General features: G+C 45.0%; 4 protein-coding genes, 2 non-coding genes and 1 pseudogene across 14 annotated transcripts; 6 read left to right on the top strand and 1 right to left on the bottom strand.

Moving 5' to 3' along the window:
• Window positions 1-571: 571 nt before the first annotated feature.
• Window positions 572-15136, top strand: LOC121580850 (serotransferrin-1-like). The gene is made up of 17 exons (XM_045224837.1): window positions 572-626; window positions 738-889; window positions 1304-1406; window positions 1683-1874; window positions 4872-5053; window positions 10118-10201; window positions 11668-11688; window positions 11745-11952; window positions 12043-12206; window positions 12786-12882; window positions 12999-13019; window positions 13183-13344; window positions 13453-13603; window positions 13774-13841; window positions 14210-14391; window positions 14714-14906; window positions 15045-15136. Exons 1-17 carry the CDS (start codon window positions 587-589, stop codon window positions 15089-15091), a joined length of 2067 nt encoding a protein of 688 aa, XP_045080772.1. The 5' UTR covers window positions 572-586; the 3' UTR covers window positions 15092-15136.
• A 44519-nt stretch (window positions 15137-59655) lies between these two features.
• On the top strand, window positions 59656-102492 carry eif4g1a (eukaryotic translation initiation factor 4 gamma, 1a). 9 transcript variants are annotated; one of them, XM_041895940.2, is made up of 33 exons: window positions 59656-60075; window positions 62515-62633; window positions 63147-63263; window positions 65631-65663; window positions 66442-66462; window positions 66769-66939; window positions 68788-68887; window positions 72176-72271; window positions 72880-73034; window positions 76623-76709; window positions 77297-77375; window positions 77527-78519; window positions 78682-78770; window positions 83510-83690; window positions 85102-85235; window positions 85476-85622; window positions 86536-86937; window positions 87204-87350; window positions 87719-87952; window positions 88180-88284; window positions 89466-89789; window positions 90134-90263; window positions 90540-90639; window positions 91180-91460; window positions 91714-91838; window positions 92016-92188; window positions 92654-92779; window positions 98319-98400; window positions 100099-100197; window positions 100465-100602; window positions 100766-100847; window positions 101393-101533; window positions 102062-102492. In XM_041895940.2, the coding sequence occupies exons 2-33, from the start codon at window positions 62559-62561 to the stop codon at window positions 102241-102243; spliced, it is 5349 nt and encodes a 1782-aa protein (XP_041751874.1). In that variant the 5' UTR covers window positions 59656-60075; window positions 62515-62558; the 3' UTR covers window positions 102244-102492. The 9 variants fall into 9 exon arrangements, with proteins under 9 accessions (XP_041751874.1, XP_041751877.1, XP_041751873.1 ...); XM_041895943.2 differs by having other exon boundaries at window positions 59657-60075; window positions 63177-63263; window positions 90537-90639; XM_041895939.2 differs by having other exon boundaries at window positions 59657-60075; window positions 90537-90639.
• LOC121581720 lies at window positions 100910-101044 on the top strand. Its single transcript, XR_006003255.1, has one exon. It is a non-coding gene; the product is annotated as a small nucleolar RNA SNORA57 (small nucleolar RNA).
• On the top strand, window positions 101602-101732 carry LOC121581729. Its single transcript, XR_006003263.1, has one exon. It is a non-coding gene; the product is annotated as a small nucleolar RNA SNORA3/SNORA45 family (small nucleolar RNA).
• Window positions 102493-111063: 8571 nt separating the features above from the next.
• LOC121581698 lies at window positions 111064-115933 on the top strand (annotated as a pseudogene).
• A 2065-nt stretch (window positions 115934-117998) lies between these two features.
• LOC121580853 (chloride channel protein 2) lies at window positions 117999-262291 on the bottom strand. The gene is made up of 24 exons (XM_041895950.2): window positions 261847-262291; window positions 180168-180321; window positions 168279-168410; window positions 167843-167971; window positions 167317-167450; window positions 166900-166980; window positions 166335-166358; window positions 165941-166019; window positions 165703-165828; window positions 165159-165243; window positions 164934-165035; window positions 141382-141466; window positions 140934-141089; window positions 140573-140642; window positions 140369-140479; window positions 133441-133654; window positions 133122-133255; window positions 132189-132439; window positions 125460-125672; window positions 123243-123308; window positions 121925-121963; window positions 121339-121443; window positions 120637-120723; window positions 117999-120204 (listed from the first exon to the last, which is right to left on the bottom strand). The coding sequence occupies exons 1-24, from the start codon at window positions 262030-262032 to the stop codon at window positions 119668-119670; spliced, it is 3300 nt and encodes a 1099-aa protein (XP_041751884.1). The 5' UTR covers window positions 262033-262291; the 3' UTR covers window positions 117999-119667.
• LOC121580852 (zona pellucida sperm-binding protein 4) lies at window positions 181105-184509 on the top strand. The gene is made up of 8 exons (XM_041895949.1): window positions 181105-181471; window positions 181684-181871; window positions 182286-182383; window positions 182597-182754; window positions 183039-183231; window positions 183587-183734; window positions 183974-184049; window positions 184306-184509. The coding sequence occupies exons 1-8, from the start codon at window positions 181132-181134 to the stop codon at window positions 184386-184388; spliced, it is 1284 nt and encodes a 427-aa protein (XP_041751883.1). The 5' UTR covers window positions 181105-181131; the 3' UTR covers window positions 184389-184509.
• Window positions 262292-288358: the final 26067 nt, after the last annotated feature.

Genomic DNA, 288358 nt, shown 5'->3' with positions numbered 1-288358 from the left:
ACCTGGCAAGCTGTGATTGATGTGAAGAGCTGTTTTAGGGGGTAAGATAAGATAATAATTTGTGTCTCCAAATACTAGACTATACTGGTTCTTTGTGATCTGTGAACCATCCTTGGACGTAGGAATGGTGTCTAGGGGAGCTGGCTCTTCTCACCATGACAGGTTGTTATGATAAACTTATGCCTGGCAACCGGGATGCACCAAGGGGCTGGGACTAGCCCGTGCGTCAACGGATAGGCTGAGTAAGTCTAAACCACGCTCAGCCTCTACTCTGATTGGCCAGCAGAGAGCGGGAACTGAGAACTGTCAAGAGTATTTGAAGAACAATCTGAAACAATGGATTAGTTCTCTGAGTGCCCTGCGAGGTATTTCAAGGAGCCCATATATACGAACGTCAAATTTACCATTGAAGGTTTTACATTAATTAAAATACTAGTATATCTTAGAAGTCGTGTTGACCTCTTTTGTTCCTAATACCAGATTTGAATTGACGCAACTTTGACAGTTTTCTATAAAACCCAGAGTTGTCTTCTAAAACGGCCTGCTTTTTCACTCCGGGAAATGTTGACTTGGAGACGTCGACAACATGAAACTGCTTCTCGTCTCAGCGCTTCTGGGGTGCCTCGGTAAGTGGGCTTATCCATGCAATGACAATTACACATGGAAAAATACCAATAGCAAGTGATTGCTTTAATTTCTATTTCACCATTTTATCATTGCATTTCTGCTGTCCTCAGCTACAGCGTATGCTGCCCCAGCTGAGAGAAATGTGAAATGGTGCGTAACGTCGAACCAAGAGTTGCAGAAATGCAAGGATCTTGAAGCAAAGGCGGCCCAGTTTTCATGCGTAAAGAGGGACGATTCTTTTGAATGCATCAAAGCCATCAAGGTGAGAGACTAACTACTTATATCAGAATCTCTACTATCAAACAGTATTTAAATTAGACTTTTGTCATTTCTGACTTGTACGTGTTCTTGTGCGTTTTACCTTTGCGGTAATTAAATACAAAACTCCATGCATTTGAATGGTTACGCACATTGTACATGCATGGTGACTCACAGCAACGTAAAGAGAGCGTTTCATTTATGCACGTAGTTTATATTATTTTGAGGGATAGTTTTTTGAAGTTCAACAACATTTTGAAACTACTAGTCTCATGTAGAATAGATAGCAGCCCATGCTTAATTTCCAGCCTGCACCAGTTGAGCCACTTGCATAAACAACCTTGTGAGGCACAGGTCTATTGTTGGAGTTTTTTCTGTCTTTCTCCTTCACCGATGTCTCTCTCTGTGTCCCTGACAGGGGGGTGAGGCTGATGCCATCACTCTGGATGGAGGAGATATTTACATAGCTGGCCTCCACCCCCACAACCTGCAGCCCATCATTGCAGAGGACTATGGTGAGGGTAAGCATCTCAATACCAAGTTCAAGATTTCCTTTAAGTCTTTTTCTGTTAAATTGAATATGTTATACATATTTTTCTCTATAAGGCTTGGCGAAATGTTGAATCTATGTCTATTGGTGAATGAAAGAGACTGGGTATACAATGGCCCTTAGCACTTCAGTTGCACAGATAAGCCAACAGAAAGTTGATGATTCTGTACTTTGAACCGGATCAAATGGTTTCTGTCTGAATCTGGTTTCTGGCCGTTGTATTGATGGCTCCTCTCCTGTCCATCAGACTCTGACATCTGCAATTATGCCGTGGCCGTGGCCAAGAAGGGCACTGACTTTGGGTTCAACAACCTCTGTGGCAAGAAGTCCTGCCACACCGGCTTTGGCATGTCAGCAGGCTGGAACATTCCCATCGGTGCCCTGGTGACTGAGGGCCAGATCAAATGGGCCGGCATCGATGACAAACCTGTGGAGTCGGGTGAGTGGCTGCACTGCTTTGGGGTATTTATTCATTTCATTAATCTAGCAGGGACTATTATGCATAATAATCAACATCTCAAACATAACTGAGACTTGATAGAGTTATCTAAACAGTTGCCGTAGTCAATTGTTACCCAGTGGGGAATGTTTGGATTGTTGATGTGTTTATTCCTCTGTCAGTTGTGTGGGTAAAATATGTGTTGTATATACTGTATGTTCTGAACATACTGTACAGGGACTGTGTGCTGGTATGCTTAATCCTATCATATAGTTTTCATAGTCAGCGTGTGTTCCTGGATTCCATGACAATGGAGGAGATGGCTGCCGTTTTACGGCCCCCTAACCAATTGTGCTATTATGTGTGTTTTTTTTGTGTTATTTGTAATTTATTCTGTACATAATGTTTCTGCCACCGTCTCTTATGACCAAAAAGAGCTTCTGGATATCAGGACAGCGGTTACTCACCTCGTATTGGACAAATATTTTTTCTTCAACAAGTCGGATGCGAAGGATGTTCTACAGACACCCGACAAGGCCCAAATCCTCGTCATTCGCATGAGAAAGAGACAGAGGTATTGTGGACGTAGGTCGGGGTACCTTGTAAGGATCCGATGGCGAGCAAGTAATCTGCCTATTAGCCAACGTACAATAATTGTAAAACAAAATGGACGACCTTAGATCAAGGATTTTCTACCAACAAGATATTAAAAACTGTATCTTATGTTTCACCGAGTCGTAGCTGAACGATGACATGGATAACATACAGCTGGCGGGATATACGCTACATCGGCAGGATAGAACGGCTCTCCAGTAAGACAAGGGGTGGCGGTCTGTGTATATTTGTAAACAACAGCTGGTGCACGAAATCTAATACTAAGGAAGTCTCGAGGTTTTGCTCGCCTGAGGTAGAGTATCTCATGATAAGATCTTCTATATTTTTTGTGGCTGTCTATTTACCACCACAAACCGATGCTGGCACTAAGATTGCATTCAATGAGCTGTATAAGGCCATAAGCAAACATGAAAACGCTCATCCAGAGACAGCGCTCCTAGTGGCCGGGGACTTTAATACGGAAACTTAAATCCGTTCTACCTAATTTCTACCAGCATGTTAAATGTACAACCAGAGGAAAAACAACTCTAGACCACCTTTACTCCACACAAAGAGACGCATACAAAGCTCTCCCTCGCCCTCCATTAGGCAAATCTGACCATAATTCTATCCTCCTGATTCCAGCTTATAAGCAAAAATAAAGCAGGAAGCACCAGTGACTCGGTTAAAAAGGAAGTGGTCAGATGACGCAGATGCTAAGCTACAGGACTGTTTTGCTAGCACAGACTGGAATATTGCGGAGTATACCACATCAGTCACTGGCTTCATCAACAAGTGCATCGATGACGTCGTCCCCACAGTGACCGTACGTATATACTCTAACCAGAAGCCATGGATTACAGGCAACATCCACACTGAGCCAAAGGGTAGAGCTGCCGCTTTCAAGGAGCGGGACTCTAACCCGGACGCTTATAAGAAATCCCGCTATGCCCTCCGATGAACCATCAAACAGGCAAAGAGTAAATACTGGACTAAGATTGAATCGTACTACACCGGCTCCGACGCTCGTCAGATGTGGCAGGGCTTGCAAACTATTACAGACTACAAAGGGAAGCACAGCCGTGAGCTGTCCAGTGACACGAGCCTACCAGACGAGCTAAATCACTTCTATGCTCGCTTCGAGGCAAGCAACACTGAAGCATTCAAGAGAGCATCAGCTGTTCCGGATGACTATGTGATCACACTTTCAGTAGCCGATGTGAGTAAGACTTTTAAGCAGGTCAACATTCACAAGGCCGCAGGGCCAGACGGATTACCAGGATGTGTACTCCGAGCATGCGCTGACCAACTGGCAAGTGTCTTCACTGACATTTTCAACATGTCCCTGACTGAGTCTGTAATACCAACATGTTTCAAGCAGACCACAATAGGCCCTGTGCCCAAGAACACTAAGATAACCTGCCTAAATGACTACCGACCCATAGCACTCACGTCTGTAGCCATGAAGTGCTTTGAAAGGCTGGTCATGGCTCACATCAACACCATTATCCCAGAAACCATCATTAAGTTTGCCGACGACACAACAGTGGTAGGCCTGATCACTGACAACGATGAAACAGTCTATAGGGAGGAGGTCAGAGACCTGGCCGTGTGGTGCCAGGATAACAAGCCTCCCACAACGTGATCAAGACAAAGGAGATGATTGTGGACTACAGGAAAAAAATGAGGACTGAGCACGCCCCCATTCTCATCGACAGGGCTGTAGTTGAACAGGTTGAGAGCTTCAAGTTCCTTGGTGTCCACATTACCAACAAACTATCATGGTCCAAACACACCAAAACAGTTGTGAAGAGGGCACAACAAAGCCTATTCCCCCTCAGGACACTGAAAAGAGTTGACATGGGTCCTCAGATCCTCAAAAAGTTCTACAGCTGCATCATCGAGAGAATGCTGACTGGTTGCATCACTGCCTGGTATGGCAACTGCTCGGCCTCCGACTGCAAGGCACTACAGAGGGCAGTGCGTACGGCCCAGTACATCACTGGGGCCAAGCTTCCTGCCATCCAGGACCTCTATACCAGGCGGTGTTCAAGGAAGGCCCTAAAAATTGTCAAAGACTCCAGCCACCCTAGTCATAGACAGTTCTCTCTGCTACCGCACGGCAAGCGGTACTGGAGTGCCAAGTCTAGGTCCAAAAGGCTTCTTAACAGCTTCTACCCCCAAGCCATAAGACTCCTGAACAGCTAATCATGGCTACCCGGACTATTTGCATTGTCCACAACCACCACACCCCACCCCCTCTTTTACGCTGCTGCTACTCTGTTTATTATCTATGCATAGTCACTTTAACTCTACTGTAAGGTCTACTACACCTGTTGTATTCGGCGCATGTGGCAAATACTATTTGATTTGATTTCTCATGTGTGTGTTTTTGTTTTGCAGCGGTGAGTGACTTCTTCAATGCCAGCTGTGCTCCAGGAGCCCCTAAGGGTTCTAAACTGTGCCAGCTGTGTAAGGGAGACTGCTCCAAGTCTCACAAGGAGCCCTACTATGACTACGCCGGGGCCTTCCAGGGGGCCTTCATTTATCAAGGTGGCTGTGCACAAAAAATACTAAAATTGAGTGTGCCAGTTTTCCTGCAAAGGATGGTATTCATCAATTTTGAACTTGAAGGGAAAGTGATCTTATCTCCACGCTAATCTCAAACCATGCTTATGCACAACTTCTAGTTGTTTATCAATTGTATTGCAATTTGCTAGCAAATATTGTTATTTTGGGGAAATGGAAGTGTTTGTTGCTCTGGAACTATTATAATGGTAGGTTAATAAAAACATTAAAACGTAGGCCTAATGATAAAACGGATGCATGTGCCGTTGGTAAGAAGAGTGTATAGCAGCATGTCGCCTAATAAATGTATTCTACTTTTATTATATAGTCCTAAATCCTAATCATATTGCAGGGCATGTCTCTCCTTTTCTGACATGACTGGTTTATTCCCGCTACACAACAACTATTAGGCTACCATTTATCCATCGCTCATTCAATAGCCAACCATGCTCGAAAGTAAATAGACCGGTAGCCTATGACAGTATAGGTAGGCTACGGTATTGCTGTGCGAAAGGAGCGCGACATTAATAGCCTATTTAATCTCAGAGACTATACTAAGGCAGGAGATAGAAACTTAATCATGTATTTATTAACAAAATATTGAACAACTATTCATATTTTTTATAGAAGTGTCTGATGTAGGCAGCATTTACTTTTAAATTGTTCAATAAACAATCCGTCTGCGCAGGATGTGCGGCCAGTATTTGACAGCATTAGTCACAGCAAAAGTTGAAAACATTCTGCCCACACCTGTACAGAAATGTGATCAAATTTGCCATTGCGCTTTAGAAACGTTCATGGCTCAGTTCCAACATCTCCAAGTCATACAGCAACTGAGGGCGTTTTTGTTACCGTCAAAGGTGAATGGAGGGCATTTTCCAGGCGGGGTTGTAACGCTTGTTTACGAGCGCACAAATATAGTATGGCTCTGATTTATAAATGAAAACATGCTTTATGTTTGATAAATTCCAATACTTTGTTGCACACACAAATCCTAGAAGCTCCAGGTACACCAGAATTTAGTGAGACATTTACACACGGTTGATAAATCAGGTCCCAAATTAGAACTCCTACTCTGAGATTATTCTGAATATGGGCCCGGGAGTTTCTTCTGACAATGTGACCTGTGGGCCCAGTGTCATGAACCCTGCATCCTGAGTCGGTTCCTGCCTGTGTTGTCATTTTTCTGCTCGGGATCTCCAGTTTCCCGAGGGTTCTGGAACGCTCCCTGCCTGGTTGCCGGGCGACGTTGCTAGGCGGGAGCTCTCCTGATTTTCCGCACCTGCATCCCATCAGCGATCTGCACACCTGGTCCTGATCATCACCCTTTTTAGGCTCTGACCTGACATCCATTCCCTGCCGGATCGTTAGCCATGAACAGTATGTTTATCAGTGTATCAGCCTTGGAGCTTCTAGCGTTAGTTCTGTTGTTTTGCACCTTGTTGGCTTGCTGTGTACTTACCTCCGTTTTGTTCTATCTGCAGTCACTCACCCGGAACCTTCACCCAACCCCTGCCTGGTGGTCGGCGGCTGCCGAGCCATTATTGGACCTGCCACTGAACTCCCACCAACTCATCTCCGCCGCCCGGTCTGTTCCCTGGATTATTCAGCATCACTTTTGAATCTGTTCAATAAATACCCACCTTCGTATCTACTCACCTTGTCCTGGTCTGCTTCTGGGTTCTGGCTTTGTAACCCGTGACAGAACGATCCGGCCAGTAATGAACCCAGCGGACCTGGACTCTGTTCGCCATGCCATTACCCATCAGGAGAAGATGTTGGGACATCATAGCACGGCACTACAGGAGATAGCGTTGTCAGTTCGGAACCTTTCTACCAGTCTGACGGAGATCCAGGTCCAGCGCAGTTTTCCGGTGGAGAATCCACTACCGGTTTCACCCATCTCGCCTGCCGCTTCTGGAGCTGTGTCCTTCCGTGAGCCCAAGGTTCCGACGCCGGATAAATATGAGGGGGAGCTGGGAAGATGCCGTTCTTTCCTTATGCAGTGTGGATTAGTGTTCGATCTACAGCCCTACTCTTATGCCACAGACAAGGCTAGGATAGCCTTTGTTATTGAGTTGCTGCGTGGTCGAGCGCTGGAGTGGGCTTCAGCCGTTTGGGAACGACAGGACACCTGCATGGCTTCATACCAGGGGTTCACGGCCGAGATGAGGAAGCTATTCGACCATTCCGTCCGAGGTATGGACGCAGCTAGGCGCCTGTTTTCGCTTCGCCAAGGAACTCGCAGCGTTGCCGACTTCGTGATCGAGTTCAGGACGTTGGCTGTGGAGAGTGGGTGGAATGAGGAGTCTCTGCAAGCGGCCTTTTACCAGGGCCTGTCGGAGCAGCTCAAGGATGAGTTGATCTCCTATCCGGAGCCTAGTGACCTGGACAGCTTGGTAGCCTTGTCTATTCGGGTGGATAACCGAGTTCGAGAGCGAAGGAGGGAGAAGCAATGGGGCCCGTCCAATCGATCAGCTTCTCAGTGTCGGGTCGGGGGGTGGACCAGAATTCGTCGATCATTGTCCTCCACACAGGATTAGTGGAGAGGTCCTGCCTTCCGATTCTGAACCCATGCAAGTGGGGCGGCACGGGTTAACCAAGGAGGAGCGCCAACATAGACGTAAGACCAACTGCTGTCTCTACTGTGGTAGTTCGGGACATTACATCTCCACTTGTTCCCGGCGGTCGTCAAACTGCTCGGCTCGCTAAAGTTGGGAGGACTTTTAGCGAGCCAGTTTCAACCTCTCAATACCTCTGTCAGACCCGTTTCCGGCTACCCTCATGAACAGGAATCAGAGCTTAGCGATTAACGCTTTTGTCGATTCAGGTGCCGATGGAAGCTTTATTGATGCCGAAGTGGTGGAACAGCTGGGGCTTTCCAAGGAGCAATTACCGGAAGCCATTGAAGCTACCACTCTGAACGGCAGTAGTCTGGCACGTATCATGATGAGGACTGAACCGGTTAAGATGCTGTTGTCAGGGAATCATTCTGAGGTGATCTCATTCTTCATTCTGCCTTCTTCCCATGTTCCTCTGGTCCTTGGATACCCCTGGCTGAAGGAACACAATCCCACGTTCGATTGGGTGACGGGCAAGGTAACTAGTTGGAGCCTTGATTGTCATGCTAACTGTCTCAAGACTGCCTGTTCCCATTCGGTTCCCAGTCAGGTGATTGAGGCTAAACCCCCAGATTTGTCCCTGGTTCCCGAGACATATCACGATTTGGGGAAGTGTTCAGTAAGCAGAGGGCTCTGTCACTCCCTCCCCACCGACCATATGATTGTGCCATCAACCTGTTCCCTGGAGCTGTCTATCCCAAGGGACGGTTATACAGTATCTCCCGACCTGAACGTGAGGCTTTGGAGACCTACATCAAGGAGTCCCTAGCTGCTGGCCTCATTCGTCCCTCGTCATCACCCCTGGGGGCAGGATTCTTCTTTGTGGGTAAGAAGGATGGCTCTCTTCGACCGTGTATTGATTATCGGGGGTTGAATGATATCACGGTCAAGAACAAGTATCCCCTGCCCTTGATGAGCTCTGCCTTCGACTCCTTACAGGGTGCTACTGTGTTCACCAAGCTAGACCTACGCAATGCGTATCACCTGGTCCGGATCAGAGAGGGGGACGAGTGGTTGACAGGTTTCAATACACCGATGGGTCACTTCGAGTATCAGGTGATGCCGTTTGGACTGACCAATGCTCCAGCTGTATTCCAGAGTATGGTGAATGAGAGATATGGTCCTGAGAGATATGATCGGTCTCTTTGTGTTTGTTTACCTGGATGACATTCTGATCTTCTCGAAGGAACCTTCCAACCACGTCCAGCATGTCAGGCAGGTTCTGCAGCGATTGTTGGAGAATCGCCTGTTCGAGAAGGCCGAGAAGTGCGAATTTCACACCCACACTACATCCTTCCTCGGGTACATCATCTCCAGGGGAGAGATTAGGATGGACCAGGAGAAGGTTAGGGCGGTTCTGGAATGGGCCCAGCCCGGTACGAGATTGCAGCTCCAGAGGTTTCTGGGGTTTGCGAATTTCTACCGCAGATTCATCCGGGATTACAGCCGTGTGGCCGCTCCGTTAACTGCCCTGACTTCCAGTACCAGGACCTTCAATTGGAATCCGGAGGCGGACCGAGCGTTCCTGGATTTGAAGAGGCGATTCACCAACGCACCGATTCTCTCTCAACCTGACACGGCCCGTCAGTTCGTCGTTGAAGTGGATGCGTCTGATGTGGGGGTTGGCGCCATCCTGTCCCAGCGATGCTCCACTGACGGTAAACTCCATCCCTGCGCCTACTACTCTCGTCATCTTTCGTCTGCGGAGAGGAACTACGATGTGGGTAACCGGGAGCTTCTCGCGGTGAAGCTTGCCTTGGAGGAGTGGCGCCACTGGTTGGAGGGCGGAGCAACCGTTTATTGTCTGGACTGACCACAAGAATCTTGCTTACGTGCAATCCGCTAGACGTCTCAACTCCCGTCAGGCCAGGTGGGCTTTGTTTTTCGGACGCTTTAATTTTTCCCTGACGTTCCCGACCTGGATCTAAGAACGGCAAGGCGGGACGCCTTGTCCCGGATGTTCTCCAAGACGGAGGAGAGTGGGGCCAAGACCGAGACGATTCTTCCCCGGAACTGTGTCGTGGGAGCAGTTATGTGGAAGATTGAGGAGGAGGTTATGGCGGCCCTTCGGACGCAGCCCGGTCCGGTAACGGTCCACCCGGTCGGTTGTTTGTGCCTGAGTCGGTTCGTTCTGCTGTCCTCCAATGGTCCCACGCCAGCAAGATGGCTTGTCACCCTGGCGTGGCTCGGACGATGGCGTTTCTTCGCAGACGATTTTGGTGGCCTGCCATGGGAGAGGATACTCGGAGGTTTGTTGCTGCCTGTCCAGTGTGTGCGCAGAATAAGAGTGCCAATCGGCCCAGCTCTGGACTACTTCACCCCCTCCCTATTCCCCGGCGACCATGGTCGCATCTGGCCCTGGACTTTGTCACTGGGTTGCCCTCTTCTGAGGGGAACACGGTCGTTCTGACTATCGTGGACAGATTCAGCAAGTTCGCCCACTTTGTGCCCATTTCCAAGCTTCCCTCTGCCTCTGAGACGTCCGAGATCCTGGTTAGGGAGGTTTTCAGGGCCACGGGTTGCCCAGTGACATCGTTTCCGACCGTGGTCCTCAGTTTACCTCTGCTGTCTGGAAGTCCTTCTGTTTGGCCATTGGAGCTACAGTCAGTCTCACATCTGGTTTTCACCCCCAATCTAATGGTCAGGCGGAGAGAGCCAACCAGAAGATGGAATCCACGCTATGCTGCCTTGTCTCCTCCAACCCCACCTCCTGGGTCTCTCAGCTGCCTTGGGTTGAGTATGCCCACAATACTCTCCCTACATCTGCCACTGGGATGTCTCCCTTCCAGTGCCTGTATGGCTACCAACCTCCCTTGTTTCCTTCTCAGGAGAAGGATCTCTCAGTGCCCTCTGTTCAGGCCCACATTCGTCGTTGCCACCGGACCTGGCATCGGGCCAGAAAGGCCCTCCTTAGAGTTTCTGACCGGTATCAGCTCCAGGCGAATCGTCGCCGGATTCCCCGCTCCCACCTATACCATCGGAGATAGGGTCTGGTTGGCCACACGGGGATCTTCCTCTACGGACTGAGTCTAGGAAGCTGTCACCGAAGTTCATTGGTCCGTTTGTGGTGGAGAAGGTGATCAATCCTGTTGCAGTTCGACTCAAGTTACCGAGAACGCTCAGAGTCCATCCCACCTTTCATGTCTCCTGCCTCAAGCCTGTTCTCCTCAGTCCTCTGTTGCCCCCTCCGCCTCCTCCTCCTCCCCCTCGGATGATCGGAGGTGGTCCTGCCTACACGGTGCGACGCATTATGGATTCCAGACGGCGGGGCCGGGGTTTCCAGTATCTCGTGGACTGGGAGGGGTATGGTCCTGAAGAGAGGAGTTGGATTCCTCGGCGACAGATCCTTGATGCTGACCTCCTTCGTGACTTCTACCGCCTCCATCCTGGCGCTCCGGGTAGTCCACCCGGTGGCGTTCGTCGGAGGGGGGGTACTGTCATGAACCCTGCATCCTGAGTCGGTTCCTGCCTGTGTTGTCATTTTTCTGCTCGGGATCTCCAGTTTCCCGAGGGTTCTGGAACGCTCCCTGCCTGGTTGCCGGGCGACGTTGCTAGGCGGGAGCTCTCCTGATTTTCCGCACCTGCATCCCATCAGCGATCTGCACACCTGGTCCTGATCATCACCCTTTTTAGGCTCTGACCTGACATCCATTCCCTGCCGGATCGTTAGCCATGAACAGTATGTTTATCAGTGTATCAGCCTTGGAGCTTCTAGCGTTAGTTCTGTTGTTTTGCACCTTGTTGGCTTGCTGTGTACTTACCTCCGTTTTGTTCTATCTGCAGTCACTCACCCGGAACCTTCACCCAACCCCTGCCTGGTGGTCGGCGGCTGCCGAGCCATTATTGGACCTGCCACTGAACTCCCACCAACTCATCTCCGCCGCCCGGTCTGTTCCCTGGATTATTCAGCATCACTTTTGAATCTGTTCAATAAATACCCACCTTCGTATCTACTCACCTTGTCCTGGTCTGCTTCTGGGTTCTGGCTTTGTAACCCGTGACACCCAGAGTGTTTCCTCCTCAGGTCACATGTTCAGGATTAACTCTGGGCCCTAAACATCACACCTGACACTGACAGATACACCAGGATGAACATCAACAAAATCACACAAAAATGTGTGCTAACTCATTTGTGCTCAAACACGGCTTCAACCTGTTCTCTTCCGATGGTTATGCAGCCAAGAACCTGATGTTCAAGGACTCCACCAAGAAACTAGTGCAGCTGCCCATGAACACTGACTCCTTCCTCTACCTGGGAGCTGAGTACATGAGCACCATCCGCTCCCTGACGAAAGGTGAGGCCACACACACACACACACACACCCACACCCACTCATGTCTTAGGCTGTTAGGTCATTGCAATCTCCCCAACATTTGCTTTTCAGCGCAGGCCACAGGTTCCATCTCCAGGGCCATGAAATGGTGTGCCGTGGGCCATGCCGAGAAGACCAAGTGTGATGCCTGGACAATCAACAGCGAAGGAAACGGTGGATCCATGATTGAATGCCAGGACGCACCCACAGTGGAGGAATGCATCAAGAAGATCATGGTAAGGCTATGGGAGAAGAGAGGTCCACTGTGTTCTCTATAGCTCAGTTGGTAGAGCATGGCTCTTGCAACACAGGATAGTGGGTTCATTTCCAGGGACCAGCCATACGTAAACAATTTATGCACGCATGACTAAGTCACTTTGGATAAAAGCGTCTGCTAAATTGTATATATTTTTATTAGAAGGTGGGGGTGGAGAAAACGTTTTATTAGCAAGGTCTGATGTGCACTTTATAGTTTTTTCTTTCGAGAGTAATTCCCTTAATCTCTTTCTTTCTTTCTTTCTTTCTTTCTTTCTTTCTTTCTTTCTTTCTTTCTTTCTTTCTTTCTTTCTTTCTTTCTTTCTTTCTTTCTTTCTTTCTTTCTTTCTTTCTTTCTTTCTTTCTTTCTTTCTTTCTTTCTTTCTTTCTTTCTTTCTTTCTTTCTTTCTTTCTTTCTTTCTTTCTTTCTTTCTTTCTTTCTTTCTTTCTTTCTTTCTTTCTTTCTTTCTTTCTTTCTTTCTTTCTTTCTTTCTTTCTTTCTTTCTTTCTTTCTTTCTTTCTTTCTTTCTTTCTTTCTTTCTTGTTTTCTCTTTCCACAGCGTAAAGAGGCAGATGCCATAACGGTGGATGGTGGGCAGGTGTACACTGCTGGAAAATGTGGTCTGGTCCCTGTCATGGTGGAGCAGTATGATGCAGGTATAACACACACACACGCTAATATCATCGATTTGTCTTCCCCTTCTCCCTTTCTCTCCCCCTCCTGCTCTGTCTCAACAATGTTAACATGCTGAATTTCTCTTTTCTCCTCACAGCTCTGTGCAGCACCCCTGGTGGTAAGTACACATGCTTACACCTACTTCCTCACAAAACATACACCATACTATAATTCTACAGTATTGCTACAGTAAGATGTATTGGGCCGGTTTCCCGGACACCGATCAAGCCTAGTGATGGACTGTTCTCTTTAACCTCCTCCCTCTATGTGTGTCCTCTCAGAGGATTCATCCTACTATGCGGTGGCGGTGGCAAAGAAGGGCTCTGGGGTGAACTGGAACAACCTGAAGGGCAAGAGGTCATGCCACACCGGCTTGGGCAGAACCGCAGACTGGAACATACCCATGGGTCTCATCCACAACAAGACTAACAACTGCGACTTCAGTGAGTGTGTGTGTGTGTGTGTGTGAGAGAGTTTATAATATGTCTCATTCTATACTTGTGTACCAGTATGTCTATGAATGTAGTATATCTCCTTCTTCCTGTATTCAGCTAAGTACTTCAGTAAGGGCTGTGCTCCTGGATTTGAGAAGAGGTCTCCCTTCTGTGCCCAGTGTAAGGGCAGTGGGAAGGCCGTGGGAGATGAGGACAAGTGCAAAGCTAATGCTGATGAGCAGTACTACGGCTACGCTGGAGCCTTCAGGTAGAGGGCGCCACCACAATGGTGGAGTCAATAGTGGAGCTGATAGTTGAGTCCTTCACCAGGATCTATTGTAATAGTGATGGCGGACTATAGAAAATATATTTGTTGACCTATAGTACATTTCTCACTATCTTAAATATCTAATGGTCTGTCTTGATATCTCCTTCCAGATGTCTGGTTGAAAATGCTGGAGATGTTGCCTTCATAAAACACACTATTGTACCAGAGAACAGCGATGGTAAGTGTGTCTGCTTTACACGTCCTACTGCTCTCTCTCTGTCTGTCTGTCTGTCTGTCTGTGTGTCTCATCCTCCTGAACTTCACTCCTCCTCTTTTGATCTTCTCTCTCTCCTATAGATGAATCTGTACTCATCGTTATTTTCTGTGGCTCTCTGTATCTGTGGTTGTCTGTATCTGTGGTTGTCTGTATCTGTGGTTGTCTGTATCTGTGGTTCTCTGTATCTGTGGTTCTCTGTATCTGTGGTTCTCTGTATCTGTGGTTCTCTGTATCTGTGGCTCTCTGTATCTGTGGCTCTCTGTATCTGAAAAGGAAGTCTTCAACTCCCTCCTTTCTCTCTCTCTCTCGCCCTCCATCCTTCCCTGTAGGTAATGGTCCAACTTGGGCAAAGGGCCTTAAGTCCACTGACTTTGAACTACTCTGCCAGGACGGTACTACCCAGCCAATCACCAATTTCCGTGATTGCCACCTGGCCAAGGTGCCCGCCCACGCCGTGATAACATGCCCAGAGACCCGCGGAATGGTGGTGTCCTTCCTTCTGGAGCAGCAGGTGGGTGTTAAGACTTATAGCCAGCAGCTAGCTGCTTAAGACAACTCATTAGTCAGTTTAGCCAAGGATAAGCAACTCCAGTACTAGAAGGCTACAGTTTGTAAGGTTTTGTCCCAGCCCAGCACTAACACACTGGAACATAAGCCTGCACATACTGTGGCCTTCCATTTTTCCCATTTCCACCCATGCTCTCCAAGCTGATCTAAGATCAGTTTTGGGGATCTATTAAATACACATTTAGTGTAAGAAAGTCTAAAATATAATTTTTTAAAGGTTTATCATTAATCTAACCACCAAGTAAATATTTTCTCCCTGTGTTTAGGCCAAGTTCGGCTCTAGTGGCAGCGATCCCTCATTTAAAATGTTCCAGTCGTACAATGGAATGAACCTGCTCTTCAAGGATAATACAAAGTGTCTCCAGGAGATCCCAAGAGAACGCAACTACCAGGATTTCCTTGGGGAAGAGTACATGATCGCCATGCAATCACTCAGGAAGTGCTCTGACAGTACCTCAGGTACAGTCCCATTACGTGACAACCTTACGTGACAACCTTAGACACACATGTGCACACACACACACACACACACACACACACTGTATAAATGACATATCTGCATCTAAAGCTAAAACCTGTTCTCCCATTCCCTCTCAGATCTGGAGAAGTCATCCACTTTCCATTCCTGCCAGCAGAAGCAGTAGTGGAGCTCACCTTTGTGGCAAACACACACTCGCTCTCTGTCACGAGAATTTCTATCTCTAATTAATCAAATTTAATGCTCTGAATAATTCCCAGAGGGTGTAAATTCTCTGGTTTAATCATGAATTAAACAAAGGTCCGCAACCAGCAAGAATGATCTGTATTTTTAATCATGGAGAGCTCTGGCGCCAAAAAACATACATACAGCTTTTATATCCCTTGACACACAAAGGCACTTTGCTCCGCCCACCTTTAAACCGTTTCTTAGTCCCCTTCACCCTGGAATGCTTTCTCAACAGTTTCTAACTTCCCCCCTCTGTTAGTGGGTTGACACTACATTATAACTCTAACACCTCACACATTTATACTATATTTGGGGTGAAATCCTTTAGTCATTATTCTTAAAATACAAATTAATCTATCAATCCACTAAATGTTTTCACATTCAGGATAAATGTATTTACAAGCATGATTAATCTCAGAGATTACGTCAGAACTAATAAACATTACATCCAATGGCGGTCTTTCAGGGTCAAAATCCTCGTCATCTACCAAGCCTGGAGGATCGTTTTTCACATTCCCCTGGTCAGAGTCCGGAGTCGGTCCATCTCTCATCATTGTTGAGATACTGCATTTCACCAACGCCTTACTCACCAATCCTCAGACACAGGGAACAAGACAACAACCACATAATACAAGAATACCCATACAAACATTGACCGCCCCTAAGATGGTGGCTGCTATGGTTTTCCATTTACCAAACATTTAATCAAACCACCCTATCCACGATGTACTAACTTCTGAGTTCTCAGTTCATTCTTCACTTAGTGCAGTTAATTCTGCAAGAGCTCTGGTGACTGTCCCATCCAGTGGTGTTGTTAGGGATAAATGTGCAACAATGGCTTATCATTCTATAGACACCGGCCCTTTCTGCCTGATCTAGAGCCAACCTCTTTTACTAAGACATGAGTGGGATGGCGGATCATTTCAGAGATCCCTTTTACTGCATCCCTAGTCCCGCCAATAAATCGTTGTTGGTCGTAATAGATATAATTAATCCACTTCACAATTTTGTTTATTGTCACCTACCAAAAGAACGTGGTAGTAAACCCTTCCCCTAATTCTTTCATAGCTTGTTATCCATCCGATACCCCCCTTGGTATCCCAATCGCATCCATCTAAATAGGGCTATTCTCCTTCTTGTTAAAACTCCTCCTATGTCTGTTTAACCCTTTCCTTGGTTCCTGGAGACTAGTTCTAACTAGCTGAATCAGTAGAACCAGGGTGCACGTATCCAGCCACCATTTTGGTATTCTCTGCCTTATACTGCCTTTACTGGCACACGCCCACCACACATCGGTTACAGGGGCTGTAAGGTTCAGAATTCTCTCCTGTGCTTCTGAACTCCAGTCAATCACATTACTACTATCTCCAATTGATAATTGGTGATGTCTTTGTTTCTCTTTACCCCCCATCTGGATGTTCAGTCCCGCTCGGTCTCATATTCCCGTCCCAAAGTGTGTTTAAACACTTGTGTCTAGGAACAATCCGCCGTGGGGGCCGAACACTAATATAATGGGATTTTATAATCCCAAATTGCTTATTGACATGTACCCCACCCATTGGCTACGTCCCTAACCCTTATTTTGAATCCGACAGTCTGCCCTTCTCTGACTTCCATTTTGTAGGCCACTCGTCCTTGACGGTCAGTATGTCGGGTCGCTTCTCTTCTCTTTTACTTCTTAACAATGGTAAGGGCATAGCGTAATTGGTGGTGGATCTTGACATATCAAGACCATTGCCGAGACTATGATGCAGCTCAAGTTACCCCTATTCCCAAAAACCGCCAACCCTCTCCTGTCCTCAGTCTTTCTGCTTGGTATCACCCCATACTCACACCCTGAGAACACACTACAGTGATGATAGGTCGGGGTAGGAGATCTTCGTTAAGAGGTGATCCCCAGACCCTATTGGTCCAGTTCTTCTCTCTAACTCTGCGTGTGTTCAGTGGTGCTTGTATGTGTTCTTACCTTTTTGCAGTGGGTAACATGGACCCAGGTTGCTCTTTCTGCTATTCTAATGGCAAAGGCAGTGACCAATATATCCTGATAGGGCCCTTCCCAACAGGCCTGCTTCCAGTCTTTCTTCTTTAGGGACTAGATGCTCACCAGTCACCTGGTTAGATAGAGTGGGTCACCTTCTCCTTTAGTTCACCTGTGGGGCACAAAACCTCTGACATACCGCTCACATCAGTATTCTCTTCTAGACTGTATCTAAAAAAAAATGTTTTTTTAAAAGTATTTTGTCCTCTCCTTCGTAAATTATTTAATCCTACCACTAGCCTCTTCCCCCCCTCTTGACTCATGTGTCAATATTACCACCTACCTAAACAATCACTTAGGTAATATTGGTAATTTATCATCCAATTGCCATCCCTTATTTATTTTTGAGACTGTCCCTTGCTTCTTTATTGCTCCTCCCACTTCCTTTGTATTTTATGGTGGCTAAATTCGACTTTCATTCAGTTCAGAATCAATCGTAATCCAATCAATCAATCTCTTATCTTGTAAAAACACTCATGTTTAGTTCAAACTCTGTTCTACCCCGGCTCTCCCGGGCTTGACCTGAAGACTGATGGTTGGACATGACAGGTCCATACTTAAATCTTTCAAACCTAACACAAACCCCCCCTTCATGCTGTAATCAATCAAGAAGATAGCAAAGGAGAGACAGGTTTTAGCCTGAACTCTGCTCAACCCTGGTGCCGCTCCCTTCACAATGTTTGAAGAGAGACCAAAAGACAGCCATGGATTGATGTAAGAGCAAGCACTTCGACCCTAGGTCACCTAAGTCTTCTGCCTAGCAACAAAGAATAAAAAAAACTCTATGTTCGTGATTAACCCAGTTATATCTAATAACCCACTAAAAAAAACTCCCTCATCACCATCTTTAAATCACGACCAATGTCATATATCCCTCTTTACTCTCTACCATTTGGGTAAAATCCCTGTTATATGTCGGAAAAGATAAGACTGTTTGGGAAGTGAGCAACTTTTTTCTCTTCATAAATTGTTCTTCCTCCTCAGAGTTCCAAATGATTTTACCATGGGCTGCCATTGCCTTCCCATAGATAAGATCACTTAATTTACCAGTATGCAGTACATAATGGAGTACCCAAGCTTTATAGCAGTCTATCATTCCCCAAAAGCTCAATAATTCTTCATCTATTTCTGGACAGCTAGTCCCTATCTTAAATTATTCTATCCAGCTTCCTATTATTACTATCTTCCTGATCTTATTACTAAATCAATGATCTAGGCAATAGCTGTTTCGCATTAGATTGTGCCTTCCTCTGATTACTGCAGCTCATTGCATTAATTTAGTTTCAAATACATTTACAATTACATTTTTAGTCATTTAGCAGACGTTCTTATCCAGAGCGACTTACAGTTAGTGAATACATATTTCTTTATACTGGCCCCCCGTGGGAATCGAACCCACAACCCTGGCGTTGCAAACGCCATGCTCTATCAACTGAGCTACATCCCTGCCGGCCATTCCCTCCCCTACCCTGGACAACGCTGGGCCAATTGTGCGCCGCCCATGAGTCTCCCGGTTGCGGCCGGCTGCGACAGAGCCTGGATTCGAACCAGGATCTCTAGTGGTACAGTTAGCACTGCGATGCAGTGCCTTAGACCACTGCGCCACTCAAATACCAACTTGTTGTTTATTAAAGCATAATAAAAATGAAATGTAGATGACAACATTTGATAATATCTCAACTTACTTCTATCCGGTAAAAGTAATCCAAGATTAGTACAATTGACTAGCAACAGGTATCTTTCATTCAGGGAAAGCTCTCTCCCTCTTCTGTTATTTTAATGTTTCAAATCCTATTATTACCAAATTATAATCTTCTTCACACTTTTCACAGCACTATAAATTACCCTTAATTTGATCAAATAAACCATCCCAAAGTCCTCCTCTCATGCCCCCAGAACCACCAGTGTGGATGACCAATCAACACCAGAAAGTCAAAACAGAGCCCAGAGGCCATTGAAATCACCCAACAAACCGTTCCATCCCACAGCATAGTAAACACCACCTATGAACTGTTGAAAATCCCCTAAATTCAACATAACAACCCTTTATAAACATCATACTAGGTGTGTTGTTTTTTATTTGAAAAACCCAATTGAAAAACAACAATCAAAGATAGCCAGGCCCCACTTAATTTGGTAGCTCCCTATTACGACCTAAATACTGCCTAACTTCACTACTGCTCCCCTTAGCCCTGGGCAACATTCCAATGAGATAAGCTAATCTCTTTCTCCTGGTTATACATTTTGTCAACCTTCCATTACCATCTGTAATCTAAAGATGGTAAGTACACACAAAACATGATACAGATATCCCCAGTCCTAACTCATCAATAATCGTTTGTATCAATCTAATTCCTCATAACTAATCTCACAATGATTATTGAACCCCTAAATCTGCTCCATGTGATCTCATCTCAAATGATCCATTATCAATTATTTTACCAACACCATAGGAAAATCTGTCTCCCCTTCTATTGTTCCTTTCGCCCCTGTAAATGTCATATTTAATTAATTAGCCAATACAATCACATACTCCGTGTAAGTAAGACATTATATTTTATCACAGGCATCCCCTTAACATAATGCTATAGGAGACTTCCATCAATCCTGGAAGACACTATATAATACCACGTTTCATTAAGTTCACTACACCTTCTAATATAACCCTATAAACCCTTTCTATTAATTTAATAATTGCAACCTGTTGCATTGATGTTTTTAAAATATAAACCTATTGTTTAATAACTTCATACTTATAACCAATGTTTATTGAATCCATCACCCTAATAGTAAAAACGATATCCCATTGTTCACGTAACGAAACCAAATTATCGTTTTAGAATTCACCACTTATTTTCATACACCACTGGTGTTACCCAACCTATACAATAAAGTAATAACCATTAGAATTTATCAAAGCACTGCCTTCCAGTCAAGTATTTAGACCTCTACTTGAAATCTTACAGCTCAATCTTACTCGCTGGACTGTCTCTATTTTTTCCCCACTAACCAGAGCCATAAATTATTCTCCTTTGTCCTCAACTAAATTTTCACAGCTCTATCGCCATTTCAGTTCGCTATTCAATTTCTTTAACTGTTCTCTCTGATTCGGCCCTAATTAATAAAACCTTAAACTCATATGGGGCGGCAGGTAGCCCAGTAACCAAGAGCACCGTGTCAGCAACCGAGAGGTCGCCGTTTCCAATCCCCGAGCCGACCAGGCGAAAAATCTGCCGATGTGCCCCCGAGCAAGGCACCCAACCCCAATTGCTCCTGCAAGTCGCTCTGGACAAGAGCGTCTGCCAAATAACCGCAAATGTAAATATTCTCTACTTTCTCACCCATGACGTACAGTGGGGGAAAAAAGTATTTAGTCAGCCACCAATTGTGCAAGTTCTCCCACTTAAAAAGATGAGAGGCCTGTAATTTTCATCATAGGTACACGTCAACTATGACAGACAAAATGAGGAAAAAAAATCCAGAAAATCACATTTTTTATGAATTTATTTGCAAATTATGGTGGAAAATAAGTATTTGGTCAATAACAAAAGTTTCTCAATACTTTGTTATATACCCTTTGTTGGCAATGACACAGGTCAAACGTTTTCTGTAAGTCTTCACAAGGTTTTCACATACCGTTGCTGGTATTTTGGCCCATTCCTCCATGCAGATCTCCTCTAGAGCAGTGATGTTTTGGGGCTGTCGCTGGGCAACACGGACTTTCAACTCCCTCCAAAGATTTTATATGGGGTTGAGATCTGTAGACTGGCTAGGCCACTCCAGGACCTTGAAATGCTTCTTACGAAGCCACTCCTTCGTTGCCCGGGCGGTGTGTTTGGGATCATTGTCATGCTGAAAGACCCAGCCACGTTTCAACTTCAATGCCCTTGCTGATGGAAGGAGGTTTTCACTCAAAATCTCATGATACATGGCCCCATTCATTCTTTCCTTTACACGGATCAGTCGTCCTGGTCCCTTTGCAGAAAAACAGCCCCAAAGCATTATGTTTCCACCCCCATGCTTCACAGTAGGTATGGTGTTCTTTGGAAGCAACTCAGCATTCTTTGTCCTCCAAACACGACGAGTTGACATTCTCCCAATCCTCTTCTGGATCATCCAAATGCACTCTAGCAAACTTCAGACGGGCCTGGACATGTACTGGCTTAAGCAGGGGGACACGTCTTGCACTGCAGGATTTGAGTCCCTGGCGGCGTAGTGTGTTACTGATGGTAGGCTTTGTTACTTTGGTCTCAGCTCTCTGCAGGTCATTCACTAGGTCCCCCCATGTGGTTCTGGGATTTTTGCTCACCGTTCTTGTGATCATTTTGACCCCACGGTGTGAGATCTTGCGTGGAGCCCCAGATCGAGGGAGATTATCAGTGGTCTTGTATGTCTTCCATTTCCTAATAATTGCTCCCACAGTTGATTTTTTCAAACCAAGCTGCTTACCTATTGCAGATTCAGTCTTCCCAGCCTGGTGCAGGTCTACAATTTTGTTTCTGGTGTCCTTTGACAGCTCTTTGGTCTTGGCCATAGTGGAGTTTGGAGTGTGACTGTTTGAGGTTGTGGACAGGTGTCTTTTATACTGATAACAAGTTCAAACAGGTGCCATTAATACAGGTAACGATGGGAGGACAGAGGAGCCTCTTAAAGAAGAAGTTACAGGTCTGTGAGAGCCAGAAATCTTGCTTGTTCGTAGGTGACCAAATACTTATTTTCCACCATAATTTGCAAATAAATTCATTAAAAATCCTACAATGTGATTTTCTGGATAATTTTTTCTCAATTTGTCTGTCATAGTTGACGTGTACCTATGATGAGAATTACAGGCCTCTCTCATCTTTTTAAGTGGGAGAACTTGCACAATTGGTGGCTGACTAAATACTTTTTTCCCCCACTGTACGTCTACGTTTGTGTGAGAAAGTTCATACGTATATATCGTTAGAAATGTATAGGTACCTCTCAAATAATCGCTTCGTGGTGTTTTTAGCCAATTCTTAATCGACACAAATCACTTCTTCAAACATTTTACCCGTGGAACCAAAAAATAGACTGTCATTTCCCGGACATTGCCCTTTCCCTTAGCTCTGCAGTCGCGATGGTTATGACCTGTTTTGTTACAGTATTTACACTGGTCCTCACACTCTCTGGCAAAATGTCCCTCCTTGTTAAAGCACTTCCTCTTATCTCCTCCCCTATTCTGCCTCCCTAATTTATTATAGCTCTCTAATCTCTTCAACTCTCTGTGTTTAAATTCTGCAGCCCTTCTTTAACTCTTTCTTCCTATCCAGTTCTACTCTTAGCCTGCCTATTTCCTCTCTACTTTCCCTGAGTTCTGTAATTTCCTTCTGTAAAACTTCCCCCTCTTTCTTCTCTTTACTGGCCTCCCTACATTTACATTACATTTACATTTACGTCATTTAGCAGACGCTCTTATAAAGAGCGACTTACAGTTAGTGAATACATATTTTTTTTAATACTGGCCCCCCGTGGGAATCGAACCCACAACCCTGGTGTTGCAAACGCCATGCTCTATCAACTGAGCTACATCCCTGCCGGCCATTCCCTCCCCTACCCTGGATGACGCTGGGCCAATTGTGCGCCGCCCATGAGTCTCCCGGTCGCGGCCGGCTGCGACAGAGCCTGGATTCGAACCAGGATCTCTAGGGGCACCGTTAGCACTGCGATGCAGTGCCTTAGACCACTGCCCCCCTTCCAACATTTCGGCTTGGCCGTCATATGGTGGGGGAGGGGTGGGGACCACTCCTAATTTTCTCATACACATGACAACATTATCATCTGGACTTTCTTTCCAAGCTTGCTCTACTAAAACTGGATATAACCTTTCTGCCCTCTGCTCTGGGGGAGGCACTGAAACCTCAATTTTCACTTCATTTTCTCTCTGCATAATAAAAAAAAAATCTGTCCTTCCTCTCTCTTCCGAGCCTCCAAAAGCCATACCCTCGCTGTCTCTAGCCCCTCCCCTCGCTGTTTCTTTAAATCCGTTCCACAGTTTATATGCATCTGCCTAATCATAACCTCTAACTTCTCCACATCGAGATGCCCAATAAATCCATACCTCTTCTCCCAAATGGATCCATAAAACATATTTCTTCGATCTCTTCCTAACATATATCTTTCATCCCCCGTTAATTCTCTGACCTCTTTAGAATATTTACTTCCCATGGTGGAAAAATAAGAAATCCCCCCCGTTTAGTAATAATTAAATCCAGAATTATTTTCCTGGGACTTATTATTTGGTGCGACTCTTGAGCCAATGTTTATGATCTGCTTTTGTAATTAACCATTTAAATTATCCAACCCGTAACCCAGAGTTTTTTTAAAACACCAGTTTCATGAAACGGATGAGACAACCATTTTTTTTCTCACGCAACCTATTTTAGTCCCTTCCTTGAAACAATTATCACGTATTTCGATGGATCATTAGGTCTCACACTTATACAACCTTATACGATATTTCACTAACACTATCCGTAAATAGACAGAGTTAGAGCAAATCCCCAGTTGTTTATGACCCTTGACTTGTTTAATGTATCTATCTTACACGATGATAATTATCTCCCTTCCTGTTTGTATTGTAAACACTGTACCCCGTACAATCTCAATATTAAGAATATTTTGGTAATGGCCATTCACCTTGAGTCATTTCAGACCCCCTTCCTCCCTTTTAATTCTCTTATGAGATTTTGGTAACTATTCTCTGCCCCCCTCAATAATTACTATTCCCATACAAAAATCCATGAATAAAAATGACTGACCTTCTCCTTGCAGTTCGGATTTAAATGCTTTTTCAATCTCGTTAACGTCTTTATCGTTCATAAGATTCATCACCGGCCTGTTTATAACCTTAACGTCGAAGGCCAGGTCTATTCTATACGGAAGCTATCATCCGCCCGTGCACGGTTTTCGGTGTCCTCAGAACGATAAAGACGTATTTTGAGTTCCGCCCGAAGGACCATTTGTCACGAGAATTTCGATCTCTAATTAATCAAACGTAATGCTCTGAATAATTCCCAGAGGGTGTAAATTCTCTGGTTTAATCATGAATTAAACAAAGGTCCGCAACCAGCAAGAATTATCTGTATTTTTAATCATGGAGAGCTCTGGCGCCAAAAAACATACATACAGCTTTTATATCGCTTGACACACAAAGGCACTTTGCTCCGCCCACCTTTAAACCATTTCTTAGTCCCCTTCACCCTGGAATGCTTTCTCAACAGTTTCTAACTTCCCCCCTCTGTTAGTGGGTTGACACTACATTATAACTCTAACACCTCACACATTTATACTGTATTTGGGGTGAAATCCTTTACGGTGGGAACCACACATGCAGAGATCATCCGTTCACCCACACCGCGTCTCACAAAGACACGGCTGTTTGAACCAAAAATCTCACATTTGGACTCCAGACCGAAGGACACATTTCCACCGGTCTAATGTCCATTGCACATGTTTCTTGGCCCAGGCAGGTCTCTTCTTCTTATTGGTGTCCTTTAGTAGTGGTTTCTTTGCAGCAATTCGACCATGAAGGCCTGATTCACACAGTCCCCTCTGAACAGTTGATGTTGAGATGTGTCTGTGACTTGAACTCTGTAAAGCATTTATTTGGGCTGCAATTTCTGAAGCCGGTAACTCTAATGAACTTATCCTCTACAGCAGAATTAACTCTGGGTCTTCCATTCCTATGGCGGTCCTCGTGAGAGCCAGTTTCATCATAGCACTTGAGCTGTTCTTGCCATAATAGGGACTTAGTCTTTTACCAAATAGGGCTATCTTCTGTATACCCCCCCTACCTTGTCACAACACAACTGATTGGCTCAATTAAGAAGGAAATAAATTCCACAAATTATCTTTTAAGAAGGCACACCTGTTAATTGAAATGCATTCCAGGTGACGACCTCATGAAGCTGGTTGAGAGAATGCCAAGAGTGTGCAAAGCTGTCATCAAGGCAAACGGTGGCTATTTGAAGAATCTCAAATATAAAATATACTTTGATTTGTTTAACACTTTTTTGGTTACTACATGATTCCATATGTTATTTCATTTCATAGATTGATGGCTTCACCATTATTCTACAATGTAATTTATTTTACAAAATAGAGAAAACCCTTGAATGAGTAGGTGTGTTCAAACTTTTGACTGGTGGTGTATATGAATGTTAGAGTTTATTCTATTATTGCCATGATTCATTTGATTTCCAACACTTTTGTGACCCAAAATACTCAATACAAATGCACATTTAAAGATACCCCCTAGCAAAGATTTTAAATCTAATTATCTCCATCTGACTCATAATCTCAGAACGTTGTATGAGCTCCTCTGAAGATGAAAGTGATTTTGAGGAATCAAACCTGTATGGGTGTCTCAAGAAACATGTGTGGTCTGGGCCGTATCAAGCCTTTCAGAGTAAGAGGGCTGATTTAGGGTCCGGTTTTACCAGTGCATTTTACACCAGTGCCATTTATGCCTGAAGTGCACATACACATTGGTCAAGAGGTAATATTTTGATTGGTGATGATGACTAAGCTGCAAACACTATAGTGCAAATACACAGGTATTGCTTCATGTAGGCCTATTTTTCGTATGAGAATTTCCATTATCAGAAACAGAATCCCCTTTATTCGCCAAGTACAGTTGCATGTACCAGGAATTTAACCTGGTGAAATGGAGCTGCCACAATAAACATAATACACACGATAAACAGAGTGTACACAATAAACGGAATATCCAGACAGTATGTATTGTGAACGGATCAGCTTGTCCGAAACACCCTAACACAGGCGGGAGGCATTAATTGAACAGACCAGTGGCAGTGGTGGTGGTTCTTTTTATTTTTGTATTGTTTACCAAACTGGTCTTCTTTCGCCCTACAAAATAACTCCAGTACAGGGTAATGTCCAACGCTGAGACACCAGCGTAACAAAACAAATAAACATAAACTAAGTCGTTGACCAAAAGGAACACACAAAGCAATTAGTGGCTCCAGCTGTGTACTAATTGGCTTTACACTGAGTACCTATCCCCTGAGGAGGGTGCTGTTTGTAGTCGCTCCAATTTGTAAGTCGCTCTGGATAAGAACGTCTGCTAAATGACGTAAATGTAAATGTAAATGTGTTGTCTTCCTCCGGCTGGTCACTGAACTCTCACAGTATAAACAATGAATTTACACGAATAACATACAACGTATACTACACTACTCTGTAAACAAAAAACCACAGGCTACACTGTAAAGCTATATCTACACTATAAAATATGCATGTGAAGGTGTATGTGCAATGCGGGAGATATTTATGTAAGAGTCAGACTGTGTCAGAGTGCAAATTGGCAGGTGCATACATGATGTGCAGAGAGTGCAAAGAGCATGGTGCAATGTCCAGTTTTAGGATGATAGTGCAGAGTGCAATATAGTCTGTGGGTGTATAGTACAGGGTGCAATATAGTCTGTGGGTGTATAGTACAGGGTGCAATATAGTCTGTGGATGTATAGTGCAGGGTGCAATATAGTCTGTGGATGTATAGTGCAGAGTGCAATATAGTCTGTGGATGTATAGTGCAGGGTGCAATATAGTCTGTGGATGTATAGTGCAGAGTGCATAGTCCATGAATGAGGACATACAGTGCGTTCAGAAAGTACTCACACCCCTTGACTTTTTCCACATTTTGTTGTGGTACAGCCTAAATTTAAAATTTATCAAATTTGTCACTGGCCTTCACACAGTACCCCATAATGTCCTAACTCAGTTGCTGGAGAGGAAGGAAACCCCTCAGGGATATCACCATGAGGTCAATGGTGACTTTAAAACAGTTATAGAGTTTAATGGCTGTGATAGGACAAAACTGAGGATAGATCAACAACAATAATAACCTAATTGACAGAGTGAAAAGAAGGAATCCTGTACAGAATACAAATATTCCAAAACATGCCTGTTTGCAACAAGGCACTAAAGTAGTACTGTACAAAATATAGCAAAGCAATTCACTTTTTGTCCTGAATACAAAGTGTTATGTTTGGGGCAAATCCTGATTACCACTCTCCATATTATCAACCATAGTGGTGTCTGCATCATGTAATGGGTATACTTGTAATTGTAAAGGACTGGGGAGTTTTCCAGGATAAAAAATAAATGGAATGGAGCTAATCTAGGTATGGAAAGCTCTTTGAGACTTAGCCAGAAAGACTCACAGCTGTAATCGCTGCCAAAGGTGCTTCTACAAAGTATTGACTTAGGGGTGTGAATACTTATGTAAATGAGTTATTTCTGTATTTCATTTTCAATACATTTGCTAAGATTTCAAAAAACATGTTTTCACTTTGTCATTATGGGGTATTGTGTGTAGCTCGGTGAAAATAAAAATATATTTATGACATTTTGAAATCAGGCTGTAACACAACAAAATGTGGAATAATTCAGGGGGTATGAATACTTTCTGAAGGCACTGTAATCGTGGACCAGGTGGCCTGTTGGTGAGGGCCACGGCTTGGGGGGAAGAAGCTGTTCAGGTGGCGGGATGTTTTGGTCGTGATTGACCTGAACCGCATGCCAGAGAAGTCTTTGGAAGAGGAGGTGACCGGAGTGGGAGGAGTCGGCAATCATCTGTCCGGAGTCGTGCAGGACCTTAATGGAGTGCTCCATGTAGCCTATTGGAAAACCCTAAACAAACTCTGTGAGTTGTTGACTTGGAGACTGGCTTCGGGTTCAACGATCTCCGTGTCAAGAAGTCCCGCCACACTGTGCTGGGCAAGTCTGCAGGCTGGAACTTTCCCATCGGCACCGTGGGTCCAGTTTTTCAAAAGTTATCTGATCGGATTTCGGCAATCGGATAGGATGAAATGTTAGAATTGGGTTTTTCAAAACTGAAAAATGTTATTCTGATCCTGATATGGATAAGGATTTGGTAATCCAATCTGACATTTCAATGCTAAGGTGAGGAGGTTTAAAAAAACCTTCTTACATCTGAAAACCAAAGGTTAATTATGTTAAATTTGCCACAGTTTAGGTATGTGATCAGTTGTTATATTGAGAAGTGTCAAATAAATGCATCTACTTACTTATATAAGGGATATGCAGCCTCTATTATTTGTAATCAAGGTACCTTTATTCATGTAGTTTAGTCATCTTTGTTTCCCTGACAGTGTAGAAGTAGTACCACAACCTGACCAGTACATTTACGTTACATTTACGTAATTTAGCAGACGCTCTTATCCAGAGCGACTTACAAATTGGTGCATTCACCTTATAGCCAGTGGGATAAGCACTTATCCACTTATTTTTGTAAACAAAAAACCACAGGCTACACTGTAAAGCTATATCTACACTATAAAATATGCATGTGAAGGTGTATGTGCAATGCGGGAGATATTTATGTAAGAGTCAGACTGTGTCAGAGTGCAAATTGGCAGGTGCATACATGATGTGCAGAGAGTGCAAAGAGCATGGTGCAATGTCCAGTTTTAGGATGATAGTGCAGAGTGCAATATAGTCTGTGGGTGTATAGTACAGGGTGCAATATAGTCTGTGGATGTATAGTGCAGGGTGCAATATAGTCTGTGGATGTATAGTGCAGGGTGCAATATAGTCTGTGGATGTATAGTGCAGAGTGCAATATAGTCTGTGGATGTATAGTGCAGGGTGCAATATAATCTGTGGATGTATAGTGCAGAGTGCATAGTCCATGAATGAGGACATACAGTGCGTTCAGAAAGTACTCACACCCCTTGACTTTTTCCACATTTTGTTGTGGTACAGCCTAAATTTAAAATTTATCAAATTTGTCACTGGCCTTCACACAGTACCCCATAATGTCCTAACTCAGTTGCTGGAGAGGAAGGAAACCCCTCAGGGATATCACCATGAGGCCAATGGTGACTTTAAAACAGTTATAGAGTTTAATGGCTGTGATAGGACAAAACTGAGGATAGATCAACAACAATACTAACCTAATTGACAGAGTGAAAAGAAGGAATCCTGTACAGAATACAAATATTCCAAAACATGCCTGTTTGCAACAAGGCACTAAAGTAGTACTGTACAAAATATAGCAAAGCAATTCACTTTTTGTCCTGAATACAAAGTGTTATGTTCGGGGCAAATCCAATACAACACATTACTGATCACCACTCTCCATATTATCAACCATAGTGGTGTCTGCATCATGTAATGGGTATACTTGTAAAGGACTGGGGAGTTTTCCAGGATAAAAAATAAATGGAATGGAGCTAATCTAGGTATGGAAAGCTCTTTGAGACTTAGCCAGAAAGACTCACAGCTGTAATCGCTGCCAAAGGTGCTTCTACAAAGTATTGACTTAGGGGTGTGAATACTTATGTAAATTAGTTATTTCTGTATTTCATTTTCAATACATTTGCTAAGATTTCAAAAAACATGTTTTCACTTTGTCATTATGGGGTAGCTCGGTGAAAATAAAAATATATTTATGACATTTTGAAATCAGGCTGTAACACAACAAAATGTGGAATAATTCAGGGGGTATGAATACTTTCTGAAGGCACTGTAATCGTGGACCAGGTGGCCTGTTGGTGAGGGCCACGGCTTGGGGGGAAGAAGCTGTTCAGGTGGCGGGAAGTTTTGGTCGTGATTGACCTGAACCGCATGCCAGAGAAGTCTTTGGAAGAGGAGGTGACCGGAGTGGGAGGAGTCGGCAATTATCTGTCCGGAGTCGTGCAGGACCTTAATGGAGTGCTCCATGTAGCCTATTGGAAAACCCTAAACAAACTCTGTGAGTTGTTGACTTGGAGACTGGCTTCGGGTTCAACGATCTCCGTATCAAGAAGTCCCGCCACACTGTGCTGGGCAAGTCTGCAGGCTGGAACTTTCCCATCGGCACCGTGGGTCCAGTTTTTCAAAAGTTATCTGATCAGATTTCGGCAATCGGATAGGATGAAATGTTAGAATTGGGTTTTTCAAAACTGAAAAATGTTATTCTGATCCTGATATGGATAAGGATTTGGTAATCCAATCTGACATTTCAATGCTAAGGTGAGGAGGTTTAAAAAAACCTTCTTACATCTGAAAACCAAAGGTTAATTATGTTAAATTTGCCACAGTTTAGGTATGTGATCAGTTGTTATATTGAGAAGTGTCAAATAAATGCATCTACTTACTTATATAAGGGATATGCAGCCTCTATTATTTGTAATCAAGGTACCTTTATTCATACCTAAACGCTCAAGGTCCTAAATGATATTATAACCGCGATCGATAATAGACAGTACTGTGCAGCCGTTTTCATTGACCTGGCCAAGGCTTTCGACTCTGTCAACCACCGCATTCTTATTGGCAGACTAAATAGCCTTGGTTTCTCTAATGACTGCCTCGCCTGGTTCACCAACTACTTCTCAGATAGAGTTCAATGTGTCAAATCGGAGGGCCTGTTGTCTGGACCTATGGCAGTCTCTATGGGGGTGCCACAGGGTTCAATTCTTGGGCCAACTCTTTTCTCTGTGTATATCAATGACGTCGCTCTTGCTGCTGGTGACTCTCAGATCCACCTCTACGCAGACGACACCATTTTGTATACATCTGGCCCTTCATTGGACACTGTGTTAACAAACCTCCAAACGAGCTTCAATTCCATACAACACTCCTTCAGTAGCCTCCAACTGCTCTTAAACACTAGTAAAACAAAATGCATGCTCTTCAACCGAACGCTGCTTGCACCCGCCCACCCGACTAGAATCACTACTCTAGACGGGTCTGACCTAGAGTACGTGGACAACTACAAATATCTAGGTGTCTGGTTAGACTGTAAACTCTCCTTCCAGACTCACATTAAGAATCTCCAATCCAAAGTTAAATCTAGAATCGGTTTCCTATTTCGCAACAAAGCCTCCTTCACTCATGCTGCCAAACATGCCCTTGTAAAACTGACTATCCTACCGATCCTTGACTTCGGCGATGTCATTTACAAAATAGCCTCCAACACTCTACTCAGCAAATTGGATGTTGTCTATCACAGTGCCATCCGTTTTGTCTCCAAAGCCCCATATAATACCCACCACTGTGACCTGTACGCTCTTGTTGGCTGGTCCTCACTACATATTCGTCGCCAAACCCACTGGCTCCAGGCCATCTATAAATCACTGCTAGGCAAATCCCCGCCTTATCTTAGCTCATTGGTCACCATAGCAACACCCACCCGTAGTCTGCGCTCCAGCGGGTATATCTCACTGGTCATCCCCAAAGCCAACACCTCCTTTGGCCGCAATTCCTTCCAGTTCTCTGCTGCCAATGACTGGAACAAACTGCAAAAATCTCTGAAGCTGGAGACGCTTATCTCCCTCACTAACTTTAGGCATCAGTTGTCAGAGCACCTTACCGATCACTGCACCTGTACACAGCCCATCTGAAATTAGCCCGCCCAACTACCTCATCCCTATATTGTTATTTATTTTGCTCATCTGTACCCCAGTATCTCTATTTGCACATCATCTCTTGCACATCATTCCAGTGTTAATACTAAATTGTAATTATTTTGCACTATAGCCTATTTTATTGCCTTACCTCCATAACTTGCTAAATTTGCACACTGTATATTAATTGTATTTCTGTTGTATTTTTTTGATTTTTGTTTTGTTTTACCCCATATGTAACTCTGTGTTGTTGTTTTTATCGCACTGCTATGCTTTATCTTGGCCAGGTCGCAGTTGTAAATGAGAACTTGTTCTCAACTGGTTTACCTGGTTAAATAAAGGTGAAATAAAAATAAATAAAAAATGTAGTTTAGTCATCTTTGTTTCCCTGACAGTGTAGAAGTAGTACCACAACCTGACCAGTACATTTACGTTACATTTACGTAATTTAGCAGACGCTCTTATCCAGAGCGACTTACAAATTGGTGTATTCACCTTATAGCCAGTGGGATAAGCACTTTTTTTTGGGGGGGGGGGGGGGGATTACTTTATCCTATTCCAGGTGTTCCTTAAAGAGGTGGGGTTTCAAATGTCTCCGGAAGGTGGTGAGTGACTCCACTGTCCTGGCGTTGTGAGGGAGCTTGTTCCACCATTGGGGTGCCAGAGCAGCGAACAGTTTTGACTGGGCTGAGCGGGAACTGTGCTTAGGCAGAGGTAGGGGAGCCAGCAGGCCAGAGGTGGATGAACGCAATGCCCTCGTTTGGGTGTAGGGACTGATCAGAGCCTGAAGGTACGGAGGTGCCGTTCCCCTCACAGCTCCGTAGGCAAGCACCATGGTCTTGTAGCAGATGCGAGCTTCAACTGGAAGCCAGTGGAGTGTGCGGAGGAGCGGGGTGACGTGAGAGAACTTGGGAAGGTTGAACACCAGACGGGCTGCGGCATTCTGGATGAGTTGTAGGGGTTTAATGGCACAGGCAGGGAGCCCAGCCAACAGCGAGTTGCAGTAATCCAGACGGGAGATGACAAGTGCCTGGATTAGGACCTGTGCCGCTTCCTGTGTAAGGCAGGGTCGTACTCTCCGAATGTAGTAGAGCATGAACCTACAGGATCGGGTCACCACCTTGATGTTAGCGGAGAACGACAGGGTGTTGTCCAGGGTCACGCCAAGGCTCTTCGCACTCTGGGAGGAGGACACAACGGAGTTGTCAACCGTGATGGCGAGATCATGGAACGGGCAGTCCTTCCCCGGGAGGAAGAGCAGCTCCGTCTTGCCAAGGTTCAGCTTGAGGTGGTGATCCGTCATCCATACTGATACGTCTGCCAGACATGCAGAGATGCGATTCGCCACCTGGTTATCAGGTGAAAAGAGAAGATTAGTTGTGTGTCGTCTGCGTAGCAATGATAGGAGAGGCCATGTGAGGATATGACAGAGCCAAGTGACTTGGTGTATAGCGAGAATAGGAGAGGGCCTAGAACTGAGCCCTGGGGGACACCAGTGGTGAGAGCACGTGGTGCGGAGACAGCTTCTCGCCACGCCACTTGGTTGGAGCGACCGGTCAGGTAGGACGCAATCCAAGAGTGAACCGCGCCGGAGATGCCCAGCTCGGAGAGGGTGGAGAGGAGGATCTGATGGTTCACAGTATCAAAGGCAGCAGACAGGTCTAGAAGGACAAGAGCAGAGGAGAGAGAGTTAGCTTTAGCAGTGCGGGAGAGCCTCCGTGACACAGAGAAGAGCAGTCTCAGTTGAATGACCAGTCTTGAAACCTGACTGGTTTGGATCAAGAAGGTCATTCTGAGAGAGATAGCAAGAGAGTTGGCTAAAGACGGCACGCTCAATAGTTTTGGAGAGAAAAGAAAGAAGGGATACTGGTCTGTAGTTGTTGACATCAGAGGGATCGAGTGTTGGTTTTTTGAGAAGGGGTGCAACTCTCGCTCTCTTGAAGACGGAAGGGACATAGCCAGCGGTCAAGGATGAGTTGATCAGCGAGGTGAGGTAAGGGAGAAGGTCACCGGAGATGGTCTGGAGAAGAGAGGAGGGGATAGGGTCAAGCGGGCAGGTTGTTGGGCGGCCGGCCGTCACAAGTCACAAGATTTTATCTGGAGAGAGAGGGGAGAAAGAAGTAAAAGCATAGGGTAGGGCAGTGTGAGCAGGACCAGCAGTGTCATTTGACTTAACAAACAAGGATCGGATGGCAAGGTGTAGGCCTGCGCATGGTTATGCACAGTAATGTAATGAGAGCATTTAATTTAGCATGTCGTAGTTTACATATTATTTTGAGGAATATTTTCTTGAAGTTTGGTTGGTAACCAGTTTATAATAGCATTAAGGCACCTCAAAGGTTTGTGGAATATGACCAATATACCACGGTTAAGGGCTGTATCCAGGCACTCCGCGTTGCGTCGTACATAAGAACAGCCCTTAGCCGTGTTATATTGGCCATACACCACACCTCCTTGGGCCTTATTGCTTAAGTATATAATTAGATTCAACTTTGACATTCTCAAAGATCTTTAGCACATCAGTGGTGTCACCCAAGAATGCTGGGAGGGAAGGAACCCATTTTTTAATGAAAAAATCTACAAATTGGTATAGGGGTTCCGTGATGCTGTCATTACCAGAGGCTATAGGCCTCAGAGGAGGATCAGATTGATTCTTGTGAATCTTAGGTAGGCCATAGTAAGCTGCACATACTGGGTGAGGGGTGATGAGGAAATCCCTCTCCTTTTCAGTAATTCAACCTTGGTCTAAAGCAGGTGTTCCCAAACTGTTTCACTCTGGGTCCCCCTTCCAGCATTGGAGAGCATCACGCACTCCCCAGGTTTAAAGTTTATTTCCTGCAATTCTATACATTTTGTCATGTCTAATGTGTATTCATGTGATATTTGAGAGACAAAAAAATTACAACAGTATATATAGGCTAAAAAAATGTAAATAGAAAACCGTTAGCTGACATGGTGTCACGGTTTACTAAGCCAGAACCCAGAAGCAGACCAGGACAAGGTAAGTGGTGTCAAAGGTGAGTGTTTATTTAACTGATCCACGAGTGCTGCTGAATAATCCAGGGAACAGAGCGGGCGGCGTGGATGAGTTGTTGAGGGTGCAGTAGTTGGTCCAATGATGGCTCGGCAGCCGCCGACCATCAGGCAGAGGTTGGGTGAAGGTTCCGGACGAGTGACTGCAGGGAGAACAAAACGGAGGTAAGCATACAACAAGCAAACAAGGTGCAAAACAACAAAACTAATGCTCTAAGCTCTAAGACTGATCCGCTGATAAACATACTGTTCATGGCTAACGATCCGGCAGGGAATGGATGTTAGGACAGAGCCTAAGAAGGGTGATGATCAGGACCAGGTGTGCAGATTGCTGATGGGATGCAGGTGCGGAAATCAAGAGAGCTCCCGCCTAGCAACGTTGCCCGGCAACCAGGCAGGGAGCGTTCCAGAACCCTCGGGAAACTGGAGATCCCGAGCAGAAAAACTAGTACCCAGACAGAAACCGACTCAGACTGCAGGGATCGTTACACATGGGCTAGTTGATCTGGCCTCTCTAAGGTATGCAATGACTAACATGACAAGAGGAACTGATGATGCACTACCCAATTTCAAAATTGCACATTGTGCATTCTACTATTACAACTTTCAAGAGTAAGTTTAAAGCTGGACTGAGTTCCTTTACAAAATCAAAAATAACTTTTTTTTGGGGGGGAGGGGGACTCCCGCGGCCCCCCTGTCGACCACTGGTCTAAAGCAGTGTTAATATATGCATCAATTTCACTCTTAATATGATCCGTAGGGTTTGCAGGTAAGGGGACATAGAATTCTCTATTGTTCAGATGACTCATAATGCCCTTGTAATATTGTTAATTACTTTGTACCACCACAGCGCCCTCCTTATCAGCAGGGCAAATTACAAGATAACAGTTGTGCTACCACAACCTCTTCTGCACTGAGGTTACCTTTAGAGTATGTATGCTTACTGACAACTTCTCGAAGGTCATTTTCAACCAGGCGGCTGAATGTGGTAATAGAAGGGCTCAGATTAGAGAATGGTGAAAAGGTAGACTTATTTTTGAAAGGGGTAGGAATTCTCACTTGACCAAAAAAGGCTGAGAATCATCACTCTGTGTGACGTCAGCGCCGCACGCATCAGAGGTTTCCCTCTCGCTGACAGATGAGTAGTTGGTGTCTCGGTTCCTCTAGGACCACGTAGGGCTGAACTTGGATTGGTACCTGGATCTGGCACCATGCCAATATCGTATCTGAAGATTATGCCTTTGTTAAATGTTTTGGAGGAACAAAGAATGTTGTTTTATGATCTTAGTTCAAATGTAGCGTTTGGAGGGTGATGCCCCAGGGGAGACTGGTGATTGGCCAGAAGAGGGAGTCACCCCTCTTTTTGCATTGTTTATAAATAGGGGTTAAACGATGAGACGTCAGAACGGCCATAGCAATCGGGGAGCCGTTCTCCGGACACCGCGGGTCTGTACATATGCTGAAGCTTGTGGTCTGAATAAACCCTATGATCAATGTTCAGTATGAGCAGACTCCTTTTGTTGACAGCAATAATGACCACCATTCATCATATACGACATAATGGCGCCCAACGTGGGGCTGGGTTTGCGTCTCTTCCTTGTTTCAGTCAACCGCCGGCCTAACTCTCTCTGAAGCATGGCCGGAAAAAAGGGTGAGTGTTCTTACCGCTTCGGAGTTTGTTAGATTGGATATGACTTGTGTACACTGAAGAGATGTTCCATTTCGACCTGGCCTCGGTGGCGTTGTTGCTGGTCGACTGGAGTCTGCTAAAATGTTATTTCATTGGTAACTATAGACAATGATAATTTAGAGTGATAAGTTTATATTTCATTGGTAACGGATGGCAATGAGGATTTAGAGCATACATTTATATTTCATTGGTAACTATGGGCAATGACAAATTTAGGAAAACGGTAGGAGACATTTATATTTCATTGGTAACTATGGACAATGATAAGGTTATATTTCATTGGTAACGGGTGACAAGGGTTGGTTAATTTAGATATGCGCATTCTTTAGGGCACTGTACCATTTAAGACCTCCAGGGGGGCCATTTTAGATGTCGGGCCGGCAATCCGTTTACACGATAGAATGGGTGGACGGTGGGTTTCTTTTTGTAAAGAGAGCTCGGATTCATGGGGTTTATCTGATTGTAATTATGATTTGACTCTCGTCCGACGGGGTGTTTGATTGGGTCTGATTTCTCGGTGTAATGGTCATTAGTCCCGGTAGCAAAAACGGTAGGATAAATATGTTTAAAATTGATAGGGCAGTGCAGGCTACTTAGGGCTGGGTAGGCCGCAGTTAGCTAGAGGCTAAGGCTAATGTCGGCTAAATGGGAGTGTGTTCCATGCTACATGGTACATCGTGGCTAAGGCTAAGGCTAATTGTGTTGTGTGCTACATGCTAACGTATCCTTAGAGATTCCATTGCGATGGATTAAAGTCTCTTAAATTTGTCTCTGTGTTTAAGTCAGGTTATATGTTTTGTGAGCGCTGTTAAATGTTGTTTGACTATAAGGGGAAAAGGGAAGTTACAGCTGGGCTGTTATTCTGTCTGTTTGGGGAGAGAGAATAGAAAATCTTCCTTCCACGGTGAGAAGGGATTTTTGAATGGTTGTGCGCATGCGTTTAATTTTGCGATACTACCCTACAGAAAGGGGGAGTTTATGACACGAGATTAGGACACGTGTTGATTTTACGGGGCTAAAAACTACGAAATGAGGTTGGGCTAAGCCTACAAAACAAAATGGTGGCTTAAGGTCATAGGTCCCATTTGGCGTTACCCTGCAAGGGAAAATAGACAGAGGAGAAATTTTAGCACGATGATTCTAGTTTAAACTGCGATTGGTTAAAGATGAAACTTGTTTTGTAACCTATTGAATTTATAAATTAAATATATGTTGGCGAAGTATAATGAATTAAATTAAAGACGGATTAAAATAAAAATGTTTTTTGAGCGATCTATTTAGTTCTGAGTTTAGTCTTAGAGTGAATAATGTAGAACGAACGAATATTGAATGGTTGGAAATACTCAGTGATTGCAGTAACTGTTGAAATCTTGTCTGTTTCTATGTTTTTTTGAAATATGAGAGGAACATGGAACGAGAGGAGAGAGAGAGAGAAGGGGCTGACGTGTGCGTCACGTGACAAGGTGTGACGAGGCAGACGAGAGGATCAGATCAGGCTAGTACACAAAATCATCCTAACAAGATATGTGATGTTATGACGATTTTACATAGGCTTGGCAAATACTATTTCATTAAAAATGGCATTTTGGGAGCTCTGTGTATCACTGGGGTTTGATTACAGATGTGTTGGGAATCGAAGACTGACATTCTTCTGTAAATGTAAGATAATTAGAGCTGATAGAGCAAGGGGTTACAGGCTTTGTTTATGGGTATTTTAGTCTGAAGATAACTAACTTGCATTTACTTGCAGTTGATGGGTTGTGGTTAGATAGCCAACACTAATTGATAAATTGGTGATATAGGAATAAAAAATTTGTTTTAAATTATTCATAATTTTTAATTGAGTTTTTAATTGGGTTTTATTTTTAATTAAAGGGTTTTTGAATAAGGCATTTAATTGAATTTTTTAATATTCATATTTGATTTTATTTTATTTTTTTGGGGAGGAAAAAGGGAGATATAGACCGAGGCGTGTCAGGCCTGGAGGAAGAGACGACTTTGGGAGAGGTAAGGGAGCTAGAGGAACAGCTCGAGACGCTGAAGATACAGAAGAGACAAGGAGAAAACCTGCGGAGAACATTTTTAATCCCAAGAATTGGAGGAGAAGAAGAATACATTGAGGCAAAGATGCTGAAGAAAAGTAAGAAGATGATGGAAGACGATATTTGGAGGACAGAACTTAAAATATAAGCTTTTGAAGAATCCTGATATGTCAACAACAAAGAACAGGACGAAGAAACTCTGAGAAGTCAATCATACAACTGGTGGAGAAGAGAAGCTTGTGTGATGAAGAATCAGGGTGAACCAAATCAACAATCACTGTTACAGCTTCAACTGAACAATATCAAAGGCAATTATACCAGCCAAGGGGGGACCAGATGCTCCATATCGACCGCCAGTTTCTGGACAGACACAGAATTGGAGAGGGAGAAGAACAAAGAAGAAGGAGGAATATTTCAGCTACACTTTCAGCAACTTTCAGAAGATTGGTATAATTATGGACAGATTGGGTACTTTACCTGTTAATGCAACAAGTCAGGAGGAAGAACAGAGAACATTTTTAAGGAAGATACAGGGGCAATTCAAGATCACCTGTTAGTGCCTAGAAGAGACGAAGGGGGGTGTCCGCTGAGAGCATCGATTAGAGAAGAAGGGAAAATAGCTAACAGTTGAAACAACCGGCCATTAGAAGTGATAGTGAATAGGGGAAAAACTTATTTGGGTTCAGCCTAAAGAGGTTAAACATCTCACTAATTGATAACGAATTAGGATAGGGATTTGAGGTAGTAAAACAGTTACTTACTCTTAAAATACTAATATTAGAAGATACTGTTATGGCAGTGTTGGGAAGAGATGTATTGTTTAAATTGAAGTTTACAATAAGATGTACACTAGACGACTGGGTTTTTGGGAATCATTTGTTTAAAAAAAAAAGATAATATCATAGGAAGGATGATAATCTATTGTTCTGTCTATTAGACACTGTCTGGGAAAATAAAGTTAAAAGGGGTGACTGTTTATTCTGGGTGACATTCTTACACTAAGAGATTTCAGGCTAGGCTAAAAGGTGTTTAGTCGTTTTGCCAAGTCTGTGTGTAATGAGTCAGAAGCAGGTGGGGAACTTTCCCAATCACATATTCTACAAATTTGGTGGTAAGGGATTTTGTGAAAATCAGGGGAAAAGGTTTTAAATGTTATGAGAGAAAAGATTAGATTAAAATAAGTTAGGAGTAGATTAGGGTTGAAAGAACTCTGAGACAGTAAGCTAAGTTTCAAAGTTAGTAGTAAGACAGAGAGAGAACAGTGAGGAAGGACATTTTAAAGTTTAGTGGGAAGATAGGGTAGGAGTTTAGATCGGTTAGGAGCAGATGCATTGAGAAAGTATGTGTTGCTGAATGATAAGAGAAGATTGAGGGTGATTGAGTATCTATATTTACAGTTCCCAGCAGGGAGATCAAGGTAATTATGGGTGTATTTTGTGTAATCAAAAGTTTGAAAGTCAGGGATTTAGAGAAAGGACTGAGATTTGGGGAAAAAGTGACACTAGTGGTGATAGATGGAAGGACAAGCAAAGACAACTTTTATATTGGGGGAAAAACTAGGAGTAACTAAGGACATTCACACTTCAGTCTATTATAACAACAGTGAGAAGCAAGTTAACTCTTTCAACATTGATAGGTATTAAAGTCATAAATATATCGCATTTGATTATAAGGGAACCAATACAGCACCAATTTTAGGGGGAAAAATACTTATTAGGGTTTAGGATGGGGACGTTTCTCCCATATGGAGAGATAATTATGGAGAATAAGTATTGTTATCAGGACCAGGAGTAAAAGGAGGTATAGTTTAGAAGAGGGTTAGGAGTGACTGTTCACTTATGTTGCGTAATGTTACAGAGAAAGGTCAGGGAGAATATGTGTACTTATCTAGTGCAAGCATTAGAATTTGTTCCGGTTAAGAATTATTGGTTAAAGGGCTATGTAATTCATAAAGTAACGCTTATAATGGAAGAGTTAAGGTTTGTAGCCTCCACAGTCACCAAAGGAGGTCAGGAAGAGTAGATTACAGTCACTCCAACAGTAGATAATACACAGAGGATAATGGGAACTTTTGCATTAGAAGTAATTAGGGTTGATACAGCAACTAAATCAACTACTTTAATGGTAACTTTGGAAGGGATTAATGATACGATGTAGGGAGTATGGCATCGACAACAACTGTTCTGAAATTAAAGGGGGTTAGCAAGAAGGACTCAGGGGTTTAGGTTACGGATGGAGAGTGCTGTCAATGATAGTACGAATAGGGTTAAAATAGGAGAACAGAGAGTAGTAGAGAGAATATAGATTCATCATGAAAGGACAGGATGAGATCTTTGATTTTGATGACAGACAGGGAGAGGTATCTGATCAGTACCGCTCGTTCTTCTGTTGTGGAAATTAGAGATAGATTAACTCATTCTGTAAGATCAGTGAGGAATCTTGAAGGTCCATGTCTGTTGAGGATTCCAGCACCAGACATGTTAGACGGTCGCGCGGCCTCTATCAGGTGTGGTTCAGTCTTATGATTTGTCATGACTGTGGTATCAGCAACAGTCATTGACAGATAGAATAATGTCGTTGTCAGAACAGTGGTTTAAGCCTAGGGTTAGGTGGAATTGGGTTAAGTGAATTAATATGGGAATTGTTAAATGGGAAAGGAAAAGCAGGTAACAACAGAATCCTGAAGTATTCAGGTGAAACATTGAGGGCTAAAAGTTGTTTTATTCTAATAAAACATATGAGGTAAGGGGTGTGTTTATGGGAAGATCAGATTGGGATGTTATATGATAACTTTGGATAAGCATGACCTTAAGGGTAGTAATGAGAAATATGTTACTTTTTAGGTAGCAGGTAGTAAGAAAAGCAGGACTTTGATGGTTAAACGATTAGCTTTTGACTGACAATGTGACTATGGAGAATTTTAGAGATATTTGGTGGGTTTGTGATGATAAAATATATATTCTTACATTATGAATGGACAGGATTTGGTTACATGTCAACGTTGAAGCTTCCATATGAGGCTTTTACTATTAAAAGAGGAGTAGCACCGAATACAGATCAATTTGAAACTAGAGTTCAAAATAGGATGAAAGCGACATGTCATAGGCTTCAAGCCTATCATTGAAGAATAAGTCTAAGGGAGAAGGGGGGACTTTATTCATGGTATGGTGTAACATTTGGGAAGATCATATTGATAAATATTAGTTATACTTTGAGTCCAGATAGTTCAGATAAGATCACTGGGGTTATAGATGCATTATAAGGGATGTGTTTGGGAGATCTGAGAAGATTTGGTTGCAAGATCAATTAGGCCAGTAGGGGCAGTGATGGGTCAGATTTTAGTTTCAGCTTTGATAACACTGTGTGATGTTTGTAATTTGTTACTGACCTTTGAGAAAGCTTTGATATTGAGATAGGTTGGAGAGTGATTCCTGGAGACAACACTCAGATGCCGGTGTTGACTGTTCCTGATCTGGAGGAAGATGGATGGACTACTGATGGATAAATATCATTTTGATGATTAAAAAAAAAAAAAAAAAAATCTCAATATTGGGGTGATGTTGGTATGATTTATGAATCAAAGGGGGGAATAGGTTTATGTGATTCATGCATCATTTATATATCATTTTTTAAATTCTTAGGTGAAATTGAGGTTTAATTTGAAAGTGGGTGTTTTGCAAAAGATACTGTTTGGTCGTTTCTTTTCTTTTCATTCCAGAGGCATTTGGGGGAACATGTGGAGATTGAAATACTCAAACAAAGACAATATGAAGGGACAATATGACTGGAGGAGATGAAACAAGGAGGGTGTGGCTGATTCCATCATCAACAAGTCCATTGGAAGAGGGGACTACGGGGAGATGAAGTGTAGTGGACTACATTCCAGTGTCTGCAATGAAATATAGACATGTGTAATACATAATTGTGTCATAGCCTTAGGGATTAATTTTTGTAGAATGATGTTTGATGTTATTGAATACATGGGAGGATCCTAGATGTTTTTGTTTATTTCGTGAATGTTTAGGGACAGAGAGGCTAGGAAGGGAGAGTTTCATTGTACGGTCCTATGGGTTGACCAGCCGTACAATGGATGTTATTGGATAGGATTTTGTTTGCAGGGGCTTACATGTGTATTTAGTTGCATCATACTTTCAAATGCATTTACATGAGTTATGAGGTTATCTGGAGTACCGACGGTGGTTGCCTGGGGCAGAGGGACCGTGAGAGAATTTTACTGTCTTGATTGGATGGATATCTGAAAAGATGGCTGCCGGACAGTTTTTCGCTCTTACACTCCATAGAGATTTCTTCATATGTCATAGTAATGTATTCACACTTCATAAACAGGTATTTCATAGAAAGGTATTTACACTCTAGAGGAGAATGTTTTTGGTTTAATGTTAAAGATACTCAATACTAGTCATAATCCTATTCTGTTTGGTTTCGAGACGTTTATTTCGTCTCGAAGGGGGAATATCGTATCTGAAGATTATGCCTTTGTTAAATGTTTTGGAGGAACAAAGAATGTTGTTTTATGATCTTAGTTCAAATGTAGCGTTTGGAGGGTGATGCCCCAGGGGAGACTGGTGATTGGCCAGAAGAGGGAGTCACCCCTCTTTTTGCATTGTTTATAAATAGGGGTTAAACGATGAGACGTCAGAACGGCCATAGCAATCGGGGAGCCGTTCTCCGGACACCGCGGGTCTGTACATATGCTGAAGCTTGTGGTCTGAATAAACCCTATGATCAATGTTCAGTATGAGCAGACTCCTTTTGTTGACAGCAATAATGACCACCATTCATCATATACGACACCAGTCATAGACGGTGCCCTTGGAGTAGTCATCAGTATCCCTCTGGTTTTTCTCCAGTGTGTGCCTCTTCAGTTCTTTTTGAAAGGTGGCAATGAGGTGGTGATTTTCTCTGTTAATGTGGCAAACATATCCATAGTCTTTTCAATGACAAGCAACATGAGATCTAGAGAGCATTTGTTCAAAACATTCTCCCATCTCTGCATAAAATTACTGTCTTCTAAGCCAAAAGCAGAGGCTTTGTTAATTCTAAGCACAGGAGGGATACGTTTCTCCCTCTAATACTCAGATAATAGGGGAGTCTCTTTCTTTCTCTGTTCTTCCAAATCTGTGGTTAATTTGTCAATGTCAATATTGGGTTTGATTGGCTCGATGAGTCTTGGAAGAGTGAATGTGGAAGTATAATGTTCTGCCCCTGCTCTTCTGTATAAGAAATAGCATCAGATCTTGCAGGTGTCATTGTACTTACACTATATATACAAAAGTATGTGGACACCCCTTCAAATTAGTGGATTCGGCTATTTCAGCGACACCCGTTGCTGACAGGTGTATAAAATCGAGCACACAGCCATGCAATCTCCAAAGACAAACATTGGCAATAGAATGACCTTATTGAAGAGCTCAGTGACTTTCAACGTGGCACCGTCATAGGATGCCACCTTTCCAACAAGTCAATTCGTCAAATTTCTGCCCTGCTAGAGCTGCCCCGGTCAACTGTAAGTGCTGTTATTGTGAAGTGGAAACATCTAGGAGCAACAACGGTTCAGCCATGAAGTGGTAGGCCACACAAGCTCACAGAACAGGACCGACAAGTGCTGAAGCGCGTAACGCGTAAAAATGGTCTGTCCTCGGTTGCAACACTCACTACCGAGTTCCAAACTGCTTCTAGAAGCAACATCAGCATAAGAACTGTTCGTCTGAGCTTCATGAAATGGGTTTCCATGGCCGAGCAGCCGCACACAAGCCTAAGATCATCATGCGGAATGCCAAGCGTTGGCTGGAGTGGTGTAAAGCTCGCCGCCATTGGACTCTTGAGCAGTGGAAACGCGTTCTCTGGAGTGATGAATCACGCTTCACCATCTGGCAGTCCGATGGACGAATCTGGGTTTGGCAGATGCCAGGAGAACGCTAGCTGCCCGAATGCATAGTGCCAACTGTAAAGTTAGGTGGAGGAGGAATAATAGTCTGGGGCTGCTTTTCATGGTTCGAGCTAGGTTTCATGGTTCAAGCTAAAGAAATCTTAATGCTACAGCATGCATTGACATTCTAGTCAATACTGTGCTTCCAAATTTGTGGAAACGGTTTCCTGTTTCAGCAGGACAATGCCCCTGTGCACAAAGCGAGGTCCATGCAGAAATGGTTTGTCGAGATTGGTGTGGAAGAACTTGACTGGCCTGCACAGAGGCCTGACCTCAACCCCATCGAACACCTTTGGGATGAATTAGAACGCTGACTGCGAGCCAGGCCTAATCGCATCAGTGCCCGACCTCACTAATGCTATTGTGGCTGAATGGAAGCAATTCCCCGCAGCAATGTTCCAACATCTAGTGGAAAGTCTTCCCAGAAGAGTGGAGGCTGTTATAGCAGCAAAAAGGGGACCAACTCCATATTAATGCCCATGAATGAGATGTTCGATGAGCAGTACCACATACTTATGGTCATTTAGTGTATTTCGGCAAAAGTGCTCATTGTAATATCCCTTTGTGGCTATCTTTGCTGGCCTATTTCTCACTCTATTATATATATATATCTTAGAGACCAGTGGACCATAATGGAAAGTTAGGGACCAAAATGGAAAGAAGTCTCCAGCCTTTTTGTGTTATCCCTGTCAAGTTTTTAAAAGGTATGTACTACAGTTGAAATCAGAAGTTTAAATACACTTAGGTTGGAGTCATTAAAACTTGATTTTCAACCACTCCACAAATTTCTTGTTAACAAACAAAAGTTTTGGCAAGTCAGTTAGGACATCTACTTTGTGCATGACACAAGTAATTTTCCAACAATTGTTTACCGACAGATTATTTCACTTATAATTCACTGTATCACAATTCCAGTGGGTCAGAAGTTTACATACACTAAATTGACTGTGCCTTTGAATAGCTTGGAAAGTTCCAGAAAATTATGTCATGGCTTTAGAAGCTTCTGATAGGCTAATTGACATAATTTGAGTCAATTGGAGGTGTACCTGTGGATGTATTTCAAGGCCTACCTTCAAACTCAGTGCCTCTTTGCTTGACATCATAGGAAAATCAAAAGAAATCAGCCAAGACCTCAGAAAATAATTGTAGCCCTCCACAAGTCTGGTTCATCATTGGGAGCAATTTCCAAATGCCTGAAGGTACCACGTTCATCTGTACAAACAATAGTACGCAAGTATAAACAACGTGGGACCACACAGCTGTCATACCGCTCAGGAAGGAGACGCGTTCTGTCTCCTAGAGATGAACGTACTTTGGTGCGGAAAGTGTAAATAAATCCCAGAACAACAGCAAAGGACCTTGTGAAGATGCTAGAGGAAACCAGTACAAATGTATCTATATCCACAGTAAAACGAGTCCTATATCGACATAACCTGAAAGGCCGCTCAGCAAGGAAGAAGCCACTGCTCCAAAACCGCCATAAAAAGCCAGACTACGGTTTGCAACTGCACATGGGGACAAAGATTGTACTTTTTGGAGAAATGTCTTCTGGTCTGATGAAACAAAAATAGAACTGTTTGGCCATAATGACCATCGTTATGTTTGGAGGAAAAAGGGGGTGGGCTTGCGCCCCGAAGAACACCATCCCAACCGTGAAGCACGGGGGTGGCAGCATCATGCTGTGGGGGTGCTTTGCTGCAGGAGGGACTGGTGCACTTCACAAAATAGATTGCATCATGAGGAAGGAAAATGATGTGGATATATTGAAGCAACATCAGTCAGGAAGTTAAAGCTTGGTCACAAATGGGTCTTCCAAATGGATAATGACCCCAAGCATACTTCCAAAGTTGTGGCAAAATGGCTTAAGGACAACAAAGTCAAGGTATTGGAGTGGCCACCACAAAGCCCTGACCTCAATCTTATAGAAAATATGTGGGCAGAACTGAAAAAGCATGTGCGAGCAAGGAGGCCTTCAAACCTGACTCAGTTAAACCAGCTCTGTCAGGAGCAATGGGCCAAAATTCACCCAACTTATTGTGGGAAGCTTGTGGAAGGCTACCCTGAACATTTGACCCAAGTTAAACAATTTAAAGGCAATGCTACCAAATACTAATTGAGTGTATGTGTTACGAACCCCGTGGCTTTAAACGTCTAGGGTGATGGACATGAGACCCGTAACATAATTCATGCAAATTATAAGTGTGACATGGAACAGTGAGAACGAAAAACTACACGACAACCATAAACTACCGTCAAACATAAAAGGTTTATTGCTGAACACACGGTAAAGGTTTGGGAAAAAGGGCTGAGCTGGACCCAAGAAATGAAACAATAGTGTAAAACACCCCTAAACTGATCTTGCCTGCCTCAAGAACCGCTAAGCTACTGCTAGTCATACAAAAGTACAGTGGGTGGTCCGCTCAGGTCTAACTAGTGTTTTTAGACAGATTTCTTCCTACGGGTAATGTACGCCCAAGGGCAACTTGCTTAAACTCCCCTTTTCCCAGAAACACACAAAGTTACCAAACAGAGTAATCAGCAAATTAGTGAGTACACAATACACAGGATACCACAGTATCCATACTCACATACGGAAATAGTCTCTAACAAAATTACCAAACAGAGTAACCAAACTTAGTGAGTACACAATACACAGGATACCACAGTATCCATACTCACAGACGGAAACAGTCTTTTTCTCTCTCAACAAACATAACTGACTAGTTTTTATATAATGGGATGTGTGATTGAAAAACCAGCAACAGGTGGTGCAATGCAAAGGAATGTTCACTGATTGGTCCACCTTGGCAATCAGCAGACATCTCAACGACCACCAATCAGGAACATACAGGACACCTGTGATTAGGGTAGAAGGAGAGGAAAACACAGGACACAGGATACCTGTATCCGTAACAGTATGTAAACTTCTGACCCACTGGGAATGTGATTAAATAAACAAAAGCTGAAATAAATCATTCTCTACTATTTATTCTGACATTTCACATTCTTAAAATAAAGTGGTGATTCTAACTGACCTAAGACAGGGAATTGTTACTTGGATTAAATTGTGAAAAACAGAGTTTAAATGTATTTGGCTAAAGTGTATGTAAACTTCCGACTTCAACTGTATGTGTTTTTTTTTACTGGCAACTAGTCAATCAGTCAAGCTAATGGTCTGTCTTGGTGTCTTCTTCCAGATGTCTGGTTGAAGGAGCTGGAGATGTTGCCTTCATCAAACACACTATTGTACCAGAGAACAGCGATGGTAAGTGTGTTTCTTATCCACATACAGATGTTCTCTGTGTCTGTGGCTCTCTGTATCTGTGGCTCTCTGTATCTGAAACCAAAATATTAAACTCTCTCTTTCTCTCTCTCCATCCTTCCCTGTAGGTAATGGTCCAGCTTAGGCAAAGGACCTGAAGTCCACTGACTTTGAACTACTCTTCCAGGACGGTCCTGCCCAGCCAATGACCAAGTTCTGTGTGTGCCACCTGGCATAGGTGCTCGCCCACGCTATGACGACAGGACCAGCAGGTGGGTGTTAAGACTTATAGCCAGATCTGTTTCTGCTTAAGACAACTCCTTAGTCAGTTTAGTCAAGGATGAGCAACTCCAGTACTAGGTTACAGAGTTTAAGGTTTTGACTCAGCCTAGAACATAAGCCTGTGGTCCGCCAATTTTCCGCCCAAGCTCCCCAAGCACTAGCCTCGTACAACCATCCTGAAGTATCGCAAGCTTACATTCTGTTTCTCTATATGGATTGATGAAGTGCAGTGGTCTGGATGGTCTTGGAACAGAATACTCAAGCACTGATCTAAGAGAAGTTTTGATGTTCAGTGGGGGTTCATTAAATTATCAGATAGTGTAAGAAATAATGTCTGAAAAAGCATTTAAGGTTTATCATTGATCTTACCACCAAGTAAAAAAACATATCCCTGTGCTTACTGAGTGGCGCAGTGGTCTAAGGCACTGCATCGCAGTGCTAACTGTGCCACTAGAGATCCTGGTTCGAATCCAGGCTCTGTCGCAGCCGGCTGCGACCGGGAGACTCATGGGCGGCGCACGATTGGCCCAGCGTCGTCCAGGGTAGGGGAGGGAATGGCCGGCAGGGATGTAGCTCAGTTGATAGAGCATGGCGTTTGCAACGCCAGGGTTGTGGGTTCGATTCCCACGGGGGGCCAGTATAAAAAAGATTTATTCACTAACTGTAAGTCGCTCTGGATAAGAGCGTCTGCTAAATGACTAAAATGTAAAATGTAAATCCTTAGACCAAGTTCGGCTCCTACGGCAGTGATCCCTCATTTCAAATGTTCCAGTCAGACGGGGGAAGGAACCTGCTATTCCAGGACTCCACAAAGTGCCTCAAGGAGATCTCAAGCGGCACCAAATTCCAGGATTTTCTTGGGAAGGAGTACATAATCTTAATAAACTCTCTCAGGATGTGCCCCGACAGTGCATCAGGTAGATTCCCAGTACCTGATTACCTTCCTTACACAAATGTGTGCTAATGATGCGCAGGTTGACTCATAACCCGCAGTCCTACAGTTATATCCGTGGGGCGGGTGGGTTAGCCCGGTACTTTAAAAAAGCAATTGGACATTGTTCTTTGGGGTGGCTAGTTACCCCCTAGTACCCTAATTCTTGTGCAATTCATATCTATAGGCTAGAGTCAGGTATTTCTTTCATAATTTTTATCTGGCATTAGTGTGTAGCCTAAGCTTTAGGGTCTAACTTGTATGCTCGCCAGATACACAGCAATATAACGCGAATGTCTAGCAACCCAAAGGTTGCGTTCGAATCTCATCACGGACAACTCTAGCATTTTAGCTAATTAGCAACTACTTAGCATGTTAGCTAACCCTTTCCTTAACCCTTTAACCTAACTCCTAACCTTAACCCCTAACCCATAGAGCTAATATTAGCCAGCTAGCTAACGTTAGCATTAGCCACCTAGCTAACATTAGCCACAAAAAATTGGAAATCGAAACAAGTTTTGCAAATGTATAACATATTGTATGTTTTACAAACTGGTAACATATTGTACGAATTGCAATTTGTAAAATATTGTACAAATTGCGGTTTGTAACATATCATAAAAATGGATGATGGGACATCCACAAATGAATACAAAAAAACGTAACATATCATACTAAATGGAGTGACTCGGATTTATGTACAGAATAAGAATGCTCTGAGACCACGTTGCATAAAAGATTATAGTATATTTCAACAGCATAAAATATGCATCCAAGCCGAACTGAAATCTTACAAACATGTTGGGTAGTTTTCACAGCTATTAATTTTCTTAACACCAGTTAAACTGATGTCATTTGGGCATTTTGCACAGAAAACGTCTTTGCTGCATGACAGAAGCAGAGATGAAATAAAAATAATTTTACCGATGTCAACTACATTGAAGTGTTCATTCTATCATTTATGACATTATTCTGGTGTGCAAAGGTTTATTTACCATTCTAAGGAAACAAGTCGGCTAGTGACAGAAGAGAAGCTGCATGTATCTAATTATAGAAAAGTTGACTAACAAATAGCCTACCAAAATGTCGGAAGTTATAAGCAGAAACATAGGCCTATCTAAAAAGGCCTGTCAAAAAATTGCTCCGCTATCTTTGACTGTATAACGCATTTTCTATATTTGTTAGTTTCTGTCACAGGCCTCAGATTTTCACTTTATCACATAGTCGGGCGGTGGCGGATGAGTTATTAGCAATTGCTGGCGAGTGCGGGTGAACAAACAGCTTACCCACGCACAATTAGTACACACTTGGACACACACACACGCATGCACTCACACACACCATGTATAAAGGACATATCTGCATTTGAAACTAAAACCTGTTCTCCCATTTCCCCTAAGATTTGGAGAAGGCATGCACTTTCCATTCCTGCTAGCAGAATAAGTAGTGGAGATAACCTTTGTGGCAAACACACACTCCTTCACCCAACCCCCTCAACGTTCAAGCAACCAAGCAGTAACTGTAGATTAAACTGAATTCAGTTGAGAATGTGTTTTATTACTCTTAATTACTACTACTGTTTTGCCATGTAGTTGAACTGTGAACCACACAAGAACTGGTAATGGGAGTATTTCTAGGAAATTGAAAACATTTTTTAATTCTCTGTCAAGTTGCAGTTCAACCAAACACAGAGGTCAAATTCACATTTGTTTAGGCTGTTATGTTTGTTTTGTTACTGCTATATTTGATTTGATTATTCAATGAATTGGCCAACTGAAATAAAGTGTACCCTTTTTCACAAGCACTCTTTTGCAAGAATGTTTATTGATGTACAGTCTGGACGCACCTACTCATTCCAGGGTTTTCACTTTATTTTTACTGTTTTCTACATTGTAGAATAATAGTGAATACATCAAAACTATTAATTAACACACATGGAATCATGTAGTAACCAAAAAAGTGTTAAACAAATCAAAATATATTTGAGATTCTTCAAATAGCCACCCTTTGCCTTGATGACAGCTTTGCACACTCTTGGCATTCTCTCAACCAGCTTTGAGGGAGTCACCTGGAATGCATTTCAATTAACAGGCGTGCCTTGTTAAGTTAATTTGTGGAATTTCTTTCCTTAATGCATTTGAGCCAATCAGTTGTGTATTGACAAGGTAGGGGTGGTATACAGAAGATAGCCCTATTTGGTAAAAGACCAAGTCCATATTATGGCAAGAACATCTCAAATTAGCAAAGAGAAACGATAGTCCACCATTACTTTAAGACATGAAGGTCAGTCAATACAGAATATTTCAAGAACATTGAAAGTTTCTTCAAGTGCAGTCGCAAAAACCATCAAGCACTATGATGATAATGGCTCTCATGAGGACCGCCACAGGAAAGAAAGACCGATCAGTTCAGCAGAGTTACCTGCCTCAAAGTGCAGCCCAAATAAATCCTTCAGAGTTCAAGTAACAGACACATCTCAACATCAACTGTTCAGAGGAGACTGCGTGAAACAGGCCTTCATGGTCGAATTGCTGCAAAACAACCACTACTAAAGGACACCAATAAGAAGAAGAGATTTGCTTGGGCCAAGAAACAAGCGCAATGGACATTAGACCGGTGGAAATCTGTCCTTTGGTCTGATGAGTCCAAATGTGAGATTTTTGGTTCCAACCGCTGTGTCTTTGTGAGACACAGAGTAGGTGAAGGATGATCTCCGCATGTGTGGCTCCCACGTGAAGCTTGGAGGAGGAGATGTGATGGTGTGGGGGTGCTTTGCTGGTGACACTATCTGTGATTTATTTAGAATTCAAGGCACACTTAACCAGCATGGGTACCACAGCATTCTGCAGCGATACGCCATCCCATCTGCGCTTAGTGGGACAATGACCCAACACACCTCCAGGCTGTGTAAGGGCTATTTGACCAAGAAGGAGAGTGATGGAGTGCTGCATCAGATGACCTGGCATCCGCAATCACCCGACCTCAACCCAATTGAGATGGTTTAAGATGAGTTGGACCTCAGAGTGAAGGAAAAGCAGCCAACAAGTGCTCAGTATATGTGGGAACTCCTTCAAGACTGTTGGAAAAGCATTCTAGGTGAAGCTGGTTGAGAGAATGCCAAGAGTGTGCAAAGCTGTCATCAAGGCAAAGGGTGGCTACTTTTGAAGAATCTCAAATATAAAATATATTTTGATTTGTTTAACACTTTTTCGGTTAGTACATGATTCCATATATGTTATTTCATAGTTTTGATGTCTTCACTATTATTCTACAATGTAGAAAATAGTAAAAATAAAGAAAACCCCTTGAATGAGTAGGTGTATCCAAACTTTTGACTGGTACTGTATATCTACAAAGTAATAGGTTTTATTAGTTTGTCAGACATAGTACCCACCTATGGTTTCTCAATATGAATGTTAGAATTTATTTTATTATTGCCATGACTTATTTGATTTTACACTCATTTGTGACCAAATAAAAGTACTTGTAATGCACAATTATAATTTAAAGATATGCTTTTACATTATCATCTAAGCATACCAATCTGCCTCTTAGTCTCTGAACCAGTGGTGTTGTGGATGGGAAACGCAAGTAAACTCCCCCAACAATTTACCCACCTTTTGCTGAAAAATGCATTGTAAATATAGGGAGCATTACTTTTTTCATAGTGACTGGCGATCAGGGTTTACCCACCATTTTTTTTTTTACCACTACACTCTTAGAAAAAAGGGTTCCAAAAGGGTTCTTCAGCTGTCCCCATAGGACATCTGTAATGTCAAAGTGGAGGGGAAAATCTATCATTTTTTGAAGATTAATGAAAAATAAAACACTAATATACTATACCTTGATTAGGTAAGTATTCAACCCCTGAGTCAAAACATGTTAGAAACACCTTTGGCAGTGATTACAGCTTTGAGTCTTCTTGGGTAAGTCTCATAAGAGCTTTGCACACCTCTATTGTTCAAGCTCTGTCAAGGTGTTGGGGATCATGGCAAGACAGCAATTTTCAAGTCTTGCCATATATTTTCAAGCAGATTTAAGTCAACACTGTAACTTGGCCACTCATGAACATTCACTGTCAGCTTGGTAAGCAACTCCAGTGTAGATTTGGCTTTGTGTTGTAGGTTATTGTCCTGCTGAAAGGTGAATTCCTCTCCCAGTGTATGCTGTAAATCAGACTGAAGCAGGTTTTGATGGGCATTTTTTAGTAAACTATTGGATAGACAAAGTTAAATCACAGACGTGATGAACATTTTGTCAGGATTCTCTGTTGCTAGGCAAGAACTTGAGTGGTTCCTCTCACTAGGTTTGTGTGTGTGTAAAATGGGCATCTGACCTGTCATTGGATCAAATTCTACAGTTGTCTTATCTTATCTGTGACTGCAACCAGACTAAGACCCTGTGGCTTTCCTTAGGCATATCCCTGGAACGAGCCAGGGTTGAACAGAGTTCAGGCTAAACCCTTTGTCTCTCCTTGGCTATCTTCTTGATTGATTACAGCATGACGGGGTTGGTTTTGGGTATGTTTGAAAGATTAAGGATGGACCTGTCATGTCCAACAATCAATCTTCAGGTCAAGCCAGGGAGAGCAGGGGTTGAACAGAGTTTAAACTGAACATGAGTGTTTTTGCAGGATACAAAAAGTCAAATTTAGCTGCTATCATAGACTAAGGAAGTGGGCTGAGCGGTAAAGAGAGGGAAACCAGATTGGTGGTTGGGGAACCCAAGAGGGAGGGGCTTTAAACTAGGATGTATGTGTGTATGACTATATAAACGGGGAGCTGGGAGGTAGAGGGGAGGTACTCTGCAGATCATCTCGGCTTACGTTACTTTGTGTAATAAAAGTATATCTTGATTCTACAAAAACTCTGGAAGAACTTTGATTTTTAATAAAGTATAGTGATAATTTTCCACATCAGTTTTCCTCTAGAATTTTGCCTGTGCTTAGCTCCATCCTGTTTCTTTTCATCCTGAAAAACTCCCCAGTCTTTGCCGATGTCAGTGTTGATGTGGATGCGGTTGAGGAGTCAGACGCAGGACGCATAGGCTGAGTCAAACAAGACTTTACTAACTGTATAAACAATACAAAATAAAGGACCTCAAAACAAGGAGGTGAGCGACAACGCAACACAGTGCGTCACAAAAAACAAAGTCCAGAGTACTGCACAGGTGACACCAACGGACAGGCGGAAAATAACACAGGACACTTATAGGTCTGGGCGCACACCGAGCAGGAGGAGACATAAACCCTCACATCCCTAGCTAACGTTGGCCACCAGTATTTCACGCTAAGGCAGTGCACTGTCCGGCCAATACCTGGATGTCCAGAGGAGGGTGATGTATGAGCCCAATAAATAAGACGATCACGAACCTCGAGCGGAACGTACGTCCGCCCCACAGGACACTCTGGGGGAGTAGGGTCGGTACGTAACGCCCGCTCGATCTCCGCATCGACCTCCCACACCACCGGAGCCACCAGACAAGACTCCGGCAGTATGGGAGTAGGCTCAATGGACCTCTCCTCTGTGTCATACCGCCGGGACAGGGCGTCTGCCTTACCATTCTGGGACCCTGGGATGTACGTGATCTTAAAAACAAACCGGGTCAGGAGCATGTTCCACCTAGCCTGACGAGGGTTTAATCTCCTAGCTGCCCGGATGTACTCCAGGTTACGGTGGTCAGTCAGAATGAGGAAAGGGTGTTGAGCCCCCTCAAGCCAATGCCTCCACACCTTTAGGGCCTGAACCACGGCTAACAGCTCCCTGTCCCCTACGTCATAATTACGCTACGCCGGGCTGAGCTTCTTAGAATAGAACGCACAGGGGCGGAGTTTAAGTGGCGTGCCGGACCGTTGCGACAGAACTGCCCCAATACCGGCCTCTGACGCGTCTACCTCAACTTGGAATGGTAAAACGGGGTCCGGATGCGCCAGCACCGGAGCCGAAGTGAACAGGTTCTTCAGTTTAACAAATGCCCTGTCCGCTTCAGCTGACCACTGCAAACGCACCGGGCCCCCCTTCAGCAGGGACGTAATGGGAGCTGCCACCTGTCCAAAGCCCCGGATAAACCTCCGGTAGTAATTAGCAAAACCCAAAAACTGCTGCACCTCTTTTACAGTGGTTGGAGTTTGCCAATTACGCATGGCAGACACACGGTCAACCTCTATATTCACACCAGACGCGGACAATCGATAACCCAAAAAGGAGATGGACTCCTGGAAAAACAAGCATTTCTCTGCCTTGACATACAAGTCATGCTCCAACAGCCTCCTCAACACTCGGCGCACCAGGGCTACATGCTCGGCTCGTGTAGAAGAGTACACTAGGATGTCGTCGATGTACACTACCACACCCTGCCCATGCATGTCCCGGAAAATCTCGTCCACAAAGGATTGGAAGACTGAAGGAGCATTCATTAACCCGTATGGCATGACGAGATACTCGTAATGACCCGAGGTGGTGCTAAATGCTGTTTTCCATTCATCTCCCTCCCTAATGCGCACCAGATTGTACGCGCTCCTGAGATCCAACTTTGTGAAGAACCGCGCTCCGCGTAATGATTCAGTCATAGTCGCAATCAGAGGAAGAGGATAACTGTACTTAACCGTGATCTGATTGAGACTACGGTAATCAATACACGGGCGCAAACCCCCGTCCTTCTTCTTCACAAAGAAGAAACTTGAGGAAACCGGGGAAGTGGAGGACCGTATGTATCCCTGTTCCAAGGACTCTGCTATGTAAGTCTCCATAGCCGCTGTCTCCTCTTGAGACAGGGGATACACACGGCTCCGCGGAAGTGCCGCTCCTGTTTGGAGATCTATCGCACAATCCCCCTGTCTATGAGGTGGCAACCGTGTTGCCCTAGTCTTGCTGAACACAAGTGCTAAATCCTCATATTCAGGGGGAATGCGCATGCGGGCACTTGGTTCGGACTCTCCACCGAGGTCGCCCCTACGGAAACACCTAGACATCTCCCCTACACACTGGGCAGACCACTCCATAAGAGCCCTCTGTTGCCACGCAATGGTAGGATCATGGGCGCTTAACCAGGAAGCCCCAGCACCACGGGATACGCAGGAGAGTCGATCAGATAAAACTGAATGATCTCCTCATGACCCCCCTGCGTAGTCATCTTAAGTGGTGCTGTGACTTCTCTAATCAACCCCGAACCCAGCGGCCGGCGGTCTAGGGCATGAACAGGGAAGGGGGCTTCCACCGGCCGAAGGGGAATTCCTAACCTAGAACAAAATTCACGATCAACAAAATTCCCAGCTGCGCCTGAATCTACTAGCGCCTTATGCTGGGAATGAGGTGCCACCTGTGGAAATCTCACAGGTATACACAGGTGACCAACAGAGAGCTCTGGGTAAGTGGGGCGCCTACTCACCTGGAAATGACTCCCCAGTGCGTGACCTGTTGTCCCCTCTCCCAGGAGACCCTCCCCAGCACCTAGCCGCAGTGTGCCCTCCACGGCCACAGTTGGTGCAGGGGCGGCCCCCCCTCGGGTTCTCTCTCCTCCTCTCCCTAGCGCCAGCACCCCGAGCTCCATGGGAATCGGCTCGGAGGTGCTGGAGGATGGAATGGACGACCCCCATTCGGGACGTCCGCGGGTAGCCAGCAGGGTGTCGAGACGGATGGAAATGTCCACCAACTGGTCGAAGGATAGGTTGGTGTCCCTGCAGGCCAGCTCACGACGAACGTCCTCTCGTAGGCTGCACCGATAGTCGTCGATGAGGGCCCTCTCATTCCACCCCACATCCGCCGCTAGAGTCCGGAACTCCAGGGCGAACTCCTGTGCACTCCTCTTCCCCTGTCGGGGGTGGAACAGACGCTCCCCCGCCGCCTTCCCCTCAGGTGGATGATCGAACACTGCCCTGAAGCGGTAGGAGAACTCCGCGTAGGTGATGGTGGCGGCGTCTATTCCCCTCCATTCGGCGTTGGCCCACTCCAACGCCTTGCCGGAGAGACAGGAGATGAGGGCGGAGATGCTCTCGTATCCCGAGGGCGCCGGGTGTATGGTGGCCAGGTATAGTTCCACCTGCAGGAGGAACCCCTGACACCCGGCTGCGGTACCATCACATGCCCTCGGGAGCGAGAGCCGAATGCCACTGGGTTCCGGTGCTGGGAGAGGAGGACTGGCCGATGGTGCTGGTAAGGTGTGCGAAGGTGTGGGCACCTCTCCGGTGACCAAACGGCGCAGAGTGTTGGACACCTCGTTCATGGCGGCCCCAAGTTGCCGGATCATGGTGTCTTGATCGCTGATCCGTTCCTCCAGCGACTTGGGTGCCGCCGCTGCTCCTGCTGACTCCATAGCGGGTGTGTTATTCTGTCAGTGTTGATGTGGATGCGGTTGAGGAGTCAGACGCAGGACACATAGGCTGAGTCAAACAAGACTTTACTAACTGTATAAACAATACAAAATAAAGGACCTCAAAACAAGGAGGCGAGCGACAACGCAACACAGTGCGTCACAAAAAACAAAGTCCAGAGTACTGCACAGGTGACACCAACGGACAGGCGGAAAATAACACACAAACAAACGAAAACAACACAGGACACTTATAGGGCACATAATCAGACCCAAACGGACACAGGTGTAACAGACAGACCCAACCAAACGAACATCGAAACATTCAACGGTGGCAGCTAGTACTCCGGGGACGACGAACGCCGAAGCCTGCCCGAGCAAGGAGGAGGAGCAGTCCCGGCAGAATTCGTGACAGCCGATATCAAGCATACCCATACCATGATGCAGCCACCACCATGCTTGAAAATATGGAGGCAGTTACTCAGTGATGTGTTGCGTTGGAATTGTCCCTAACATAAGGCTTTGCATTTAGGCCAAAAAGTGTATTCCTTTGCTGTGTTTTTTGCAGTATTACTTTAGTGCCTTGTTGCATACATATGCATGTTTTTGAATATTTGTATTCTGTATATTTGTATTCTTCTTTTCACTCTGACATTTAGGTCAATTTATTTGGTTATTCCAAAATTCATTACATGTTAAAATTTCAAATCAAATTTAGTTAAACTTCCAAATAATAAACAATTCAAACAATAAATAATCAATATAACTTAGGTTAATCAAATCAAAAGAAAAACAAACAATTACCAAAAAAAAACTATAAAAAAACGAATGCGTTCAATCAAATAACATTTACCAATTAACAATTATCAGTCCGTCAATTTGTTAGTCAGTAGGTCAGTCATGGTCTGGTGGAGTGGTTGACAGTGTTTGTGTCTTTGTGTTGGGGGAGGGGAAGGGGTGGGGTCTGAGCTGCAGTTGTGGATGAAGGTAGCAGTTGTGGTTGGTCGGTGCTGTGTCCAGGGTTGGTGCTGGTGTTAGGGCTGGTACAGGGAAAACCTGGGTTGGTGTTGGGGCCAGGTTGGAAATCGTGCTGGTTTGTCATTTAGGTCATGATTGTGGCATCACTAGAATGTTGTTGATCCATCTAAAGTTTTCTCCCATCACAGCCATTGAATTCTGTAGCTGTTTTAAAATCAGCAATCGCCTCATGGTGAAATCCCTAAGCAGTGTCCTTCCTGTCCTGCATCTGTTCAGAAGGATGACTGCTTCTCAGATGTGTCTGGGTGGATTAATACATAATCCAACGCATAATTATTAACTTGACCATGCTTAAAAACAATGGTTCTCAACTGGTTTTGCCTCGTGACCCAAACTGTGCCTGGTTGTCTCAGTTGCGATACGATATAAAAAAATGTGTTGCCAAAATGCAATCTGGAAAAATATTTTTCATGCTATATTGATGGTAAATGTAACATTTTTATACTGAACAAAAATATAAATGCAACATGCAACAATTTCAAAGAATTTGCTGAATTACAATTCATAATAAGGAAATCAGTCAATTGACTGGGCAGGGGCGCAGCCAATCAGAATGAGTTTTTACCCACAAAAAGGCTTTATTACAGACAGAAATACTCCTCAGCTTCATCAGCTGTCCGGGTGGCTGGTCTCAGATGATTCCGCAGGTGAAGAAGCCGGATGTGGAGGGCTGGCGTGGTGTAGTGAGGCCAGTTGGACGTACTGCCAAATTCTCTAAGACGTCTTATGGTAGAGAAATGAACATGTAATTCTCCGGCAACAACTCTGGTGGACATTCCAGCAGTCAGCAGGCCAATTGCATCCTCCCTCAAAACTTGAGACATCTGTGGCATTATGTTGTGTGACAAAACTGCACATTAAGGTGCACCTGTGTAATGATCATGCTGTTTAATCAGCTTCTTGTTATGCCACACCTGTCATGTGGATGGATTCTCTTGGCAAAGAAGAAATCCTCACTAACAGGGATGTATGCAAATGTGTGCACAACATTTGAGATAAAGAAGCTTTTGTGCATATGGAACATTTCTGGGATATTTTATTTCAGTTCATGAAACATGGGACCAACACTTTACATGTTGCATTTATATTTTTGTTCAGTAGATATTCAATGTCTGATTTGTTATTGTTACCCATCTACCAATCGCTGCCCTTCTTTATGAGGTATTCGACAACCTCCCTGGTCTTTGTAAGTAAGTAAGCATTTCACTGTAATGTCTGCACCTGTTGTATTCGGCGCATGTGGCCAATAAAATTTGATTTGATTTGATAGTTGAATCTGTTCTTGAAATTCAATACTTGACTGAGGGACCTTACAGATGTTGTACTTATGGGGGACTGAGGAAGGGGTAGTCATTAAAAAAATAATGTCAAGCCCTAATATTTCACACAGTCCCCCATAAGTCCAATAAAATAATTGATAAAACATTCATATGATGTTTGTGTAGAAAAGTGCAAAATGTGCATTTTAGTGTCCACTGTCACATGACCGAGGAGGTGGCATCAAATAATAATTTTCCCGGAAGTACCCATGCGTACCAGGCGCACCGTCCGGCCGGCTCCAGCGGACGTTAATGCATCGCACCATGTCCTCGCTGTAAACCGAACGAAACCCCCAGTAGAGTGTATTTTACCGGCAATCCGTCACCATCGGCGCCTTGATCATGGACCTCCGGTCCAGAGGCTTTTTTAGGAGGCATTGGAGTTGTCAATAGTAACCTTCAAGTGTGATATTAATACATTTTGTGCCCTGTCACTTTTGCACGCTCCGGGGATTTAAAGACCAAGTGACAGCACTCACCTAGCTAGCTGCTAAGTCAATAAGGGCACACTTTCCATTTGGAGGAGAGGACAAGAAAATACAATAGCTACAATTTTAAGTAACGGACAATAGGTTTTAAAATACTATATTTTTTCGATTGTTGATTCAAGTCTTCCCTCAGATCCCTCACAGAAACGGTAAGCATATTGTACTAGCTAGATACCTGCGATTACTTTGAAAGAATAACGCAGGGATGAAGGCCCTGCCTTGTCAGTCCATTTTACAAGGTTTGCTAATTTGGCTAAATAGCTAGCTTTCAGAAGAATAACTAGCTAGCTAATGTTAGTTAGCTGCTATAAATAATATTGGCTTTCACTGTGTTTCTCTGTGCTCGTCAAAACGAGGCTTGTTAGCTAGCTAACCTTTGCATGAAATTGGGTTTGAACTCATCTCGAGCGTTTCATTATTGAAGTTAGTTAGCCAGCCAGCTCATGTCTGTATTTTAAGTTGGTGAATTTATTGTTGTTGTTAAATTAGCTAGCGAGCTAACGCTAGTCTAGAATGTTAGCTAGGTAATGCCATTTTGCAAATCTTCCCTCAATTTGACAGTTCCCATCGAAACAAATTGTCTAGATTCATGGTTTACTTCAAGATGCCAATCTGGCAATTTACTCGTAACTAAGTTTCTTTATCACACAGCTTTATAATGGCTAGCTAACGTTGGTTAACCTGCCCATAAATCTAGGTAGCTAAAGCAATTTTCATGCTGGGTTTTCAATGTGTGTCTTAGTCGGGCCTAGAATGAATACTCCTTAGAAGACTAGCTTGAAAATTAGCATGTGATTGAATCCAACTATTTCAGTTAGGTACAAATAAAGTGATATTTAATATTACAATCCACAACTTATATATGTGTAGACATGTCACTTCAGAATTTCAGGTGGACTTTGAAATTGGCTAACTACTGTAGCTAGTCAAGTTCACTCACTCATTACTATGAGACACGTAGGTTACTACAGGCTAGCTAACGGTGTGTGACATCCACCATCAGTGGTCCTCCCCGGTATTATTAACACGCTTGAAGGCCTTGCTTGCAATTTGATCCATCAGTAACTAATGTTATAACTAATCTACCCACAGACTGATCATGTTAGTTATCTTACGGTTATTTCATGGTCTTTCGTTTTATTTAGCTTCAAAAACTGAGTGGGCTAGCCGTAGATGGGATAACATATGGCAGGTAGCTAACTAGGTTGCTAACTATAGTGGCTAACACCGGCTGCTTAGCTAGCTAGCCATATGACACGTCTTCCTAATGTGAGATGTCCTCTTTAGACCATGTGATATCAGATTGACACTATTTATTTTCATGCTTGAATTAATGGCATGTCAAAAACACTGTCTGGAAATTGCTGAAACATCATAAAGGCCGCAGTATGCATGCACCCTGATCGCATGCTTGTCTACAACCCATGTTCCTCAAATGTGGAAGTGGAGTATATTGCTTCCCAGTAAAATTATAAATGTTATTTAAATGTGTAGTCATTTGATGTTATATGGATATCTCTGAGGAATCTGAAACATTGTAACCAGCACATGTCCACAATACAGAGACAATATGTTACAAGCAAATGGAGGCTACTGGCAAATGAACTTTGACATGAAAAATACATTCTCTGATACTAAATAACTAGTTAGTTCAATTGAGCATCAGTAAAAAACAGTGAGTGAGATGTACCAGCTCAGGCTGGCGTGAACCTAATCTTCAATGATGCATGGAATGGATGCAGAGAAGAGATTTGAAACCCACAACATGTTTTTTTTGTGCAATTTCAAATTCACAGACTTGTCATGCCAAATTCAGCTCCCCATCACAGTCTGTCCCCCCAAATAGTGGCTCTTATTCTGAAAGGAAATGTTAGCTAATGTCTCGAGATGATGATAGTCATGGTGTTTTTTATTGGCCCCATCTGCATGGAGGATCAATAGATAGTTCTGCCAATGGCTTAACTATATGCGTCTGTTGTGACAGGAATGTAGCATAGTGGAACTGCCCCTGTAGTGATGATGTGGGAACTGCCCTTAATCCAATGCACTCTCAGGAGTGATTTTGTGTCTTTTGTTTCAGGCCTAAATAGCAGTTTAGGGGTATTTTGGAACTCTGCTCAAAGACATTGTGTCACTGGAATGGCATATTTAGACTCACAACTTAGTGGAAGCCCATAAAATGGTGTTCTAACCCAAGGTCTACCCTATCTACTGTAACGTTTCCTACTTTGTAACACAAACTTGTGACCAGTGTTGGGTTGTTTGGCACTAGGCCTTACTGCCATGACCTACTACAGCAGACAAACACTCAGGGTTTCTCATGAATGTGTCATTGGGTACTGTAGCTTCGTGAGGGCAGCCTCAAGTTAACTTCTTAGGGGGTTGAGACAGGGATTTCCCCTGTTGGCTTTCTGATCTTTCTGCTCTGACGCTCACTGGGCATGGTGTCCAGGTGATTATTTTACATCTAGTGTACTCAGCCTAGCCTAGTCCAGCTGACCCAGTATCAATATGGAGATTAGAATTGTCTTGGAGGGTTTTTCATTGATTTACATTTTTTGCTCTTTTGGTAACTAATTCTTCCTCAGATCGGCTGGCAAGTCAGCGCCACCCTGATGCAGAACGACGTGAAATGAACAAACCACTGCAGCCTATAACGGGACCCACCTCTGTCCCACACCCCTCCCCCTCCCCTGGCCTGACACAGGTGAGAGGCAATGACAAGACCCAGCTCGCTCTGACAGATCAGAGTAGCGTTCATTAGGCAAAAAACGTGAGAAAATGTTTTGAAACCGGGAGATGCTACCTGGGTTTTATTCATTGCACAAAGACCATAGCAAACAGTTGCAAAATGTTTTGCACCAAAAACCGGAGTTTCTATTGGACAAATTCCGATAGGTCCCTCCCTGTTTCATCTAGTTTGCATCAGTTTGGTTCCGTTTGGTTCTTCATGAATACACAGATTAAACCGTTTACTCCAGAAACCAAACGAAACAAAACGGGGAGGGGCCTAACTGCATTTCTGCGCTGCAAAATGTTTTCCGTTGCAAAACGTTTTGCAACAGCCTAAATGTTTTGCTGCAGCCTGTGACAAATAAATACACCCCTGAACTTGTCCAATAAGGATGATCATTTTTGTTTTCCTTTCTGAAGTGTTTTGCTACATTGTATCCTACTGAACACAACCCGTCTTTGGCAGCAAGTTAGCCGACTAACGTAGTTGTGTTTCTCTGCCTCCCCTCTCTCCCAGGCTGCCTATGCCCCTGGACAGCCCTCTTCTCTCATCTTCGCCACCCCAACACCACAACAAATGAACTCTGCACCTCAGCCACGACAGGTACTGCTCTCTACTTCTGCTACTCCATCTCTCTCCTTCTATTTTCCGCTCTTTTGCCAAAACTCTTTCAATGTCCAAGCTTCTATGTACTGCTGAGTGTAAGACCCCTACTTAAATTCTTAAAGGTCCAATGCAGCTGTTTTTATCTAAATATCAAATTATTTCTGGGTAACAATTAAGTATCTTACTGTGATTGTTTTCAATTAAAATGGTCAAAAAGAAAAAATAATAGCGTTACTCAAGCAAGAGTTTTGCTAGGACTGTCTGAGTGAGGGGCCTAATTGGATGAACCTAATGGGAGGGATATGTAACCTGAAAACTAGCTGTTATTGGCAAAGAGGTTTGAAACTCATTATTATTGGTCTATAAAGTTATACCGCCTGGTGACGTCGCCAGGCAGGCCAAAAGACCATCCCACCAAAACAGCGTCGCCAGGCAGGCCAAAACACCATCCCACCAAAACAGGTCGACATTTCAGCCTGTCTTTTAAAACAGCTCTTACTCTAAAAGTGCATATATATATATATATATATATATATATATATATATATATATATTACCACCAGTCAAAAGTTTGGACACACCTACTCATTCAAGGGTTTTTCTTTATTTATACAATTTTCTTTACATTGTAAAATAATAGTGAAGACATCAAAACTATGAAATAACACATGGAATCATGTAGTAACCAAAAAAGTGTTAAACAAATCAACATATATTTTATATTTGAGATTCTTCAAATAGCCACCCTTTGCCTTGATGACAGCTTTGCGCACTCTTGGCATTCTCTCAACCAGCTTCATGAGGTTGTCACCTGGAATGCATTTCAATTAACAGGTGTGCCTTCTTAAAAGTTAATTTGTGGAATTTCTTTCCTTCTTAATGCGTTTGAGCCAATCAGATGTGTTGTGACAAGGTGGGGGGGGGGTATACAGAAGATAGCCCTATTTGGTAAAATACCAAGTCCCTATTATGGCAAGAACAGCTCAAATAAGCAAATAGAAAAGACAGTCCATCATTACTTTAAGACATGAAGGTCAGTCAATACAGAACATTTCAAGAGCTTTGAAAGTTTCTTCAAGTGCAGTCGCAAAAACCATCAAGCGCTATGATGATAATGGCTCTCATGAGGACTGCCACAGGAAAGGAAGACCCAGAGTTACCTCTGCTGCAGAGGATAAGTTCATTAGAGTTACCAGCCTCAGATTGCAGCCCAAATAAATGCTTCACAGAGTTCAAGTAACAGACACATCTCAACATCAACTGTTCAGAGGAGACTGCGTGAATCAGGCCTTCATGGTCGAATTGCAGTAAAGAAACCACTACTAAAGGACACCAATAAGAAGAAGAGACTTTCTTGGGCCAAGAAACACGTGCAATGGACATTAGACCGGTGGAAATCTGTCCTTTGGTCTGATGAGTCCAAATTTGAGGATTTTGGTTACAACCGCTGTGTCTTTGTGAGAAGCGGAGTAGGTGAACGGATGATCTCCGCATGTGTGGTTCCCACCGTGAAGCATGGAGGAGGAGGTGTGATGGTGTGGGGGTGCTTTGCTGGTGACACTGTCAGTGAGTTATTTAGAATTCAAGGCACACTTAACCAGCATGGCTACCACAGCATTGTGCAGTGATACGCTCTCCATCTGGTTTGCGCTTATTAGGACTATCATTTGTTTTTCAACAGGACAATGACTCAACACACCTCCATGCTGTGTAAGGGCTATTTAACCAAGAAGGAGAGTGATGGAGTGCTGCATCAGATGACCTGGCCTCCATAATCACCCGACCTCAACCCAATTGAAATGGTTTGGGATGAGTCGGACCGCAGAGTGAAGGAAAAGCAGCCAACAAGTGCTCAGCTTATGTGGGAACTCCTTCAAGACTGTTGGAAACGCATTCCAGGTGAATCTGGTTGAGAGAATGCCAATAGTGTGCAAAGCTCTTATCAAGGCAAAGGGTGGCTACTTTGAAGAATCTCAAATATAAAATATATTTAGATTTGTTTAACACATTTTTGGTTACTACATGATTCCATATGTGTTATTTCATAGTTTTGATGTCTTCCCTATTATTCTACAATGTAGAAAATAGTAAAAAAAAAAAAAAAAACCTTGAATGAAGTAGGTGTGTCCAAACGTTTGACTGGTACTGTATATATAAATAAAATAAAAACACAAATCATGTTTTTGGCCGCACTGGGCCTTTTAACTCCAACTCTTGCTCAACTGTAACATTTTCGTCCAACCTGTGTGTAACAGTCTTTCTGCTTAACCGCTTTGGTTTAACGTGTGTGTGTTTAAGTCCCTCTCCCCTCTCTCTGGCTACCAACCTTGACCTCTTGCTGTCTTTTTCTGTCCTCCCTTCCAGTTTGCCACCGGGCCCCGTGCTTTACACCAACAGGTACTAACTCCCCTTACCTTCCCCAAAATGGCTTCCATCTCAATAGGACAGTAGACAGTAGTGCATGAATGCACATTTTACTTTAGAGAAGGATGAGGCTAAAGAACCATTCTAGTTCTGACCAGCTCCAGCTGTAACTACACCCAAAACCACCTGATTTGAATGAAATATATAAAAAAAAATGGATCAATTTAAGACCATGAGTAGTAGTTGTGTGCTGTGCTAGAATCTGTCCCTCAGCCTTTTGTGGATCTCCGGGACCAGGGGTTTCCACAGTGAAGACGTTCAGGCTGGTAACCCCATAGGCTACCCATGATAACACCTGATATGACACCACCCGCAGTAGGGCAGTTCAGTAAAGGTACTAGGCACCGCAGCAGCATGGTCTGCCGGTTTTACATTTCACCTGTACATGTTTAAATTGGTTACCCCAATCAAGCAAAGTGCTGGCCAAACCACTGGCTAGGCCTGCAATCAGAGGCTTGGATGAAACTAGAAGACATATGCTAGTCCCTTGTGAATTTAAGGCTGTTACCCCATCTCCAGCTTTATATTTCTGCGATGTCTTCATATTTTCTGATGGTCAGCTGCATGTGAAAGACTTATGTTTTGCACTGCTAACTGTAATGTCTGAGTGATTTACTGCTGCTTCTTATATTCTCTCTCACATTCCTTCTGCTCTCTTTTTTAATTACCGTACTCTCTTATCTTCTTCCTATTTTTCTCTTGCCCTTCTGTCACCCCCCCCGTTCTCTGCTCGTGTGTTGTCCGGCTGAAGGGTGGATACAGGGCACTGCAGGTAACAGCTTCTCTCTTCCTTCTCATCCTCTTTCCGTCTAACCTAACCGTAGTTCCACCTGAGTCTATAGAACCTGAGGGTTGAATGCTACGAGAACCGTATCAACTATGAAGTGTCCAGTTGCCTACCACACAGGCTTGTAAATCCCTCAGTAAAAACCCCTGGCAGTCATCGTGTGTTCAGCTCTGTGGAGTATCAACCTACCTCAACCATCTGATATTTTAGCCATGCAGCACGCACACACACACACATACACAAATATACTGTATATATTCTGACAGTTTCTGTCCCTCCCCCCTTCTCTAGCCTTACTATGCCAACAGGCCCATCAGTGCCCCCCGGGTCCAGACCAGCAGCGGGCCTCGTCCGGTGGGTCCCACCCACATCTACCAGCCCGGCTCCCAGATGATGATGATCCCTGGGCAGCAGCTGTCCTTTGCTGGATCCCCTCAGGGCTACTTCATCCCCCCTGGACAGGTACCACAACTGGTCATCATCATGTTATGTTTCTGAAAAACCTGGGAATTTCTGGAAAGTTTTTTTTTTAAATTTTGCAACCCTAATTGTATAACACCGCTCATGCAGTATTCCAGCCCAAAAAGTCTAAAGTCAAGAGTAGTTACATACTATTGTAGCTATACCTAAACATAGCAAATGGGAAGCTTGATCCCTTTAGGACAGGTACAGTGAGGGAAAAAAGTATTTGATCCCCTGCTGATTTTTGCCCACTGACAAACAAATGATCAGTCTATAATTTTAATGGTAGGTTTATTTTAACAGTGAGAGACAGAATAACAACAAAAAAATCCAGTAAAACGCATGTCAAAAATTTTATAAATTGATTTGCATTTTAATGAGGGAAATAAGTATTTGACCCCCTCTCAATCAGAAAGATTTCTGGCTCCCAGGTGTCTTTTATACAGGTAACGAGCTGAGATTAGGAGCACACTCTTAAAGGGAGTGCTCCTAATCTCAGCTTGTTACCTGTATAAAAGACACCTGTCCACAGAAGCAATCAATCAGATTCCAAACTCCCCACCATGGCCAAGACCAAAGAGCTCTCCAAGGATGTCAGGGACAAGATTGTAGACCTACACAAGGCTGGAATGGGCTACAAGACCATCGCCAAGCAGCTTGGTGAGAAGGTGACAACAGTTGGTGCGATTATTCGCAAATGGAAGAAACACAAAATAACTGTCAATCTCCCTCGGCCTGGGGCTCCATGCAAGATCTCACCTCGTGGAGTTGCAATGATCATGAGAACGGTGAGGAATCAGCCCAGAACTACACGGGAGGATCTTGTCAATGATCTCAAGGCAGCTGGGACCATAGTCACCAAGAAAACAATTGGTAACACACTACGCCGGGAAGGACTGAAATCCTGCAGCGCACGCAAGGTCCCCCTGCTCAAGAAAGCACATATACAGGCCCGTCTGAAGTTTGCCAATGAACATCTTCATGATTCAGAGGAGAATTGGGTGAAAGTGTTGTGGTCAGATGAGACCAAAATCGAGCTCTTTGGCATCAACTCAACTCGCCGTGTTTGGAGGAGGAGGAATGCTGCCTATGACCCCAAGAACACCATCCCCACCGTCAAACATGGAGGTGGAAACATTATGCTTTGGGGGTGTTTTTCTGCTAAGGGGACAGGACAACTTCACCGCATCAAAGGGACGATGGACGGGGCCATATACTGTCAAATCTTGGTTGAGAACCTCCTTCCCTCAGCCAGGGCATTGAAAATGGGTCGTGGATGGGTATTCCAGCATGACAATGACCCAAAACACACGGCCAAGGCAACAAAGGAGGTGCTCAAGAAGAAGCACATTAAGGTCCTGGAGTGGCCTAGCCAGTCTCCAGACCTTAATCCCATAGAAAATCTGTGGATGGAGCTGAAGGTTCGAGTTGCCAAACGTCAGGCTCGAAACCTTAATGACTTGGAGAAGATTTGCAAAGAGGAGTGGGACAAAATCCCTCCTGAGTTGTGTGCAAACCTGGTGGCCAACTACAAGAAACGTCTGACCTCTGATTGCCAACAAGGGTTTTGCCACCAAGTACTAAGTCATGTTTTGCAGAGGGGTCAAATACTTATTTCCCTCATTAAAATGTTTTTGACATGTGTTTTTCTGGATGTTTTTGTTGTTATTCTGTCTCTCACTGTTCAAATAAACCTACCATTAAAATTATAGACTGATCATGTCTTTCTCAGTGGGCAAACGTACAAAATCAGCAGGGGATCAAATACTTTTTTCCTTCACTGTAACTCACTGTCCTAAACATTGACACAGTTCTAAGTGTCCTCTCTGCCCCCCTCTCTCTCTGTAGTACCGGACTCCCTACATGCCACCCAGTCCACAGTACCCTGTGACAAGTGGGACAGCAGGCTTCTACCCTGGAACCAGCCCGGCTGAATACCCCACCTATGGTAAGAGGCTCCCCTCTGGGCCGGACCCCACCTGCCAAGCACAACCACCATGACCACAACCACAATCTTGATTAGAACCACAGGCATGACTAGATCAGCAGCTTCAACCTAGTATTGAACCGCAATGACCGCTAGAACCACAACCATGGCTAGACTATATCAAACCACAACCTAGTATTGAACCGCAATGACCGCTAGAACCACAACCATGGCTAGACTATATCAAACCACAACCTTACCCAGGACCATAACTGTAAATACAACCAAAACCACATCCATGATAAGAACTGGGGCCACATGCACCCAGAGATATCTTCAGTCAGTTGATCTTACAGCCGGTCAGTCGGTGGATCTTGCAGTCGGTGGATCTTGCAGTCGGTGGATCTTGCAGTCGGTGGATCTTGCAGTCGGTGGATCTTGCAGTCGGTGGATCTTGCAGTCGGTGGATCTTGCAGTCGGTGGATCTTAGAGTTGATCAGTCAGTCAATTGATCTTACAGTCGGTTGGTTAGTTGCTCTTACGGTTCCTCTTACGGTTGATCTTAGTTGGTCAGTCAGTTGATCAAATCAAATGTTATTGTCGCGTACACATATTTTGCAGTTATCGCAGGTGCAGCGAAATGCTTATGTTTCTAGCTCCAACAGTGCAGTAATACCTAACAATACACACAAATCCCCCTCCCCTCCAAAAAAAAGACATTAAGTAAAAACTAGCAATGTCAGAGTCCTGTGTGTGTGTATATATATATAGTGCATTCGGAAAGTATTCAGACCCCTTGACTTTTTACACATTTTGGTATGTTACAGCCTTATTCTAAAATTGATTAAATTGTTATTTTCCTCATCAATCTACCCACAATACCCCATAATGACAAAGCAAAAACAGGTTTTTAGAAATGTTTGCAAATGTATTACTAGTAAAGAACGGAAATATCACATTTACATAAGTATTCAGACCCTTTCCTCAGTACTTTGTTATAGCACCTTTGGCAGCGATTACAGCCTTGAATCTTCTTGGGTATGACGCTACAAGCTTGGCACACCTGTATTTGGGGAGTTTCTCCCATTCGTTTCTGCAGATCCTCTCAAGCTCTGTCAGGTTGGATGGGGAGTTTCACTGCACAGCTATTTTCAGGTTTCTCCAGAGATGTTTGATCGGGTTCAAGTCCGGGCTCTGGCTGGGCCACTCAAGGACATTCAGAGACTTGTCCCGAAGCCACTCCTGCGTTGTCTTGGCTGTGTGCTTAGGGTTGTTGTCCTGTTGGAAGGTGAACCTTCGCCCCAATTGAGGTCCTGAGCGCTCTGGAGCAAGTTTTCATCAAGGATTTCTCTGTACTTTGCTCCTTTCATCTTTCCCAGTCCCTGCCGCTGAAAAACATTCTCACAGCATGATACTGCCACCACCATGCTTCACCGGGATGGTGCCAGGTTTCCTCCAGACGTGACGATTGGCATTCCGGCCAAAGAGTTCAATCTTGGTTTCATCAGACCAGAAAATCTTGTTTCTCATGGTCTGAGAGTCCTTTAGGTGCCTTTTGGCAAACCCCAAGCGGGCTGTCATGTGCCTTTTACTGAGGAGTGGCTTCCGTCTGGCCACTCTACCATAAAGGCCTGATTGGTGGAGTGCTGCAGAGATGGTTGACCTTCTGTAAGGTTCTCCCATCTCCACAGAGGAACTCTGGAGCTCTGTCAGTGACCATCTGGTTCTTGGTCACCTCCCTGACCAAGGCCCATCTCCCCTGATTGCTCAGTTTGGCAGGGCTGCCAGCTCTAGGAAGAGTCTTGGTGGTTCCAAACTTCTTCCGTTTTAAGAATGATGGAGGTCCCTGTGTTCTTGGGGACCTTCAATGCTGCAGAAATGTTTTGGTACCCTTCCCCAGATCTGTGCCTCAACACAATCCTGTCTTGGAGCTCTACGGACAATTCCTTCAACCTCATGGCTTGGTTTTTGCTCTGACATGCACTGTCAACTGTGGGACCTTATATAGACAGGTGTGTGCCTTTCCAAATCATGTCCAATCAATTTAATTGATCACAGTTGGACTCCAAGTTGTAGAAGCATCTCAAGGATGATCAATGGAAACAGGATGCACCTGAGCTCAATTTCGATTCTCATAGCAAAGGATCTGAAACAGGATGCACCTGAGCTCAATTTCGATTCCCATAGCAAAGGGTCTGAATGTAAATAAAATATTTCTGTTTATTTTTAATACATTTGCAAACATTTCTAAAAACCTGTTTTCGATTTGTCATTATGGAGTATTGTGTGTAGGTAGATTGATGCGTAAATACATTTTATTTAATCCATTTTAGAATAAGGCTGTAACGTAACAATGTGGAAAAATGGAAGGGGTCTGAATACTTTCCGAATGCACTGTATAATGGTGTGTATGGACAGTATATGAATAGAAAAGGTGTGTACAGCAGTAGTTATATAGGATGAGCCTTGACTAGAATACAGTATACTTATGAAGTGGGTAAAACACTATGTAAACATTATTAAAGTGACCGGTGTTCAGTGAGTATGTACATAGTGCAGCAGTCTCTAAGGTGCAGGGTTGAGTACCAGGTGGTAACCAGCTCTTACAGTTGGTCGATCAGTTAATAATATATGCAATTTAGCAGACTCTTTTATCCAAAGCGACTTAGTCATGCGTGGCTATATTTTACGTATGGGTGGTCCCGGGAATCGAACCCACTTCCCTGGTGTTACAAACGCCATGCTCTACCAACTGAGCTACAAAGGACCACTAGTTGATCTTACAATTGCTCTTGTAGTTGCACTTGTAGTTGATCTTACGGTTGGCCAGTCAGTTGATCTTACGGTTGGCCAGTCAGTTGATCTTACGGTTGGCCAGTCAGTTGATCTTACGGTTGGCCAGTCAGTTGATCTTACGGTTGGCCAGTCAGTTGATCTTACGGTTGGCCAGTCAGTTGATCTTACGGTTGGCCAGTCAGTTGATCTTACGGTTGGCCAGTCAGTTGATCTTACAGTTGATTCATTGCTGTGTGGCCTTGCTGGTTGTGTGTGGTGGTTTGGCCTGGCAGTGTGTGTGTGTATGGTGGTCTCTGTTCTCTCTTTAGGATCCAAGGCTATATGTATGTATGAATGGGTTATGGCTTTGGTTCAGTCTATCATTCTTCTCACCTGCTGCTTCTTACTGCCTTAACACCCTGCTTACCTCTGGTTCCCTTCTCCTTCACTCACTCTGCATTGGTCTCTTCCTGTCCTCCCCCTTTCATATTCCTTCCCTATCTCCCTCTCCTCCCCCTGTCATGTTGTGTTCAGAGCCCTCTCTGGCTGCGAGGGAGAGGAGAGGGGGCGGGCGAGAGAACGGGCGTCTCTCTCTCCACGGTGCTCCTCTCACCTCCCAGCGCTACCCCGGTGAGTAAGTGTGTGTGTATTTGCGTGTGTGTGAGTAAGTGTGTGTGTATTTGCGTGTGTGTGTGTACGCATGTGTGTGTTGCTCAGTATGTGCTGGGCTGCATCTTTGTCTGCCCAGCACATAGTAGGTGTTTTTGTTTGGTTTGTAGAGGTTCTTTCCCCTTGTGTTTTGTTGCGGATGCATGTGGTTATTTTAGCGTGTGGTTATTTCAATGCGTGTTTAGTCTGTATGGTATGTCTGTGGCTCTTTCAGGGTATGAATGTCTGTGGCTCTTTTAGGGTATGAATGTCTGTGGCTCTTTTAGGGTGTGAATGTCTGTGGCTCTTTTATGGTGTGAATGTCTGTGGCTCTTTTTTTTAGGCTGTGAATGTCTGTGGCTCTTTTTTTTAGGCTGTGAATGTCTGTGGCTCTTTTTTTTAGGCTGTGAATGTCTGTGGCTCTTTTTTTTAGGCTGTGAATGTCTGTGGCTCTTTTTTTTTAGGCTGTGAATGTCTGTGGCTCTTTTTTTTAGGCTGTGAATGTCTGTGGCTCTTTTTTTAGGGTGTGTAGCGTTCCATGCGGTGTGTTTTACTTCCCTCCCTTTCTCCCTCCCCCCTCCCCTCTACAGCAGGTGCCTACTACCCGGCCCAGCCCCAGTACAGCCACACACCCCCTGTCCAGACCGCGCCCGTCATGATAAGCCCCGCCCAGCCCCAGCAGCAGGCCCTGCCCCCTCAGCCGACGCCGACCCAACCACCTGCACCCAAGAGGGAGCGTGTAACGGTACTGCATTTCCACTGAGACTATACCCCGGTGTTTGGCCTAAACACTCAGACTTTTGAGTTTCCACTAGGGATGTTAGCCGCCGAAAATACATTTGACCGGTCATGCTTATCGGGCAATTTGCATAATTTAGCGGAATTAAATTGGCGAGTGTGTATTTTCGTTAGTAGTCATGCATGTTATTTATCACATGCGCACAGCATACAGAGCCTAGTTTGAGGAGTGGAATATCCTATCACCTGTCAGACAGTGCGAGAGTAGCTCCTCACTGGAGTGAAATGTGCTTTTGTAAGCCCAGTCATTGCGCAACAAATTCTAAATGCAATCGCGTGTTAAACTTTGATGGCCACTATTTAAATGGAGCTATTTTTATTTGTCAATCAACTCGTAAATTAAAGGGCGCTTCCCATTCGCCATTCGAGTGCATAGGCTATAGTCAACGGTATGCAGGCTATCAGCGCGTCACCCACCTCTTTGCAATGTGAGCTTGAGGCAGTAATTGTCTGAAAGCTGAACGTTTTACTTTACTTCAAATAATGAGGCATGTCTTACCTTGCTTCAAAGTAGCCTTGCGAAAATCCATCCATAGAAACGTCGAGACAATTATTTTATAAAGAGTTCCTGATGCCATTAACCAGCTTTTGTCTCCTGTTCTATTTGTTTTCATATCAACTTTCTTTCATTGTCCAGAAGCCGAAGGCACAATCCTAGTTATATTAGCAACCCATCCTAGTTGTTGTTATAGATTCCCCCTCTTTCTAAGTTTCTAACTGATAATCTCTGTCACATATGGAACCGCTCGCATTAGGTGCGCTGTTTAGACTGGTGTTTTCCAGAGAATTGCATTTTGGCTGTAGCCTTTTGACTGTAAAACGATAGGCTTGCTATCATTGCATGTTTCCATTAAGCGCTTCATGAAAAATGTCTGGTCCTTGTATGCATGCATAGTATCAGAGAGGAAGAACAGAAGCGAGACCTCTCGCCAAAATCAGTCTAAAACAAGCCCAATGCGTTTCTATGTCGCCTGCCTTCCAGCCTTGGGACGACTACCATTATTAGAGCAGATCTCTGATAGTATTTTACTGTTTGGAAGTCATTTAACCGTTTGTTAAACGGTTAATGAGGGTCAGTTAGTCGGCATCCTTAGTTTCCACTAAGTATATTATTTGCGCATTTCCACTGAGGATTTACCCCAATGTTTTACCCAAAATGCTCAGACTTTTCTGTCTCCGTCTACGTGGACTATCACCCGTGTCTCACTGGGCCATGGCTCCGGTGGACCTGCTCTAGTTTGGAAGCAAGGCCCTGGGTACTTTTCAGCTGGCATTTACTAGAGCCTGACCGATATGGGATTTCTGGGTCCGATACCGATTTTTAGGGAGGCAACAGTCACCGTTTACCGGTATATTTGCATAAGTATGTATTTTTTTCAGAAGTTCTGCTCCAAAGGATTAACAGATACTCTGATGATTTCTTAACTAAATAATTTTAGAACATTTTATTTGTGGTTTACATGATATCCACCAAAAAGCAACGATATATCCTCTAAATCAGAAAGTAAATACAAAACACTTGTTCAGTTTACCTTCTTAGGTACAACTTAAAGATGTAGATAAAGGTGAAAGAAACGCACACCTATTTAGGCGAGGTGCTGGCTGACGGCGTAAAACACTTCAAAAAGAAAAGGAAAGCCGCACACTCTAGGAGCTCAGATGCAATAATTTAATATCTTAATAACCAACGTTTCGACAGACAAGCTGTCTTCATCAGGGTATAATGACAAACACTGCGGGTCACTGGTTTATATAGTGTCAAAGGACACACGCAGGTGTCTGTAATCATGGCCGGGTGTGGCCTAATAGCATTGGCCAATTCACAGATAAAAACAACATACAAAAAACATGGATAGCATATGATCATAGATACATAGCTACATAGGCCCACAACATTTACAATGAATAGCTAAATCACAAGAATGGCTTCAAATCAAAGTCTACGTTGAGACCGAAGGGAGCAAGGGTCTTTAAATTAAGGATCCAGGCAGCCTCTCGTTTTAACAATAAGTTGTCGAGGTCACCCCCTCTCCTAGGGAGGGTGACATGTTCGATGCCGATATAACGTAGGGAAGAAATCGAGTGGTTCGATTCCAAAAAGTGGGCAGCGACTGGGTATGTCGAGTTTTGGCACCTAATGGTGCTACGATGCTCCGAGATTCGTACTTTTAATTCGCGCTTTGTTTTACCCACATAATTTTTACCACAAGGACAAGTTATAAGATAAATAACTGCCTTAGTGGAACACGTAATAACACCTTTGATTGGGATCTGTTTCCCTGTTTGGGGGTGTTTGAAGGATCTACATTTGTAAGTGCCATTGCATTGAGCACAGCCGTTACACTTGTAGTTTCCATCCGGTAGAGGCGCAAATAGACGATGCAATCTGACTGACAATCTATTGGCTATATATTTCAGCTGCAAATGGCATGCGCTGATGACTGAATGTTAATGCAGGAAAAAGCTTGCCGCACTGGTTTTAGCCACACACGTTCTAATTTAGCTAGCTAACAATCTTATCTCATCTCATCATGAGTGTAAGCATATGGCCTGAATGATAGATCTGTACCAACTAAGTAAACCACTAACATAATAGGCCAGACAGTAAGTGTTCTTTTTGTATCAAGGATGAGTCTGTGTTCACTTTGGCTCCAATCCAGTGTTTGCGCATAAACAGCACAGATTGCTTGCTTTGCTAGCTAGGCTAAGTAACTTGTTGGCTAGATGGAGCCTAACTACATTGCTGGTTAGCTAGCCAGCTAACGTTAATCAAGTGAGCATGTGATGACAGGGCTACTTGTTTGGTGAAGTGTACTTGTGATTATTTACTTATTCAAATATACGCTGTTGACTTATGGGCTGAATGATGTTCAATGAGCAGTTTGTAGAGCGCCCTCTTCAGGCAACCATTGAAAATTCCAAAAATGACCGCAAATGAGCACACGTATTTGTTAATTCTATGTATATAATATTGGCGCGTTATTGGTGGAATAAAGACAGATACAAATGTTTCTGTGAAAGGTTCATATCGGCCGATTTAATGTCTTAAGTTTAACACTACTTACGGAAACACAATAACACTAGAGCTTACATTTCACATAAAACACTGGAGGCCCACTGGTGTGGGGATAAATCTCAATGAGAAAGCACCATATGAGCCAAAAAATACCTACACTGACATGGGCTCAGACTGGGCCAGTGTAGGACTAGTTTAGACGGTAGGAGGGGTGACGGGAGAAGAGAATGGGACTTTATTTAGGCCTATTTAACCAGTGTCATCGGTGCAAAACGTTTTGCAACGGGAAATGAAAACTAGCATTTCATGCATATTGAAAGTTCAGTCCCTCCCAGTTTCGGTCAGTTTTCTTCTGTTTGGCGCCTAGTGAATAAGACCCAGGCTAGTCAGTTAATAGCACATTTATATTTGCAATGACCGCTTGGGGCGATGTGATTGTCTTAATACTATAAAGTAATTTTTAGAACTACAGTATAGACTGTTTAACCTCATCCTGCCCCCCCTTCTCACCCCTCCTAGATCAGAATACGAGACCCCAACCAGGGGGGCCGTGACATCACAGAGGAGATAATGTCCGGGGGAAGGGCTTCTTCCACCCCCCCACAGGTACGTATCACAACCCACTGGGGCCTGTTCAGGAGCATGTAACGTTACAGAATGCACAGATAGGAACATTGTTGTCCAATTATTAGATTTCTTGCTGTTAACATCCTGAAACTTTGTGATTTGGTATTTATCATATGAAAAAAAAAAAAAAAGCAGAAATGTATCATATGGAACCGATATGATTGTCAGTCAGATAGAACAGGGAATCGTGTCAGCTCTATACATTCTAGTTCAATACATTCAACGTTAAGTGTTTCACATCACTCAATACATCCCCTGATTTCTCCTCCTCATTGGAATCATTCCCAGTGATGAGCTCAAAATGCAAGTTTGGAATCCTGTGGCTTTGAGATGATTCCACAGCGATGATGTCATAGAGGAAACCAGGAAGTTTGGAATGGAAGCCAGATGTTCCATGCAGTTAGTGTTTATTTTTACGGTTGTTGTGTGTTGTCGCCAACTCTCAACTCGGCTGGTTTTGATCAACCAGGCAATGGGATAGCATTAGAAAAAAACTGTTAGTATTTTGTATCTAGTATATTTTTGCAAAGCTAGTTTTGACGTTGCTTCCTGTTTTCTGCCGCTAGTCCTTCACCACAGAGGAAGAAGGTCCTGCCCAGACCAACGGAGAAGTTACTAAACCCTTCACCATCGTGACGAGAACAGGTGAGCCTCCTCTCAGGTCTTGTGGTACTACAATGTCTTTACAGCCACATTTTGCCAGCATGAATTGAAAAACTAACTTGATCGTCAGGGATTGATTGCAGTACGTTAAAGGTCCCAAACAGTTCCCAACTGATTTCCTTCTTTGTTGCAGATGAAAACGCAGAACCCGCGGTTTGCAAAGCGACGGCCGCCGAAACCCCGCCTCCAGTGTCGGCAACTCCAGAGCCTGCCACCGCCACTGTCCCACTGGAGGACAAACAGGAAACCGATGGCCAGGTTGCCCCGCCTACTGAACAGGTCGTCAGCGAATCAGCTGCCCCCATGGCGGGAATGAGGGCCGAGGTGCCCATCCCACCAAGGGAAGACCAGGCCCCTGCCCCCTCCCCCCTGGCAGCTTCTACCTCCCCTCCCCCTGCAGAGGTACAGACTCCACCCCCCGCCACCACCATCGCTCAGGCCAGCCACACGGTGGGCACTGGTATGACCCCCGCGGTGATGGTAGTGACCCCCGAAGGTCCTTCCACACAGGTCGAGCCTCTGGCTGCCCCAGCATCTGTGGAGAAGCCTCCTGCCCGGGTAGTGGAGGAGGTAGTGGTGGAGAAGAAGGTAGAAAAGGTCAAGGAGGAGCCTGCAGTTAACACCAATCCAGAGGTAGTGGCGGCTGTTGCGGTGGCGTTCGCAAAAGAAGACACTAAACCTGCTCCACGACCTGTGACCCCCATCGCTATGGCAACGGTCAACGATTTCGCCCCGTCCTTGAAGTTGGTGGCGGCTGTGGAAGCTCCCACTAAAACTGACAGCGTGGTGTTGCCGCCAGCGCCTAAACAGAAAGCCGCTGTTCCCGTGACTGAGCCCGTCTCTGCCCCCGCTCCTGCCGCCACTCCCTCTGTCCCGGAGGTGGAGCCTGCCGTGGCCCAAAAGGTGGAGCAGCCGCCCCTGTCCAACGGCCTCCCCCAGGAGGACCCCGACGAGGTAGACGCCCCCGTGGCTGCACTAGAGCCTACCGCAACGGCAATCACAGAGCCTGCCACTCCCCCACCTCAGGAAACTTCTAACCCTGCGGCTGCTGCAGTGGCAGAGGAAGAGGAGGATGCATCCCCAGTGCCCTCGTCCAGCAGCCCTTCAGAGGACACGTCTATGCAAGGTAAGAGGGACGTTTTCTTTCTGGTCAGGTCACTTGGTCAGGAAAAACTAGCATGTGCACCAAGGTTTTGGTTTGGCTGAGGCACCCAGAGGTTCTTCGTGGTGTGGCTTCAGGTTTTGATGTAAGAACTTTAATGTAATGCTCCTGTCTTCTCTCTTCTAGCTGCTGTGTCTGTGCCAAAGAAGAAGAGGAACATGAAGGAGCTGAACAAGAAGGAAGCCATCGGAGACATGTTGGATGCCTTCAAAGAGGTGTGTCTGCGTTCGTGCATTGAATAGAGCGGCCTTATGAAGTCAGAAACTATCCTAAACAGTTGTCCGTGACCACCTTTCAAGGTGCACCAGTAGTAAAGCTTGAAAACGTGTAAGATTGTTACTTACAGCACTGCATGGTATCTGCAGCCAGCCGCTACTCCGGTTGGACTGTTCATTAGGGTTGGGCGGTATCCACATTTTCATATAGTCTTACCGTCCTTCTCTTATCCCGGGATCTTCTTGGGTATGACGTTACAAGCTTGGCACACCTGTATTTGTGGAGTTTCTCCCATTCTTCTCTGCAAATCCTCTCAAGCTCTGTCAGGTTGGATGGGGAGCATTGCTGCACAGCTATTTTCAGACCAAGATTTTTATTTGTAATACATGTTTTTGCTTTGTCATTATGGGGGATTGTGTGTAGGTTGATTAGTGGCAAAAACGATTTAATCCATTTTAGAATAAGCTGTAACGTAACAAAATGTGGAAAAAATGAAGGGGTCTGAATACTTTCCGAATGCACTGAATATGGGTAGAAGCAGACAGGGCCAAGAACCAAGAGGAGAACAAACACAAGGAAATCAGGATAGCACTGGCAGCTGTACAGAACTCATCCAAAGCGCTTTGACTTCTCAAACACGGCAGAAAGCTACACTATATGAGGCCCGTCTCTTTATTAATTCAGCCACTTACTTAGATAACTAGCAAGTTAAACAAAATTAATCGCTGAACTCACCTTTTACCGGTTTCTCCCGTTGTGCTATTTCCAAACAAACACTTGACTGGCTCAACTGTTCTGGGGAACTACGGTAAGATGCACAATGTAATATAACTGAGTGAAATTAAGAACGCCATCGGCTTCATATCCTAACGTATTGCACAAGTTGACTGCAGGTAATTACTTAAAGTAGCTACATATATAACAATTTATTCAACTTAAAATAAATAGTTTCAAATGTATTGAAAAACCATCCCGTGGCTATTTCCAAATACCCCGGTATACGGTATACTGCCCAAGCCTACTGTTCGTTAGTCAGTGCAAGAGCAACTCTGCATATGGCATCGTTGGTCTCCATGTCTCTGTGCCTGGAGCCCTGGTATGTCTGTCGAGACAAACATTTCACTTCCCAGCAAGTTTATCAGTAAGCGTCCGATTTGCTAATTGAAACTTGTATCTTCAAAAGAGAAGAAGGGGGAAAAAGGACTGTTACTCAGCAGTGTTTTCCACTAGCGTCGGCTAAATGGCCGATTAGACTCATTTTCAGCCGGCTCCTTTTTCCACTTGAATTAGGCTACTTTTCAATTTGATAGTCAGAAAAAAGTCTGCCGAGCCCTCATGAACGATATGCATCTTCTAGCGATCTATTGATAGGACAGACTCCTGTCAGTCACAAAGTGAGCGCTGACAGGGAAACACTGCTGGTTTGACAGTCTGCAGTCTGTCCTGCCTCTCGGTACCTGGGTGTGTGCGCTGTGGTTGCAGTCACATTTCTTTACACGGAGGGAGAGGGCATGATGCTCCTTCGTCTCTGTGATTGAATTTGCACATCCAATATAATGTGGTAATAATGAATCGAAATCCACTTAACCTATTTACTGGCACATTCATTTATTTTCTTTAGCTTGTTTCATATGCAGCCACAGAGGGGTGGGGCATGGGATATTTACTGTGCTTTGATTTATTGACTAGCAATAAGCTTGACTAGTTTATTAAAGGTGTCGAACTGACTGAATAAAGTCGATCTCGTATCCTTGCCATTCATAAATCATAGAACAAAGTTACACTGAGTGTACAAAACATTAGGAACACCTGCTCTTTCCATGCCATAGACTGACCAGGTGAAAGCTAGGATCCCTTATTGATGCCACTTGTTAAATCCATTTGAATCAGTGTAGATGAAGGGGGTGAGACCGGTTAAAGAAGGATTTTTAAGCCTTGAGACAATTGAGACGTGGATTGTGTATGTGTCATTCAGAGGGTGAATGAGCAAGACAAACGATTTAAGTGCCTTTTGAACGGGGTATGGTAGTGGGTGCCAGGCGCACTGGTTTGAGTGTGTCAACAACTGCAACGCTGCTGGATTTTTCACGCTCAACAGTTTCCAGTGTGTGTCAAGAATGGCCCACCACCCAAAGGATATCCAGCCAACTTGTCAACTGTGGGAAGCATTGGAGTCAACATGGGCCAGCATCCCTGTGGAACGCTTTCGACACCTTGCAAAGTCCATGCCCTGACGAATTGAGGCTGTTCTGAGGGCAAAAGGGGGTGCTACTCAATATTAGGAAGGTGGTTGCTAATGTTTTGTACAGTCAGTGTATTATATCCATGGTATCGCATCGTAAACTAAAGATCTCGTTTGTATTTTCGATATGAAGTCCATCAGGACTTGCCAGACAGTGACGTTAAAGTGAATGACTCGTCAGTAGCCAATCGCATCGGTAAGAGAGACGTTCAGTTGGCTCCCTAATTTGCATACTGGTAGTGTTTTTGGCAATTATTTGTGGATTAAATTATGAAAACATTAGACTAAGATTGTGAATACCATATACAGTGGAGGAAAAAAGTATTTGATCCCCTGCTGATTTTGTACGTTTGCCCACTGACAAAGTCATGATCAGTCTATAATTTTAATGGCAGGTTTATTTGAACAGTGAGAGACAGAATAACAACAAAAAATCCAGAGAAACGCATGTCAAAAATGTTATGAATTGATTTGCATTTTAATGAGGGAAATAAGTATTTGACCCCTCTGCAAAACATGACTTAGTACTTTAGTTGGCCACCAGGTTTGCACACGTCTCAGGAGGGATTTTGTTCCACTCCTCTTTGCAGATCTTCTCCAAGTCCCATTTTCTATGGGATTAAGGTCTGGAGACTGGCTAGGCCACTCCAGGACCTTAATGTGCTTCTTCTTGAGCCACTCCTTTGTTGCCTTGGCTGTGTGTTTTGGGTCATTGTCATGCTGGAATACGACCCATTTTCAATGCCCTGGCTGAGGGAAGGAGGTTCTCACCCAAGATTTGACGGTACATGGCCCCGTCCATCGTCCCTTTGATGCAGTGAAGTTGTCCTGTCCCCTTAGCAGAAAAACACCCCCAAAGCATAATGTTTCCACCTCCGTGTTTGACGGTGGGGATGGTGTTCTTGGGGTCATAGGCAGCATTCCTTCTCCTCCAAACACAGCGAGTTGAGTTGATGCCAAAGAGCTCGATTTTGGTCTCATCTGACCACAACACTTTCACCCAGTTCTCCTCTGAATCATTCAGATGTTCATTGGCAAACTTCAGACGGCCCTGTATATGTGCTTTCTTGAGCAGGTGGACCTTGCGGGCGCTGCAGGATTTCAGTCCTTCACGGCGTAGTGTGTTACCAATTGTTTTCTTGGTGACTATGGTCCCAGCTGCCTTGAGATCATTGACAAGATCCTCCCGTGTAGTTCTGGGCTGATTCCTCAAAGTTCTCATGATCATTGCAACTCCACGAGGTGAGATCTTGCATGGAGCCCCAGGCCGAGGGAGATTGACAGTTCTTTTATGTTTCTTCCATTTGCGAATAATCGCACCAACTGTTGTCACCTTCTCACCAAGCTGCTTGGCGATGGTCTTGTAGCCCAGTATAAAGTATAAAAGACACCTGGGAGCCAGAAATCTTTCTGATTGAGAGGGGGTCAAATACTTATTTCCCTCATTTAAAATGCAAATCAATTCATAACATTTTTGACATGCGTTTTTCTGGATGTTTTTGTTGTTATTCTGTCTCTCACTGTTCAAATAAACCTACCATTAAAATTATAGACTGATCATTTCTTTGTCAGTGGGCAAACTTACAATATCAGCAGGGGATCAAATACTTTTTTCCCTCACTGTAGGTACCTGCTTCATTTTTCAATCATACCTGTATTGCAGATAGCTGAGAAAATGCCTCTTAAAAGGAAGCTTGAAGCCTGTACTTCTGTGGGTCAGTTGCTAAACAAATATTTTATTTACAGATGACATGCTGCAATTCAGAATTGTCGTTCTAACTCTTCTCTTAATACGTATGGACCCAGAACTTAATTGAGCATCTGTTCTGTTTATTTTAGACCCATTTATTCATTAGAAAAATTGCCCATTACACAATTTGTTTGATTTTGTAAGTCGCTCTGGATAAGAGCGTCTGCTAAATGATGAAAATGTAATGTTAAATGTAATTTTAAAATTGAACCTTTAATACCTTTTTTTCAAGGTAAATTACATAATTTGAAGAACAAACATAATTGTGGCAATTCATATCTTGCAATAAAATACTTTAATCTCAAGAGAAGGCAGGTTAAAGGTCATATTGGCCTAGACAATATCCAAAACAACTAACAATACACTGAATTCATACATTTTCAGTAATTTAAATTGTAAACACAATACCACAACAAATTATTCCAATCTGGGACGTAAACTCAATAAAGTATTGAACAATTTCACTGTGTATTTCGGATGGAATCAAGGCATTGGAATGAACTAGAGGCCACAAATAGAGCTTGTTCTGCAAAAATGTCATAACCCAGCCCAGGGGAGCCTGGCTGGCTACTTTTTCTATTTGGCTGGCTACTCCATGTGCTTGTGGAAAACACTGGTTACTCACCCCAAATCCCCTAACCTTAACCACAAAACTGACTTGAGGTCAGCATGTAGGGGTCTCAACTTCCTTCTACTCTCTTACCCTTCAATCTTCCTGTGCCTTCTCCCCTCTCTCGTCCATACAGGAGAAGGAGGCGGCACCCGCCCCCGAGCCCTCGTCAACTCCGGCAAAGCCCAGCCCTGTGGCCCCTCCCTCCGTGGCGCCCGCTGAAGCTCCAGACGAGACGTGGGAAGAGAAGGAGGACAAGCATAACGCCGACACGCCCCCGCTCAAACCGGGCGACCTCAAGTACCAGTACAAAGGAGGTGGGTGGCCCCTTAGAAATTACTGAAGATATCAGTCAAGTCATGGCCTCCCGAGTGGCGCAGTGGTCTAAGGCACTGCATCGCAATGCTAGCTGTGGCACTAGAGATCCTGGTTCGAATCCAGGCTCTGTCGTAGCCGGCCGCGACCGGGAGACCCATGGGGCGGCGCACAATTGGCCCAGCGTCATCCAGGGTAGGGGAGGGAATGGCCGGCAGGGATGTAGCTCAGTTGGTAGAGCATGGCGTTTGCAACGCCAGGGTTGTGGGTTCGATTCCCACAGGGGGCCAGTATGGGAAAAAAAAATTTTTTTAAATGTATGCACTCACTAACTGTAAGTCACTCTGGATAAGAGCGTCTGCTAAATGACTAAAATGTAAATGTGACAATGAATAGCTAATATTCGTTGATTGATTCTTTGTGAGAGGTATCCTAATTTTTCCCCTCACTTGAAATGTCTCATCGTTGAAATGTGCAATGAACTGTCTGTTTCTATAACCACGGATTTTATGCGAGTCAAGTCATAGCGTATAAAAATAAATCGCAACAGCAGTGATGGAAACACAGCTGTTATCGACAGACAATATGTTCGTTTGATATGGTGGGATCTTTTGTTGGTAAAATGCATTATACGACAAATTGTGGTGGAAACAATTTCTTGTGTGATTGTTGATAGAATTACTATAATGCCGAGGTAAATTTGCAGTCATGCGATGCTATGTTGTGTGGTCCTCCCACTATGACTTGGAAAAGCAGACACAGTTTAAAGGGCTACAGATTTAAATAAATTATGATGAACTTCACAGGGTGGTGAAAGTACACGGTGAAGAGCTTGATGCTCCTTTCCAATAAATATCGAGGGTCTTGTGACATGATGATCGCTGCTAGTTAACAAATGAATGATCTTGCTATTATCCATCTCATCATAAAACCTAACATGTCCACTTTATTAGCGAACTGTTGTCTAGAGAGCATGCGCAAAAACCAGATTGGGCAAGTTTGCCATTTATCGCAACAGTTTTTGTGACTAAACCATCGATAGAGTGGAAAATGCAATGGAAACGCATTGAACTTGTTTTTTTATTCGGTGCATGAGAACTTTAGCGCAAAAGTGTTGTATGTGCACTACGTCATCGCCCAGCCTTTTATCTGGAAACAAACCTCTGGTGGAAAAATGGACAGCTTGTTAATGCAGATATTATAATATTCGCTTGAAAATCTATGGCAAATTGGATGGAAACCTAGCTACTGTCAAAGACCCCCATTCACTCATGTGTATGGCCAGCGTTATCCCTAATGAAATACATTCTTATAGATTTGGTTGGGTGTGTTACAACAACAGCTAAGCAGTATAGAGTCCTTTGTAGCAAATTCAACCATTCAAACTCTCACACTCCCTTTTCCTCCGAACAGAGCAATGGAAGCCTATCGACCCAGAGGAGAAGAAGAGGTACGACAGAGTGTTCCTGCTGGGCTGCCAGTTCATTAGTGCCAGCATGAACAAGCCAGAGGGCCTACCTGTCATCAGCGACGTGGTGCTAGAGAAGGTAAGCTATACCATCAAATCAATTCATTTTATGATCCAGTATGGTGACTTTTTTATAGGCATCCAGTTAGAAATGTATTATTCACAACTAATAACGGTGCTTTGAAATAAAAGCGATTATGCTCTAGTGCAAATTTTAACACATCCCATATCTCAATCAGGTGCTTTTCTACTATCTCTGTCCCAATGTTAATTTCAATGTCAAAATCATAAGTACTTAATTCTCTGTTTCTCTATGTAGGCAAATAAGACCCCCATGCGCCCAGCAGAGCCTGGTCGCAACATGATGAACGCCGGGCCAGACTTCACCCCCGCCTTCATGGGTAACCTGGGCAGACAGTCCTCCGGAGGAGGGGGACCACGGGGCCCTGGAAGGGACCATATGGGAGTGAGTATGGCAGTGTGTTGGGTGTGTGTCAGTGCATAATTAGAGGACTCATCTTTGCTAAAACAGGTTATAGCCATCCAGTGTCTAACTCTATGGTCAGTGCATAGAGATCCTGTAATTCAAGACCAAGATGGACGATTGTTTGGTCAAAGTAATAAAGATGCCCATATAGTGTTCTATTTATTTCTGTTGATTCAGTGTGTTGTGTGTGTTCAGAGTGTGTTTTGTGTATTTGTTAGGTATGTGGGCTGTTGGTGTGTCAGTGTCTCTTGGAAAGCATTAGTCATAGTTCATAGTACATCATAGTATGTCACTCTCCAAATGTCTATCTATCCTTCCTCCCAAAGTGTTCACTGATTTGGAAGGAAATGACTGGTGTAATAAATATGGTGGAAACTCCCACTAGCCCATGCCTCCACCAATCCAATGCTATTAGATTTGTGGGAAGTAGGGAATGAGTGACTTCAGGAGAAAGGAGATATCATTGCATTCACCCTTTTGTCACGTGTTTCTTTCAAACAAATTATTTGATTTGATCATCAACCAATGATTTATTGTGAGCATCTAAAGATAACCATTCAATTGAATACTGTTCTGACACTGCCATTGAGTGGAACTGGCCCTGCTCTCTACCTTGTTGCTGTCTAAAGCTGTGCTCTGGTAGTGAATGATTGACAGCCCTGTGTGTTTGTAGAGTTCATAGACCTCATCTCCTCTACATGAGGTCCTGACCTGTCCTTTCTGTCTCTCTTATCTCTCTCTACCCCTCTCACCCACACCTCTCTTGCTTTTTCCCTCCTCCTTTCTCCCTCCTTACACCCCCCGTCTCCCTCCCTCCCCCTTCCCACTCCTCCCCCTCCCCTCCCTCTCTCTCCCCTTACAATTCATCTCTCCTCTTCTCCACCTCCCCCAGCCCCCCGGACCGCGGCGCTCCCAGCAGGGCCAGCGTAAGGAGCCCCGCAAGATCATCACAATCTCCTCATCGCTAGGCGGCGACGTGGAGCTCAACAAGGCGGAGAAGGCCTGGAAGCCCACAGTGAAGAAGGCGGTGACCCAGGGCCGTGGGGCTGCCCCCGAGGATGAGGAGAGCGACGACCCCGAGCAGGCCAAGACCCAGGAGCTGTTCAAGAGGGTCCGCTCCATCCTCAACAAGCTGACCCCTCAGATGTTCCAGCAGCTGATGAAACAGGTCACAGAGCTGACCATCGACACGGAGGAGAGGCTGAAGGGAGTGATCGACCTGATCTTTGAGAAGGCCATCTCCGAGCCCAACTTCTCTGTGGCCTACGCCAACATGTGCCGCTGCCTTATGGGGGTGAGTGAAGCGACCAACGTTGTTTGGGCGTTCCATGTTAGTCTTTTTCTGTCCAGTCTCGCTCTCGCTCTCTCTCTCGTGTGTTAGGACCACTGCAGTATAGTGATGGAATTTAAGAACTCAAGGAGCTGAGGACAAGCCCTCTTTCTTTCCTGTTCGCACTCTCTTGCATATTTGCTTCTGTCGTCATCCTACTGGACATAAACCAAACAGACCTTGAACTAAACTTGTATTTTTCCTTGTTTCCTTTCATTGTCTCTTCCCAGTTGAAAGTGCCCACCACAGACAAACCAGGAGTGACGGTAAACTTCCGCAAGCTGCTGCTCAACCGTTGTCAGAAGGAGTTTGAGAAGGACCAGGATGATGACGTGATCTTTGAGGCCAAACAGAAGGAGATGGAAGCCGCCAAAGAGGTAGGGGATGATTAATTTCACATTACATTTTAGTAATTTAGCAGACGCTCTTATCCAGAGCGACATACAATTAGTGCATTCATCTTAAGATGGCTAGGTGAGAACACATCACAATCATATCAAGTACATTTTTCCTCAAAGTATTTATCATCAAAATCAGTACTAGTGGGAAAAGAGAAGTGGCTTTTTTTTGGTGGGGGGGGGGATTCAATATGTAATATTGAAAATCGATGCAGGCATTCCTTTTTAAAATTCAAGATTCGACAAGCTAGTTTGATAGACAACATGTGTAATAGATCCGTTTCACCCTCCATGCACAATAAAGCTTTGTGAACTTTCAAACTAACCTCGGACCTCTCTTCTCCCAGGAGGAGAAAGCCGGTCTGAAGGCGGAGCTGGAGGAGGCCAAAGACAAGGCGCGGCGGCGGTCGCTGGGCAACATCAAGTTCATCGGCGAGCTGTTCAAGCTGAAGATGCTGACGGAGGCCATCATGCACGACTGCATCGTCAAGCTGCTGAAGAACCACGACGAGGAGTCGATAGAGTGCCTCTGTAGACTGCTGTCCACAATCGGCAAGGACCTGGACTTTGAGAAAGCCAAGGTACGCAGAAGAGAGAGACACACACACACACACACACACACACAGTTAGATGGACACAGGCACGCACACTCACTAATACACAGGGACACGCACACAGGAACAGACGCGCGCGCGCACACACACAGAAACAGACATGCACTCACACTGACATAATTTCCTTTGCAGAAATGAGAATGGCCACACACATACACCCACCCCCAGTCTGACTGTCCCTCTGTCCCCCCCAGCCCCGTATGGACCAGTACTTTACCCAGATGGACAAGATCATCAAGGAGAAGAAGACCTCGTCTAGGATCCGCTTCATGTTGCAGGACGTCATCGACCTCAGACGGGTACAACTACACCTCCCTCCATCCCTCTATACAATGTTCTCCCTCTTTCTGTATCTTCCTCGCTCTACCTCTCTCACTATCTCTCTACCCCTCTCTCTCTTACTCTCTACCTCTCTCGCCCCTCTCTCTCTCTCACTATCTCTCGCCCTCTCTCACTATCTCTCATTCAATTCAAAGGGCTATATATATATATATATATATATATATATGGGTTTATCAAAATTGGATTTGTTTTCGAATTCTTTGATCTGTGTAATCTGAGGGAAATATCTGTCTCTAATATGGTCATACATTTGAGGTTAAGAAGTGCAGCTCAGTTTCCACCTCACTTTGTGGGCAGTGTGCACATAGCCTGTCTTCAATTGAGAGCCAGGTCTGCCTACAGCGGACTTTCTCAATAGCAAGGCTATGCTCACTGAGTCTGTATATAGTCAAAGCTTTCCTTCATTTTGGGTCAGTCACAGTGGTCAGGTATTCTGCCACTGTGTACTCTCTGTTTAGGGCCAAATAGCATTCCAGTTTGCTAGTTTTTTTGTAAATTCTTTCCAATGTGTCAAGTAATTATCTTTTTGTTTTCTCATGATTTGGTTTGGTCTTATTGTGTTGCTGTCCTGGGGCTCTGTGGGGTCTGTTTGTGTTTGTGAACAGAGCCCCAGGACCAGCTTGCTTAGGGGACCCTTCTACAGGTTCATCTCTCTGTAGGTGATGGCTTTGTAATGGAAGGTTTGGGAATCGCATCCTTTTAGGTGGTTGTAGAATTTAACAGCTCTTTTCTGGATTTTCTGCTCTGCATGCATTATTTGGTGTTTTACGTTGTACACTGAGGATATTTTTGCTGAATTCTGCATGCAGAGTCTCAATTTGGTGTTTGTCCCATTTAGTGAATTGGTTGGTGAGTAGACCCCAGACCTCACAACTGTAAAGGGCTATGTGTTCTAGAACTGATTCAAGTATCTCTCTCTCTCTCTCTCTCTCTCTCTCTCTCTCTCTCTCTAACTCTCTCTAGCTTTCTTTCACTTTTCCTTCTTCCCTTTATTTGTCTTCTGTGCAATAGTATCATTAACGTCATGGCATCACAGTAGTTACCATAGTAATTTACCATATGGCTCTAACGCCCCCCTGCTTATCTTAGACTTTAAAGAGTCATCTCTCACACCCCCTCTCTCTCTCCCTCCCTCCAGAGTGGCTGGGTGCCCCGGCGAGGGGAGCAGGGCCCTAAGACCATTGACCAGATCCACAAGGAGGCTGAGCAGGAGGAACAAATGCAGCAGATCAAGGTTCAGCAGCAGCTCATGTCAAGGAACGACGGAGGTGGACGAGGAGGAGGTGGTGGTGGAGGAAGAGACGGGAGGGGGGGAGACAGAGACAGAGGAGGAAGGGATCAGGGGGGCCGCGGGGGCCAGGGGGGAAGGGGCAGCCAGCCCCAGGACGAGGGCTGGAACACAGTGCCCATCTCCACCAAGAACAGACCCATCGATACCAGCCGGCTCAGCAAGATCACCAAGGTGAGGGGAGAGTTTCTTAATGTTTAGAACTACTAAAGGAACCTGTGTTTTGACTACATTACGAACACATGGGGTTCCTAATTCTGGGGGGAGAATGTAAACAAAAGCGTACATATTGCCTTTTTGTGGATCACAAGGATGCTTTTTGTATTTGTCATTTAGAGCATGACAAGGTGAAGAGTTGTGTTGTCAATGCTATTGCCTAGATGTCATCCTGGTGAACTTTCTTCACTTTATTAGACATTTTTCATCAATTTTTATACCAAGTCAAGTCCAACTGAGATGGATATCGTTTTGGTATATCACCTCTGCGCTCTTAACCTTTTTGAGCTCTCCCCCACTAGCCTGGTGCTCTGGACTTCAGCAACCAGCTCCTTGCGCCCCAGCTCGGGGGTAAAGGCATGTGGGGCAGCTGGGGCAAGGGCAGCAGTGGAGGCACCACAGGAGCCAAGCCTGCTGCCGGAGCTGAACCAGGTAGGGACACATACGGACGTTCAAACACGCTTGACACACGGGCAAGACTTAACATGGAGTCGGGTAGAGGCCTACTTCATACAAACCTCAAACACACACAGATATCCCTCACATAAGGGAAAAACCTCAACAGAAATGGCACACCTATACACTCTTAACACGCACACACACACACACCTATACACAGACAGTTAACACCTACCATTTGTATTATGTGTGTATTGACCTCTCGTTCTCTCTCTCTCTTTCTCTCTCTCTTGGTCTGTTCTCTAGCAGCGGAGACTGGCCGTCCGGCCACCGGCAACCGTTTCTCTGCCCTGCAGCAGTCTGCACCCCCAGCATCCTCCTCAGACGCTGACCGCAGGGTACCCCAGAGGTATCTTCCTGATCTTTATCTCCACTCCTCTTCTCTCTGCCCGACCCACTCACACATCTACTTTCTACCCCTTTCTCTCTCTCTCTCCCCACTCTCTTCTCTTTCTCTCCCTTGTTCCTCTTTCATATCTTTCTCCTCCTCCCTCTCTCTCTCTCTCTCCTATTTCCTCTTTCTCCTCTCAATAATCTCTCTCCTCCTCTCTCATAACTCTCTCCTCCTCTCTCATAACTCTCTCCTCTCTCCTCTCACTTCCTCCTCTCTCATAACTCTCTCCTCCTCTCTCAAAACTCTCTCCTCTCTCTTCCTCCTCTCTCATAACTCTCTCCTCCTCTCTCATAACTCTCCTCCTCTCTCATAACTCTCTCCTCTCTCCTCCTCCTCTCTCATAACTCTCTCCTCCTCTCTCTTAACTCTCTCCTCTCTCTTAACTCTCTCCTCTCTCATAACTCTCCTCCTCTCTCATAACTCTCCTCCTCTCTCATAACTCTCCTCTCTCCTCCTCCTCTCTCTCATATCTCCCCCTCTTCTAACCCTCTGTAGGTCCAGCTCCAGTCGTGACCGCGGCGGGGACCGGGACAGGTTTGACCGCTTCGAGCGGCGCGACAGCAGTCGTGATGAGCGTGGCGGCAGTCGCGACACCCACCCCTCTATCACCAAGCGCAGCTTCAGCCGTGAGACAGAGGAGCGTAGGAGCGATAGTCGCACCCCTACGGAACCCCCTGTCCGGCACGTAGCCAGCATGACTGACGACAGGGACCGAGGCAGCAGAGACCGGGGAGGCAGCGGTAGCCGGGACAGGGCTCCCAGCAAGGAGGCTGTTGGTAGGAGACTATACACACACACACACACACACACACACACACACACACACACACACACACACTGCATTCAGACACACACACACACACACACACACACAGTGCATACACACACATGCTGCAACACACACATTGGATGCACGCACGCGCACACACACACACACTTAGTGTATGATATGTGTTAGTGTATAATTGTCTGTTAGTATATACTAGTGTGTTACTTTATATCTATAATGTGTGTGTTGTATCTGTGCAGTGAAGCGTGAGACAGCCCCCACTCCTCCCCCCACTGCTCTGACCAAACCGACCATGACCGAGGAGGAGCTGGAGAAGAAGTCCAACGCCATCATCGAGGAGTACCTCCACCTCAACGACATGAAGGTACACACAGGCCACAGCAATGACATGACGGTATACACACACCCATATCAATGACATGCGCACACACACACACACACACACATCCGTTTCATGACAAAGATACACACACATTCGGAGGCCTTAGCAAAGCTAACTGCCCTATACTAAACCCCTGTCGTTCCCCGTCCGGCCCTGTAGGAGGCACTGCAGTGTGTAGTGGAGCTGAACAGCGCCTCGCTGCTCTTTGTGTTTGTGCGGAACGGTCTGGAGAACACTCTGGAGCGCAGCGCCATCGCCAGAGAACGCATGGGCCTGCTACTGCACCAGCTCATCAAGGCTGGCTCCCTGCCCACAACAGAGTACTACAAAGGGTAAGGGGGGTGTGTGTGTAGTACTTCCCTGTAGACCAGGTTGTGTGCTAGGAGGGAGAGACAGACACGGGAGAGAGGGGGAAGGGCGAGAGAGGGTCGGAGAAGGGTGAGAGAGCGAGGGGTAGGGAGAGAGAGAGGGCTATGGGGAGGGAGAGAGGGGTAGGGAGAGGGTGGGGGGGAGCGAGAGAGAGGGCTCTGGGGCGAGAGGGATGGGTGGGGAGGGGTAGAGAGGGGTGGGGGGAGCAAGAGAGGGCTAAATGGAAAGAGGGGAGAGGGGGGAAGAGCGAGAGGTAGGGAGAGCACGAGGGAGGAGCGAGGGGTAGGGAGAGAGAGTCGGGAGGCGGAGAGCGAGAGAATCCTCCACACAAGATAGTTTTCCAAATAAATTATTAGTTTGCTTTGTTCACTGTTAGTGTGTATGCTATGAGTAAGGTTTTTTACCTGGTTGTGTGTTTTTTATCATAGGCTCCAAGAGATCCTGGAGGTGGCTGAGGACATGGCCATAGACATCCCCCACATCTGGCAATACCTGGCTGAGCTCATCAACCCCATGCTCCACGAGGGAGGCATCCCCATGGGACAGCTCTTCAGGTGAGGCCCAGGCTCTATAGGCTGCCTCGGTTCCAACTCTGGAGGTCATTGTCATAGTGTTGATGCCAGAAAGGCTTTGACTGATGCTTCACTTATGGATGAATAGTTAAGAAGTGATGGGCAAACTCAGTCTCAATTTGACTGATGTAATAGATATATTAATTAAGAACTTTAATGAATGAGAACTTTAAAGCGGAACTGACAGCATTTTAGCAACATGAGAATCTGTTCATATACACCCCCAGGAAGAATGACACCTTTTTTTTTTACAATATCTGACGAGAGAGATGGTAATAAAAAATTCATAAATTCATAGAATGTTTGGGAATGACGTATAGAAATGCATTTGAGGAAATTCTATATCAATATAGAGTGAGAAAGTGGCCCTGTATTTGTACAATTATTAGACACTGCAGTAAATAAAACCTAATAAAAACATCTGTCTTGTCCAGGACCGGAGTCTACACAGACCACACCATAGTCAATCAGAGCTACAGTAGGTTTATATGCTAATAAGCCGTTTGCCACACAGGCAGTGTTGCCTAGAATATTTAGCAAGTTTTCAGACCCCTCCAGCGGCTTCTATTGGTAAAAGACTCAAGTGACAAATTCAGCTACTTACACAGGCATTTTTTAAATTTAAAATTTTAAATGTAACCTTTATTTAACCAGGTAAGCCAGTTGAGAACAAGTTCTCATTTACAACTGCGACCTGGCCAAGATAAAGCAAAGCAGTGCGATAAAAACAACAACACAGAGTTACATATGGGGTAGACAAAACATAAAGTCAAAAATACAACAGAAAATAGAAAATATATATACATTGTGTGCAAATGTAGCAGGTTATGGAGGTAAGGCAATAAATAGGCCATAGTGCAAAATAATTACAATTAGTATTAACACTGGAATGATAGATGTGCAAATAGAGATACTGGGGTGCAAATGAGCAAAATAAATAACAATATGGGGATGAGGTAGTTGGGTGGGCTAATTTCAGATGGGCTGTGTACAGGTGCAGTGATCGGTAAGGTGCTCTGACAACTGATGCTTAAAGTTAGTGAGGGATATAAGAGTCTCCAGCTTCAGAGATTTTTGCAGTTCGTTCCAGTCATTGGCAGCAGAGAACTGGAAGGAATGGCAGCCAAAGGAGGTGTTGGCTTTGGGGATGACCAGTGAGATATACCTGCTGGAGCGCATACTACGGGTGGGTGTTGCTATGGTGACCAATGAGCTAAGATAAGGCGGGGATTTGCCTAGCAGTGATTTATAGATGGCCTGGAGCCAGTGGGTTTGGCGACGAATATGTAGTGAGGACCAGCCAACAAGAGCGTACAGGTCACAGTGGTGGGCAGTATATGGGGCTTTGGTGACAAAACGGATGGCACTGTGATAGACTACATCCAATTTGCTGAGTAGAGTGTTGGAGGCTATTTTGTAAATGACATCGCCGAAGTCGAGGATCGGTAGGATAGTCAGTTTTACAAGGGCATGTTTGGCAGCATGAGTGAAGGAGGCTTTGTTGCGAAATAGGAAGCCGATTCTGGATTTAATTTTGTTTTGGAGATGCTTAATGTGAGTCTGGAAGGAGAGTTTACAGTCTAACCAGACACCTAGGTATTTGTAGTTGTCCACATACTCTAGGTCAGACCTGTCGAGAGTAGTGATTCTAGTCGGGTGGGCGGGTGCCAGCAGCGTTCGATTGAAGAGCATGCATTTAGTTTTACTTGTGTTTAAGAGCAGTTGGAGGCTACGGAAGGAGTGTTGTATGGCATTGAAGCTCGTTTGGAGGATTGTTAACAGTGTCCAATGAAGGGCCAGATGTATACAAAATGGTGCCGTCTGCGTAGAGGTGGATCTGAGAGTCACCAGCAGCAAGAGCGACATCATTGATATACACGGAGAAAAGAGTCGGCCCAAGAATTTAACCCTGTGGCACCCCCATAGAGACTGCCATAGGTCCAGACAACAGGCCCTCCGATTTGACACATTGAACTCTATCTGAGAAGTAGTTGCCATCATTCACTTTGAACTGGACTGTGTGTTTACAGGCAGTAGCAACAGCGTGACTTTAGATCATTAGAAAGCATTTGCCAAAAGCCACAAAATACACCTGAATGGATTTGAATGAATATGTAAATCCCACAGGGAGTCCTCTTACATTTGGGAACTTTACAGTCCTATTGATCAATTAACCATGAAAAGGTAGGCTCTCTCCCTCAGTTGCCTTGCACATCAACAAGATCAACAACTGTTAGCCAGAGCGAGATGAGCTAAAATCTACCAAGGGACAGTAGATAAACCCTATCAAATGTTTTCAGCTTGTAGTTGGACATCAAAATTGCACTGATGAACGATGGGGAATAGTAGCCTGCTCGCCATTCTGCAGCTTGCCTGCCAAAGTGTGGTGTAGTTGTATATTAAATATTCGGACATTGCTCGTTAATACCTCTAACAGAAAGTACAAGAATGATATAAATGACATATTCTGAATCGTCTGTTGATAGCGAACAAGTTACATCCCTTGTTTTTTGCAATTTGGTGTCATTTTCTTTTTGGAGGTGAAATGTAGCTAAAACGTTGCTGTCCTCCACTCAGAGGGTTAAGGGACCGTCTTAAAACTGCAATGCCTACTTTTGCAGGTTAATGTCAATAGCTTCTCAATCACATGACATATAGCTCTCAAATAAATTTGACATTGTTCAGAGACCTCTTCTCTCGAATCCACAGCAATTTGTTAAGTTAAACTTTTTCTTTTTTTTAATCACTTTACAGAGAAATGTGAATCACTTATCTAGCTATACCCCATAGGACTTGCATGAGTACAACCAAATGTTATCGGTTCAGGGACCTCGCCTGTCCAATCTACGGCAATTACGTTAGTATGTTTTTACTTTGGCTGTTTTCTAAAAAAAATATTTGCGTAATGTATAAATAATACTTCAATAGCTTCCACCCCATATCACTTGCATGAATTCAACCAACTGTTATTGGTTCAGGAACATCGTCAATACAATCTAAGGCAATATTTTTGACATATAATGAAATAAGTCATAGAAAATAGCCAAAGTTAAATAATACAAATATAATTACTGTAGATTGTGCAGATATACAGTGGGGAGAACAAGTATTTGATACACTGCCGATTTTGCAGGTTTTCCTACTTACAAAGCATGTAGAGGTCTGTAATTTTTATCATAGGTACACTTCAACTGTGAGAGACGGAATCTAAAACAAAAATCCAGAAAATCACATTGTATGATTTTTAAGTACCGTATTTTCCGCACTATAAGGCGCATCGGAGTATAAGCCGCAGCAGCTAAATTGAATGATATTGAATGATGTGTACATATATAAGCCGCACTGGACTATAAGCCGCAGGTGTTTTAATGTTTAATTACCATATGTAAGGGTTCGTGCACAGAGGGGATTGTCGGGAAAGAGACAAACTGTCTCGCTCTCGTAATGTCTGTCTGTCTTGCTCTCGTTCTGTCTCTCGTTCTCTCTCTCGGTTCCACTTTTACTTTTGCGCGCTACCTGTCTCACTCTTTTCCGGCCTCCAGCTTTTCCTGCCGGAGCCCGGCGCTTAAAGGTGGGTGGCGCGGACCGGTCATAGAGCCCATAGAGTTAAAGTTGGTGGACTGTAACCTGTAAAATCCATAGATTTAGGAGGTCTTCTAGTGGCCATTAGCTGTAAAAATCCATAGATTAGCCGCACCGTAATTAATTTGCATTTTATTGCATGACATAAGTATTTGATACATCAGAAAAGCAGAACTTAATATTTGGTACAGAAACCTTTGTTTGCAATTACAGAGATCATACGTTTCCTGTAGGTCTTGACCAGGTTTGCACACACTGCAGCAGGGATTTTGGCCCACTCCTCCATACAGACCTTCTCCAGATCCTTCAGGTTTCGGGGCTGTCGCTGGGCAATATGGACTTTCAGCTCCCTCCAAAGATTTTCTATTAGGTTCAGGTCTGGAGACTGGCTAGGCCACTCCAGGACCTTGAGATGCTTCTTACGGAGCCACTCCTTAGTTGCCCTGGCTGTGTGTTTCGGGTCGTTGTCATGCTGGAAAACCCAGCCACGACCCATCTTCAATGCTCTTACTGAGGGAAGGAGGTTGTTGGCCAAGATATCACGATACATGGCCCCATCCCTCCTCCCCTCAATACGGTGCAGTCGTCCTGTCCCCTTTGCAGAAAAGCATCCCCAAAGAATGATGTTTCCACCTCCATGCTTCACGGTTGGGATGGTGTTCTTGGGGTTGTACTCATCCTTCTTCTTCCTCCAAACACGGCGAGTGGAGTTTAGACCAAAAAGCTCTATTTTTGTCTCATCAGACCACATGACCTTCTCCCATTCCTCCTCTGGATCATCCAGATGGTCATTGGTAAACTTCAGACGGGCCTGGACATGCGCTGGCTTGAGCAGGGGGACCTTGCGTGCGCTGCAGGATTTTAATCCATGACGGCGTAGTGTGTTACTAATGGTTTTCTTTGAGACTGTAGTCCCAGTTCTCTTCAGGTCATTGACCAGGTCCTGCCGTGTAGTTCTGGGCTGATCCCTCACCTTCCTCATGATCATTGATGGCCCACGAGGTGAGATCTTGCATGGAGCCCCAGACCGAGAGTGATTGACCGTCATCTTGAACTTCATCCATTTTCTAATAATTGCACCAACAGTTGTTGCCTTCTCACCAAGCTGCTTACCTATTGTCCTGTAGCCCATCCCAGTCTTGTGCAGGTCTACAATTTTATCCCTGATGTCCTTACACAGCTCTCTGGTCTTGGCCATTGTGGAGAGGTTGGAGTCTGTTTGTTTGATTGAGTGTGTGGACAGGTGTCTTTTATACAGGTAACGAGTTCATACAGGTAATGAGTGGAGAACAGCAGGGCTTCTTAAAGAAAAACTAACAGGTTTGTGAGAGCCGGAATTCTTACTGGTTGGTAGGTGATCAAATACTTATGTCATGCAATAAAATGCAAATTAATTACTTAAAAATCATACAATGTGATTTTCTGGATTTTTGTTTTAGATTCCGTCTCACAAAAATAAAGTGTAATTGCCGTAGATTGTACAAACGTTCAAGTTCAGTATAACTAGATAAGTGATTCACATTTCTTGCTAGGAAACCACATGGCACCTGCATCTCTAGCTGTAGCCACAGAAAAATGATATGGGGGGAAAAGTCGGCCACTCGTCCAATGACAACATCCTCCCAGCAGTTAGCTAGCTAACGTTAGGCTCCAATAATTGTTGGACTATCAAGACATTTATTGGTGAATTATATTAATTATGCATTCAACAGCATCTATTCTGCCAACAATGCCTTACTGTACGTCATGGAATTTTAAATCAAATATAACCTGTTTTTAAAACCTCTTACGAAGTTGGTTTTGTAGCATAAACTGGGAATTTTATATTTTTGACTGATATTATGATTGTCTGTGTTTCATATCTGCAAAGTAGTTAAAACACTGTCAGTTCCACTTTAGAGAACCCTCAATAACCTTGACACTGTATGTGTGACTACAGGGAGATCTCCAAGCCCCTGATTCCCCTGGGTAAGGCCGGTGTGCTGCTGGTGCACATCCTCAACTTACTCTGCAAAGGAATGGTGAGTGTCTGTATGAACGCCATGTGTATTATACTAGATGAGGACTCTTCAACACTGTTCCTGGAGAGCTACGCTCCTGTAGGTTTTCAATCCAGCCCCAGTTGTAACTAACCTCATTCAGCTTATCAACCAGCTAATTAATTATTAGAATTCAGTGCGCTAGATTAGGGTTGGAGTGAAAACCTACAGGACGGTAGCTCTGAAAGAACAGGGTTGGAGAACCCTGTACCAGATAGATGGTGTGGTTTTGTTCAACTTTGTATGTATATGAATTGTATATGTTTGAAATGAGTGTGTATACATGTGAACATGTCAATGAATGGTGCACTGTGCGTATTTAAGTTGTCTGTATGTGTAGATCAGAAAGTATTCACACCCCATTACTTTTTCCACATTTTGGTGTTACAGCCTGAATGAAAAATGGACTAAATTGAGATTTTAGTCACTGGCCTACACACAATACCCATAATGTGAAAGTGGAATTATGTTCGTTTTTGTTGTTTTTACAAATTAATTAAAAATGTAAAGCTGAAATGCCTTGAGTCTAAGTATTCTACACCTTTTGTTATGGCAAGTCTAAATAAGTTCAGGAGTAAAACATTTGTTTAAGAAGTAAATGTAAGTCACATAAGTTGCATTGACTCTGTGTGCAATAGTGTTTAACATGATATTTGAATGATTACCTTATCTCTGTACCCCACACATACAATTATCTGTAAGGTCCCTCAGTCGAGCAGTGAATTTCAAACAGATATAACCACAAACACCATGGAGGTTTTCCAATGCCTCGCAAAGAAGGGCACCTATTGGTAGGCGGGTAAAAAACAAATAAAAGCATGGTGAAGTTATTAATTTCACTTTGGATGGTGTATCAATACACCCAGTCACTATAAAGATACAGGCGTCCTTCCTAACTCAGTTGCCGGAGAGGAAGGAAACCGCTCAGGGATTTCACCAGGAGATCAATGGTGACTTTAAAACAGTTAGAGTTTAATGGCTGTGATGGGAGAACGGAGGATGGTTCAACAACATAGTTACTCCACAATACAAAAATGTGTTATGGGTATGCTTGTAATCGTTAAGGACTGGGGAGTTTTTCAGGATAAAAAATAAACTGAATGGAGCTAAGCACAGGCAAAATCCTAGAGGAAAACCTGGTTGTCTGCTTTCCACTAGACACTGGGAGATGAATTCACCTTTCAGCGGGACAATAACCTAAACACAAGGCCAAATCTACACTGGAGTTGCTTACGAAGAAGACTGAATGTGGCTGAGCTACAGTTTTGACTTAAATCTGCTTGAAAATCTATGGCAAGAATAGTTGTTTGGTGGGCCATTCTTGATATACACGGGAAACTGTTGAGTGTGAAAAATCCAGCTGCGTTGCAGTTCTTGACACAGTCTAACCGGTGCGCCTGGCACCTACTACCATACCCCGTTCAATGGCACTTAAATATTTTGTCTTGACCATTAACCCTCTGAATGGCACATATACACAATCCATGTCTTAATTGTCTCAAGGCTTAAAAATCCTTAATTAACCTTTCTCTTCCCCTTCATCTACACTGATTTGAAGTGGATTTAACAAGTGACATCAATAAGCGATCATAGCTTTCACCTGTCATGGAAAGAGGTGTTCCTAATGTTTTGTATACTCAGTGAATATATAAATATAATTTCTGTGTGTTTCTGTGTTAGACCCATAAGAAGGTGGGCAGTCTGTGGACGGAGGCGGGGCTCAACTGGAGAGACTTTCTGCCAGAGGACGAGGACATCAACAAGTTTGTGACTGAACAGGTCAGTGGGGGAGAATGGGTTAATCACTTATCTGTTGTAAATATTTGCTAATGAAATGGTTAGTTAGGGCCACGCAATCTGACTGCCATGTAAGATTTAAGATTGGACGACTGAACATGTGACTGTCCTTTATAAACGAGGAATTTATTTATTTTTTGGTAAAGAAAAGTTGATGGGTTTACTGTCGTTCTATGAGTGTGATCTGAGTTTGTGTTCCATAGAGATAGTGTTCTTAATGTAATTCTATGGTGTGTTCTCTCTGTCCAGAAAATTGCATTTACCCTGGGGGAGGAGTCAGAGGAGACTATTCAGAAGAAGCCCATGAGTGGGGAGGAGCTTAGCAAACAGCTTGACAGACTGATCCAGGACAAGGCTAACAACCAGCGCATCAGAGACTGGGTCGAGGTCCGTCTTCTCGTGCGTGTGTGTGTGTGTGTCCGCGTGTGGTGTGTGCGTATGCAACTGTCTTGAGTATCAACAGGTCAATTGAATGAGTTTGATTTGCGTTCTAGACCATTTTACTCTTGGGAAACCAGGCTCTGTGTGGTAACTATCATCTCATCTACAGGCCAACCTGGGCGAACAGCAGGCGGCCTCTAACCAGTTTGTGCGCACTCTAATGACATCCATTTGCCAGTCAGCCGTTATATGTGAGTATGCAGTCCGAGCCCCTATCTCTGGCCCTTCTGTTTGCATAGCTTAAAAATCCCAACCTCCTTTCTTGGTATGCACGCTGTCTTCCTGTACTGGTATGTGTGTGTTATGGAGGGATATGAAGTCCAGTGCTATGTCTTCGGTGCCAGAACGTTCCCATTTTCTGGTTCTATCCTCAGTCGCTGATATCTACGTCTGATTGGCAATGAGGGTATCAAGTTGTGTGTAGAATGAGTGTTGGTAGTTCGTGCAAGTCTAATAACTTTGGGTTAATATCCCTAAGAATAGGGTTAACTGGTTGGAGACGGTACGTTGTAAGAAGAAAGAGAGGAAAACCCATCCATCCTTTCCCCCTCTCCCTTTGTATATCACTTAGTCCTGCATGTTGGAGCTCGGCGCCTAAGAGTTTCACTGTACCCTGCAATCACAACTGCAACCCTGTACATGTGACTATTAAACTCTCAGAATCTCTTTGTTTCTCTGTCCCCCTCTATCTGTTTCTAGTCACTCACTTCCTCTCTCCTTGCTTCCCTCCGTCCAGGTGAGAACCCGTACAAGGTGGACGTGGAACAGATTACCCAGAGGGCCAAGCTGCTGCAGCGGTACCTAAGTGAGGAGCAGAAGGAGCTGCAGGCCCTGTACGCCCTTCAGGCCCTCATGGTGCACATGGAGCAACCGGCCAGTGAGTACAGTACAGCACCGCAGTGTGTGTTTGTCACCTCAGTTCTGAGGGTGTGTATGATTGTGGATAGCGAGGCTAGAGTCACGCCTTTCCAACCCCATTAACCTGGTGCACTAGAGGACTCGCAGAGTAAACATCTTTGCCTATTCATTGGCTGTAGTCCCTTGTGGCCCAGCCAGTCACCAGCTCAGATACAGAACCTCCATTTTAATGTTTTCTTATTGTGAATATCCACATCGCTGCAGTTTCTTCACATTCTGTGTAGAGTTTGATTGATTGTCTTTCACATTCCGGCCAACTGTCTTGTCTCCAGTCTTGTTACACAAAACCAATTATTTTTATTTTATTTTATTTTTTAAAGATGAGCTTTGGTAGTTTGTGTGAATAAAAAATGGGGTGGAGGGAGTATATATTTATTTGCATTTCTCGGCCTATCTGATGTGTTGTGGCTATTCTCGATCATCGTTCAGGAGTCATGATTATGAAGTTTAACCACCACCTCTTCCTGTGTCACTCTCCCTCCACCAGATCTGCTGAGGATGTTCTTTGACACGCTCTACGACGAGGACGTGATCAAAGAGGAGGCCTTTTACAAGTGGGAGTCCAGCAAAGACCCAGCCGAGCAGACTGGAAAGGGCGTGGCCCTCAAGTCGGTCACCGCCTTCTTCACCTGGCTCCGTGAGGCCGAAGAAGAGTCCGACAAAGACTAAACGGCCTCACTCTAAAATCACCACCCCTCTATGGCCAGGGAGGGGTATTGCAAGGGGGGCCAAGGAGAGATTTGGACTCTATGGCCCTTTAATGTTGCGGACTGATACCAATCCTCAACGAGGCTATTGAGAGAGGGATATACAATCACTTTCTCTCTTTTCCTCTATCTCTCGCTTCGTCATTCTCTCTCTTTTCCCTGTTTTGTGATGGCGAGTGTCCGCCGAAAATGAAATAAACCTGAAAAATGATTCTGCTGGATTTTGCTTGTGTAAACGTGTGGAATAACTACTACGGTCATTGCATATAAAACCCTTTTGACTTTTTGTTCTTGAAAAACATAAGCCACCACGCTGCTCTTTTTATGGTTCTAGACACAATTCTATTATGCAACATACTATATGACAGGCAAACGCATAGAGACAATGGTAGAGGTGTCATGTAGCATGGTTTTCCCCAGGAGTGGGGTATCATGCTGCGTGTGCGTGACGTCCGATCGAACACCGAGCTCTTCTATCTTGTTTTTTTGGAGAGTGCAGCATGGTTGAAGTGTTTCTATTGATGATAAAAATGGGGGGAAAGGCGGAGAAGCAGCAGCAACGGACGTGGTATGTTTGCTGATCAGCTGACATCAAATGTATGTGGCCGACTATGGAGACGCTGAATGGAGTTCTGAGCGAATGTGGTCTTTTCCTCTTTTTTTTTCACTTCCAGTTTACCTCAGTACTAGGACCTGTGTGAGGACAGAGAAACAAAATGGAGGACTGATTGTGACCTTTGACCATGGCTACTGGGGGAGGGAAATAGGTAGGTGGGGGTGGGGGGGGGGTCTTCTGTATGCTTCTTTAAACCCATCCTTTCACTTCCAACCCCAGTAGTCAACCCTGACTGAGATTCTGCATCTTTTACCTCTCTTGTACTTACATGATGAACTGTTGGGTGCTTTCTCTCTCGAGACCCCTGTGGTATGTGTAAAGAAACCCCTAACTAGAGGAAACTTAATGACAAGATCACCATTTAAAACTTGAAAGCTACAGAAAACAACTTGATGAAATAGAATAAATGACAGAAATGATCTGAAAGCTTTTTCTACTCTTAAGTAGAATCACATTTCAGGAGCGTTCTATACATATATATATTACACTTTTTTTTGTTGTCTGGTTTATTTTTCAGAAATAATAAAAATAAATTGCTGATGTACGGTAAACTTTAAAATGCCATGTATCTTTTTCCAACAAAAGTGGCAGATTGACCAGATGCAGGAAGGGCTACTTTAGGTGTTCCATTGATTCGTTTTATTGGAATTTTGTAAATATATTTTCCTCTACTTTATTATTTAAGGAATAACTGCTTCTTTTTGCATCGGAAACTGGAAAAGATGAGGAAACAGAACATTGCAAATAAAATACCTGAGTGGAGTTTGTGGAAGAAATAGTGTTTGTATGGTCACTAGTATACTTATTTTGCTTCTCTAGGTTAGCCTGTGTGAAGGATTGTACATGCCCACTAGGTGTAGCAGTTACGTATAGGCTTGAAATGTCTAGCAGAGAGCCACCTCAGGGGTTTATCAAAGGCTCAAGCACTCCATTATTGACAGAAAATACTAAATCTGTTTTTTGCATGGGTAGCTTTCTCATTCCCTGTGGGAATAACAGGGATGACTGTTGCATCAGGTGGTGCACATGTTGGGACTTGGGAAATGTAGGTCAATCAACCATCGGGTTTAAAGGTTTGCAGTTGGTTATGATAATGGTAGCCTATAATGATTAATAGCCTAATTTAGTCTCCAATTACAGTGCATTCGGAAAGTATTGCGGGAAAAAAAACTATTTAATCCATTTTAGAAAAAGGCTGTAATGTAACAAAATGTGGGGGGAAAATCAAGGGGTCTGAATACTTTACGAATGTACTGTAGATGTCGACTAGGTAGCCTACATTGACAGACGACCGACTTACCACAAGTAATAGTAGGCAACAACAAAACATTTGCAAGAAGTTATCAATGGGGGGAACAGAATTGGTTATGACAACGCTTGCGTCGATGACGCCTGCCAACATCAGAGCGAACCATTTTGACAGAGTGCGTATACTTGAAGTGTGAAAGCTGGACGTTTTTCACAACAAGACAGTGTTTTAGTACCGGGGGAACAAAACCGCACAGGGCACCATATTAGCGTCTGTTGATGGGATTTGAGACAAGCGCATTGTGATCATGTGCGACGCTCGACGGTGCCACCACCTCCATTCGGTTTACAGGCAGTGGCGATTTTAGCATGTAAATCTTGGTGGGGCAAAACATTTATTTTTTTATTTTTTTAAAGGATGAATGCAAAGCCACAACACTAAACAATACATTAATTGCACTATAACGGTGACAAACGGTACCAACAAACTGTTAGGGCCTACATAAAGCTCCCAACAGTCCCAACACCTGCTATACCTGGCTATCAGCCGAGCCTTGTCTGGCAGCGAAACAGTTCATTCAAACTCATTTACTGCCCTTTAAAAATAAAACATGGCTGACTTGCTTAAACAAATGTGGTTTCTACTGACAATTAAGATGTACAAACTATGGCATAAGGGGACGACGAGCGGATAAGAGGCAATACGTAATTTCGATTAAGACAATGAACGAGCGAGGAGGGATGTAGTCAATAACTATTTGTTCTGCACTTTTGAAATGTACAGCGACAGAATTCAGAACATGGACCGTTCTTACAGTGTTCTCCCTGCACACCAAGTTAGAAACGTAGGATAAATAAAGGGGGCATATAAGCAGACAATGAAAGCTCTTACAATATTTGATGATGACATTTCTCTAAAACAGGCTGTAGGCTAAATGTACACCATCAAGTCAGAACAGTAGGCTAAGTTATAAGGTGAAAAGGGAGCAAATTATTAGGGTGAGGCACATGGGCTACTAACAGCTTAGTACACAACATACACTTAGTATTACTTTCTTAGCTACAGTATACATATCTCCCTGGCATATTACATAATTTATGCAGCAGCATACAAAACATTTTTGGACTGACCTTGTGCTGTGCTCACTTGAACAGGAAGGTGGCGTGGCGGTCCTTCTTGTGGGCTCTAGAAAGAGGCCCGAAATTCCGACTTGGAATTCCGAGTTGGATGACCTGTCAAAATTATTTTTCGTATTTTCCTAGTCGAGCTAGTTTTATCCGAATTCCCAGTTGTCTTGAACTCACTGAAGTCTGAGATTTCAGAGTTTCCAGTTGTTTTGAATGTGGCAGAAGTCATGCTGGATTGACAGCATGGCCAATGTATTCAAACTATTCTGGCCCGTGGCATTACCCTCTTTTTCGTGATATCCAATTGGTAGTTAAGATCTTGTCTCATCGCTGCAATTCCCCTACGGACTCGGCGAAGGTCGAGAGCCAAGCCGCATTGCTTCTTGACACGCTGCTCGCTTAACCTGGAAGCCAGCCGCACCAATGTGTAGGAGGAAACCCTGTCGAATTGTGCACCTTCCCATGGGTCTCCCGGTCACGGCCGGCCTTTACACAGCCTTGGATCAAACCCGGGGTCTGCAGGGGCGCCTTAGCACTCATTGTTGAATTTGCGATTTCCAACTTGTGTAATGTTTATGTCCAATGGCCGATGAGCTCCAATAAGTTTTATCTATAATTTTGCTTCATATGACAAGGATTGAAAATGATTTTCCAGTAGATTGCCAACTTGATGCATGATGTTGACTGCTTGTCTAGCTTGCTAGCTAAGATTTTGAAAGTATGATGTTGACTAGATCAGTTCAATCAAAGCTAAGGTAGATATAACATGATTTGACTTCATTTTATCTGTGGCCAATGACCTTGAGCCTTATTGGATGGGCACTTCTAATCTAAGTCTATGGCAGCACCAAAGGGGCTTGAATTTTCGAGCTCCACCTGTAGATTTTGCTGTGAAGTAGTGTCCCTATGAGTGATTGTTGAATAGGTCATTTTGACAGTAAACCTCCAAGTCATTCATAAACCTTTTTAATTTCCAAAAGTACTAGGAAACTAAGTTTTTGTTTCTTGGGATTCAGGAATGTGACTGAAAAAGAAAAAAATACTGATTGAAAGTACAAGGGGATATCAGACCCTGGTTCAATTCCAGGCTGTATCACAATCCGGCCTTGGTTGGGAGTCCCATACGGCGGCGCACAATTGGCCCAGCGTGGTCCGGGTTTGGCCGGGGTAGGCCGTCATTGTAAATAAGAATTTGTTCTTAACTGACTTGCCTAGTTAAATAAAAATATAAGTGAACAAATGCCATGGTCAAGGCTACTATGCCGCCAGTGCAATGAGTGGAGCTTACTCAGGTGTTCAAAGCCATATCAGACCGAGAGCCTAATGCTCCTTAGGTAGTTCTTTATGAGTTTTAGTTTAGAAAACGATCTCTCCGCAGAAGCGACAGTTACAGGGATGGTAAAAGCAGCTTGATTGCCATAGCAACGTCAGGGAAACTGGGCATAAGGGAGTTGTGCTTCAAATACAGCAGTTCTGTAACATATTTAATTGAGCCTCTCATTCTCTTTAACTGCCGGCCTCAACATGTTACGGAAAGAGATTAACTGCATAGGAAGCTCTGGGGACAGGTCGTCTGGATACTGGACAGGCAATAAATTGGCAGACGCAAATAGATTATCATCTTTAGCAGACAACAGTTCTTGAGGGCTTGAACAAAAAAAGCTGTCTGCAATTTCGTTCAAACTGGTGAACAGGCGTTTGAGTTGTGTGGTTGCAATATCAACAGTTCCTTATCTCTGGTATATCTTGGCATGAATCATTCAAGACTTAGTTTAAATTGTGTGCAGCGCAATAGACATAATTCACAATGTCTCAGGAAAGTCTGGCCTGGCAATACTCAGTATAGAAAACAGTCGGACCACAACCTGGACCTACAGGCCGTGGTGAAAACATTTGCACACAAAAAGGAGGACTTTAGCACACCAGGGGAGTCTCAAGTTGAATTTAACTTGATTTAATTGAATTTTCCTACAATGTTGCAGCCCATTTGTGTAGGCTATTAGCCAGACAAAACCCGCTAAGTTTAACAATAAATAGTGACTGAATTTATGCTCAAGCCAACTACCCTTTCCCTCATAGGCTATTTGATATGTCATTTTTATAAAACGTTTATACATAGCAGCTAAATACCGAATATAGCTATAGATGGTACACTGCGTAATGAAACAATCCCTAGTAAGCTACTGTTTTGAGGGTGGACTGACTATTATTTGGTTTTACGCACAACTTTCTATTCAAGCTGGGAGAGAGCGCGAGGACGAATTATGTCATGCAGGTTCAGGTAGCCTATATAGAACAGTTGTTGATATATATATAAAAGCGGATTAGTATGCTGTTGTATCGAAAAAGTATTTGACAATCTGCAATGTTGAATTTCCAACTGTAATTACTGAAAAAGTAATTACATTATTTCCACCAGCCAGCAGACTAAAAATGGCAGCATTGCTACACCGTGTATAGCTTCATGAAATGTTAGGTTTAACCTGAGAAGATGACAACCAAATAGGCCTAGCAATAAACATGTATCCATTAGCTAAAGCAAAGCTATGCCCTGGCACCACAGAAAGCCTCTCATCGATTCGATATACATGCAGCCGCATCGATGTCGCAATTTTAGCACCATGGACAGCGATCGGTATTCTATACTTTTCTTTAATTGTGTTTTTAGGAAGGGGAGAGGGGAAACACCTTGTCATGCTCTGCAAACATCAAAGCAGTCACTCGCTCCTGTAGGTTCATGCTCTAGTCTACAACATCATTAAGATTACGAACCTACCTCACACAGGAAGCGGCGCAGGTCCTAATCCAGGCGCTGGTCATCTCCCGTCTGGACTACTGCAACTCGCTGTTGGCTGAGCTCCCCACTTGTGCCATCAAACCCCTGCAACTCATCCAGAACGCTGCAGCCCACCTGGTGTTCAACCTTCCCAAGTTCTCCCATGTCACCCCGCTCCTCCGCACACTCCAATGGCTTCCAGTCGAAGCTGGCATCCACTACAAGAGAATGGTACATGTCTGCGGAGCAGCAAGAGGAACTGCCCCTCCCTACCTTCAGGCTATGCTCAAACCCTACACGCCAACCCGAGCACTTCGTTCTGCCACCTCTGGTCTCTTGACTCTCCCAAGCCCTACGGGAGGGCAGCATCTCCCCTCAGCCCAGTCCAAGCTCTTCTCTGTCCTGGCACACCAATGGTGGAACCAGCTTCCGAACCGTCATGACACTCAGAGAAGTGGGTTTTCACTGGAGCTGTCCGGGTGCTGAAAAGGCGCGTGGGAGGTCGCATATTGCCATCCTTTGCTGCTTCTCTCTCTATGCCAAGTAGACCTTATGGCTCATGTTTATCCAAGATTATAGTTCATCTCTTCTATAGAGAGGCTACAGCACCAATCAACATGGGCAACCATGTCTGTTGTATTAGGTTATTTGTTTGAATGCTCCATTTCATCCTTTTGGCTATATTCTATAAATGGCATATGTTCTATACTGAACAAAAATATAAACACAACATGTAAAGTGTTGGTCCCATGTTTCATGAGCTGAAATAAAAGATCCCAGACATTTTCCAAACGCACAAAAAGCTTATTTCTCTCAACTTTTGGCCAAAAATGTGTTTACATCCCTGTTAGTGACCATTTCTCCTTTGCCAAGATAATCCATCCACCTGACAGGTGTGGCATATCAAGAAGCTGATTAAACAGCATGATCATTACACAGGTGCATCTTGTGCTGGGGACAATAAAAGGCCACTCTAAAATGTGCAGTTTTGTCACACATAACAATGCCACAGATGTCTCATGTTTTGAGGGAGCGTGCAATTGGCATGCTGACTGCAAGAATGTCAACCAGAGCTGTTGCCAGAGAATTGAATGTTTATTTCTCTACCTTAAGCTGTCATTTTAGAGAATTTGGCAGTACGTCCAACCGGCCTCACAACCACAGACCACATGTAACCACGCCAGCCCAGGACCTCCACATCAGGCTTCTCCGCTTGCAGGATCGTCTGAGACCAGCCACGTGGACAGCTGATAAAACTGAAGAGTTTCTGTCTGTAATAAAGCCCTTTTGTTAGGAACAAATATTCTGATTGGCTGGGCCTGGCTCCCAGTGGGTTGGCCTGGCTCCCAAGTGGGTTGGCCTAGGCCCTCCCAAGCCCACCCATGGCTGTGCCCCTGCCCAACCATGTGAAATCCGTAGATTAGTGCCTAATGAATTTATTTCAATTGATTAATTTCTTATATGAACTGTAACTCAGTAAAATCGTTGACATTGTGGCATGATGCGTTTATATTTTTGTTCAGTATAAATGGCTGTGGTTCTAAATGTATGTGCTCTATGTAGGCCTATAGGCTTTTAGCCTATGGTCTATATTTTTCTCTCTTTCCATAGGCCCAACACACACGCACACACAGGTCATGGCCATGGTGGTCGTGGTCCACTTTGCATTTCACCCAGAAATCGTCAGCATGGACGTCATTATACAATGCATGGTCTCCATAGTGGCAGCTTTTCTGTTAGCGGTATAAGCGCCAATCTGTTTGGTATTAGCGTGGTCATGTCATGCACATGTAGCCTACATCAGGACCGACTGATTTCCAGCCAATTCCTAGTCCCGTTCATGATAGGTATTCTTTGTCTAATAGGGCCTATCCCTGGACACTGACCTAGTGAAGCACACGTAGCCTGCATCTCTATTTTAATGAGGACCGTAGCCTTTCACAGTAGGATGAGCAAATAGGGTTCTTGAGCTGCTTATGCAGCAGTAGCCTTTTGATTTCGCCTCGGCTATATGTTTGTCTGGTCTCGTGGACGCCCACCGTTGAACCATTTGAGCCAAATGGTTTCACCGGCTTACCGTAGATTTGGCATCGGTCGTGGCCATAGTCGTTAGTGGCGTTAACTCGCAGATACAATCTATGGGGTTGGTTCATGCGTTTGGCGCTGATACTGTATGTCTTCTCTTCATGTCAAAGATGCTGTTAACTTCTCGGTGGGGAGAAAGAGGGGGGCGACAGCGAGAGAAGGTAGGGTGGAGCTGTCCTATGCACATGTCTTCTGTTTACACACTGGTGTTCGGAGACAGATAGCTAATTAGCACAGGTAGTCCAATTTGGCTTCTGCGCTGTAACATGGAAATATGGCCGTTTGGGAACCCCTAACCCTATAAAGGTGTGTATCAATTTATCCTTTTATTTTAAAAAATTTTTTTTAATAATTTGTCGCTGATATGATAGATAAGGTCCTTGTACTTCCAAAAATGTACCACAAGCGATGCGTGTTAATGTTCAGACTGAGCGTTGCGGCTCTTAACAAAAGTCCCCCCTACAGAAGATGCCTTCATCCAATGGCTCTTATGTCTAATGGAATGGAACTGAGAGTTATTATCAACGGCTAGACCTGCACCATCACGTGCTCTGGGGAGCTGTCAAGTGTCCAGATGCTGAAACTCACGCAGGATTGTCTCTGTTTTTTTCGCTATTCACACATCGATTTCATAATATCTAACTGGGCTCTGAGCAACATTTGAGGCCGATTGCCCACCACACCAATATTGAAAACACTCAAGCGCTGTGGTGTTACTGACATACTGAGCATGACTGCTTTTTTTCCAGGTTAAATTTGAGGACTCTGAAATGATCTCAAAGTCAAGAAAAGCGTCAGACTCAAGAAAGGCAGTCAGCATCCATGAGATTGCTGTTCTGGACAGATCCTTCTTAAATGATAACGGTCAGAAAGACACACACATAGACCATCTATCTAACCCAGGCCTCCTACTTTTCTCTCTCCAGACGATGAAGGACCATGTGACCAAGCCAACATCCCTGCAGGGTGGCAGGGTCGTCCATCTCATAGAGTGGAAGGGTTGGCCCAAACCCACCGACCCCCCTCCACACACTACAACTCCTACTGCCACCTCACGGAGGGAGAACAGGAAGCTAGCTTCGCCGCAGGTGTGTGTCCCTCTGCCAGCTCAGCTAGTGAAGTAGAGCTGGTGTCAGGTGATACAGACCAATGAATAGTAATTGAATGTTGTCCTCTTTTAATATATTTTATCTCATCTAGTTTATATTTTTAGAGTGATGTTTACACCTTGGTGTTGTTTCTATTGTCCAACAAATTCTGTGATCAATTTGTTTTTAGTCAATAGCTCAGAAAGGATCTTAGCAGAAATGTGTCCAAGGCAGTTTAATTTTTGGTATTTATTTTACCCTTATTTTACCAGGTAAGTTGACTGAGAACACATTCTAATTTACAGCATTGACCTGGGGAATAGTAAGGGGGATGAATGAGCCAATTGGAAGCTGGGGATGATTAGGTAGCCATGATGGTATGAGGGCCAGATTGGGACTTTAGCCTGAACACCAGGGTTAACACCCCTACTCTTACGATAAGTGCCATGGGATCTTTAGTGACCACAGAGTCAGGACACCTGTTTAACATCCATCTGAAATACCGCACCATACACAGGGCAATGTCCCCAATCACTGCCCTGGGGCATTGGGATATTTTTTTAGACCAGAGGAAAGAGTGCCTCCTACACCACTTCCAGCAGCATCTGGTATTCCATCCAGGGACCGACCAGGACCAACCCTGCTTAGCTTCAGAGGAAAGCCAGCAGTGGGATGCAGGGTAGTACGCTGCTGGCAGTGGGCTAATTCACTCTGTGGATTTTAGAATCATTAGCATATGATTTGTGGGTCAATTGGGTCAAATGTAAAGCGGACCACCACTATGTGTTTGTGTGCGTACGTACGTACCTGCATACAGTGAGGGAAAAAAGTATTTGATCCCATGCTGATTTTGTACGTTTGCCCACTGACAAAGAAATGATCAGTCTATAATTTTAATGGTAGGTTTATTTGAACAGTGAGAGACAGAATAATGTTCTAAATTGATTTGCACACATAGTGGTGGTCCGCTTTACATGAGGGAAATAAGTATTTGACCTCTCTGCAAAACATGACTTAGTACGTTTCTTGTAGTTGGCCACCATGTTTGCACACATCTCAGGAGGGATTTTGTCCCACTCCTCTTTGCAGATCTTCTCCAAGTCCCATTTTCTATGGGATTAAGGTCTGGAGACTGGCTAGGCCACTCCAGGACCTTAATGTGCTTCTTCTTGAGCCACTCCTTTGTTGCCTTGGCCGTGTGTTTTGGGTAATTGTCATGCTGGAATAGCCATCCACAATCCATTTTCAATGCCCTGGCTGAGGGAAGGAGGTTGTCATCCAAGATTTGACGGTACATGGCCCCGTCCATCGTCCCTTTGATGCGGTGAAGTTGTCCTGTCCCCTTAGCAGAAAAACACCCCCAAAGCATAATGTTTCCACCTCCATGTTTGACGGTGGGGATGGTGTTCTTGGGGTCATAGGCAGCATTCCTCCTCCTCCAAACACGGCGAGTTGAGTTGATGCCAAAGAGCTCGATTTTGGTCTCTTCTGACCACAACACTTTCACCCAGTTCTCCTCTGAATCATTCAGATGTTCATTGGCAAACTTCAGACGGGCATGTACAGTGGGGGAAAAAAGTATTTAGTCAGCCACCAATTGTGCAAGTTCTCCCACTTAAAAAGATGAGAGAGGCCTGTAATTTTCATCATAGGTACACGTCAACTATGACAGACAAAATCCAGAAAATCACATTGTAGGATTTTTTTATGAATTTATTTGCAAATTATGGTGGAAAATAAGTATTTGGTCACCTACAAACAAGCAAGATTTCTGGCTCTCACAGAACTGTAACTTCTTCTTTAAGAGGCTCCTCTGTCCTCCACTCATTACCTGTATTAATGGCACCTGTTTGAACTTGTTATCATTATAAAAGACACCTGTCCACAACCTCAAACAGTCACACTCCAAACTCCACTATGGCCAAGACCAAAGAGCTGTCAAAGGACACCTGAAACAAAATTGTAGACCTGCACCAGGCTGGGAAGACTGAATCTGCAATAGGTAAGCAGCTTGGTTTGAAGAAATCAACTGTGGGAGCAATTATTAGGAAATGGAAGACATACAAGACCACTGATAATCTCCCCTCGATCTGGGGCTCCACGCAAGATCTCACCCCGTGGGGGTCAAAATGATCACAAGAACGGTGAGCAAAAATCCCAGAACCACACGGGGGGACCTAGTGAATGACCTGCAGAGAGCTGGGACCAAAGTAACAAAGCCTACCATCAGTAACACACTACGCCGCCAGGGACTCAAATCCTGCAGTGCCAGACGTGTCCCCCTGCTTAAGCCAGTACATGTCCAGGCCCGTCTGAAGTTTGCTAGAGTGCATTTGGATGATCCAGAAGAGGATTGGGAGAATGTCATATGGTCAGATGAAACCAAAATATAACTTTTTGGTAAAAACTCAACTCGTCGTGTTTGGAGGACAAAGAATGCTGAGTTGCATCCAAAGAACACCATACCTACTGTGAAGCATGGGGTGGAAACATCATGCTTTGGGGCTGTTTTTCTGCAAAGGGACCAGGACGACTGATCCGTGTAAAGGAAAGAATTAATGGGGCCATGTATCGTGAGATTTTGAGTGAAAACCTCCTTCCATCAGCAAGGGCATTGAAGATGAAACGTGGCTGGGTCTTTCAGCATGACAATGATCCCAAACACACCGCCCGGGCAACGAAGGAGTGGCTTCATAAGAAGCATTTCAAGGTCCTGGAGTGGCCTAGCCAGTCTCCAGATCTCAACCCCATAGAAAATCTTTGGAGGGAGTTGAAAGTCTGTGTTGCCCAGCGACAGCCCCAAAACATCACTACTCTAGAGGAGATCTGCATGGAGGAATGGGCCAAAATACCAGCAACAGTGTGTGAAAAGCTTGTGAAGACTTACAGAAAACGTTTGACCTGTGTCATTGCCAACAAAGGGTATATAACAAAGTATTGAGAAACTTTTGTTATTGACCAAATACTTATTTTCCACCATAATTTGCAAATAAATTCATTAAAAATCCTACAATGTGATTTTCTGGATTTTTTTTTCTCATTTTGTCTGTCATAGTTGACGTGTACCTATGATGAAAATTACAGGCCTCTCATCTTTTTAAGTGGGAGAACTTGCACAATTGGTGGCTGACTAAATACTTATTTTCCCCACTGTATATGTGCTTTCTTGAGCAGGGGGACGTTGCGGGCGCTGCAGGATTTCAGTCCTTCATGGCATAGTGTGTTACCAATTGTTTTCTTGGTGACAATGGTCCCAGCTGCCTTGAGATCATTGACAAGATCCTCCTGTGTAGTTCTGGGCTGATTCCTCACCGTTCTCATGATCATTGCAACTCCACAAGGTGAGATCTTGCATGGAGCCCCAGGCCGAGGGAGATTGTCAGTTCTTTTGTGTTTCTTCCATTTGCGAATAATCGCACCAACTGTTGTCACCTTCTCACCAAGCTGCTTGGCGATGGTCTTGTAGCCCATTCCAGCCTTGTGTAGGTCTACATTCTTGTCCCTGACATCCTTGGAGAGCTCTTTGGTCTTGGCCATGGTGGAGAGTTTGGAATCTGATTGATTGATTGCTTCTGTGGACAGGTGTCTTTTATACAGGTAACAAACTGAGATTAGGAGCACTCCCTTTAAGAGTGTGTTACCTGTATAAAAGACACCTGGGAGCCAGAAATCTTTCTGATTGAGAGGGGGTCAAATACTTATTTCCCTCATTAAAATGCAAATCAATTTATAACATTTTTGACATGCGTTTTTCTGAATTTTGTTGTTGTTATTCTGTCTCTCACTGTTCAAATAAACCTACCATTAAAATTATAGACTGATCATTTCTTAGTCAGTGGGCAAATGTATAAAATCAGCAGGGGATCAAATACTTTTTTCCCTCACTGTACGTGTGTGTCCTGACCCCCCTCTCTCATCCCTACACCTGCCCCATAGCTCCTCTCTAACCCCTGCATGTCACAGCTCAGATCTGTGCCCCACCCCCTCCTGCTGTCACCTAGGCGATGGCGGCCTGTCCTATGAGAGCCCAACAGATGGTAGCCAATTAGAGACTGTCACTTCACTGTCCCCATAGTGATACAGCCTCTCTCCTGTTCACTCCCTAACTATCTCTGAGGCTACTGTCTGTCACTCTTTCCTGTGCTTGGTGTGTTTGATAACCACCTGTAAGGTTTGTGTGTGTGTGTTTTTCTGACAAGTGTGTGTTCTTCTCCAGGAGTGGCAGAGCAGTTTGCTATCGCTGAAGCAAAGCTGAAATCCTGGGCCTCTGTGGATGATGACGAGGAAGAAGATGACGAAGAGTTCCTCCAGAACAACAAAACACACTCTACCCATAGCTCAGGTAAACACATGCATACAGTAAACATCACCCAATATTGCGTACCTTTGTCATACTCATTGTGTGTGCCACCTAGACTGTGCTATGCCCCAAAATCTCTCTCTTCTTTTTTTCCCTCCTCCGTTACTCACCCTCTCCTCATCCACCCATCTCTCTCTCCTCATCCATCTCCAGGTGTTCTGACTCTTTGCTTCTCCCTCAGACACCGCAGCGTCCAAGCACGAGCCCCGAGTGCTATTCCAGGCTGAGACTGACAGCTTCGAAGTTCTAGCAGCAACAGCCTGCACTGTGATAGGCCCACATCTCAGAACGACCCGCCCACTCCAGAGAGTGACCGGGCTAGCCCACAGAGGGGGAACTAGTGGATGGTGAGGATCAGCCTGTACCACTGCAAGTCTGTATCGTCCACAAGTCTGACTGGAGGCCGAGAATCAGAAGCAGTAGGTATGACTCCTGCTATTCAACCTCTCTTGGAGAGGAGGAAGAGGATAGGAGTGTGTTTCAGGAGGGTAGAGAGAGGCACTCCTGCCAGATAAGCTTGTTCTCCGACAGAGGCTCGTCAGGCGTGGCTTCGTTCGATGAAGAAGATGAGAAGGAGGTGGAGGAAAAAGAGGGGGAGGAGGAGAGGAAGAGAGAGCATTTAAATGTGATGTGTTGTTTTGTCTTGTAGGTGTACCCCTTGGATAGTCTGTCTACTCTTAGTTACAGTGTCTTCTGAAGTTACTCACATCCCTTGACTTATTCCACATTTTGTGTTACAGCCTGAATTTAAAATTGATTAAATATAGATTGTCACTGGCCTACACACAATACCCCATAATGTCAAAGTGGAATTATGTTTTTAGAATCTTTTTACAAATTAATTAAAAATGAAAAGCTGAAATGTCTTGAATCAGTAAGTATTCAATCCCTTTGTTATGGCAAGGAGTAAGAATCTGCTTAACAAGTCACATAAGTTGCATGGACTCACTCTGTGTGCAATAATAGTGTTTAACATGATTTTTGAATGACTACTTAATCTCTGTACCCCACACATACAGATAATTGTAAGGTCCCTCAGTCGAGCAGTGAATTTCAAAAGCAGATTCAACCAGAAAGACCAGGGAGGTTTTCCATTGCCCCGCAAAGAAGGGCACTTATTGGTAGATGGGTAAAAATATAAAAGCAGACATTGAATATCCCTTTGAATATGGTGAAGTTATTAATTACACTTTCGATGGTGTATCAACACCCAGTCACTACCAAGATACAGGTGTCCATTTAATCCATTTTGAATTCAGGCTGTAACACAACAAAATGTGGAATAAGTCAAGGGGTATGAATACTTTCTGAAGACACTATGTCAATCAATCAATCCAATTGATTTATAAAGCCAGTTTTACATCAGCAGATGTCACAAAGTGCTATACAGAAACCCAGCCTAAAACACCAAACAGCAAGCAATGCAGATGTAGAAGCACGGTGGCTAGGAAAAACTCCCTAGAAAGGCAGAAACCTAGAGAGGAACCAGGCTCTGAGGGGTGGCCCTTCTGGCTGTGCCGGGTGGAGATTATAACAGTACATGGCCATTAAGTCCAGATTTTTCTCCAAGATGTTCAAACGTTCATAGATGACCAGCAGGGTCAAATAATAATCACAGTGGTTGTAGAGGTTGCAACAGGTCAGTACATCAGGAGTAAATGTCACTTGGCTTTTCATAGCCGGGCATTTATAGGTTGAAATAGCAGGTGTGGTAGAGAGAGAGTTGAAAACAGCAGGTCTGGGACAAGGTAGCATGTCCTATGAACAGGTCAGGGTTCCATAGCCGCAGGCAGAAGAGTTGAAACAGGAGCAGCAGCACAACCAGGTGGACTGGGGACAGCAAGGAGTGATCAGGCCAGATAGTCCTGAGGCATGGACCTAGGACTCAGGTCCTCCGGGAGGGGAGGGACAGAGGGAGAACTTAGTGATGTATAGCCTTTACCCATCTTCCTTCCATTCTTCCTTCTTTATTTCCTTCCTACAATCCTTCCTTCCTTTTGTCTCAGCTCTTGTCTCCCCGCTTCCCCTACCCTGTACCTTTCTTCTCTTTGTCTCTGCGTTTTCTCTTACTGCTCCCACTTTCTCGCCATTTCTGCTGATGTTACTCTGTATTGGAGAGTTGAAACTGGATTACTGAGTACCGTGTTGTTCAAACTGAGAAAAGTTTTGTACATTTCTGTGTAGATTTATGTTCTTATTTCATTGGTTTTCTATGGATTGTTCGTGTTGTTGGACCATGCTGTGAAGTCATGTAATGGGTTTGTCCTGGACAAATAAACATGATTTAAAAAATATGATTTTCACTCTTTGATCATTTTACTCATCTCTGGTAGGAGACAAGAAGGAGGAGAAATTGCCCAACACAAGCACGCACACCACACACACAGAACAGAGTTTTGAAAAACAGATTTGCATCTCAAAGTTTTTGTTGAAATTTAATCCATTACTGATGTACAAAAAACAAATGGTCATGTTCTCTGAAAAATAACAATGGCCGTTCATCTCAAATGCATATTCTCCTATGCCCTAACCCTATACACAACAGGGTGTGCTTAGATTTCCTATGTCCAACGCATATACAGGCCAGGGCAATATAAAGGGAGAAACGGCAGACTTATTGCTTAACTAGATGCGCTGTTAATTAGCTTATACATTAAACTCTTTTACATTATATTTTATATGGCGAGCACTACTTCACATTCTATCTGCATACAAAAGTAAGACAACTTATTGCACAACAGATTTTTTTAAAAGACGGAAATGAACCAAAGTTGTGATGCAATGGTTTTACATAGAATTGAAATATATTATGGCTCAAAACTGTCAATGGCGTTATTGAAGTGATTAATGATTTAACATCCGTCTTGAATGAACCCATTTTATAATGAGACAGTGGAGAACAGTCACACACACTTTCTCTACAACAGACAGTTGTTTAATTTTCTATCGAGGCTTTTATTGCTTGTCTGTGGACTTGGGAGAGTTATGACTGTGCTTCTAAGTTGGTAGTACTTATTTCTAAAATGGTTTTGAGGCCAGGAAGACTGTATAAATAATGTTCAGTGTGTGTGTGTGCTATGTCTTAGGGATAATATTGTGTATGTTGGTTAACAAATATGTATTACTATGTGTCAGTGTGTATGTGTGTGCGTGCTTAACTTCTATGTATTCTGAGTTTCACTGTTGTCATTAACACTAAAATCATTCCAGAGACATGTTTAACACTCAGTACAGTAGATGTGTGAATAATCGTTACCAATCGCAAGAAATGTAATGATACAAAATGTACTGTGACCAAAACACCCTGTTACAAGAAACTCTCTCTCTAACATCCGCCCTACTACCTTAATGCCAGACAAGGCTACTTGTACTTTGAGTTAAATGCATGTTAATTACAATGTGCTTCACAAATGTTCTTAACCCTGTGGGGTGCCATTTTATGACTGAGCGATGTCAATGCGTTGGTCTTTTCTCAGCTGCCTTTGGGTAGTTACTTATAATTTCATCAAAAATATCCCTTTTCCGTCCCACTTTAAAGTCCCCACCTCAGATATGAATGTAGCTACCATGTAAATACAGCACATAGATTTTATAGGCCACTGAATCTAAAGTGGGACCCTCCTTTCTCTTTCCTCTCTCTCCTTTGCTTTATCCCTCTATCTTGTCATGTTGTTCCTTCTGATCTGCTCTCTCTCTCTCACACACACACTCACTTACTCTCACTCAGTCTCACTTAATCTCACTCTCACTCACTCATTCATTCATTCATTCATTCATTCACTCACTCACTCACTCATTTGGGTGAAAGTAGAAGTGTCAGCACCAGATGGGTGCATGGGCAAGGTTCCACCAATTCACACATTCACGCATACACATACACCCCAAAACACTCTCTTAAAGAATCATGTTGTCACATTCATTCACTTATTCTATCACTCACACAGGAATACAAGCTCATTCACACCAACACACACACACGCACACGCACACACACCAGCTTGAAGATTGAGGTGAAAATGACCTGTAAGGTTATAGAAACCTCAACGAACCATGAATCATCTCCTAATTTTCCGTCACCCCTTCTGTCATTCTGATTGGTCCTCAGTGCGGGTGGGACTTCGCTCACACTGCAGTTCTGATTGGTCCATTTGCTGTATGTTCTCGGGCAGGGTTCCATGTTCCTTCGCCGTCTCCGATTGGCAAATCTCAGGGAGGTGGGGGGGGTCAAAATCACAGGCCAGCTCTGATTCGTCAGTGTGGGAAGGGCTGCACTCTAAGATAAACTCTTCTGTTTGGTCCTCTGTTAGTGAGAGGCATTCCTGAATAACCAATTCCGATGGCGGGTCCGTATTGTCAGCGGGGCTGGTTTCAAACTCCAAATCTGATTGGTCCTGTGTGAAGTGGACAGGACTCTCCTCATACATATCGTCCAATTGGTCCTCCATGTCAGGCGGGGTGGGTTCCTGTGGTAACGAGAGGCCTCTGTGGCGGTTCCAAAGCTTGTGTAGCTCTGTCACCTCCGAAACACTGGTGGTGTTGTTGCCGCTGTCACGGAAACTGGCCAGTGGGGGGCGAACTTTCACCCCTGTCACAGTCACTGAGCCTTCTATGGCCTTGCGAAGCTAGACGTTGGACAGAGAGAGGAGAGGGAGAGATGGAGGAATAAAATAGGGAGCAAGGATGGAACATTATGGAGTCACTTTGGAGTAAACAACGTGGTGATTCATATTACAGATCTCCAAACTCACAGGGTTGTTGCCAAGGCAACCTCAATCTGCAGCAATTTCTGTAATGAGCAAATTGATTAGCCTGAGATTACTGCTGATCCATTAAGCGCAATATTGTCCTTAGGACTGATCTAAGGTGATGGCAATATTCAAACACAATCACAGCCAAAGTAAACAGGAAGGTTTCCTGTGATGTGCTTGTGGGGATTTTAAGATGAACTGCCCTAAATCACTCATAGCATGATGACATCAGTGTTGAAAATACAAACTACACAAACTACATGACATCACAGTGACATCAGAGTTCTAGTGCACGGGAACACCCACCTCCCTGAGGGAGACCACTCCCACCAGTCGTCCAATACTGGTCACATAGGCATGGTCCAGCCCCAGCAGAGAGAATATGGTGTGAGTCTGAAGAAAAAGAATGAGAGAGAGGGTAGAGGACTGCAGTCAAGAGAGCAGATCAGAAGGAACAACATGACAAGATAGAGGGATAAAGCAAAGGAGAGAGAGGAAAGAGAAAGGAGGGTCCCACTTTAGGTTCAGTGGCCTATAAAATCTATGTGCTGTATTTACATGGTAGCTACATTGACATGGGGGAGATGGAGACAAAGAGAAAATGAGAGAGAGCGTGGGTAGAAAGAACGATAGATGACATCCATTAAAATGTAATTGAGAACAAATTGTCTATTAAAACAATCACACAGTCTAGTGCAGAGCCTTGGTCTAGTGGAGCTGCGTGCCATCACATTTCTGTCACCAACACCATCAATTTAAAGGGATGTCATCAAGGGCAGAGGGAAGAGAACATCATGTTTTAGGGATGGAACTCAGCCATTGTCTGCACTTGTTGCATGGTTACATTTTTAGATTTGAGTCATTTAGCAGACACTCTTATCCAGTGGATTCAATGACACTTAAGCATTACAAGTAAAGCGTTCCTCCAAAATAACAGATGACAGCTAGGTTGGTTGTGCAGATTGACAAGGGACAGGTTGATTGACAGGTGAACTGATGATGACACACCTTGTGCAGAGACGTCCGCTCCACCAGCTGAAAAGGGGCAGGGTCAATCTTGCAGTTGTTGAAATCCACTGGCTCGTCCAACTGTTGCTCCTCCCACTCCGCTATCTGTGGGAGGGGATTCAGAACTCTCAACCAATGAGGGTGTTAGATTAACTTCGCCGGGCGCCCGTGTTGGTGTGTTTTGCACCGGATGAAATTTGTTTACATTCGATTTGGAACCCGTGTTGCCTGCCGGGCGTGAGCCATTGTGCCCCACTCTGTCCGATGGCGAAGCCGGCTCAAAACAAAAGTGACATGATTAAGCACGTGTAGTATTTTGTAGGATTCTGTGTTTTCCCATGCTAAAGGGATTGCTTTAGATAAAAAAATGCTTTATCTGCCTTCCCAATGAAAATTTGTTAGAGAATTCTAACATTTATTTTATGGAAAAGAGATGTTGTACGATTCTGGACGATGCACCATGCTGCCTTGCTGACAAAATCCCTCAATGATGACCGTCTAACAACTCTTACAACACTTACACCAATCACTGCATTTTTAAGTTATTGACTGACATGACAGTTAACCAATTAGAGTTCAGTCTTACTTCGTTTGTGGTCATGTCATCCTCTACTTCAGGAGACTCCTGAAAACAAAGAGAGACAGTAGTTACACCCCATAGAGGTAGATAGAGGACTCTAGTGCCCCAAAGCCAGTTTTAACATGGGCAGCGCCATTGAGGACTTTCACCATTTTTAAGTAGTCAACTGGGTGGGACTTCCTTAAGGAAGAATTCCATCCAGGTCCTCAGGAGGGATCAGCCAATGAATTGTACTTGTGAGCAAACATTCCTTAACTGCAGGAGGCAGTAAATCACAAACCTTGGCTTTATACCTGTTCAAACAACACACTCCAGGTAGCATTATGCACCCTTTCAGTTTGTTTACCAACTATGATGTACTGTTTTGTCTTTTGTTTTATTTGTAATATAAGTGCCTTAATTTGTTTGGACCCCAGGAAGAGTAGCTGCTGCCTTGGCAACAGCTAATGGGGATCCCTAATAAATACTAAATAAAAACATATAGAAGTAGTAGAAGAAGAAAATGGACTACTTCAAAATAGAGAGCAATAGTAATGGCATCTTTTTGTGGGCACTAACGGAGGCTAACTCCGCCATGGCTCGTTGGCCAAAGCCTATGGGGAAATTAATGTGTTTTTTAAAATAAATGCCGGAAATAACGGCATGTTAACTGACTGATATTATCTCATAGAACAAAACGTATAAGATCTCCTAAGCCTGTGTTAACCTCAGACCTTATTTTCGGCGTATATTCCCCCCCAAAAACATTATTTCCCCATTAATTTCCCCCATTGGAATGGCCAACGGTAGAAAATACTAATTTCCGTTTTTTAGAACTACAAGCTGGTGAGCTCTATGGAGATGACTTCAATTGCACTGCCCATGCTCTCACAGACGCCATAATGGGACAGATATAATATTGCATCCTCTAACTATATCTATGTTACCCGGCACATGCACACATATTCAATATTTCCTTAATTAACATACCACCACTGCATAGGAGAATGAAAGACTAACACATAACCACATTCAGAAGTGCATGCTTCTGCCCCTGTAACTACTCACTGTAAATAATCAGATGAATCACTAAAATGACTCCGGTTTCAACTCAGGTTTGGTCAACTTTGCCTTCTTCTCTCCTTTTTTCCCTCGCTTTCTCTCCTTTCCTACATCAGTCTCTCCCTTCATTACTCATTCCCTCGCTCCCACAAGTGCTATTAGCTACAGTATATTTTGGGTTGGTAGAAGTACCCAAAATGATTTTGGTTGGTCTCTTGCTCAATGCTAGGTCGCTAGGCAACGGTTACTTAGCAACTGTCTCTAAGGAGGGTGGCAGTCTTACCGTCGCCATGGAGATCCTGACGCGTTTGGGCCCCCTGCTTTCAGGAGCCTCCGGCTCTGCCAGGCTCTTATAGGAAGAGAATAACAAACACATCGTTAGCACAATGTTAGGATAAAGTTAACACAACGTTAGCACAACCTAAAAAACAACGTTACAGCAACGTTATACTCTATAAGAAGGTTGACGACATCCGATCCTCGTTTGTTAAGTCTAATGACACTGCTGGTCCTGCTCACACTGCCCTACCCTATGCTTTGACTTCTTTCTCCCCTCTCTCTCCAGATAAAATCCTGCGACTTGTGACTGCAGGCCGCCCAACAACCTGCCCGCTTGACCCCATCCCCTCCTCCCTTCTCCAGACCATCTCCGGTGACCTTCTCCCCTACCTCACCTCGCTGATCAACTCATCCCTTGACCGCTGGCCATGTCCCTTCCGTCTTCAAGAGAGCGAGAGTTGCTCCCCTTCTCAAAAAAACCAACACTCGACCCCACTGATGTCAACAACTACAGACCAGTATCCCTTCTTTCTTTTCTTTCCAAAACTATTGAGCGTGCCGTCTTTAGCCAACTCTCTTGCTATCTCTCTCAGAATGACCTTCTTGATCCAAACCAATCAGGTTTCAGGACTGGTCATTCAACTGAGACTGCTCTTCTCTGTGTCACGGAGACTCTCCGCACTGCTAAAGCTAACTCTCTCTCCTCTGCTCTTGTCCTTCTAGACCTGTCTGCTGCCTTTGATACTGTGAACCATCAGATCCTCCTCTCCACCCTCTCCGAGCTGGGCATCTCCGGCGCGGCTCACTCCTGGATTGCGTCCTACCTGACCGGTCGCTCCTACCAAGTGGCGTGGCGAGAAGCTGTCTCCGCACCACGTGCTCACCACTGGTGTCCCCCAGGGCTCAGTTCTAGGCCCTCTCCTTTTCTCCCTATACACCAAGTCACTTGGCTCTGTCATATCCTCACATGGCCTTTCCTATCATTGCTACGCTGACGATACACAACTAATCTTCTCCTTTCCCCCTTCTGATAACCAGGTGGCGAATCGCATCTCTGCATGTCTGGCAGACATATCAGTATGGATGACGGATCACCACCTCAAGCTGAACCCTGGCAAGACGGAGCTGCTCTTCCTCCCGGGGAAGGACTGCCCGTTCCATGATCTCGCCATCACGGTTGACAACTCCGCTGTGTCCTCCTCCCAGAGTGCGAAGAGCCTAGGCGTGACCCTGGACAACACCCTGTCGTTCTCCGCCAACATCAAGGCGGTGACCCGCTCCTGCAGGTTCATGCTCTACAACATTCGGAGAGTACGACCCTGCCTTACACAGGAAGCGGCACAGGTCCTAATCCAGGCACTTGTCATCTCCCGTCTGGACTACTGCAACTCGCTGTTGGCTGGCCTCCCTGCCTGTGCCATTAAACCCCTACAACTCATCCAGAATGCCGCAGCCCGTCTGGTGTTCAACCTTCCCAAGTTCTCTCACGTCACCCCCCTCCTCCGCACACTCCACTGGCTTCCAGTTGAAGCTCGCATCCGCTACAAGACCATGGTGCTTGCCTATGGAGCAGTGAGGGGAACGGCACCTCTGTACCTTCAGGCTCTGATCAGTCCCTACACCCAAACGAGGGCATTGCGTTCATCCACCTCTGGCCTGCTGGCTCCCCTTCCTCTGCGGAAGCATAGCTCCCGCTCAGCCCAGTCAAAACTGTTCGCTGCTCTGGCACCCCAATGGTGGAACAAGCTCCCTCACGACGCCAGGACAGCGGAGTCACTCACCACCTTCCGGAGACATTTGAAACCCCACCTCTTTAAGGAATACCTGGGATAGGATAAAGTAATCCTTCTAACCCCCCCCCACTGGCTATAGGGTGAACGCACCAATTTGTGAGTCGCTCTGGCTAAGAGCGTCTGCTAAATGACGTTAATGTGCCCTTGAGCAAGGCACTTAACCCTAATTGCTCCTGTAAGTCGCTCTGGATAAGAGCGTCTGCTAAATGACTAAAATGTAAAATGTAAAATAATGGGCATAGCAGCTGATAAAGAGAGAGAAGACGGATAATGGGTATTTAAAAATATTAATACAATATTACTGCAACACATATAGCTTGTTATGCTTCTCTGTTTACGCTACAGCAACGCTGGGGCTTATAGTTACTAAAGATTCTCTGAGGAGAAAGTGGTTGTTGTAGAATATGAGGATACAAGCATAGACTCACCTCGAGTAGCACTCTCTCAGGGTCACCACAGGAGAGTGTCTGCTGAGAGCCTGAGAGAGGAGACAGAGTCGGCGTGTCTCTATTAATTGAAAGAGTGTGCATGCTGTTGGGTGCCTCTGTGTTGTGAGTAGTAGGGACAGTTTTCATAGCAGACTTGAGTGGCAGCTGAGAGTTGGACCCAGCTTGGCTGAAGGAGGACTCTTCTGTTGAGATCTAGGTAGAGAAACATGATTAGGGCTGTTGCAGTGACCGTATTACCGCCACAGCGGCAGTCATGAGTCATGACCACAGTCAAACTATTACTCAAAGGTCATTTATATTCTTCTATAAAATCATTAATATAAGATAATGGCATGGGACTTATAAGCATATCTTGTCTGCTAAATGAACAAGGCTACAGCCTATGGCATGGCACATATCCAGATTTTTTCATATTTTTTATTTCACCTTTATTTAACCAGGTAGGCCAGTTGAGAACAAGTTCTCATTTACAACTGCGACCTGGCCAAGATAAAGCAAAGCAGTGCGATAAAAACAACAACAACACAGAGTTACACATGGGATAAACAAAACAATTAGTCAATAACACAATAGACAATCTATATACAGTGGGGAAAAAAAGTATTTAGTCAGCCACCAATTGTGCAAGTTCTCCCACTTAAAAAGATGAGAGAGGCCTGTAATTTTCATCATAGGTACACGTCAACTATGACAGACAAATTGAGGGGAAAAAAATCCAGAAAATCACATTGTAGGATTTTTTATGAATTTATTTGCAAATTATGGTGGAAAATAAGTATTTGGTCACCTACAAACAAGCAAGAATTCTGGCTCTCACAGACCTGTAACTTCTTCTTTAAGAGGCTCCTCTGTCCTCCACTCGTTACCTGTATTAATGGCACCTGTTTGAACTTGTTATCAGTATAAAAGACACCTGTCCACAACCTCAAACAGTCACACTCCAAACTCCACTATGGCCAAGACCAAAGAGCTGTCAAAGGACACCAGAAACAAAATTGTAGACCTGCACCAGGCTGGGAAGACTGAATCTGCAATAGGTAAGCAGCTTGGTTTGAAGAAATCAACTGTGGGAGCAATTATTAGGAAATGGAAGACATACAAGACCACTGATAATCTCCCTCGATCTGGGGCACTACGCAAGATCTCACCCCGTGGGGTCAAAATGATCACAAGAACGGTGAGCAAAAATCCCAGAAACACACCTAGTGAATGACCTGCAGAGAGCTGGGACCAAAGTAACAAAGCCTACCATCAGTAACACACTACGCCGCCAGGGACTCAAATCCTGCAGTGCAAGACATGTCCCCTTGCTTAAGCCAGTACATGTCCAGGCTCGTCTGAAGTTTGCTAGAGTGCATTTGGATGATCCAGAAGAGGATTGGGAGAATGTCATATGGTCAGATGAAACCAAAATATAACTTTTTGGTAAAAACTCAACTCGTCGTGTTTGGAGGACAAAGAATGCTGAGTTGCATCCAAAGAACACCATACCTACTGTGAAGCATGGGGGTGGAAACATCATGCTTTGGGGCTGTTTTTCTGCAAAGGGACCAGGACGACCGATCCGTGTAAAGGAAAGAATGAATGGGGCCATGTATCGTGAGATTTTGAGTGAAAACCTCCTTCCATCAGCAAGGGCATTGAAGATGAAACGTGGCTGGGTCTTTCAGCATGACAATGATCCCAAACACACCGCCCGGGCAACGAAGGAGTGGCTTCGTAAGAAGCATTTCAAGGTCCTGGAGTGGCCTAGCCAGTCTCCAGATCTCAACCCCATAGAAAATCTTTGGAGGGAGTTGAAAGTCTGTGTTGCCCAGCGACAGCCCCAAAACATCACTGCTCTAGAGGAGATCTGCATGGAGGAATGGGCCAAAATACCAGCAACAGTGTGTGAAAACCTTGTGAAGACTTACAGAAAACGTTTGACCTGTGTCATTGCCAACAAAGGGTATATAACAAAGTATTGAGAAACTTTTGTTATTGACCAAATACTTATTTTCCACCATAATTTGCAAATAAATTCATTAAAAATCCTACAATGTGATTTTCTGGGAAAAAAATGCTCAATTTGTCTGTCATAGTTGACGTGTACCAATGATGAAAATTACAGGCCTCTCTCATCTTTTTAAGTAGGAGAACTTGCACAATTGGTGGCTGACTAAATACTTTTTTCCCCCACTGTACAGTGTGTGCAAATGTAGTAAGTTATGGAGGTAAGGCAATAAATAGGCCATAGTGCAAAATAATTACAATTTAGTATTAACACTGGAGTGATAGATGTGCAGAAGATGATGTGCAAAAATAGATACTTGGGTGCAAATAAGCAAAATAAATAACACTATGGGGATGAGGTAGTTCGGTGGGCTAATTACAGATGGGCTGTGTACAGGTGCAGTGATCGGTAAGCTGCTCTGACAACTGATGCTTAAGGTTAGTGAGGGAGATAAGAGTCTCCAGCTTCAGAGATTTTTGCAGTTCGTTCCAGTCATTAGCAGCAGAGAACTGGAAGGAATGGCGGTCAAAGGAGGTGTTGGCTTTGGGGATGACCAGTGAGATATACCTGCTGGAGCGCAGACTACGGGTGGGTGTTGCTATGGTGACCAATGAGCTAAAATAAGGCGGGATTTGCCTAGCAGTGATTTATAGATGACCTGGAGCCAGTTGGTTTGCCGACTAATATGTAGTGAGGGCCAAACAACAAGAGTGTACAGGTCACAATGGTGGGTAGTATATGGGGCTTTGATGACAAAACGGATGGCGATAGACTACATCCAATTTGCTGAGTAGAGTGTTGGAGGCTATTTTGTAAATGACATCGCCGAAGTCAAGGATTGGTAGGATAGTCAGTTTTACGAGGGCATGTTTGGCAGCATGAGTGAAGGAGGCTTTGTTGCGAAATAGGAAGGCGATTCTAGATTTAACTTTGGATTGGAGATGCTTAATGTGAGTCTGGAAGGAGAGACACCTAGGTATTTGTAGTTGTCCACATATTCTAAGTCAGACCCGCCTAGAGTAGTGATTCTGGTCGGGCGGGCGGGTGCAAGCAGCGTTCGATTGAAGAGCATGCATTTAGTTTTACTAGCGTTTAAGAGCAGTTGGAGGCTACGGAAGGAGTGTTGTATGGCATTGAAGCTCGTTTGGAGGTTTGTTAACCAGTGTCCAATGAAGGGCCAGATGTATACAAAATGGTGTCGTCTGCGTAGAGGTGGATCTGAGAGTCACCAGCAGCAAGAGCGACATCATTGATATACACAGATAATAGAGTCGGCCCGAGAATTGAACCCTGTGGCACCCCCATAGAGACTGCCAGAGGTCCAGACAACAGGCCCTCCGATTTGACACATTGAACTCTATCTGAGAAGTAGTTGGTGAACCAGGCGAGGCAGTCATTTGAGAAACCAAGGCTATTTAGTCTGCCAATAAGAATGCGGTGATTGACAGAGTCGAAAGCCTTGGCCAGGTCGATGAAGACGGCTGCACAGTACTGTCTTTTATCGGTCGCGGTTATAATATCGTTTAGTACCTTGAGCGTGGCTGAGGTGCACCCATGACCAGCTCGGAAACCAGATTGCATAGCGGAGAAGGTACGGTGGGATTCGAAATGGTCGGTGATCTGTTTGTTAACTTGGCTTTCAAATACTTTCGAAAGGCAGGGCAGGATGGATATAGGGCTGTAACGGTTTGGATCTAGAGTGTCACCCCCTTTGAAGAGGGGGATGACCGCGGCAGCTTTCAAATCTCTGGGGATCTCAGATGATACGAAAGAGAGGTTGAACAGGCTAGTAATAGGGGTTGCTACAATTTTGGCGGCTAATTTTAAAAAGAAAGGGTCCAGATTGTCTAGCCCAGCTGATTTGTATGGGTCCAGATTTTGCAGCTCTTTCAGAACATCAGCTATCTGAATTTGGGTGAAGGAGAAGCGGGGTGGGCATGGGCAAGTTGCAGCGGCGGGTGCAGAGCTGGTGGCCGGGGTAGGGGTAGCCAGGTGGAAAGCATGGCCAGCCGTAGCAAAATGCTTATTGAAATTCTCGATTTCGTAGATTTATCTGTGGTGACAGTGTTTCCTAGCCTCAGTGCAGTGGGCAGCTGGGAGGAGGTGCTCTTATTCTCCATGGACTTTACAGTGACCCAAAACCTTTTGGAGTTAGTGCTACAGGATGCACATTTCTGTTTGAAAAAGCTAGCCTTTGCTTTCCTAACTGATTGTGTATATTGGTTCCTGACTTCCCTGAAAAGTTGCATATCGCGGGGGCTGTTCGATGCTAATGCAGTACGTCACAGGATGTTTTTGTGCTGGTCAAGGGCAGTCAAGTCTGGGGTGAGCCAGGGGCTATATCTGTTCTTAGTTCTAAATTTTTTGAATGGGGCATGCTTATTTAAGATGGAGAGGAAAGCGCTTTTAAAGAACATCTGGGAAATGGTCGGTGGGGACTTAAAGAACAATCATGTCAAATTCGTTACTATGTTGTGATGTCATTAAAGACGTTGGAACAACATAACTGTATCTCTGGGGGTGTACACTTCCCAGTTATGAGGTTTGCATCTAATTGTTGTATAAAACTAATGATTAAGTATAATACAACTTTTGTGAAGATAACAATGTGATTGTAGCATTCTAGATGAGATGACTGTTTTCCATATTGATTTGTTCTCAGTCAATGGCCACGCCCAGATGAGCACAAACATGATGGAACACCCCTTTTACCCCGAGGGCATAAAAAGCCTTGAAAAACAAATTAACATTAGACCAGGAAGCCCCACGGCTTAAAATGGTTGGTACTCTACAGACCAGCCGACATACAGTGCGAGCTGAATATGGCAAAATGATGAAACTCTGAAACTCTCAACCTCTACACGAGGTGAAGAAGAAGACAACACACTAGACCTTATCATCTCAGTCTGCAGCTGGCATGTATAGTCATCTAGAGAACTTTCACTAAAGACACAAGTTGGGAAGGACAATCCCTCTCAGACAACCGTTGGTACATCTGAAGTATCTATTCTATCAACTCTACGAACTACAGGGTACGCTGAAGTATCCATTCTAATCACCACTACGACCAGAAACTCTACCATGGACATTGGGATCTCTGGTGGGCAAACGAGAGTCCTACATCATCAACTCAACTATCGAAGACAGCTACACGTAAATACAAGTTGCATTTCTAATCCGAATGAGCGGTTATTAGGGTTCTAAGCATTTGTATTTCCGTGAGTGTAGTTTCCAAAGTAACAACGATAGTTTGAATCTCTGTCTCTCCCTTCCACTCTGACCCTCCTTCTACCCAATCATTCATGCTATTGTTCGTCCAGTCCACTAGGGTCCTGTTCTCATTGTATTACGTTAGTAATCAATAACCTGTGTGTGTGTGTATTCGGTGTTATTATTTAGTTAGTTAGTAAATAAATATTTAAGACAATTTGTGTATTGCTGATTCATCAATAAGGTTAGGGTTCTTGCAGGTTCAAGGATTATGCAACGTTCAGAATGAGACTGATAAGAGGTAATTATTTAATTAGTGACTGTTATCGATATGAACTCCTGAGTGGCGCAGTGGTCTAAGGCACTGCATCGCAGTGCTAACTGTGCCACTAGAGATCCTGGTTCGAATCCAGGCTCTGTCGCAGCCGGCCGCGACCGGGAGACTCATGGGTGGCGCACAATTGTCCCAGCGTCGTCCAGGGTAGGGGAGGGAATGGCCGGCAGGGATGTAGCTCAGTTGATAGAGCATGGCGTTTGCAACGCCAGGGTTATGGGTTCGATTCCCACGGGGGGCCAGTATAAAAAAAATATATATATGTAATCACTAACTGTAAGTCGCTCTGGATAAGAGCGTCTGCTAAATGACTAAAATGTAAATGATATATAACATATATCTTCTAAGAGTTTAATTCGGGAGATGGTAACTCGTTAAACAACTTCTTCCGTGGAGCCCCAAATTCCTAATGAGTTAATTGTTACATGATTAATTGAATCGAGTGACAATTAAACATAGTTAGTTGATTCGATAAATAACAGTCATACATTAAAGTAAGTCACGTCACGACAATATCATGTTTGTTTAGACCTGCCTAAAATAAAGAATTGATTTATTGTGATGGTGTACATTAACTGGATTTATTATACTTTTTTTAAATGTAGATGTTCCAAAGGCGCGTATCAGCGGCTTGTATGCCTGGAGGCCTGAGATGCCAAACGTGTTAGTTAATTATCAGTAATTTACCGTGAGACCGGCAGGCATTAACATGACAATAACCGGCTGACAAAATGTAATGACCACCACAGCTCTACACATGATACATGCATGCACGCACACGTACAGGCACAGACGTACGCACACAAACACAAACACACACACAGCACACATACACAGTGGTTAGAGGTACTGTAGACAGTAGAAGGCATGCTGAAGTACTGAAGATCCCCCACATACTGAAATCAGACAAACTTCACAGACGTCCCCTACCAAATACACCAAACCAACCCACACCACACTCTGTAATACCCCTAAAACACTTACTTCACTCACACATTTACTGTAACCAATGTAAGTCCATCCCAACACATATCCACACATTACATGTAATGAACTTCACACATAACTTCCCTACCTACCCCCCACCCTCGAGGGTGACAGTGACTTTAAGTCGCAGGCAGTGCTACCTCATCACGCGAGCGTGAGTCCGACTCACCTCCGTAACACTCACCAGAAAGCGGACCCCATGGTGTGCGCTGGTATTGGAGGCATTGGTGTGTGTGTGTGTGCAGGGTGGGCTTAGGGGATTGTCCATGGTGCCCAGGCTGGCCAGGTGTGTGTGTATGTCCAGTGTGTGTGTGTGTGTGCCATTGTCCTGGGCGTGCCTCTGGAGGTGGTCTAGCCTGCGCAATGGACCCAGCTGGAGGGACAGGAGTGACTGGAGCTGGGAGCGCTCTATAGAACCCAACAGGATCATAGAGTCTGGAGGACAGAGAGAAAGAGAAAGAGAAAGAGGGAGAGAGGGAGGTGGAGAGAGAGGAAGGGGGAGAGAGAGGGAGGGGGAGAGGGATGAAGGGGGAGAGAGAGAGAGGGAGGGGGAGGGGGAGAGAGATGGAGGGGGAGAGAGGGAGGAGGAGAGAGGGTGAGAGAGGGGGAGGGCGAGAAAGAGGAAGGGGGAGAGAGAGGGAAGGGGAGAGAGGGGGGTGAGGGAGAGAGGAAGGGGGAGAGAGAGGAAGGGGGAGAGAGGGAGGGGGAGAGAGGGGGAGATAGAGAGAGGGAAGGGGAGAGAGGGGGAGACAGAGAGAGGGAGGGGAGAGAGGGAGGGAGGGGAGAGGGAGGGGAGAGAGGGATAGGATGATAAAGAGGGAAAAAGAAAGAGATAGAGAGGGAAAGAGGAGAGAAAAGAGCAAAGGAGAACAAGGGAGAGGAGACAGAGGAAGAGAAAAGGGGTGCAGGGGATAGGGAAGAGAAAAGAGAAGAGCGAAAGAGGAAACAGTAAGGGAGAGTACTAAGCAGAATACAGAATAGATGGAATAGGACACAAAGTCAAAAAGCTGGAAGAAGTGAAAGACATGGGAGAGAAGAAGGGAAGCAGTAGAGTGACAATGTGTAATGGAGGAAGGATGCATCTTTAAATTATAGCAGACTATACACACACCCTTACCCGTGGACTCGACCAGGGCCAGTGTTTTGAGCTGTCCAGTCAGCAGGACCTCCTGTATGTCACGATAAGAGGAGGAGAGAGTGATGTAACGCACGTCTCTAACCATGATGTCCTCCACACGGACGTTATACTTCCTGAAGGAGCAGGGGAGGAGAAGAGAGGGGTAGGGTAAGAATGAAAGAGGAGATAAAGGAGGAAAATGGGGAAAAACAGGAAAATAAATAATGTCCGGAAGTTGAAAAGAAATAAGAAAGAATAGAGGGAGTATAATATCAAGTGAGGGAGATTGAGACACAAACAGATGGAAAGACAGACTCACTCGTGGTGCCCCATACCCAGCTCAGGGAGGTAGGGTAGTTTCTTGATCCTGATGATAGAGTCATATAGCGAGGGCTGGAGGGACTGGGCTACGGCGTTGGCCAGGATCACCGCTATCATCACCGGCAGGATGTGGCTGATCTGACCCGTCAGCTCAAACACGATGACCGCCGTCGACACCGTGTGAGTCACCGCCCCCGACAACGCCGCCGCACCTGGGGAGGAGGAATACACAGAGTCTGGATGATGACGATGATGAATATGGCTTTTATTGTCCAATGTGGTGGAAAGTGACATTTACAGTGGGGGAAAAAAGTATTTAGTCAGCCACCAATTGTGCAAGTTCTCCCACTTAAAAAGATGAGAGAGGCCTGTAATTTTCATCATAGGTACACGTCAACTATGACAGACAAATTGAGATTTTTTTTCTCCAGAAAATCACATTGTAGGATTTTTTATGAATTTATTTGCAAATTATGGTGGAAAATAAGTATTTGGTCACCTACAAACAAGCAATATTTCTGGCTCTCACAGACCTGTAACTTCTTCTTTAAGAGGCACCTCTGTCCTCCACTCGTTACCTGTATTAATGGCACCTGTTTGAACTTGTTATCAGTATAAAAGACACCTGTCCACAACCTCAAACAGTCACACTCCAAACTCCACTATGGCCAAGACCAAAGAGCTGTCAAAGGACACCAGAAACTAAATTGTAGACCTGCACCAGGCTGGGAAGACTGAATCTGAAATAGGTAAGCAGCTTGGTTTGAAGAAATCAACTGTGGGAGCAATTATTAGGAAATGGAAGACATACAAGACCACTGATAATCTCCCTCGATCTGGGGCTCCACGCAAGATCTCACCCCGTGGGGTCAAAATGATCACAAGAACGGTGAGCAAAAATCCCAGAACCACACGGGGGGACCTAGTGAATGACCTGCAGAGAGCTGGGACCAAAGTAACAAAGCCTACCATCAGTAACACACTACGCCGCCAGGGACTCAAATCCTGCAGTGCCAGACGTGTCCCCCTGCTTAAGCCAGTACATGTCCAGGCCCGTCTGAAGTTTGCTAGAGTGCATTTGGATGACCCAGAAAAGGATTGGGAGAATGTCATATGGTCAGATGAAACCAAAATACAACTTTTTGGTAAAAACTCAACTCGTCGTGTTTGGAGGACAAAGAATGCTGAGTTGCATCCAAAGAACACCATACCTACTGTGAAGCATGGGGGTGGAAACATCATGCTTTGGGGCTGTTTTTCTGCAAAGGGACCAGGACGACTGATCCGTGTAAAGGAAAGAATGAATGGGGCCATGTATCGTGAGATTTTGAGTGAAAACCTCCTTCCATCAGCAAGGGCATTGAAGATGAAACGTGGCTGGGTCTTTCAGCATGACAATGATCCCAAACACACCGCCCGGGCAACGAAGGAGTGGCTTCGTAAGAAGCATTTCAAGGTCCTGGAGTGGCCTAGCCAGTCTCCAGATCTCAACCCCATAGAAAATCTTTGGAGGGAGTTGAAAGTCTGTGTTGCCCAGCGACAGCCCCAAAACATCACTGCTCTAGAGGAGATCTGCATGGAGGAATGGGCCAAAATACCAGCAACAGTGTGTGAAAACCTTGTGAAGACTTACAGAAAACGTTTGACCTGTGTCATTGCCAACAAAGGGTATATAACAAAGTATTGAGAAACTTTTGTTATTGACCAAATACTTATTTTCCACCATAATTTGCAAATAAATTCATTAGAAATCCTACAATGTGATTTTCTGGAAAAAAAATTCTCATTTTGTCTGTCATAGTTGACGTGTACCTATGATGAAAACTACAGGCCTCTCTCATCTTTTTAAGTGGGAGAACTTGCACAATTGGTGGCTGACTAAATACTTTTTTTCCCCACTGTATCTTTTTGCTTTCCACAGCCTCCCTAGACATACATACAACTACAGAAAGTTTGGACACACCTACTCATTCAAGGGTTTTTCTTTATTTTTACATTGTAGAATAATAGTGAAGACATCAAAACTATTAAATAACACTATATTTTATATTTGAGATTCTTCAAATAGCCACCCTTTTCCTTGATGACAGCTTTGCACACTCTTGGCATTCTCTCAACCAGCGTCATGAGGTAGTCACCTGGAATGCATTTCAATTAACAGGTTTGCCTTCTTTTAAAAGTTAATTTGTGGAATTTCTTTCTTTCCTTCCAATCAGTTATGTTATGACAAGGTACGGGGGGTATACAGAAGATAGCCTTATTTGGTAAAAGACCAAGTCCATATTATGGCAAGAACAACTCAAATAAGCAAAGAGAAACGACAGTCCATCATTACTTTAAGACATGAAGGTCAGGCAAATACGGAACATTTCAAGAACTTTGAAAGTTTCTTCAAGTGCGAAAACCAAACTCTGCATTCCACAGTAAGAACATCATACCAAAGGTCAAGCATGGTGGTGGTGGTGTGATGGTTTGGGGATGCTTTGCTGCCTCAGGACCTGGACGACTTGCCTTAATAGAAGGAACCATGAATTCTGCTCTGTATCAGAGAATTCTACAGGAGAACGTCAGACCATCCGTCTGTGAGCTGAAGCTGAAGCGCAGCTGGGTCATGCAGCAAGACAATGATCCAAAACACACAATCAAGTCTACATGAAAATTGCTAAAAAGCAACAAATTGGAAGTTTTGGAATGGCCTAGTCAAAGTCCAGACCCAATCCCAATTGAGATGTTGTGGCAGGACTTGAAACGAGCAGTTCATGCTTGAAAATCCACACGTCACTGAGTTAAAGCAGTTCTGCATGGAAGAGTGGGCCAAAATTCCCCCACAGCGACGTGAGAGACTGATCAACAACTACAGGAAGCATTTGATTGGAGTCATTGCAGCTAAAGGTGGCACAACCAGTTATTGAGTGTAAGGGGGCAATTACTTTTTCACACAGGGGAATTGGGTGTTGCATAACTTTGTTTATGAAATAAATGAAATAAATATGTAATTGTTGTGTTATTTGTTCACTTATGTTCCCTTGATCTAATATTAGGTTTGGGTTGAAGATCTGATAACATTTAGTATCACAAATATGATAGAGAAAATTAGAAAAGGGGCAAATACTTTTTCGTAGCACTGTATGTTGTGATGTCACGAGAGGCTACACAGCTTTCAGCGGGATTGCTCAAGTAGTGCAAGGAGACAAGGTTCAAACAAAACAAGGAATTTATTATAGGTCTTGGGAAACTAACGAAAGTATAACACAGTTCTGTACTCTGGTGGCTCTTTCAGGGTTAACAGTTCAGGGATGTCTCTTCCACATCCAAAATCATAACTCTCCCTCGCTCAAATAACTTTTCCCCAGTCTTACTATATTCCACGTTGCAGCTAGTGGCCAACCCAGCAAAACGTCCTTCCAAATGTCCCACACGTATTTCCACAGGTGCATATATCCAAAGGTGAGTATTTCCCCAAAGGTAAGTATCTCCAAATCCTTATATTCCTCCTGGAAGTGGACGTGCAGCACTCTTGTCCTCCAGAGAGCCCAGGTTGGAGACCGTGTCTCTTCCCTTCAACAAACCTTCAGCTCATCAGCTCCTGATTGGTTTCAGCTGCGTGGGAAGATTGGCCATAGAGGGTTGGAGTTCCCGACCATACCAGCAGATGGAGCCATAGCTGTCTGGGTTTGCAGCCATCTCAGGGGGATGTAACGTCCCTCCAGGACACAGCCTCTCGTGACATCACACATCCCCCTCCTCGGGACCGACGTCCTCGTCGGGGTAAAGGCAGCGAAGAAGGCATCACGCCGGGAGAGGGCGTCCGCATTGCCGTGGTGCTTGCCAGCCTGCTCTCTCTTCAACTCCTCCACCTCTAGGACCAGGGACTCAGCCTCCTGTTGTCTCTCCTTGAGTTTCTTACTGAACGCATCAGCCTTGGTTTTAGCAGAGTTTAGCTTCTGTTGAGCAGCTTTCAGTTCCTTCTCTCTCTCTGCCTCCGCATTCTTCATCTTGTTCTCCAACACCTTGTACTTCTCCTCTGCCTTCTTCTGGACCTCCTTACTACTGCGCAGGGTCTCCTCACACTCCTCGATGGTCCTGCGCAGCCTCTCCAGCTCCTCCTGTTGCTTAGGGAAGGAGCTCTGTTGGAGTTTAGCCTGGAGGCTATCTAACTCTTCTGTCTTCATGTCTAACTGTTGCTTTAACAAACGATACCTCTCAGCGGTCCCCTTCAGACCAGACAGTTCTTTGTCCAGATTCTGTAGCTCCGTCTCTGTGTCGGTCTGGGCACCTGCCATCCCTATCAGAGCCCGGGCGGGAGTGAGTAACTCGGAGGATTGCACCGGAGCCTTCCCAGGATGAGTCTTGCCTCTCCGTTTCCGAGGTACTCGGGTTATCCTCTCCTGAGACTCTCTCCAGAGTGGGTAAAAGGCTGGGCAGTCTCGTCCAATTAGGACAGGGACGGGGAGGGAATCAACCACCCCCGCCGTCGTGTGTATGGTTCCCCGTGTGCTGGTCATTGTAAGTTCAGTAATGGGGTACTCTCTGGTGTCCCCATGGACACAGGAAACTGGGAGGACTTTCCCCGGGGTCAGACACGTTGGGCCCACCAAATCCTTACGCACCAGGGTGGCCCGGCTACCAGAATCCAGTAAGGCCTCCACATCATGGTGATTCACAGTTACCGGGCAGGTGGGGGGTCGATCTGGGCCGCCATCTACGACTCCCAAGAGCGAGGCACAACGATGTGTGGGTGCTGAGCTGGAGGACTCCGCAGTGGGCATAGGTTCATCGGCTGGTTTCCCACACTGCCAGGAGATATGTCCCATCTCCCCACACCGGTAACACTGTCGAGGTTCCCCATCCTGGTGTACTCTTCTTGGACCCGCCTGGTTTCTGGCTCCCCCTGGAGCCGGGATAAGTCCTGACGCGGCGGGGTTCGAGACCTTGGGGTCCTTTGGACGGGTTTTCCCCATTTGTGGTGGGGCCGCACTCCTGGGGTTTTTCCGGGAAGCATTCAGCATCTCCGCTGTGGCCTGATACTTTTCCACAGCTTCCACGGTCAGATCAGCCGTGGTCAAGGCCTGTTGACTGATGAACCGTTTTGCCTCATAAGGCAGGGCGCGTAGGTAACGATCCACCACAACGGCCTCCACCACCGCCGCTGCTGTATTCCTCTGCGGATCCAGCCATTTCCTTGCGATTCGGACAAGTTCATGCATCTGCGCCCGAGGAGGTTGGTCTGGTTGGAAGGTCCAACTGTGAAAGCGCTGGGCCATACCAAACCTTGTGAGTCCATATCTGCTGAGGATCTCAGACTTCAGGGCATCATAGTCAGTAACCTGGTCAGGGCCCAGGTCCCGGACAGCATTCAGCGCTTCCCCGGTTAGGAAGGGGGGCTAACAGACCAACCCACTGTTGCTTGGGCCAGGCTTCCCTAGTGGCCGTGGCCTCAAATGCATGCAGGTATGCCTCAATGTCATCGGTAGCTCCCATCTTAGATATAAAGTCACTTGCCTTTATTGGGCGGGTATTTTGGACCACCCTCTGTCTCTGCAACTGCAATTCCTCTGCCTTCAGAAGGTTGGCTTTCTTTTGCTCCTCCAAGAGAGCCACGTTTGCTTGCATCTGGGCTTGCTGGCCAGCAACAAGGGCTTTCAATATGTCCTCCATTTCAGTCGGCGGGGAGCCTACGGCCAGCTTGGAAAACTGGGTGATCAAACCTTCGGTATCCTCCTCTGACATGCACTATTAACGCTTGAGCTTGCCCGTTTTCTCCACCATCTGTGATGTCACGAGAGGCTACACAGCTTTCAGCGGGATTGCTCAAGTAGTGCAAGGAGACAAGGTTCAAACAAAACAAGGAATTTATTATAGGTCTTGGGAAACTAACGAAAGTATAACACAGTTCTGTACTCTGGTGGCTCTTTCAGGGTTAACAGTTCAGGGATGTCTCTTCCACATCCAAAATCATAACTCTCCCTCGCTCAAATAACTTTTCCCCAGTCTTACTATATTCCACGTTGCAGCTAGTGGCCAACCCAGCAAAACGTCCTTCCAAATGTCCCACACGTATTTCCACAGGTGCATATATCCAAAGGTGAGTATTTCCCCAAAGGTAAGTATCTCCAAATCCTTATATTCCTCCTGGAAGTGGACGTGCAGCACTCTTGTCCTCCAGAGAGCCCAGGTTGGAGACCGTGTCTCTTCCCTTCAACAAACCTTCAGCTCATCAGCTCCTGATTGGTTTCAGCTGCGTGGGAAGATTGGCCATAGAGGGTTGGAGTTCCCGACCATACCAGCAGATGGAGCCATAGCTGTCTGGGTTTGCAGCCATCTCAGGGGGATGTAACGTCCCTCCAGGACACAGCCTCTCGTGACATCACAATGTGTAAAATAGTAAAAATAAAGAAAAACCCTTGAATGAGTAGGTGTGTCCAAACTTGTTAATGCATATTTCAAGTGTATTTGTTATCTTCACTGTTCTAAACAACAAAACAAATGAAAGCACAAGCTAGTGATTTGTGATTGCACTAGTCACATTTATCCAACAAGTCTTTCATGTCCAACATTTTTAATGGATTGTTCAAGGTCATGTATCGCTTATGGCCCACTAAACAAGAAATCAATGAGAACCTGATTTTTTTTTATTTCAACCCAAAACCTGCTGACTTTTCTATCGTAGCAGAATTCATTTTCATCAGTCACATTCAATAAGATAGCACAATTGACAAAAATAGCTTTGGCATCACACCAGCCTCCAGTTTCGATCACTTCAGAGAACAGAAAGAGCCAAGATAGAGCCTATGAAGAAGTTCAGTCTCACATTTGGTTTCAGTGATAAGCGGACACGTTAGAGCCGTAATGGAGCCTAAAGAAAACAAAACAGGTTAGTTTGAATGCAACTGGTGGAGTGAGATACAGAGACATCCACTACTCACCCACTACAGCATAGCCGCCAGGCACTATGGGATAGACACTGCCATCGGCATGGATGCCATCAGGGAACATGACTGCCATGGTCTCTCCTACGAGACGCCCAAATGCTGCACCTGCACATCACACAAATAAATTGTTTGTGTACATGCAGGTGTTTTTAGTGTGCATGGCTAAATACATACATTCGCACACAGCAAGTGACTTACCAATGAGGAAAACTGGCATGAAGGCCCCACATGGTACAGGCATGGTGGTAGCTACTGCAGACATCCAGAACTAGAGAGAGAGAGAGAGAGAGAGAGAGAGAGAGAGAGAGAGAGAGAGAGAGAGAGAGAGAGAGAGAGAGAGAGAGAGAGAGAGAGAGAGAGAGAGAGAGAGAGAGAGAGAGAGAGAGAGAGAGAGAGAGAGAGAGAGAAGTTTGGTAGAGGAAACTGAGAATAGACACAGAAGAGGCATAATATCCTAATTTTCACACCAACACAATCAGACAATCACAAACAAATCAGACTCGCCTCTCCTAAACCCACGCACAAAAACACTCTCCATTTTAAAACAACACACACGTACCTTCATCACGATGAAGAAGATGAGAGTGATGAAGACATTGACCTGGGGGTGTTTCCAGGCGTGGGAGTGGCTGATGTAGTCAAACTCCTCGGCAACACCCTGGCGACACCATGTGCGGTTGTCCAACAACGCCACCAGGGACTCATGCTGCGTCAGCTGAGGAGACAAGGAGAGACACAACTGTTAGGACTGGGATATACTGTATCAATCTCAATAGTCTAAATTGGCTTCCTTTCCTTATCTCCTTCCCTTCGCTGATCTAAGAGGTTAGGATAGGTGAAGACAACACAGGACAGGTCCATTCACAAAAGAGAAAATGAAGGCAAGGGGACGAGGAGAGGAGGCTGCTTTAGACAATTGAAATGCATCTCTGTTTCAATACTTTGAAAGGTGTATCATACACATTGTTGTTGACAGACGCAGATATAAAACAAATTGAACTACTGACCTGTCCAGCCATGAACTGTCCAAACCCAGGGGGGAAGGTGAGGGTTGAGATGATCAAGGTGACCATGGCAGGAAACACCAGACGTCTGACAGGGAGAGAGAGGAGCTGTGGGTTCATTAATGTGTGTGTGTGGCCAGCTCTAGCCTTTTCAGCTGTGGGTTCATTAATGTGTGTGTGTGGCCAGCTCTAGCCTTTTCAGCTGTGGGTTCATTAATGTGTGTGTGTGGCCAGCTCTAGCCTTTTCAGCTGTGAGTTCATTAATGTGTGTGTGTGGCCAGCTCTAGCCTTTTCAGCTGTGGGTTCATTAATGTGTGTGTGGCCAGCTCTAGCCTTTTCAGCTGTGGGTTCATTAATGTGTGTGTGTGGCCAGCTCTAGCCTTTTCAGCTGTGGGTTCATTAATGTGTGTGTGTGGCCAGCTCTAGCCTTTTCAGCTGTGGGTTCATTAATGTGTGTGTGTGGCCAGCTCTAGCCTTTTCAGCTGTGGGTTCATTAATGTGTGTGTGTGGCCAGCTCTAGCCTTTTCAGCTGTGGGTTCATTAATGTGTGTGTGTGGCCAGCTCTAGCCTTTTCAGCTGTGGGTTCATTAATGTGTGTGTGTGGCCAGCTCTAGCCTTTTCAGCTGTGGGTTCATTAATGTGTGTGTGTGGCCAGCTCTAGCCTTTTCAGCTGTGGGTTCATTAATGTGTGTGTGTGGCCAGCTCTAGCCTTTTCAGCTGTGGGTTCATTAATGTGTGTGTGTGGCCAGCTCTAGCCTTTTCAGCTGTGGGTTCATTAATGTGTGTGTGTGGCCAGCTCTAGCCTTTTCAGCTGTGGGTTCATTAATGTGTGTGTGTGGCCAGCTCTAGCCTTTTCAGCTGTGGGTTCATTAATGTGTGTGTGTGGCCAGCTCTAGCCTTTTCAGCTGTGGGTTCATTAATGTGTGTGTGTGGCCAGCTCTAGCCTTTTCAGCTGTGGGTTCATTAATGTGTGTGTGTGGCCAGCTCTAGCCTTTTCAGCGGCACCAAGCAAGATTTGGTTGCCCTGCCCCCCACCTAACGACCCTTGTGACGTTTACACAGGCAGCCCAATTCTGATATTTTGCCCAATTCTTGGAAAAAGAGCTGATCTGATTGGCCAAAAGACCAATTTTTGGAAAAATAGTATAACTGGGCTGCCTGTGAAAATGCTGCCTCAGTTACTGACATAAGAAGCTGATGCACTACCAAATTCCGAAATTGCACATTGTGCAATTCAAACTACTATAACTTTCTTAATTGGGAGCCCCCCTAGCGGTAAGGCGAGCTGGCCCTGACTCTTTATACAATGAGAGGAGGGATGAAGGGCATACATATATTGTAAATCATACAGGAAGAAAATAATGGCACATGGACTAGAGACAACATTTTTATTTTTTCATAGCATTATACAGTTAAGACATCAGAGAAGCATCCATCATTATAAACCGGGAAGTTTGGGTCCTGGATGCTGATTGGCTGAAACAGCATTCCAGCTGTGTGTATATCTTACAATATACCACAGGTATGATGCAAGAATACTTGTTTACTATTATATTTATGTTGGTAACCGGTTTATAATAGCAATAAGTCACCTCGAGCCGGGAAGCTGGAAAAAATCTGCAGTTCTGCCCTTGAACAAGGCAATTAACCCCCACAATAACTGCTCCCCGGGCGCTGATAACGTGGACTGATTCAGAGGTGTTGGGTTAAATGCTGAAAAATGTATGTTGAATGCATTCAGTTGTGCAACTGACTAGGTATCGCCTTTCCCTTTTGGTATATGGCAAATATACCACTGCTAAGGGCTGTATCAGTATGTTTTACTGAAGAATGTGTTTGTTTCATATGATTGTGTTTTTCTTTTTGTGTTTGTTTTTCATGTATTGTGTTATTGATGTGTATATACAGTACCAGTCAAAAGTTTGGACACACCTACTCATTCAAGGGTTTTTCTTTATTTTTACTATTTCTACATTGTAGAATAATAGTGAAGACATCAAAACTATGAAATAACACATATGGAATCATGTAGTAACCAAAAAAGTGTTAAACAAATCAAAATGTATTTTATATTTGAGATTCTTCAAATAGCCACCCTTTGCCTTGATGACAGCTTTACACACTCTTGGCGTTCTCTCAACCAGCTTCACCTGGGTCATTGTCCTGTTGAAAAACAAATGATAGTCCCACTAAGCACAAACCAGATGGGATGGCGTATCGCTGCAGAATGTTGTGGTAGCCATGCTGGTTAAGTGTGCCTTGAATTCTAAATAAATCACAGACAGTGTCATCAGCAAAGCACCCCCACACCATAACAGCTCCTCCTCCGTGCTTTATGTTGGGAACTACATATGCGGAGATCATCCGTTCACCCACACCGCGTCTCACAAAGACACAGCGATTGGAACCAAAAATCTCCAATTTGGACTCCAGACCAAAGGACAAATTTCGGCCAGTCTAATGTCCATTGCTCGTGTTTCTTGGCCCAAGCAGGTCTCTCCTTTTTATTGGTGTCCTTTAGTAATGGTTTTTTTGCAGCAATTCGACCATGAAGGCCTGATTCACACAGTCCCCTCTGAACAGTTGATGTTGAGATGTGTCTGTGACTTGAACTCTGTGAAGCATTTATTTGGGCTGCAATTTCTGAGGTACAGTTAACTCTAATGAACTTATCCTCTGCAGCAGAGGTAACTCTGGGTCTTCCATTCCTGTGGCGGTCCTCATGAGAGCCAGTTTCATCATAGCGCTTGATGGTTTTTGCGACTGCACTTTAAGAAACGTTCAAAGTTCTTGAAATGTTCCGTATTGACCTTTATGTCTTAAAGTATGATGGACTTTTGTTTCTCTTTGCTTATTTGAGCGGTTCTTGCCATAATATGGACTTGGTCTTTTACCAAATAGGGCTATCTTCTGTATAACACCCCTACCTTGTCACAACACAACTGATTGGCTCAAACGCATTAAGAAGGAAAGAAATTCCACAAATTAACTTTTAAGAAGGCACACCTGTTAATTTAAATGCATTCCAGGTACTACCTCATGAAGCTGGTTGAGAGAATGCCAAGAGTGTGCAAAAATGTCATCAACGCAAAGGGTGGCTATTTGAAGAATCTCAAATATAAAATATATTGTGATTCGCTTAAACCTTTTTTCATTACTACATGATTCCATATGTGTTATTTCATAGTTTTGATGCCTTCACTATTATTCTACAATGTAAAAAATAGTAAAAATAAAGAAAAACCCTTGAATGAGTAGGTGTGTCCAAACTTTTGACCGGTAGTGTAGATACAGTATGTATAGTGTAAGTGTTGTTTATTGATGTGTTTGACAGGTTGTCATCTAAAACTACTCCACCTTTCCAGAAATAAGTATCTCACTGTTGCTGCTTGCTACAGACCCCCTCAGCCCCCAGCTGTGCCCTGAACACCATATGTGAATTTATTGCCCCCCATCTATCCTCAGAGTTTGTATTGCTTGGTGACCTAAACTGGGATATGCTTAACACCCCGGCCGTCCTACAATCTAAACTAGATGCCCTCAATCTCACACAAATTATCAAGGAACCTACCAGGTACAACCCTAAATCCGTTAACATGGGCACCCTCATAGATATCATCCTACCTAATTTACCCTCTAAATACACCTCCGCTGTCTTCAACCAGGATCTCAGCGATCACTGCCTCATTGCCTGCGTCTGTAATGGGTCCGCGGTCAAACGACCACCCCTCATCACTGTCAAACGCTCCCTAAAACACTTCAGTGAGCATGCCTTTCTAATTGACCTGGCCCGGGTATCCTGGATGGATATTGACCTCATTCCGTCAGTAGAGGATGCCTGGTTGTTCTTTAAAAGTGCTTTCCTTTCCATCTTAAATAAGCATGCCCCATTCAAAAAATTCCGAACAAAGAACAGAGATAGCCCCTGGTTCACCCCAGACTTGACTGCCCTTGACCAGCACAAAAACATCCTGTGGCGTACTGCATTAGCATCGAACAGCCCCCGCGATATGCAACTTTTCAGGGAAGTCAGGAACCAATATATACAATCAGTTAGGAAAGCAAAGGCTAACTTTTTCAAACAGAAATGTGCATCCTGTAGCACTAACTCCAAAAGGTTTTGGGACACTGTAAAGTCCATGGAGAATAAGAGCACTTCCTCCCAGCTGCCCACTGCACTGAGGCTAGGAAACACTGTCACTACCGATAAATGTACGATAATCGAAAATTTCAACAAGCATTTTGCTACGGCTGGCCATGCTTTCCACCCTACCTCTTCTGAAAGAGCTGCAAAATCTGGACCCCTACAAATCAGCTAGGCTAGACAATCTGGACCCTTTCTTTCTAAAATTAGCCGCCGAAAAAAAAAAAAAAATGTATTCACTAACTGTAAGTCGCTCTGGATAAGAGCGTCTGCTAAATGACTAAAATGTAATGTAAATGTCTGAGATCCCCAGAGATTGGAAAGCTGCCGCAGTCATCCCCCTCTTCAAAGGGAGTAACACTCTAGATCCAAACTGTTACAGACCTATATCCATCCTGCCCTGCCTTTCGAAAGTATTTGAAAGCCAAGTTAACAAACAGATCACCGACCATTTCGAATCCCACCGTACCTTCTCCGCTATGCAATCTGGTTTCCGAGCTGGTCGTGGGTGTACCTCAGCCACGCTCAAGGTCCTAAACGATATAATAATAATAATAATAATAATATGCCATTTAGCAGACGCTTTTATCCAAAGCGACTTACAGTCATGCGTGCATATATATTTTTTGTGTATGGGTGGTCCCGGGGATCGAACCCACTACCTTGGCGTTACAAGCGCCGTGCTCTACCAGCTGAGCTACAGAGGACCACGATCGATAAAAGACGGTACTGTGCAGCCGTCTTCATTGACCTGGCCAAGGCTTTCGACTCTGTCAATCACCGCATTCTTATCGGCAGACTATATAGCCTTGGTTTCTCAAATGACTGCCTCGCCTGGTTCACCAACTACTTCTCAGATAGAGTTCGATTTTCAAGTACATATGTTGTAGAATTAAACACCTATATGCCTTAAAATGTTTATGGATTGAGAACCAGTTGAAGGGTTAATACAGAGCAGAGACATTTATGTGTTTTTCATAAACTCCCTGCAGCTGGTCTGGGTATGTCAATGACATGTGATGGCTGTGTGGAGATTGGAGTAACAATGGACCTAGTGTTATCATTTGTTTTGCTTATGACCCTATGACCTGACACATGGCCACATGCACATAATCTCAAGGGCCAGGGAGGATGGTAAATGATAAATGCCTTAATGTATGTACGTGTATTATTTGTAAAGAAAGGGTCTGCAAACATATAATGAGATTAGGGAAAGGGTCTGCTACCAATATAATGAGATTAGGGAAGAGGCTTCCTGTGGAAAAGCGCCCATGACCTTTTGGAGTAAACCACATGTGACATTTGGACGTTGAAAGATAAGGGTAGAGTGGCACTAAAATAAGTTAATCATTTGCCCTAAGGGGAGGGACTGTATATGCTATGTAACATGATTATGCATTTGTGTGTATAAAAGGGAGCTCTAAGCCAAAGAGAGACAGTTGTTGCTCCATGGAGCAAGCTCGGCTTTGTTATGCAAATAATAAAAGTCTAAATTCACAAGTTCCAGTCTCTTGAGAAATATTTTTAAGTTGACTACTTTTTGAGTCAAATATTTCTACGACATAATTGGCGAGCTTTGCCAGGAGTTGAAAAATAGGGACCAGAGACGGTATACATCTGCAGTTGTGAAACGGCTTGGACGGACCATACAAACAAAAGCGGCCGCTTTTAACAGGTAAGCCAAGTTCTTACTTATATAGTATAACGTTTGTGTGGTCCGATCCGGGGCTCGGCAACATCTAAAGAAATACCAAAGTAGGTCTCTCCAAATTTAAGAACCAGAACATTAGAGGCTAGGAGCTTTTGAATTTAAGAATACATGTCGATGTCACTCTGTTGTTTGTCTGAACCGTCTGTTCAATTGATTTGATTCATTTGATTCATCTTGCTGATCGCTCTGTCTGGGTCATTTCGACACGGGCGGCTGTCCAGCTGGTTGAGCGATCAGACAATAACATGTTAAAAAGACCTACAGATACCGCTCTAGACGTGTAGTGGAAGTGAATCGTCTTGAGGACTGCTTAGGTAGGCGAAATCCTGTGCAATAACGCTCTGTGTCGTGAAAGTGTATCAGAGAAAGAGGGCCGAATTTACAGGTCGCTTAGGAAAGCGTAGTAGAAGTCCAGGTGTGTAGAGGAAGTGTAACACCTGGGCTAAATAAATAGAAATCCTGTGGATACCACTTTGGAGAGCTAAAATTAGCACTCCAGAGGTCTGAACGGGCAGGTGGCTAGCTAAATTTGGGACCTATGGTACCGCTCTAATGAGGAATTCATTGTTAGAGGTCTGCTCGGGTAGGTAGGGCATCATCCTGTGTTGTGGTGATGCCAAAATTAGGTAGGGTCGATCAGGTAAAAAAGTTAGGTAATCCGGCGTAGGTGACAGCATAAATTGGAGTAACACCGGTCATCCTGAGTAGGTGAACGGGTTAAATAGCTACAAGGGCTTCAAAATATTGAGAAAGTGTTAAATAGAGTAGGTCTGCTCATCTCGTATGGGTGAATGGGTTGCTTGGGCGGCTGTGAGTCATTCAACTGTCTGATTCATTTGGGCACAAGTGGCTGCTCATCTGTATGAATGAGAATAATAAGAAATCCTGCAGATAACAGCTTATTTTCTGTGTTGAGGAGAGAAGCTGTGTTTGAGGTCGTTTGAAGTGTCGGTGTTTGGTGGAGAAAGGTTGGCGCACCTTTCCTGGACCGTTGTTTGAGTATAACCTGGTAGGAAGGACGCACCCGGTCTCACACCAAGAGAGGAAGAGTGAATGGTGCGTGGATATTCATTGACCAACTGAGTGTAGAAAATTCACGTTACCAGGAGGCGTAGAATAAATCCTGTTGGAGGAACAGGTCACGTGTACCGGTGTGGTCATATGACGTCTATGCATTGTATTTTGATAAATCTTTTAGGGTATGTTTCTGACATTATATTTAGAAACTTTAGAGGTGATGTAGTATTATGATAAATTGACTACAGTAAAATAATAACTAGGATAGGGTTAACATTCCAAATTTGGGCCCTTTGATAGAATAAAATATTCCTGTAGGTTATACAAATAGTAATTAAGGGCGTTTGAGAACAACATTGTATAAATATGGAATAAGAGTGGTATAATGGTGTAAATTAGTCGCACTCTGAAGTTTGAATGATGAGATATAGAGGTGTGTTTGATAATTATATATACGTTGGAATAATAAGCTTTTCTTGTAAATTATATCTTGGAGTTTCGTACAACAATGCCTGTCATAGAATTTTGTAAGATCAGGGAATAGTGACCAGCATATATGATTCTAGGAGGATTCTATGACTGAGGGAAAGGATTTGGGTAATTTGTTGTTTGTTCCGCTGACACTAGATGGTGATTAACTGATTTGTGGCAATAAAGAATAATTAGAAACATGAATGGTTTGGTAGATATGAATATATTGGAATATAATGAATTTTATGTGAGTGTGATTTAATACGAGGGATTGGATAAAATTATAGGTGTTGACTTGCCCAAACACGTAGACGTACGTGGAAATGGGAGAGAGTACATAGGACGTGGTAGAATTAAGCATTATAATAAACTATCTATTATTTCAGAAGCAGAGGTAAGATAGTCAAGGAATTTTAGTATATTAGGGGAAAATATAATTCATTTGGTTAGGTCGTTAGATCTGGTGCCAAATCAATGAATGTGGGGTTTGACTCGTTGACTGTTAAATTGTATACGTTGAGCGTGTGAGATCTGTGTCCTTCAAAGCTATTTTCTGATAAGGTGTGGTATGTGCCAGATACTATAACTACTGACCATTATCATTGGAATAAAGGAGGATTAACTTGTCATTTCAATAAAGCATAGATTCTGCATCGCTGAACAGAGTCTAGGTTTTCTAAGTATAGTTTAGCTATAGTTGTGGGTTGTTTAGATTGAAGGAACAGTCAGGATAAGATTGGAAGATTTAGCAGCCTGAGTCTTTTCAGACTGAATTTATTCTTATTCAACGGGAAAGAAGGAGGAGTGTCTATAGTCTAAATCAGAAAGGACAGTTACATACATTTGAATAGCGGACTGGTAATTGCGATAGAGTTATGGCCATAATTTGAATTGTTTAGGTAGACTGGAATGAAAGTAAGGTCTTTTAATAATATGAATATAAATGTATTATTAGTTATTGTTGGGATGTGAATAGACTTTACTAATGACATGAACTAGTTTCCGGTTAAAAGAGAGTCATACTTGCTTGACTGTATCGAGCTGAAAGAGATATTTGAAGCAAGTTTGAATAGTTGGATGGAAAACATTTATTTGACACATTCTAATTGTTATTACTTTATTCTATAGTTTGCGTGACACTAGTGATGTATGCGAATAGATGAATTCTAGAATGATAATGTATTTTCGTTACGTGAACTAGGGGATGCAAGGAGCTTTGGCTATTATGCTGAGTGAATAGCACCAATTTAGAGTGGGTTCTAGATTTGTTGAATAAATAAACTTATATTTTAAACTAAAGTAATGCAATAGGCTACAATTATAACATTATCAGAAAAAGGCACTATACGCTCATCTGTGGTCCTCTGTAGCTCAGTTGGTAGAGCACGGTGCTTGCAACGCCAGGGTTGAGTGTTCGATTCCCAAGGGGGGCTAGTTTACTTATAAAAATGTATGAGCTCACTAATTGTGCGTCGCTTGGAATAAGAGCATCTGCTAAATGACTAACATGTAAAAATCCTAACGGGTATGGAGAGAAGAGTGCGTGGTAGTAATTTTTAGTCATTGAATAAGGTTTTGCTAGATTAAACGAGTGACAATGGTGGAATATGTCTATAAATAAATTGGATTGTAACAAATGGATGATTTCAATATATGATGGTAAACTACAGCAAGTGTTTGGTGTTACTTGTAGCTTACTTAGAAAGGATAGTTAATTCATTCTGATAATGGCGGAGTGATGGTTTAATTGCGTGGCTATGATTTTAGTTGATTACAAGAGAAATAGGATATAGTTTACGACGCATGGAGAAGTGAATGTCTTATATGGTAATAGATCAACTGAACCAAACATGACGTTACTATGGAAATTTAGCATGGTTAATGTTGTTAAGTTCGTTTTTAAACCCTATGATAGAGGTAAATGCAGAACGCTGTTTGAAAGTGTGTTTTATTAGGTCTGCTAGTAAAATTGAAGAATTTCCATTTTTGTCTGTGGGTGTTAAACATTGGGGCTTGCTGAAACGCGAGAGCGCTATAAGGGACATTATGGGTTAAATTAGGTGTACAAGGATCGCGTATTTTGTAGGAAGTCGTAGAAGGTTGAATATTATCGGCAGGAAATTGCTAGCTAGTTAGCGGAGAGAGCTAGTGCGGTTTTCGTTGGGTGACGTCACTTGCTCTATGAACTGGAAGTAGATGCTTTGTGTGGCATTGGTGGAGCGACGGGTAATGGTGCTTCGATGGTGAATGTTGTCGATGTGTGCAGAGGGTCCCTGGTTCGAATCCAGTAAGGGACAGAAAGCAAATCTTTTACATTGATGTTATTGATGTGAATGACTGGTTTCATTGATAACATTATAGGAAAGATGTTGTCCTACCAATCCATGTTGGATTGGATAACATAGTAATTAAAATTGCATATTGATGAATTGGATGTTTTATTGGTTTTTACTATAAATATACAATTATTTGTCATCTTTTGAGGCACCGTTATAAGGGAAATTAGCGGTAGAGTATGATAGATATTGTAGAGGGTTTAAAAAATAAGTTAATTGGGTGATGAGACAGGTTGACTTGATGTTGAATGGGATTGTTTAATAAAAGTAATTATTTATATTTAGGAGAATGAGAATATGTTATTAGGTAGTATTGCTTTGTGGAGACGATTTACTAATGAAGAACATGTCTCGATAGTTGAATAAGGAACGATATTTTATAATTGATCATTTTATTATGACATTATATAGTTTGTTTAAACAGCAGTGAGTTATGATGATGTTTTATTACTTCAGATAACGATAATTTGTTTATAGTACATTGAACCTTGGGAGGTAGTTGTTGCTGTTGGCTTGATGGATTAAGTAGACATCTTTTTATGGGTTTTGGATTATGAAATAAGTTTATATTTTTAAAAAAACATCAATGCAACAGTTTGCGACGTTTAAATTACTAAAAAGGGGTTATAGGTTTATAGTGGAAGGTGTAGTTAACTTAATAAAATGTGTTATTATCTAGTGTCTTCTAAGTGGGAGTTTTCTTTTAAGGATTGATGGGAGTCTCCTATAATATTATGTTAGGGGTAAAGTAGGACACGACGTTTCAAACAATTTTAAATCGATGCTGGGGTTAATGATTGTTGATGAGATAGGACTGGGGATACATGTATGATGTTTTGTGTGTAATTACTATCTTTGGATTGTTGATTATATGTTAACGACATGTATACTTTCTCTTCCAGGAACATGGGGATTTCTTTATTGGGAGGTTAAAAAAGTCTGTAGGCTAGGGTGGAACTAGTTAGTAAAATTAAGTAGTTTTATTTTTAGGTTGTCATAGGGAGCTACCAAAATAAATAAGGCCTGGCCATTTTTGTTTGTATATTGTTTTACTATATGGTGTTCGAATAACCACAAACAAACTACTTAGTATGAAATGTTAGCTGTATAGGATTTTTATTTCTATTTTGGGTTTTTTGACAGGATGGAAGTGAAATATCTTAAAGGGGCATACGCATGTAATTTGGGTTTTATTTACTGAGTGATAAGTAAATATGTGTGATTTATTTTGAAAAGAGCTGTACTAAGGACTTACTGTACACTCGGGATAGAACATTTATGAAATGTTTTGATGGTTATTAATGAGTAGTATACTATTGGATGAAACAATTAATTGAATGATTTCAATGACCTCTGAAATCTGTCCTGGCTTTATAGTGTGACCTGATCACCCGCACTATAAATTCTAGAGGCATGCTGTATTAGGGGGTTAGATATAATAAGGATAATTGTGAAGAAGTTTATAATTTGGACAAAATCCTATATATTTATATATATTAGTCCAAACAGGACAAGGATGAAGTGAGAGAGTTAGTCCTGAAGGAGAGGTATTCCTTGAATAGTGTTATGGGATACAGTTAAGTAAAGATATGCTCAAGGGTTGTCATTTTCAGTTTAGTTATTATTTTTGGTTTAATAGGCAATATTGTTGTTGTTTTGTTTTTTGAACACATGAATCACGATGTGATGCATGTGTCCAAGGGAGGTTTTAATGTTTTATAATGGTTTTGTGGGGAAATATGCAGGGTGTATTAAGGATATGAGCAGTAGTAATAATGTGTTATGGGTTAGGTTAAATCTTTTTTGTTTTTGTGATAGGAGGCATGAAATAAGTGGACTACAACAAGCTGGAAGAAGGTGTGCTTCATAATTTCAAGGCTTCTCTTGACGGATGAGAGGACATAAGTAGCATACTGTGTCTCACCTAACCTAACAATGTTCCTAAGATTTTCTTTTCATGGGTGAAGATAACTCTGCCCAACTGAGTAGGAGAATCTGAGTATTTTCTGTGCCCTGGAGACTATGTGATGGCAAAAGACTACAGAAGAAAGAGCTGGAAAGACCCTATGTGGAGGGGCCTGTACCAGGTGTTGTTGGCTACCTTAATGATGGTAAAAGTGGTGGAGACAGATGCTTAGATCCATGTTTCCCACTATAGGAGTGTTCCAACCTCAGCCATTGGGTAGCATTGTTGTCTTTTGTGTGTGTCTGTGCTTGTGTCTTTGCAGCAGTAACTCCGAGCTTCCCTATGGGTAGGCTGATAGAAGGACACTCATCGCAGACCGATGTCGATAGATTGAGAGGGACTCTGGCTGATCCGGAGACCCTAGTGATGGGAGAAGGTTAACAGCTAAAGGTGACCATACATCATCGTCCCAGTTACACCAACAGCGGTACGGATAGAGGGGAGTGTGATCGGGTATCATCTAAACCATTGTACCAGAGTGAGGGAACTGATGACTAGGAGACCACAGAGACTTCCAAGACCTTCCAGACCGCCGAGAGATTCCAGACCACCGAGAGATTCCAGACATTCAAGATGTTATTACAGATGGTGTTATAATGCATAGTAGAAATAATTTGGTCCAGAGCGGTGTGAACCACAATAAAAACCAAAAGACCTCTACCCAGCTGAAGAGGAACAACAAAGGCGTTGAAAACGTTCCTGTCCGACACCACCTCTGCCAGGAGACCTGAATCCAGCATCAAATCAAGGCAATCAATTGCCTTCTCTTTTGTGCCTTTTCTCTCAGGAATGTGACAGGAGTCTATGTGGAATGAGCAGGAAGTGAGAGGTCTATGCAAATGCAACGTTCTTCATAGGGTATACTGGTTTGCAAATTGACAAAACAGAATGATGGTGGAGGTGGGGCGGCTCAGGTGTGACATTGGAATTGGGATATTGCCATGGGCAATCCAAGATGAACTATGAAGCTATCTGAAGAACATAATGAAGACGCCAGAAGATTGAGTGCCGGTAGAGTAAGGGAGTGTTAGTTAAGGTAGTATGTTGATTAAGGAGGTATTATACACTGCTAAATTTATAGTAATTTAGACTAGGAATGTATTAAGATAATGATCTGTTGTAATTCTTGTTATGAGGAAGTTAATTCTAGAATTATGATAGTTATTATGACTATGAATTATAAGGTGACTGATTGATTTGAATAAGTTATTAATATGTTAATAACTAATGATGTTGACATTGCAATTAATGGATTAGATATTGATATTGATTCTTTTGATTGTTATAATAATTGTGATATGGGTAAAAAAGGTTATGTAAGCTAAAGATGTTGACACCATTCTTAAACATGTCATAGATATTATTGTTAAGACAAAGTTGCATATGTTGATGTGATAGGATACTAACACATATATGGGAAATGCTATAACTAAACAAAAGTGGGGAGCATTGTTTATAAAGAAATACACCCAGTTCAGGGAGCGCCATGACAGTAGGTAAATGAATATGGGACATTTTGGGAATTTGGGAATCCTGAATGTTTGTATGAAGTTGTTCCTGGGGGTAGATGGGCCTGCCATGGTTACAAAGCCTAATAGAAAAACTTGGAGGTTAATTTAGAGGAAAACCTTCCAAACTTGTATCCAATACCTGACTGGGCTCTGGGTCCTCATCAGGATAGGTCAAACAATGAGGAATATATATTGGTTTAAATATATGTATATGAAAAGTAACCACATATTGCAAGGCTAAGAATAAGTAAATGCACAGGCTTACATTCATTTAAAAAAAATATCTTTGTATTATTGGGACATTATTGGAATGTCCCAAAGGGGAGAATATATGGATGATTTTCAAGTACATATGTTGTAGAATTAAACACCTATATGCCTTAAAATGTTTATGGATTGAGAACCAGTTGAAGGGTTAATACAGAGCAGAGACATTTATGTGTTTTTCATAAACTCCCTGCAGCTGGTCTGGGTATGTCAATGACATGTGATGGCTGTGTGGAGATTGGAGTAACAATGGACCTAGTGTTATCATTTGTTTTGCTTATGACCCTATGACCTGACACATGGCCACATGCACATAATCTCAAGGGCCAGGGAGGATGGTAAATGATAAATGCCTTAATGTATGTACGTGTATTATTTGTAAAGAAAGGGTCTGCAAACATATAATGAGATTAGGGAAAGGGTCTGCTACCAATATAATGAGATTAGGGAAGAGGCTTCCTGTGGAAAAGCGCCCATGACCTTTTGGAGTAAACCACATGTGACATTTGGACGTTGAAAGATAAGGGTAGAGTGGCACTAAAATAAGTTAATCATTTGCCCTAAGGGGAGGGACTGTATATGCTATGTAACATGATTATGCATTTGTGTGTATAAAAGGGAGCTCTAAGCCAAAGAGAGACAGTTGTTGCTCCATGGAGCAAGCTCGGCTTTGTTATGCAAATAATAAAAGTCTAAATTCATAAGTTGACTACTTTTTGAGTCAAATATTTCTACGACAGTTCAACGTGTCAAATCGGAGGGCCTGTTGTCTGGACCTCTGGCAGTCTCTATGGGGGTGCCACAGGGTTCAATTCTCGGGCCGACTCTATTCTCTGTGTATATCAATGATGTCGCTCTTGCTGCTGGTGACTCTCAGATCCACCTCTACGCAGACGACACCGTTTTGTATACATCTGGCCCTTCATTGGACACTGTGTTAACAAACCTCCAAACGAGCTTCAATGCCATACAACACTCCTTCCGTGGCCTCCAACTTCTCTTAAATGCTAGTAAAACTAAATGCATGCTCTTCAATCGAACGCTGCTTGCACCCGCCTGCCCGACTAGAATCACTACTCTCGGCGGGTCTGACTTAGAATATGTGGACAACTACAAATACCTAGGTGTCTGGTTAGACTGTAAACTCTCCTTCCAGACTCACATTAAGCATCTCCAATCCAAAGTTAAATCTAGAATCGGCTTCCTATTTCGTAAAAAAGCCTCCTTCACTCATGCTGCTATACATGCCCTCGTAAAACTGACTATCCTACCGATCCTTGACTTCGGCGATGTCATTTACAAAATACAGTGGGGAGAACAAGTATTTGATACACTGCTGATTTTCAGGTTTTCCTACTTACAAAGCATGTAGAGGTCTGTAATTTTTTATCATAGGTACACTTCAACTGTGAGAGACGGAATCTAAAACAAAAATCCAGAAAATCACATTGTATGATTTTTAATAATTAATTTGCATTTTATTGCATGACATAAGTATTTGATCACCTACCAACCAGTAAGAATTCCGGCTCTCACAGACCTGTTAGTTTTTCTTTAAGAAGCCCTCCTGTTCTCCACTCATTACCTGTATTAACTGCACCTGTTTGAACTCGTTACCTGTATAAAAGACACCTGTCCACACACTCAATCAAACAGACTCCAACCTCTCCACAATGGCCAAGACCAGAGAGCTGTGTAAGGACATCAGGGATAAAATTGTAGACCTGCACAAGGCTGGGATGGGCTACAGGACAATAGGCAAGCAGCTTGGTGAGAAGGCAACAACTGTTGGTGCAATTATTAGAAAATGGAAGAAGTTCAAGATGACGGTCAATCACCCTCTGTCTGGGGCTCCATGCAAGATCTCACCTCGTGGGGCATCAATGATCATGAGGAAGGTGAGGGATCAGCCCGGAACTACACGGCAGGATCTGGTCAATGACCTGAAGAGAGCTGGGACCACAGTCTCAAAGAAAACCAAAATCGGCAGTGTATCAAATACTTGTTCTCCCCACTGTAGCTTCCAACACTCTACTCAGCAAATTGGATGTAGTCTATCACAGTGCCATCCGTTTTGTCACCAAAGCCCCATATACTACCCACCATTGTGACCTGTACGCTCTTGTTGGCTGGCCCTCACTACATATTAAATCGCCAAACCCACTGGCTCCAGGTCATCTATAAATCACTTCTAGGCAAATCCCCGCCTTATTTTAGCTCATTGGTCACCATAGCAACACCCACCCGTAGTATGCGTTCCAGCAGGTATATCTCACTGGTCATCCCCAAAGCCAACACCTCCTTTGGTCGCCATTCCTTCCAGTTCTCTGCTGCTAATGACTGGAACGTACTGCAAAAATCTCTGAAGCTGGAGACACTTATCTCCCTCACAATCTTTAAGCATCAGTTGTCAGAGCAGCTTACCGATCACTGCACCTGTACACAGCCCATCTGTAATTAGCCCACCCAACTACCTCATCCCCATATTGTTATTTACATTGTTATTTATTTTTTCTCATTTGCACCCCAGTATCTCTATTTGCACATCATCTTCTGCACATCTATCACTCCAGTGTTAATACTAAATTATAATTGTAATTATTTTGCACTATGGCCTATTTATTGCCTTACCTCCATAACTTACTACATTTGCACACACTGTATATAGATTTTCTATTGTGTTATTGACTGTTCGTTTTGTTTATTCCATATGTAACTCTGTGTTGTTGTTGTTTTTACCGCACTGCTTTGCTTTATCTTGGCCAGGTCGCAGTTGTAAATGAGAACTTGTTTTCAACTGGCCTACCTGGTTAAATAAAGGTGAAATAAATAAATAAAATTGTAAATAAGAAAAAAATATTTGCCAATAAACCACACCTCCTCGGGCCTTACTGCTTAATTATACAATCATAAATAACAAAATCGATATCAACACATTCATTAAGGCACATTGCTGTGCTTTCCTGTGACTGAATTTCCTGTTGACTAAACTCAGTCAGACTTGATGGGAGAGAAGATAAGTGGAGCTGAGTTATCACCAGAAGGATCTGGTGAAGACAACAGTGGGTAGAGTCTCTCAGTGAAGGTGCAGCCAGTGAAAGAGTAGATATGGGACCTGGCCTCCACATCGTAAAATGAGACGTGACCCTTCTCATAATCTACAAACACCCCCACTTTCTGGGGCTTCTCTCTCATGGAGAGGGGAACTACAAGCTCAGTGCGAGCTCCATACGCATTCCTACTCCTCAGCTCTATAGTCCAGGCTCCAAATACAGGACTCAGTAAATTCATCCCCTTCCTGTTGATGGACTCTCTTGCCACTCCTAAAGCCCACCAAGTCTTCTCCTTCACCTGTCCCTCATAGTAGAATTTCCTTGAGGAGAATCCCTCCATTCCTAATACACAGGGATGACAATCAAACCTCTCTGGGTTGTCAGGGAGTTCCTACTTTATGGCTCCATATCTCACTTCTTTCCTGTCCTCAGACAGGATAAGATAAGGAAATGCTGTGTCAGGGTCCAGCGTCACATCCACTGCACACTGCTGCATCCTCTTCAGCTTGATTTGAGGAAACATCTCCATCTCTTTATTGAGTGTCTCCTCCAGTTGAGACACAGCTCTCCTCACAGTCCCAACACACAGGTCACTGTGAACACTGATCTCAGACCAGTTCTTGGTAGGTGGAAGGGTGGTATAGAGGGATGTGTGGATCTGAAGGAGGTGGAGGTGGTCCTTAATATCTGAGAGCTGCTCCAGCTCAGTGCTTCTCCTCTTTAGTTCAGTGATTTCTTGCTCCAGTTCTTCAATGAGCCCTTCAGCCTGTCTCTCTGCTGCTTTCTGCTTCTCCTCAACCACCTCAATGAGCTCAGCCTGGCTTCTCTCAATGGAGCGAAGCAGAGCAGTGAAGACCTGCACACTGTCTGCTATCTCTCTCTCTGCATCTCTCTTGCTGAGCTCTACTGCCTGTTCGATCTCCTTAACCTTCTTCAGTCTCTCCTGGATCATCTTCTGAAATGTACCTTTACTCTTCCCCATCTGAGCATTCCTCTCTCCACACTCTTCCTCTATGGGGACAGTCTTATTTGTCTTGTGGTCTGTCTCGGTGCAGAACTGACACACACATGCCTGGTCTCTCTTACAGAACAGCTCCAGGGGTCTCTCATGCTTCTTACACACCTTGTCTTCCAGGTTCTCCACAGGGTCGATCAGCTTGTGTTTCTTTAAAGACGCCACTATCCGATGATGCTCCAGGTGAGTCTCACAATAAGAGGTCAGACACACCAGACAGGACTTCAGGGCTATGTGCTTTGTCTCAGTGCAGACGTCACATGGTCCTTCTGCAGGTTTGTCAAGGGTTATGGTTTGGGTTTGTCCTGGGGTGATGGGTGTGACATGAACTGGAGCTAACTTCTTGAGCTGAACAGCCATCTCAGAAATGAAAGTATTGACAAAGGGATCTGGTCTCTTATCAAATGTATTTTTACATGTGGGACACTGGCACACGTCAGTGCTATCCAAGTATCCACTGATACAGGCCTTGCAGAAGTTGTGTCCACAGGGAGTGGTGACAGGCTCAGTGAACACATCTCGACAGATAGAACACTGGAGCTGCTCTTCACACAAGAGATTGGCGAAGGAAGCCATTTCTGGGAACAGACCAAAGAAAACAAAATCTGTCATAGCCCCTCTGAAATCAGTCATTCTATCTTTTTTTAAATAATTAAATTGGTTTCTCAGTGTGAACAATATAATAATACACTGTTTTATATACTGTTTTATCATGTCACATCAAATCAAACAATTATCACATTATTCTCTCTTCTTACTTTCTACTCACCTCAGCGTGTGTTGACTTGTTCTTTCTCTTCTTATGGTTAGAAAAAAGGTAAAGAGTGACTGGAGAGTAGATGTAGCTTTGTGAATAAGTCTAAAGGATTGTTCCTGTTCATAACATGCAGGTTTCCAGTTTGGTTTCCAGTTTGACTAAGATCCTCCCTGCCTACTGACACGTCTGCTCTTAAAGGAATGGTGTCCACTTTTTACAACTTGGCTCTCCCATTCTGTTCTACAGTGTTTCTCTTCTCTATAATACACTGCTGTTCATGTATGAAAGAACTCAGGCCTCTAGCGAAATTATAGAGACGATACCTTGCAACAAACCTGTTAAATGGACCAAAAACAGGACTTGAGAGAACGTTAGTTCATTTCTTCATGCCTAAGAACAGCCCTTAGCCGTGGTATATTGGCCATATACCACACTTCCTCTGATCTTTTGCCTATTGCTTAATTATACCATTACATTGTTGAATACTCGTTTCTGATTGGCTAGAAGGGCATTCTAGAATAGACATTAAAACCAGATAACGGGACAGTTGGAAAAGATATCGGGACACCTTGCAATCATTACATTTTACATTTTAGTCATTTAGCAGACACTCTTATCCAGAGCGACTTTACAGTTAGTGAGTGCATAAATTTTCATACTGGCCCCCCGTGGGAAACGAACCCACAACCCTGGCGTTCCAAGCGCCATGCTCTACCAACTGAGCTACATGACGCAATATGCACCTAAACATGCAGACCGTACTTGATACAAAGTTACAGAAAGTTAAACCAACAACCACACAAACTGAAATGGGATACATTGTAAACGCAGCTCCAACGAGGAAAAACCTAGCAGCAAGCTGGCATTGTTTTGTTTTTGCAGGGACTTATTTTTTTGGAGCATCTGATGACCCAACGTGGTGAGTGACAAACATACAGTGAGGGAAAAAAGTATTTGATCCCCTGCTGATTTTGTACATTTGCCCACTGACAAAGAAATGATCAGTCTATAATTTTTTGTTTATTTGAACAGTGAGAGACAGAATAACAACAACAAAATCCAGAAAAACGCATGTCAAAAATTTTATAAATTGATTTGCATTTTAATGAGGGAAATAAGTATTTGACCCCCTCTCAATCAGAAAGATTTCTGGCTCCCAGGTGTCTTTTATACAGGTAACGAGCTGAGATTAGGAGCACACTCTTAAAGGGAGTGCTCCTAATCTCAGTTTGTTACCTGTATAAAAGACACCTGTCCACAGCAGCAATCAATCAATCAGATTCCAAACTCTCCACCATGGCCAAGACCAAAGAGCTCTCCAACGATGTCAGGGACAAGATTGTAGACCTACAAGACCATCGCCAAGCAGCTTGGTGAGAAGGTGACAACAGTTGGTGCGATTATTCGCAAATGGAAGAAACACAAAAGAACTGACAATCTCCCTCGGCCTGGGGCTCCATGCAAGATCTCACCTCGTGGAGTTGCAATGATCATGAGAACGGTGAGGAATCAGCCCAGAACTACACGGGAGGATCTTGTCAATGATCTCAAGGCAGCTGGGACCATAGTCACCAAGAAAACAATTGGTAACACACTACGCCGTGAAGGACTGAAATCCTGCAGCGCCCGCAAGGTCCCCCTGCTCAAGAAAGCACATATACAGGCCCGTCTGAAGTTTGCCAATGAACATCTGAATGATTCAGAGGAGAACTGGGTGAAAGTGTTGTGGTCAGATGAGACCAAAATCGAGCTCTTTGGCATCAACTCAACTCGCTGTGTTTGGAGGAGGAGGAATGCTGCCTATGACCCCAAGAACACCATCCCCACCGTCAAACATGGAGGTGGAAACATTATGCTTTGGGGGTGTTTTTCTGCTAAGGGGACAGGACAACTTCACTGCATCAAAGGGACAATGGACGGGGCCATGTACCATCAAATCTTGGGTAAGAACCTCCTTCCCTCAGCCAGGGCATTGAAAATGGGTCGTGGATGGGTATTCCAGCATGACAATGACCCAAAACACACGGCCAAGGCAACAAAGGAGTGGTTCAAGAAGAAGCACATTAAGGTCCTGGAGTGGCCTAGCCAGTCTCCGGACCTTAATCCCATAGAAAATCTGTGGAGGGAGCTGAAGGTTCGAGTTGCCAAACGTCAGCCTCGAAACCTTAATGACTTGGAGAAGATCTGCAAAGAGGAGTGGGACAAAATCCCTCCTGAGATGTGTGCAAACCTGGTGGCCAACTACAAGAAACGTCTGACCTCTGTGATTGCCAACAACGGTTTTGCCAACAAGTACTAAGTAATGTTTTGCAGAAGGGTCAAATACTTATTTCCCTCATTAAAATGGAAATCAATTTATAACATTTTTGACATGCGTTTTTCTGGATTTTTGTTGTTGTTATTCTGTCTCTCACTGTTCAAATAAACCTACCATTAAAATTAGACTGATCATGTCTTTGTCAGTGGGCAAACGTACAAAATCAGCAGGGGATCAAATACTTTTTTCCCCTCACTGTACATTCCTCTGGTCCCTATGTTGCAGTCATGACGCAAGTGGCGCTCTGCTGTCAAATCAAATCAAACCCACAACCCTGGCATTGCAAACGCCATGCTCTACCAACTGAGCTACATCCCTGCCGGCCATTCCCTCCCCTACCCTGGACGACGCTGGTCCAATTGTGCGCCGCCCCATGGGTCTCCCGGTCGCGGCCGGCTACGACAGAGCCTGGATTCGAACCAGGATCTCTAGTGGCACAGCTAGCACTGCGATGCAGCGCCTTAGACCACTGCGCCACTCGGGAGAGTGCAATCTCCTCATAATGAACAGTGTCGAGTGTCCTGACGAGAATGCAAACTTTTCAAGCTATGCCAGACAAAATCGGGCATTATCAGCTCATTTCTATGGATGTATCCAAACAGCTGCTTTGCTGTTATTCTGGCTGCAGAGGTTGTGACTGTGTTAGCCGTAGCTTGCTGGCTAGCTAGCAAGGGATAAGAACGTTGCCAGTGAGCATGGCAATGGAACATAAAGAACAAACGACTGGGTAGCGTCCATAAATATCTAAGGAACGACTGGGTTGCGTCTCTAGCAACCAAAAGTTGAAAGTCTGAATTTGCTTATACATATATATTACGATTTTTATTTTACTGGTAAATGTGTGCTTAGCATTCTTTTCTTTGGCAACTGTGATATAAGCAGGATAAACAGCTTAAACAAATGCAGCGCAATACATTTTGCTGTTATTCTGGCTACAGAGGTCGTGACTGTGCAGCTGTAACGTTAGCTTTTTAAAAATATTTGTTATTTAACCTTTATTTAACCAGGAAAAGCCCATTGAGACCCAGAGTCTCTTTTTCAAGGGAGACCTGGCCAAGTTGGCTAGCTAGCAAGCAAGGGATAAGAACCTTGCCACTGAGCATGGCAACGGAACATTAATATCGAACGAACGACTGGGTCGCGTCTCTATCAACCAAAAGATGAGAAAGTATGAATTTGCTTTAAAATGAAAATAAACTAAATATATATATTTGTACGGGTAAATGTATGCTTTATTATTGATTTATTGCGTCGTCCATTATTTCCAAGGTAATGTACAGAACGTTGAGGTTTATCCCGAACATATTCGAAACTTGTATGCATTAACTAGTCCAAATACGGCATGATTCCACTATTTGTATCCGTTTGCGTCAATTTCAATGCAGGGCTTTTATTTTGAAGCGAACCGCAAATTCCTCTATTGTGGCTAAACGTTATTGGGGCTACCTTCACATGGGTTGTTTTGGCAGTGCTGGCCGCTGCTGAAAACGACGAATCTCCAGATTTCCTGCTTTCCGTGTGGAGGCATGCATCGAAAACTCGGGTCAACTAGCTGTTACAAGGGACACATACGTGAACGAATATCTTTGTTAGCTATTCATCCGATTGATAAAGTTGATTTAAAAAAATGCCATTAACTGGCCAGCTATCTTGAAACTGCTGGGGCCAAACTAGCTAACGTTAGTTTACTCCCACCATCAGTTCACTGTAGCTAGGTTTGTAGAAAATAACAATTAACTATATAATTGGAAGCTGTATTTGAAAGACTAGCTAGTTACTGCCTAGTCAGCAGTTTTTTTGCTTGCTTTACATCCGACAGATCTTTAGGTACCGTAGCTAGCTAGATAATAATGATTTATAATAATTCCAGTTTAGTTCATTAGCTAGCTAAGTGTGAGTCTGGCTGTAAAACGCAGCTAGCTAGCCAACTCGACTTCATCATTTGTAGCCATACTAGCTAGCTTGATACTCACGCAGTAACGTTAGTTTACAGTGAGTGATTTTCTGGGCAATCCCGGTCAACCCCTTCTTGCCTACTCCCATCTCTTGGTCTTCTTCTAGGTTCAAAACTATTTGGCTAAAGTCCGGTGCCTTGTTGTCAAAAGCAACCCACTCATAACACAGCCACATGGTGCAGTCAATGGCTCAGTGTTCCAAAACTGTTTACCTGCTTCTACGTCAAGGAAGGACTGTTCTTTTTGTGTGTTTTTATGGTGCACGTGTGTCACAGCAGCATATAATCGATTTTATCTCCAACATCCACCAAAAAAACAGTGATATATCATATTGATACATAGCTATATGCGCTACACATTATTGTTTGGGGGGTGCTAATCCGTTATACTGAACGCAGCCCAGGGAAGTGCAATCGAGAAACGCGCATTGGCATTGATCCACCAATGGTGTGTTAGATACCACCCACATACGTTTGCTTGACACCTCCTCATTATCATATTGGAGGAAGACATACAGAGATAAATATATTAAGAAATAATATAAATGAATAAAATGAAAGAAAGTGGGAATAATTATTAAAATTATGATTGATCTATTCGTTGCATTTGTTTATTTATCTATTTATATGTGCATTTATTTATTTCGAATTACAGCAGATTTGGTCCTCCATATGTGTGTGTACAATATACACTGCTCAAAAAAATAAAGGGAACACTTACACAACACAATGTAACTCCAAGTCAATCACACTTCTGTGAAATCAAACTGTCCACTTATCTGCTGGGAGCCTGTAGTGTGGTTTTCCACTTTAATTTTGAGGGTGACTCCAAATCCAGACCTCCATGGGTTGATACATTTGATTTCCATTGATAATTTTTGTGTGATTTTGTTGTCAGCACATTCAACTATGTAAAGAAAAAAGTATTTAATAAGATTATTTCATTCATTCAGATCTAGGATGTGTTATTTTAGTGTTCCCTTTATTTTTTTGAGCAGTGTATAACAGTTCAATAGTATAATATTCAGAGACTCACTTCCTAAGCAGGAACTTGTTGATTGTCTTCTGTTTCCTCATACACTCTACTATCAGTCTGTTCAGGAAGACAAACAGGGCCCCACCAAACCCACACGCAATCCTGAGGAGGACAGGGGACAGAGTCACACACAGTTCTAGGTTAACAGCCATTTACAGGGACCATACTGAGGAGTTTGAGCAGGGTGTGTAGAACACACAGGACACAGGAAACACACACACGTACCCCAGGATGGCGAAGGCTGGCAACTCCTGGAGGTCAAAGGGGAAGTCCAGACGGAAACGTGTCTTAAAGAGAGCCGTGATGGTCTCTGAGAGAGAGAGAGAGAGAAAGACAGAGACAGACACAGAGAGAAGAGAGAGAGAGAATAACATCAGTCAGCTCTGACTAACTATTGGCTCAGTGACACAGACCCACAGATATCCACTAGCCAAGCTCAGATGGGAAGGAGGTTGGGAGGGTGAGAGGGTGTCCTCTCTGACCTGTGTTCTGCAGGAGTCAAGACGTGTGTTACTGTTAGATTGTTTAAATGAAAATAGTACAAAGAGATGCTCATGGTGCATTTGAGCAATAAGGCACCAGGGGGTGTGGTATATGGCCAATATACCATGGCAAAGGGCTGTTCTTATGCACGACGCAACGTGGAGTGTCTGGATACAGCGCTTAGCCGTGGTATATTGGCCATATATCACAAACCCCTGAGGTGCCTTATTGCTATTATAAACTGGTTACCAACGTCCCCCCCCCCGGCACACACACACCTCCTCACCTTCGTCCTGGTTCCACACAGCCAGTACTCTGAAGATGAAGGCGCTGAAGGTGGCAGCAAAAAAGCCCCTCCAGTAGTTCCTCACCGCAAAGAATGTTGACGTTACCTCAATGCTGAAGAGCACACCTGCAACACACACACACACGCACAATCACTGTTGCAGTAACACCATTCCTCACTTACTGTATTTCTCCCCCTCATGTATTGTAATGTACATGGACTTCCCATGGTTACGTACCTCCAATAGGGGCAGCGAAGCAGCATCCCACCCCTACTGCACACGCTGCTGATAGCATCTCTGTGTTCCTCAACTCATTCTGTAATAGGAACATACACACACCCACACACACAGACCAACACACAAACACATATGTGCAAGCACACATAGTACACACACATACAAATACATAATGGAATCACAGATAGGAATGTTGGAATTTAGATGAACTGAATAACATGAAGTAAAGGGAGATGTCATGTACTGTTTGTCTTATGTGTCATGATAGCATTCACATAGAACAGAACATAAATCCTTGATTGAAATGGAATGGCGCTCACATGACGACCCAACAAACATGAAACAAGTGGACACTCTGAGACGTGCACATACTTAGACACATGTGCACTCGTACCTTGTTTCCCTCAAAGGGCTCTTCCTTAAGCAGTAAGTGGGAAAAGACAGAAATCTGAGTGAGTACCTAAGAGTTCAAATGAAGAAAAGCAGAGACGAAAATCTGCTGGGAGATATTCTCTTTATCGCATCATTGCTTTGTTTTTGGACAGAAGATGCATTCAATCTCCTATAGTGAATGGGTTCAAATAGGATGAACCTCAACCCTGATCAATATGGAATTGTTCTAAAGTAGACAGTCTGATTTGATGCTTGCTGACTTGACATTTTCTTCCTCCATCTCCCTTTTCCTCCTCATCCTCATCCTCTCCCGCCTCCACCTCCTCCTCCTCCTCCTCCAGTTCTTGGGTGGTGTATGGCAGAGAGAGTAATCTCTTGGCAGACTGAGAGCCATAGACAGGAGTCGTACTGTGTGCTGGAGCCCAGGGTCGGGCTCAGGTGAGTGGGGGTGAGAGTGTGTCCTGGAGGGGTGGCAGGCTGTTCAGACAGATATCACACAGATACTAAAACCAAATTGAGTGGGAGTAAGTGTGTGTGTGTGTGTGGTGTGTGGTGCTGTCTCTCACCATGTAAATCCCACCAAACAAGGCAGCCATGAATTTACTCAGGAGAGCTGCACACAGACTGGCCACATGAACAAACGGGCCCTGAGCGAGAGATCGGAGGAGAGAGAGAGAGATTGGAGGGGAGAGAGAGAGAGATATGTAGTGGTAGGGGTCAGAGGATGAGGGAGAGAAAGAATATGGAAATGCAGAGTTAGTAATAAAGGAGGGAAAGAAGGCAGAACTAAACCAATTTCAGACCCGTATTCATAAAGAGTCTCAGAGTAGGAGTGCTGATCTAGAATCAGGTCCCCCCTGTCCATATAACCGTATTCATGATGATGTAAAGGCAAAACTGCTCCTAGATCAGCACTAAATAAGAGCCCAGGAATTTCAAACATTTCACTTTTATTCCTTAACAGTCCACTAGGGGTTTCCCACCTCCTTTCCCAGGGGCATGCCACTGCCCAGAGCACAGGTCAGCCCGATAACCTTGGCCACAAAGGTTTTAAAGGTGAGATACTCCTTCAGTACCACGCCTCTAAGAATGGTCTTCATCTCTGGGATACCCGAACCTGAGGAAGAGGAGGAGATGAGAGAGGGGGGTGGAGGAGAGGAGAGGGAGGGAGGTGGGAGAGGAGGAGGGGGAGGACGTAGAGTGTGGTAAAATGTATATTCATTGGTCAACTTCAAGATTATGTATGAATTCAAGGCAGTCAGTACTAGTGGTTTCAAGGATATAGTCAAGGATGTCCTGAAGTTGTAAAACTTCTGTCAACTACCCATGTGGACTGAGTCCACTCCATACATCTGTGACCTTTAAATAATCATGCACAGTGTTTTATTCTGTATGCAAATGAGCTATTTAAATATATGAGAGTGAGAGTGTGCATGATTAGGAATAAATGTAGGTGTAAGATTAAATTGAATGAAAGTGTGTGTGCGCGTGTGTGTGTGAGTATCTTACCCACAGCCTGCGGGGCAAGTATCTGTGTGAACCCTGCTGAGAAAGTGATGAGCACCACAGGGTAGGTGACCCAGGCCAGGTACTGCAGGAGCATGTTACTGTCCAGTCCCCCGTACATCCACTTCTGAGCTACAGTGCAGACACACACACACACACACACACACACACACACACACACACACACACACACACACACACACACACACACACACACACACACACACACACACACACACACACACACACACACACACACACACACAAAACCTATTAAAGGGCACATTCCAGAACTTTTTACACTAGTGGAGCTAGGAATATCCCTCCCTCCCTCCCTCCCCTATGGTGTAGTCCATTACCCAGCTGACCACCATTACCAGGGTCATGAGTAGACCCAGGAATATCTCTCCCTCACTCTCCTTCCCTTCCTCCCTCTCACCTTGTTGACAGAAGGCTATAGCGTAGTCCATCACCCAGCTGACCAGGGCCATGACCAGACCCAGGAGGATGAGAAAGATCCAGTCCTCACCCACACGAGAGATCAGGAACTTCTGACAGCGAGACTTACACACTGGAGAGATAAAGAGAGGAGAGGGAGAGAGGAGAGGGGGTGGGAGAGAGGAGAGAGAAAGAGAGGAGAGGGGGTGGGAGAGAGTGGAGAGAGAAAGATAGGAGAGGGGGTTGGAGAGAGTGGAGAGAGAAAGAGAGGAGAGGGGGTTGGAGAGAGTGGAGAGAGAAAGAGAGGAGAGGGGGTGGGAGAGAGAGGAGAGAGAAAGAGAGGAGAGGGGGTGGGAGAGAGGAGAGAGAAAGAGATGAGAGGGGGTGGGAGAGAGGAGAGAGAAAGAGAGGAGAGGGGGTGGGAGAGAGGAGAGAGGAAGATTAAAAAGACAACAGCATAAAATAAGAGAGAAATAGTCAGTGTAACAAGACAGAGAGAGAGAGAGAGAGAGAGCACGTAAAAAAAAGACAGATATGGAGTGATGAGAAATGGAGACAGAAGGAACACTGTGTGAAAAGCCAGTGGGATGGAGAGACGGACAGAAATGCATTACAACTTGTTGAGCTGAATGAATGAATAAGGGAATGAGTGGACTTAGAGATCGGTGGAAAGAGAGACACAGGAAGCGAGTGATGGAGAGATAATAGGGATGTATTGAGAGAGGGAGGAAAGGTGGATGGAAATAGGAGGAACTGGATGTCCCTTAGGACACAATCAAACATTGAGGAGAACACTTTGAGTGTCTTGAGGGACACAGTATATGAATGCTCTAGATACTGAACCGGTGGAATTCCAGACTTTGCCAGTTCACAGAAAAATGAGAATAAATTGGGTCCAATTAAGCCTCTTTTAGCTGACCTAACATTGTTTCTTTCATGTTTCTCTTGGGTGCTCTATATGTCTGTCTTTGTCTTACTACACAGACATACAGTATCAGCCAATAGCCTCTCAAAGGCTATGTCCCAAATGGCACCCTATTCCCTATATAGTGCACAACGGGCCCTGGTCAAAAGTAGTGCACTACAGAAACAGATTGTGCCATTCTCTAAGCAGTAGGAAGCAGATTATTCAGTCAACCTGTTTATCTGTTCTTGAATATGGTGATATTTATCAAAGTGCAGCTGCTACTACTCTTAAACCTTGGGATGCCATCTACCATAGTGCCCTTCGTTTTGTTACATGTGACAGTTTTGATACTCATCACTGCATTCTGTATCAAAAGGTTGGCTAGACATCGCTAAAGACCCATAGAGCTCTACATTATTCCCTTATTGTTTACAAGACCCTACTTCGTAAACGTCCATATTATCCAACTTTGTGTTGAAGTATAGACACCTGAGTTGCCTAACCCGGTCACAGGATTGGTTAACTCGAGGTTCCTAGGGTCTCCAACGAGCTAGGTAAATCTGCTTTTAGTTTTAATGCACCGTATTGCTGGAACAAAATTTGAAATACATTTAATCTTGATGTTCTCGTGCCATTCATGCCATTTAAAGTATTGATTGGGGACTTAGTGGCTTGCGAAGGTATTTACCCCCCTTGGCATTTTTCCTATTTTGTTGCCTTACAACCTGGAATTAAAATGGATTTTTGGGGGGGTTTGTATCATTTGATTTACACAACATGCCTACCATTTTGAAGATGCAAAATATTTGTTATTGTGAAACAAACAAGACATAAGACAAAAAACTTGAGCGTGCATAACCCCCCAAAGTTAATACTTTGTAGAGCCACCTTTTGCAGCAATTACAGCTGCAAGTCTCTTGGGGTATGTCTCTATGAGCTTGGCAGATCTAGCCACTGGGATTTTTGCCCATTCTTCAAGGCAAAACTGCTCCAGCTCCTTCAAGTTGGATGGGTTCCGCTGGTGTACAGCAACCTTTAAGTCATACCACAGATTCTCAATTGGATTGAAGTCTGGGCCTTGACTAGGCCATTCCAAGACATTTAAATGTTTCCCCTTAAACCACTCGAGTGTTGCTTTAGCAGTATGCTTAGGGTCATCATCCTGCTGGAAGGTGAACCTCTGTCCCAGTCTCAAATCTCTGGAAGACTGAAACAGGTTTCCCTCAAGAATTCCCTGTATTTAGCGCCAGCCATCATTCCTTCAATTCTGACCAGTTTCCCAGTCCCTGCCGATGAAAAACATCCCCACAGCATGATGCTGCCACCACCATGCTTCACTGTGGGGATGGTGTTCTCGGGGTGATGAGAGGTGTTGGGTTTGCGCCAGACATAGCGTTTTTCTTGATGGCCAAAAAGCTCAATTTTAGTCTCATCTGACCAGAGTACCTTGTTCCATATGCTTGGGGAGTCTCCCACATTCCTTTTGGCAAACACCAAACGTGTTTGCTTATTTTTTTCTTTAAGCAATGGCTTTTTTCTGGCCACTCTTCCGTAAAGCCCAGCTCTGTGGAGTGTACGGCTTAAAGTGGTCCTATGGACAGATACTCCAATCTCCGCTGTGGAGCTTTGCAGCTCCTTCAGGGTTATCTTTGGTCTCTTTTTTGCCTCTCTGATTAATGCCCTCCTTGCCTGGGCTGTGAGTTTTGGTGGGCGGCCCTCTCTTGGCAGGTTTGTTGTGGTGCCATATTCTTTCAATTTTTTTTTACAATGGATTTAAATGGTGCTCTGTGGGATGTTCAAAGTTTCTGATAATTTTTTATAACCCAACCCTGATCTGTACTTCTCCACAACTTTGTCCCTGACTTGTTTGGAAAGCTCCTTAGTCTTCATGGTGCCGCTTGCTTGGTGGTGCCCCTTGCTTAGTGGTGTTGCAGACTCTGGGGCCTTTCAGAACAGGTGTATATATACTGAAATTATGTGACAGATCATGTGACACTTAGATTGCACACAGGTGGAACTTCACCAATTTGGACTGTTTTGTGTATGTCCATTACATGAAATCCAAATAAAAATCAATTTAAATTACAGGTTGTAATGCAACAAAATAGGAAAAACGCCAAGGGGGAAGAATACTTTTGCAAGGAACTGTATTGTTGTCCATTAGTTTACTCCAATTAGGGTAGGGGTGGTAGGATAGGGGGGAAAAGTATAGATACATTTTTTTATTAAATAAATAAGGGGGGTTAGAAATGATGCAAAACAATTCAATTTTTAGAACCTACACTCTATCTGCAATATTAAAGCTGATCTACCCTCCACCCCCAAAAAATAAAAATTATAATAATAATTACTAAACAAAAAGCAATTGCTTCTACTGACACAGTTGCTGTACATTTTCTGTATTCAACCAATGTCCCTTCACTGCCACAGGGATATACACTACCGGTCAAAAGTTTTAGAACACCTACTCATTCAAGGGTTTTTCTTTATTTGTACTATTTTCTAAATTGTAGAATAATAGTGAAGATCAAAAAAGTGTTAAACAAATCAAAATATATTTTAGATTCTTCAAATAGCCACCGTTTGCCTTGATGACAGCTTTGCACACTCTTGGCATTCTCTCAACCAGCTTCATGAGGTCGTCACCTGGAATGAATTTCAATTAACAGGTTTGCCTTCTTAAAAGTTAATTTGTGGAATTTCTTTCCTTCTGAATGCGTTTGAGTCAATCAGTTGTGTTGTGACAAGGTAGGGGGGTATACAGAAGAAAGCCCTATTTGGTATAAGACCAAGTCCATATTATGGCAAGAACAGCTCAAATAAGCAAATAGAAACGACAGTCCATCATTACTTTAAGACATGAAGGTCAGTCAAGTTTCTTCAAGTGCAGTCGCAAAAACAATCATGTGCTGTGATGAAACTGGCTCTCATGAGGACCGCCACAGGAATGGAAGACCCAGAGTTAACTCTGCTGCACAGGATAGGTTCATTAGAGTTACCAGTCTCAGAAATTGAAGCCCAAATAAATGCTTCACAGAGTTCTAGTAACAGACACATCTCAACATCAACTGTTCAGAGGAGACTGCGTGAATCAAACCTTCATGGTCGAATTGCTGCAAAGAAACCACTTCTAAAGGACACCAATAATAAGAAGAGACCTGCTTGGGCCAAGAAACACGAGCAATGGACATTGGACTTGGTCTGGAGTCCAAATTTGAGATTTTTGTTTCCAACCGCCGTGTCTTTGTGAGATGTGGTGTGGTTGAAAGGATGATTTCCGCATGTGTATTTCCCATCGTAAAGCATGAAGGAGGAGGTGTTATGGTGTGGGGGTGCTTTGCTGGTGACACTGTCTATTATTTATTTAGAATTCAAGGCACACTTAACCAGCATGGCTACCACAGCATTCTGCAGTGATACGCCATCCCAGAGTGAAGGAAAAGCAGCCAACAAGTGCTCAGAATATGTGGGAACTCCTTCAAGACTATTGGAAAAGCATTCCAGGTGACGCTGGTTGAGAGAATGCCAAGAGTGTGCAAAGCTGTCACAAAGGCAAAGGGTGGCTATTTGAAAATATACACTGCTCAAAAAAATTAAGGGAACACTTAAACAACACAATGTAACTCCAAGTCAATCACACTTCTGTGAAATCAAACTGTCCACTTAGGAAGCAACACTGATTGACAATAAATTTCACATGCTGTTGTGCAAATGGAATAGACAACAGGTGGAAATTATAGGCAATTAGCAAGACACCCCCAATAAAGGAGTGGTTCTGCAGGTGGTGACCACAGACCACTTCTCAGTTCCTATGCTTCCTGGCTGATGTTTTGGTCACTTTTGAATGCTGGCGGTGCTTTCACTCTAGTGGTAGCATGAGACAGAGTCTACAACCCACACAAGTGGCTCAGGTAGTGCAGCTCATCCAGGATGGCACATCAATGCGAGCTGTGGCAAGAAGGTTTGCTGTGTCTGTCAGCGTAGTGTCCAGAGCATGGAGGCGCTACCAGGAGACAGGCCAGTACATCAGGAGACGTGGAGGAGGCCGTAGGAGGGCAACAACCCAGCAGCAGGACCGCTACCTCCTCCTTTGTGCAAGGAGGAGCAGGAGGAGCACTGCCAGAGCCCTGCAAAATGACCTCCAGCAGGCCACAAATGTGCATGTGTCTGCTCAAACGGTCAGAAACAGACTCCATGAGGGTGGTATGAGGGCTCAACGTCCACAGGTGGGGGTTGTGCTTACAGCCCAACACCGTGCAGGACGTTTGGCATTTGCCAGAGAACACCAAGATTGGCAAATTCGCCACTGGCGCCCTGTGCTCTTCACAGATTAAAGCAGGTTCACACTGAGCACATGTGACAGACGTGACAGAGTCTGGAGACGCCGTGGAGAACGTTCTGCTGCCTGCAACATCCTCCAGCATGACCGGTTTGGCGGTGGGTCAGTCATGGTGTGGGGTGGCATTTCTTTGGGGGGCCGCACAGCCCACCATGTGCTCGCCAGAGGTAGCCTGACTGCCATTAGGTACCGAGATGAGATCCTCAGACCCCTTGTGAGACCATATGCTGGTGCGGTTGGCCCTGGGTTCCTCCTAATGCAAGACAATGCTAGACCTCATGTGGCTGGAGTGTGTCAGCAGTTCCTGCAAGAGGAAGGCATTGATGCTATGGACTGGCCCGCCCGTTCCCCAGACCTGAATCCAATTGAGCACATCTGGGACATCATGTCTCGCTCCATCCACCAACGCCAAGTTGCACCACAGACTGTCCAGGAGTTGGCGGATGCTTTAGTCCAGGTCTGGGAGGAGATCCCTCAGGAGACCATCCGCCACCTCATCAGGAGCATGACCAGACATTGTAGGGAGGTCATACAGGCAAGTGGAGGCCACACACACTACTGAGCCTCATTTTGACTTGTTTTAAGGACATTACATCAAAGTTGGATCAGCCTGTAGTGTGGTTTTCCACTTTAATTTTGAGTGTGACTCCAAATCCAGACCTCCATGGGTTGATAAATTTGATTTCCATTGATAATTTTTGTGTGATTTTGTTGTCAGCACATTCAACTATGTAAAGAAAAATGTATTTAATAAGATTATTTCATTCATTCAGATCTAGGATGTGTTATTTTAGTGTTCCCTTTATTTTTTTTAGCAGTGTATTTTGATTTGTTTAACACTTTTTTGGTTACTGCATGATTCCATATGTGTTATTTCATAGTTTTGATGTCTTCACTATTATTCTACAATGTAGGAAATAGTAAAAATAAAGAAAAACCCTTGAATGAGTAGGTGTTCTAAAACATTTGACCGGTAGTGTACATGTTATTTTGTCCTTAGATAGACATACTCCTGATTTGAAATTCAAACATTTCTTACCTTGGAGAGAGATAGAGAGAGAAATATTGATGTAGGGAGGGAGAGAGAGATGGACAAGTCAGATAGGAAGATAGAGGGAGAGGTGGGAAAGGAAATAGATAGAGAAGAGAGAGAGAAACAATAAATCAAGACAGTCAGAACTGCAGTTGACAGTGGAGTGGAGCAAGAGAGACAGACAGGCGTAGAGACGGAGAGAGCAGCTGACAGACAGACAGTGATGGGGTTGAGAGGAAAGGTTACACAGGGACATTGAGGTCCCCCCAGGGGGCAGTAGTGGAGCACAACTGTGTTCGTGCCAGCATGACAAGGCCAGATGACCCACCTGCTGAATGGCACCTCGCCCACACCTGCGCATGGGAATGCACACGCACATACACACACACAAGCACGCACGCAGATGGTCACACACACAGGCATACTGTACACACGCACACACATACATGCATGCACACATGAACACACACACACACTAGTTTGGCATGTGGTGGGTGGCCCTCTGCCCAGTGCTTCCATGGGCAACTTGGCCCCTCCTTATATCCGCAGCCACAGTAGCGTGACAGTCTCCAGTCTTCTTTTCAACCCAAAAGCCAAAACACAGACAGTCTGCCAGATACACATTTTTATCACTGCGTAATGAATTGCTCATTCTGTATTTCGGAATATGAATCGTACAAACATACTGTAAATTATATAATTACATGTAGGCCAAAGATATCAAAACAAATGTGAGTGTAAAGTCCCTCAGCAGAACAGTCACTAGCAAGCAGTGCGCAAAATGGGAAAAGCCTATTTTATGACAAAGCACTGCCTCATCTCAAATAAAGTCTCGAAGAACACTTCGAACAGGATGAATAGAGATTGGAGGAGCGATATCCCCTAACTTACTGGAAACGTTTTGGAAATCACAACCTGTTATCTGGGTTCAAGTCTTTACCACACAACTCCAGTTTGTACAAATGTTTTTTCTGGTATATACTGTATATAAACAGTAAACACAGTCTATGGAAGTTAATTTGAAATGCACATAGATCATCACACAAAAAGCAGTAAGCCTACACATTCACTGAGTGTACAAAACATTAGGAACACTTTCGCTTTCCATGACAGACTGACCAGGTGAATCCAGGTGAAAGCTATGATCCTTTATTGATGTCACTTGTTAAATCCACTTCAATCAGTGTAGACGAAGGGGAGGAGACAGGTTAAAGAAGGATTTTTAAGCCTTGAGACAACTCACAGTAGGTTGGTGGCAACTTAATTGGGGAGGACAGGCTCGTGGTAATGGCTGGAGCGGAATTAGTTGAATGGTAGCAAATACAGAAAACACATGGTTTCCATTTGCTCTGTTCCAGACATTATTATGAGCCGTCCTTCCCTCAACAGCCTCCACTGGTGCAACTCAATATTAGGAAGGTGTTCTTAATGTTTTGTACACTCAGTTTAAGCTCATTGTACTACAGTTGAAGTCGGAAGTTTACATACACCTTTGCCAAATACATTTAAACTCAGTTTTTCACAATTCCTGACATTTAATCCTAGTAAAAAAGCCCTGTCTTAGGTCAGTTAGGATCACCACTTTATTTTAAGAATGTGAAATTCCAGAATAATAGTAGAGAGAATGATTTATTTCAGCTTTTATTTCTTTCATCACATTCCCAGTGGGTCAGAAGTTTACATACACTCAATTAGTATTTGGTAGCATTGCCTTTAAATTGTTTAACTTGGGTCAAACATTCAGGGTAGCCTTCCACAAGCTTCCCACAATAAGTTGGGTGAATTTTGGCCCATTCCTCCTGACAGAGCTGGTGTAACTGAGTCAGGTTTGTAGGCCTCCCTGCTCGCACACGCTTTTTTAGTTCTGCCCACAAATGTTCTATAGGATTGAGGTCAGAGCTTTGTGATGGCCACTCCAAAACCTTGACTTTGTTGTCCTTAAGCCATTTTGCCACAACTTTGGAAGTATGCTTGGGGTCATTGTCCATTTGGAAGACCCATTTGCGACCAAGCTTTAACTTCCTGACTGATGTCGCTTCAATATATCCACATAATTTTCCTACCTCATGATGCCATCTATTTTGTGAAGTGCACCAGTCCCTCCTGCAGCAAAGCAACCCCACAGCATGATGCTACCACCCCTGTACTTCATGGTTGGGATGTTGTTCTTCGGCTTGCAAGCGCCCCCATTTTCCTCCAAACATAATGATGGTCATTATGGTAAAACAGTTCTACTTTTGTTTAATCAAACCAGAGGACATTTCACCAAAAAGTACAATCTTTGTCTCCATGTGCAGTTGCAAACCGTAGTCTGGCTTTTTTATGCCGGTTTTGGAGAAGTGGCTTCTTCCTTGCTGAGCGGCCTTTCAGGTTATGTTGATATAGGACTCGTTTTACTGTGGATATAGATACTTTTATACCCGTTTCCTCCAGCATCTTCACAAGGTCCTTTGATGTTGTTCTGGGATTGATTTGCACTTTTCGCACCAAAGTACGTTCATCTCTAGGAGACAGAACGCATCTCCTTCCTGAGCAGTATGACGGCTGTGTGGTCCCATGGTGTTTATACTTGAGTACTATTGTTTGTACAGATGAACGTGGTACCTTCAGGCGTTTGGAAATTGCTCCCAAGGATGAAGCAGACTTGTGGAGGTCAACAATTGTTTTCTGAGGTCTTGGCTGATTTCTTTTGATTTTCCCATGATGTCAAGCAGAGGCACTGAGTTTGAAGGTAGGCCTTGAAATACATCCACAGGTACACCTCCAATTGACTCAAATTATGTCAATTAGCCTATCAGAAGCTTCTAAAGCCATTACATCATTTTCTGGAATTTTCCAAGCTGTTTAAAGGCACAGTCAACTTAGTGTATGTAAACTCCGGACCCACTGGAATAGTGATACAGTGAATTATAAGTGAATTCATCTGTCTGTAAATAATTGTTTGAAAAATTACTTGTGTCATGCACAAAGTAGATGTCCTAACCGACTTGCCAAAACTATAGTTTGTTAACAAGAAATGTGTGGAGTGGTTGAAAAACACGTTTTAATGACTCCAACCTAAGTGTATGTAAATTTCCAACTTCAACTGTATATAGAATACAGTAGATGGCCGATGGTGGTGAGTGAGAGGAGTCAGTCACACTGAATTACACGTTAGCCTAGCATGTTAGCGAGTTCTCCCTCTAAGCTAACCCGCTCTCACTCTCTAAAGCTAACCGTCACGATGAGCCGCTCAGCCTTTTGACAGAGTGTGTAGGCTGGGCTCTAAAACCCTCTGGATTTGGAGTAGAACACTCCTACACACACCCACGTATACAGAACAAAGGCACACACTCATCCTACTCCTATGAGGTATTGTGGTGTAGGTGGGAGGATGGCTGGGCTCACAGTGCGATATAGTTTTATATATATCGCACTGTGAACTTTCACCCGTTGTTATTTTAGCCTCCTTGGGCTCTCTCTCTCTCTCTCTGGAGAAGTGTCCTCGCCTCCTCAATAACCCCCCCCCCAAATCAGCTGTTGTTAACTCAGAGGAGAAAAGCATGTATTTAAAAACTATATGCTACTTATTACACTTTAGCAGACAGTCTTATCCAGAGAAACTGAATACACTTTCATACTTGTCCCCCATGGGAATCAAACCCACAACCCTGGTATTGCAAGCGCCATGCTCTACCTACTGAGCCACACGGGACACTTATTCTTGAATCTATAAAAAGGCTTACACAACTGGCTAAATGTATTTTCACTACTTTAAACATTTAATAGGATTCCACCCCTGTAAACGTCATTTGCATAATGATGTGCGAGTGAAGAAGGACAGTCTCATTTCATACAAACACATTTGTTTCCACATTTCCTCTACTCCCCTCCTGTCCTCGGTTACCTTTGACCTTTTTCAAAAGGAGGCGAGAAGAGGACGGAGGAGTTGAGCAAACCAATTAAGAATCTCCCATAGAGACAGAGGACCTATTGACATGCACAACAGCAGCCATCACCATAACACATCCACAAACTAAGTCAAGGTTTCCCAAACTCGGTCCTGCACTAAATTACCATTAATCACCAGCAGAGGGGGCTGTTCTGACATTGACAGAGGCGCAGTGTTGTCACCCTCGACATCACAGCACAGGATTATACTGTATCATATTCATAAACTCCAACTTTACCCATCTATCACACTAGAGGCTGATAGGGTGCACTACTAATATAAGAATGTGTTCTGTGTTCAATACAGTAGAGCGGTCAGGTTAGGGTCAGGTTAGGTCAGGGTAAGGTTATGGTCAGGTTAGGTCAGGTCAGGTTATGGTCAGTGAGGTGGTTAAGTGCAACATACACTGAGTGTACAAAACATTAAGGACACCTTCCTAATATTGTGTTGCACCTGCCTCTTCTGCCCTCAGAACAGCTTCAATTCGTCGGGGCATGGACTCTACAAGGTGTCGAAAGAGTTCCACAGGGATGCTGGCTGATGTTGACTACAATGCTTCCCAGAGTTGTGTCAAGTTGGCTGGATGTCCTTTGGGTGGTGGACCATTCTTGATACACATGGGAAACTGTTGTGCGTGAAAAACCCAGCAGCGTTGCAGTTCTTGACACAAACCGGTGCGCCTGGCACCTACTACCATACCCCAGTCAAAGGCACTTAAATATTGTGTCTTTCCCATTCACCCTATGAATGGCACACATAAACAATCAATTTCTCAATTGTCTCAAAGCATACAAATCCTTCTTTAACCTGTCTCCTCCCCTTCATCTACACTGATTGAAGTGGACATCAATAAGGGATCATAGCTTTCACCTGGATTCACCTGGTCAGTCTATGTCATGGAAAGAGCCGGTGTCCTTAATGTTTTGTACACTCAGCGTAGGTCGACGCTGTCAGTTCAGCGGTTGTGGTGCACTCATAGGAGAGGTCATTGGATCACTGTGATCACTCACTCATTACACAGGTCAGTAAATATGAGTAGTCATATTGAGGTCATTACACGTCAGTAAATATGAGTGGTCATATTGAGGTCATTACACAGGTCAGTAAATATGAGTGGTCATATTGAGGTCATTACACGTCAGTAAATATGAGTGGTCATATTGAGGTCATTACACGTCAGTAAATATGAGTGGTCATATTGAGGTCATTACACGTCAGTAAATATGAGTGGTCATATTGAGGTCGTTACACAGGTCAGTAAATATGAGTGGTCATATTGAGGTCATTACACGTCAGTAAATATGAGTAGTCATATTGAGGTCATTACACGTCAGTAAATATGAGTAGTCATATTGAGATCATTACACGTCAGTAAATATGAGTGGTTATATTGAGGTCATTACACGTCAGTAAATATGAGTAGTCATATTGAGGTCATTACACGTCAGTAAATATGAGTGGTCATATTGAGGTCATTACACGTCAGTAAATATGAGTGGTCATATTGAGGTCGTTACACGTCAGTAAATATGAGTGGTCATATTGAGGTCATTACACGTCAGTAAATATGAGTGGTCATATTGAGGTCATTACACGTCAGTAAATATGAGTGGTCATGTCGAGCTCATTAGACAGGTTAGTAAATATGAGTGGTCATGTTGAGGTCAGTCGGTCACTCACCATGACACTTGGCGCAGGGGTCTTTCTCATACTCCAGCAGCTCTGCCGACCTGTTGCGAACGCTGGTGGATCTCCGCAGCCCCCCGCCATCACGCAGGCGAGCCGCCTCCTCCTTGGCGTACACACCGAGCTCCCGTGTGTAACGCCCATACATCTGAATAAGACGGAAGGGGGGATGGAGAGGTGGGGAGGGAGACAGAATATTAGCTCATTTTCAAGTATTCAAAGTGACCCTCATCATACACAACCAGCTCCTGAGTTCTGTTTAATATAATCCATTAATCCATGGAAGAGAGAAGGATAGAGGGGGGAGAAGAGGGGGAGGTCAAGAGAAAATTAGAGAGGGAGAGATGGAAGGGGAAGGAAGGAGAAATAGCAGCTACATTTCAATAGTATAAAAAAAGCAGGGGTGTCAAACTCATTCCACGGACGGCCGAGTGTCTGCGGGTTTTAATTTTTTCCTTTCAATTAAGACCTAGACAACCAGGTGAGGGGAGCCCGTTACTAATCAGTGAGGGTAATTCATCAATCAAGTACAAGGGAGGAGCGAAAACCTGCAGACATTTGGTCCACCATGGAATGAGTTTGACACATGTGGTCTAAAGGAATATCTAAAAGGTGTTGATTCTTTATTTTTTTATGAAAGAGAGGGGACAAGAATAGGAAGCAACTTTAGACTACTGAGATGGATTCAAAGAGGAGGAGTATACCATTAATCAATTTCAAAGTATTCAAATGGTTCCATTCGATAGAAACAATCCCTAGGTGACGATCGCTCCGTTGAGCCAAACGAGCCATCAATGAGCTGCACCTGCCAGGCCCTGCCTGATTAACTACCCAGGGATGGTGACAGCTCGACTCTTAACGAGGAGGGGCGGGGCTCCTGCCAAACAAAAGCGCCCAATTAGGTATAAAAGCCTCAGCGAGCCCTCAGCAAGTACTGTGGATACAATTGTGTTGAACTATGGTGTCATCAGGGAGGTGTGTAGTTGTGTTGCTGGCTGTGTGCTACACTAGTGCACATACTTGGGGAATGCTACAACAGAAGCCCCAGGCTCAAGTAGTTCAGAAGGTGAGACAGTCGAGGCCAGTAACTTATGACCAGCAGGCCAAGAAGCTGAAACCGCAGCCCCAGTGGCTGCCTCAGCAGGTTACCCAGGGACCAGTAGCCACAACTCCTATTGAGAAATGCCAAGTAAAGGAGGAAGAGCGGATTACTTGTGGAGCCCCGGATCTTACTCTTGCTAAATGTGAGGCGATCAACTGCTGCTTTGATGGGCGGCGGTGCTACTATGGGAAAGCAGGTGTGTCAACTGTTTTGGCTCTCCCTTAAGTTAATTTTACAATTTGCATAATTCTTTGCGCTTGTCCCTGCCTATCTTCTAAGACAACTATTTAGAGTTATATTAGTGTCAACATAAAGGTAGTGAATTAAATGTTGGCACTATCATGCCATATCTTTCCAGAATGGCGCATTAGCTATAATTAATCTCCTCTGTGCCCACTCCTTCCCAAGTGACTGTGCAGTGTACCAGAGATGGTCAGTTTGTTGTGGTGGTGGCCAGGGATGCCACTCTGCCCAACCTGGACCTTGACTCAATCAGTCTGCTAGGACCACAAGATGCCCCCTGTAAGCCTGTTGGCACCACGAAAGCCTTTGCCATATACCAGTTTCCTGTCACTGCCTGTGGCACCACTCTGATGGTGGGTAGATGTATTTCTCTTAATGTGCCATGCAATGTAAATCTATTGAGCATCTAGGAATTTATGGAATCCAATCAATTGCTTCCAGTGGGTTCATATTTAGGGCTTGAGGTCAACACTGCTGGGGTTCTATTCTGCCTGGTAGTTAATTGATTGAGTCCTCTCACCTGGTGTGCTTGATGTAATTTTCTTCCTCTGAATTAGTCCCCAATTAACACCAGGGCCCAGTTCTGGAAAATGTCTAGATTTTAGGATGAAATGCATAGACTAAATATGAAGGTTGTCCCATTCAAGTCAATTATTTGTCTGTTCTATGCATTTAATACTATCTGATAGATAAAACTGGGCCCTGCATTAATTTAAAGCCTGTTATATACCATTGGCGTATGCTGAATGCTGTGTTGTCCCTTGCAGGAGGAAAGTGGCTATGTGGTCTATGGGAACAGTATGATGTCTTCCTATGAAGTAGGGATTGGACCTCGAGGCTCAATCACCAGAGACAGCCATTTTGAGTGAGTCTTCTCTCCATGAAGTGGTGTAAAACCACAAAGTTCCCTTCAGCCAATTCCACTCAAGGCTTAACTGAACTGGCCATTTAACTACTTACAGATATGTTTATTTTCATGCCTTGAAATATTTCTAAAGTCATTTTCTGTTAGTCTCCTTGATTCACAGCTTGAGTGAGTACTGGCCTAAAGTACTTGTGTCAATGTTCATTCTTCTAGGCTGCAGTTCCAGTGCAAGTACTCTGACACTGCGGTGGAGTTTTTGGTTGTTGAGGTGAACGCTGTTCCTCCACCTGCTCCAGTCGCTGCTCCTGGACCTGTCCGAGTGGAGCTCCAACTGGCCAGCGGACAATGTTACAATAAGGGATGTGTGGAAGGTAAGCTGGAGAAATGGTTGGTGTTAGAAGAATCAAATCTTGCTGTGATGGCTTGTCCATGATGCTACGTTGCTTTGTGGCATACAAGGGGGGTGGGTGCAGGCTTTCATTAAAGGCAAACTAACACCTGCTTCTATGAATCCTAGTCTTCAATTAAGACTTAGTTGCATCAGATGGGTTACTACTTGGGTGGAACAAATGCTTGTTCCAAAATTCTCTATGGCTAGCACTGTTTTGAAAGTTCTACACTTCAGTTTTGTGTGAACTCTACTCTTTCTCCACAGAAGTGGAAGCCTACAGGTCATACTACAGTGAGGCAGACTACCCAGTCGCAAAGCTCCTGAAGGAGCCAGTGTATGCAGGGGTTCACATCCTGGGGAGGACCGATTCTAACCTGGTCCTGAATCTGGAGTACTGCTGGGCCACCTCCACCCCCAGTCCCCTCAGCTTGCCCAAGTGGGACCTCCTGGTTGATGGGTAACTAGAGAACCAAGATGGTTGCCTTGCTGCTTGATATCAAATTTTGTCATGTTATTGTGGGTGTAGCGACATGCTTGTGCATCTAGCTCTGAGAGTGCCGTAATATCTAACAATTTATTTCAGTGTGTATATATAGTAAGGACTGGAATGTATACATATATAGACAAGCAATGGCAGAGCGACATGGATTAAGATACTTTGCTTCATGTGTTTGAATTTAATTTTGAATCTGTGCTTACACGTGAAGCTTGTAAACTAACTGGCATCTTCCAATCAGGATTTCTGAAACCTGGGCATTTTGGGATGGCTTCTGCAACTGTCCCAACCTATTCCTAACAATGACTCTTTCCAGGTGTCCGTACCTGGATGACCGATACCTGACCAACGTGATCCCTGTGGATGGCTCCTCTGGCCTTGAGTTCCCGACCCACTACAAACGCTTTGTGGTCAAGATGTTCACATTTGTGGATGCCGACACTCTGGCCCCTCTGAAGGACAGGGTACTCCTTACTCTATTACAGCAGGTGTACTCGAATGTGGTCTCATGGTCTGCACGACTGCTGGGTTTTTCCTCCCTGATGGTTGACTGACTTGCCAGAGTCCATGCTCCTCTTTAACAAGTCTGACTCAGTCTGTTGGAAAGCAGTGCTGCGGACCTCAGACCAGTTTGAAATGATCTTACAGTTTAAATGGCTAATGTAGTTGATACCATGCTAACCGTAGTTTGCTTTCTATCCAGGTGTACATCCACTGTAGTACAGAGGTGTGCCACCCTACTAGGACCCACTCTTGTCAACAGAGCTGCAACCGTCAAAGTAAGATGTATATATTTTTTTTAATCTTCCAGTTAGGGTTGAAGTACTGTTCATCTAGCCTAATTTTGTAAAGCTGTCATCAACCCTGGTCCTAGAGGGCTGTGTATGCCTTGGCTCCGGCCCAGCACGCAATAGCTCAACCTTTATTTGGCGACTGATGTAAATGCTAAAGATATTTTGTGACTTTCAAGTTGGGATTTAGGGCCTTGGCGTCAAGCCGGTTTGTGTGCCTCATGATCTTCTGTTGCTCCTTTAGGGAGAGATGTGGCTACAGTTACTTCTGTGGATGGAGAGACTACAGTGGTGTCCAGTGGGGAGCTCATTCTGAGCCGACCATAACTCCTTCCGCCTGTCCAGGCCTGAGAAGTACTTCAGCTTGGGATGAATGCATCACTTGTTGACCTTGTCGCATATTGTGATTTGTAATCCATTGGCTTGTTTAATAAAATTCTTAAATGTATTTGTCTGTAAGCTTAGTGACTTTACTAGAACTCTATCAACATTTTGGGTGCAGGGTTGTTGTGCTAAGAATACTGTTTTTGGCACCCTTTCAATAACCTTGGCTGGCTGCTTGGTTCTAAAGACTAAGCCACCCCACCTCAGTGGAAGGTTACTAAAGCAACACACTGGCTTGGACTTTCTGAATGGCATATCGCCCTTTCAACCAGGTTCACCTACATACCACTAACATTTCGCTTCTCAAATAAGGGTAATTTGTCAATGCCTTGACTACAGGAGTTAAGATAATGAATGGACGTGACACTAGTTAATGTTCTGTAACCACTGACCTACAGTGCATATGGAGGGTAGCTTCACATGTGCTCTGCGTCCCAGCATCGGCTGAACAAGCAGAGGGAATGTGCTAAAAGGACAGAGTATACTTGCAGCCTGAGTAATGCATCAGTGACATGGCTGTGGTTCAGTATAGCAGAGGTGGAATGTCTGAAAGATCCTGCAGAGTATAATATTAGGGTAATGTGTGTCTTGAGAGGGATGTCTACGGCGAGCCAGCTGTGGACCATCTGCCAACTTACTGTACCTTCCCTAGCATCTGGCTTGGGCACCTGTACCCAACCACTGACTCAGCACGCGCTAATCTCACATGACTGCACCTAAATGTCATCATTCAATTGCATGGAGTTTCAAACGTGCTTGGTAATATTTTGACGCGTTCTCTACACCAGTTCATGGGGTCAGTGCAGTCCCTTTCAGTATTATATAGAGCCATTATTGCATGGACCTTCTCATTGCTCAAATGAACAGCAAACCTGGTTTCATAAAGCAAAGACTCCCTTTGACCTAGTTTGTATGTGTGCTTTAAATTGCTGTAGTTCTGTCCATTCAGCTGTTTAGTGTTCTGTAATGTGTGTAGCCCACTTAGAGTAGCTGCTGCTTTCACAACAGCTAAGGGATCCTAATAAAATACCATCTCTCTGAAACCTGTGTAAACACCAGTTCATAGGGTCAGCGCAGTGCCTTCATCTCTCTGCTCTCCTTCCTCTTCCTCTCTACTCTCTCCCTCCCCCTTTAAGTACAGTGCTGTGATCTGAGAAGCCAGAGGTGCATTGAGATGAGCATAACGCCTCCCCCAGACACACTCCTCTACCATCCCTTTATCTGCTCTCTTCAGCTACCATCACTTCCCTTATACCCCTCCCTCTCATCTCCCTCTCTACCACTCTATTGAGATGGGCATCACAATTCCTCCAGACTCACTCTTTCTGCACGCTTGAGCAGCTGAGGTACAGAGGGAAACTGAACAGCCATGGCTTCTGTCAATGATAGGGAGAGTATTTCATTTTATCTATTTCACCTGCTTTGTCAATGTAAGCATGTTTCCCATGCCAATAAAGCCCATTGAATGTGTTCAACAGCCCATCTCACATCACTTTACTATCATCTGCCTTTCCCCATAGCACCCATTTAACCAAGGCAGCTCCACCTATCACATTCTGCAATACCTCATCCAACCACTCAACATCCCAGCCACCACTACTGTGTAGACAGCCAGTTACATCCTGAAAGGACACACACACTGGCTGATGTTTGTGGAAACACACATGTGATATGAATGTGTAGGCTAAATGATAATGAACTCCATGTGCACAAGAACACACCTCTCCAGTACCGCACACGTGATCTTAATATTGCCTGTTAGTGGCCAATCAGAGGCCATCTGGAGCACAGCCCCCTGGGATAGCGGCAGATGGTCTGGAAGAACTGTGGTCACCACTCAGGTTACCACAGAGATTATCTGTCACATTGTCATCAGGTTAAAAAACAATGATATAGCAACTTTAAGATTACTGGCAACACCACAGCAGTGCTTCCTCTACCGTTACTTTGGCAAGGTGCACACCTGGTTCAACTCATCTATTACTCATCAGGCCCCCTTGACTAGATTGACTACAGTAGTTATGTCCCTTTTGATTAGTTGAATCGGGAGTGTTAGTACTTGGCTTGAACAAAACCCTGCACACAATATGGGTGCGTCAAAGAGCAGAAACGACACTAAAATGACATTCCACTGCTGTAATATAATCACCAAACACACCTACGTATTACGAAGTACTGAAACTCAGAGCAGTGCAGCTTATCCAAAACCCTCAGGGCTTGAGGGACAGGCTTGGGAAATCGAATTAGTAGGAGGAGAGAGATTTGACTCATCTGTCTGAAGATCTGCTTTAATATAGGTAATGGAGGCTGGTGTTGGAGTACTGTAGTTATCATATGAGTCAGCTAGAGTGAACACACATGCACGGATAGTCACACACACATGCGCATGCATGTACACACAACAGCATACCATCAGCATACACACACACACACACATCCCATCATCCTATTAGTGGTTCTGCACTCCAACCATGAGGCCAGGAATGTTGTCAGAGAGATTGAAAAATCCAACTGGGAGACTGTCATGGCGTCATGAGTTTACCTGTGGGGGGTTCTCATTTCCATAATCTAAAACACTCCAGGAAAGCATCATTGCATTAGGAACAGGCCCCCCCCCCCTCACCTTTTTAGCTTGGCTATTAATTAGTCTGGCTAGCAGTCTTATTTCTTATTTTGCACATATTTTGTATTATTCTTTGCTGCTTATACTATTTACCATGCTTCTTTGTCTATTTGTATTTTATTATGTACAGCACCTTGAGTTTCGGTCTCTGTAGCCATGAAGTGCTTTGAAAGGCTGGTCATGACTCACATCAACAGCATTATCCCAGAAACCCTAGACCCACTCCAATTTGCATACCGCCCCAACAGATCCACATATGATGCAATCTCTATTGCACTCCACACTGCCCTTTCCCACCTGGACAAGAGGAACACCTACGTGAGAATGCTATTCATTGACTACAGCTCAGCATTCAACACCATAGTGCCCTCTAAGCTCATCACTAAGCTAAGGATCCTGGGACTAAACACCTCCCTCTGCAACTGGATCCTGGACTTCCGGACGGGCCGCCCCCAGGTGGTAAGGGTAGGTAACAACACATCTGCCACACTGATCCTCAACACGGGGGCCCCTCAGGGGTGCGTGCTCAGTCTCCTCCTGTACTCTCTGTTCACCCATGACTGCATGGCCAGGCACGACTCCAACACCATCATTAAGTTTGCCGACGACACAACAGTGGTAGGCCTGATCACCGACAACGATGAGACAGCCTATAGGGAGGAGGTCAGAGACCTGGCCGTGTGGTGCCAGGACAACAACCTCTCCCTCAACGTGACCAAGACAAAGGAGATGATTGTGGACTACAGGGAAAAAAAAAGAGGACTGAGCACGCCCCCATTCTCATCGACGGGGCTGTAGTGGAACAGGTTGAGAGCTTCAAGTTCCTTGGTGTCCACATCACCAACGAACTATCATGGTCCAAACACACCAAGACAGTCGTGAAGAGGGCACGACAAAGCCTATTCCCCCTCAGGAGACTGAAAAGATTTGGCATGGGTCCTCAGATCCTCAAAAAATTCTACAGCTGCACCATCGAGAGCATCCTGACTGGTTGCATCACCGCCTGGTATGGCAACTGCTTGGCCTCCGACCGCAAGGCACTACAGAGGGTAGTGCGTACGGCCCAGTACATCACTGGGGCCAAGCTTCCTGCCATCCAGGACCTCTATACCAGGCGGTGTCAGAGGAAGGCCCTCAAAATTGTCAAAGACTCCAGCCACCCTAGTCATAGACTGTTCTCCCTGCTACCGCACGGCAAGCGGTACCGGAGTGCCAAGTCTAGGTCCAAAAGACTTCTCAACAGCTTCTACCCCCAAGCCATAAGACTCTGAACAGCTAATCATGGCTACCCGGACTATTTGCACTGCCCCCCACCCCATCCTTTTTTACGCTGCTGCTACTCTGTTAATTATTTATGCATAGTCACTTTAACTCTACCCACATGTACATATTACTTCAACTATCTCAACTAGCCGGTGCCCCCGCACATTGACTCTGCACCGGTACCCCCCTGTGTATATATAGCCTCCCTACTGTTCTTTTATTTTACTTCTGCTCTTTTTTTCTCAACACTTTTTTTGTTGTTGTTTTATTTTTACTTTTTTTGTTAAAAATAAATGCACTGTTGGTTAAGGGCTGTAAGTAAGCATTTCACTGTAATGTCTGCACCTGTTGTATTCGGCGCATGTGACCAATACAATTTGATTTGATTTGATTTGTATGAATTCTGCAATACAATCCTGTACTACCTGTTCACCCATGACTGCCTAGCCATGCACGCCTCCAACTCAATCATCAAGTTTGCAGACGACACAACAGTAGTAGGCTTGATTACCAACATCGATGAGACAGCCTACAGGGAGGAGGTGAGGGCTCTCGGAGTGTGGTGTCAGGAGAATAACCTCTCACTCAATGTCAACAAAACAAAGGAGATGATCGTGGACTTCAGGAAACAGTAGAGGGAGTACCCCCCTATCCACATTGACGGGACAGCAGTGGAGAAGGTGGAACGTTTTAAGTTCCTTGGCGTATATATCACTGACAAACTGAAATGGTCCACCCACACAGACAGTGTGGTGAAGAAGGTGCAACAGCGTCTCTTCAACCTCAGGAGGCTGAAGAAATTTGGCCTGTCACCTAAAACCCTCACAAACTTTTACAGATGCACAATTGAGAGCATCCTGTCGGGCTGTATCACCGCCTGGTACGGCAACTGCACCGCCCACAACCGCAGGGCTCTCCAGAGGGTGGTGATGTCTACACAACGCATCACGGGGGCAAACTACCTGCCCTCCAGGACACCTGCAGCACCCAATGTCATCCAGAAGGCGAGGTCAGTACAGGTGCATCAAAGCTGGGGCCAAGAGACTGAAAAACAGCTTTTATCTCAAGGTCATCAGACTGTTAAACAGCCATCACTAGCACAGAGGCACTGCTGCCTACATACAGACTTGAAAATCACTGGCCACTTTAATAAATGGAACACTAGTCACTTTAATAATGCCACTTTAATAATGTTTACATATCTTGCATTACTCATCTCATATGTATATACTAAAATCTATACTATCCATTGCATCTTAGCCTATGCCGCTCTGACAATGACATTGCTCATCCATATATTTATATATTCTTATTCCATTCCTTTACTTAGATTTGTGTGTATTAGATATTTGTTGTGGAACTGTTAGATATTACTTGCTAGATATTACTGCACTGTCGGAACTAGAAGCACAAGCATTCCGCTACACTCGCAATAACATCTGCTAACCATGTGTATGTGACCAATACATTTGATTTGATTTGATTTTGAGCCTTAAAGCTGGAATCCCTAATGGTGAACGTGAAATTTCCACGTCCGTTTGGGATATTTCAACAACAAAGTAGTTACTGCAAGTAACTAACACTGTTTTTCTTCCCTCAGACATCACTGCACGCGCAACAGCAGAATATGTACAGATTTATTTGGGACCACACTGCTCGACGCACCTCTCCACTGTTTCGTCCACAAAACAAAAACAATAACAAAGGTGCTGGGGCGGACAGCGCCGCTGTTTCCCCTAATGTGGATACCATCTTTAACCAAGTCACAAAATCTGAGCCTGGGCCAGGTCTTACAAATGACCTACGAAAACACAACACAGCCCCATAGAATGACCTAAGCAGGAAGTTGAAACTTAAATTATTTTCCAATCGTTTCGATCTGAACAGAACCATTATTTTTTCTGTGTCGTTCCACTGTTACGACCAGCAAAAGAAAGTTCTGAACTTTTTTGTTTCCTTTCTGTTCATTTTTTTACCTCTGAAATACATTTTTTTTAAACATTTAGTTCAACATTAAATTACTTCACCAATTAGTGTGGATAGAGTAGCTTGCTATGGAGCGGGTAAGCAATTTAATCTGTATAGGAAAGTCGTTAAGAGCAAATTGTATTTTGCCGTAACAGCATGGTTTAATCATAATGAAAGACAAACTAACACACTCTGCTGCCAGTCACTATAGACAAACCAGCGTAGGGCGTGATATGCAACAGAAGTTCTGCTGGTTGGGAAGCTTGCTTTGAAGCACTGGGCATCTTGTTATGACATGTATTATGTGAATTAGGCCCACATAATTATACCTACGGAGGAGCGGATTCTATGGAGGAACTTTGAATGTCTTTGAACTTCCGAGTTGGCTTAACGTTGGACACTTCTTACCTTTTTGTATGTTAAACGTGATAATTATAGTATCCTTAACTAGCTTTGAAAAAGTTAATCCATTATTTTCTAATGAAACATTTCTCTCCCTAATTTTGTCATCAGTAGGCTACAGGAACCTATGCTTCAGAGGGGGAGGGGCAGGTAGCCTACACACACGCACACACACACACTGGCAAATATTTCCAGCTGGCAGGCAGACACTGGAATAAGTTTTTGACTGATAGAGTGAGGGCTTTGCATAGGTGCTTTGTTGTGATTTTTGTGGGACTGGAAAAAAATGACCGGAACTTAAAAGAACGTTATTAACCGGTTCCCATGCTTTTAAAATAACGGTTCTGTTCCAGAACAGTATAGATCACTTTCGCTTCCGGTTCGGATTCTGTTCCTCTAATAATTTCATTATTTTCCGGTTTTCAGTTCTGTTCCCTGGATTGATTCTAATCCTTGGACCTAAGGCATTTGACCTCTAACCTGTGGTGTGTGCCAGAAATGGCCATTCCAGTCATTTCAGGAATCAATTTCCTGGATCAAATTTAACTGACACTCAATCAAACCCAAATGTATAATTGAAGCATGCTGATTGTGCAATACGCAGTGTTCCATCAACTCTTTCTTTCCAACATGTCCGACTGAGGAGACTGGTGGGAGGAGCTATAGGAGGACAGGCTCATTGTAATGGCTGGAATGGAATTAAATGGAACAGTATCAAACACATCAAACATATGGAAACCATGTTTGACTCCGTTCCATCTATTCCATTACAGCCATTACAATGAGCCCGTCCTCCTATAGCTCCTCCCACCTGCCTCCTCTGGTGTCTGAAGAGATTGTATCGTTCTTTGTCCCTCCTTCACACCTGCAGTATTTCATCATCGGGTCAGGTGTGCAGAGAGAGAGAGTGGGGAGTGGGGGGGGGAGCAGGTAGCTTTATTCTGGCAGGAGCTAGAGTGGAACTGAGCCCACCTCTGTGTGTGTGCAGAGACAGGAATGCTGACTATGAGAAGGTAGATCCCTGTGAAGAGAAAAATAGTGTGTGTGTGTGTGTGTGTGTGTGTGTGTTTGTGTGTGTGCGTGTGTGACACAAAGGGATTTAGAGGTGTTTTTCTCTGGGGCACCGGAAGAAGATGGCTGCCGTTTTACAGCCCTCTAACCAATTGTACTATTATGTGTGTTTTTCCGCGTTATTTGTAATTTATTTTGTACATAATGTTTCTGCCATCGTCTCTTATAACCAAAGAGAGCTTCTGGATATCAGGACAGCGATTACTCACCTCGCGTTGGACGAAGACTTTTTCTTCAACGAGGCGTTCGCGAAGGATATTCTACAGACACCCGACAAGGCCCAGATCCCCGTCATTCGCGTGAGGAAGAGACGGAGATATCGTGGGACGCAGATCCGGGTGCCTTGTAAGGATCCGACGGCGAACAGTAAACTGCCTCTCCCATCAATCCTATTAGCCAACGTTCAAGCTTTTGAGAATAAAATGGACGATTTAAGATTACGGTTATCCTACCAACGGGACATTAAAAACTGTAATATCTTATGTTTCACGGAGTCGTGGCTGAACGACAACAATGACAACATTCAGCTAGCAGGCTATACGCTCATCGGCAGGACAGAACGGCAGACTCTGGTAAGACAAGGGGCGGCGGTCTGTGTATATTTGTAAACAACAGCTGGTGCACAAAATCAAATACTGAAGGAAGTCTCGAGGTTTTGCTCGCCTGAGGTAGAGTATCTTATGATAAGCTGTAGACCACACTATTTACCAAGAGAGTTTTCATCTATATTTTTCATAGCTGTCTATTTACCACCACAAACCAATGCTGGCATTAAGATTGCACTGAATGAGTTGTACAAGGCCATTAATCAACAGGGAAACGCTCATCCAGATGCAGCGCTCCCTAGTAGCTGGGGACTTTAATGCAGGGAAACTTAAATCCGTTCTACCTCATTTCTACCAGCATGTTAAATGTGCAACCAGAGGGGAAAAAACTCTAGACCACCTTTACTCCACACACAGAGACGCATACAAAGCTCTCCCTCGCCCTCCATTTGGCAAATCTGACCATAACTCTATCCTCCTGATTCCTGCTTATAAGCAAAAACTGAAGCAGGAAGCACCAGTGATTCGGCTAATAAAAAAGTGGTCAGATGACGCAGATGCTAAGCTACAGGACTGTTTTGCTAGCACAGACTGGAACATGTTCGGGGATTCTTCAGACAGCATTGAGGAGTACACCACATCAGTCACTGGCTTCATCAATAAGTGCATCGATGATGTCGTCCCCCACAGTGACCGTACGTACATACCCCAACCAGAAGCCATGGATTACAGGAAACATCCGCACTGAGCTAAAGGGTAGAGCTGCCGCTTTCAAGGAACGGGACTCTAACCCCGGACGCTTATAAGAAATCCCGCTATGACCTCCGACGAACCATCAAACAGGCAAAGAGTCAATACAGGTCTAAGATTGAATCATACTACACTGGCTCTGACGCTCGTCGGATGTGGCAGGGCTTGAAAACTATTACAGACTACAAAGGGAAGCACAGCCGCGAGCTGCCCAGTGACACAAGCCTACCAGATGAGCTAAACCACTTCTATGCTCGCTTCGAGGCAAGCAACACTGAAGCATGCATGAGAGCACCAGCTGTTCCGGACGACTATGTGATCACGCTCTCCGTAGCCGATGTGAGTAAGACTTTTAAGCAGGTCAACATTCACAAGGCCGCAGGGCCAGACGGATTACCAGGACGTGTACTCCGAGCATGTGCTGACCAACTGGCAAGTGTCTTCACTGACATTTTCAACATGTCCCTGACTGAGTCTGTAATACCAACATGTTTCAAGCAGACCACCATAGTCCCCGTGCCCAAGAACTCTAAGATAACCTGCCTAAATGACTACCGACCCGTAGCACTGACGTCTGTAGCCATGAAGTGCTTTGAAAGACTGGTCATGGCTCACATCAACAGCATAATCCCAGAAACCCTAGACCCACTCCAATTTGCATACCGCCCCAACAGATCCACAGATGATGCAATCTCTATCGCACTCCACACTGCCCTTTCCCACCTGGACAAGAGGAACACCTACGTGAGAATGCTATTCATTGACTACAGCTCAGCATTCAACACCATAGTGCCCTCTAAGCTCATCACTAAGCTAAGGATCCTGGGACTAAACACCTCCCTCTGCAACTGGATCCTGGACTTCCTGACGGGCCGCCCCCAGGTGGTAAGGGTAGGTAACAACACATCTGCCACACTGATCCTCAACACGGGGCCCCTCAGGGGTGCGTGCTCAGTCCCCTCCTGTACTCTCTGTTCACCCATGACTGCATGGCCAGGCACGACTCCAACACCATCATTAAGTTTGCCGACGACACAACAGTGGTAGGCCTGATCACCGACAACGATGAGACAGCCTATAGGGAGGAGGTCAGAGATCTGGCCGTGTGGTGCCAGGACAACAACCTCTCCCTCAACGTGACCAAGACAAAGGAGCTGATCGTGGACTACAGGAAAAAAAAAGAGGACTGAGCACGCCCCCCCATTCTCATCGACGGGGCTGTAGTGGAACAGGTTGAGAGCTTCAAGTTCCTTGGTGTCCACATCACCAACGAACTATCATGGTCCAAACACACCAAGACAGTCGTGAAGAGGGCACGACAAAGCCTATTCCCCTCAGGAGACTAAAAAGATTTGGCATGGGTCCTCAGATCCTCAAAAAAATTCTACAGCTGCACCATCGAGAGCATCCTGACTGGTTGCATCACCGCCTGGTATGGCAACTGCTTGGCCTCTGACCGCAAGGCACTACAGAGGGTAGTGCGTACGGCCCAGTAAATCACTGGGGCAAAGCTCCCTGCCATCCAGGACCTCTATACCAGGCGGTGTCAGAGGAAGGCCCTCAAAATTGTCAAAGACTCCAGCCACCCTAGTCATAGACTGTTCTCTCTGCTACCGCACTGACAAAGCGGTACCGGAGTGCCAAGTCTAGGTCAAAAGACTTCTCAACAGCTTCTACCCCCAAGCCATAAGACTCCTGAACAGCTAATCATGGCTACCCGGACTATTTGCACTGCCCCCCACCCCATCCTTTTACGCTGCTGCTACTCTGTTAAGTATTTATGCATAGTCACTTTAACTCTACCCACATGTACATATGACCTCAACTACCTCAACTAGCCGGTGCCCCCGCACATTGACTATGCAACGGTACCCCCCTGTATATATAGCCTCCCTACTGTCACTTTATTTTACTGTATATATAGCCTCCCTACTGTCACTTTATTTTACTTCTGCTCTTTTTTTCTCAACACTTTTTTGTTGTTGTTTTATTCTTACTTTTTTGTTTAAAATAAATGCACTGTTGGTTAAGGGCTGTAAGTAAGCATTTCACTGTAATGTCTGCACCTGTTGTATTCGGCGCATGTGACCAATAAAATTTGATTTGATTTGATTTGCTAATGCTCTAATCACTGGCAATAGTGCGATCACACACATGAACACCCACACATGCATACGCACACCACACGGTACACACACACCTTGCACACACACACAGCACACACTTGCTCTTTCTCATACACCTATTAATGTGCACACACACACCTTGCACACACAAACACAAACTCACAGACATCCACGCACACACACACGCAGATCGTATTCGGATGCATCTGCAGTTCTCTGCGGGGTGTTTCTCCAGTTCAGGTTGTACATGACTTTGAGCCGTGCAGCAGCAGGATATCCTCCTGAACCCCCGCTGGCCATAAGTACATGAGCATGCTACGTCTAACATTTGTTCTGACAGAGGCTTTCCACACACATGAGAAGGAATGTTATAACACTTCAAGACACCATCTGTCTAACCATCCCTCTATCCATCCATCCCTCTATCCATCCATCCCTCTATCCATCCATCCCTCTATCCATTCATCCCTCTATCCATCCATCCCTCTAACCATCCCATGAGTCATACAGGAGGCAGATGGTGACAGTGGCAGCCAGCTGTCCCAGCATGCATTGCACCAGACAAGAGTTCCAGAACTCGCTGACACAGACACCTGTCTCAAGTTGCACTGCAGATGTCACCTTGGGGTCACATGACCAAACAAGCACCATCAGGGTCCAATAATAATGTAATACATTACATGACCAAAGGTATGTGGACACCTGCTCGTCAAACATCTCATTCCAAAATCATGGGCATTAATATGGTGCTATAACTTTGCTGCTATAACAGCCTCCACTCTTCTGGGAAGGCTTTTCACTAGATGTTGGAACACTGCTGCGGGGAATTGCTTCCATTCAGCCACAAGAGCATTAATGAGGTCGGGCACTGATGTTGGGCGATTAGACCTGGCTCGCAGTCGGCATTCCAATTTATCCCAAAAGTGTTCGATGGGGGGGTCAGGGCTCTGTCAAGTTCTTCCACACCGATCTCAACAAACCATTTCTGCATGGACCTCGCTTTGTGCACAGGGGCATTGTCATGCTGAAACAGGAAAGGGCCTTCTCCAAACTGTTGCCACAAAGTTGGAAGCACAGAATCGTCTAGAATATCATTGTATGCTGTAGCATTAAGATTTCCCTTCACTGGAACTAGGGGGCCTAGTCCAAACCATGAAAAACAGCCCCATCCTCCACCAAACTTTAAAGTTGGCACTATGCATTGGGGCAGGTAGCGTTCTTCTGGCATCCACCAAACCCAGATTCATCCATCAGACTGCCAGATGGTGAAGCGTGATTCATCACTCCAGAGAACGCGTTTCCACTGCTCCAGAGTCCAATGGTGGCAAGCTTTACATCACTCCAGCCGACACTTGGCATTGCGCATGGTGATCTTAGGCTAGTGTGCGGCTGCTCGGCCATGAAGCTCCAGATGAACAGTTATTGTGCTGACGTTGCTTCCAGAAGCAGTTTGGAACTCGGTAGTGAGTGTTGCAACCGAGGACAGGCGATTTTTATGCGCTATGTGCTTCAGCACTCGGCGGTCCCTTTTTGTGAGCTTGTATGGCCTACCACTTCACGGCTGAGCCATTGTTGCACCTAGACGTTTCCACTTCACAATAACAGCACTTGCAGTTAATCGGGGCAGCACTAGCAGGGACGAACTGACTTGTTGGAAAGGTGGCATCCTATGACGGTGCCACGTTGAAAGTCACTGAGCTCTTCAGTGAGGCCATTCTACTACCAATGTTTGTCTATGGAGGTTGCATGGCTGTGTGCTCGATTTTATACACCTGTCATCAACGGGTGTGGCTGAAGTAGCCGAATCCACTAATTTGAAGAGGTGTCCATATCCTTTTGTACATATACAGTAGTGTATTTAGTAGTTAAAATTGGGCACCTAGCCATGCAACGTCATAAGGTACCGCCTTCATTACCTTGTTTAGGAAGCTCATTGGATCCCACCCAGGGCGGGGTCAAATTTAACGTTTTTTTCACACAGAGAGGGAAAAAAGGTTTTCAATTTTTCCAGACAGCTACAGCTAATAATAGGCTAGCTAGTAGCTACTAGCGTCATTACGTTTTGGTAGAGGCGAGCGGAATAATTATAGCTAGCTAATCAAAATGGATATCCGAAAATGGCTGGGCACTGCCAAGAGCAAAAATAATTGAGGACCACCATGTCGAGTGCGATGCTGAGTTCACCCAGCAGCCTGCTGGCCTGACCATCAAGATTGAGGAGCCTAGCAGCAAATGTAATACCCGCCCACCCCCCACGCTGCCTGCTGATCAATAAGATCGAGAAGAGCCAGGTAGTACCAACAGCTCAAGGGTAACATCACAACAAGCACTTGCAACTCTGTTACCCCACCCACTAGCACCTGACGACCTGTTGGATCGAACAAAAACTGAACCAGTGGAAGCAGAGTTTATTGATATTTGCAGTCACAGCCAGCAACAACAAATGGACCCCAATAAGTGTTCTTCAAAGATACGGCGGGCCTTTGTCTGCGATGCCGACTGTGCTGTTGGCACTGAAACATGAATTTGGATTAACATTTGGGACATCTACAGCAATGTGTGAAAATTCCTTCTCCACTCTGAAGAACGTATTCAGTGTTACATCAACGAAAGCCCAGCTTGTCCAGCTGGCATTTGAGAGGGACCTGACAAGTACATTTCGCCAGGAAGGAGAATGGAATCAGAATTTCTTATGAGGTTCAACACAGCATGGAGGAGGCTGCAACTCGTCTAAATGGCCCTGACCGCCGTGCCAGAATGATTAATTCATTGGTTATCCCTCGTAAGCCTACTGGTTGTTTGGCATATTTTTCTGTGATTCTTAATGTCAGTGCTTGCTTTAGCGGGTGTAATTGCTATTGATAGATATTCAGCTTTGTGTTATTTGACAGGTATAGGAACAATGCCCAATGTAGCCTATTGGTTGTGCTCTGAGGTTAAGCTGAAATTGACAGTGCATCTAACATTATCCTTTCATCACGCTGACTGGCGGTAGCCTTCTGTCCATGGTCCTGAATCGATGGTTACGGTGTGTGCTGTTTTAATGAGTGCATCTTGGGCTACCAGTCTTCCTGGGGCTTCTCTTCAACATTGTGTGCTTTCTTGTGTGCAAAATGACAGTTGTTGTGCATATGGCTGCATTTCAGATAGGCCTACATGTTTGTACATTTTGTATTCCGTGTGTAGCCTACTATAACAAGTAAACTTTCACTCTTATCATTAATTTACATATTTCCCTATCACACTTTTCATCCTTCTACAAAATATACTTTCCTGCAACCCGCCTCACTCAATGTGGAACGGATTCTATTATTGACTTACCTTTTATCTACAATCTCCAGTTGATACCAGCTAGCCAGCTAACTAGCTACTTGCTATTAGCCACCGTTAGCGGTTTTCACCCAGAACATCAGATTAACATTAACACCGGATCGCAACTAGCTAGCCGCAACCGAATTGGATGTTGCTGTTTGGCTAATCACCACCGCCCCTGAAGCAAGCACCAGTTAGCCTTGAGCCAGGCCCATATCCCGGCTATCTACCTCTCTGTCTACCGGACGGGAGTAGCCAGCTAACTAGCTACTTGCCATTAGCCACCGCTAGCGGTTTCTCACCATTGTCCGTGGCCTGCACTACCTACCAGCCAGCTCTAGCCTGGAAAATTATCCGCCAGTCTGCACTGTCTGCAAAGCGCGTTATCGACCCAGAACATATTTCTAGTGTTGACAAGGAGCCCCGCCGATCCAACACGACTGGTCTGCCGACAAAATAGTCTGATGTGATTACAACAGGTTTCCCGTTACGACGTCGACCACGAAGATCCATCTGCTAGCCCCGGCCTGCTAGCACACGCTAGCCGTGGCCTCTTGCTTGCTAGTGCTATAGCAGCCCCCGAACTACCTCCGAACTCTCCTATTGCTGTTCACCGGACCTTATGATAACTCAGCTATACAGCTGATGCCTGCTGGACTGTTCCTTTATACGGTACCGCATCCTGTTTATGTTTAGCCTCAGCCCAAACTTTGTCGCCATTACCAGCTGTTGTCTTAGCTCTCGAATAACACCTGTGATTGCTTTATGCCTCTCTCCCATTTCAATATGCCTTGCTTATTGCTGTTTCGGTTATTTCTTATTGTACTATTTCACTGTAGATCCCCCAGCCCAGCTCAACCTGCCATAGATAGCGCCTTTGTCCCACCCCCATACACGCGGAGACCGACTCATCGGTGCCTCCAGTGATGCTATCTCTTTCAACGTTACCCAACGCTAGGTTTACCTCCACTGTACTCATATCCTTCCATATCCTTTTCTGTACATAATGCCCTGAATCTATTCTACAACGCCCGGAAACCTGCCCCTTTTTTTTCTCTGTACCCAACGCACTAGAAGACCAGTACTTAAAGCCTTTAACCGTATCCTTATTCTACTCCTCCTCTGTTCCTCTGGTGATGTAGAGGTTAACCCAGGCTCTGTAGCCCCCAGAATCACTCCTACTCCCCAGGCGTTATCATTTGTTGACTTCTGTAACCGTAAAAGCATTGGTTTCTTGCACGTTAACATCCGAAGCCTCCTCCCTAAGATTGAGTTATTCACTGCGTTAGCACACTCCGCCAACCCTGATGTCCTAGCAGTGTCTGAATCCTGGCTTAGGAAGGCCACCAAAAATTCAGAAATGCCCATCCCCAACTACAACATTTTCCGTCTCGATAGAACTGCCAAAGGGGGTGGGGTTGCAATCTACTGTAGAGATAGCATGCAGAGCTCTATCGTACTATCCAGGTCTGTGCCCAAAGAGTTTGAGCTTCTACTTCTAAAAATCCACCTTTCCAGAAATAAGTCTCTCACTGTTGCCGCTTGCTACAGACCCCCCTCAGCCCCGAGCTGTGCCCTGGACACCATATGTGAACTGATTGCCCCCCATCTATCCTCAGAGTTCGTACAGTTTGGTGACCTAAACTGGGATATGCTTAACACCCCGGCCAACCTACAATCTAAACTAGATGCCCTCAATCTCACACAAATTATCAACGAACCTACCAGGTACAACCCTACATCTGTAAACATGGGCACCCTCATAGACATCATCCTGACAAATTTACCCTCTAAATACACCTCCGCTGTCTTCAACCAGGATCTCAGCGATCACTGCCTTATTGCCTGCGTCCTTAATGGGTCCGCGGTCAAAGACCACCCCTCATCACTGTCAAACGCTCCCTAAAACACTTTAGCGAGCAGGACTTTCTAATTGACCTGGCCCGGGTATCTGGATGGATATTGACCTCATTCCGTCAGTAGAGGATGCCTGGTTGTTCTTTAAAAGTGCTTTCCTCTCAATCTTAAATAAGCATGCCCCATTCAAAAAATTCAGAACTAAGAACAGATATAGCCCCTGGTTCTCCTCAGACTTGACTGCCCTTGACCAGCACAAAACATCCTGTGGCGTACTGCATTAGCATCGAACAGCCCCCGCGATATGCAACTTTTCAGGGAAGTCAGGAACCAATATACACAATCAGTTAGGAAAGCAAAGGCTAGCTTTTTCAAACAGAAATTTGCATCCTGTAGCACTAACTCTAAAAGGTTTTGGGACACTGTAAAGTCCATGGAAAATAAGAGCACCCCCTCCCAGCTGCCCACTGCACTGAGACTAGGAAACACTGTCACCACCGATAAATCTACAATAATCGAGAATTTCAACAAGCATTTTGCTATGGCTGGCCATGCTTTCCACCTGGCTACCACTACCCCGGCCACCAGCTCTGCACCCTCCGCTGCAACTTGCTGGGCTAGACAATCTGGACCCTTTCTTTCTAAAATTAGCCGCCGAAATTGTTGCAACCCCTATTTCTAGCCTGTTCAACCTCTCTTTCATAAACGTCTGAGATCCCAAGAGATTGGAAAGCTGCCGAGGTCATCCCCCTCTTCAAAGGGGGTGACACTCTAGATCCAAACTGTTACAGACCTATATCCATCCTGCCCTGCCTTTCGAAAGTATTTGAAAGCCTAGTTAACAAACAGATCACCGACCATTTCGAATCCCACCGTTCCTTCTCCGCTATGCAATCCGTTTTCCGAGCTGGTCATGGGTGCACCTCAGCCACGCTTAAGGTCCTAAACAATATTATAACCGAGATCGATAAAAGACAGTACTGTGCAGCCGTCTTCATCGACCTGGCCAAGGCTTTCGACTCTGTCAACCACCGCATTCTTATTGGCAGACTAAATAGCCTTGGTTTCTCTAATGACTGCCTCACCTGGTTCACCAACTACTTCTCAGATAGAGTTCAATGTGTCAAATCGGAGGGCCTGTTGTCTGGACCTCTGGCCGCCTCTATGGGGGTACCACAGGGTTCAATTCTCGGGCCGACTCTATTCTCTGTGTATATCAATGATGTTGCTCTTGCTGCTGGTGAAGCTTGGATCCACCTCTATGTGGACGACACCATTTTGTATACATCTGGCCCTTCATTGGACACTGTGTTAACAAACCTCCAAACGAGCTTCAACACCATACAACACTCCTTCCGTAGCCTCCAACTGCTCTTAAACACTAGCAAAACTAAATGCATGCTCTTCAACCGAACGCTGCTTGCACCCGCCCACCCGACTAGAATCACTACTCTCGGCGGGTCTGACCTAGAGTATGTGGACAACTACAAATACCTAGGTGTCTGGTTAGACTGTAAACTCTCCTTCCAGACTCACATTAAGCATCTCCAATCCAAAGTTAGATCTAGAATCGGCTTCCTATTTCGTAACAAAGCCTCCTTCACTCATGCTGCCAAACATGCCCTCGTAAAACTGACTATCCTACCGATCCTGGACTTCGGCGATGTCATTTACAAAATAGCCTCCAACACTCTACTCAGCAAATTGGATGTAGTCTATCACAGTGCCATCCGTTTTGTCACCAAAGCCCCATATACTACCCACCATTGTGACCTGTACACTCTTGTTGGCTGGCCCTCACTACATATTCGTCGCCAAACCCACTGGCTCCAGGTCATCTATAAATCACTGCTAGGCAAATTCCCCGTCTTACCTTAGCTCACTGGTCACCATAGCAACACCCACCCGTATTCTGCACTCCAGCAGGTATATCTCACTGGTCATCCCCAAAGCCAACACCTCCTTTGGCCGCCATTCCTTCCAGTTCTCTGCTGCCAATGACTGGAACGAACTGCAAAAATCTCTGAAGCTGGAGACTCTTATCTCCCTCACTAACTTTAAGCATCAGTTGTCAGAGCAGCTTACCGATCACTGCACCTGTACCTCATCCCCATATTGTTCTTTATTTTGCTAATTTGCACCCCAGTATCTCTATTTGCACATCATCTTTTGCACATCTATCATTCCAGTGTTAATACGAAATTGTAACTATTTTGCACTATGGCCTATTTATTGCCTTACCTCCATAACTTACTACATTCGCACACACTGTATATATATTTTCTGTTTGTTTTTTTGACTTTATGTTTTGTTTACCCCATATGTAACTCTGTGTTGTTGTTTTTATCGCACTGCTTTGCTTTATCTTGGCCAGGTCGCAGTTGTAAATGAGAACTTGTTCTCAACTGGCTTACCTGGTTAAATAAAGGTGAAATAAAATAAAAATAAAAAGTAGCAAAAACAAAATAATGTACAAGACACCAGTCTGATTCGCGCCAGTCTGAGTGGACTGATCCATTGTGGAGGCCCTGTGAGGATGGCACAGTCCATCACTCTAAGACATGTGCTACTGAAATTGAATATGGTTAAGCACAATAGTGCAACACTAATAACAAAAATATTTTATTACAAATGCGCTTTCTCCCTTGTTTGTTAGCGGTTGCTGTCCGCAGTTCTTAAATATCAGTGCGCTGTTGAACAGGTGCCTTTTCCTAGACCATGTTGCTATGTGCATAATAGTTATTGGTGTTGAGAAAAATGCAATGGAGGCAGCAGCGGAGTTAGGAGACGAGAAAACAGCCCTTGCCTTAATTATCTAAGAAAGTGAGGAGAGAGGAAACCCCAACTTAATTAGGTCTATAATCAATAGCCTAACTGTTAAATGTTCCTGGCTTTATGAATCATCCATATATATCTGCAGAAATAAGATATATTCTGCTTCTGTTGCCTGTTTGAGTGTTTGTTTAATATCCTATTGATTCCGTGAGCACCAAGCAAATGCGTCTGTTTTTAATCTTTGCAATGCTGTAATAAAGGCTTTACACTTATGTTCGTTAGAACAGCCTCTCTGGTATTACTTATCGTTTATTTTGTGTTGTTTACACTGTTCCAAAATTTTCCGGGAAATAATATTTATAATAATAACGCTGCTTTTTCTTGATCTCCTTATTGTTATTGTTACTATTATTATTATGATCATCATTATAATAATAAGTCATGTTATTAGCATTAGTAGGCTTAGTATAGCAGCCACCATCGAGCTGTAGGCGTAAGAGCACATCCTGTTTAGTCTTAATACCGTAACTTACTTAGGCTATCTTCGTTCATGTCATCACGCAGCATATGAGTCATTCATGATTTTAAATGCAATGAAGTATTTTAGTTTTAAAATAGGAAAGCAACCCTTGAATGATTAGCCTAAATAATAAATAAACCATTCTATTTCGGCAATTGTATTCACGAATGCATGCAACTGTTTTAGTCTTTGCTGTAATAAAGGCTTTATAAAAAAGAAAAAAAATTACAACAAACTCTCTGGTACACTTACAATTTATTTTGTGTTGTTTACATTGTTCCAAACGGTCAGAAAAAGTATATTGTAATCTAACAGCCCCTGTTTGGCACACATAATATGCACGCATCGCTTGCTCCTTACCTTCCTTTTCTTGATCACCAGTATTTTCCACAACTAGTCAAATTTATTCCACACATCTGACTTCCCCTTTACCTCCTGAGCAACCAGTAAACATTCTCCCATTTCAAGTTTATTTGTCACGTCCTCTGCATCCATTTTGCTTTCACATTTGTTAAGGCGTTCTGAGTTTGTTATAACCAATTTATTGATGTGATTATGATATACTATAGCTCAGGTGTTATTGGTCACGTGTATGCGATGCATACATGCATCACATAAAGAGAGCAAGGGTTGAGGGATTAGGGAATGGTTTTCCTAAACAAATGAGGGATTTCGGTACCAGAACTTTTCAGTCAGAAATGGCTGTAATTATGTTGCAGCTTCAGCAAAACGGACAGCGCGACAACCCTGTTGATGTGCTGTGGTGGTCGCTGCAGCAGGGAGGAGAGAGAGAGAACGAGTGCTAGTCACACAGCCACTCGCTGTCATTTTATTTATTTATTTAAACAGCGCAGCAAGTCTGAGCCCCGCCCGGCACAATCAAATCAATTGCAGTTGGATTCCCTCTAGTCATTTGTTTGTCTTAATTATTTAATCAAGCTCAGTACATACAGTTGATTGGTCGAAAGAACAGACACCTCTCGGTCGACCAAGATCCCGGACGAGCCCCCACTTTATGTTACGAACCCCGTGGCTTTGAACGTCTAGGGTGATGGACATGAGACCCGTAACATAATGCATGTAAATTATAAGTGTGGCATGGAACAGTGAGAACAAATATGACACAACTACCATGAACTACCGTCAAACACAAGTGGTTTATTTCTGAACACACGGTATGGGGTTTGGGAAAAAGGGCTGAGCAGGACCCAAGAAATGAAACAATAGTGTAAAACACCCCTAAACTGATCTTGCCTGCCTCAAGAACCGCTAGGCTACTGCTACCATACAAAAATACAGTGGGTGGTCCCAGTGGCGGCTCCTGAAAAAATTCTCAGGAGGGGCAATTTTTCTGATGATTTAGGTGACCTACACACATTTAAAAAAAGATATGTCCAGCAACAACATGAAGACAGGGGCAGCATATAAGTCAATACCAGAAGCATTTATTGACTGATCTCAAAAGTGTTGGCTTACCAGGGTTGGTGGAGCCCTCAGTTTCATCTTTGCCTCGCAAAGCTAACTCAAACACTCCGCAAAACTTCACACACTGGATTAGCCGGCTGAGGATGTGGCGGTTCTTGCTAATGCTCGTAGTAAATATATTTGTTATAGTGAATATGGAATATGATATGTTGAGTAAAATGTTGTGCTAAGATCTATTTAGGGTCAGGGAGCTGGTTATAAGTTCTGTTCCTATCCAATAACAATGGACAAAAAGGGTCCTATCTTGTCAGCCTTGTCAGCAGGTGGCCAAGGACAACACCCACGCCATAGGCCTCTCAGTTCTTCCAACTCACGAGTTCTTGCTCTGAGGACACACACACACAAACACACACACACACACATCATCACTGTTAAACACACACACACACACACATCATCACTGTTAAACACACACACACACACACACACACACAAAAATCCCCTCTCTTAGGCTGAACATTTGAAGACAGAGAACCCGACTCAGAGCCAATGCAACAGTGACAGTAGCCTGCAGGGGGACCTCGCCCAACTCATCAGGACCAATCAGAAGATCAGAACTACTAGATTGAACCTACTTCATTTATTGCATAAAATGTCTGCACACAATGTTGGGGCTCTCTTCAGATAATAATAATAATAATAATAATAATAATATGCCATTTAGCAGACGCTTTTATCCGAAGCGACTTACAGTCATGCGTGCATACATTTTTGTGTATGGGTGGTCCCGGGATCGAACCCACTACCTTGGCGTTACAAGCACCATGCTCTACCAGCTGAGCTACAGAAAGTGGATACTCATGGATGCGCATTGCAATTGTAAAATGTCAACACAATTGGAGACACCACGTCATTTTTGGAGACATGTTATTGACAGTAAACTATTGTAGATGCGACTGCTAACTAACTAAAACATTTTAGCTGGCTAGCTAATCATCTTAGCTAAATGTGGGGCAAACAATTCAGTTATTTACCGTTAATTTGAGGGATTGGGGTGAAAGAAATCGAGTTACATAGTGATACTTTACGATATACTGTATTGACAATATCGCAATATTTTAGCGCTAGTTGGCTGTACCTGCACCAAAACACCATTATTGTTCCTTCATAGCTTGTTCTCAATCTTTTCACATTGGGAGCCAATTTGTTTTCAGCACTTTTATTTCCATGACTGATCAAAACTCGTTCTCATGGCTTTCTGATCCCTCTGCAACAGACATATGGTGCGCAATAAAATCACAGTATCGAATCGCATACGTATAGAATCATGAGACTCGCAATGCTGATGCATATATCTTATCGTGAGGTTCCTGGCAATTCCCAGCCCAAGTTCATTTGCCACAACAAATCTCTTCGCTAGCAAACGCGATGTCTTCTCCAAAACGGCAATGTGTCTCCAGCAATGTTTACTTTTTTGACGTTCTATGGCATCTCCACTTTCCAAGCATATATGACCACATGTAATATTTTGGTAAGTGATGCAAATAGAGAACTATGTAGGGCCAGGATGTAAAATATATGTAGCTGCAGCAATTTCTCTTATCTGATATGGTAAGTAATGGGGCTTAATTTATAGCTCCCTAAGAGTTTGACGAACGGGTCCGTGAACGCGATTCCAGATATATTTACCTCTGAATAAACTGCCTTTATTACACCATATCCACATCCAGTAAACTTGTGATTATCAACACTAACCTCATCGTTGTGGCGGCGGACAGCTAGCCTGTATCCCTCGTCATCCAGTTGAGTGAGTGGCAATGTCTTTTTTCGTTCGTACCAATTTTTGGAAAATCCTCGGGTGTAGGACTTTCCGCCTTTAGTAGAAACCTGTTGAATTATTAAATATGGTCTGGGAGGTCCTAATTGTGTCGTTGCAAATTTATCTTCATTTGTTCGCCGACAAAAAGGAACTTCTTTCAAACAATCCACTCTTTTCTCAGTTACGTTCATGGTTACGTAACGTATGACGAAAGCGCGTAAGTGCAAGCCCACAGACACCCATTGAGATTGTATTGAAGGCTCTGAAATTTGAAAAAAATAGATTTTACATGGGAGTCTATGACAGAAGTTCTGGGCGATTTTCAATCTGACTGAAATCGCCCCAAAAGGGGGTGGAGCCATTTGAAGCACGACTTTAGCCTGATTCGACATTTAGTGGCAGTGTGGCAGATCAGACGTATAGATTACAACACTGATAACTACTGTTGCCGTGATATAATTGATTAGAAAAAAAATCCCTTCCTTTTCCCGTTTGGCAGTGCGTCGCCCATATCGCCCTATTGAACAGGCCGTCCCTGGGTGGTCCGCTCAGGTCTAACTAGTGTTTATAGACAGTTCTTTCTACGGGAAATGTATGCCCAAGGGCAGCTAGCTCAAACTCCCCTTTTCCCAGAAACACACAATAGTTACCAAACAGAGTAACCAGCAACTTAGTGAGTACTCTAAACAAAGGACATCACAGTATCCATTACTCACATACAAAACAGCAGTCTAACAGAATTACCAATCATAGTAAACAGCAACTTAGTGAGTAATCAAAACCAGGACACCACCGTGTCCATACTCACATACGGAAATATTCTCTCTCTGTCTCTCAACAAACACAAGACTGGTTTTTATACAATGGGATGTGTGATTGAACAAACGAGTAACAGGTGGTGCAATGCACAGGAATGTTCACTGATTGGTCCAATCAGCAGACACCTCAACGACCACCAATCAGGAACATACAGGACACCTGTGATTAGGGCAGAAGGAGAGAAACACACAAAAACACAGGATACCTGTATCCGTAACACTCCCACCCTTAAAAGAGCAAACCACAATGGTTTGCGACACACCTACTATCACAACACCCAAATTCACAAATCATCCTGCCGGGATAACAAAAAAAAACCTAGATCATTACACACGAGACAAAGCATCTGCCAACACATTATCCAACCCCTTTTTGTGGCGGATCTCCAAATTATAATTTTGCACGACAAGTGCCCAACGCATAAGGCGTTGGTTATGGTTGTACATCCGGTGGAGAAAAACTAAGGGGTTATGGTCAGTATAAACTATCACTGGTAATGCACTGGAACCAACATAAACTTCAAAAGTACTGCAGAGCTAACAACAAAGCTAGAGCTTCTTGTTCAATGGTGGAATAGTTTGTCTGACATTTGTTAAATTTCCGTGAAAAATAACAGACAGGATGGTCCACTCCACTCTGGTCTTGCTGCAGTAGAACAGCCCCAGCACCTCTGGCACTTGCATCTACCTCCAGTTTAAACGGTCGTTCAAAATCTGGCGCAGCAAGAACAGGAGTACTACATAAGAGTGCTTTAGCAGTGTTGAAAGCAGTACGACACCCTTCAGACCATACAAATTTTCTCGCCGGACTGAGCAAATCCGTTAATGGAGCAACTACAGCAGATACATTTTTACAGAAACTACGGTAGTAGCCAACCATCCCTAAAAAACGGCGTAGCTCTCTTCTGGTGGTAGGTGCGTGAAATGCGTTTATAGCCGAGACCTTGGCATCTACAGGGCGCACCTGACCATGGCCGACCTGTTTACCAAGATAAGTAACAGTGGCCTTCCCAAACTCGCACTTTGCTAAGTTCAGGGTTAGAGAAGCGGTTGCTAGACGTTCACACACTACCCTTAGAGTGTTAACATGATCAGACCACTCAGTTGAATAAATTACCAGATCATCAAGGTAAGCACTACAATTAGGAACTCCAGCCAATACTGTGTTAACCAGGCGTTGAACGTGGCTGGTGCGTTCCGCATCCCAAATGCCATGACAGCATATTGTAGGAAGTGATCTGGGGTCACAAAGGCAGAGATGTCGGAGGCACGTGGGGTTAACGGCACCTGCCAGTAACCCTTTAGAAGATCTAGTTTGGTTACATAAGTAGCAGCACCAACAGTATCAATACAGTCATCCAGTCTGGGTAACGGGAACGAGTCGGGCACTGTGACAGCATTGACCTTCCGATAGTCCGTACATAATCTGGATGTCCCATCAGGTTTAGGAACCAGAATGCACGGAGAACTCCAAGGACTTGAACTTGGCATAGCCAGGTTATTCTCCAGCAAATAACCGACCTCACCCCTCATTATCTTTCTCTTAGAGACGTTGACACGATAAGGATGTTGCTTGATAGGTGCAGCGTTTCCAACATTAATGTCATGTTCTAACACATTTGTACATGTAGGAACATCATTAAAAAGACATGGAAAGCTGTGTAATAGTCTCACAATATCATCTGACTGTCTGTCCGTTAAATGAATCAGGCTTGACGGGAGAGACAGCAGCATCTCTGAATTGGGCAATCTAGCACACTGCTGCTGAGTATTGCGCAACTCCAAAAAACCATCTCCGTCCACATCATTAACATGACCTCCCACTACAGCCGTAGCAGCAATAGAGACAGCCGACTCGGCCAGTTTCTCTGGACTGTCTACCTGAGTGACGGGTCTGGTGTGGTATGTCTTCAACATGTTAACGTGGCACACACGAGATTGGCGTTTTCTATCAGGAGTCTGTATCACGTAGTCAGTTTCACTTAGTTTCTTTTCAATGACATAAGGACCAGGGAAACGTGCTGACAATGACGCTCCTAGCACAGGCAACAATACAAGAACTCGGTCACCTGGCTGCAGTGAACGAGAAACAGCCTGTGTGTCATAGTGTCGTTTCATCCGTTTCTGTGAGGAAGACAGCGCTTCCTTTGCTAGAGCACAGGCAGCATGTAGGCGCTCACGAAAGCGACTAACGTAGTCCAACACATTTTCTTTCACACACAACTCTTGTGACAAAAACTGATCCTTAAGGACTTTCATAGGTCCTCTCATGGTGTGTCCAAACACCAGTTCAGCTGGGCTGAACCCTAGGGGATTCCTGTACTGTCTCACGGACAGCAAACAAAACTAGAGGAACTCCCTCATCCCAATCTTTCTCAGATTCCAAACAATATTTACGGAGCATAGACTTCAGGGGTCTGATGCCCAACGTTCAAGCGCACCCTGAGACTCTGGGTGATATGCGCTTGACACACGGTGTGTAACTGACAAGGATTTTAACACTTGTTTGAACAGTGTAGAAAGGAAATTCGTACCCTGATCAGTTTGTATCACCTTAGGTAACCCAAAAGTTGAGAAGAATTTGATCAACGCTTTACTCACCACCGGAGCAGTAATCCTTCGCAGAGGAATGGCCTCTGGGTACCTGGTGGCCACACACATAATTGTTAACATAAACTGGTTACCAGATTTTGTTTTTGGTAATGGTCCAACACAATCAACCATCACATGTTCGAAGGGTTCACCTATGGCCGGTATGGGACAAAGAGGCGCGGGGAAATAACCTGGTTCGGTTTCCCAACTACTTGACAGGTGTGGCAAGTCCGACAGAACTGAGCCACATCTTGTTTTAAGCCAGGCCAAAAGAAATGTCGCAAAACACGATCATAAGTCTTGGTGACTCCCAGATGTCCGGACCACTGGTGATCATGAGCGAGGGATAAAACATTTTGTCGAAAGGCTGTAGGAATCACTATTTGGTAAACAGCATTCCAATCTTCGCCAGGCGTCAACATGGGATGTCCATTTACGCATGAGGAGATTACCATCAATGAAGTATGCCATGTTTTTCTTCTTTAGCTCCTCCTCTGAGACAACACTAGAAAAACATTTAGCCAGGCTAATGTCAACCTGTTGGTTAGCGATCAGCTGCTCACGAGTAACTGGTAACTGTATGGCCTCAGCAACAAGTTCCACATCCTTCTTCCCTTTCTCTGGGCTGTTGGTCAGACTGCACCAGCTTACCAGAGGTAGCACCCGAACTATCCTCTGGGTCACACTCTCTGAATAGAATCGTGTTCGACAAATCTATCACTTCACCCACTTGTCGGGCTTGAGCACGTGTGACAGCACAAGCGGGGAACACATCTGGATAACCCTGTGCCAGCTCCTCAGAGAGAGACTGGTCACTTTTATCCAATACCTCCAATATGGGTATCACCTTTCCTCCGGCAATATCGTTGCCCATTATAAATGTCACACCTTTTACTGGCAACATAGGACGTACGCCCACTCTGAACAATCCACTGACTAACTCAGAGTGTACGTTCACAAAGTGCAATGGCACTGGGACAAATCCCATTTTCAATTCCTTGTACTAACACACTGGAACCACAATATGTATTATTAGACAAGGGCAACACATCAGCTAGTATGAACGACTGCGCCGCACCAGTATCTCTGAGGATTCTAACTGGACGCTGAGACGCTTCATCATCTGATATAGAAACAAACCCCTCAAAAATGAACGGTTCATAACTGTGATCTGGGACAGGGACTTTCAAACCACATTCACTATGAGGCCTCTGTCTTGATTCCGGCCTTACGAATCAGCCCAACACCCGTTGGCGGCCTGGCGTGCTGAGGCATCCCCGGTTTGCGTTTAAGCAAAAAGCAATCACTAACCAAATGTCCCACCTTATGACAATAGAAACAGTGACGCACATCTTTTGGGCGTGCTGGATGTACTGCTGGTCGACTAGGACTAAAAGTTAGCAACTCCGCAGCCCTGCTCTCCGTACGGAGCCGAAAACACGCTCTTATGCGTCAACACAAACTCGTCTGCCAATACAGACGCTTCCGACAGTGAGGATACTTTCTGTTCGTTCAGATAAACTACAATGCGTTCGGGTAAGCAATTTTTAAACTCTTCTAACAAGATTAACTCCGTAGAGAGTTAAAATCAGTTACTTTACTAGCACTGTGCCATTTGTCAAACAGATTTCCTTTGTCTCTAGCAAACTCCACATAAGTCTGAGTAGGGAGACTTTTTATGAGACCCTAAATCTCTGTCGATACGCCTCAGGAACAAGCTCATAGGCACGAAGAACAGTGGCTTTGACCACTGCATAATTCAAACTGTCTTCAAGAGGTAGCGCTGCCAGAACCTCTTGGGCTTTACCTGTTAGTTTACACTGAAGTAATAGGCACCATACCTCTTCGGGCCATTTCAATGCTACCGCTATCCGTTCAAACACACCGAAATAGGAATCAACCTCTGACTCCCTGAACACAGGTACAAGGTGATCTGCCTACTAATATCAAACGTAGCAGCCGACACAGCTGGTGAGGATGGCTCACTAGCAGGCATAGTACTAGCAGAGACTAACCTCGCTGTTTCTGCCTCTAGTTCCATTTACGCACCTCCAGTTCCATCTTACGCATCTCCAGTTCCATCTTACGCGTCTCCAGTTCTGCCTCTAGCTTACGCGTCTCCTGTTCTGCCTCTAGCTCCATTTTACGCATCTCCAGCTTGTCTTGCCTGATTTGTGCCCGCTCTTCCGCCTCCATTTGGAGCCGTGTCGAGCGGACATCGATCCTGGCATCACTGTCAGTCAGTGGGGAGAGTGGGTCATAACGGGGCAATGTGGCTGGAGCCTTAGCCTCCTCCTCAGACACTGATGGGCTTACAGGAACAGCCACCATCTCCCCTACAGGAGCAGCAGACTCAGGCGGCGGTAACTCAAGCACTCGCTCGTTCAACAACATCGCTAGCACTACTTCCCTAACTTCTGCTTTCACTAAACCCCTCGGTATGGGTGCAGAAAAGTGGTCAGCCAAAACCTGTAGATCCACTCTATGGCAATTCTCAAAAACCTCCCACGTAGGGTTTTCCAAAAATGCCTCCAACTCAAAAGTAGCCATCCTACTAGCAACACGAGCCGTCGACTACTGAACACACAAAAAAAACAGGTAGTACAGCTGCCAAGCTCAACACTGAACCAGACACTTACTAATTTGCATGAGTAGCATGGGATGGATCCCGGACGAGCCCCCACTTTATGTTACGAACCCCGTGGCTTTGAACGTCTAGGGTGATGGACATGAGACCCGTAACATAATGCATGTAAATTATAAGTGTGGCATGGAACAGTGAGAACAAATATGACACAACTACCATGAACTACCGTCAAACACAAGTGGTTTATTTCTGAACACACGGTATGGGGTTTGGGAAAAAGGGCTGAGCAGGACCCAAGAAATGAAACAATAGTGTAAAACACCCCTAAACTGATCTTGCCTGCCTCAAGAACCGCTAGGCTACTGCTACCATACAAAAATACAGTGGGTGGGGGGGGCGCTGTTGGAAGCCAAGGATGTAGCACGCGTATCCCTATCGCTCCTGAGTTAGTGACCAAATTTATATATTTAACTTTGCAAAATTGCATACATTTCTGTTTGCCCAGGCGTCTGAAGAGACCCATAAACAACTCAGCTCAAGTTTAATAAATTTAAATTCGTAATGACATCAACCCGGCCAAAAACAGAGTCTGCAAGAGCAGGCCGCAACAAGCCTGCAACTTCTCCCGACTCACCCCCGCCACCGAACGCTGCCAATGCCGGCTCCACGGAAACACTGACTGTGGAGATGCTGCAATCCGTGATAGGCACCCTCAAAACCGACATTTTCGGAAAAATTGACTGTCTCTCTACCAATCTCAGGTCAGAGATATCAACGATCAAAGACGAGCTTAAAAAAATCTATCGAGGGTATACAGAATAAGCTCGACGCACATGGGGTGACTTTATCGGATTTGGAGCGAGGTGCTACAGACCACAGCACTCGCATTAGCGAGCTAGAGGCTAACGTCGGCTCATTGACAACTAGGGTGGCATTCCTCGATAATAGATGCGAAGATATGGAAAGTAGAATGCGGAGGAACAACATTCGTCTACTGGGAATACCGGAGGGGAGTGGAGGGCCCAAGGCCCACGGAGTACATGGCCCAGCTACTTCAGGAGCTGCTCGGGCTAGAGGAGAAGCCATTGCTAGACCGGGCTCACCGCACTCTGCGTAGCCGACCCAGGGATGGAGAACCCCCACGACCATTTGTCATCAGGGTGCATTTCTTTCACGTCCGCAACGACATACTGAGAAGATCGGGAGAAGCATCCCCCTTCTACATAAGGGTAAAAGAGTCTCGATATTTGCGGACTACACAACAGCTGTGGCTAAGAGGCGGGCTAGCTTTGGAGCTGTGAAACGCCAACTACACGCCTGCCCGGGCGTGAAGTTCGGCCTCATCTACCCTGCGGTTTTGAGACTGACTTTACCGGACGGCTCCATGCACAGATTCGAGGACCCGGCTATAGCGGCAGATTTCATCAACAAGAACGTGAAAGCGGCTGTTGTACCGCATGGTGTGTAACAAATGGTTGGCTAGCTGGTCTTCCTAGCAGGCTAGTTAGCAGGCCGAATGGGTGACTAACGAAGCCATCTTTGCTGGGTTCATCGACATATGAATGTCATTCTCTTTTTTATCTCTTTATTTCCAGCCCAGGTTTGCCGCCTCTAATGCCAATATCTGGGGGTCTGCATGGCTGTTTCAGTTTGATCATTTACCATCTGCGTCGAGGTTAAACCTCTCTTAATCGAGGATAGTTTTCCTTAGACTCTGTTAGGACCATTCTATCCATGTTTGGCTTACTCTAGTTAAATGATCACTAATCTTAGGTAGCACAGAGTAAGAGTTATCATGCTTAGCTCTAAACTTTCTTTGTATTTAGGGTTTTGCTTGCATCTCATTTGGGGAGATGCTTCGGCAGGGCGGGTGTGAGGAAGGGTTTGTTCACTCTCTATTTGTATATAGTTTGTATATGTTTTTTGTGCCTCTTCGCTTGTTTTTGTTTTTTTACATTTGCGCTTTTAGGTTCAACTAAGATCTTCAGTTTACATTGTACCTTGTCCTTTACACATCCTCTCTCTCTCTTAAGATATGACTCAGCCTAGTGTAGCCCATACTGCTGGAGGGAATGGCTTTAATTTTCTTACTTGGAACTGCAGGGGCATAAATAACCCAGTTAAACGTAGTAAGGCGCTACACCATCTTCATCATTTGAAAGCTCACATCATCTTTCTCCAAGAAACTCATCTGAAGGTATCACAACACTCAAGTCTTAGGTGCAGATGGGTGGGTCAGGTGTTCCATTCCTCATTTCAGAGTAAGGCGAGAGGGGTGGCTATTTTACTTCACAGATCGGTACCTTTTACATGTTCTAAGGTGATCGCAGATCCCCATGGTAGATATATAATTGTCAGTGGTAGGCTGCTCAATACAAAGGTTCTTCTTGTTAATATCTATGCTCCTAATTGGGACAATGGTGATTTTTTTCAAATCGGTTTTCTCTACACTCCCAGATATGTCCACCCATATGTTGATTTTAGGAGGTGACTTTAACTGTTGGTTAGACCCACAATTGGATCGATCCTCCACTAAACCTACCACCTTATCAACCTCAGCTAGAGTTGTTCGAACCTTTATGTCTGAATTCGCAATCTCAGATCCTTGGAGAATGGTTAATCCAGCTGGGAAAGCATACTCTTTTTCTCATCGGTTCACCACACTTTTACGCGCATAGACTACTTCCTTGTTGATGACCGGCTCCTCCACTCCATATCTTCATGTTCATATAACCCAATTGTTGTATCTGACCACGCCCCTGTTACTATGGAAGTAGCTTTTCAAAATGTTGACAATCAGCGACCGCCTTGGCGACTAAAAACTCAACTGCTCAGTAATGAACACTTTGTCAATTTTGTTTTGAGTCAAATCGACTTTTTCATGATTACAAATAGAACCCCAAACATCTCTGCGTCTACTCTCTGGGAAACTTTGAAAGCTTATATCAGAGGTGAAATTATCTCCTACACCGCACATGAGAACAAATTGAAAAGGAATAGGTTATCTATGTTAACACGCTGTATTGCCCAATTAGATGACATTTATGCCGTTTCACCATCCCCGGATATTTATAAGGAACGTTTAACTCTGCAAGCAGAATTTGACACACTATTAACAGACCAGGTTACTGAAATGCTTGTCAAGTCTAGGAGCACTTACTATGAACAAGGAGATAAAGCCAGTAAATTATTAGCTCACAAGTTACGTCAACTATCATCATCATCTCAGATTACAAAAATTCGTACATCATCTGGGATATCATTAGATCCTGGGGGATCAATGAGGAGTTCAAGAGATTTTACCAGTCTCTATATACCTCTGAAAGTAAAGTGGATACACTGGAATTGGATGATTTCTTCCACTCACTTTCTGTGCCTTCGGTCGGCCGGGATTTGGTAAAAAATTAGAGCAGCCGATCACTGTTGAAGAACTGTCTAACGCTGTCAAATCCCTTCAATCTGGGAGAAGCCCAGGGCCTGATGCTACCCGACAGAGTTTTATAAAAAGTTTATCACCAAAATAGCCCCTATTCTAATTGAAATGTACAATGATGCATTTGTAAATGGTGCTCTCCACATACTCTCACTCAAGCAACCATTTGTGTTATTCTTAAAAAAAACAAAGACCCTCTTGACTGTGCATCATACCGTCCAATTAGCTTGCTAAATGTGGACTATAAAATTCTAGCCAAAATTCTGGCAACGGCTAGAAACAGTCCTCCCATCAATTATCTCTCCGGATCAAACAGGATTTATAAAAATAGACACTCATTCTTCAATCTCCGAAGATTATTTAATATTATATACAATCCTTCTACCGACAATACCTCTGAAGCCATTATATCCCTGGACGCGGAGAAAGCGTTTGATCGGGTGGAATGGAAATACCTTTTTTACACTCTAAATAAATTTGGCTTTGGCTCCAAATTCATGACCTGGATAAAACTTCTGTACTCATCCCACCAAGCCTCTGTCAGGACTAATAACACTCAATCAGATCGCTTCCCTTTGCAAAGATCGACACGTCAGGGTTGCCCTTTAAGTCCCTTACTGTTTGCCCTCGCCATAGAGTCACTTGCAATAGCACTTCGCTCCAACCCCCTCATCAAAGGCATAGTCAGATACGGGCACGAACACAAACTGTCCTTATATGCAGATGATTTATTAATATACACATCCAATCTTTCTGTCTCTGTCCCTGCTGCCCTTGCCACTTTCGCATCCTTCGGTCACTTATCAGGGTATAAACTAAATCTCAGTAAAAGTGAATTGATGCCACTTAACATGGCTGCAAAAAAATCCCCTTTACATAACTTGCCATTTAAAATAGCTCACAGTAGTTTTATTTATCTCGGGGTACATGTCACAATTAGGTTTGAAAACCTTTTTCAAGCCAACTTTACTCCTCTCTTAACCCGTACTAAGGACGATTTGGAACGGTGGTCTTTGCTACACCTCTCCTTAGTTGCTAGAATTAACTCTATTAAAATGAATACTCTCCCTAAATTCTTATACCTCTATCAGTGCCTTCCAATATTTCTACCCAATACATTTTTCAAAAAGATCGACGGCCTAATTCTACCCTTTATATGGGACAAAAAGCCTCCTAGGATGCGAAAACAGCTCTTGCAGAGGCCCAAACCAGACGGCGGTCTAGCTCTACCAGATTTCAGATTCTATTATTGGGCCGCTAACCTTAGGATCATTCAGTACTGGTTGCAGAGCAGAGTGATATTCCCACCCCCAACTTGGCTGGAGATGGAGGCTGCCTCGTCTACACCGGCATCATTGTCTTCCTCGCTCACTCCTCTATTACAGGCCCTTACTCCTCCTTCACCAATAATATATGTGTCAAAACAACATTGAAGATCTGGAATCAATTTAGACGCCACTTTGGGTTTCAAACAACCTCTTCCTTGGCTCCGGTAGCCTCAAACCCAGCTTTTCCCCATCTATGATTGATGGTGCTTTCTCAACATGGTCTAATCTCGGTATTAAAAGATTCAGAGATCTGTATACTAACAATACATTTAGTACGTTTCAACAATTATCAGCTAAATTTGGTCTCCCCAGACATCATTTTTTTAGGTTCTTACAAGTCCGGAGTTATGTCCGCAGCATAGATCCAGGATTCCCCAACCTTTCTGGTGGAACACAGTTCGACACATTTCTCACCCCACTTCCTAATCAGAAAGGCACATTGTCAATAATCTATAGTCAAATTTGCTCACTACAAGCCATCTCATTAAACAATATCAAATCCTCTTGGGAGGAGGAACTGGGTGAGGAAATATCTGATGAACTATGGGAAGGGGCACTCAAAAGGGTACATAGCTCTTCTATTTGCGCTCGACACGGCCTCATCCAATGCAAACTCATTCATAGGGCCCACTGGACCAAAGCAAGACTATCAAAAATTTACAAGGATGTGAACCCTAATTGTGTTCGATGTAACCAGTCCCCTGCTAATCATGTGCACATGTTTTGGTGCTGCCCATCTCTTGTTGGTTTCTGGAAAGACATCTTTAACACACTCTCAGAATTAAGCGGCACACAGATCGAGCCAGACCCTCTCATTGCATTATTTGGAGTTTCCTTACCCACAATACAATTGACCAAAATGAATAAGGATGTAATTGCCTTTGTCACGTTGTTAGCGAGACGATTAATTTTACTTAGATGGAAATCCTCTGCAGCCCCTTCTCATGCTCTTTGGATTAAATCTATTTTGAATTGCATAAAGTTGGAGAAAATAAAACAGACACTCAATGGGTCTGTAGACAAATTCTATGCAAAGTGGGCTCCCCTTCTTTTCTTATGTTAAAGAATACATTTCCCTGCAGTTCCAGAGTGATGTATATTTATATATTGGTGATGTAAGAAGCCTGGTATGTGCATATACGACATCTCGGATGTTAAGGACGGTAATAACTGTGCTAGCTGACCTATAACAACTGGATCAAAACAGATATTTTTCCTTTTTTTTTTGTGTTTTATCTTTTTTATGTATTTAATGTCTATTTTTTCTTTCATGTCTGTCTCTCTATGTTTTGCTGTATCGTTGTCTTCAAATTGTTGTTCCATATTCATACCAAATAACTTTCAAGTGCAATTATTTACTAAATGCTGGTACTGAAAATTCAATAAACAAAGTTTAAAAAAAAAAATACAGTGGGTGGTCCGCTCAGGTCTAACTAGTGTTTATAGACAGTTCTTTCTACGGGAAATGTATGCCCAAGGGCAGCTAGCTCAAACTCCCCTTTTCCCAGAAACACACAATAGTTACCAAACAGAGTAACCAGCAACTTAGTGAGTACTCTAAACAAAGGACATCACAGTATCCATTACTCACATACAAAACAGCAGTCTAACAGAATTACCAATCATAGTAAACAGCAACTTAGTGAGTAATCAAAACCAGGACACCACCGTGTCCATACTCACATACAGAAATATTCTCTCTCTGTCTCTCAACAAACACAAGACTGGTTTTTATACAATGGGATGTGTGATTGAACAAACGAGTAACAGGTGGTGCAATGCACAGGAATGTTCACTGATTGGTCCAATCAGCAGACACCTCAACGACCACCAATCAGGAACATACAGGACACCTGTGATTAGGGCAGAAGGAGAGAAACACACAAAAACACAGGATACCTGTATCCGTAACATCAATACTATGAAAACGACACATGGCCTACTTTTTTGCTCCCTACCTGCTCTCTTGCTATACTGTGTGTGTGTGTGTGTGTTGCTCTCGGAATGGGTATTTACTCTTATTCGCGGCAGATTCAAATTAGCTACTGCCATGTAGGAAATGTCACATCAGCTATGCACTTAGTTCGACTTACAGTGGGGAAAAAAAGTATTTAGTCAGCCACCAATTGTGCAAGTTCTCCCACTTAAAAAGATGAGAGAGGCCTGTAATTTTCATCATAGGTACACGTCAACTATGACAGACAAAATGAGAAAGAAAATCCAGAAAATCACATTGTAGGATTTTTAATGAATTTATTTGCAAATTATGGTGGAAAATAAGTATTTGGTCAATAACAAAAGTTTCTCAATACTTTGTTATATACCCTTTGTTGGCAATGACACAGGTCAAACGTTTTCTGTAAGTCTTCACAAGGTTTTCACACACTGTTGCTGGTATTTTGGCCCATTCCTCCATGCAGATCTCCTCTAGAGCAGTGATGTTTTGGGGCTGTCGCTGGGCAACACGGACTTTCAACTCCCTCCAAAGATTTTCTATGGGGTTGAGATCTGGAGACTGGCTAGGCCACTCCAGGACCTTGAAATGCTTCTTACGAAGCCACTCCTTCGTTGCCCGGGTGGTGTGTTTGGGATCATTGTCATGCTGAAAGACCCAGCCACGTTTCATCTTCAATGCCCTTGCTGATGGAAGGAGGTTTTCACTCAAAATCTCACGATACATGGCCCCATTCATTCTTTCCTTTACACGGATCAGTCGTCCTGGTCCCTTTGCAGAAAAAAACAGCCCCAAAGCATGATGTTTCCACCCCCATGCTTCACAGTAGGTATGGTGTTCTTTGGATGCAACTCAGCATTCTTTGTCCTCCAAACACGACGAGTTGAGTTTTTACCAAAAAGTTATATTTTGGTTTCATCTGACCATATGACATTCTCCCAATCCTCTTCTGGATCATCCAAATGCACTCTAGCAAACTTCAGACGGGCCTGGACATGTACTGGCTTAAGCAGGGGGGACACGTCTGGCACTGCAGGATTTGAGTCCCTGGCGGCGTAGTGTGTTACTGATGGTAGGCTTTGTTACTTTGGTCCCAGCTCTCTGCAGGTCATTCACTAGGTCCTCCCGTGTGGTTCTGGGATTTTTGCTCACCGTTCTTGTGATCATTTTGACCCCACGGGGTGAGATCTTGCGTGGAGCCCCAGATCGAGGGAGATTATCAGTGGTCTTGTATGTCTTCCATTTCCTAATAATTGCTCCCACAGTTGATTTCTTCAAACCAAGCTGCTTACCTACTGCAGATTCAGTCTTCCCAGCCTGGTGCAGGTCTACAATTTTGTTTCTGGTGTCCTTTGACAGCTCTTTGGTCTTGGCCATAGTGGAGTTTGGAGTGTGACTGTTTGAGGTTGTGGACAGGTGTCTTTTATACTGATAACAAGTTCAAACAGGTGCCATTAATACAGGTAATGAGTGGAGGACAGAGGAGCCTCTTAAAGAAGAAGTTACAGGTCTGTGAGAGCCAGAAATCTTGCTTGTTTGTAGGTGACCAAATACTTATTTTCCACCATAATTTGCAAATAAATACATTAAAAATCCTACAATGTGATTTTCTGGATTTGTTTTTCTCATTTTGTCTGTCATAGTTGACGTGTACCTATGATGAAAATTACAGGCCTCTCTCATCTTTTTAAGTGGGAGAACTTGCACAATTGGTGGCTGACTAAATACTTTTTTTCCCCACTGTAGTTAGATTTCTGAAACTCTCCCACACCTGGAGAAGTGGTGGCTTGGTTACGCTCATTGCGTAGTGTCACAAATTCGACAGGAACGTAGCCTATAGATCTAATTATTGAAGTTTAAGTTATGAAGCCTGTAAGAATCTTTGATAAGCTAGTGGCGCTCATCCTGTTGAGGTGATCTGTGTGTGTTGGTAGGCGCAAGTTATGTGTAGCCTAGGCCTACTGTAGCTACGGCTGCATTTCAGATACACACGTTGTAGTGGGGCTCATATCTTTCTTGTGTTATTATATTAAGCGATGGTTGTTGTGTACGGCTACATTTCAGATACGTTTTTGTACACTTGAACAGTAGTAGTAGGCTCTAAAGCAATACTAGTTGTGCAGATAGCACTACTGGGTGATCTGAAAAGTCATAGTCAATCGATCAACAATATAATAATACTTTTAGCAAAAAAAATTATTTTCAATGTACAATCTGTGGAAACAATGAGAATAGAAGGGTTCAGAACTTTTGTGAAACATCACAGTACAGTTGAAAAATATATGGCAAATAGAAATCCAATATGGATGGTGTTAAGAGATAGATGGGAGGGGTTGAATGGAGCTGAAGGTTGGGACTAATAACAACTAATAACAACAAGATAACTAATGTAAAAAATACTGTGTCCATAATAAGTATATAGGTTATAGGTTAAGAACTTATGTGAAAGAGCACAGTTTGAAAGATATGGCATATAGAAGCAAACCGGATGGACATCATGAAAATGATCGGAGAGGTTGAGGGTAGAGGAAGTTCAAGAGTAAAAACAAACAAAATATAACTATTGTAAAATTGACTGTGTCCATAAAATGTATATAGTATGTATAAGCTGGAAGTAGAGGCCTAAGCGTTGTTGTTCACTAGTTTACTCCAATTAGGGGAGGGGTGCTAGGGTTGGAAAGTAATAAAGGAAAATATATATTTTTAAAGGATATGTGTGTATATATATGTATGTATGTATGTATTTATATGTGTATGTATGTATGTATATGTTTTCATAAAGATCTTTACTGTACTCTGTCTGAACTACGCTCTATGTGTTTCCCACATCCCATCCAACACTATTCCTGCACTCCCTAAGTGGGAGAAATGGTCTTGAAAATCTTACCCTGCAAGGGTCGGTATGGATGCAGGGTTTTGTTGCAGCCAAGCAGCAACACACCTGATTTGATTCAACTCATTTTACATTTTAGTCATTTAGCAGACACTCTTATCCAGAGCGACTTACAGTTAGTGAGTGCATACATTTTCATACTGGCCCCCCGTGGGAAACGAACCCACAACTGTCACGGTTTCGGCCGAGGATGCTCCTTCTCCTTGTTCGGGCAGGCTTCGGCGGTCGTCGTCCCCGGAGTACTAGCTACCACCGTTCGATGTTTCATGTTTGTTTGGTTTTGTCTGTTTGTACACCTGTCCCTTGTTAGTGTTTGATTTTGTTTCCTATTTAGTTATCGTGTGTTGGGTCAGGTGTTATGTGTGATTATTATTGTCAGCTGTTGCTATTGAGGAGTTTCCTCTCTCGTGTTGTTAGTATCGAGAGTCTGCACTGCGTGCGCCTTTTCTTGTTTTTGCGCACTGTTGTTTGTGTGCGTAATTTGTTCTTGCCTCCCGGTTGGGTTGGCAATGCACCTGTTTTTGGATTACTAAAGTCTGTTGACGAACACCCTTGTTCCTGCGCTTGATTCCCTGCACCACATCCACACGCAGCGTTCTGACAGAATACACATCACACTATGGAATCAGCAGGAGCAGCCGCGCCAACGGACATTATGGAGGACCGTCTTCGTGGGCAGGAGGACAGGATCAACCAGATCGGTCACGCCCTGGATCGGGTGATGAACACTCTCCACCGATGGGAGACCAGCGGGGTACCCACGCCCCCACCTACCGGACCATCCCCATCGGTCAGTCCTCCTGTCTCCCTTCCGGAACCCAGCGGGATTCGGCTCTCACTCCCGAGGGCGTACGGCGGCTCCGCTGCCGGGTGTCAAGGGTTCTTGCTGCAAGTGGAGCTCTACCTCGCCACCGTACACCCGGCGCCCTCGGGACACGAGAGCGTCTCCGCCCTCATCTCCTGTCTCACCGGCAAGGCGTTGGAGTGGGCCAACGCCGAATGGAGGAGAATAGACGCCGCTACTATTACCTATGCGGAGTTCTCCCGCCGCTTCCGTGCCGTGTTTGACCATCCACCAGAAGGGAAGGCGGCGGGGGAGCGTCTGTTCTACCTCCGACAGGGGATGAGGAGCGCACAGGATTTTGCTTTGGAGTTCCCGGACTCTAGCGGCAGATGCAGGGTGGAATGAGCGGGCCCTCATAGACCACTTCCGCTGCAGTCTCCGGGAGGACGTCCAGAGAGAGTTGGCGTGCAGGGATACCACGTTGTCGTTTGACCAACTGGTCGACATGGCCATTCGGCTGGACACCCTGCTCGCCACCCGTGGACGTCCCGGGTGGGGGTTGCCCATTCCACCTTCCGGCACCTCCGAGCCGAGCCCTATGGAGCTCGGAGGTGCTGGTCGCTAGAGAACGGAGGAGTAGGAACCCGACGGGGGCCGTTCCCTGCACCAACTGTGGCCGTGGAGGGCACACCGCGGCTAGGTGTTGGGGAGGGTCCCCCGGAGGAGGTGAAGGCAGGCCACGCATTGGGGAGTCCTCCCAGGTGAGTAGGCGCCCTACTTACCCAGAGCTTTCTGTCGTTCACATAACCTTGCCTGTTTGTTTCCCACAGGTTGCACCTCGTTCCCAGCATAAGGCGCTAGTAGATTCAGGCGCAGCTGGGAATTTTGTAGATCGCCAGTTCTGTGTAGAGTTAGGGATTCCTCTCCTTCCCGTTGATAAGCCTTTCCCTGTACATGCCCTAGATAGCCGTCCGTTAGGATCTGGGTTGATTAGGGGAGGTCACAGCGCCCCTTAGGATGAAGACGCAGGGGGTCATGAGGAGACGATTCAGCTCTATCTGATTGACTCTCCTGCGTATCCGGTGGTGCTGGGGCTTCCCTGGTTGGTTACCCATGATCCTACTATTTCGTGGCGAGAGAAAGCTCTTAAAGGGTGGTCTGTTCAGTGTGAGGGGCTATGTCTGGGTGTTTCCATAGGGGCGACCTCGGTGGAGAGTCCAAATCAAATGCCCGCACTGCATATTCCCCAGTATGAGGATTTGACACTGGTGTTTAGTAAGACAAGGGCGGCGCAGCTGCCGCCTCATAGACAGGGGGATTGTGCGATAGATCTCCAGTTAGGAGCAGCACTCCCGCGGAGCCATGTGTATCCCTTGTCTCAAGAGGAGAGGAAAGCGATGGAAACTTACATCGCCGAGTCTCTGAGACAGGGATACATACGGGCCTCCACTTCACCCGCTTCCTCAAGCTTCTTTTTCGTGAAGAAAAAAGATGGAGGTTTGCGCCCGTGTATTGATTACCGCGGTCTCAATCAGATTACGGTGAAGTACAGTTATCCACTTCCTCTGATTGCGACTATGACGGAGTCATTACACGGTGCTCAGTTCTTCACGAAATTGGATCTCAGGAGCGCATATAGCTTGGTGCGCATTAGAGAGGGCGATGAATGGAAGACAGCATTTAGCACGACCTCCGGTCATTACGAGTATCTCGTCATGCCATATGGGTTAATGAATGCTCCCTCAGTCTTCCAATCCTTTGTAGATGAGATTTTCCGGGACATGCAGGGGCAGGGAGTAGTCGTGTACATAGACGATATTCTGGTGTACAGTTCTACCCGAGCTGAGCATGTAGCCCTGGTGCGCTCGAGTGTTGAGGAGACTGTTGGAGCATGACCTATATGTCAAGGCAGAGAAATGCCTGTTCTTTCAGAAGTCGGTCTCCTTTTTGGGTTATCAGTTGTCTGCGTCAGGGGTGAAGATGGAGGTTGACCGGGTGTCAGCTGTGCGTAATTGGCAAACCCCAACCACTGTGAAAGAGGTGCAACAGTTCTTGGGTTTTGCGAATTATTACCGGAGGTTTATCCGGGGGTTTTGGACAGGTGGCAGCTCCCATAACGTCTCTGTTGAAGGGGGGTCCGGTGCGCTTGCGGTGGTCAGCTGAGGCGGACAGGGCTTTTGGGAGACTGAAGGACCTGTTTACCTCGGCGCCGGTGTTGGCGCATCCGGATCCCGCTTTACCATTCCAGGTAGAGGTAGACGCGTCCGAGGCCGGTATTGGGGCCGTCCTCTCACAACGGTCTGGCACACCACCTAAGCTCCGCCCCTGTGCTTTTTATTCTAAGAAGCTCAGTCCGGCGGAGCGGAATTATGACGTAGGGGACAGGGAGCTGTTAGCCGTGGTACAGGCCCTAAAGGTGTGGAGGCATTGGCTTGAGGGGGCTCAACACCCTTTCCTCATTTTGACGGACCACCGTAACCTGGAGTACATCCGGGCAGCTAGGAGACTGAATCCTCGCCAGGCCCGCTGGACTATGTTTCTAGCCCGGTTTGTGTTTAAAATCACTTACATCCCTGGGTCCCAGAACGGGAAGGCAGATGCCCTGTCTCAGCGGTATGACACGGAGGAGAGGTCCGTTGAGCCCACTCCCATACTACCAAAGTCTTGTTTGGTGGCACCGGTGGTATGGGAGGTCGATGCAGAGATCGAGCGGGCGTTACGCACCGACCCAAGTCCTCCACAGTGTCCAGTGGGTCGGACGTACGTTCCGCTCGAGGTACGCGATCGCCTCATTTATTGGGCTCATACGTCCCCCTCCTCTGGACATCCAGGTATCGGCCGGACAGTTCACTGCCTTAGCACTAAGTACTGGTGGCCAACGTTAGCCAGGGATGTGAGGGTTTATGTCTCCTCCTGTTCGGTGTGTGCACAGTGTAAGGCGCCCAGACATTTGCCCAGGGGTAGCTACAACCCCTGCCCGTTCCTAACGACCCTGGTCCCACCTCTCGGTGGACTTTGTTACAGACCTTCCCCCCTCACAGGGGAATACTACCATCCTGGTCGTTGTGGATCGGTTCTCGAAGGCCTGTCGTCTCCTTCCCATGCCGGGTCTCCCTACTGCCCTACAGACCGCTGAGGCTCTGTTTACCCATGTCTTCCGGCATTACGGGGTACCCGAGGATATAGTGTCTGATCGAGGCCCCCAGTTCACCTCCAGAGTGTGGAGAGCCTTTATGGAACGGTTGGGGGTTTCGGTGAGCCTTTACCTCGGGTTACCACCCGGAGAGTAATGGGCAGGTTGAACGTGTCAACCAGGATGTGGGTAGGTTTCTGAGGTCTTATTGCCAGGGCCGGCCGGAGGAGTGGGCGAGATACGTTCCGTGGGCCGAGATGGCGCAGAACTCTCTCCGCCACTCCTCCACCCAACTAACCCCTTTCCAGTGTGTGTTAGGGTACCAGCCGGTTCTGGCACCTTGGCACGAGAGCCAGATCGAGGCCCCTGCGGTGGATGAGTGGGTGCGGCGCTCGGAGGAGACATGGAACGCTGCCCACGTCCATCTGCAGCGGGCCATCCGTCGGCATAAGACGAGCGCCGATCTCCACCGCAGTGAGGGGCCTGTATACGCACCTGGAGATCGAGTCTGGCTCTCGACCAGAAACCTGCCCCTCCGCCTGCCCTGCCGGAAGCTGGGTCGGCGGTTTGTGGGGCCATTCAAAGTCCTGAGGAGGTTGAACGAGGTGTGTTACAGGTTAGAACTGCCTATTGATTACAGGAATATTAACCCCTCGTTCCATGTGTCTCTCCTCAGGCCGGTGGTAGCTGGTCCACTCCAGGATTATGAGATAGAGGAGATTCCTCCGCCCCGTTGGACATCGAGGGGCTCCGGCGTACACTGTGAGGTCCATCCTTGACTCGAGACGCCGGATGGGGGTCTCCAATATCTCGTGGAGTGGGAGGGGTACGGCCCGGAGGAGCGGTGCTGGGTGCCGAGGAGGGACATATTAGACCTGTCCCTGCTGACCGAGTTCCATCGGGGTCATCCTACGCGCCCTGCTCCGCGTCGTCCTGGTCGTCCCCGAGGCCGGGATCGGCGCACGGCTGGAGCCGCGCGTCAAGGGGGGGGTACTGTCACGGTTTCGGCCGAGGCTGCTCCTTCTCCTTGTTCGGGCAGGCTTCGGCGGTCGTCGTCCCCAGAGTACTAGCTACCACCGTTCGATGTTTCATGTTTGTTTGGTTTTGTCTGTTTGTACACCTGTCCCTTGTTAGTGTTTAATTTTGTTTCCTATTTAGTTATCGTGTGTTGGGTCAGGTGTTATGTGTGATTATTATTGTCAGCTGTTGCTATTGAGGAGTTTCCTCTCTCGTGTTGTTAGTATCGAGAGTCCGCACTGCGTGCGCCTTTTCTTGTTTTTGCGCACTGTTGTTTGTGTGCGTAATTTGTTCTTGCCTCCCAGTTGGGTTGGCAATGCACCTGTTTTTGGATTACTAAAGTCTGTTGACGAACACCCTTGTTCCTGCGCTTGATTCCCTGCACCACATCCACACGCAGCGTTCTGACAACAACCCTGGCGTTGCAAGCGCCATGCTCTACCAACTGAGCTACAGGGGACTATAACTCATCAAAGGCTAGATTGATTATGATTAGTTGACTGTGTTACTGCCTGGATGGAGCAAACGCCTGCACCCACACTTGCAGTAATGTAGTGGTAAAGAGAAAGGTCGGTAAACAACGCTAAACGCTAATGCTAACAAAGGTCATTTTTGTTCCATTATTGGTTCATTTTAAATGCTAGGCTATTCTCCAAAGGATATAAATGGTGTATATGTGTATTTCACTACATCACTGATGGATACCAGCCCTGACAGTGTAAAACAGCCCACCCTTGGTCTAGTAAAACAAGAGATATTTTCGGTTTCAGCCCCATCTGTAACGCCGAGCTCCAGGCTCTGTTTAAAAACCAATACACAGCAGAGGCATCTGTCAAACTTAAACCCCATATTAGATTTTTACATGTGTTTTCAAAAGGTACTGGGCCCGCTGGCTTCAAAGTAAATGTCAGCTAGCTCTCTCACATGTTTGGATTAATATCTGAAATATGAGCCATCTGTCAATCAATTCTCCCTGAGGAGAAAAAGGCCTCCATTTCAAATGAAGGGAGTTTAATGTATAGAAAGCACAGGCTGCGATCAGAGTTTGAGACATACATTCCCACACATCACACACATGTATGTACACACACCATACATCACACACACACATACATGCAGGCACACAAGCACACACACGTTACACATGCAATTGTATAGGCCATCTATTTCTCTGTAATGAACTGGAGGTTCAGAGCTAGTGAAGGATGAGGCCATCAATCATGGTGCTGTTGGATAGCGGTCTGAGGAGAAGACAAGCGCAGACCAGACAACACGTAGCGGAGAGACTCTGACCGCCATTTTACATTACTATTGAACGCCTCACTAAGACACATAACATACATGGATCTCAACACCCGTAGAGACTGAAAATAGCCCTCTGTCTCATATGCAGCACGCTACATACATGTGCAGAGGCAGGGGCACAGACCATCACACATTAACACATGCACACACACACCAGTGAATGCACATACTCTTGAACACTAATGTGCACAAAAAAAAAACCTATAGACACAAAACATGAAGAGACAAAAAATACACAGATTCTCTCACACATATACGAGACACTCCCACATATACACCACTAGCATGTTGTCCGGGTGTGCTGTTGCCACTTGACGCCTAACTACTGAGCACAAATAGCACAAAACCTCCTAGAAATGCATCGAGGGCCCCCTCTCCCTCTCTTTTTCTCTCTCACACTCATAGGAGCCACAGAGACAGACAACTACTGCAGTCTCATATAGATAAAGGAACGCAGTCGGATGAAGCAGACAGAGGAACAGATTGCAGTGTTTCTCTCCCTCTCACACAGACACACAAAAGGCTGGACTTGAGTAAAATAATATCTCTCTCTCCCTCCTTCCTTCCTTCCCTCCCTCCCTCCCTCCCTCCCTCCCTCCCTCCCTCCCTCCCCTCCTCCCCTCCTCCCTCCCTCCCTCCCCTCCATCCCTCCCTCTCCATCTATAGATATCCCTATAAGTGCTCCAGGCTACATCTGTCAATCACATAAGTGGGTTTAACTGATGCATGAAGCAATTATTATTGAGATCAGATACACTTTTAGTTAATGTGTAGATGGGCAGATCGAGCAGGGAAGGAGGGGGGAAAGTGAGAGGGAAAGAGGGAATGGAGGGGCAGTGGAGATTTTGGTTGAAATATGTACACACAGGTGGAATAATTGAGGGGCAGAGTGAACAAGCAAAGGAAGGAGTGGGGGGGGGGGGAAGGAAGATTAAGTGGAAAAGAGGGAAGGAAGATGAGTTGGGGAGAGGAAAGTTGGGAAAATAGGTTGGAGAGAGTGAGAGGATGGTGGAAAAGGAGAGGAGGATAGAGAGAAAGCGAGTCGGCCTCTGCAGTGATATAGCCTAGCTCTATATACACTACCCTACCTTATGCATGGGTGAATTCTAAAAAACAGCCAACCAGTCAATCACTTAATAAATCAGTGAAACCTGGCAAACACCTTTCATGCTGTGCTCCACTCCAGAGCGCGCAGGCCTCAAAATAGCGTGCTAAACGGTGGATGGTCACGACTGAGTGCGTTATCGACAACCAGCCTCTTAAGTCCAACTAGCCACTGGTTGAATCAACGTTGTTTCCTCGTCATTGCAATTAAATGACGTTGAACCAACGTGGAATAGATGTTTAATTGACCTCTGTGCCCAGTGGGTTGAGATCAACATTTCACACTGGAATACAAACCACAAATCACTGTCACACGCGCACACACACACATGCAATCAAACACACACACACGCATACACGCATACACACACACACACAATGCCGGTGCCCAATTTCTGAAATGGATGTTTGTCTTGAATCTATTTGTCGCTGCCACATATTTTCTCAAGCAGCACAGCAGCCCAGTCACAACAATTATACAGAGGAAAAAGCACCATCAGACTCTCTGGGAATCCAATGTTCTGTGAATGACATTGTTCTGAAACTGACCGTCACTTCAGCATTGACTGTGTCCCGGCATTTAAAATTCATGGTGCATATCGGCACGTGATTTGCACTCATAACTTTACATGAACAAATAATGAAGGGTTAGGGCTTATCCCACAAAAACTCACCAAAGTTTGCTGGTACTGGAGCGACTGATTCTCGGCTTTGTCCTTTGCGGGCATCGTCGCAAAATCCTCATCCATATGACCTATCCACGGTGCGCATTCATTTGTCACTCAGCAGGTGAATTTCCTGGCCTTTAGACAGCTATAGTCATCGATACATGTGCTGTGTAAGAGGTTATTATCATAGCCTAATCCCCCCGCTGCTACTGAATAACTAGTGCGATCTGTATCAGATGAGTAGCCGCATATGCGGGTTGTTTCAACCCCGATTCCCTCCTCCACTCATTGGTACAGTCGATCCCAGCGGAGTTCGCAGGGAGCAGAGTTAATGTTTTGTGTTTTGCAGGGGTGGTGCAGGGTCCAAGCACAATGACCTTACAATGACGTATTGTATTAGTTCCAATACCTCTTATCTGTTTCTCCTTGAATCTATCCATCGGCGCTCTGGTGTTCTTTTGCCTGCAGGTGAGAACTGATGAGTCATCATTGAGGTTTGGTAATAAATAACATTGGCTACACTTGTTTAAAGAACAGTACATAGTTTATACTGGCCAGAAAAACACTAAACTGATCTTAAATCATTGTCAAGAAGCAATTTCATCCTACCTCAGGTCAGGAGAGTAGGTATGCTTAATTTAGGCTCAGTTAATTAAGAGGTAATTGACTTCATGATCACCAATTAACTATGTATTAGGGACTCCTGGAATATATGCAACTTGTGACTTTCTGTATAAAGATTAGTCCAATATCTTGTCGATTAAAACAAAATAATCACAAAAGTGCTAATTAATCCAGAATAGTCCTAGTAAGGGACTGTCAAACTGGCTGATGGCCTAACTACAGTTTCTGGAAAAAGCTGAAAATAAATGAAGACATCTAAACTGGCCTGCAGGAATTCCTGTTTGTGCCCTAATACTGGCGCACTAGCATTCAGCACCATGGAGAACACCACAATCAGCGGCAAGTAAACAGAAGACAGTTGATCGCCGATTTCAGCACCTCTGCCGCTGAACAGCACCACGCAAGTCTCACAGACCCTAATGAATGAAGACGCAAGACAGGCTAGTTGTGTATGGAGCTGTGGCTGCAGGAAGGCCTGCTGAATGCCTTCGGAAAGTATTCAGACCCCTTGACGTTTTCCACATTTTGTTACGTTACAGCCTTATTCTAAAATTAATTAAATTGTTTTTTCCCCCCCTCATCAATCTACACACAATACCCCACAATGACAAAGCAAAAACACATTTGTAGAATTTTTTGCTAATTTATAAAAAATAAACAAACGGAAATATCACATTTACATAAGTAGTCAGACCCTTTATTCAGTACTTTGTTGAAGCACCTTTGGCAGGGATTACAGCATCGAGTCTTCTTGGGTATGACGCTACAAGCTTGGCACACCTGTATTTGGGGAGTTTCTTCTTTGCAGATCCTCTCAAGCTCTGTCAGGTTGGATGGGGAGAGTCGCTGCACAGCTATTTTCAGGTCTCTCCAGAGTTGTTTGACGGGTTCCAGTCTGGGCTCTGGCTGGGCCACTCAAGGACATTCAGAGACTTGTCCCGAAGCCACTCCTGCGTTGTCTTGGCTGTGTGCTTAGGGTCGTTGTCCTGTTGGAAGGTGAACCTTCGCTCCAGTCTGAGGTCCTGAGCGATCTGGAGCAGGTTTTCATCAAGGATCTCTCTGTACTTAGCTCCGTTCATCTTTGCCTCGATCCTGACTAGTCTCCCAGTCCCTGCCGCTGAAAAACATCCCCACAGCATGAAGCTGCCACCACCATGCTTCACCGTAGGGATGGTGCAAGGTTTCCTCCAGACGTGACACTTGGCATTCAGGCCAAAGAGTTCAATCTTGGTTTAATCAGATCAGAGAATCTTGATTTGCATGGTCTGAGAGTCCTTTAGGTGCCTTTTGGCAAACTCCAAGCGGGCTGCCATGTGCCTTTTACTGAGGAGTGGCTTCCGACTGGTCACTCTACCATAAAGGCTTGATTGGTGGAGTGCTGCAGAGATTGTTGTCCTTCTGGAAGGTTCTCCCATCTCCACAGAAGAACTGTAGAGCTCTGTCAGAGTGACCATCGGGTTCTTGGTCACCTCCCTGACCAAGGCCCTTCTCCCCCGATTGCTCAGTTTGGCCGGGCGGCCAGCTCTTGAAAGAGTCATGGTGGTTCCAAACTTCTTCCATTTAAGAATGATGGAGGCCACTGTGTTCTTGGGGACCTTCAAGGCTGCATAAATGTTTTGGTACCCTTCCCCAGATCTGTGCCTCGACACAATCCTGTCTCGGAGCTCTACGGACAATTCCTTCGACCTCATGGCTTGGTTTTTGCTCTGACATGCACTGTCAACTGTGGGACCTTATATAGACAGGTGTGTGCCTTTCCAAATCATGTCCAATCAATTGAATTTATCACAGGTGTACTCCAATCAAGTTGTAGAAACATCTCAAGGATGATCAATGGAAACAGGATACACCTGAGCTCAATTTTGAGTCTCATAGCAAAGGGTCTAAACACTTATGTAAATAAGGTATTTCTGTTTTTTATTTTTAATACATTTGCAAATATTTCTAAACCTTGTTTTCACTTTGTCATTATGGGGTATTGTGTGTAGATTGCTGAGGATTTTCTATTTATTTAATCCATTTTAGAAGTCAAGGGGTCTGAAAACTTTCCGAAGGCACTGTACATGTTATTGTTCCCATGCCCCCTTCCCCTGAACTTAGATAGGGAATGAAATGGAATGTTATAGCAATACTACTCTCAAGACTCTTTGATATCCGCTGGCGAAAACATCCACTTATCTCTCAGGAGGATGGCAAAAAGAATGGAACATGCTCTCTCTTCTGGACAATTGTCCTTGCTGAGGGCGGTTTCCACACATATACTCGCCATTACTCATTCTCAGCCTATAATATACACAGGAGATACTGTCTGTATAGCCACATCCAAATGACATGCATAGTCCATGGCTTCCCCTGATACATAAAGCTACACTTTAGCCTCTGTTGTCTGCATGTGTGGTAAAAATTGGATCTCAGCTCAGATAAGCGATGTCCGGGTCTAGGAGCACTGACTAACCATGGCCTGTCTGTACGCCAAAGTATCTCTCAGATGTACAGCACAGTAGCCATACAGATCACACAGCTATGCTTTTAACACACTGAGTGCTCAGGGAAAAGGAGACTGTAGTACAATCCCAATAACAGCATTTAGAACCAGAGTCTCTCCACAATGGATTAGTGGGGAATAGGGGTAGATAAGTGCTTGGGGGACCAGGGCTGGAATAAGAGCCCTCAGCTCTGTTTCACCTAATAAAGTAAAGGCACTGTAATTTAAATGGATTGTAGATTAGTTGCTATGCTGGTAGCTATGCAGGGTCATATAATACTAGCCCATTGAGTCTATGCAGTGTTTTGAATCACCCACTAAAGCTACAGCGTTAATTTACAGTACTGCTTTGTATACGTCGTCATCCATCGTCGCAGAGTCAGTGAGTCAATCAGAGAGAAAAGAGATGTCAAGACGAACAATCAAAAGGCACTTTTTGACATGAGGCCATTTTGAAGATGAATGGATAATTTAGTGCTAAAGATAAACAGGGAGTAAAAGGCTTTTCTTTTCTGTCGAGCGCAAGAGATGAGTGCAATGGGAGATTTGAACAGGTTGAACCAAGTTTCAAGACATTCATGAATGCTCAGTAGAGTTTTCCTTGACATTTGATTGGTTAAGTTTAGGCAAGTAATTCCAATTTATTTAGTTTAGAGTTGGGGTGGAATTTGAACCAGCAACCCTGTATAGCATGTTTAGCAACCTGCGTGTTCCGCCCCACATCCACCATCAACCTTCCACCTAGCGCTAGCTCTGCCCACTGACCGTTGAGCTTCAACCAATCACATTCGTTCGAACTGCCCTTAGAACAAGACAGAATACGGAAAACTCAATCTGCTGAAGGACAATGTGATGTCATACCCCATCGTGGTCCTCTGTAGCTCAATTGGTAGAGCATGGCGCTTGTAACGCCAGGGTAGTGGGTTCGATCCCCGGGACCACCCATACGTAAAAATGTATGCGCACATGACTGTAAGTCGCTTTGGATAAAAGTGTCTGCTAAATGGCATAATATTATTATTATATTCAAAACCGAATTTGTCAACTTTTGAAGATACTCAACATTGACCTTTCACTCACCCAATCTGCAGCGTACAAAACTGGGCAATCGATCACTGCATTTGTTTCCTTATTAATATTACATGTTGTGGTTTTCAACTAGCATACTAAATATAGCTACAGTGGGGAGAACAAGTATTTGATACACTGCCGATTTTGCAGGTTTTCCTACTTACAAAGCATGTAGAGGTCTGTAATTTTTATCATAGGTACACTTCAACTGTGAGAGACGGAATCTAAAACAAAAATCCAGACAATCACATTGTATGATTTTTAAGTAATTAATTTGCATTTTATTGCATGACATAAGTATTTGATACATCAGAAAAGCAGAACTTAATATTTGGTACAGAAACCTTTGTTTGCAATTACAGAGATCATACGTTTCCTGTAGGTCTTGACCAGGTTTGCACACACTGCAGCAGGGATTTTGGCCCACTCCTCCATACAGACCTTCTCCAGATCCTTCAGGTTTCGGGGCTATCGCTGGGCAATAAGGACTTTCAGCTCCCTCCAAAGATTTTCTATTGGGTTCAGGTCTGGAGACTGGCTAGGCCACTCCAAGACCTTGAGATGCTTCTTACGGAGCCACTCCTTAGTTGCCCTGGCTGTGTGTTTCGGGTCGTTGTCATGCTGGAAGACCCAGCCACGACCCATCTTCAATGCTCTTACTGAGGGAAGGAGGTTGTTGGCCAAGATCTCGAGATACATGGCCCCATCCATCCTCCCCTCAATACGGTGCAGTCATCCTGTCCCCTTTGCAGAAAAGCATCCCCAAAGAATGATGTTTCCACCTCCATGCTTCACGGTTGGGATGGTGTTCTTGGGGTTGTACTCATCCTTCTTCTTCCTCCAAACACGGCGAGTGGAGTTTAGACCAAAAAGCTATATTTTTGTCTCATCAGACCACATGACCTTCTCCCATTCCTCCTCTGGATCATCCAGATGGTCATTGGCAAACTTCAGACGGGCCTGGACATGCGCTGGCTTGAGCAGGGGAACCTTGCGTGTGCTGCAGGATTTTAATCCATGACGGCGTAGTGTGTTACTAATGGTTTTCTTTGAGACTGTGGTCCCAGCTCTCTTCAGGTCATTGACCAGGTCCTGCTGTGTAGTTCTGGGCTGATCCCTCACCTTCCTCATGATGATTGATGCCCCACGAGGTGAGATCTTGCATGGAGCCCCAAACCGAGGGTGATTGACGTCATCTTGATCTTCTTCCATTTTCTAATAATTGCGCCAACAGTTGTTGCCTTCTCACCAAGCTGCTTGCCTATTGTCCTGTAGCCCATCCCAGCCTTGTGCAGGTCTACAATTGTATCCCTGATGTCCTTACACAGCTCTCTGGTCTTGGCCATTGTGGAGAGGTTGGAGTCTGTTTGATTGAGTGTGTGGACAGGTGTCTTTTATACAGGTAACGAGTTCAAACATGTGCAGTTAATACAGGTAATGAGTGGAGAACAGGAGGGCTTCTTAAAGAAAAACTAACAGGTCTGTGAGAGCCGGAATTCTTACTGGTTGGTAGGTGATCAAATACTTATGTCATGCAATAAAATGCAAATGAATTACTTAAAAATCATACAATGTGATTTTCTGGATTTTTGTTTTAGATTCCGTCTCTCACAGTGAAGTGTACCTATGATAAAAATTACAGACCTCTACATGCTTTGTAAGTAGGAAAACCTGCAAAATCGGCAGTGTATCAAATACTTGTTCTCCCCATTGTATATACTGTATGTTGTGCAGTGTGTATTTGCCATTTAGCTCCAGGCCTTTAGGGCCTTTGGGTATCAGTGGCTTTGATATTTTATGAGATGAAAGACTGAATTCCCCTGAGAGAAAGAGCCTCTGATTGGCTGACAGAAGAATCCCACTGCAGTGTTGAGGCGGACAGAAGAATTCCACTGCAGTGTTGAGGCTGTTGATAGGCTGTTGGCACGGTAATGGAATTGGCTCATGGCAGAGCCATGTATTTAAGCCCTGTTTCCACTGACACTTAAAATTAGGGACAAATTTGACCTGGCTCGAATGGAATTCTCAAATTTCACAACTGGTGCCAGCTCGATTAGAATTCGGGCTGGTGACGCCCTTACTATGCAACCACCAAGCTGATCACTGCTGGATGCTGACACAATGTTAGCTAGCTCGTCTGGGCTTGTTGCTGTTAGCTAGCACATGGACAAGCAGTACTGCGGTTGTCAGACATGACACAAATTACCACCATAGCTGGATCCTTCATTAATTTTTGCACTACACAATAAACTTTTATGAGAACAGTCAGCCCTCAAACACTAGCTGTGACGATCCCGGCTGTCTGAGTCGGGTCCTGTCTGGTGACTAGTGTTCCTGCTCGTATTCTCCAGTTTCCCGAGGGTTCGGGAACGCTCCGGGGAGCGCTCTGGTTTTCCGCACCTGCATCCCATCAGCAATCTGCACACCTGGTCCTGATCATCACCCTTCTTAGGCTCTGGGCCAACATCCAGTTCCTGCCGGATCGTTAGCCATGAACAGTATGTTTGTCAGCGTATCAGCCTTTGAGTTCTAGCGTTAGTTTTGTTGTTTTGCACCTTGTTGATTTGCTGTGTACTCACCTCCGTTTTGTTCTGTCTGCAGTCTCTCACCCGGAACCTTCACCCAACCTCTGCCTGATGGTCGGCGGCTGCCGAGCCAGTACCGGACCAACCACTGCACCCTCAACAACCCATCCACGCCACCCGCTCTGTTCCCTGGATTATTCAGCTTCACTCGGACTCTATAAATAAACACTCACCTTTGTCTCACGTACCGTGTCCTGGTCTGCTTCTGGGTTCTGGCTTAGTTAACCGTGACAGAACGATCCGGCCAGTAATGAACCCAGCGGACCTGGACTCTGTTCGCCATGCTATTACCCAGCAGGAGAAGATGTTGGGCTATCATAGCACGGTACTACAGGAGATCGCGTTGTCAGTTCGGAACCTTTCTACCGGTCTGACGGAGGTCCAGAACCAACGCAAGTGTCCGGTGGAGGATCCACTACCGGTTTCACCCATCTCGCCTGCCGCTTCTGAAGCTGTGTCCATCCGTGAGCCCAAGGTTCCGACGCCGGATAAGTATGAGGGAGAGCTGGGAAGATGCCGTTCCTTCCTTATGCAGTGTGGACTAGTGTTCGATCTACAGCCCTACTCTTATGCCACAGACAAGGCTAGGATAGCCTTTGTGATTGAGTTGCTGCGTGGTCGAGCGCTGGAGTGGGCTTCAGCCGTTTGGGAACGACAGGATCCCTGCATGGCTTCATACCAGGGGTTCACGGCCGAGATGAGGAAGCTCTTCGACCATTCCGTCCGAGGGAGGGACGCAGCTAGGCGCCTGTTTTCGCTTCGCCAAGGAACTCGCAGCGTGGCCGACTTCGTGATCGAGTTCAAGACGTTGGCTGTGGAGAGTGGGTGGAACGAGGAGTCTCTGCAAGCGGCCTTTTACCAGGGTCTGTCGGAGCAGCTCAAGGATGAGTTGATCTCCTATCCGGAGCCTAGTGACCTGGACAGCTTGGTAGCTTTGTCTATTCGGGTGGATAATCGAGTCCGAGAGCGAAGGAGGGAGAAGCAATGGGTTCCGTCCAACCGATCAGCTTCTCAGTTCCCAGTCGGGTCGGGTGGTGGACCAGAACACGTCGATCATTCTCCTCCACAATGGATTAGTGGAGAGGTCCTCTCTCCCGATTCTGAACCCATGCAAGTGGGGCGGCACGGGTTAACCAAGGAGGAGCGTCAACAGAGACGTCAGACCAACTGCTGCCTCTACTGTGGTAGCTCGGGACATTACATCTCCACCTGTTCCCGGCGGTCGTCAAACTGCCCGGCTCGCTAAAGTTGGGGAGGACTTTTAGCGAGCCAGTTTCAACCTCTCAGTACCTCTGTCAGACCCCGTTTCCCGGCTACCCTTGTGAACAGGAATCAGAGCTTAGCGCTTAACGCTTTTATCGATTCAGGTGCCGATGGAAGCTTTCTTGATGCCGAGTTGGTGGAACAGCTGGGGCTTTCCAAGGAGCAATTGCCGGAAGCCATTGAAGCGACCACTCTGAACGGCAGTAGTCTGGCACGTATCACGATGAGGACTGAACCGGTTAAGATGCGGTTGTCGGGGAATCATTCTGAGATGATTTCATTCTTCATTCTGCCGTCTTCCCATGTTCCTCTGGTCCTTGGATACCCCTGGCTGAAGGAACACAATCCCACGTTCGATTGGGTGACGGGCAAGGTAACGAGTTGGAGCCTTGATTGTCATGCTAACTGTCTCAAGACTGCCTGCCCCCATTCGGTTCCCAGTCAGGTGATTGAGGCTAAACCCCCAGATTTGTCCCTGGTTCCCGAGACATATCACGATTTGGGGGAAGTTTTCAGTAAGCAGAAGGCTCTGTCACTCCCTCCCCACCGACCCTATGATTGTGCCATCAACCTGGTCCCTGGAGCTGTCTACCCCAAGGGAAGGTTATACAGTATCTCCCGACCTGAACGTGAGGCGTTGGAGACCTACATCAAGGAGTCCCTAGCTGCTGGTCTCGTTCGCCCCTCGTCATCACCCCCTGGGGGCAGGATTCTTCTTTGTGGGTAAGAAGGATGGCTCTCTTCGACCGTGTATTGATTATCGGGGGTTGAATGACATCACGATCAAGAACAAGTATCCCCTGCCCTTGATGAGTTCTGCCTTCGACTCCTTACAGGGTGCTACGGTGTTCACCAAGCTAGACCTACGCAATGCGTATCACCTGGTCCGGATCAGAGAGGGGGACGAGTGGTTGACGGGTTTCAATACACCGATGGGTCACTTCGAGTATCAGGTGATGCCGTTTGGACTGACCAATGCTCCAGCGGTATTCCAGAGTATGGTGAACGACGTCCTGAGAGATATGATCGGTCTCTTTGTGTTTGTTTACCTGGATGACATTCTGATCTTCTCGAAGGAACCTTCCGACCACGTCCAGCATGTCCGGCAGGTGCTGCAGCGATTGTTGGAGAATCGCCTGTTCGTGAAGGCCGAGAAGTGCGAGTTTCACGCCCACACGACATCCTTTTCGGGTACATCATCTCCAGGGGAGAGATTAGGATGGACCAGGGGAAGGTTAGAGCGGTTCTGGAATGGGCCCAGCCCGGTACGAGATTGCAGCTCCAGAGATTTTTGGGGTTTGCGAATTTCTACCGCAGATTCATCCGGGATTACAGCCGTGTGGCCGCTCCGTTAACTGCCTTGACTTCCAGCATCAGGACCTTCAAGTGGAATCCGGAGGCGGATCGAGCGTTTCTGGATTTGAAGAGGCGATTCACCAACGCACCGATTCTCTCTCAACCGGACACGGCCCGTCAGTTCGTCGTTGAAGTGGACGCGTCTGATGTGGGAGTTGGCGCCATCCTGTCGCAGCGATGCTCCACGGACAGTAAACTCCATCCCCTGCGCCTACTACTCGTCGCCTTTCGCCTGCGGAGAGGAATTACGATGTGGGTAACCGGGAGCTTCTCGCGGTGAAACTTGCCTTGGAGGAGTGGCGCCACTGGTTGGAGGGGGCGGAGCAACCGTTTATTGTCTGGACGGACCACAAGAATCTTGCTTACGTGCAATCGGCTAAACGTCTCAACTCCCCGTCCAGGCCAGGTGGGCGTTGTTTTTCGGACGATTCAAGTTTGCCCTGACGTTCGACCTGGATCTAAGAACGGCAAGGCGGACGCCTTGTCCCGGATGTTCTCCAAGACGGAGGAGAGTGGGTCCAAGACCGAGACAATCCTCCCCCGGAACTGCGTCGTGGGAGCAGTTATGTGGAAGATTGAGGAGGAGGTGCTGGCGGCCCTTCGGACTCAGCCCGGTCCCGGTAACGGTCCACCCGGTCGGTTGTTTGTGCCTGAGTCGGTTCGTCCTGCTGTCCTCAAATGGTCCCACGCAAGCAAGATGGCTTGTCACCCTGGCGTGGCTCGGACTATGGCGTTTCTTCGCAGACGTTTTTGGTGGCCTGCCATGGCCGAGGATACTCGGGGTTTTGTTGCTGCCTGTCCAGTGTGTGCGCAGAATAAGAGTACCAATCGGCCCAGCTCTGGACTACTTCACCCCCTTCCTATTCCCCGGCGACCATGGTCGCATCTGGCCCTGGACTTCGTCACGGGGTTGCCCGCCTCTGAGGGGAACACGGTCGTTCTGACTATCGTGGACAGATTCAGCAAGTTCGCCCACTTTGTGCCAATTGCCAAGCTTCCCTCTGCCTCGGAGACGTCCGAGATCCTGGTTAGGGAGGTTTTCAGGGTCCACGGTTTGCCCAGTGATATCGTTTCCGACCGTGGCCCTCAGTTTACCTCTGCTGTCTGGAAGTCCTTCTGTTTGGCCATTGGAGCTACGGTCAGTCTCACATCTGGTTTTCACCCCCAATCCAATGGTCAGGCGGAGAGAGCCAACCAGAAGATGGAATCAACGCTACGCTGTCTGGTCTCTTCCAACCCCACCTCCTGGGTTTCTCAGTTGCCTTGGGTTGAGTATGCCCACAATACTCTTCCTACATCTGCCACTGGGATGTCTCCCTTCCAGTGCCTGTATGGCTACCAACCTCCCCTGTTTCCTTCTCAGGAGAAGGAGCTCTCAGTGCCTTCTGTTCAGGCCCATATTCGGCGTTGCCACCGGACCTGGCATCGGGCCAGAAAGGCACTCCTTAGAGTTTCGGACCGGTATCAGCTCCAGGCGAATCGTCGCGGATTCCCGCTCCCACCTATACCATCGGAGATAGGGTTTGGTTGGCCACACGGGATCTTCCGTTACGGACTGAGTCTAGGAAGTTGTTACCGAAGTTCATTGGTCCGTTTGTGGTGGAGAAGGTGATCAATCCAGTGGCAGTTCGACTCAAACTACCGAGGACGCTCAGAGTCCATCCCACCTTTCATGTCTCCTGCCTCAAGCCTGTCTTCCTCAGTCCTCTGTTGCCTCCTCCGCCTCCTCCTCCTCCTCCTCGGATGATCGGAGGTGGTCCTGCCTACACGGTGCGTCGCATCATGGATTCCAGACGGCGGGGCCGGGGTTTCCAGTATCTCGTGGACTGGGAGGGGTATGGCCCTGAGGAGAGGAGTTGGATTCCGCGGCGACAGGTCCTAGACGCAGACCTCATCAGTGACTTCTACCGCCTCCATCCTGGCGCTCCGGGAAGTCCGCCCGGTGGCGTTCGTCGGAGGGGGTACTGTGACGATCCCGGCTGTCTGAGTCGGGTCCTGTCTGGTGACTAGTGTTCCTGCTCGTATTCTCCAGTTTCCCGAGGGTTCGGGAACGCTCCGGGAGCGCTCTGGTTTTCCGCACCTGCATCCCATCAGCAATCTGCACACCTGGTCCTGATCATCACCCTTCTTAGGCTCTGGGCCAACATCCAGTTCCTGCCGGATCGTTAGCCATGAACAGTATGTTTGTCAGCGTATCAGCCTTTGAGTTCTAGCGTTAGTTTTGTTGTTTTGCACCTTGTTGATTTGCTGTGTACTCACCTCCGTTTTGTTCTGTCTGCAGTCTCTCACCCGGAACCTTCACCCAACCTCTGCCTGATGGTCGGCGGCTGCCGAGCCAGTACCGGACCAACCACTGCACCCTCAACAACCCATCCACGCCACCCGCTCTGTTCCCTGGATTATTCAGCTTCACTCGGACTCTATAAATAAACACTCACCTTTGTCTCACGTACCGTGTCCTGGTCTGCTTCTGGGTTCTGGCTTAGTTAACCGTGACACTAGCTACCTAACGTTAGCTAGCAAATCAGAGTTGAAACAAGCTAGCTAGCTAATGTGAGCTGGCAGGAATTTTAGCTGGCCAGGTCGTATTGAAAGCTAGATAGCTAGCTAGCTACATCATATCAAACCTGTCATCTGGTTTGCTTGGTTAGCTAGCTAGCTAATAGCCAATGCCATGACAAGCAAGGTAGGAATTAAGATAGCTAGCTAGCCTGTTATGCTAGCGATGATGCTAACTGTTTAGCTAGCTAGCTAACTTCAGCAAGCTAAATATATGGCTCTGAGTCTGGCTGGCACTGGCAGGAGTTTAGGGTAACTTTAGTTAAAGCATGGTGAGGGTGAATTAAATACTTCAACATCTTGCTAGCTAGCAACATCTTGCAACATTAGCAAAGCCAGCTGCAGTCACACATTGGCTACCTAGCAACATGACATCATTTCTAATTTCTGGAGGAAGTGGAAACGCAATGTGAGCTAGCCCACCAAGGCCAGCCCATCCTGGGTTCACTTCAAAGTGCCAATGGAAACAGGTCTTTAGAGAGTTGGGCCATTGAGATTTCTGCATTATGTTGCATTTACATGGCACTACAACATTTTATGGTAGCGGTGGCAGCGTCCCATTAACATTACATGGGTAATATTTAAAATAATGTTATACAACAGGTGGGTCTAATCCTGGATGTTGATTGATTAAAACCGTGTTCAAGCCGGTGTGTATTTCACGACTACCACCGGCTATGACAGCGAAATGCATTCATCAAAATAACGTTTTTTATGAAAATATGTCAATCATTTATGGAATATGTTGGTAACCAATGTCATCTCGGGCCAAACAACACCCATGCCAATATGTCCTCCAAACCATGGCTTCTCTGGCATTATCACATAACTATGTAACTGAATGTCTAGAATAAGAACAATATTAAAAATTCTAAATGTTGGCCCAACTCTCTGAATACATGGCTCTGGCTCATGGTAATAGAACAACAGAACCACAGGCCAACAGAACCACAGGCCTGCACACATACCAATGACTGTATATTTGAATGGACAAAGCCATCAATCAAGTGACACCATTCATTCCTAAGTGAAGAATCAATAGCGCATTGAAGCCAAATGACGTCAGTAAAGATGGCGTATCAGACGGGTTAGCTGACAAAGTCACGAAAACAATGTGCACGCTTCAATGGGGTAGAAGTCTGTGTGTTGTTATGATTCTGAATGGCTAGATAGCTAGCAACTGTGACAAGAAGCTGCCATGTGGGGAATCGTAGGTGGCTTGTTTCAGCTAGTTTTATCTTGTTCTTGATACCATGTCTTGTTTTGAGGTGTTTTGACTGTTGTCACGTCTATGCTCATACAGCAAAAATTCGCTAGCTAGCTAATCAACAACTGTAACAATGTATTTGAGAGACAACAAGTGCTCATTGTATAAATGTATTTGTTTTCAATAAACATTGGAGACGAAATATAGTTTACATGACAATCTAAGTCAACCCTGTGTGTTTTGCCCCATAGTTGCGCACACGTTGGTTTTGTTGCTAAACAACCAACCCGTCTATGGAGACATAACACGCGCCGTTTGAGCTACTCCAGGAAGTGATGTTGCAGGCTAGCTCAGTGCTGCCCTCTCTCATTAAGTAACTCAAGTTGAAGGCCGACCGGGGTACTGCAGGCTGCCATTAGCAACTAAATTATCCTTATAACCAGAGTGTGAATTACACCATGACATTCGGAGGTCTCTATTGGGAAGAAAAAAACATTTGGGCCTAATAATAAAGACATAATTGAAACGGTCAAAATGAATTACCTTTTAATGCGGCATGAACACAACCAGTCATGATATTTCCATCTGATTGTCATACAAATCACTTCAAAAAGTAGGCTACCTGTGCATGTTCGTCCACTCCAAAATAATTCCGGCATCTAAACTGCATGTATACTCGCTCCATTTGACGAATGGAAATAGACATCTGTTACAAAACACAGAAAAGTGTGCATAATGACATTCGGCAATTTGCCATTGATTAGGCCGACATTAATTGATGCGTCTTGCTGACAAATTGACATTTTTTGCAGCCTGAAAAGTCGGGACACCTGAAATGGGGCTGAAACTGTCCCGGGAAAAACGGGATGTCACCCTAACACACACGGTCAACTTACTAGACTAGGCTACAATGTGTATTGCCATGAACTTCAAATAGGCCTACCGGTAGCCAGTAATGTAGTGGTAAAACAAATTGGTGGGTAAACTCTGATTGCCGGTTGCGGTAAAAAAAATTGTGATGTTTACCCTCCACTAGGCCTACACCACTTCCGGTAGCCTACCCTCTCAGCCGAGGCAATTTTACACACATGAACAAACGCAGAACAGGTAGCCTACATTAAAAATAGGCCTAATACATGAGTTGAATCAAAACATGTTTTACGCAACTTTGGTTAAAAAAGTTATTATATTTCTTTTTTTATCCAGTCGGATAAACACTCCAAACAGCCTATACGACCGCTCGGAAGCGTCCACATGGTCCTAAAGCACACCGTTGCCTCGTTTTGTATCACATTCCAGTGAAATTTGCGTCCCTGTGTTTTACACCCTAGTTCATGAGTTGTCCATAATTCATGAGATGATGCTTGGAGTCTTCACAGATCGTGTGACGTAAAACACTACCTTTATTTCCTTACATTAATGACAGAATGGCGGTGGAGGGTAAGGACGGCCGTGTTACGGGCTCCTGACCAATTTAGCTATTTTGTGTATTTTTTTGCTCTGATCTGAACTTTTTTTTGTACATAATGTTTCCGCCATCGTTTCCTATGACCGAAAAGAGCTTCTAGACATCAGAACAGCTATCACTACCTCGATTTGGATGAGGACTTCTACTTCAATGAGTCAGAGGCTCATATGTGATTATACTGGACCAGGCCCTAATCCCCGACACTTGAAGGAGGCGAAGACGGCGCTATAAATGCTGGCGCGTGGGCACCCTGGTGAGACTATGGTGGCGAATGAATAAATCGCCTCTACCCTCTGTTCTATTGGCCAATGTGCAATCGCTGGAGAATAAACTGGACGAGCTCCGTTCGAGACTATCCTATCAACAGGACATTAAGAACTGTAATATACTATGCTTCTCTGAGTCATGGCTGATCAAGGACATGGATAATATACATCTAGCTGGTTTTTCTATGCATCGGGAGGACAGAACGACAGAGTCCGGTGAGATCAGGTGGGGTTGTGTGTGTCTCTTTATTAACAACAGCTGGTGCGCAAACTCTAATATTAAGGAAATCTCGAGGTTCTGCTTGCCTGAGTTAGAATACCTCATAATAAGCGGTAGAACATACTAATTACCAAGAGAGTTTTCATCTGTATTTTTCGTAGCTGTCTATTTACCACCACAACCGCTGCTGGCACTAAAACCGCACTCAATGAGCTGTATAGGGCCATAAGCAAACAAGAAAATGCTCATGCAGGGGCGGCGCTCCTAGTGGCCGGTGATTTTAATGCAGGAAAACTGAAATTGGTTTTACCTCATTTCTACCAGTCACCTGTGTAAATAGAGGGATAAAAACTCTAGATCACCTTTACTCCACACACAGAGACGCATACAAAGCTCTCCCCCGCCCTCCATTTGACAAATTGGACCATAACTCTATCCTCCTGATTAATGCTTACAGTAAAAACTCAAACAGAAAGTACCAGTGATGCATACAAATACGAAAGGGGTCAGATGAAGCTTACACTAAGCTACAGGACTGTTACGCTAACATAGACTGGAATATATTACGGGATTCATCCGATGGCATTGAGGAGTTAACCACATCAGGCACCGGCTTCATTAATAAGTGCATCGACGACGTTGTCCCCACAGTGACCATATGTACATATCCTAATCAGAAGCCATAGATTACAGGCAACACTGAGTTTGAAAGCAGTGTTCTGCTTTCAAGGAGCAGGATACTAATCCGGATGCTTATAAGAAATCTCACTACGCCCGCTGACAAATCATCAAACATGCAAAGCGTCAATACAGGACTATGCCTTCTATACTCGCTTAGAGGAAAGCAACACTGAACTATGCGTGACAGCACCAGCTGTTCCGGACGACTGTATGAATGATACAAACCTGTCAAAACATATATGGATTTGAGAAAGTCTGCAAAAAAAGCTTGCGCTCTGTTCCTTGCCTCAGACTGCACAGCTGTTCTCTCATCGAGTGATCATATTTTCACCCATCAGACTATTCTCAATTTAATCTTGTCTTTACTAACATGTAGGCTAAATTTAGTTTAGATTTAGAATGGCCCATTATCAAATGGGCAGGAACAGGGGTAGGGAAAAAAAAGACATAATCTGTATGCACTAGAATAGCGAATGGAGGCTGCACACTTTCCCTCCGGTCCGTTTTTAAATGATGCTGGGTAGGCTACTTCGGTTTTATAGCGGAGCATGTGCTTAATATGAGCTGCTGAGAAATAAATATAAGAACACTTATTTCACTCCACGCATCAACCACTGTTTGAGGAGCATGCTCTCGCTCCGCAACACATGATATTCCACCCAAACTGTCACACCCTGGCTCTGGGACTCTATATGTTGAGCCAGGGTGTGTTCATTCTATGTGTTCTGTTTCTATGTTGGGTGTTTCTAGTTCGTCATTTTCTATGTTTGACTGAGTGACTCCCAATCAGAGGCAACGAGTGTCAGCTGTGTGCTGGTTGTCTCTGATTGGGAGCCATATTTAACTGTCTGTGTTTCACTTTGTGTTTGTGGGTTTTTGTTCCGTGTTCGGTCATTGTCACTGAGGACTTCACGAGTCGTTTATTGTTTTGTTATTTCGTGTGTATGCTTTAATTAAATAAAGCAAGGATGTTCGCAACTAACGCTGCGCTTTGGTCCACTCCTTCATACGACGTTCGTGACAGAAAAACCCACCGTAAAAGGACCAAGCAGCGTGTCCAGGAGCAGGCAGACTGGACATGGGAGGAAGCGCCAGGAAAGGAGATGGAGAGGCTGGCGATGGCCCAGGTGGGCAAAGTGTGGTCCTGGGAGGACATGCTCGGGGGCAAGGGACCTTGGGGTAGGATTAAGGCCCTGGCGAGAGAGGAGCAGCGGCGTCAGCAGTGCCATCGTCGGACGGACGAGAGGCACCCCCAAGAATTTTTTAGGGGGGGGCACACGGCATGGGCGACTGGGCAGCAGGAGGCTGCCACAGGGCGAAATGGGAGACGAGGAGAGAAGGCCACCGGGTTACGGGAGCCATTGGCGAGAGGAGGGAAGGAAGTTGTAGAGGCACGGCGAGAGGTACTGAGGTGTATTGCCAGTCCGGTCCGGCCCGTTCCTGATCCCCGTTTAAGGCCAGTGGTGTGTGTTCCCAGTACGGTCCGGCCTGTCCCTGCTCCACGCACCAAGCCTACGGTGTGCGTCGACAGCCCAGCCCGGCCTGTCCCTGCTCCACGCACCAAACCTACGGTGTGCGTCGCCAGCCCAGTCCGGCCTGTTCCTGCTCCACGCACCAAGCCTACGGGGTGCGTCGCCAGCCCTGTCCGGCCTGTCCCTGCTCCACGCACCAAACCTACGGTGTGCGTCGCCAGCCCAGCCCGGCCTGTTCCTGCTCCACGCACCAAGCCTACGGTGTGCGTCGCCAGCCCTGTCCGGCCTGTCCCTGCTCCACGCACCAAGCCTACGGTGTGCGTCGACAGCCCAGCCCGGCCTGTTCCTGCTCCACGCACCAAGCCTACGGTGTGCGTCGCCAGCCCTGTCCGGCCTGTCCCTGCTCCACGCACCAAGCCTACGGTGTGCGTCGCCAGCCCAGTCCGGCCAGTTGCTGCTCCACGCACCAAGCCTACGGTGTGCGTCGCCAGCCCAGCCCGGCCTGTCCCTGCTCCACGCACCAAGCCTACGGTGTGCGTCGCCAGCCCAGCCCGGCCTGTTCCTGCTCCACGCACCAAGCCTACGGTGTGCGTCGCCAGCCCAGTCCGGCCAGTTGCTGCTCCACGCACCAAGCCTACGGTGTGCGTCACCAGCCCAGCCCGGCCTGTCCCTGCTCCACGCACCAAGCCTACGGGGTGCGTCGCCAGCCCGGCCCGGCCTGTCCCTGCTCCACGCACCAAGCCTACGGTGTGCGTCGCCAGCCCAGTCCGGCCAGTTGCTGCTCCACGCACCAAGCCTACGGTGTGCGTCGCCAGCCCAGCCCGGCCTGTCCCTGCTCCACGCACCAAGCCTACGGGGTGCGTCGCCAGCCCCGGCCCGGCCTGTCCCTGCTCCACGCACCAAGCCTACGGTGTGCGTCGCCAGCCCAGTCCGGCCTGTTCCTGCTCCACGCACCGAGCCTACGGTGTGCGTCGCCAGCCCGGGCCGGCCTGTCCCTGCTCCACGCACCAAGCCTACGGGGTGCGTCGCCAGCCCGGCCCGGCCTGTCCCTGCTCCACGCACCAAGTCTACGGTGCGCGTCGCCAGCCCGGTCCGGCCTGTTCCTGCCACTCGCACCAAGTCTACGGTGCGCGTCGCCAGCCCGGCCCGGCCCGTTTCTGCCACTCGCACCAAGCCAGGGGTGCGAGTCGTCAGTCGGCACAACCCGTGCCTGGGTCATCGGTGCCAATTCAGGTACCGCTCAACTGCTCCACTAAGGAGCTGAAGCCTACCGCTCCTGCTACGTCCAGTCCAGCTCCAGCCAGCGGGGCCAGACCGGACCAGGGGCGCTATGGGGGTTTGTTGGAGGGTGGTGGGCAAGCCCGAGCCGGAGCCGCCGCCGAGGAGGAATGCCCACCCAGCCCTCCCCTGTTTTGCTCGTATTTAGGCGCGGTCGCAGTCCGCGCCTTTAGGGAGTACTGTCACACCCTGGCTCTGGGACTCTATATGTTGAGCCAGGGTGTGTTCATTCTATGTGTTCTGTTTCTATGTTGGGTGTTTCTAGTTCGTCATTTTCTATGTTTGACTGAGTGACTCCCAATCAGAGGCAACGAGTGTCAGCTGTGTGCTGGTTGTCTCTGATTGGGAGCCATATTTAACTGTCTGTGTTTCACTTTGTGTTTGTGGGTTTTTGTTCCGTGTTCGGTCATTGTCACTGAGGACTTCACGAGTCGTTTATTGTTTTGTTATTTCGTGTGTATGCTTTAATTAAATAAAGCAAGGATGTTCGCAACTAACGCTGCGCTTTGGTCCACTCCTTCATACGACGTTCGTGACACAAACTCTGTATGCCATGGGCTCTCCAACCCTGTTCCTGCAGCTACCCAGTGCTTAATTTGGGAAACCAAGTGATATCTGTTCGGGAACATAGATAGTAACATGTTTTTGCAACCAAACATATTTCACTAAACTGCGCTCAAGAAAGGAATAAAGAAGAGAGAGAGGAGATGGAAACGCATGGTGGTGGGATGAGATATTCTGTATAGCTAAAGGTAATGTGTCACCCAATTAATTATGAAAATTCCCTATTACTAGACTATTCAAAATCAAATACAAATTCACTATAATTGTAGGCTAACTGTAAGCCGCCCTGCACAATCAATGAACCAACAGCATCACCCTAGGACCTAGGGCTATACGTTTTCTCCCAGACTCCTGGATAGAAATGTTGGAGTATGCATAATAATACAGTCCACACGCAAAGGCGATTACTCAAATGTGTTTAATTTGAGTATAGGCTAGACCAATTATGTACCAAAGACATCTTAAATCAGTTTTATGTTTTTCTGACATGCGTAATATGCGGTAGGCTATGTCTTGTCATGGTTCCACCTGTCACCAGAGGGCGACAGAGACCGTCCTAAAGACTATTAAGACACTCAGGTGTTTTCTATTTTGTAATTATGAGTTCCCCTTTAAGAGAGGTGTGTTTTCTGTTTCCATTTGCAGAAGCTTGATTCGTTTGTCATGTGTGTTTGCCTCCTGAGTAAGTGTTCTAGTGTTTGTTGTTTTCTCAGCATTACTGTAATCCTGCTGTTACCTATTCTCAGTAAAGTATTTACGTTTACTTTTACCACTGATTCCTCGTTTGGTCTATTCTCTGCTCCTGGGTCCAACCTCATCATGTCACAGCAAGCTTCTGCCACCAACATGAACCCAGCAGAGATCACCCTCATCAAGAATGTTATAACCCACCAAGGAGCACTTACCGACTCCCTCCGACCACAGCCCAACCCCAACCCAGGAGGAGCAAATGCCCAAGTCTCATTGCCCAGTACTACAGGCGTCGCCATAGTTCCTCCAGGGAACCTTCACCGGGAACCCATGATCCCTGCCCCCCGAGCGGTACGATGGTCACCCGGGAGGACGCAAGGGGTTCCTTACTCAGTGCGCTCTGGTGTTCAAGTTACAGTCCTCCTCGTTCCACACCGATCGAGCCATGATCGCCTACATCATCTCTCTACTCTCGGGCAAGGCTCTGGCGTGGGCTATGGCGGTGTGGAAACAGCAGCCACCATTCTGCAGCTCCATATTGGCCTTCACTGCCGAGTTGCGACGAGTCTTCGACCACCCAGTCGGCGGACGAGAAGCAGCAAGCTGACTGTTCAGACTCCGCCAAGGGGCCAGACCTATGGTTGACTTCACCATTGAGTTCTGCACCCTCGCCGAGGTGGACACCTCAGACACCGGAGCAGGAATGAGGAGGACATGAAACTGCACCCATGCGACTTCCTCTCCAAGCGGTTCTCACCAGTGGAACACAACTACGATGTAGGAAACCGGGAGCTCTTGGCAGTAAAGTGGGCTCTTGAAGGATTGAGACATTGGTTGGAGGGGGCACCTCATCCTTTCGTGATCTGGACGGACCATAAGAACTTGGTCTCCATTCAAGAAGCCAAGAGGTTGAACGCTCGCCAGGCTAGGTGGGCTCTGTTTTTTAACAGGCTCAACTTCACACTAGCCTATCGCCCGGGATCCAAAAATCAGAAGGCAGACACCCTGTCCCGTCAGCACGATGTTTCTAACGAGGAGAGGGACTCTGAGCCCATCATCCCCAGTTCCCTCATCGTGGCCCTGTGATGTGGAGTATTGAGACCTCGGTCCGACAAGCCCAGAGCCGAGAACCTGACCCCTGTGAGGGTCCCACTAACAGGCTCCCAAGTACTACAATGGGGACACACCTCTAAATTGTCTAGGCACCCAGGGGATAATCGGACACTGGAGTTCCTGAGGCGGAGATTCTGGTGGCCCAACATGACTGAGGATGTGAGGTCCTTCGTGACGGCCTGCTCCACCTGTGCCAAAAGTAAATCTTCACGACAGCGACCGGCTGTATTGCTCCAACCTCTGCCCATCCCCAGCCGGCCCTGGTCCCACATGTCTGTAGACTTTATCACAGGGTTACCTCTTTCCCAAGGGCTGACCACTATCCCGGTGGTCGTCGATCGGTTCTCCAAAGCAGCCCATTTCATCGCTTTGCCCAAGTTGCCCTCAGCGAGGGAGACCGCTAATCTCTTGATTACCCATGTCTTTCGACTACCCGGACTTCCCCAGGACATTGTCTTGGATCGTGTGCCCGAATTCGTAGCGCGGTATTGGAAAGCCTTCTGCTCTCTCCCTGTTGGGGGCTTCGGTGAGTCTCTCCTCGGGTTTCCACCCACAGTCGAATGGGCAGACTGAGCGGGTCAACCAGGAGCTGGAGAAGTTCCTCCGCTGTTTTATCTCTTCTCAGGCCGTCAACTGGAGCAAGTTCCTCGTCTGGGCGGAGTATGCTCACAACACACTGCCGAACTCATCCACTGGACTGTCGCTGTTCATGTGTCAGTTCGGGTTTGCCCCTCCCCCCGTTTCCTGAACAGGAGGCTGAAGTGGGGGAGCCATCAGCCGAGGCGTTCATTCGCCGATGTCGCCGGACCTGGATCAGAGCGTGATCCACCTTGCTCCGCTCCTCTGTCCGACATCAACACCAGGCAAACCGACACCGAAGGCCTCTTGGGCTCCTCCGACCGGGTCAACAGGTATGGCTGTCCACCCGTGATCTTACTTTAAAGGTGAACTCGCTGAAGCTCGCTCCGCGCTACGTTGGACCATTCAAGATCCTGAGTCGCATCAACCCGGTCACCTACCGTCTCCAGCTTCCCAGGTCTATGAAGGTCTGTCCATCCTTCCATGTCTCCCAACACAAGCTGGTAAGAACCAGTCCCTTCTCTCCCCCCACACCTGCCCCTCCGCCTCCTCGACTTATTGATGGCCACCCGGCCTAAACTGTCTGGCATCTGTTGGAGGCTCGTCGGGTCCGTGGTGCCCTGCAGTACCTGGTGGACTGGGAGGGTTACGGACCAGAGGAGCGGGCGTGGGTGCCTGCCTGGGACATCTTGGATCCGGGACTGGTTCGGGATTTCAACCAACTCTTTGGTGGTCGCCCTGGCTCTGCGGCTGGAGCCGCTTCTAGAAGGCAGGGTACTGTCATGGTTCCACCTGTCACCAGAGGGACAGAGACCATCCTAGAGACTATTATGACACTCAGGTGTTTTTTTATTTTCTAATTATGAGTTTCCCTTTAAGAGAGGTGTGTTTTCTGTTTCCCTTTGCAGAAGCTTGATTGGTTTGTCATGTGTGTTTGCCTCCTGAGTAAGTGTTCTAGTGTTTGTTGTTTTCTCAGCATTACTGTAATCCTGCTGTTACCTATTCTCAGTAAAGAATTGACGTTTACTTTCACCACTGATTCCTCGTTTGGTCTTTTCTCTGCTCCTGGGTCCAACCTCATCATTTCACAAGTATTCTATAACGCACAATCATAACTTTCAGTTCAATTCAGTTTTTTCGGGCTTGGGCTCATAAGCCTATGCGTATGGGTGTTTTGAATTAATCATCACCTTAGAAAGCACTGTCCATTTCGCTGTGTTAGGCATTGAAACAACATCCACAACATGTTTTACACTCAGTTTCAACCTGCTGTTGAACTAATTTTGTTTTATTGATCATCACAGTGAGGTCAGTTTTAAAAGCAAGATACTGTTTTGATGAAATGTTTGATGTGATTTTCGATTGCATTTGCATTGATGTCAGATTGGTTAGAGAGACAATAGAGCCCTGAGTACCAGGCCATTAAGACCTGATGGTAGTTAGTGAGTTGGGTGCTACTACCAAAGCATGTCCAGAGTGCATAAGAGGTGATTACCGCGACTCAACGGTCACGTGGAATTTTACTGCGGTAATGACTCATAACTGCCTGTGTGGCGGTAATGATCTTGGAGATCTCAGAAAATGTACTATAGGTGTAACTATGCCTACGTAACATTTCATTATGTTTCGGCGTGAAAACAGTTCTCATGGGCACACAAATCCAAAATAATGTAGGCTTATGAAATTGCAAAATGGAATGCTTCTAACCGAACGTTAACCTCTTCTGACCGAAAGAGTCACCTTATAGGCCTACTGTCATTAACGTATAGCCTACTTGTTGGATGGATTGGATGCGCATTGGTGTCTAGCTGTAGGCTAGTTGTCTAGTGATATTGTTGACCATCAGCTGATCCAGGAAAGAAAACTAATATTGATCGGAAATAATAAAGTTAAATAAACGGTCTATTACTTCTGGCCACGGATGGCAATGAGAACACCAGTAGCCTACCCGCGCGCACCTGAAAAACAAAGCAATCATCTCTCTAAACAGCTGACTGACAAAAGCAAACAATGATAAATAAACTGATAAATCTAATGCATTGGAATAAATGCATAGGCTATTTTTTTATCAAGGACGCATGGCGGAAATTAGGAAGAAAGGAAAATCTATGCTTAAAGGAGCTCAGCTGAGGCGCTGCCACAGAGACAAATTGTCACGGTTCAGACAGACGACAAGAGGACCACAATTGCGTCACACCAGAAAGTTTATTTAAACTTAAGGGGAAAGGGATGTAGGGAGTGAGTGAAGGCTCCAGGGGTTATCCCGTCCGATGTGCTGGGTCTGTGCCTCCCCCCAGTGGCAGCGATGCGTCCGATGACGCCGGTGGTTGGTGGTCCAGAAGTCCTGGGGGGGGAGGAAACACAGACACAACGGGGCGGATGAAAACAGGCAGAAGTACAGTTCAAGGGAAATCCAAATACGTTGTAGCAAGGCAGAAGGCTGGTCAGAGTTACCGGGGTCGAAGAGTAGTCAGGAGTCGAAATGGCAGAAAGCAGGTCTGGTTATCCTGGGGCAGAAGAGTATCCAAGAATCAGGCAGGTCCAGGGTCACAAAACAGGGGTGAGCCAGAAGCGCGAGCACACAGGTTCCGGGTGTGAGCTTTGCAGACGATCTGACAAAGGAGAGCTGACAGACGGGACTTAAAATACTGGGAGAGGTTAGTGGGTAATGCAGCGCAGCTGGCAGAGTAATTAGAGCCGAGCAGAGCAGGGACAGGTGGAGCTCGTTAGGCTGAGTAGAGAGAGAGAGATGAGCAGAGTGGAAGATAGTGGAAACACATTAAGGTGGTAACCCGGTGGAGTGAGAGGGCTCATGACAGAACCCCCCCCCCAAGGGACGGCCCCAGAAGTCCCAAGAGCAACACCACGCCGGGCGGGAGGAGGGGAGCCGGAGGAGGGCTAGAACTCCTCCGAACGGTCTGAGCGAACGCCCTCATCCTCGGAGGAAGCCGGAGGGCCGTGGTCGGGAGATGGGACAGGTCCCGAGACAGGATCAGGCACAGGACAGGAAGCCGAGCGGGCAGGACGGTTAGGGATCCCTCTGGGGCGGCCCCTACGGATTGCAGGTTGATCAGGATGCCGTTGGTGGAAGGCGGTGATGAGAGTCCTATCCACAATCCGACTAGCTGGCACCCAGGTCCTTTCCTCAGGTCCATAGCCCTCCCAGTCAATGAGGTACTGGAGACCCCTACCCCTCAGTCTGGACCGAAGCAGGCGGCGGACGGTGTAAACCAGACCACCATCGACGAGCCGTGGAGGAGGAGGACAAGGCGCAGCAGGGACCAGCGGACTCTCATGAATGGGCTTAATCTTAGACACATGGAAAGTGGGGTGCACCCTCATGGAATTAGGCAGTTGGAGCCGGACAGCAGTTGGGCTAATCACTCTTATGATAGGGAATGGGCCAATGAACCGAGGTGCCAACTTCTGCGACTCCACCCTGAGTGGCAGGTTCCTTGACGACAACCACACCCTTTGACCAACATGGTAGGTGGGAGCAGGGATTCTCCGACGGTTGGCCCCGGTAGTGTAGCTGGCAACGGATCTGAGAAGTGTGGCTCGGGCCTGTGACCAGGTGCGGCGACATCGACGGGCAAACGCAAGTGCAGATGGGCAAGTAACCTCCCCTTCCTGACTGGCAAATAGAGGAGGCTGGTATCCGTAAACACATTGGAAAGGGGACATACCGATGGCAGAGCAGGTCAGAGAATTGTGTGCGTACTCCACCCATGTCAATTGCTGCGACCAGGAGTGGGGGTTGCGTGAAGTCATGCATCGCAGTGCCTTCTCGAGCTCCTGATTTGCCCGCTCTGACTGCCCATTGGATTGGGGATGGAATCCGGAAGTCAGACTGACTGTGGCTCCCAGCAGGTGACAGAACTCCACTCCAAAAAGCGGAGGAGAATTGTGGACCACGGTCAGAAACTACATCCTTTGGCAGTCCGTGGATCCGGAAGACGTGTTCCAGGACCACCTGGGCGGTCTCCTTGGCGGTTGGGAGCTTGGGGAGGGGAATGAAGTGTGCCATCTTGCTGAATCGGTCAACTATGGTGAGAATGACGGTCTTGCCCCTTGAAGGGGGGCAGCCCCGTGACAAAGTCAAGGGCGATGTGAGACCAGGGACGTCTGGGCACAGGCAGGGGCTGCAGCAATCCGGCTGGGGGCTGGCAGGACGACTTGTGTTGGTTGCAGATGGGGCAGGCTTGGACGAATTCCCGTACATCCTTTCTCAGAGCGGGCCACCAGAACCTCTGGGCGAGCAGGTTGTAAGTGCGGGTGGAGCCAGGGTGACAAGCTAGGCGGGAGTCATGTCCCCACTGAACGACCTGGGACCTTAGGTTTTCGGGGACAAAAGGCGGTCAGCTGGGCAAGTGCTGGGACCGGGCTGGTTACGGAGAGCTTCCAGCACCTGTTCCTCAACAGCCCAGGTCAGAGCTGCTACGATGCAGGGACTTGGCAGAATCGACACAGGATCCTTGGAGGGGTTGTCATCCTTCTGGAATTGACGGGAGAGGGCGTCTGGCTTGGTGTTGCGTGATCCAGGCCGGTATGACAGAGTGAAATTAAACCTGGTGAAGAACAGGGCCCAGCGGGACTGCCTGGGGGTTCAACCGTTTGGCCGCGTGCGGATGTACTCCAAGTTCTTATGATCGGTCCAAACGAGAAATGGAATGGTGGACCCCTCCAGCCAGTGACGCCACTCCTCCAAGGCAAGCTTCACAGCCAGCAGCTCTCGGTTCCCTATGTCGTAATTGCACTCAGAGGGGGACAACCGACGTGAGAAAAAGGCACAGGGATGGAGCTTCCCATCCTCCGCAGCCCACTGAGAAATCACAGCACCAACTCCCACATCCGAGGCGTCCACCTCCACAATGAATTGCCGGTCCACGTCAGGCATCTGGAGGATGGGAGCGGAGGTGAACCTTACCTTGAGGGTACTGAAGGCCTTGTCGGCTGCTGGGGTCCAGGTGAAGGGTTGCTTGGTGCTGGTTAGAGCAGTGAGAGGGGCAGCAACGGTACTGTAGTTCCGGATAAACTTTCTATAGAAGTTAGCAAACCCCAGAAACTGTTGCAGCTTCTTTCTGTTCTCCGGAACTGGCCATGACGTGACTGCTGATACTTTGGCAGGATCCATTTGGATACTTCCCTCTGCCACTATGTACCCCAGGAAGGCCACTGTCTTGACGTGAAACTCACATTTCTCTGCCTTGGCGTAGAGGGAATTCTCCAGAAGACGATGAAGGACTTGCTGGACATGGCGGGTGTGTTCAGACAGGTTTCTGGAGTAGATTAAGATGTCATCCAGGTAAACGAAGACAAACTTGTTTAACATGTCCCGCAGTACATCATTCACTAGAGCCTGGAACACAGCAGGAGCATTGGTGAGGCCAAAAGGCATAACCAGATACTCGTAGTGGCCTGTTGGTGTATTGAATGCGGTCTTCCATTCATCTCCCTCCCCGGATCCGCACTAGGTGGTAAGCGTTTCTGAGATCCAACTTGGTAAAACAGTGGCTCCCTGGAGCAACTCAAAAGCAGAGGTGAGCAGAGGGAGAGGGTAACGGTTTTTCACTGTGATGTCGTTGAGTCCCCTGTAGTCGATGCAGGGGCGAAGAGATCCGTCCCTCTTCCCCACAAAGAAGAAGCCAGCACCAGCCGGAGATGAAGATGAACGGATCAATCCTGTGGACAGAGAGTCATTGATGTAGTCCTCCATGGACCTTCGTTCAGGAGCAGACAACGAATAAAGACGGCCCCTGGGGGGGCTGTTCCAGGGAGGAGGTCGATGGCACAGTCGTACGGTCGGTGAGGGGGCAGAGATGTGGCTCTTGCTTTGTTAAACACTTCTCTGAGACCATGGTAGCATTCTGGGACATGGGAGAGGTCAGGGGCGGAGTTAGTAGGTACTGGCCGAGGGGGTAGTGCGGCAGCAAGCAGGCAGGTTCGGTGGCAGTCCTCTCCCCACTCCCTGATCACCCCGGTCACCCAGTCGAGCTGAGGGTTGTGCCGGGCGGAGCCATGGGTAACCCAGGATGAGGGGTTGGCCTGGAGAGGGGAGCAGGTGAAACTGGATAGTTTCTTGATGGTTTCCGGACAGACCCATCAAGACCGGGGCCGTGACATGAGTGACCGATCCGAGTAAGTGTCCGTCCAGTGCCCGGGCAGGAATAGGAGGTGTCAAACGGAGGTTCTCCAGTCCCAGTTGGCGTGCCAGCTTGATGTCCATTATGTTGGCTTCGGCGCCAGAATCCACCAGAGCAGCCAGGGTGTGAGTAGAGTCAGAGAGGCGGAGGTGAACTTGCAGCAAGGGTTTGCGGTCGGAGGACTGGGTGGTCATTGAGCTCAACCGGACTCCCCCTATGCCCGGTGAGCTTCGGCTTTTAAAGGGCAGGTTACCACACGATGTCCATCACCTCCACAATAGAGGCAGAGGTTTGAGGTGAAGCGGCGCTGGCGCTCTGCAGGAGTGAGAGAGGCTCGCCCAATCTCCATAGGCTCAGACTGATCAAGCTGACTTGGGTGAGTGGCAGTAGCTGACAGGAGCCCAGTCGGATCTCTCCGAATGCCGGTAGTTGGTGGACCTTGGCGCCCCCTCTCACGACGACGGGTCTGTATCCTTCTGTCGATCCGGACAGTCAGTGCGATGGCTTCATCAAGAGTGGAAGGCAGTTCATGGGAGACCAACTCGTCCTTGATATAGTCTGCCAAGCTATGGAAGAACGCGTCCACCAACGATGGTGTGTTCCAAGAACTTCGTCTTGCCAGGGTTCGGAAGTCGATGGAATGGTCTGCGACTGTACGTCTGCCTTGTCGAATACTGAACAGTTCACGAGACGCCTCTGCGGTTGGTGAATCCAGGTCAAACACCTTCAGCATCTCCTCAGCAAACAGGTCGAAGGTTGCACATGCGGGGGTTTGACGTTCGAACTCTGCTGTTCCCCAGAGTCGAGCTCGGCCCGTCAGGTGAGTGATGGCATACCCGACCCTAGCCCCCTCCGTGGCGAAGGTCCTTGGCTGCAAGGAGAACTGAAGTCGGCAGCTAGTCAGGAATGGCCGGACCTGGGTAGAATCGCCGTTGAACCGCTCGGGGTTTCCAATCTTGGGTTCCGGGGCAGCGGCTGAAATGACCGGGGCAGGTAACTCGGAGGCAGGGCTGGTGGGCAGACTGGCTGGGATAAGGTTGGTGAGGAGTTGGATGATCCTGGCGAGTTGTTGTTGCTGCTGCTGGGACTGCTGCTGGTGCTGCTGGAACTGCTGATGCTGTTGGTAGCCGACCTGAAGCAGAGAGGTGATGTCGCCGCTCATGCGGCCTAGCTCTCTCTCAGTGTGTTCCAGGCGTAGCATGGCGGTGGGTTGCTCAGGTTCTTCGGTTTCCATGTCGGGGGAAGTGTGCGCTGAGTCCATGATGGTCAGATCGTACTGTCACGGTTCAGACAGACGACAAGAGGACCACAATTGCGTCACACCAGAAAGTTTATTTAAACTTAAGGGGAAAGGGATGTAGGGAGTGAGTGAAGGCTCCAGGGGTTATCCCGTCCGATGTGCTGGGTCTGTGCCTCCCCCCAGTGGCAGCGATGCGTCCGATGACGCCGGTGGTTGGTGGTCCAGAAGTCCTGGGGGGGGGAGGAAACACAGACACAACGGGGCGGATGAAAACAGGCAGAAGTACAGTTCAAGGGAAATCCAAATACGTTGTAGCAAGGCAGAAGGCTGGTCAGAGTTACCGGGGTCGAAGAGTAGTCAGGAGTCGAAATGGCAGAAAGCAGGTCTGGTTATCCTGGGGCAGAAGAGTATCCAAGAATCAGGCAGGTCCGGGGTCACAAAACAGGGGTGAGCCAGAAGCGCGAGCACACAGGTTCCGGGTGTGAGCTTTGCAGACGATCTGACAAAGGAGAGCTGACAGACGGGACTTAAAATACTGGGAGAGGTTAGTGGGTAATGCAGCGCAGCTGGCAGAGTAATTAGAGCCGAGCAGAGCAGGGACAGGTGGAGCTCGTTAGGCTGAGTAGAGAGAGAGAGATGAGCAGAGTGGAAGATAGTGGAAACACATTAAGGTGGTAACCCGGTGGAGTGAGAGGGCTCATGACACAAATGGTTTAAACCATAACGGAGAGGTGGGGGTTTTCGTTTCATTTGGAAGCCTTTATTTTCATATTTACCACTGTAAAACATATTTAACACAACATTTTAAACAAATAGGCGAATGGTTAAATTAGCATTTAGCTTGACTTTTGTTGCATTTAGGGGAGCTAACATCTCATTCAGGGGAGCTGAGCCCTCGCTGGCTCTACCGTAATTCGTACCTTGCTTATAACTTCTTCTGTGTAAGATTTAAAAGTTATCGGTTGAAGGACATACATCTGGTGTATTATAAGCAATTATTGGTAACATGATTGACTTTGATTTATTTTATTTTTTTACATGAAGATTTACCACATTTTTCCATTCACTATAATGGGGGATCCTGTTTTCTGCTAACAATGCCTGCAGTACCAAGGTCGGCCTAGAACTTCAGTGGCTTCAATGAGAGGGGGCAGTCGTTTTCCCCTGATGCACACACAGATGCACACACAAATATGCATGCATTGCACACATGATCCAAGCCATTATCATTCAGACACAGGCCCAAAGAATTAAGAGTTATTACGTGTTTTGTATCTCTCTCTCTCTCTCTCTCTACCATATCAATTGATTTGTTGTGGGTGTGTTTCTCCTTTGAATGTCCTGCGGATACTACTGTGGCTATGTAGTTAAATAGCTATAATGTTGTCCCTACAGAGGTGGAACTAGGTGCTCCGCAGCCTCAAGCACCAACACACTGACCCAGTTCAACCTTCAGTCTCAACAGGTACAATGTGGAATAAATACCCACCTGTGGAGTTTGATTTGGCACCCCACTATGGGAACAAATTATGAATAAATGATATGACCTGCAGAGGTGAATCTGAGAGTAGAGTATGATATTGTGTGTGTCTGCATGCATCAGGTGTGTGTGTGTGTAGGTGTCTGTGTGTGTACATGTACCTACATCTACATTTATGTCATTTTGGGGGGAGTCAAACCATTTAAAACCATTTAAATCTGTCTATTTTTCTGTAGTTCCTATCAGGGAACTACAGAATGTCATTAGGATTTCCAAGTGGGTCAAACCATTTAAAGAAACCTAAATAAAATCTCCAGATTGGATCGTATTTTCTCAATGACGTCATTTAGATTTTTCTCAGAGACTGCATCTGTCAATGAGCGTCAATGAGTGGGTTCAATTTCAAAATATGACATACTGGTCTTAGAAGACAAATAGCACTTTCATTTCCTATCAAACGTTACAGAAAATACATAAAGGGAAGTCATCAGAGAGAATAAAATAGCCGTTCTCGTGCGCGTAATTTCAAGAGGAACCGCGGCAGCAAGGGACCTTTTAAGGACCTTGAGCCCTTATGACGACTTGATGCGCAAAGTAGAATAGGATGCATAACCACCTGTACCTCTTCTCCTCACAAGTTTTTGTGTGTAAATAAAAGATGCCAAGAGAGATATAGGCCAATGTCACTAGATTGAAAAGTATTTCATCTTTGGGATAGAAACATTTTATAGCCTACACAGAAAATACAATGTGATGCCGATATATATACTGTATATAAATACCCAACTGATTTTCACTTGAGCATGATCACATGACCGAAGTTAAACGTATACTCGATTGATACATGATGAAAACAAAATGACAAAATGATTTGACCCATTGTTCTCGTCTTCACCGGGGAAAGACAGGATACCGGCGTCGGTAATGGTCATGATGGACTCGAGGTAGAAACAGGTTGCCAAGGGCTCGTTCATAGCTTACTCACATTTCCCTCCTCCGGCAGTTCGGTTCCTCCGGTGTGTTTCTCCTCTCCGAGGCTACTGTGCCTAACTGTCAGCTGCGCCCCTCCATCTTTCGTGTAACAGAGTGAATATAAATTAGGACTATCTCCGCGCGTTCTGCGCATAAACTCCAACTTCAAAGCTTGTTTTCCCCCTTGATCAGTTGTCATTTAATCCATACGCAGAGGCACTCTCCTATCTCATTCACTCTTCTCCCCGGGTAAATGTGATAACCGGTGGGCTGTTGCTGTTGCCTTGATTGGTTGGCGCGAATAGCTGTGTGCACCCACGCTGCACACACAGCACCCCAAACTTCTGAATACTGCTGCGTTTATCCAGCGTCGATGCGCATGCCTTTAGACAGCAGCTGCATCTGAAGCCTCAGAGCGACAGCAGAGCTATCCGGTCGAATGTGAGTGTGTGACTGAGACCGTTATATTTGGCAAAAATTGGTATTCTGTAAATAAAGCTGCAATAGGCTAGTCTCTCCCGCGGGACTCGAGCTGTGTCAACAGTGGGGTACCATGTGTCCATGATGCAATGCGGGTTCCGTCAGTGCCAAACGTTTCCCATTACCTCCTTACCTCCTCGAGAAGAAAGTCCAGATATGGTTGTCATTAACTGGAGCTGGTGGTGTCTGCAAATAGATATAAAGGCATGGAGGGAATATCATTATCTGTCTGTCTGTGTCCATGTGTGTGTCTGTCTGCAACGGCGTGCACTCAACACTCAACTTCACACATAGCCTAACTGCCTACAAACAAACATATTTTTCCTGCAATCTAGTCCCACAATCACTATGCTTAATTCTATGTACAAAAAAAAATCGGTATATTTTTCTGCATAGGTTATCTAAGCTAAGCAGTGGCGATTTTAGCATGTACATCTTGGTGGGGCAAACTCCCCAATTTTTTTTTAGATGCATGCCAGCAAAGCCACTACACAACACAACACTAAACAATACATTAATTGCACTATAATGTGACAAACGGTGCCCACAAACTGTTAGGGCCTACATAAAGCTATCCCAACAGCAGAGCTTTCTTTTCAGCACCATGGAATCCTTACCACCGCTACACCTGGCTATCAGCAGAGCCTTGTCTGGCAGCGAAACCGTTCATTCAGACTCATTTACTGCCTTCAAACAAATATAGCCGATATGGCTGACTTGTTTAACAAATGTGTTGTACTGACAATTGAGATGTACAAACTATGGCATAAGGGACGACCTGCGGATAAGAGGCAATCCGTAGTTTCGATTAAGACATTAATGAGCGGGCTAGGACAGACGTAGTCAATATAACTATTTGTTAAACACCTTTTAAATGTACAGCGACAGAATTCAGAACATGGGCCGTTCTTACAGTATTCTCCCTGTACACCAAGTCAGAACCGTAGGATAAATAAAGGGGGCATATGAAAGCTCTTACAATATTCGATGATTACATTTCTCTAAAACAGGCTATAGGCTACATGTGCACCACCAAGTCAGAACAGTAGGCTAAATTATGAGGGGGAAAGGGACCAAATTATTAGGGTGAGACACATGGGCTACTAACAGCTTAGTACACAACATACACTTAGTACTACTTTCTTAGCTACAGTATACATATCTCCCTGGCATATTACATTATTTATGCAGCACCATACAATACATTTTGGAACTCACCTTGTTGTGCTGTGCTCACTTGAACAGGAAGGTGGCGCGGTGGTCCTTGTGGCAAATTTTGTCATAAAATTTTGTCATCAAACTTTGGCATCAAAGTCTGGCATTCTCTGGATTTATGGTGCTTTCATGACAACTGGGAACTCTGAAAAAAACAAGGTTGATTCATGAAGTGAGTTATCTTCAGGTCGGAGCTCTAGAAAGAGGCCCAAGTTCCCGACTTGGAATTCCGAGTTGGATGACCTTTCAGAGCGTATTTTACCAGACGGAGCTAATTGTTTTCCGAGTTCCCAGTTGTCTTGAACTCACTGAAGTCTGATATTTCCCAGTTCCGAGTTTCCAGTTATTTTGAATGCGACAGATGTCATGCTGGATTGACAGCATGGCCAATGTATTCAACCTTTTCTGGCCCATGGTGTTGAATGTTTATCCTTTTAAGGTCGGAAAAGAGACCCTTAAATCCAGACTTGGAAAACACACCCACTCCACTGAATAGCAGGCTAGTGATTGCTTTGCAACACATGCAGTTAGCCACTGATTCCTTCCAAACCACTCATTGTTGAATTTGCGATTTCCAACTTGTTGTGTAATGTTTATGTCCAACGGCCGATGAGCTCCGATACATTTTATCAATAATTTATCTTCATATGACAAGGATTTAAAATGATTTGGCAGTAGATTGTCGACGTGATTCATGACGATGACTGCTTGTCTAGCTTGCAAGCTAAGATTTTGAAAGTATGAAGTTGACATGATCAGTCCAATCAAAGCTACGGTAGTAATTTGATACCATTTCATCTGTGGCCAATGATCTTGAGCCTTTATTAACTCAATGATAAAAAATGTTTTACATTGTTTGCAAACTGATATGTGACATGTATTAATACTGAAATAACATGCAAAACAGGCAAAAATAAATAAACATATGTATTTACAGTACCAGTCAAAAGTTTGGACACATCTACTCATTCCAAGGTTTTTCTTTATTTTGACTATTTTCTACATTGTAGAAGAATAGTGAAGTCATCAAAACTATGAAATAACACATATGGAATCATGTAGTAACCAAAAAAGTGTTAAACGAATCAAAATATATTTTATATTTGAGATTCTTCAAAGTTGCCACCCTTTGCCTTGATGAAAGCTTTGCACACTCTTGGCATTCTCTCAACCAGCTTCATGAGGTTGCATTTCAATTAACATGTGTGCCTTCTTAAAAGTTTAATTTGTGGAATTTATTTCCTTCTTAATGCGTTTGAGCCAATCAGTTGTGTTGTGAAAAGGTAGAGGTGGCATACAGAAGATAGCCCTATTTGGTAAAAGACCAAGTCCATATTATGGCAAGAACAGCTCAAATAAGCAAAGAGAAACGACAGTCCATCATTACTCTAAGACATGAAGGTCAGTCAATAAGGAACATTTCAAGAACTTTGAATGTTTCTTAAAGTGCAGTTGCAAAAACCATCAAGCGCTATAATGAAACTGGCTCTCATAGGAAAGGAAGACCCTGAGTTACCTCTGCTGCAGAGGATAAGTTCATTAGAGTTAACTGCACCTCAGATTGCAGCCCAAATAAATGCTGCACAGAGGTCAAGTAACAGACACATCTCAACAGCAACTGTTCAGAGGAGACTGCGTGAATCAGGTCTTAATGGTTAAATTGCTGCAAAGAAACCACTATTAAAGGACACCAATAAGAAAAAGAGACTTGCTTGGGCCAAGAAACACGAGCGATGAACATTAGACCGGTGGAAATCTGTCCTTTTGTCTGATGAGTCCAAATTTGAGATTTTTGGTTACAACTGCCGTGTCTTTGTGAGACGCAGAGTAGGTGAACGGATGATCTCTGCATGTGTGGTTCCTACCGTGAAGGATGGAGGAGGAGGTGTGATGGTGTGGGGATGCTTTGCTGGAGACACTGTCTGTGATTTATTTAGAATTCAAGGCAAACTTAACCAGCATGGCTACCACAGCATTCTGCAGCGATACGCCATCCCATCTGGTTTGCGCTTAGTGGGACTATCGTTTGTTTTTCAACAGGATCTGCTGCATCAGATGACATGGCCTCCACAATCACCCGACCTCAACCCAATTGAGATGGTTTGGGATGAGTTGGACCATGAAGGAAAAGCAGCCAACAAGTGCTCAGCATATGTGAGAACTCCTTCAAGACTGTTGGAAAAGCATTCCAGGTGAAGCTGGTTGAGAGAATGCCAAGAGTGTGCAAAGCTGTCATCAAGGCAAAGGGTGGCTACTTTGAAGAATTTAAAATATAAAATATATTTTGATTTGTTTAACACTTTTTTGGTTACTACATGATTCCATACATGTTATTTCATAGTTTTGGTGTCTTCACTATTATTCTACAATGTAGAAAATAGTCAAAATAAAGAAAAACCTTGGAATGAGTAGGTGTGTCCAAACTTTTGACTGGTACTGTATATATATATATTTTTTTGCTAAACAGGTGGGGCTCTAAACAGGGCCAGAGAGCATCATGCTGTGGAGATGTTTTTCAACGGCAGGGACTGGGAGACTAGTCAGGATCGAGGGAAAGATGAACGGAGCAAAGTACAGAGAGATCCTTGATGAAAACCTGCTCCAGATCGCTCAGGACCTCAGACTGGGGCGAAGGTTCACCTTCCAACAGGACAACAACCCTAAGCACAGACCAAGACAACGCAGGAGTGGCTTCGGGACAAGTCTCTGAAAGTCCAGAGCCCGGACTTGAACCCAATTGAACATCTCTGGAGAGATCTGAATATAGCTGTGCAGCGACGCTATCCATCCAACCTGACAGAGCTTGAGAGGATCTGCAGAGAAACTCCCCAAATACAGGTGTGCCAAGCTTGTAGCGTCATAACCATGAAGACTCGAGGCTGTAATCGCTGCCAAAGGTGCTTCAACAAAGTATTGAGTAAAGGGTCTGAAAACCTACAGTGAGGGAAAAAAGTATTTGATCCCCTGCTGATTTTGTACGTTTACCCACTGACAAAGACATGATCAGTCTATCATTTTAATGGTAGGTTTATTTGAACAGTGAGAGACAGAATAACAACAAAAAAATCCAGAAAAATGTCAAAAATGTGATACATTGATTTGCATTTTAATGAGGAAAATAAGTATTTGACCCCTCTGCAAAACATTACTTAGTACTTGGTGGCAAAACCCTTGTTGGCAATCACAGAGGTCAGACGTTTCTTGTAGTTGGCCACCAGGTTTGCACACATCTCAGGAGGGATTTTGTTCCACTCCTCTTTGCAGATCTTCCCCAAGTCATTAAGGTTTCGAGGTTGACGTTTGGCAACTCGAACCTTCAGCTCCCTCCATAGATTTTCTATGGGATTAAGGTCTGGAGACTGGCTAGGCCTCTCCAGGACCTTAATGTGCTTCTTCTTGAGCCACTCCTTTGTTGCCTTGGCCGTGTGTTTTGGGTCATTGTCATGCTGTAATACCCATCCACGACCCATTTTCAATGCCCAGGCTGAGGGAAGGAGGTTCTCACCCAAGATTTGACGGTACATGGCCCCGTCCATCATCCATTTGATGTGGTGAAGTTGTCCTGTCCCCTTAGCAGAAAAACACCCCCAAAGCATAATGTTTCCACCTCCATGTTTGACGGTGGGGATGGTGTTCTTGGGGTCATAGGCAGCATTCCTCCTCCTCCAAACACGGCGAGTTGAGTTGATGCCAAAGAGCTTGATTTTGGTCTCATCTGACCACAACACTTTCACCCAGTTCTCCTCTGAATCATTCAGATGTTCATTGGCAAACTTCAGACGGCCCTGTATATGTGCTTTCTTGAGCAGGGGGACCTTGCGTGCGCTGCAGGATTTCAGTCCTTCACAGCGTACTGTGTTACCAATTGTTTTCTTGGTGACTATGGTCCTAGCTGCCTTGAGATCATTGACAAGATCCTCCCGTGTAGTTCTGGGCTGATTCCTCACCGTTCTCATGATCATTGCAACTCCACGAGGTGAGATCTTGCATGGAGCCCCAGGCAGAGGGAGATTGACAGTTATTTTGTGTTTCTTCCATTTGTGAATAATCGCACCAACTGTTGTCACCTTCTCACCAAGCTGCTTGGCGATGGTCTTGTAGCCCATTCCAGCCTTGTGTAGGTCTACAATCTTGTCCCTGACATCCTTGGAGAGCTCTTTGGTCTTGGCCATGGTGGAGAGTTTGGAATCTGATTGATTGATTGCTTCTGTGGACAGGTGTCTTTTATACAGGTAACAAGACTGATATTAGGAGCACTCCCTTTAAGAGTGTGCTCCTAATCTCAGCTCGTTACCTGTATAAAAGACACCTGGGAGCCAGAAATCTTTCTGATTGAGAGGGGGTCAAATACTTATTTCCCTCATTAAAATGCAAATAAATTTATAACATTTTTGACATGTGTTTTTCAGGATTTTGTTGTTGTTATTCTGTCTCTCACTGTTCAAATAAACCTACCAATAAATTTATAGACTGATCATTTCTTTGTCAGTGGGCAAACGTACAAAATCAGCAGGCAATCAAATACTTTTTTCCCTCACTGTATGTAAATGTGATATTTCAGTTTATAATTATTATTTTTTTGCCAACATTTCTAAATTAGTTGTTTTTGCTTCGTCATTATGGGGTATTGTGTGTAGATTGATGAGGGGGGGAAACTATTTAATCAATTTTAGAATAAGGCTATACCGTAACAAAATGTGGAAAAAGTGAAGTGGTCTGAATACTTTCCGAATGCACTGTATAAACGCAACATGTCAGTTTTGGTCCCATGTTTCATGAGAATAAATAAAAGATCCCAGAAATGTTCCATAAGCACAAAAAGCTTATTTCTCTCAAAATGTGTGCACAAATTTGTTTACATCCCGGTTAGTGAGCATTTCTCCTTTGCCAAGATAATCCATCCACCTGACATGTGTGGCATATCAAGAAGCTGATTAAACAGCATGATCATTACACAGGTGCACCTTGTGCTGGGGACACTAAAAGGCCACTCTAAAATGTGCAGTTTTGTCACACAACACAACGCCACAGATGCCTCAAGTTTTGAGTGAGCGTGCAATTGGCATGCTGACTGCAGGAATGTCCATCAGAGCTGTTGCCAGAGAATTTAATGTTAATTTCTCTACCATAAGCCGCCTCCAACATCGTTTTAGAGAATTTGGCAGTACGTCCAACCGGCCTCAGAACCGCAGACCATGTGTATGGTGTTGTGTGGGCGAGTGGTTTGCTGATGTCAGAGTGAACAGAGTGCCCCATGGTGGTGGTGGGGTTATGGTATGCTACGGACAACGAACACATTTGCATTTTATCGATGGCAATTTGAATGCACAGAGATACCATGACGAGATCCTGAGGCCATTGTTGTGCCATTCATCTGCCATTATCAACTCATGTTTCAACATGATAATGCACGACCCCATGTCGCAAGGATCTGTACACAATTCCTGTAAGCTGAAAATGTCAAATTTTTTCCATGGCCTGCATACTCACCAGACATGTTTGGGATGCTCTGGATCGACGTGCAATACGTCTCGAAGTATCATTAACTGGCTGGCTTGATTGGCCACAAATAGGGGGAATCAATCAATGTCTTCGGTGCCTGTTTATGCTGGCTGAGTGTGTCTGAAATGAGAATTGATAGCGCTTTCCCCCATGTTGTCTGCTGTCCATGGTTGGACAGCGATTCCGTTTGCCAGGCTGAGATTTGACTATTCGAATCGCTACTATCCCGAGGTGATGACTAACACTTGTTGTTCTCTTCTTCTCCTCCTAAAATATAAATACACCGAGTAGCCTAATGGTTGGCTGCTGAGCTATAAAATAATCAGTAGGACCGCCGGTGTGACATCCAAATTGATAATTAATTACAGGCAGTAGAACTCACCTTGACTTTGGCGCGATTCGGTTCGAGTATTCCCAGGAAAATAGCCTACTAACCGTTATACTAATGATACCCCACTTATTTACACCATGATTTTCCTACAAAATAGCCTAGTGTTATTAATATTCATGACATTAGTATCAGCCTATTATTCATAATGATAGGCCTTGCAAGTAAAATTCTCATTTCTATTTGTAATTGCATCAGTAGGCTATCGATTCAATCGTGTCAGTCCCGCTGATGACTCGCCAGATGGCCCGCACCCATGGCTGTCTAAACAGCTCCCACTGTGTGATAGTACCGCAGTCAGCTCAGGACTATGAATGAAATTCATTTTTAACAAGGCTACTCGAAGCAATTTCCTCTCCTGGAGAGGTCGCTGTGTCTATTCAGTTCGGCTGAATGGGTTGCAGTGACTATGATGATGGTGTAATCCAGAGGCTGAAAAGGGGAATAAATCAACAGGTGAACATTTATGTGTGGATGTTTGCCTTCGGGCAGGACTGGAACAGTCTGGCCTGACTGCCTGACTGACTGGGCGGTAAATAAACTTGAACTTGGCCGCCTGCCTGGTCGCGGACGGGATGTTTGTAAGCACGCAAGTCAAACAACAAAACACCTGTCCTACAGAGTAAGGGAGTGAGTGAGTGTATGTGTGTGAGAGAGAAAGAGAGCGAGAGAGCGAGCGAGCGAGCGGGGGAGTGTGTGCGTGGGAGGGACATTCTTTGAAAGCGCTTTACATGGTTCACATAGCCTACTTGAATGACTATGTAAATTATTGATTAGAAGATTATTTTGTCAGTGATAAAAAAATATCGATAAGAAATTGGTACAATAGAATCCTTGAGCTTCAGGCCTACCAATTATGCCTAAAGCCTACGTGCTATAAACAGCTATGGAATAATTCCAATCGCTTGATTGATCAGCTGTGCACGCCAGATAAGTAGATTCAATCATTTCACAATAATAAAACATTAACTTTGGTGGTAGTAGGTAGCCTATTCAACATATTGTCCTCTGAACGTTAGATGATACTTCTGTTGATGAGTCATTGTCATACAGAGAGAGAGAGAGCGAGAGAGAGAGAGAGCGAGAGAGATTAAATTAACGACAGGGGACAGACGTAAGAAGAACAGCAGATCGGTGATATTCGTTCTCGTGACCCTTTGGATTATGGAAACAGGAAAGTTGATCGCGCTCTGGGATTTGATAACGCGCGCCCTTCCCATTTTGAAGGATGATAACGTGGAAAATTAAAGGGCGCAAGGACTATAGAGGGGATACAACGCACATCAGATGTGCAGAAAGTAATTCGGAGTGGATATATTGCCGACTGAAGACAGTAAACATTACGTTTTTTTTATGGACCACATGAATGGACATCAGATGCAGCCGAGAGGGGTATGGCGTTAAGCAGTGAGTCGCTATTCAAAGAGTGACTGATGGGATATGTTAAACTATCATGAGCTAGGCCTATCTAGAATCATATTTTCATATCTTATGGGCAGTGTGTTGAGTCATTTGGGGGGTTGATTCAGTGGCTGACTGTATTTAATAACATATTGGGGCCAAATACATTCTTAAATGGGTTTAATATGTTATGTATGTGTCCAGGACTCCTGCTGCTGTGCATGGTAGCATCTGAGGTGAGGGATGCTGAGACCAGGCCCATAGACTTTGTGTGTGACAGAGAGTCCAGGAGGGACATGAACACTGTGGCAGAGATGGAGGCTGCACTGGTAAACCTATATGATTTAAACAATCTTCCCAGTGGTGTAGTGGTGCCTAGAGAAGTGGGTATACTCAAATTTTACCCCAAATTTCCCAAACGGCCTGAAGGAAAGGTGCCCTGTGTGAAGAATTATATGACAAACAGTGAATGACCTCAAATGATAAATCCCATATTGGTCTTTCACAGTCAGGCCAACCCAAGATGTACTGTGCAGTAGGCTAATAGTAGTCCTACTATTAAAATAGATAAATGAGGCTGTGAACTGAGTCACAAATTCCCAGGTTTCTGATTTTCTCAATTTTTTCAGGTTTTCACTCTCAAAGTCACACTTTTTGAATAGATAAACAATTAAATTGGACCTTCTAAGTCCATAATAATGCTTAAACCACATGAGGAGACCACTTTTGAGGTCTGGGAAAAATTGAATATGCTTGTATTTTTGAGTGTTGTTAACCTTTAATTCAACTGTGCAAGCAACTGGCACTGTTATTTAGTTAGCAGTGTTTGAATCCTGGGCCAATTGTGCGCCACCCCATGCCCCATGGGTCTCCAGGTCAGCTACGACAGAGCCTGGATTCGAACCAGGATCTCTAGTGGCACAGCTAGCAATGCGATGCAGTGCCTTAGACCACTGTGCCACTCGGGAGGTTAGGTTTTAGAGTGGGCTTTCTCGCAAATTGCATTTTGGAACATTCACGCGTAGGCTTACTGCCGTGTGCACATTGCTGCGCTTAAAGTGTGAAGAAATAATAGTTTATCAACATTTTAAGCTAAACATTCTGATCTGTTCCATCAGCCTTTTAAATTGATACAGCATATACCTCCACTACACTACTTTAAAACGCATCGTGGGGATTAAGAAGTAAGTAAGTATACGCAAAGCCCACAAAAAAAAAAAAAAAAAAGGGTAATGCCGTATACCTGCATATACCCTCCACTACACCACTGAATCTGTCTGTCCGGCTGTCTGTCCGTCCGTCTTGCATATCTCCTTTAATGTCTGTATGCTTCTCTCCTCTCTTCAGGCTGATTGTGATGCCTTGAAGACACTCCCGTCCCCCATTCAGCTCCCTTGCATCAAGGTTCACAAGGCTTCCTGGGAGAGGAAATTAGTACGCTATCAAACACTTCAACTTCTGCTTCTCAAGGCAGATTATTTGTTTTCCTCGGTTCAGTAACATCCAATTGTGGTAATAATTTGATGTTTGTATCTCTCTCGTGTGTGTATGTCGGTGTGTGTCTGTCTGTGTGTGTGTGTGTGTGTTTACCCCAGGCCCAGGAGAAGAGGGGGGACATAGCTGCGTCTCTGGGGGCTTTGTATGGGAGCTTGAGGGTGATTAAGACTCAGAGCCAGCCTGGCTGTGCCTCAACTCTGCTGGAGAGACTGGAGCGCACTGTCAACAACTACCTACACATAGTCACACACCTGGACATCAGGGTAAGAGATAATAATAAATACACACACAGACACACAGACACACATACACACACACACACACACACACACACACACACACACACACATATACACACACACACACACACTATAGCTTGCTTCATAGCCAATGGAAGTAGGGTTGCTGATGGAGAATAAAATATTTTTCACAAAAGTAGTGCACTGGGCCTTAGTATTAGCAGACCTATATAGACTTCTGTAGAGCGGGCACATTTCTTTTCTTCAGAATTGGCAAAAAAGCTAGTAATTAAGAACAGTATCTTCCAGGATTCAATAGTTGGAATTGTAAAAGTTGTTGCCCCCTTTCTCTGTGATTGTCATTCTAATGGAATCCAAAAAGAACAAAACCCTGTCCTCAAACATTTACATCAAAAGGTGCAAAGTTATGGGCAAACACACAAAACATCCACATCAAATAAACATTTTTCTTGATCAAATAACATGGAAAACAACCACTTTTTTGCTGTATTAATTTACCATCCTTACAAACCACTTAATGTAAATGTACATTACTATATTGTACATAGGCTGGTCATCTAGGTTTGTACCTGTAGACTTTCCATCACCATGAAGAAAAACAATGCACAGTACAGTAATTGAGTACATTGAGACATCAAGTGTTTGTGATGATGTAGCTCAGTTGGTAGAGCATGGCACTTGCAATGCTAGGGTTGTGGCTTCGATTCCCACGGGGGACCAGTACAAGAAAGTATGAAAATGTATGCACTCACTACTGTAAGTTGCTCTGGATAAGAGCGTCTACTAAAAAGGAATGAATAGACCATTTCAGTTTTCACATAGAAATAAGTTGCATTTGCAAAGTATTTAAAGAAACTGGAAAACATATATCAAGCAAGTATTTTTATATCCCACAAGTATTATCAGATTAACTGTTTCATACAGATAATTATCAGACTCAAGTTACAAATGCTAGTATACACTCAATGTAGCTTTTATTCCACAAATGTAGTGCACTGGGCCTTTACGTCCTGTATTAGCGGCGTCTTCAGCGCTGGCAATTTGCTTAGCTTGCTTATTGGCCACTTGTTGGTGTGCAGTGAGTGTAAGCCTTTCAGAGTTGCTAAGTCACTTTCGTTTCCATATGAATCAGGAGTATCCTGTCTTCTTCCAGTAATCCCTCGTTGACTCCCTCTCATTTCATACGTAGCTGTGACCCCAACGACCCCTGGTCTTCCTTCCCCAGGAAGAATAGCAGATAGCAGAGCATACCTTCCCCATGACAGAGACATAGCCACGTAGGCCAAGCATGGAGAGCTTATGCAATGGACAGGCCATTCACTAGCAACATTTGTAGTTAAAAGACTGGCTAGAGATGAGCAAAACAGAACAGTGAAATTGCAATAGTTTATTTCCAATTGTCATTCACAGTGTTTCTCGAGTGTGTCTCACTCTCATCAGACAATGTCAACAACATGCTTTCATGTGTATGATAATTTCAATGCAGACGACTACAGCTCTCAATACACAAATGCATAGCTAAAGTTAATTGCATTTGTAATGGAAACCATTGACATATTTAGTCATGTGTGTTATACTGACTCTCTCGCTCTCTCTCTCTCCCTCAATTCTCTCCTTTTTCTCTCCCCCCTGTCTCTCTCTCCCTTTCTTTCCATCCTACCTATCCCCCACCTTCTTGCTCTTCCCCCTGGTCCTAAAGGGGTCTGGGGAGAGCCCGTTGTTGTCCTGTACCCCTCAGAGTACCCAAAGCCTGAGCACCGTTCTGTGGACTTTCAGCAGACTGATCACTGGAAAGCTGGAGTGGCTTATGGCTGACCTGACCCACGGGTGCCCCTGAAGAGGAAGGAGAGGAGATGAGGAGAGGAGAGGGAGCTACTTTAGAGTATTGAGATGCACCCAGAGAGGAGAGAAGGCTAGGGAGCTGCTTTAGAGTATTGAGATGCACCCAGCGAGGAGAGGAGATGACACAGCCCCCTGCATGCTGCCACGCACCAAGCAGCACTTTCTCTGGTTGGTTAGATATTAGAGACAGTGGAAACTTGTTTAATGAAACATAGAGATATGTCACCCTCTGCTGGTCATTCTTTGGAACTACAGCTCACTGTTTCTGGCATTAGCATGGACTGACTGCATACTGTTTCTGCAGTAATACAAGAACAAAAGGAATAAGAATGTACATGTTGTATACAGAGACAATTGACCCAATTTCATGATGATTCTTCCATTGTAGCCGCCATCCATTTATGAAGCTCCAAAGCTATGCACAGCTGTCTTGCCAAACAAATAGGCCTATAGGCTTGCTTCAAACATGGAAAACCATGCCGCTCATGAGTACAGGAAATCGTTGTGATATGGCACAATACACTTCTGTGGATTAAATTCTACCCACATAATCAATTAAGCAATGTCAGCCTACCATAAACACGTTTCCAATACGTACAGTTCCATTTACAACCACAAAAACCAATAGGCTACCAAGAAAACCATAATATAATCTATCTATTTCTATGATGAAACGTACCGATATGTAGCTATACCCAGGGGCGTCATTTGGGTTCTTGCATTGGAATGATATTGAATTCTGCTTATATCACACTACACCACAATAAACATAAAAGTTCAAATGCAGTGCTTTTGACCAAGAAGTGACAGGTTGGTGCAAAATCTACGCTGCTCTATCAGCACCCTCCACACTAAAGCAAGGCTGTTGAAAACCCATGCTAGCTAAGTAAATCATTTTGCCATTCCATTCCCACATTTTTGCTGAAATGACGCCACTGGCTATACCACCAAGATTTTGATAAAAAAACAACCAGCTAGATTGTTTCTTACGTTTTCAGAAGAGTTGAAGCCTCCTTGATGCTCTGTGGAACCTTCTGAGTAATCGATCATTCCATTCTCCCCAAAATCTTCTTGTAAAATCCCCCACAAATGCCAGTTGGATTAGATGAGCTTTCCTCGGGTATAGCATGCTTCTTCTGTGCTGAATGAACACGTTTGTCAAAGTGGAAAATGAGTTCTCGCATGTAGCTGTGGACGCACCACTCATGAGCCCTATGATTTCATTTTGAATATCGTGTGACGTGTGTGGCATTGTGGGGTATGGTGCTAAACACCTTGCAAATTCCTTGTCTTTTCTCGATCTCATCCAATGTCCTGCTCAGTGGTTACTGGTTTGAAACAAGGAACTCAATGATGTCCACAATCACTGACAAATACATGCCATTTATTGCCAGCTGCCCATCATTAACAAGTGTTGACAACGATGTTCCCATAGCACTTCAAACTTGTTTTTCTTTCCACAGTGCAGTGCATTTCAAATGCTCTTTGCTTGATGCGTGCCTTGCAAATCATTTGGTACTATCAATAGCATGTTTCCAGTTAGAATACCTAATGGGTGAAGGCCTTGTCTGCGTTAGCATTGGACCCAACACAGAACTTTCAACATGGGAAACAAAATGCAGCATCTGCAGTAACCGAGTATTCCAGCCACTCTCTTCCTATGAACCAATTGCTATTACATTTTCGTTTTTAGACAGAAAACCTGCAGCTAGGGTAGGATTCTAGGCTACTCTGGGCTGGCTCCTCTGTTCCAAGATCGTCAGGAACAGTCGGAGTTGGAGGGGGCTGAGGAGCCATTATCCTGGCACCGCTTGTGGAGGGGTGGGTAGGCTCTGCACGCAGAGCTAGCTGGAGCTCGGCAGCATCATCGCTGCTGGACTTGGCGGCGGCCTCGGTGGTTGGATGATGCTGCTCATCGCTCTCCTTCTCCTTTTGGCTTTGTGTGGGTACTTTGGCAAAGCTAATTTCTGATATCCATCGTGGCAGTGGCAGATTAGCTGGTTTGAGCTAGCTAAATAGGCTAAGGCTAATAACACTAACGCTTTATGCAGCTAGTTAAGAAACTAAACTCTGTGGTGGTGGGGCATGAGGCAGAGTTGAGTGAAGCAGCGACAACGTTATTCAGTTAGCCTACCACAGACGAGAAGCATTTCCCCCCCACTTTTTATGGAAACCCAATGGAGTCATACCTAACCACCCCAGTAGCTTTCCAGAACTCCCCTACACACACCGCAGCGGGCTCTGACCATTGTTCTGACACAGCGCAGCGGAGATACAGATTTTGCGCAAACCTGTCACTCAATCAGTTGATTTTTTTTTGCTATTTTGATATAGGGACATAAAACTGAGGGGGTACAAGTTTCAACTGAGGGGGCTAAGCCACCTTTTACTCCCTCGTGGAGCCTGGCCAGTTTAGCGGGTGTAGCAAAATGCTTGTTACTAGCTCCTAACAATGCAGTAAAATGTCAAACAAGTACACAAATAATTAAAATAAAAAATGTATAACATCGCGACGAATCCAATTAACAACCCAAATAGCACTGTAACAGTAATCAAAATGCAATCTATATGTACAGTGTCTTTGGAAAGTATTCAGACCCCTTGACTTTTTCCACATTGTGTTACGTTACAGCCTTATTCTAAAATTTATTAAATAAAACAATTCCTCAGCAATCTACACACAATACCCCATAATGACAAAGTGTGAACAGGTTTTTAGAAAAAAAGAGAAATACCTTATTTACATAAGTATTCAGACCCTTTGCTATGAGAGTCGAAATTGAGCTCAGGTGCATCCTGTTTCCATTGATCATCCTTGAGATGTTTCTACAACTTCATTGGAGTCCACCTGTGGTAAATTCAATTGATTGGACATGATTTTGAAAGGCACACACTTGTCTATATAAGGTCCCACAGTTGAAAGTGCATGTCAGAGCAAAAACCAAGCCGTGAGGTCGAAGGAATTGTCCATAGAGCTCCGAGACAGGATTGTGTCGAGGCACAGATCTGGGGAAGGGTACCAAAAAATGTCAGCAGCATTGAAGGTCACTCTGACAGAGCTCTAGAGTTCCTCTGTGGAGATGGGAGAACCTTCCAGAAGGACAACCATCTCTGCAGCACTCCACCAATCAGGCCTTGATGGTAGAGTGGCCAGACAGAAGCCACTCCTCAGTAAAAGGCACATGACAGCCCGCATGACATAAATATGTGGTGTGTATAAACAGTGTAACTAAATACAAACTATAGTAGTAGAAATAATGTATTATAATGAGCTGTCGGGAATACAGTATTTAAATACTCAGTGTGAAACTGGAAGTGTCTAGTGGTTCAATGTCTCTTTGACACGGGACAGCAGCGTTGGCTGTGTGTGTGAGTGTGTGTGTGAGTATGAGGGGTGGGTGTGATAGCTTGTGTGTGTGTTTTGTGTGAGTGAGTTTGTGCATCACCTGGTAAACAGCTAGTGATGGCTGTTCAATTGTCTGATGGCCTGGGGCGCAGCAGTCTAAGGATCCCAGGCTGTGTCACAGCGGCCATGACCGGTAACCCCATGGGGCGGCGCACAATTGGCCCAGCGTCGTCCGGGTTAGGGGAGGGTTTGGCCGGGGGGATTTCCTTGGCTCATCGTGATCTAGCGACTCATAGTGGTGGGCTGGGCGCCTGAAAACTGACTTCGGTTGTCAGTTGGACGGTGTTTCCTCGGACACATAGGTGGGGCTGGCTTCCGGGTTAAGCGAGCAGTGTGTTAAGAAGCAGCGTGGCTTGGCAGGTCATGTTTCGGAGGATGCATGACTCTTGACTTTCACCTCTCCCGAGTCTGTTGGGGAGTTTCAGCGATGAGACAAGATCGTAACTACCAATTGGATATCACGAAATTGGGGAGACAAAGGGGGTTAAAAAAAACAGTCTGATGGCCTGGTGATAGAAGCTGTTTCTTAGTCTGTCGGTCTTGGCACTGGTGCACATGTACTGACTCCGTCTGCTTGACGGTAGCCGAGTAAACAGTCTGTGGCTCAGGTGACTGAGGTCCTTAATGATCTTCTTCCTTTGACACTGAGTGCTGTAAATGTCCTGGAGGGCAGGCAGTGTGCCCCCGGTGATCCCTTGGGCTAACCGCACCACCCTCTGGAGAGCCATGCAGTTGAGGGCGGTGCAGTTGCTGTACCAGGCGGTGATACAGCACGACAGAATGATCTCAATGGTGCATCTGTAGAAGTTCATTCTGTAGAAGTTCCCCACTGGGCACAGAAGTCAGTTCAACATCTAGTTTTGATTCACATTTGGTTGAGTTGTCAACTAATGTGAATTAACGTTGTTTTCTTCCTCTGAATTGGTTTGTAAAGCCTCTTGCACACTGGTTGCATCAAACTGTATGGTTTCCAGCAGAAGTCCATTACTTTCATTGGGAGGCAATCCGCACCGCTGCAACTCATCTGCTGGACTAGGTTGTGGTGCGTGACACTGTGTGCAGTGTCTCACATGCGTTGGATTTTTTCCACTTGTGCATTGCTTTGCCGTGAAGACTACGTAAAATGCAACGTACGGCAATACTCTGTGTGCACGCTGCGTATGGGGGACTTTACACGCAGGCATGCGCGTGCACAACACACCTATTTTTATATTTTCTCCTGTCTGATTGTGTAGGGTTCATGGTGGGCCAGTGTGGGCAATACCAGTCCAGGGCGGCAGGTCCGGGCGGCAGGTAGCTTAGTGGTTAAGAGCGTTGTGCCAGTAACCGAAAGTTCGCTGGTTCTAATCCCCGAGCCGACTAGGTGAAAAATCTGTCGATGTGCCCTTGAGCAAGGCACTTAACCCTACTCGCTCTGGATAAGAGCGTCTGCTAAATGACTGAAATATGATAGCCATGTTCAAAGTGGTATACCTAATCATCAGTATGACTGTGCTGTCTGTCTGTGCCATCTCCACAAACGGGGCTCTGGAAAGGGTGTCCACCTACATCAAATATGATTCTTCATGTTCTGAATTGTTCAGTGGGGTCTTTCTCTAACATATCATTAACATCATATAAAAAAAATCAGATTTTGTAACCTACTACATTTGATAATTAACACAGAGCTCTGTTGACAGAGCGGTGTGTTTTCTCGCAGTGACTTCTAGGGATTTTACATGTTGTGGTGGTCATCTGCAAAGTTGTTTCCACGGGTTGCAAAAAAGCCAAATGAACATGACACGAAATGAATTAAATGTAAAACGCTTTGAAAATAAAATGATTGCGGTACGCTCAGTGCTCCGTTGACATTTCACAGAGATACGCTGGTTTTTGTGAGAAATCTTTGAAAAAGAACAGGAATTTCGCATTAATATGAAAAGCGTATAGCCTACTAAAATATGCAGTGGTGTAGTGGAGGGTATATGCAGGTATACGCAGTGTATCCACTTATTTTTCAGTGGGCATTGCATATACTCACTTCTTAATCCCCACAATGCGTATCAAAGTAGTGTAGTGTAGGTATATCCATGATCAATTAATAAGTCTGATGGAACAGATCAGAATGTTTATCTTAAAATGTTGATAAACTATTATTTCTTCACATTTCAGGCACAGCAATGCGCACACAGTGGTAGGCCTACATGTTCCAAAATACAATTTGCGGGAAAACAACGTTCTAAAATGCGCACAACACTTGTGAGCGGTTTCATGGAATGACAGTTCGAAAGAGGAGGGGGGGGGATCTAAAGATGCAACAGCTATCATGGGTTGTTAATATGACTAGGGTAGTGCATTTGGCTGCTAGACAATGAAAGAAAATGGAAAGAAAACCAATAGAACAGGAGAATGCATATGAGGAAGTCTTTATAAAATAATTGCCTACACATTTCTAAGGTGGGATTTTGGCTATAGGCTACTTTGAAGCAAGGTAAGACATGCCTCATCATATGAAGTAAAATGTCCAGGAATCAAACAATTAAAAAATATTATAATTATAAAAATATAGTGATTCTGATAGGCCTGACCTCCTTCTGGTAGCTAACCAAACAACAGCGCTAGGTGCCTGTGCACTTGAATTAGACTACACAAAAAAGTATACATTTCTTAGATTTTTCCCAGACCTCAAAAGTGGTCTCCTGATGTGGTTTAAGCATTGTTATGGGCTTAGAAAATCCAATGTTGTTGTTTTTCTATAATAAAAAAAAGTGTGACTTTGAGAGCAAAAACCTGAAGAAAATAAAAATAAAATCTGAATCCTGTGAATTTTTGACTCAGTTGACAGACTAATTTATCTATTACCCTACTTGCACAGTACAGCTTGGGTTGGCCTGACTGTGAAAGACCAATATGGGATTTATCATTTTATAGTGCCTTCAGAAAGTATTCACACCCCTTTACTTTTTCCACATTTTGTTGTGTTACAAAGTGGGATTAAAATGTCTTTAATTATAATTTTTTGTCAACAATCTACACAAAATACTCTGCAATCTAAAAGTGGAAGAATGTTTTTTTTTAAATGTATTAATGCAAAATAAAACATTAATATATCTTGATTAGATAAGTATTCAACCCCCTGAGTCAATACATGTTAGAATCACCTTTGTGTGACACTCTGGCTCCGGGACTTTTGTATTTGAGCCAGGGTGTATTTGTTTTGTTGGGTTTTGTTGTGGGGTTTTGTTGTATAGGGTGTATTCGTTTGGTTGTGTTTTGGGTGAGTTATTTGTAGTGTCGTGTGACTCCCAATCGGAGGTAACGAGTGTCAGCTGTCGGCTCGTTATCTCTGATTGGGAGCCATATTTAAACTGTTTGTGTTCTCATGTGGGTTGTGGGTTTTTGTTCCTGTTTAGTCATTGTCACTATTGGACTTCACATTCGTCGCTTTGGTTTGTTGTTTTTGGTTGCTTTAAGTAAATAAAGTAAACATGTTCTTTTCACTCGCTGCGCCTTGGTCTCCTTCACTCCTCGACGAACGTGACAGAAAAACCCACCGTAAAAGGACCAAGCAGCGTGTCAAGCGGCAACAGGACCTACCTACACAGGATTTATGGACGCCTATCAAGGATTCATGGACATGGGAGGAGATACTGGATGGAAAGGGTCCTTGGGCACAACCGGGAGAATATCGCCGCCCTCGTGAAGAGCTGGAGGCAGCTAAAGCCGAGAGGAGGCGGTATGAGGAGGCAGCACGGAGTCAAGGCTGGAAGCCCGTGGGTACTACCCAAAAATTTCTTGGGGGGGGGCTTAAAGGGAGTGTGGCGAAGTCAGGTAGGAGACCTGCGCCTACTCCCTGGACTTACCGTGGAGAGCGAGAGTACGGGCAGACACCGTGTTACGCAGTAGAGCGCATGGTGTCTCCTGTACGCAGGCATAGCCCGGTTCGGTACATTCCAGCTCCACGTATCGGCCGGGCTAGATTGAGCGTTGAGCCGGATGTCATGAAGCCGGCCCAACGCATCTGGCCACCAGTGCGTCTCCTCGGGCCGGCTTACATGGCACCAGCCTTACGCATGGTGGCCCCGGTTCGCCCACATAGGCCGGTGCGGGTTATTCCACCTCCCCGTACTGGTCGGGCGACAGGGAGCATCAACCCGGGTAAGGTTGGGCAGGCTCAGTGCTCAAGGGGGCCAGTAAGCCTGCACGGTCCGGTATTTCCGGCGCCACCTCCCCGCTCCAGCCCAGTACCACCAGTGCCTACACCACGCACTAGGCTTCCTGTACGTCTGCAGAGCCCTGTGTCTCCTCCACGCACTAGCTGTATGGTGCGTGTCTCCAGCCTTTTCCCACCAGTGCCTACACCACGCACCAAGCCTCCTGTGTGTTCCCCGAGTCCTGTGTGTCCTGTTGCTGCTCTCCGCACTAGGCCTTATGTGCGTCCCCAGGGTCCAGCATGCCCTGTTCCTGCTCTCCGCACTAGGCCTTATGTGCGTCCCCAGGGTCCAGCATGCCCTGTTGCTTCTCCCCGCACTAGCCCTGAGATGCGTGTCCTCAGCCCGGTACCTCCAGTTCCGGCACCACGCACCAGGCCTACGGTGCGCCTCAGACGGCCAGAGTCTGCCGTCTGCCCAACGGGGCCTGAACTGCCCGTCTGCCCTAAGGCGCTTGAACTGGCCATCTGTACTGAGCCTGCAAAGCCGCCCGTCTGCCATGAGCCTTCAAAGCCGTCCCGCCAGACCGGAGCCGCTAGAGCCTTCCGCCAGACAGGATCAGCCAGAGCCTTCCGCCAGACAGGATCAGCCAGAGCCTTCCGCCAGCCATGAGCAGCCAGATCCGTCAGCCAGCCATGAGCAGCCAGATCCGTCGGCCAGCCACGAGCAGCCAGATCCGTCAGCCAGCCATGAGCAGCCAGATCCGTCGGCCAGCCATGAGCAGCCAGATCCGTCAGCCAGCCATGAGCAGCCAGATCCGTCAGCCAGCCATGAGCAGCCAGATCCGTCAGCCAGCCATGAGCAGCCAGATCCGTCAGCCAGCCATGAGCAGCCAGATCCGTCAGCCAGCCATGAGCAGCCAGATCTTTCAGCCAGCCATGAGCCGTCCAGCCAGGATCCGCCAGAGCCGTCCAGCCAGGATCCGCCAGAGCCAGCCAGCCAGGATCCGCCATTGAGTCCGGTGCTGTCCCTTAGCCCGATGCTGTCCCTTAGCCCGGTGCTGCCCCTTATCCTGGTGCTGCCTCTTAGCCCGGTGCTGCCCCTAAATCCAGGTGGGGTAAGTTGGAGGGTGGTCATGTGGAGGAGGCTAGGGAAGCGGGTGGTGACTAAGGTGGGGTGGGGACCACGACCAGGGCCAGAACCGCCACCGTGGACAGACGCCCACCCAGACCCTCCCCCTAGACTGTATGCTGGTGCGCCCGGAGGTCGCACCTTTAGGGGGGGGTACTGTGACACTCTGGCTCCGGGACTTTTGTATTTGAGCCAGGGTGTATTTGTTTTGTTGGGTTTTGTTGTGGGGTTTTGTTGTATAGGGTGTATTCGTTTGGTTGTGTTTTGGGTGAGTTATTTGTAGTGTCGTGTGACTCCCAATCGGAGGTAACGAGTGTCAGCTGTCGGCTCGTTATCTCTGATTGGGAGCCATATTTAAACTGTTTGTGTTCTCATGTGGGTTGTGGGTTTTTGTTCCTGTTTAGTCATTGTCACTATTGGACTTCACATTCGTCGCTTTGGTTTGTTGTTTTTGGTTGCTTTAAGTAAATAAAGTCAACATGTTCTTTTCACTCGCTGCGCCTTGGTCTCCTTCACTCCTCGACGAACGTGACACTTTGGTAGCGATTACAGCTAGCTGTGAGTCTTTCTAAGAGCTTTGCACACTTGGTTTGTACAATATTTGCCCATTATTCTTTAAAAAATACTTCAAGCTCTGAAGTATTTTTTTAAGAATAATGGGCAAATATTGTACAAACCAAGTGTTGTTGACCATTGATAGACAGCCATTTTCAAGCCTATTTCAGTGAAAGCTGTAACTAGGCCACTCGGGAACATTCAATGTCGTCTTGGTAAGCAACTCCAGTGTGTATTTGGCCTTGTGTTTTAGGTAATTGTCCAGCTGAAAGGTGAATTTGTCTCCCAGTGTCTGTTGGAAAGCAGACTGAACCAAGCTTTCCTCTACGATTTTGCCTGTGCTTAGCTCTATTCTGTTTGTTTTTTTGTTTTTTTAACTCCTTAGTCGTTGCCGATGACAAGCAAACCTATAACATGATGCAGCCACCACCATGCTTGAAAATATGAAGAGTGGTACACAGTAATGTGTTGTGTTGGATTTTTCCCAAACATAACGCTTTGTATTCAGGACAAAAAGTTAATTTCTTTGCCAATTCTTTTGCTGTATTACTTTAGTGCCTTATTGCAAACAGGATGCATGTTTTGGAATATTTTTATTCTGTACAGGCTTCCTTCTTTTCACTCTGTTATTTATGTTAGTATTGTGGAGTAACTACAATGTTGTTGATCCATCCTCAGTTATCTCCTATCACAGCCATTCAACTCTGCAACTGTTTTAAAATCACCATTGGCCTCATGGTGAAATCCCTGAGCCGGCAACTGAGTTAGGAAGGGCACCTGTATCTTTGTAGTGACTGGGTGTATTGATACACCATCCAAAGTGTAATTAATAACTGCATCATCCTCAAAGGGATATTCAATGTCTGCTTTTTAAAATGTAACTACCAATAGGTGCCCTTTTTTGCGAACCATTGGAAAACCTCCTTGGTCTTTGTGGTTGAATCTGTGCTTGAAATACACTGCTCGACTGAGGGACCTTACAGATAATTGTATGTGTGGAGTACAAAGATGGGGTAGTCATTTAAAAATCATGTTAAACACTATTATTGCACACACAGTGAGTCCATGCAACTTACTATGTGACTTGTAAAGCACATTTTTTGTCCTGAACTTATTTAGGCTTGCTATAACAAAAGGATTGCATACTTATTGACTCAAGACATTTCAGCTTTTCATTTTTAACAAATGTATAAACATTTCTAAAAACATAATTCCACTTTGACATTATGGGGTGTTGTGTGTAGATCAGTGACACAAACTCTCAATTTAATCCATTTTAAATTACGGCTGTAACACATCAAAATGTGGAAAAAGTAAAGGGGTGTGAATACTTTCTGAAGGCAGGTCATTAAGAGAGTATGTCTCTGTTTCCTTCACCGGAGGGGCCATTTGGGACATTTTTGGCAAAATTAGAGTATACCCACTTTTCCAGGCACCACCACACCCCTGAAAATATTAAAATACTACATGTCATGTCTCAAAATCGATATCTATCTTACCTCCATGTTGTTTAATGTCCTCTGGATTGGAGAAGAAAGATGACGAGTTCAATGGTGAGCCTGTCAGTTAGCCTTAATTCTCACACAGCATCCAGCCTAATTGACGCAATACTATTTTCCAGATTTTTGTCCACTTTTTTTCTCTGGCTTCCAATGGTCACCCCAATTTTGGCCATCCTACAAGGGTAAAAAAGTCATACATTTTTGAACGGATTATGTTAGAGACATTAGGTTTTTCACCATTGGTTTTCTCAGATGAGTATCTACGCAGTTAATATTATTTTACCCATTGGTCAAAATATGCGTTTTTTGATTGGACACCCTACTGTATCCTTCAAAACACCACTGATCTTGGATCAGATGACGTTTATATGCTATGCCCATTTCTAACCTTATTCATAATAAGGGGGATGAAGATTTGAGTTTTTTTTTTTTTTTTTTGATTTATCACGTAGAAAAACAGGTAAGGTTGGAAACCCAAAAGGGTTTATATGAAAACTATACCACAAAAAACAATATAATATAAGTACAAAAAATGTTTGTTCAATCAGTTAAACAAAGCATACTAATTATAGATGTGCATGATATAGTCAGTATACAATAAAAAACATGTTTGATTATGTGTATTTGTACGTGTGAGAGTTAGGCTACATGGAGGAGACTACTGGGTAGTTAAGTTCATCAGGCTGACCCCTAGTCTACGCTTGAAGTTATTGAGGGATGATGATGAATTCCTATCTTCATTCTAATGTGAAGAAAATAATTCCAGAGTATGGAACCTCTGAATCTACTAGAGAATTGACTATGTGAGGTGCAGCAGTGGGGAGGGTGAAGGTTATCGCAGTGTCTTGTGTTGTATGCATGGATTTGGGAATTAACCTGGAAGAATCCATTGAAGGGTTTACGTAGGCTGTCTGGGAGGTATGTGTATTTGTAGATGAAGATGCATAATTGGAGTATATTGATGTTGTAGATAGACAATATATTGAGTTTCTTAAACAGAGGGGCAGATGGAGCCAAGTAGTTAGAGGAGGTGGCTAGTCTTGCAAATGTCTTTTGTGTGGTGAGTAATTTGTGTAGGTAGAAAGCACATGTTTTGGCCCAGAAAAATAATCGACCCTGTATCAGTAGTTGTAGGGACAACATACCCTAACCATGATCAACCAGACATGATCAGTCGAGCTCTGGGGCCAGAGTTTGGAGGCAGCATTGGCATCATGTTCTTCTTTGCCAACGTGTGTGGCAGTTCCCTGTATGTGCTAGGCCTAGTCAAAGTCATCATCGACCCACCCCCTGCCGTGCGCTTCCTGTATTTGCCCGGCACACTGGCGGACACGAGGCGTTACTCCTCCTACCTGTTGGATCTGAGTAGAGACCTGGGACCCACCCTGCTCATCCATGGGGTCATGCCTGTCATCACCACTGACCTCTAACCCCTGACCCCTGACCCCTGACCCCTGACCCCTCACCTCTAACCCCATCTCCAGTTAGGTCTGCTGGGTAGAGACCTGAGACCCACCCTGCTCATCCACAGGGTCATGCCAGTTGTCACCACTGACCTCTAACCCCTGACCCCTCACCTGGCTCTGACCTTATCACCAGCTGGGCCTGCTCAATAGAGACCTGGGCCCGACCCTACCCAACCATGGGGTTACACCTGTTATCAACACTGATCGTGTGTATGTTCTGATGTGGATGTTCTGATAACTGCACACTGGGCTTACTAGAGGTGTGGTGCTGATTTTAACACAATCGTCCATGAGGTCACAATATATTCCCGTCACTTATTTATGTAACATTGGCACAATTCTCATTTTTTGTATGTACCACTAAATTAAAATAAATTATAAATGGTATTTTCAATAACATAATCCTTTTCTCCATCCAATGTGCAGAAAATGCATGCTGGTGTGAACTATTTCCAGACCAGAAGGGGGCGATATATGCTTAGCAACTTCACCAGAGCTACAGTAAGACAACAATTTCACTGTAGTGATTGAAGGACAGCTGACGCAGGGCTTGAACCAGTGACTGTACAGTTACAGGTCATGTGCACTACATCATGTGCCATCTGTGTCCTGACAAAGGCAGTCAAATCCTAGCATCCAGGGAGGCTAGCCGCTAGTCTTTTCCCCCTCAATCGCTACATTACTATGCACTCTATATGGGCAATAAATGTCACAATATATTTTTTTTTCTCACCAAAGAAGATTCCCCCCAACAATTATTAATCTTTTGGGATTATTTTCACCCTACTTGTGATAAACAGGTTTGTCTCCACTATAATGATTAACACAAGGAGAGTCTCTAGTCTACATACCCATCATCCACAGCGTTTTATGCCACATGGGAGGTCACAGTAAAACAGTTGGTATTCCACAGACTGACTCAACCAGCACTTCTGTGAAGTTAACCCTATGTGGGATCCAACCCTAATAATTGAACGGTAGGTAATACAATACTCAATGTGATGTGTGTGTATCCCCTTCACAAAATATTCACTACCACATCTCATCTGACTTTTCCATTGGTTTACAATCTACAGTCATTTTACACAGCATGATGGTGAGGCTCAGAAATACCCAGTTAATGCACGTCACTGGTTAACACATGGTGGGAATGGTGGGTGACTGGGCAGTGGCATCGACGCCTCCAGCAGGCAGTAACGGTACCAGGCCTGGCTGCCTGTGCCATCGAGAAGCGACACCCAACTGCGTCACATTTGCTACAGAAAATCTCCATGAGTTCACATATGTGGGTGGTCGCACCCACCACTGCCGATGCCAACAGGGTATGTGGGCGCAGACATAACCAAGCCAATGGAGATGGACAGTCAAATTGTTATTCCATTTCTATGGCTTCCGTTTTACAGGGGATGAATACCACAGTGCAGTTGGTTTCTTAGTCATGGTGATGATGACGTAGGTGATAATGATGATGATGATAATAATGATAATGATGATAATAATGTGATGCTGATAATGATGATAATGATTATGATAATGTGATGATAATGATGGTGATAATGATGATGATGATGATGATGATGATGATAATGTGATGATAATGATGGTGAGAATGATGATGATGACGATGATGATGATAATGATTATGATAATGTGATAATAATGATGGTGATAATGATGATAATGTGATGATAATGATGGTGAGAATGATGAGGATGATGATGTAAAAATACTAAACTTCTTGTGATGATAA

The sequence above is a fragment of the Coregonus clupeaformis genome, chromosome 14 (genome assembly GCF_020615455.1).
Source record: "Coregonus clupeaformis isolate EN_2021a chromosome 14, ASM2061545v1, whole genome shotgun sequence".
Lineage (NCBI taxonomy): Eukaryota > Metazoa > Chordata > Actinopteri > Salmoniformes > Salmonidae > Coregonus > Coregonus clupeaformis.
Note: the sequence above shows the minus strand (reverse complement) of the source record. Positions and strands in the feature narration are given on the sequence as shown.

Coding starts and splice junctions, on each gene's coding strand:
- LOC121580852 (XM_041895949.1), top strand. CDS start 181,132: ATGGTGTCATCAGGGAGGTGTGTAGTTGTGTTGCTGGCTGTGTGCTAC. Junction 181,872..182,285: donor CCTGTGGCACCACTCTGATG/GTGGGTAGATGT, acceptor TGTCCCTTGCAG/GAGGAAAGTGGCTATGTGGT. Junction 183,735..183,973: donor TGGCCCCTCTGAAGGACAGG/GTACTCCTTACT, acceptor CTTTCTATCCAG/GTGTACATCCACTGTAGTAC.
- LOC121580853 (XM_041895950.2), bottom strand. CDS start 262,032: ATGACAACTGATCAAGGGGGAAAACAAGCTTTGAAGTTGGAGTTTATG. Junction 165,036..165,158: donor CCAGCCTTCGCCATCCTGGG/GTACGTGTGTGT, acceptor TGTCCTCCTCAG/GATTGCGTGTGGGTTTGGTG. Junction 121,964..123,242: donor TCAGGATCTCCATGGCGACG/GTAAGACTGCCA, acceptor CTTTGTTTTCAG/GAGTCTCCTGAAGTAGAGGA.
- eif4g1a (XM_041895939.2), top strand. CDS start 62,559: ATGAACAAACCACTGCAGCCTATAACGGGACCCACCTCTGTCCCACAC. Junction 78,771..83,509: donor TGTTGGATGCCTTCAAAGAG/GTGTGTCTGCGT, acceptor TCGTCCATACAG/GAGAAGGAGGCGGCACCCGC. Junction 90,264..90,536: donor TGCTGCCGGAGCTGAACCAG/GTAGGGACACAT, acceptor TCTGTTCTCTAG/CAGCGGAGACTGGCCGTCCG.
- LOC121580850 (XM_045224837.1), top strand. CDS start 587: ATGAAACTGCTTCTCGTCTCAGCGCTTCTGGGGTGCCTCG. Junction 890..1,303: donor AATGCATCAAAGCCATCAAG/GTGAGAGACTAA, acceptor TGTCCCTGACAG/GGGGGTGAGGCTGATGCCAT. Junction 13,020..13,182: donor TCTGTGCAGCACCCCTGGTG/GTAAGTACACAT, acceptor GTGTCCTCTCAG/AGGATTCATCCTACTATGCG.